We start from the raw sequence: 208,761 nt of genomic DNA on the forward strand, positions 1-208,761 counted from the left end.
AGAGAGAGCGCTTCTCAAGTTGCAACTGCTGGCCTGTTTGTACATTGTTGTTACATCAATGATGTCGTCACAACACAAGCAGATAATATATGTTGTGTGTGTATGGATTGTTCTCGCTAGCTTTAGCTTCATGGTTTAGTCACTGTTTCAAGTGGCCGTCTCGACATTAGTTCAGGATGTGTTTCGGGGATGAATGAGCGGTCCTGGACACAATTTTTTCCCAAACAAATGTTCCTTCTTTTCACAATGACAGCATTTCACTTACATGTATGTCAATTTCCCTGATTTTCTGCGTTTAACAGCGGATTGCGTTTCATTGGCCGATTATGTGACTCTGTTAAGTCAAGGTGGAAATCCTATGCCCAGGTCATACTAGCTAGCTCTGTGTCAAAAAAAAAGCAGCAACCATGGAGAGATCCCAAACTTCTCGTAGGCATGTTTTTTTTCCACTCATTCACTCCTCATCCATTCCACCGTCACAAGCTCTGGAATGTGCATACAATCGTTTTGTTGATTATTATATTTTCATAATCATGAGAAGCCAAAGATTAAATAATTGTCCAACCCTTGCAGGCGTATCTCTACATGTGTGAGTGACAAGAAGAAAAGCTCTGACTCACATGAAGACGTTTGCTGCCATCAACTGGTTTGCATGTATAAATCTGTATCACCTGAATAAAAGACGACTTTGAATCTTATATTCCGGTCAATACGGTAATCTATTATGATGATGATGTCATCATTCATCTGGGTCAATGTATTCTCAGACTTTGATCTAGTCTGACAATCTCTGACCAAAGTTGATCATCTAAGTGTATAAGTGAACTTATGAAGCCTGCTCCGTTCAAAGACGAAAAGTCTGCTAGGACCAACTGAACAGTCCAGTTGGGATCAATTGAATGTCCTTAGGGTAATCTATCATCTTTTGCAAATAGAACAACTTGGAAGTCAACCAACATCACAGAACAGGATGTGTTGGACTTTGGAGGTTCCATTATAGCCTGCTTAGGAGTATTGTTACTCTGAATCACACCCGGGCGTAACTTTCTCAGCCTTTTCAGGCAAAGTGAGCACAAAAGGAAAAAGAAGGCCTTTGGCTTCGAGAGGTGCCTTCAGCGGCTCCTCCACAAAGTAGGCGTTCTCTTCCTCCACCACAAACTGGAGAGTTTGACTTTTGTTTACACAGTAGATGCAATTGCCCACGACAGCACACCTAAATGGTAACGAGCTGCCGAGTCTCTGCGATGCGCAATCGTGCCACATTTTCACTATGGTGTTGTACTTGAACACGTTGATGCCCTGTTCGCGGGTGACGTCGAAGCGGTAGATGAAGCTCTTCAGCGCCACCATATCCGTCGACTTCTTCCTGCTGTTGTTGAACGGGCACTCCTGCCACTCGTCCCTCTTGGGGTCGTACTTGAGGAGGCGGTAGAAGAGCGAGCCCCCAGAGACGTAAAGCTCTCCGCTGCAGGTCGTGGCCTCGTGAGCCACCGCAAAAGCTCCTTTCGGCAAAGGGGCTACCGTTGTCCATCGGTCCATACGAGGGTCATATTTTTCCACGGTAAACAAACATTCCCCTCCGATAGCGTACAGGTAGCCATCCATGGACACCAGCTTTAGCTGGGCACGAGCTTGGGTCATAGGTCGGATCTCAGTCCAGCGGTTGGTTTTGGGATTATAACAGAAAACTTTGTCTGATACCTTCCCCTTTTCCCCATAGCCTTTTATCCCCCCTGCCACAAACAGGTAATTAAACAAAGTGCAGATTCCACATCCTTTAGTGTTGATGTCCTCAGGCATGGCTGTCAAAGCTCTCCAGTCACTGGCTGCCTCACTAAAGGAGTAGATCATGTGGCTCTCCTCCAAAGACCCCACTGACAGGGGGCTCTGAGGACGGCTGCCACAGCGGCTCGGCGGTCGGCTCCCAACGCGATCGAACACGTCGTTTACCTCGGCAACCATAAGAGTCTTCCTTCCGTCCATTCTTTTCTTCAAGACCAGATCCCGCTCAGACCCGGTCAGACGCCCGTACACACAGGGGTCCTTGAGTATCTGAAGGAAGTTGTCGCTAATGAAGCCGTAAGCGGTCTCTTTTAGCTCACTGAGCCGCTGTTTTTTTCCAATATTTAGAATCTCGTAGCAGTTCTCTGCAGTGATTTGTTCTGTCACTCGGTCCATGGCTGCCTGGACGGCGCAGGGGATTTGGAGGATTTTGGCCCCTGTGATGACATCAACAACGTTGTCCTTTGAAACTTTCATGCGGGAAGTGTAAACGTAGTCTATTAGCGTTGATAATGTCTTGTAGCTCATACCCTTTACTTTGAGGACGCTTCGTGACAGCCGAGCTTTAAAGTAGTCGCTTTTCTCTGCCAGGACCGACTTGTGAGCATTAATTGTCTGCCCGCCAACTTCAATGACTAAATCCGGCTCTTTTTTAGCAGGCAATAGATTGACGACATCCTGGCTGTCTCTAGGGTTGGATTGCAAGTGAGATTGATCCGTTTCTTGTTTCAGATTAAGACAGGACATTTTTGATCTTGCACCATTACGTATTTCACTACCTGCACAGTTTGTTGGCGTGCATGAGTCAACACAAGCAGGAAAGTCCGCCACATTCTTATTGTCATTGGAGAGATGAAGCTGATTAGCACTAGCCATGTATGAACCGTTACCTTTCTGACACACTGTATGGTTATTGTCCATTAACCTTCCATCCAGCAGGTATTCCTTCTCAAATAATGTAGGGGGGTTGAAGTTTGGGTCGTCCCCCAAGAACCCTTGCACGTAACCTGGACGTAAATCCCTGTCTTTGTCAAGGTTGACAGGGTGGAGGACAACATCGTCCTTGACTGTTGAGACTCCTCCACCTGGCTTGTAGCCCTCGTTCATCCTGATGCAGTCACTTAAGATGGAGGAGAGTCCCCCAACTGATCATGCTGAATGGTGGACAAACCAAATCTTGGCTTATGTCACCTACGTAGATAGAAACCAAAGAAAGAGTACAAATGAGTCATAAAACTGCAGACAATGCTAAAATCCCGAGGGGCATTGTTATACTTCTGTCTCATCATTTCATCTTATTCAATAAATCGACAATATTCTGCAGGATAAAATGAGTGGAGAAATCCAAATGATAAAGCAGCAAAGTATGAATCTATTAGGAATGTAACAATAAACGTCAATAATGATAACCGTGGTAAAACTCCCGACGGTTGTTATTACCGTTATAACTTTAAATTTTTGAAAAAATGTGATTGATAACCGCACTTTGATATACTCACGGACCGACTAGCCCCAGCTCGCTAACTAGCTTAAATGTTTACATGAATACGAGACACCTTAACGTCTTTCCCTATTAAAAAACGACATACCCCAATCTAAACTTACATAAACACATTGCTGTCTGAGAAACTAAAATATTCAATTGATCACATTGACCCGACAGGCTGTGCTTGCTTAGACAGAGTGATACAATTTTACACAGCGGAATATGACAGACGGCAGTGTTGTTGTTGTTTTTTTACAACTTTATTAACACAGACGAAGATGTCTACAAGAGGAAGTAAACTTACGTGACGTCACATAAACCGGAAGTAAAGCAAAGTGAACACTCAATTTGCCTTTATCAATAAAAAAAAACTTCTTAAACTTTCGAAAAAACAATTATTTAAACACTTAAATAAAATATGGCTCTTTATAATGTAGAACATTTTTTTATGTTTCTTCTGCCATGAAAGTATATTGTGTGTCTATATCTCAGTTATTAAAAAAAACTTGGTTAAAAGATTTCAGTCCATGTATAAGTATGTTTTGAGCACATTCAACAATATTGTTATAATAATGAAACTGATCATTTTCGTCAAAATAACCGTGATATGAAATATTGTTACATCACTAGAATCCATCTTACTTTCCTGCTCCATTACATTTTCACAATAATTGTCAAGATGAAAGCATTTAGTCATTTGGGGGCCTAAGGCAAACCTAATCATTGAGACCCACATAACAAAATAAAATGGTAATTTACCATATTGTTATAAACAGTTTGGGGAGCGGTGCAAATGTAATTGACAGGAACAATATTCAATATTAAATATATTTCAAGCTATTTTTCAGAGACCAGATGTGACATGTCACACTACTATTGTGAAAGCCGCAAGTGTGTGACTGGTGGGAAAAAGAGATGTTGACAATTGAAACAAGAAACGAGAATATTGACCAAAAATAAGTTTCTCTAGAGTTTCTGCCTGCCTGTCTACAGGGATGAGAATTGTACAACATCTCACAATTTGATTCCGATTCTTGGAGGTGACGATTCGATTCAGAATCGATTCAAACCGATTCACGGAATATATTATTTTGTATACAAGTTATAATAAAACCTTCTCAAAACAGGTTACAAAAACTCCTCTTGGCTGTTGATGTATGATGCAGCGAGTAAGCGTGGAAACTGCCTTAAAAACGCCTTTTTTTTAAATAATTAAAAATTAAATACCATCCATCCATCCATTTTCTACCGCTTGTCCCTTTCGGGGTCGCGGGGGCTGCTGGAGCCTATCTCAGCTGCATTCGGGCGTAAGGCGGGGTACACCCTGGACAAGTCACCACCTCATCGCAGGGCCAACACAGATAGACAGACAACATTCACACTCACACTCACACACTAGGGCCAATTTTTTAGTGTTGCCAATCAACCTATCCCCAGGTGCATGTCTTTGGAGGTGGGAGGAAGCCGGAGTACCCGGAAGGAACCCACGCAGTCACGGGGAGAATATGCAAAATACATTCCTCAAAATTGTGAATCAATTTACAATCGGGGCAAAAAAGGATCTGTAAATCAATCTACTTTTGTACTGAGCTTGTGCCACATTTTACAAACTCTTAGTTATAGTAGTTGACCACATTGAGTGGTTCAATATTGATATATTTGTGATGAAACGCGTCACTCTCCACTCCACCTCTGTAACCTACAGACAGTTACACTGCTGCTGCCAACCAGTGCTGTTGTAGCACACCTAATTCTGTATCAGCGAGAAAATGGTTGACAGATTGGGTAGTTTTAATAAAAACTGTTTGTTTTCTTCATGCCTTCCTTTCTTCTTTGCTCCACTTGGGTAACGCCACTTCATTTTCATACGAATCTCTCAAAACGGTGGCAACAAGTTTGTTTTGGAACGTCTTCCTGAATCAAGTTTGTATATGCGCAGCAACATGGAATAGTACGCTACGTTAGAAGGGACGGGGAAGCTGTCAAAACTATTATGATGTATTTTTAAGCGCACAACTTAAGACCAGAATTAATAAATTCTTGTTTTAAACAGAAGAAAACTGTATGAATTTTTCTGGGACCTCTTGGGGCCCCTTCCTAGACAACTGCCTGTGTTTGCCTAATGTGATAGAGCAGCAAGGTATGAAAGATTAGAATGGTCAAGATAATAAAGCATCAGTCAGTTGAGTGCAAGTAAACTACAAACTCATTTAAAAAATGTGCATGCTAGTGGTTAGCATGTTCAAAGGTTCAGATTTGTGTGTGGAGTTTGCATGTTCGGCAGCACGGTGGTACAGGGGTTAGTGCGTCTGCCTCACAACACGAAGGTCCTGGGTTTGATCCTGCGCTCGGGATCATTCTGTGTGGAGTTTGCATGTTCTCCCCGTGACTGCGTGGGTTCCCTCCGGGTACTCTGGCTTCCTCCCACCTCCAAAAACATGCACCTGGGGATAGGTTGATTGGCAACACTAAATGGTCCCTAGTGTGTTAATGTGAGTGTGAATTTTGTCTGTATATCTGTGTTGGCCCTGCAATGAGGTGGCGACTTGTCCAGGGTGTACACCACCTTCTGCCAGAATGCAGCTGAGATAGGCTCCAGCGACCCCCCTGCGACCCTGAAAGGTACAAGCGGTATAAAATGGATGGATGGATGGATGGATGGATGGATGGAGTTTGCATGTTCCCTGCTTGTGTGTACTCTCATGCTAATTGGACACTCTAAAATAAGGTGTCCAAAGTGTGGCCTGCAAAGTTGTTGAAATAAAACCAAACAAAAAACAAGTAAAAATGTTAGAAAAAAAGAGCAAAAATATGTAATGTAATGAGAAAAAATGTTGATACTAATAAGTAACAATAATACACTTTGTCCCCTTACAGGGGAGAACATGGAGCCTCCACACAGAGAGACGCCGAGTCCGGGATTCGTACCCAAGACCTTCTCACTGTGAGGCACGAGCCCTAACCACTTCTTCACTGTGCTGCCTCCTTTTTGCAGTGGAGTAGGAGAAAAAAACAGCCCAGGAGAAACTTAAACATATACTGTGAACCTAGATCGGTAGGTCGTGAGTTCAAACCCCGGCCGAGTCATACCAAAGACGAGCAAGACACTTCACCCTTGCTCCTGATGGGTGCTGGTTAACGCCTTGCATGGCAGCTCCCTCCATCAGTGTGTGAATGTGTGTGTGAATGGGTAAATGTGGAAGTAGTGTCAAAGCGCTTTGAGTACCTTGAAGGTAGAAAAGCGCTATACAAGTACAACCCATTTATCATTTATAAAAATGGGACCCATGTTCTCCCTGCTTGGCACTCAGCATCAAGGGTTGGAATTGGGGGTTAAATCACCAAAAATGATTCCCGGGCGCGGCCGCCGCTGCTGCCCACTGCTCTCCTCACCTCCCAGGGGGTGATCAAGGGGATGGGTCAAATGCAGAGAATAATTTCGCCACACCTAGTGTGTGTGTGACAATCATTGGTACTTTCACTTGTAATAAAAACAAGGTAAATGGATGAAAGATACATATTTGTACAATGCACTCGAGATTTTGTACAGATCTAATCAAAACAGGCATCTACCATTAGCTGCAAACTGCAATAATCAGGGATTCTTAAACACCCTTCTTGCCCATAATTTAACTGAATGCTTGTTGGTGCGCATGCGCATGGCTAAATTACTCTTTAAAATGAGAAGGAAAGGGAGTGTAGCGTAAAACAGTAAGAGCCTTCTCTTTCCCTCCTTTACGTTCATTAAATAGCGACTTCATTAAATAGTGAGTTGAATATAAAAAGGCTGTAAAAGAACGTACGTTTATTCCTCCTCTATAATGTCACCTACCTGCGTTTCCAGGCTGTGATTAAGCCAGAAGCTTCCCTGCAATCCCTCCACAAAGCTCCGTTACGTAAAAGCTTCACCGCCCAGGCAGCCAGGCTGGGTTACCCGGGAGGACTTTATTTCATCCCCGTGTGCCGCTCCGCTCGCTCCCCGCGTCCATGTGTCATCTTCCGATCATTCAGCGTCGACCTTCTCAGCAGCGAACAGGCGCGGCTGAAACGGCGGCGGTGATCAAACGCTCGTCCGTCGGGCTCGCGCGCCTCCTCCAGCAGCCTCACGTGACCGTGGGCTGTGAAAATGTGGTGGACGTCCTCACGAGCTGGACGTGTTTAACGCGAGCAGCGTGACTAATCAGGGGACATCTAGGTAGTTTTTTTACAGTTGACTACTGACTTAAGCCACGCCCCTTTGCTTGGTATTAACCCTCTACTGTACTTAAAAGCATCAGTTGGACACGATGGACCCTTCCTGGACACCTGTGTCCCCCAACCTTCACTTCACTACATGGCCACTTGTTTTGTTGTATCCATGGCAACAGGTGGACACTGGAGAGGTGGGCGCATCCATCCAAATATTCATGCCACATAGCAGGTGGGGCCACCCCAGGCTAAATTGGGGCCCTTAGTAAAATGTTATTTACATTACATTTTCCACAACTATTTATTTGTGTGAAACGATTTTTATACTTTTATTTTAACCAAATTTGAATTCAATGAGATGCATGTTGTGTACGAAAACTAATTCATTGAATTTTGTGCAAAAAACTATTTTAACATCATTAAACAATACATTTATGGATATTACTATCTTGACATGGACTTGAACTTGGTACCTACTGCTGAACATGACAAGTATTATTGCTGTGCACCGCAGACAGTATGAGGGCATCTGTGCTATTATATTCTTATCAGTGACGTAGCGGGAATCCATCCATCCATTTCCTTCCGCTTATCCGAGGTCGGGTCACGGGGGCAGCAGCCTAAGCAGGGAAGCCCAGACTTCCCTCTCCCCAGCCACTTCATCCAGCTTCTCCCAAGGCATTCCCAGGCCAGCCGGGAGACATAGTCTTCACAACGTGTCCTGGGCCTTCCCCGTGGCCTCCTACCGGTCGGACGTGCCCTAAACACCTCCCTAGGGAGGCGTTCAGGTGGCATCCTGACCAGATGCCCAAACCACCTCATCTGGCTCCTCTTGATGTGGAGGAACAGCGGCTTCACTTTGAGCTCCTCCCGGATGGCAGATCTTTTCACCCTATCTCTAAGGATAAGCCCCGCCACCCAGCGGAGGAAACTCATTTCGGCCGCTTGTACCTGTGATCTTGACCCAAAGCTCATGACCATAGGTGAGGATGGGAACATAGATCCACCGGTAAATTGAGAGCTTTGCCTTCTGGCTCAGCTCCTTCTTCACCACAACGGATCGATACAGCGTCCGCATTACTGAAGACGCCGCACCGATCCGCCTGTCGATCTCACGATCCACTCTTCTCTCACTCGTGAACAAGAGTCCGAGGTACTTGAACTCCTCCACTTGGGGCAAGATCTCTTCCCCAACTCGGAGATGGCACTCCACCCTTTTCCGGGCGAGAACCATGGACTCGGACTTGGAGGTGCTGATTCTCATCCCAGTCGCTTCACACTCGACTGCAAACCGATCCAGTGAGAGCTAAAGATCTTGGCCAGATGAAGCCATCAGGACCACATCATCTGCAAAAAGCAGAGACCTAATCCTGCAGCCACCAAACCGGATCCCCTCAACGCCCTGACTGCGCCTAGAAATTCTGTCCATAAATGTTATGAACAGAATCAATGACAAAGCAGAAAGCGGCCAGGAATATGTTTGCCTGGGAATACCAGGGTTTACCAATATTGGTATGAGTAAAATTCAAGCTCGTAAAGGCGATACTGATCCGATACTTTGTGCAAATATACCTAATGTGTCTGGTAAAATGGAAAAAGTAATGTATTTTAAGTGTAGCTGCACAGTGGTACAGGGGTTAGTGCATGTGCCTCACAATACAAAGGTCCTGGGTTCGATGCCCGGGCTCGAGGTCTTTCTGTGTGGAGTTTGCATGTTCTCCCTGTGACTGCGTGGGTTCCCTCCGGGTACTCCGGCTTCCTCCCACCTCCAAAGACATGCACCTGGGGATAGGTTGATTGGCAACACTAAATTGTCCCTAGTGTGTGAATGTGAGTGTGAATGTTGTCTGTCTATCTGTGTTGGCCCTGTGATGAGGTAGTGACTTGTCCAGGGTGTACCCCGCCTTCCGCCCGAATGCAGCTGAGATAGGCTCCAGCAGCCCCCGCGACCCCGAAAGGGATAAGCTGTAGAAAATGGATGGATGGATGCTCTTGGGCGATCGTCTTCAAACAATACCAAATCACAGGGCAAAACAAATGATGGTGTCATTTTGTACTGTTATTTATATTCAGCTATATGTAGTGTCTCCAAATAGTAAAATAATACTGAGTGACTGATTTTAATTGCAGTCATTTTCTTACATAAACAAACAACAGACTCAATGACAGTGTGTACTTGCACATTACACACTTACCTAGGCAGAATAAAAAGTAGTTCCCTCCAGTCAGAATTTATTTAGACAAGCTCTCAATGATTTAGTAACTCTTAATGATTTACATTATTTTAATAACTAAAGTATAGAATGTATCGATATTTTGATTTGAGAACCGATATTATAGCATAAATATTTGGAATCAGCGGTATCGATATTTCAGTATTGATCTGCACTTCACTAATTAGAGTGATACTAGCATGATGACATCAATATTTATCAGTTTTCTGTCAGTGGTGTCCAAAGTCCCACTTATAAAAAAACACATTGGTCTGAACTCATGTTTTTTGTTTTTTTAATTGTGGGGGGATAGGTTGATTGGCAACACTAAATTGGCCCTAGTGTGTGAATATGAGTGTGAATGTTGTCTGTCTATCTGTGTTGGCCCTGCGATGAGGTGGCGACTTGTCCAGTCAAATGCAGCTGAGATAGGCTCCAGCACCCCCCTCGACACCGAGAGGGACAAGCGGTAGAAAATGGATGGATAGATGGGTTTAGAAAAATGGTTTTAGTTCAGTATAAAGCAGTGTTTTTTAGCCATAGGGATGGGACGGGACGCTCATTGTCAGGCCTCTAGTAAGCCGTCAAAAAATATTGGTTTCTCAGCTGTAGTCTGTATGGGCCACATCAGTACTCAGTTGTAATACACTTGTGGCAATAGTGACAATATCAAACAGAAGAAGACTGGAGCTAAAGTCATAGAGATGTTTCTTAAAGGGGAACATTATCACAATTTCAGAAGGGTTAAAACCATTAAAAATCAGTTCCCAGTGGCTTATTTTATTTTTCGAAGTTTTTTTCAAAATTTTACCCATCACGCAATATCCCTAAAAAAAGCTTCAAAGTGCCTGATTTTAACCATTGTTATATACACCCGTCCATTTTCCTGTGACGTCACATAGTGATGCCAACACAAACAAACATGGCGCATAGAACAGCAAGCTATAGCGACATTAGCTCGGATTCAGACTCGGATTTCAGCGGCTTAAGCGATTCAACAGATTATGCATGTATTGAAACGGATGGTTGTAGTGTGGAGGCAGGTAGCGAAAACGAAATTGAAGAAGAAACTGAAGCTATTGAGCCATATCGGTTTGAACCGTATGCAAGCGAAACCAACGAAAACGACACGACAGCCAGCGACACGGGAGAAAGCAAGGACGAATTCAGCGATCGCCTTCTAACCAACGATTGGTATGTGTTAGTTTGGCATTAAAGGAAACTAACAACTATTAACTAGGTTTACAGCATATGAAATACATTTGGCAACAACATGCACTTTGAGAGTGCAGACAGCCCAATTTTCATCAATTAATATATTCTGTAGACATACCCTCATCCGCTATCTTTTCCTGAAAGCTGATCTGTCCAGTTTTGGAGTTGATGTCAGCAGGCCAGGGAAGCTAGGGTCGATATTCTTCTCTTGATCATCTTCGGTGGCATAAGGGACGGTGTGAGCCAAGACATCCAGGGGGTTTAGCTCGCTCGTCTGCGGGAACAAACTGCCGCCATTGCTTGCCGTGCTACCGAGGTACTTTGTCCCTGAATTGCTCACACACTCCGGCAGATTCAATGGGGGTCTGGCGGCAGATTTATTTGACTTTATCGTTGAAAATGCATCTGCTTTGAGTGTCGCAGGATATCCACACATTCTTGCCATCTCTGTCGTAGCATAGCTTTCGTCGGTAAAGTGTGCGGAACAAACGTCCAATTTCTTGCCACTTTCGCATCTTTGGGCCACTGGTGCAACTTGAATCCGTCCCTGTTCGTGTTGTTACACCCTCCGACAACACACCGACGAGGCATGATGTCTCGAAGGTACGGAAAACAGTCCAAAAAACGGAAAATAACAGAGCTGATTTGACTCGGTGTTTGAGAAAATGGCGGATTGCTTCCCGATGTGACGTCACATTGTGACGTCATCGCTCCGAGAGCGAATAATAGAAAGGCGTTTAATTCGCCAAAATTCACCCATTTAGAGTTCGGAAATCGGTTAAAAAAATATATGGTCTTTTTTCTGCAACATCAAGGTATATATTGACGCTTACATAGGTCTGGTGATAATGTTCCCCTTTAAGCGCAAAAAGTATGACTAAAGGGGTGAAATTGTATTTTCAGTTGCATTTTAATTTTATTGACAGTGTTACATGTTATTTTTAATTTTTACTATTAATTTAGTTCGAATGCATTTATTTTCTCAATGTGTAATTGTATGTAAAAAATAAAATGAAATACAAAGTTTTTGTGCATGACTCCCTTTTTTGGTAGTATATTTGACTATAATGTATTTTTTGTAATCAGCCTGATCAAAGCCTTAATAATAATCTTTTTGATTACCACATTCTTTCATATTATTTGACTAGATTTTTTTCCTGAAAAACTGTAAGTAAATTGGATATAATTATTGAAGATGATTTAAGAGCAAGATTACTAATTCAGTGTTAATATTTGAGTGGGTCCTGGGGCCCTCTGTAGTAGAAAAGTTGGGCCCCGAGGTGAAAAAGGTTCAGAACCCCGAATATAGAGCAGTGATTCTCAAACTGTGGTACCCGAGCTCCATCTAGTGGTACGCCAAAGAATCACTTGATTAAAGTACAGTGTTATATTTTCCTATATTTAAACTGTGTGTAATGTGGCAGTGGACAAAAATACTAAATACACTTAAAAAATCTCGCTCTTGTTTTTATTGAATACTTAGGCCTACTACGCTACTGTATTTTAATGTTAGTCAATATAGTGGTGATTGGGGAGCCAAGTTTTTTCTGAGGTGGTACTTGATGAAAAACGTTTGAGAACCACTGGTACAGAAAACAATAGCCTCCTTAGAACCACAATTTTAGCAGTGGATAGTTGTGTTTTGAATAAGAGGGCCATTTCTTGCTAAAAATTTGTAACCCTTAAAATATTTTCTACAAAAAAAACGTCCACTGCAAAGGACGCTGGTTCTTAGGGGAATGTATTTACCAGTGACGTGTGGTGAGGTTCATGGCTGGTGAGGCACTGACTTCATCACAGTCAGATTTATAAACATATGAACCCTAAAGAGTATCTTATTCACCATTTGATTGGCAGCAGTTAACGGGTTATGTTTAAAAGCTCATACCAGCATTCTTCCCTGCTTGGCACTCAGCATCAAGGGTTGGAATTGGGGGTTAAATCACCAAAAATTATTCCGGGTGCGGCGCCGCTGCTGCCCACTGCTCCCCACTGCTCCCCTCACTTCCCAGGGGGTGAACAAGGGGATGGGTCAAATGCAGAGGACACATTTCACCATACCTAGTGTGTGTGACAATCATTGGTACTTTAACTTAACTTTAACTTTACACATACAAACTGTAGCACACAAAAAAGCACATTTAATAAAAAAAAAAACTTTATTATGGTCTTACCTTTACTTATAAATGAAGTCCATGCGCAGCTCCTTTTGAACAAAAGCATCGATAACTTGTTTATAGAAGTCTTCCTTATCTTTTTTCAGTTTTAAAAGTCTCTCTGTCTCGATGGAGATCTTCCTTTAATTATTACCTCCTGCTTCGATTGAAAGTCCAGTTTAGAAAACTGTTTTATTTTAGATATGTAATCCTCCATGTTAAACGTCCAGGCGAGAGAGAAAAATAAACGATCGCTGCTAACTGTCGCTGCTTGTTGTCACTTCTTCTGCAGCCGAGTAGTCGCAAGAATGATCTCTGGGATCACTAGCGCCCTCTACCACCATGAGGCGGGATTACTGCGAGCCTCACACAGTGTGTCTTCGCAGCAGTTTTATGATTGCTCAGCACAAGAAATACGTTACACACATACAGTTGTTGACAAAATACAATGTGCATTATATACCTCAGCTAACTAAACTATGGAAATGTATAATATAATTAATATAGCAATACGGTCTCACTGCACAGCTGGCCAGCAGTAAGCCGAGTCATTGCGCAATCCATGGTGAGGCTCAATTCAGTGACGTGCCTCAACTGGCTGCTGACTCACCGCAAGTCTCTTCTCAGTATTTGAACGGCAAATGTGAAAATTCAGCGATTTTGAATAAAAATAATCTAAAACTGGTGAAGTTAAATAGAAAATAACTTTATAGTATAATCACTTGATACATATAACAATTTAATTTTTTTTTTTTTTCTTTTTACATTTTTTTTCTTTCCATGATGGCCTCCCCTGACTGCACGTCACTGGTATTTACAGTACACATTAAAAACAGTAGAACGGTCATCTTCAACAGATGGGGTCCGTCGAGGTACTGCAGGGTGGTTGTGAAATGTTTGGCGGATTAGATTTTTTTATATTCAAATTGTATGAATTTATATTTATAGTATACTTTATAGACTTCATTATGTCTCCCTGCATGCAGCAGTGTGACATGGAAGTGAAACTGAACATCATAAAAAGCTCAGAGGATAAAAAGGCCACCGATATTAACTGTGAATTTATATTGTGATTGACTGTCATTAAAAGTAAAAAAATATTGTAAAGAGAAAGACAAAGTTGGATGTAAATACAGAAAAGTATTTCACATTAGGAGTTATTCTGTTTTTATTATTCTTTCATTTAATTATTGTATTTAATCTTTTTGTGTATTTTAAATGTCCTTCATGTGTTCTGTGTTGTGAGTGATTTAGGATTTAATTTATTACCCTGGTCCTGTTTGCTGCATATGGTGTTTCTGGAATGAGAGGCTTAATCAATAAAGTTTTATCTAATCTAATCTACTGTTCAACTAAAACATGCAAATTAATTTGATTAATGTCCATGATAACAATTGTGAAAACTAATTCCTGGATCAAAACCTCCATCATGATCTGCATCAAAATCTAGTGAGTTTAACCTAGGGATATTCAACTAAATGGTTTTAGGGGCCCCATTTCCAGAAAGAAAATTTTGGGGACATTTGATTTTGTTTTGTTTTGTCAGCGTTACAGCTGCTGTTTTTAAGGTACTTCTGCAAATAGGATGGTCAAATATCATCTTTAGAATCAGAATCATAATCAGAATAGTTTTTATTGCCATTGTTTGAGAATGGGTTCACAAACTAGGAATTTTACTTGGTGCAATCGTGCAACATAAAACACATATAACACAGAATAGGTAATAACATGAGCTGTAACTGAGCTATCAGATCTTGTTATTGTTCACGTGCCTGATGGCAGAGGGGAAAAAAACTGTTCAGGTGGCGGGAGGTGTGGGTCTGGATGGATTGTAGTCTCCTGCCTGAGGGGAGAGGGGAGAATAGTTTGTGTCCAGGGTGAGAAGAGTCAGCTGTGATCCGACCCACACGCCTCCTGGTCCTGGAGGAGAACAGGTCCTGGAGGGATGGGAGCCTGCAGACAATAACCTTCTCAGCAGCACGTACGATGCGCTGCAGTCGATGCTTGTCGAACCACACGGTGATGGAGGAGGTGAGGATGGACTCGATGATGGCTGAGTAGAACTGCACCATCATCTCGGTTGGCACCTTAAGTTTCCTCAGCTGCCGCAGGAAGTACATCCTCTGCTGGGCCTTCTTGATGAGGGAGCTGATGGTCGGCTCCCACTTGAGTTCCTGGGTGATGGTTGTGCCCAAGAAACAGAAGGAGTCCACGATGGAGACGGGGGTGTTTTGAAAAATCTGCTGCAAAAATGTGAGTCTCTCACAACTTGCGGGCCACCAAAGTGGCCCGTAAAAATGAGGGGATCTAAAATAGAACCTTGGGGGACACCACTAGTATAACTAAAGACGTTGAACAAATGATTACTGACTGCATCTAAAGTAAACCCTACAGCAACTCCTTAGTTACATAAATCACATGACAAAAAAAATTGTAACTGACAAAAAGGAGAGAACTTAAAGGGGTGCCTTGAGGAACGCCTCAGTTATGTAAATGACAAGTTTAGGCCCCCGTGTTCTGTTTACTACCAAAGTTAAAACATCAATACAAGGATCTGCCAATATGTTTATAGTCGTTCAAGTTCCTCTATACAACAGGAGCACTGCAGTGTTTTTAGGAGTTTGCTGAAAACAAGTTTTGAACTGAACTCGGTGGCTGGAATGGTGTCACTGGGCCCCCAGTTGAAAATAACTGGTGTAACCCCTCAATCAAGTTTAGATGCAGTTCTGCAAATTAATGGTGATGTAGATCTAAAACAAGCACAATTCTATAAATTCCTGACTCTCTCCTCTGCTGATGTGTTATAAATATGAAGTGTTATAAATATGGGAGCTTCGGCGAGGACAATGCACAACCATCAGGCCTGTGAGATTAGAGTGAGGGATTCAAACGGGGAGGTATGAACGCGAGATATTCTGAGAACAAAGAGCGGTTGAGGACTGATACATGCACACAAAATGAGCATCTCCATGGCAACCTCAGGGTCAGTGGGGTAAGCAAAGAGCCTCGAGCTGCATCGCTGTCTTAAAGTGTGAGCGATGCCACCAACAAAATTAAAACACGAGTCAATAAAAGGAGTATAAATATATTATTGTATGAAACACAGACATAACCGAGGAGTAGTAAGATGTAGTATCAGCTGTGTGAATAGTGAAAAGGGTTACACAACAGTCGACGTAGGCGTTTCAAGTGAGAAAATGGCTTGGCCCTCTTTGCTCGGCAGTGGGAGACATGAGCGGCATGGGACTGAGCTCACCTACCTTTAGGCACTGCCGGTCCCAACAAGCACTGCAGTAAAACAATCACAGAGCATTGTTGTATTCCATACTCCTCAACTTGCTACTATTGCCTTTTTATCAATAATGTGGTCACTCGATACAGAGAGGTTTGCACAATGTTACATATACTTTCTAGGTTACAAAACAAATTAAATTATAACAAATAGTGTCTAAATATAACAATGTTTGTAGACTTGTTAAAGAACATAACAGCAAAATATACATACAAATGTGTGTCAACATTTGTTTTAAATATGCTTAAGTGAGAAAGAAAAAGAAGTTTAGGTTTGAACAAAAACTTTCCAACTGGTTTGTTTGTTAGAACCCCGGCCAGCCAGGGATCTAATCATCCCTTCTTACGTCATTCAGTCAACATGATTTCTCCTTTTTTAATCCCTCTTCTTTGCACTGGAGCAGCTCAGAGCAGTCAGTCCTTGAAATTATATATTTTTTTATATTACACAAAAAAATACTTTTGTCTAAAAATCTTCCACATAATCCTGAGTCAGCTCCATATTTACACCTCAGCAAGTCTTGACAGATTTTTTCAAACCTGATCCTAATCTTTCCAAAAATCTTTTACGTAACAACCTCCTCGCTACTTCACAGGCCTCAGGTAGAAAAATAAGCTTAGTAAAAAAAACGGCGGTCTTGTCCGCAACACTGGAGGATCATGTGATGTATCAGCTAGTTTGTTTTTGCTCACACAAATAAAGATATGTCTGTTCTGGCAAAAGAGTGATGATGTTCCTTTTCATCATCAGGAATACTGTAGTGGAGTGAAAATGTTTAAATAAGACATTTAGTTTGTTGAAATAAGTAGAACAAGTCAGTGAAAAAGCTTACTGCCATGTCACATGTTAAGCAGGGGGATTTGCCAGATGAGGATGGTAGAGGTGTTGTCCTCATGGCGGGACTGTTTGGTCTTTTTGTTCACCCTGCGGTGGCCCAAGCCTCCAGACACCACCAGCAGAGAGCTGACGTCCACTTTGCTGGCCCGCCGTCCCCTCCGGTGGTGGGTGGGATCATGGAGGACGTCATAAAGGGCCCCGTCCTCAGGCCCATGCTCCAAGGAGCTTTGGGATTGCGCCAAAGAGCCGCAAGACGAAGAGGACAGGGAGTCCTGGAGAGCCATGGTGGTGCAGCCTGCATCTCCCAGCCAGACGCCTTGGCCCTGAGGCAGGGTCGAAGCTGACTCTGCGGCCTCCCCGTCCTCTGGCGCAGTCACCTGGGCTGAGGCTGAGGAGGCGGGGGACTGGGAGCCCGTGGGACCGTTACAGACCGCTGCGGCCACAGTGAGGAACTTGACAGGTCCGTTGTGAGCGTGCAAGGACACCATGCCCCGACCTAAACACACAGATAAATGTTACAGATTGACACAACGGACACAATTTAGGGTGCATCTTCTCCATCACACAATGCACTGCAGCATACTGAGCCTAATATATTGCTTACTGCGGAGACAATAACAAACAATAAGTCATTGGCAGTCCTTTATACAGTAAAACATTGAGTCAAAATGTACATGACAGGTGGCTGGCATAAAAATGAGATCTGATCATACAGTACACATGTGTACATATGACAGTACAGTAGTACCTCAGTTTTTGATATCAATATGTTTGAAAGGGTCAGTTGAAAATGCAACGCGAATAAAAATATGAATAATTCTACAATTGAAAACAATATAATTTCAATTATTCCGTTGCAGACACACAAAAAATGTCCCAAAAAAACATATTCCAGATAAATAAAGACAATACCTTTACAATGTGTTGGATTCAGTGACACTCTGGAAACAGTGACTCTACGGCTTGAGACTGAGTCACCACCATGTGTTTAATCATACTAAAACCAAGACAGTGTATGGAAACCAAGACATTTTTTTTTTTACAGATTGTTACCGATTGAGTAAAAACAAATGTGTCATGAAATTCCTATAAAAAACAGAAAGGGGTCAAATTGAATAAGCTCTGCTTCTTCCAACTCCATTTCGAACATGTTGTAATGAGAAACTGGAAATATCTATTGTGCCATATTGTAATTGTAAATAAACCAACACCATCACAATATTTTTTGTAAATTTTTTGCATCCATGTTTTTACTTAAAGGGGAACCGTACGTTTTTTTGGAATTTTGCCCAAGGTTCACAATCATTATGAGAGACAAGAAGACAAAAGTTTTTGTTTTTTTTCCCGCTTTCAAACATATACAAATTGGCTCGTTCTTGGTGGCTCGCAGTGCAGCTAATGGGAACAATCAATTCTACCTCTACACTTTAAAAATGCATTCCAAAAACATCAACAACACTTTATTTACGTTCCAGACCTGCGCTGCTATGTAAACGGAAATAATCGGCTCAAGAATTAGTTCCGGCAATGATTAAAATGACCACAATACAGTAAATATTGTACATATGACATATTGTTTTGATTGTGTCTGTTATTATATATAGACTTGCAGTGTGTAAATAAAATGTTGATGGAGGGTTTTGAAGTTGTTTTAGAGGGCTTTGAAGGCTACAATGGTGACTCCCATCAGCAGCATCTTCCAAGTGTTTACTTATCATCTTTAAAATCCCACGCCCCCCCAAAAAAAGACGTGTGTTCTTGTCTCTCATAATGATTGTGAACGATAGGCAAAATTCCCCAAAAAGTGAAGTTCCCCTTTAAGTATAACGGAGAATAGGACCTACCATTGAAATACACATATTTTCTGGAGGTGTGTTACCTGTGACCTTGGGGATTCCCTGTAGTCTAGGGACCGAGAGTGCCACGGTCACACCCAGGTTGGTTCCAACTAGCAGCATACCATGGCAAACCAACAAACTGCTCACTGACACTCTCTGGCTACCTGTAAGAGGGACAACACAATAAAAGTATGACGCCCATCAAACACCATTGGAATGAACTGTAACAAAGATTTTGAGGCCAGGGCCAGTGTGCATTTTTACTTTAGTCAGGGAGTGTTCAAACGGCCTGCCAACATTTTTAATTTGGAGTGTCAAACATCACCCACATAATGAAATCATACAGTTTTACAGAAAACTGCTCATTAATGGAGGAGATACAATTTGAGTGGCTGGATAGCTCAATGGTTTCTGACCAAGGCGGCTATGGTTCAAATTCCAGTCAGGGCGTATGCTGTGCATTATTATTGTTTTTAATAAAATACTAGATTTGTATCATTATAATTATAGCATGTTTGTATATAATACACTCTGGCCCCTGGACAAACGTAAGGACACATGCTTTAATCTATGTGCTGTTTCATGATTGTCCATGGAAAAGCAAGCTACAGTAAAATGTTGCATTAGAGAGGTGCATCTTGTGGAATGTTTCTGCAGTGATGAGGTTCTCGTCTCCAAGGCAACGCTAACGAGAACCGGAATAAAACATACAGTAGCTCCTTTCAAGCCTTGAATTGCACCGTAATGGATTGCAAAGAGTTACACAAACAAACACAGCAGTGTTACATAACAGAATGACTGAAGCGTAACGCTGTAATTAAGCAATGAGCACCGTCTCTATTCATGAAAGCTTGCGGTTGCTGTAAGAGAACAATGTGACTTGTCAGCGTCCATCTTAGTCACAAATGTCTGTGACACAACTTTGCACACTAAAAGTCAAGACAGTTAAGTTAAGAGCACCGTTCATATAGCAAAGCAATAAAATCTGGCCTTTTGACTAGGGATGTCCGATAATGGCTTTTTGCCGATATCCCGATATTGTCCAACTCTTTAATTACCGATACCGATATCAACCGATACCGATATCAACCGCTATATACAGTCGTGGAATTAACACATTATTATGCCTAATTTGGACAACCAGGTATGGTGAAGATAAGGTACTTTTTTTTTTTTTAATTAATAAAATAAAATAAGATAAATAAATTAAAAACATTTTCTTGAATAAAAAAGAAAGTAAAACAATATAAAAACAGTTACATAGAAACTAGTAATTAATGAAAATGAGTAAAATTAACTGTTAAAGGTTAGTACTATTAGTGGACCAGCAGCACGCACAATCATGTGTGCTTACGGACTGTATCCCTTGCAGACTGTATTGATCTATATTGATACATAATGTAGGAACCGGAATATTAATAACAGAAAGAAACAACCCTTTTGTGTGAATGAGTGTGAATGAGTGCAAATGGGGGAGGTAGGTTTTTTTGGGTTGGTGCACTAATTGTAAGTGTATCTTGTGTTTTTTATGTTGATTTAATAAAAAAAAAAAAAAAAAAAAAACAACAACAAAAAAAACGATACCGATAATAAAAAAAACGATAGCGATAATTTCCGATATTACATTTTAACGCATTTATCGGCCGATAATATCTGCCGATATTATCGGACATCTCTACTTTTGACAGATTGTGTGAGTGGAATTTGACTCCAGATATGAGCTTTGTCAGGTCTACAAATATCCATACAGACATTTTTACCATCTGTCCTTATGATCCTAAGAAAAAAACTAGAGCAATGTGGGGGGCAAGGTTTTGTGAGCAACTACGGCTCTAACTGCTTGATTTGAAATCCTCTTGGGCTTTGGAAAATATGACTGCCAGTCCCTTTGCACACATTACATGAGGCACACCCAGCACTAGATAGGCAGCCAGGTAGACACTCATGTCTCTAAAGACCAGTTAAATAAGGACAGACAATCCTGGCCACATGTGCTTCTGATGAGGGCCCGCACGAGCAGAAAAACACACTGCCTTGCTCAATTTCCCCCTTTCATAATAGTTGGAGCTCCCCACCCAGAGGGTGAACTAAAATAAATCCAGAGTGAACATCCACACGGGCCTTGATCCTACAGCAGAGCACCACTTTGATCCGCACTTAGCCCCGACAAGCAACAGCAGGAGGGAGTAAATCTCACACATTACAATAACACACTATAGCAGCCATGCAGTCACAATATGAATAAACAGCACCCTGTGGTCAATCTTTCTGCATGTAAGTTAGCTCGACTTTAAGCTGAAGATGTGACCTGTGTCTACTTTTTTACGTTTTCACTTTTTAATCGGGGAGCTAGTAGCCTTGTTTCCACCAAGCAGTACAATTTGGTTTTAGTTAGGTATTGTCTCCACAGTAGGACCACCAAGGTTGAAAACGCTGGTCAATCTTTGAATATAATAATGGAAATTGAATCTCTTCTCAGGGTGAAAGTGTCACAATCACGTTTATTTACATTACATAAAATGTTTTAAGAAATATTTTTAATCTGTCAGAACAATAAAACATATTTTCAAAACATATACACAGGATAAAAAAACAATACAGCTTGGAAGGTTGTCCGGCAATCAGGACACACCTGTCCCTGGTTGCCAATTAGGATGATTTTTATGCCAACCATGTCCTCTGGACTGGGCTGGATCATTGTGCTTTGTAACTTGTCATGCAGCATGGCTTTCCCTATGCTTTCCGTGTCGAGTTCCTTTTGTGCACTTCCCTGCTGCACTATTTTGTTGTGCTTAACCTAATAAAAGGGTTTTTACCTTCACTTTGCCTGTTGTTTTTGCATCCTGCGGTCCAGACCAACAATGATCAACACAAACCGTAACATTTGATTACATTTCAAATAAAATTATTTGACTTTATAGGTTAAGTGATTTGAATAAATTGGAACACTTTTTGGAACTCTTTTCATTGTAGCACTGACAACAAACGATGAAACTGGACACACTTCAGTCTGTTCATCAGAAAATAATAATTTCAATGAAACAACAGGAATGGAATTATTAGAATATAAAATGTATTTTGCAATTACAAGTCACAACTAAACAATGGATACATTGCATTATTGTGCTCTCTTTACTGTCTTAAAGTACCTTAAACACGTTTTCCAAAGTGAGCTGAACTAAACTACAGCGTCTGATATACACAAAACCCTGAAAATCCCTGTATTACCGTACAAAGTCCTATGCAGACTTCCTGCAGATCGCTCAGAAACACCAGCATTGTAAATGATGTCAGTAATGACACAATGGTATTGTAAATGACAAGCTGTAGGTATTATTTATTGACTCCCCCGATGTTGATCTCTCATTAAACCACGCATGGCTGCCTATTTAGGTCAAAAAGCAGCAGACAAAGACGGCCTGCACAGCAGCCAGACTGCCACCATCAAAGTGCAAGCTTTCCTACAAACATTCAGACTTCAGTAAGGCAAATCGTCTTTTGCTATTCTATGCACTATACCTACTCTTATATGAACTGCACTGAATTATTAGAACGTATTGGCTATGAAAATTACTGCTATTATAGGATATTATGTCAAAGTGCTTCAACTGCAATGTTAAGAACCTCCAGACAAAAATGAAAGGGTTTAGTAGGCTAAAATTGTTCCAACATGTACGAACATGAGAAGGACAAATTCAAAGTGCCAAGCAATCACACAGAAGATGACGCCCCATTTTTCTGATATCCCTAATATGTTCTTTATACTAAAATAATTTCATAATAATTCCCTTGAGGTAAAATAATAATGTCAACATGATAGATACAATTTCAGGACAGACTGCATATTTAAAAGTCGACAGGCTTCACTTTTTTAATTTTTTTTTTATTTAGACTAAATTTCTTTATAGGAAATACTGATATATGAATACTAGATACTTTCAAACTTACAAAATCATTACCAACTGTGTAGAGGTAGAGTATGATTTTAACATAGCCGTAATATTCTCTTAATGTATTAACACCAGAGCTGTCAAACAATTAAACATTTGTAATCAGAATAATCAGGTTTGCAGAGCATTCATTTTGATTATCACAATAAATATTTTCTTTTAAATTAATTAATTGTGTTTTGTTTTGCATAAGCAGACACTCAAGAAAGAACTGAATATATATATATATATATATATATATATATATATATATATATATATATATATATATATATATATATACTAAACGTGTTTATTAAACACTTTTACCACCATGTTCATGTTAACAAAACCATGCATGCTTTTCTAAATAAACATTTCTCCACATTAATGTAGACCTTAATAATACTTTGTCAGTCGACTGTTTCGTTATGGTTTTTGTCCTGACATTTCCCATTGAAAGAGCCAACGTACTGTTTAGACTGTTTGTGTGCTTCTGCCGTCTGTCACTACTACATAATTTGCCCATTAGTGTATGCACTACAGTAACACTACTTGGACAACCTGCCCATAATGTGCTGCCAGATACGTTTCAGGGATTTTTGAGTCATTCTGCACTGCAGATGGATTAATTTAGTTAAATATAATCAGATCATTAATGATTATGGATTAATTTATTAAATCATTAAATTAAAAAAAAATGTTTAACATAGTTTTAAAGCGTATACAATTTCCAGAAGTAAAATCACATATCAAATGTTACTTCTTCTTCTTTTTTTTTTTTTACCTCCAAACTAGATGCACACAAAGAAGAAAATAACACAAAATATCAGTCAAATAAGTATGGGAAAATCTATTAACATAAAGCCACAGACAACTATACTCAGAGCCACATGATTGCCCCCCAAAAGATATGAGTAAAAAAGCTTATTAGTTTTCCACATGGCATTTTAATCCAGGTTTAATTGAAAATCAGTCTCTTTTTAAGGAAAATTCTTGAAATTGTGTAGAACAATGTTTGTCTAAGCTTCTCCAATTTGAGGGAATAAAGATTACAGGTGCTACTCCAAAAATGTAATATCCTGCAAACGTCCATTCATTTCAGCAATTCAACTTCAAATGTGAAACTAATGTGTGAAATAAAGTCATTACATGCAAAGAGAGATATGCCAAGCCTTTGTTTGCCATAATTGTCATGGTCATGGCTGACAGTTTTTGAGTTGTTCTGCGATTTTCAATTTGAAGTTTACATAAACTGTCAACCAATCAAAATTATATCAAAAAAAGGCTCTAAATATCTTGAGATGCATATTATGATCTTATTTTATATATTAGATTGACACTTGCAAATCTAATTGCTGGATTAAAGGAACCTTTACATATCATTCAAGGTTTTGGAGATTCACCTGTATCTCTAATCCAGCGGGTAAGGCAGGGAGGCGTTGTTGCTTTCCAATACAACACAATGAGTCTTTTAGCCAACAAAGTAGTGAATGCTACATGATTCTTTTTTGAATTTGTTGAAGGAAGATGACCGAGGGGCTACCCCAAGTTGTCCCCTTAGAGGATTTGGTTCTATCTTTTCACAAATTACCAAAAACAAAGTATTAAACATGTATGTTCAATAGCTGCACAAAACATACGTATCAAGTTAGCTGGAGACTGTTGACACTGGTCGAATAATTTAGATATTACGTCATACATCTTAGCTAGTCAGACATTGGTATAATAAGTACAATGTGTTAACGTGCACTAAATAAAGGCTATGTCTGGTACAAACAGAAATAATGTTACTTTTAACTGATAAGTCAGTTCTATGGTTGTCGTCACTTTTTTTGCCATCACCAGAACTCAAAAATCTTAAGAAAAATACTTTTTTTTTTTTAAATCTAGATTGCTAAACTGAGGTCCAAAAGACTAGACTTGATAGCGTTAGTTCAACTTGAAAGTGTTTTTGCAACCTTTTGTGTCATATTTTTCATTCTGGTTTGCACTTCGTACAACTTTTGGGGTGCTTCAATTTAAAGGCTCCACTGTAACTAAGTACTGTAAATAAGTTAACATGTCGAAAAAAATAGGGTTGCATATCAAGGACCCATTCCTCTTTTTCTTGCAGCAATCCCTTAAGTACTCTAATTATACCAGTTGATGCACAGGCAGCACATTTCTACGTCTCATTCTGGTCTGCTGGAGCGGCTTGTGGTGATAAATCCTCTGCAAAGCATTCTGGAAAAGTGGAGATAAGAATAAACCCAGAGGAGCAAAGCTCTGCATGTGTGGTATCGTCTGTCACAGAACCAGCTTCCGCTTAAGTTGGATGGATCTTATTAGCCAACACGGGCGCTGAGCTCCCATTGCAGACTGCTTGTATCATTCACATCTGTCTGAAGGAGAGGCCTACCACTTGTAACTCTAAACACTGGCTATCACTGGGAGGTCACCACTGTATCAGGTGAACACGGGAGCATTGCTTCAAGTAAACTGACTTTTTTTCTTCAGAAATATAAATCCCACTATAGTTAAGTGATCTGTTTTCTTTGCAGTCATAGGTATGAGGAGGTCGCTTTTTTAGCAGTTGGATCTGAACCTCCCACCGGAGCACTGCATACCAATCTTACAAAACTCTGCACTTTATGGCTTGTGATATTACATTCATGTCCTAATAAATGCTGCTTAAGGTAAATGGAATGCCAGATGTGCAAAGCGAGCCCCAGGAAACTGCCAACTTCTTTGAGGCAGATCGTGTTACCATCCAGCGAACTGGCCCCGTGACACAACTGGTGCTGATGCTGAGGGCGGGGAGGATAGTGGAGAATTAAGGGTAACCATTTAAGGTACGAATATGTTGTCATCATAAGTAGACATATAAAATGTGAGACAAAGCATTACTCGATGTTACTCAGTTGAATCCCACAAACATGTGTAATCTCCTCTCATTCTTTCAGGATGTGTGTTTTTGGGTGAAGGCTGATGTAACACAGCGGACTACAAGAGCCAAAGCAGCAGCAGGCTTTTTCGGATGACTTCAGAATAGGACGTTTGCCGTGCTGATGTTTAATTTGATTTGCCGTGATCGTGGTCAGCAATACAATAGCGGCAAACTGTCCTCTCCTCTTCCTGCACTGTGACAACACCAGTAAGACAGTAAGCGGAGATACAAATGACAAAAACACAGGCTGGGGGAAGTACCGACATCTATCATATTTGCTTCCCACATTCAAAAGTACAACCTTTCATAGTGACTGTGTGGGATGGCTTACATAAGCACAGAACAAAGGAGAGCCATTAAGGTATACAACATAAGGAAGGTGAATTGCTCCTTAAAGAAGGGACTCAAATGCTCACATTAATTGATGATATACTGGGATTTTATAGTACAATATCTACCGAGTAGTTTATATCCATGCATATGTTTTTTATACTTCTGACAAATTTTTAAGACAGGCTGCTATGTACCAAAGCACCAATACATTCAAGGGCCCTATTTTGCTCATTTCAGAAGGCTTTTAAAATTATATTAAAAAATGTAGTGAGGAACTGTAGTACGTTTTTTTTAGTGGTCTCCAACGATTAGTTTATTTTTATTTTTTTCCAGATTTATCACACTTTAGAATTTGGATTAATCAGGGTGTATTTTAAAGTGACATTTACCATTTGAAGTCTCCTTACTCATCTTTGCTCTGCTGTATGCATTTTTTTTTTCATTCATTTGATATTTTTTGTGATTAATCGCGTGAGCTAATGCATTACATTAGATAGCTCTGTTTTTTTAGAAAAATAATCCATAAATCTCAAATTCTATACAGGTTAAATTTGTGTTCGTCTCCTCTTGGCCAACATGCTCAATTCCGTAGTCTCCTCCTTGTCCAAACCGACAGTGTCGCAATTAGTCAGGGGTCAAAGGTGGGCTCCAGCTCGTAGCAGCAGGGAGACAAACACTCTTAATTTCTATGTGCTAATGTTTATCAGCAAGTAGAAGAGGAATTAGATAATGGATATGATGAAATAAGAGGAATATTGGATTATTTTGTGTGGAGCTGTGATTTGTTGACAAAACAGCTGTCTGTGAAATTGCAAGATCAGAGGAGCAGTGACAGTGAAGCAGGTTTTTAGACATTTCCAAGAAAAAGCGACAAATGGTACTGAGCAGCAGTCACAGGTTACCACTAGACAACCCTTAAAGATGCTGTTTGCAACTTCTTCACAGTAACATTTTTCAAAACAAAAAATATAACAAGAACAGCTTATGTTACCATTAGTGGTTTAACAGAACACATTTGTTTTACAATTGGTTATATTTTTCACAATTACCGTATTTTTCGGACTATAAGTCTCAGTTTTTTTCATAGTTTGGCCGAGGTTGCGACTTATACTCAGGAGCGACTTATGTGTGAAATTATTAACACATTACCGTAAAATATCAAATAGTATTATTTAGCTCATTCACGTAAGAGACTCGACGTATACGATTTCATGGGATTTAGCGATTAGGAGTGACAGATTGTTTGGTAAACGTATAGCATGTTCTATATGTTATAGTTATTTGAATGACTCTTACCATAATATGTTACGTTAACATACCAGGCACGTTCTCAGTTGGTTATTTATGCCTCATATAACGTACACTTATTCAGCCTGTTGTTCACTGTTCTTTATTTATTTTAAATTGCCTTTTCAAATGTCTATTCTTGGTGTTGGGTTTTATCAAATAAATGTCCACAAAAAATGCGACTTATACTCCAGTGCGACTTATATATGTTTCTTGCCTTCTTTATTATACATTTTCGGCCGGTGCGACTTATACTCCGGAGCGAATTATACTCCGAAAAATACGGTACACAGTTTATGAAATACACAATTTTACTGGCCCGAATAAAATTGACGATTACGGCGGTCACTTAGCCGGTCTCGTCAACACATACGCGCAGGGAGTGCATGGACACATACAAAAACAGTTCAAGAGAAGCAATGAACAATTTGCAGTCATGTTAATGTTATGATAGAATATACATTCAATGACAGCTAACGCTAGCTATTCAAATTGCTATTATTAGCTAACAACACCTAAAGCTAATGGGCGTGCATGTGTTACATACATGCGTAATTACATCATTATGCACGAGAAGCCATAAGAGGGCAGGGTATACTGTGTAAAATACATTGGAAAGTTGACGCCCTCTTGGCATATGTGTAAATGTTGCAAACATCCCCCGTAGGTTATCATACATGGACTTCTTTACTTTGTGACGTGACAAAATCAAAAGATCTCGATTAAATCTTCTGAAGTTTACGTACCCAACAGTTCACGAGATCTGGGAGTGGTATATACAAATTGAACCAGGGATAAACAAACCTCATGATATGGTACTTTATACACCATTTTAAACATTTACGTAAGTCTTTAAAGTTCCAGTAGAGTGGAAAAACAAGCTGCGTCTATATTGAAGCTATTATCATATGTATTTATGACACCAAAAAGACTTCCAAAGTTTGCTGATAAATAGATATGATCAAAATAGTATCAATCTCACTCAGATTCCCGTGCTGACAAGGAACAGATAAGGAAGCCAGTCACATTATCTGTGACGTAGTGTTAGGAACCAGATCCCTTTCCCATCAACAACAATTCTAATCAAGCAGACTTTGTGAGAGCCAACAATGATTACTTTGGGAAAAATTATGATTCAGAACCTTATATTTTTGATCCCGAACACAGAGGATGAGCAATAGGTATTAGAAGCCAAGTGAAGTGCTAAATGGATGCCGTGTTATTGAAACATTATAGCATCTGCAGCACTGCTGGGTGCTAAACATACAAACTAACCATAAGAAACCATAATAAAACAAACACTACGGTGATAGTTTCACTCTCGCTAAGATGCCAACCGACGGGATGCTCTCATAATGACGATGAAGATTCAATCATAATCCTCACGAAAGGTTAAAAAAAGTTGTGAAAGTCGACCAGCCTGTTGGTCCATGGCCACATTTGTCTACTAGCAGGTGAAAGATGCATGAGTTATAATCTAGAATTTACTTTTAGCAATTTTGACACGAAGCAGAAGTAGCCACCGGTTTAGTGTGGCAACAAAAGCAGTATCAACTAGCATTAGCTCACTGCTATCAATGCGCTGCTAAAATAGGCCGTCTGCGTTGGCGCTTATAATAACAATATCACTCATATTTGGTTCATTTTCAGGTCACGACATGTATTGTTGTCCGTTTATGGATGTTTCTTAGAGGGTATAATGGGAGCAATAGAGGACCCTCGATTTGTTGACTCAACTTAACTATTTATTTACAATTTCAAATCAATAAAAAAAGCCAAACGTACGTGTTCTTGTCTTGAATTGTGAATGATAAACACAACATCTCTTTCCAATTTTTGCGTATTTCCACTATGACTGATCTAATAACATGGTCAGAGTGCAGAAGCGTTACTACAATGATGTAGAATCTACGGAAATTGCTAAAGATATTCAGAACGGAAAGTCCACCAACTAGTTGGCGCTCTCCATTAGAACAGTGCCACATTTTACAGAAAAAATGAGTTGTTTTGGTCCTATTATATGGGTCAGACTTCCTTTTGAGGTAACTTTAAAAACAGGCCTTGTGAGGTCAAATGTTTTTGTTGCGTCACTATAAATAGAGACCGAATGAAAGGTTACTGGTTCAGTGTTTGGACTGAAAGGGGTGTACGACAAACCTGCGATGACAGGAGTCACCTTCACCGACGTGTAATTTCAGATTCACACTAAGCGAGACAAACATGAGGTCATTGTCCATGAATTCAGCTGCATTTGAATAACTGTACTCTGTGGCCCTGATCTATTATGATGCAAATATCAGGCAATAAACAGCATGTGCAAACTATATCATTTTGTGAAATATTAGTGGGTGTGTTACGGGTGATCATCTATGACTGTGTACAACTGATGACAAGTGCAAAAGCGGTACACACTGCGCTATTTGAAAGAGGATTTTGCATACACTACTGACTGTGCCCAAAGAAACACTCATTTCTCTCCACATTCATGACATCATAAGTCTAACCTGTGCTCGTTTGTTATGTTGTGGAATATGCAATACTCACCACCTTTTCTGGGTGATAGAAGTAGAAGTGCTATATCAACAACAGAACCGCTTTTTAGCACAGTGCAGGCGCGCTCTGGAAGGTAATGGTGCATCAGGAAAAATCCTGAAATGCTTGCAAGAATGCATTAAAATTAAAATGTTTTCATATACGAAATAAATTGATAACATATCTCCTATATGATAAAAAAAAAAAAGCCATCAGACACTAAAACGAATCAAATGAATTGGTTTGAATCAGGGGAACTGCACTTTTTTTTAAAATTGTATTTTACTTATCATTCACAATACCTATGTAAGACAAGAACTTAATGTTTTTATGCGTTCTAATTTGTTAAATATGGCAAGTACGAGGTGGCTCAAAATGCAGCGAATGGGAGTACTCTATTGCGTCCTAAAAGCCCTCTAAAAAAACGTCTAAAAAACGGCAACAATACTCCATTTAAATCTTGAGACCTGCATATTTAACCAAGTAATAGCGATATTGTTATTATAAGTGCTAATGCAGACAAACTGCTTTTAGCGACGCCATGACCACAGAGGTAACTTGCTTATGCAGCTATTGACATACTGAGCTGCTGCCGCATCACCTCTAAGTCTGTAAACGTTAGTTTGAGATTATAAATGTATAGTAGAAGGTTGTTGCCATAAACTGAGAAGTTGGTCAACTTTGACATTAAATTTAAATGGTGAGAAGGACATGAAAAGACGCTTGTTTGCGTCACCTTTTTTATTTTATTTTATTTTTTTATACCTGCGGAAGGATTATGATTAATTCTTCATCTAAACGGGAAGATATGAACATCCCATCAATTAACGTCTTAGTGAGAGCCGACATTGTACAGTAAGTGTTTGTTTTATTATGTTCGTAGTTTGTATTTCTTGTTTAGCCCTTAGCAATAAAGCTACACGATGCAAAGTGTTTTACTAAAGCTGGACCTGTTTAGGACAGATCTTCTAAAACTTGTAGCTCATCCTCCATTTATTCGGGCTCCAAAATATAGGGTTCTGAATCATTATTTTCCCAAAATACTCTCTGTTGTCTCTCATGAAGTCTGCCATGATTAGTAATAGTGTTGTTGTTGATGGAAATACGCCGCTATATGTTTGAAATGACCAAAATACGTAAATATTACATGTTATTATGAATGTGCCTGTCACTACATAACATATATACTTACAGCGTGTATTAGAGTTGTACATTATACTGGTCCTATTAAAGTATCGTGGTTCTAATCAATTGAAATTGGTACTGTATCACCTTTGAAAAGTACCGGTACTGTTCTTTCATCTGAATGCCGCTGTGCGGCGGTGACTACAGAGCCGAGGCGCATGTTGCTGAGTGTGTCAAAACGCACACACAAAGTGCATACAAGTAATAACATTGTGGTGGGGAAGAATTGCAAAAAATGGTAATTCTACTGGTTAATAAAGAGGGTGTGTGAAGTGCAATATGGAAGTATTTTGGGCTTCAAAACTAACAATAAAGGTGACGCATTAAACAGGGAGGCACCACGCTACAAATGCTGTTTTAAACCTTTCCTGCTTGTCGGTTCCCAGACCGTGGTTAAAGAGCGCAGGGGAGACGTTCCCTCCAGGGCCGATGTTTTGTCGTGGGTAACACCCTTCATTTTACCTTTACTCCACTCTTTGGTTAGAATGAAGAGGCTGTCAATTAGTTGCAACTTGGTCACTTTATTTATAATTTCCACAGGGCACAACCGGACATACATCCATTTTTTACCGCTTGTCCCTTTTGGGGTCGCTGGAGCCTATCTCAGCTGCATTCGGGCGGTAGGCGGGGTACACCATGGACAAGTCGCCACCTCGTCGCATGGCACAACCGGACTATTAACACTCCTGCACATACGACTGCTACCTCTCCCTACTTGTCCACTCACCCCACATACTGCCATTCTTAAAGGAGCACACACACACACACATAGGCTACTCTCACAACAGCTGCTTTAAAACACGCGAGTAGTATTACCACCTTTGCTTCAAACTTAGGTAAACATTTAAATAATGAACATTCAGATCTGCACAAAGAGTTATACAGAGTGACAGGTAATAATGTTGTTGTTTCACCTTTCCATCTGTTTGGCTCCCATGCAGACCGTAGTCGAGGAGCACAGGACAGACGTTTCTTCCAGGGCGAATGATTTCGTCAGGGGTAACACCCTTCACTTTACCCGCAATGCGTCTAAGCTCAGCTCCGCTTTCGGATCAGAATGACGAAGCCACGGATTCGTGACAATCTGGTTGCTTTATTATTAGTTTTACAGGACACAACTGGACCCCTTCATCCTTCTACTGCACAGTACACGCGCTACCTCTCTCTCTTTACTCGCCCACTCACTCACTGACGTCACTCAGCCAACACGTTGCCATTCTCACAAACACACTACTCTAATAAATTACCTAACTCCCCTGCTGTGCACATGTAGATACGCACACAGCTGCTTGGATTGATGCCAAATATTAGCAGAGTTAAAACTGCCCAATTAACGTCAACTAATGCAAGTGTAATTACTAAACTTTGTAACAAATTCCTACAATTTGTGTTTTGTGTTTAATAAATGTGTTTTACCTGCAACATGGCTTATCTGTGTGCATGTATCCATAGTTTTGTTTTTAGTACTTATTAATAATTCTAATTATTAAAAGGCACAAACCAGGAGTGGCAACCATAAATGATGAATAATGTTATATGACAGTAAAACTTTCTGTTCTATTGTAACCTAATCCTTGATTATGGCAGGTTATATGTAATATGGAAAATTGTAATTTGTTCTTTGAGTGCAACAACAAAAGCCCAATGTGTTTAATGCCTTTTAATTTATATTTTAAACTTGTAAGGTTGTTCTTTGACTGTGAGTGTTTAATGTAGTGTAAGATTTTATGTTAAAATGAAGCCAATATTGACATTTTTCGTAGTTCTCTTTTTTTGGAAAAGTAACAAAAGTATCGGAAAGTATCGATATACATTTTGGTACCGGTACGGGGACTAGATTATTGGTATCGGGACAAGCCTAGCGTGTATACAAAACGTTGATGGAGGTTTTTTAGAGCACTTTATCGGCTGAATAGAGCAAATCTCATTCATCCATCCACCCATTTCTACCGCTTGTCCCTTTTGGGGTCATTACCTCCATTTTAGGTGACTTTTGCTAACATTTATTTACAAGCTAAAATGCATAAAAAATGTGTGATTGTCTCACATAAGGACTGACCTATTTTGCAAAACCAATTTTTCTTGCATATTGATACCTGCTTTTGTGTATTTGGTATTTGCATAAGTACCGAAAATTTTAAATCATACCATGGCCAAATTGCAGACATATTTACAAAAAAAATCTTTGCTTCCTTCATATTTTCTTTAAACGAGCCGTTTGGAATTCACCCCATTTGAGATGTTTTTCCCAATTGTGACATCAGCAGATTCTCCATATATGATAGAGATATGCCAAAAGAGCTTTGCGCGAGTACGCCATTGTAGTGTGACTATGTATTCACTAAATTTCTTCTGTTCCTCTATTCTCTTGTTGTGGGACAGACTGGCTCGTACATGCACATGCATCCTTGGCTGTTGCCATTTCTATTACAAGGTAGCGCATAGTTCTAATTATATCTTTCACTGGGCTTGATATGGAAGCGCTAAAACTACAACATGGCTGGTGGGGAGAAGACGCAGTTAAAGTAGAGGCATGTAAAAACGACCACCCACAAAAAGGCACATCATGAAGAGAGGGTAGGAAAGCGGCTTGAAGACAATCTGCAAAACGTAAGTCACGCAAAATTTTGACGAAAGAACCACCATTACATGTTATGTAGACCACAATAAAGTGTTTTAAATGTAGAACAAAATCATAATATGAACCCTTCAACTCATCCAGTAGCTATACAATGATAACATTATATTGTTGAATAGATATGTCTATTTTTTTAAATTCTCACAGTCCAAATATGTTGACACACACACATGTAGGACGGTGGATTATCTGTCCATTCGCTGTCATCACCTCCTTTCTCACAGTCATTTGTGCTTAACTGTGCCAGTTTGCATGCACATTTCAAATGTACGAAATAAGGACGCACAACAGTGGCCCCAAACAATTTCAGTCTTGATAAAGCACATGGCGAGCGCTAAATAATTACATTTGCATCTGCGCCTCCCAGTATTGTAGGCATTCTCATATCAACTTATATTCTGCATATACATGAATACAGACATGCTAAATTTATTGCACTCTCTATTTTGCTTATTTATGAGACAGAATCCTCTGCGCACTGGCTTAGTAGATCAAGTTTGCACTTGTTTTAGTACACCCAAACCTTTAGTACATCAGACCCTCTGTGGTGAAATAATAAAACTTTAGAGAAGAAATAGGCTGCCTAATGCCGCTATTTTGTTCTCAGCTATTTCAGATGACGATTCTCAAACATATTAGAGACATTAATGGACAGGCCAAAACAATCGAGACGGGCATACCTTCTCCAAGCTGTTCAAACTGTGGGAGAATCATTATGACAATCATGAAAGTAACAGTCTAATGAACAGTTCTCAAGAGAGATGTTTTGAAACATTTAATTACCTTACTCAGTTATGAGAAGTAAAAATTTACTGCAGTTATAGATCACAATACACTACATGCACTATAATAAGCATATTGGTATTATTCATACCTCCATGAGAGTACCATGCTATTTAATTGAATATTATTAGATTGTGCAGGTGTACCTAACTGTGTGTCCTACTATTGCATGAACTAGAAAAACTGAGTTTGTCAAATTCACGCTGGAGAGAAATAAGCACATTGTGTCCTGATTGAGTCCTGATAATGCTGACTGGGCCCTGGAAATAATAATGTTATCTTACCGGGCAGCATGTTGTGAACAGGTGTTGCAATATTGATGTCTTGCAGGTGCTCCATGGTCTCAGTGTGGAAGAGACGCAAAGTGGAACTGGAGCTGAAGGCAATCCAGATGCCCACCCCTGCCACCACCATGTTGGACACCACCATACCTTCCTCATTATGGGCCTCCAGCTGCATCTGGGTGGGACAAATGTAAGTGGAAAGGGGTTCATACAGTAAATACAGATCCTTGACAAATGCAGACTATAATAAAGCGTTTACTGTAATTATTAGCAATGATTACACAATAAAATAAAATTCTAAAAAGAGATCAACATTTTTGTATTTATTTTACCTATCATTCACAAATCCTATGTTAGACAAGATCACATAGGTTTCTCTTTGTTGTTTATTCTTTTTTTTTTTTTTTGTGTCCTGTCCAGCTTCTCAGGCAAGTCATATAGTTGATGTAGATGCCCATGTCGGCTGTTCAGATTTACTTTACAAAAGAGAAGTGTAGGATACTTCTCTTGTTGCCTTATTTGTATTTGACTTTATTAAATGTATTTATATTATCATTTAGTGCAGCCGGGCCGGAGCAGGAGGGGATAGAAAGAGAAAAAAAGAAGACAGAGGGGGAAATTGTGGGGACAAGAGGGGGATTAGACAGAGAGACAAAAACAACAACAGCAAACAACAACAACAACAACAATAGAGCAACATCAGCAAATACGACATGTACAAATATGATGGTAAAAGTAATAGCAAATAAGCAGTTAGCGAAAAATAAAAAATAATACAGAAATGACAATGAGCATTATTACACTAAAAATGGATCAATACAAATACCAATAGAAATAGCGCTATTGATAATGAACAATACCAATAATTTACCTTTATTATCAACAATACAGTTGTTCAAATGCAACAATACATATACGTAATGATAACTTGAGATACGAAAGAATGCAGAAAAATGGAGGGGGAGAAAGAGAAGCAACCTACATTAACCTTGTAGATTGTTATAGTAACAATAGGTTAAGCTTTGTCAGTGTGCCATGTGTTACACCCAGTTTACCCTAGGGCAACAACGTTAATATATGTTTGATGTTTATTCTAAATCCCCAAAAAACGCTAGCTTGAGGTGGCTAACAATGGGATCTATTTAATCCGCCTATAAAGCCCTCTTGAAACCAAAAACCACCAAAAAAAAGCAGAAAAAAAAAGCCATCAGACACTAACACAAATCAATTGAATTGGTTTGAATCAGGGGAACTGCACTTTTTTTTAATAATATGCATGCTGTGACATGCATATTAGCCAAGTATTAGCGTCATTGTAGTTATAAGAGCGAATGCCGAGAAACTACTTTAGTAACACAGACATTTGTTTGCTCCCACTTTTTGTTTTCCCTGAGGAGTGAGGACTATGATTAATTCATCATCTAAATGTGAAAAGTCTTGTGCTAAAATATATAATCATCCTATCAGTCTGCATCCCAGTGAGAGCAGACATTGTACAGTAAGTGATTGTTTTATTATGTTCGTAATTTGTATTTCTTGTTTCGCACTTAGCAATAGTGCTACATGATGCTTCGTGTTTCACTGGGGCTGAATCTGCTTCTAAAAATCTCAGCTTCTAAAACCTGTAGCTCATCCTCCTTATGTTAAGGCTCAAAGATATAAGGTTCTGAATCATCATTTATCCCAAAGTAGTCATTGTTAAAGCTCTCAGTTTGCCATGATTAATAGTAGTTTTATTTTGTTGATGGAAAACAATGAACATTGCGTTGCGCTCGGTAAAATCTAAGTGCCGCCAAAATGTCCCGGCAATGCTTAAAATGACCAAAGTATGGTAAATATTACATGTTATTATGAATGTGCTTGCTACTAAATTACATATATACTTACAGGGTGTATATGAAATGTTGATGGAGGTTATTGGATGTTTTTAGAGGGCTTTGTAAGCGAAATAAATCGAATCCCCATTACCTGCCTTGTTAGACACCTGTTGCTAGCGTTTATTTACGATTTAGAATGCATAAAAAAGAGAAAGACATACAGTCATGGTCAAAAGTTTACATACACTTGTAAAGAACAAAATGTCATGGCTGTCTTGAGTTTCCAATAATTTCTACAAGTCTTATTTTTTTGTGATAGAGTGATTGGAACACATACTTGTTTGGCATAAAAAACATTTATGAAGTTTGGTTCTTTTATGAATTTACTACTGAAAATGTGACCAAATCTGCTGGGTCAAAGTATACATACATCAATGTTAATATTTGGTTACATGTCCCTTGGCAAGTTGCACTGCAATAAGACGCTTTGGTAGCCATCCAGAAGCTTCCGGCAAGCTTCTGGTTGAATTTTTGACCACTCCTCATGACAAAATTGGTGCAGTTCAGCTAAATTTGTTGGTTTTCTGACATTGACTTGTTTCTTCAGCATTGTCCACATGTTCTCAATGGGGTTTAAGTCAGGACATTGGGAAGGCCATTCTAAAACCTTAATTCTAGCCTGGTTTAGCCATTCCTTTATCACTTTTGACGTGTGTTTGGGGTCATTGTCCTGTTGGAACACCCAACTGCGCCCAAGACCCAACCTCCGGGCTGATGATTTTAGGTTGTCCTGAAGAATTTGGAGGTAATCCTCCTTTTTCATTGTCCCATTTACTCTCTGTAAAGCATCAGTTCCATTGGCAACAAAACAGTCTCAGAGCATAATACTACCACCACCATACTTGACGGTAGACATGGTGTTCCTGGGATTAAAGGCCTTACCTTTTCTCCACCAAACATATTGCTGAGTATTGTGGCCAAACGGCTTAATTCTTGTTTCATCTTATCACAGAACTTTCCTCGAGAAGGTCCTATCTTTGTCCATGTGATCAGCAGCAAACTTCAGACGAGCCTTAAGGTGTTGCTTCTGGAGCAAGGGCTTCCTTTTTGCATAGTAGCCTCTCAGTCCATGGCGATGCAAAACATGCGTGACTGTGGACACTGACACCTGTGTTCCAGCAGCTTCCAATTCATTGCAGACCTGCTTTTTGGTGGTTCTCAGTTGACTCTTGATCATCCTGACCAATTTTCTCTCAGCAGCAGGTGATAGCTTGTGTTTTCTTCCTGATCGTGGCAGTGACAAAACTGTGCCATGCACTTTATACTTATGAACAATTGTCTGCACAGTTGCTCTTGGGAACTTAAGCTGCTTTGAAATAGTTCCAAGTGACTTTCCTGACTTGTTCAAGTCAATGATTCGTTTTTTTCAGATCTGTGCTGAATTCCTTTGACTTTCCCATTGTCGCATTTGTAACCGAGTCTAATGACTGCATCACATGAGCCCTATTTAAATGGGTTCAGAGAAGTAAACAGGTGTCGTCAATCATAATCACTCAAATGAAGTTAAGAGGCCATGTCATGAAGCCAATTTGATTTGATTGTAACTTTTCTACATCACCAAAATCGATAATGTATGTTGCTGTATGTATACTTTTGATCCAGCAGATTTGGTCACATTTCAGTAGACCCATAATAAATTCATAAAAGAACCAAACTTCATGAATGATTTTTGTGACCAACAAGTATGTGCTCCAATTTATAAATAAAGTTGATTTGATTTGATTTGATTACTCCATCACAAAAAATAAGAGTTGTAGAAATTATTGGAAACTCAAGACAGCCATGACATTATGTTCTTTACAAGTGTATGCAAACTTTTGACCAATGTGTATGTGTTCTTGTCTCACATAGGGATTGCAAGTGATAGGCAATATTGCCCCAAAAAGTGCAGATCCACTTCAAGACTTGTAGAGTGAAATGTGTAAAACTGAATTCACTATAAAGAAAGCAATAACTGGTCTTTTCCTAGCCAATAGTTACATAATCTCGCCACACATGTAGGTAGAGTTAAATTTAGTTCAGTGGACTTCATTCATAGGCATCTCACAGCAAGGCACTTCTGAAAACCAGCTATAAAATCAAGCATAAAATGTAAATTTAACGTTTTCCCTCATTCTTTTTAATTCATACAGTAAACATGTATTGCAAATTGATTAAGCACCTCACTTGTGGATACCTCGCACTGCTCCAAACTCCCGGTGCGACTGCATTAAGTCTAATTCCACAGTGGCGAGCGGAAAAAGAGAAGATAGGCAGGTGGTCCAACATAATGAGCTTAATGGGGCTAAACAGATAAGTGAGTGCATGTCAGAGGGACAGGACTATTTTTGGCCCCACTAAAGGTGCTTCCAATTCTGAAACTGGAGTAGGACACATTAATGGAATGTCAAAGTCATATTTCAAAATATGGAAAAAAGAAGCCCTCAGGGCGGAAGTAAGATAACATAACCTGACATTATTATTCCGTTGTTTTAATCAGCTGTCTTGTCAATTCTACCAATTATATAAACTAACTAATTTTTCCCTTCCTTGCTGAGCTGACTCTCTAGAGGCACACATTTTCCCACAAACGTTAACAAACGAATGGAAGGATGATTAGGGCTGCCATCATATCTTCCACTAGAAGTTTCCTGTGTCATTTGCACAGGCAGACAGGGACAGATAAGTCGAAAATTCGTTTTTTCCCCTTAATCTTCGCTGAGATTAAAAAAAAAAGAACTGTCCCCTTTAAATTACTCCTAAAATACTTACCTCCACATTGTGTGTGTGGGTACTAATGATGAAGACCTGCCCACCCGATGAAGCCCAGAGGTGCTCTTCCACAGCCAGCATGGCCTTGATCGGCAGGACTCCGAGCTTCACGACTTTGGGCTTATCGCTGTTCCACAGTCCATCTGTTGTAGATAGAATGATGGATCAATAGGACACAAAATCACATGCATGATGTACATTCATTACAACCTTTGTGCTTGTAGTACTACATACTGAACACGGGCCATTACCATTTCAAGATAGTCAAACAAGTACCGTCTGAACTGTGGACATATTGACTCTATGTCTTCATAAACGTCACACCAAAAGGTCATTTGCATCTATAAATGCTGTTAATAGTGTTGTAGAGGCCATTGATGGATTTTCACAGCCTTTGCTGTGAATATAGATGCGCTGTGAGGCGTTAGTCATAGCCATCCTGCTTGCACCTCCTACGCGCTATGCTCTCCATGTGCCTTGCACCCACAGGAGCAGCTCGGCACACATGAAACACTGCACGCACACTTCATAAAGACCACAAATATGATTTTAAAACAACTATTTTCCACGGAAGAGTTTGGTGTGGAAGAATTTAACTGGCTCTGAAGTTAGACCAACAACCTCAGGTTAAACTACGGTAAAACTCAGACTGTGGTTAAGATTTTACGCATTGAAAATATCAGAAATCTAAATCAGCAAAACAACAAAAAAGGGTCTCACTTTCACCTTTTCTTAATACCGTATTTTTCAGGGTATAAGTCGCAGTTTTTTTCATAGTGCGACTTATACTCAGTAGCGACTTATGTGTGAAATTATTAACACATTACCGTAAAATATCAAATTATATTATTTAGCTCATTCACGTAAGAGACTAGACGTATAAGATTTCATCAGATTTAGCGATTAGGAGTGACAGATTGTTTGGTAAACTTATAGCATGTTCTATATGTTATAGTTATTTGAATGACTCTTACCATAATATGTTACGATAACATACCAGGCACGTTCTCAGTTGGTTATTTATGCGTCATATAACGTACACTTATTCAGCCTGTTGTTCACTATTCTTTATTTATTTTAAATTGCCTTTCAAATGTCTATTCTTGGTGTTGGGTTTTATCAAATAAATTTCCCCAAAAAATGTGACTTATACTCCAGTGCGACTTATATATGTTTTTTTCCTTCTTTATTATGCATTTTCGGCCGGTACGACTTATACTTCGGAGCGACTTGTACTCAGAAAAATACGGTACCTTGTCTGCTATGGTCTGTGTTTGTCTGGACCTCGAGATGCAGAGACGTCAGGCATAGTGCAGGTAAAAATGTATTGAATAACAAAACACAAATAAATAGTCCAGCAGGGAAATGCACATGAAGCACAAGTAAAGCCTTGCACATTTTAGTTACAATTTTTTTTTGTAAAGCAACATTGATGCAAATACGTCCAGAGGACAGGTCCTGATTGGCAACCAGGAACAGGTGTGTCCTGATTGCCAATCAGAAACCGATGTGAGAGCCCCTTCCCAGACTGGAGAGGTGGTGGCAAAAGGAGAAAAACATGAAATGGAAACAAAAATAAGAGTTCTAATGGTGTCAGCGAAAATCTGGCTAAAACCAGATAATTGTTTCCCGCTTAACGAGGCATCTCCTCCTAATTATATGAGTGAACATACCTGTTGCTCGTCTCCATAAAAGGGGTGAAGGGGTCGCACTAATATCCAATGAAAACTTTAACCATAACAATGTGACCTCGAAGTATGTTAAGGTAACGTGCACAGTTCCACAAGATTTCTGTTCTTGGCTCTGTACTCTTCAGCATCTTTATGCTGCCAATAGGTGACATCACAAGCAAATACGGTGTTAGCTTTCACTGTTATGCTGATGACACCCAACTCTACATGCCCCTAAAGCTGACCCACACGCCAGATTGTAGTCACCCGGAGGCAGGTCTAAATAAAATCAAACAATGGATGTCCAGCAACTTTTTGCATCTTAACGCTAAGAAAACGGAAATGCTGATTATCGGTCCTGCTAGACACCGGCACCTATTTAATAATACCACCTTAACATTTGACAACCAAACAATTACACATCGCGACTCGGCAAAGAATCTCTGGATTATCTTTGACCCAACTCTCTCATTTGAGTCACACATTTAGAGTGTTACTAAAACAACCTTTATTCATCTCCCTAATATCGCTACAATTTGTCCTATTTTGTCCACCACCGATGCCGAGATCATTATTCATGCGTTCGTTACGTCTCGTCTCGATTACTGTAACGTATTATTTTCGGGTCACCCTATGTCTAGCATTAAAAGATTACAGTTGGTACAAAATACGGCTGCTAGACTTTTGACAAGAACAACAAAGTTTGATCATATTACGCCTGTACTGGCTCACCTGCACTGGCTTCCTATGCACTTAAGATGCAACTTTAAGGTTTTACTACTTATGTATAAAATACTAAACGGTCTAGCTCCATCCTATCTTGCTGATTGTATTGTACCATATGTCCCGGCCAGAAATCTGCGTTCAAAGAACTCCGGCTTATTAGTGATTCCCAGAACCCCAAAAAAGTCTGCAGGCTTTAGAGCGTTTTCTATTCGGGCTCCAGTACTCTGGAATGCCCATCGGTAACAGTTAGTGATGCTACCTCAGTAGAAGCATTTAAGTCCTATCTTAAAACTCATTTATACACCCTAGCCATTAAACAGACCCCTTTTTAGACCAATTAATCTGATGTCTCTCTTTTCTGCTCTGCCCCCCTTTCCTGCGAGGAGAGGTTATCAGGTGACTACGTATCAGCATCCACGGCTAGCTGTTCAACCCAGGATGGACCACTCTTCTTTGCAACAGTTGGTGACGTCTCTGCGATGCTGACTTGTCTCCATTCAAGATGATCCCCTGCTGATCTCCCAATGGACTAGACTCGCACATGAAGTCGGGACCCTGGGTGACCACTCCTCTGCGCCCCGACGTGTGTACATGCAAGAGGATCCTCTGCTGATCCCTCTATGGACTGGACTCTCACATTATTAACTGTATCCACTCGGCATCAATTGCACCGGTCACCCAGGGGGGGATCCCCACATATGCGGTCCCTTCCAAAGTTTCTCATTGTTCCCATGGGCTTGAGTATTTTGTTGCCCTGATGTGGGATAATAGCTGAGGATGTCGTTGTGGCTTGTGGAGCCCTTTGAGACATTTGTGATTAAGGGGTGTACCCTGCCTTTCGCCCGAAAGCAGCTGAGATAGGCTCCAGCACCCACCGCGACCCCGTAAGGGACAAGCGGTAGAAAATGATGGATTGATGGATGATTTATATTCAGAAAATAAAACAAAATACCAGAAACTAATAATTGTCATCAGAGATTGTGGCAATGTCCTTGTTATTCATCATTTGTAATAAATGTAAAAAATGCTACAAAGAAGAACAATTATTTGATCCTCTAAATTGAAATGTCGCGTTATTTAATGTACAAAAGCAGATCATTGTTTTTGTGCAAGTTTTTAAGTAAACTTTCCTGAGCAGGGGCGTTACTAGCTTTTAAGGACAGGGGGGGCTTTGCCCCCAGGAGATGCACAGGATGTGAGCGAATGTTACGCACGAGCACAAAACTTCACAAACGGCTAACAAAGAGTTAGAAATTATTCATTGTTATTATTATTATTTAAAAAAAATGCACGGGACGAAATGAAATGCTCCCCGGGACGATGGCTTTTAACCATATATTTTCTTTTTCTTTTTATGTATTTATTCATTTTACATTTTATATTAAATGTCTTGGTTTTTCCTCCCTCTGAAAATCCTATTAAATGTTTAACAAGCCATCCTATAATAATAAAACAGCTATTAATGTAACAATACAATAAAACAAATATATTTAATGATGTTTTTTTCATTATTTTAACAATAGGCTAATGTATATTACTTTATATAGATTCTACAAGAAACACAAAACTTAAAAAATAAATGATTTACAATTGCACACACAAGGTTTTGTGCAGCTTCACTCATTGTAAAGGAAGATAATGTGCTTCGTACACCTGCAGGACCGCAAGCAAGGTCGCAGAGAAAATGCGGGCTGGAATTTGAGTGATGTGGGCATTTTCTATATGAACAAGTGGAATGGATTGGATACAGACGCACGAAAGGGGCTCTCTACCTTACGCTACGAAGTGAGGGGAAACTGAGTGAATAATAACAGGTTATATGATTATTTATTTAAACTCATATTTGGGCCACTTTATAATGAATATGTCGGCATTTATTTGTAAAAAAAACCAAAAAAACACCTAATTATTTAGGGAGGCTTAAGAATATTTTAGGGGGGCTTGAGCCCCCCTAAAATAGGCCTAACAACGCCAATGTTCCTGAGCATGCATGTCTGTTTTCTCTCCCAACATTTGGATCAAGATTGAGTGTCCAAATTGGGCATTACTCAGCTTGAAGGGCACAATGTCTAAACTAAAGTTAATTTCCTTCAGATGCCACACTGCCTTGCCTAATCTCAACCAGGAAGTGAATGAGGCCTCACCAACAATGTTTGTTTAAGAGCAGGCACAAAGGCAGCTATTGAGAAGCTGTGCCATGCTAGGAGAGATTTGCCTCAGTAAGAACAGTAATGACTGGAAAAACAGAAGTAATCTCATACTACAGAGGTGAGGTGAGATTAGCATTCCAGCAACGCCCTGCGTATATTATTATAATAGATGTGCATGCAGAAAGCGTAAACAAAAAAGGAGTGAGCAGAACAAATCAGAAGTGTTACCTTTCAGTCTTATGTAAATCTTCAATCTCACCCGAACCAACTTATCATGCTATCTGTGTATATGTAAATAAACAACACTCCTTTTCCTGTGACAATTGTGCATGAAGCACTAAAATACCCTCGACAGGATGATGTTGAACTGGATGGACCCCATGTTCCCAGTGTCAGATGACAAGTCACCGCTCCCCTCTTGTACCCTATCTCACACAGTCCGTCACAAAAAAAAAGCTAGCGTGGCAGAATGAGGATGACTGTACAGCTTCAAAAGAGTAAAGGAGAAGCATTTCCAAGCAGGAGAAATTAGGATGGAAAGCAGGATTACTGTCACAGCAGTGCTTTTTAATGTTTTATCCCATTTCATTCCTAGTCTGATCAGCAGAGCGATAGTTTACCATGTAGGAATGTAGGCTGCTTGTTTCTTTATTTTGAGCTGTAGCTGAGCTTCAAGAGATAACAAATATGGTCATGATCTATCATGATCAACAAAAATTGAAATTGGAGTATGGAATTAACATTCATGGGTAAAATTAGGAAATGGTCATAAGGCCATCCCTATAAAGAAGTACATCTTAAACCAGTTGCTATTAAAATAAAAGTTATTACTTATAGATGCAGTTTTCCCATCAAATGATAAACAACGAGTCATCATTTTTCGAATTAAAAAAAAATCATGATCACGTGAAAGAGTTGCTACTAGGATTATTTACGGCAGGCTGAAGAATTTAACCAACCAGCATGTGAATAATGGTCTAAAATATTCAGTTCCACCAAAGCCTAACAAAGACAGTTACTGTCCTGCAGTCTGTTAATTAGTGTGCAGCAGATAAAGCAGAAAAAAGTAATGGATTCCAAAACAACATATGATGAGAAGTCTACAAAAACACTCCTACACTGTTCAATATGAGCTCTGTTTTTCTTCCAGACAACCTACAGCTTGGCTCCAGAAGCAGCAGCTGTAGTTTTAACTTCTGTCTCTAGACACATATTCCTCTTGTGTCTTTTTTTTGTGCACAACACACACACACGCACGCACGCACACAGGCATGCACGCACGCACGCACACACACACTTACACACAGAGTCAGTAGATGAACTTTACAGAAGAGCAGAGCTGGAAACTAAAGCAGACATCTGATCTGAATCAAATAAAGACAGGCTGAGAAATATGTGTGATTGTAGTTAATAAAAACACATTTGGTATTTGCGGAATGCTGATCATGCAACTATTTGGATGGATAGGTTTTTGATCAAATATTTTCTATCATTACCATAATTATAAGTAAGGAAGAGAAAAATAAAAAGCCAGAGTGAATTCATGAGAGCCAAGTGACAGATGGAACCAAACTGAGGATGGCAAAGACTGTGGGAAGAGTGTTCCGCCTGGATCCTTTCCTCTCTCTGTGCATGTCTGAGAGTGAGGACATTAAATAGGTCACCTCTTTTCGAATGGCTTCTCCCAGACAACCAAGCAAATGGACACAGAACCACAATGCAAGAGAAAAGGGGACTCTTCATTTCTCCATACACAGTCAGCCTCTAATTTCCAAATCTAGTGACTCGGAGAAAGAAAACCTTTGACAGTGTTCCACCATGAATAGTCATTTCCATCGAATGCAAACATTGTCTTAAACAAACAGCAAATTGGACAAAGTTTTAAAGCATATGGTGGGTATCACCATATGTTTATTTACATGGCAGATCCTAAATGTTAAATCTAACAGCAGCTGTCAGTCACAGTGCTCTTATTAATTTTTCTTTTATTTTATTTGTTCTTAATTAATCAATCCAACAAAACAATACACAACAATACCATAATAATGCAATCCAATTCCAAAACCAAACCCGAGCCAGCAACATTCAGAATAGCGATCAACAGAGAGGACACACAAACATGACACAAAACAATCCAAAAGTAGTGAAACAAAAATGAATATTATCAACAACAGTATCAATATTAGTAACAATTTCAGTGATTAAAAATCCCTCATTGACATTATCATTACAGACATTTATAAAAAAATAATGAACAATAGTGTCACAGTGGCTTACACTTGCATCGCATCTCATAAGCTTGACAACACACTGTGTCCAATATTTTCCACAAAGATAAAATAAGTCATATTTTTGGTTCATATAATAGTTAAAACAAATTTAAATAATGAATCCCATATTCCAATATATGACTCATTATTATCTAAACTAAATGCAGTTTTTTCTACTGATATAATCTCCATAGCTTGTGTATACCTGTCAGTATGTGTTGGACTATCAATATCTATTCTTTTTTTTTTTAATTACCCTTTTTGTTATTATGCATATTGAAAGAAATGCATTTTTACTCTTTGATGACACGTTACTAAATTGATGGATATCCCCAAGAATACAAGTTTGCAGTGTCATTAGGATGTTTATATTAAGGAATGTGATTGCTTCTTTTGTTGTTTTCAACCACAACTCTTTTATTCTCTGACATTCCCACAATAAATGAACAAAAGTTGCCTTGGCTGCCCAAGACTTCATACATAACTTGCTATCTACTACACCAAGGGTCAGCAACCCGCGGCTCTTTAGCGCCGCCCTAGTGGCTCCCTGGACCTCTTTCAGAGATGTGTAAAAATGGAAAAAGATGAAGAAAAAAACATTTTTTTTGTTTTAATATATTTTCTGTAGGAGAACAAACATGACACAAACCTTCCTAATTGATAGATATCGCACTGTTTATGTTATACTTACGGTACATCACTGATGAGAGTATTTGGCAAGCACCGTTTTGTCCTAATTTCAGCGACCCTTGAACTCATCGTAGTTTGTTTACATGTACAACTTTCTCCGATGCTCCCACAGAAAGACGTGTTATATGCCACTCCTTCTTTGTCTCATTTTGTCCACCAAACTTTATATGCTGTGCGTGAATCCACAAAGGTGAGCTTTGTTCATTTTATTGATTTGCTGGAGTGCTTATCAGGCATATTTTGGTCAATCCATGACTGCAAGCTAATCGATGCTAACATGCTATTTAGGCTAGCTGTATGTACATATTGCATCATTATGCCTCGTTTGTAGGTATATTTGAGCTCAGTTAATTTCCTTTACTTTTGTCCTCAGTGTATTTAATTTATATTTGCATGTCTCGTGACACATTATCTGTATGTAATATTGGCTGCAGTTGTTTGTGTGCCATGTTGTTCCAGACCAAGGGAAACGTTACACAACTTGCAAGGATTGGAATAAATCCATTAGAAGAAGACAGCCTGTCGTTTCCTTAAACTTGGACACACACATCTATACCTTTGGCCATTCTGAGCCAGTAATTTCCAGAAGTTATCTCATCCTGTGAGAAGCCTCCATTTTACTAATGATTTCCAATGTTGCAAAAATGTGTGGAATAAAAATTAAAATACAACATTTCTGTCAACGAAGATTTGCATGAGCCTTTGATAGTAGGCTAATTTAGCTAATATAGACACATACATCATGTGTTGCCTTCATTATAACACTTATATAAGGCTTTTAAATTTTTTGCGGCTCCGGACAGATTTTTGTTTTGTATTTTTAGTTCAATATGGCTCTTTCAACATTTTGGGGTGCCGACCCCTGTACTACACCAATTTTAAACAGCTGAGAAGATGTAAAATACAATCTATTCAAGATCTTAAATTGAGTCAGCTTATCTTTAATGCTTCTAAAGAGCTTATTGGCATTTTTCCAAATATCATTCCATGATCAATCAATGTTTAGGTATCTAGCCCTAAATCACAAGTGCCTCAAAGGGCTGCACAAGCCACAACAACATCCTCGGTTCAGAGTGGGATGTCAATATGAATGACTATGAGAAACCTTGGAGAGGACCGCATATGTCGGTGACCCCTTTCATCTAGAATGTTTAAGTCGATCATTCATTTCCGAACACATGCATCATTTGCATTTCTAGTATGGTGTTAATTTATTATTCCATAAAATAGTTTAATTAATTTCTTAATTGTATCTTGATTAAAAAGTGCATCTTCCAGTTCATGGCTATTAAAAGACATACTTTCAGAGGATATGCATTTATTTACAGCGTGTTTCAAAGAGACACAATTTAAAAAATGATTTCTGGTTACATTATATTGATCAACTAAATCATTGAACAGTTAAAAATAGTTTTTATAAATAAAATGATGAGGTTTAGTAATACCTCTGTCTTTCCATGTTGTCCATTTAACCACATTTTTATTAATGATGATATTAGGATTGTACCAAAGCGGTTGATGTACAGAAGTCATTGGGTTGATTCCAAGTATTTTCTGACACAGTTTTAGAGTGTTAAAGGTGGCTTCTATTGGGCTGTGCCTAAATTCATTAGGTACTGTTTTAATATAATATAAACTCCCCACATCAATGTCCAAATCCATTAACATACTTTTTTCTATGTTGATCCAGTCCTTATCTGCAGAAGAATGGAATAAGTGGCTTGCTTGTTCACAACCGAAGGAGATATAATAATGTAAGAAGTTTGGTAATTGTAGTCCTCCTTTATTTATTTACGTCGCAGATCCTAAATGTTAAATCTAACAGCAGCTGTCAGTCACAGTGCTCTTATTCATGTGCTGTGGTCGAGACTGACGTGCATTCAAGTCAGGCGCACACTAAATATCTGCGCAAACCGTGCTAATTTGCACAATTTTAAAACACATTTGAACGATCTAAATGAATAAGTTGCTGTTATACACAATAACAGTGACTCAACCATAATTCCCCTCGTTACGGGGACAAACAGAGCATCAGGCCTCCCTTCTGAAAGACATACCTTGTGATCTGGAGTAGATGGCCACGAAGCCGCTGACCAGGCCGACATACAAGCAGTGTTTCATGTAAGCCAAGCTTGTGACGGTGGATTTGTCTGGGGTGAAGAACTGCTGCAGACGCACTTTCTTGGACCGCTGGCTGCTCTTATACACAATTATGCTGAGAATAGAAAAATATTAAATTAGTACCAACCAAATAAAGAGTCACTTCTCGAAAGAGTAATATTTGTGTTATGTCACCAAAAACAATTCATACACTTGCACCCCATAATCTAATGATATCCAAAACAAAAGCTGACTGTAAATCTGAAGCTTTTATAAAGATGACAAATCTCTGTGTTGATTGACGCTGTCAGATCGTTATTAAACTTGTCGTTTGCAATACCGTACATACATCCGGTGTGAGTTTATGTATTGCTATTAGGGATGTTCCGATCAACATTTTTGAGTTCTGATTCCTATCCGATTTTTTGGGCGACAGAGCCAATCCAATTTTCGAATCCCGGTCCGATTGTTTGACTATGGAACTGAAAGTGTTTTACAACAAGTAACTAACGTAAACACAATAACACATTTTTATCAAGCTTATCTTATTAAATTTACATTTTACAAGTATTGTTGTGAATCAGATAATGTATTGAATGTTTGGTATTAATACAATTTTTTAAAGAAAATAAAGTGGCTAGTGCACAGTAACTAAACAAAAGCCAAAACTACTATTGGCTCCAATTTAAATCATTTGGGTTTTGCCCTCAAAGCCTTCCTGTATCGAATCAAATCAAACTTTATTTGTATAGCACTTTTCATACATATAAAATGTAGCACAAAGTACTTTCCATTTAAAAACATTTGTAAAACAGTGCCTCCCGTGCTCATTAAATAACACCAGGCTCAAATGGTGTGAATTAACCGTGACTATGTTTTTGTTGATTTGATTACCTGCCCTCCTCCATGCCCAGGCAGACAGTGGCTGTAACACTGGCTCTCCCATCATCTGGGACATCATTCTCCTGTGGCTCTTCTGCTGGGATGTAGGCCATGCAGAGGATACGGGACTCCACATTAAAGCACTCTGTCACCTTCGGGCTGCAGCTCTGCATGGCAACGATGGCTATCTGCCCCATCTGGTTGGTGCAACTTGCAACCTGCAGTAAAATTTGTTAAGATTTTAGCACCTGGCGTATACTTTAATTATTCAAATTATACAGCGTAGCCACAACTAGTGAAAATAAACACCGCATCTAAAGAGTATACAGTGTTATATTTATTTGACACAAGTTAGCGTATATCAAAACAGACAAATGTTTAAATAATTAAGCTTAAATCAACAATACACCAATTATGTTAGAAATAACACACGTAACAATTTACATTCTCTTGCTACACTTTAACATCATAAATCAACACAATATAAATAGTTTCAAGTATTGCCTCACTAAGAAAATAATCAGCTCTATATCGGTTTTCCCTCTAATGGGCCAGCTGTTACTTTAGCAGAGTTTAGCAGGGTGCTGAGATTCATTGTTTATCATGAACAAATGTACTTTCAGAGCCCTGACACTCTTACTTAAGGTGATATTAGATGCTTTACTAAATAACAATTGACAAGGTGGAATATACCACTACAGCGAGAAATAACAATAACAGCTGAACTGTCGAAAACGGCTATGACTGATTTACTGAACATGTGCGGTTAATTCAAAATGCTAGCTGCTGTAAGCAAATGCGGAAAGCGAGGCTCCAGAAGCTGAGTGACATTCACTCGCAAAGTCTTGAATTACAAAGGTAATTTAGTGTAGCGCTGAAGTGCAGAACTGGACCACTATATGCTATCTAAAGGATGGAGGGAAGATGTCTCACCCAGACACAACCGTGGCCCACAGCAGGGGTGTCTGCTGTGCTCTCTGTGTTGATGTAGGGCTCCGGGTTGTGGACTGCACACTCCACCTGCCACAGCACAGGAGAAAAGTTGGATGATTATACTGTACAGAGTATTTCAATTAAAATAACTTACTTGAGTTTTATTAAAATATTTATAAAATGGAGAATAATACCAAACACAAACAGCATATGGTCTTGCTTGGAGATAGTATCACCAGACTTCTAACCACTAAGCTAACTGTCCCTACAGATTTTTTTGCCAGAAGTGGACGATCAATATTAATGAGCATACTTAGGGCCGGCCCCTGCCATAAACACTGTATGCGGTTATTTAGGGCCACAACCACTAGGGAGGGCCACGTGATTGTGGCGACTGGTCAATTCAATAGCTGATCATCAACATGGTCCTCGTGTTCTGCAGGTACTTGCTTGTTCTACTTTAATGTATTAAATTGCCTAATGGATAAAATTATACTTTGTTTCTTCTGAATTTCTATTGAGCAGTGCGTGAAAATGTTCTTTGTAATAGTTTTAGTTCATTTTAGCATCATTACGGCTGTGTCCATTCAAAAGCCCATAGAGATAATGGCCAGTTTAGCATAATTTCGAAAGACATCATTGTGACAGTTTTACGGCAACATTTCTAAAACGACCATACTAAACTTAAATTGTAGCCAAACCTTTTCCTTAAGGATAAAATGTTGAAAAAATATGTCTTTTTTCATTGTTGATGCCCATTTATTTAGTTTTGTTTACTTTTTTAATTAATGCCCAAGCGGCATAGCATTGAACTGGCTTCACTACGCAGGAGATACCGAACACTTAATTTCTCCGTGGACATATCAACTTAATTTTTTTGGCTTTCTATATAAACTTTGGACATTCTCAGCAATAATAACACATGATTATTGAACATATTGGATAGAACTGAATTGTATTTGTCAATGTGCTTGTTTATTTTTCATACCTGAATATTATTATTTAATCTTCACATAACTTGTAAAATACATACTTCAACTGTGTTATTGTTGGTTGGGTTTTTTTTATACACACTTAGGCTCTCATACCCAAATTTACCTCTGGTCCCCAAGGGTAATGCAGTAAACCCGCGTTTATCACTGTTAATTAGTTCCGGGCCTTGCCGTGGAAAAGCATTTCCTTGAATATTTCCATAGCTATTGGATAAAAACAGTATTTAATTTTTATTTATTTTTTTAACATTAAGCGAGCCATCTATACATGAAATAACGTAACACCCATATATACAGTAGTCACCTTTACAAGTCAAAATATTGGGCATACTGTACATCCGGGAGTAAGTGATTGCTACACACAGTTATGGATAAACTCCAACATATTTTCTTCACTTTTCTCGGGACGCCATCTTTACTAGGAATTGCAGTACTTTTGAAGCAAAACAAAAGGAAGTCTCACCTTGAACTCCTGCAATTTAGACATGACAACAGGCATCTGTTTGAGCAAGAGAGGATGTTTCTGCTTTTTGAGCTGATTTCCATCATCCTCTGCAAAGAACCAGCCCTGAAGGTTGTCCTCTTCTAATATAAAACATACACACATGAGGCTTCATTAACAATATATATAGAATATGTGTGGGCTTTAAGCCCTGTGTGCACATGTGACAATGGGGAAGTAAACACAAGACACAAGAGGAATGGACTGTACCTAGAGCCAGTTTGGCCATTTGCAAGTTACTGATCCATGACTGTTTGTTGGCTGGGTTGAGGGTATTGAACACCGCACTGAAGTATGTGGTTTTACCCGACCTGCTGACAAAGAGGATATAGAGAGAATTACAAATGAGGACAAACAGTTATAGCTTTCATGCATTTTTGAGCACTTTGTAGTGTAACTTTTTGTGAACTATCATACATACATACATACACGCACGCACATCTATATATATATATATATATATATATATATATATATATATATATATATATCCATCCATCCATTTTCTACCGCTTATTTCCTTTGGGGTCGCGGGGGGCGCTGGAGCCTATCTCAAATATATACATATATATATATATATATATATATATATATATATATATATATATATATATATATATATATATATATATATATATATATATATATAAACAATATTACCGCCAGCATTATTTTGAGATAATACTTATAAGGCAAGTATTCCTTTTAAAGGCAATACATTTTGATTTCCTATTAGTTTCTTTTTTTTTACCATTGTAACTGGAAGGTCAATAATTTGTAATTAAGTAAACAAACGATAAAAATAAAATGTTCTCTTAATCTCTGTTAGCAAAGCATGCACTTCAATAAATATTGAACATCTTGAAGTGCAGTTTTTTTACACAGTTGGAAAAACAGGTTTTTTTGTGTCACTTTTCAACAAATTAGGCAAACTTGCTTGTTCATCCGTGTTAACAGACTCATCTTGCTCCTCACTCATTTGAAGCAAAAATATTCCCACATCAGACATTTGGCTTTGCTATCATCTTTCTTACCAGTTAATTGTGTTATCTTGTGGTGCTTTACATTAGTCTCGACTGTCAGTGCATCCTGTGTGTGTAAGCTAACTGTCTCGCGTCCGCCACAGAGACAACGACTGTGGATGACGGACATGAGGATTAACTCTGTTCATTTAATTATTCAATTGAATAAACACGCTCTGGTGTTGAGAGTGCTGCACAGAGAGTGAACCATCTAACGCCCTGTTTGAAAGCGAGAGACAAAGAAAACAAACAAGGATATGGCAATTTATTGATAACGTCAAAGTTATCAAGTTCAATTTAATTTATCGTTCAATTAACTGGTTTATTGACACATCGGCCCAGGCATACCATTACACGTAAACTTGACATTCAGTGCTGCAGGATTTTGCATCATTGATCTTTGTAGCTTGTGTGCTGTTAGACTATGTGAGCTCTTTATATTTATCCTCATTATGACTACAATTTTGAAAGAACTTAACACAGAATGCAATCTGAAACAAGGTTTTTTAATAGAAATCAACAGTCAAATTAAGCCAACTGTCTCATACGGATTTAAAATATTGCTGATTTTTTTTTTTTTTAAATGAGTGTTATGACAGTTTGTGCTTTGGCAAAATTGGTCACACGGTTACCCAATCCATGCAGTCGTGTTCATGTTTGATTATTTATACTTGTACACCAGTCCACTAATTTGTATCCAGTCAAATAAAATGATCTCTGTCTGGGTTGATGCCACCCGAGGGCGAAACACAAGTCTATTTGGTGCTTAGTGAAAAATACAAACTGACATTAGCCAAAGAGGTCGATGGCGGTTATCAGTTAAGGCTGACACAGGCAGTTTATGTGTCTCTACAAAAGGTATGTCTCTGGATAAAGAAAATGCATGTTGTATTTGCTGGGCTTTGAGACTTGAGGGCTCATGTAAAAAAACATGCATAACATGCTTCAAAAACATGTCACCAGATAAGTGCAAGATGCTGAAAAAAATTAAGAAAAAGCCAGAAGCAAAAAAAGGAAAGAAAAGGGCACTCTTGGGGCACTATGTGCAGGCTTTATTAGCGTGTGTGCAAATAGGTGACATGAGCATTAATGTTGGGCAGCAGCTGCAGCGCAGCGTAGCCTCTAGTTGCAAACAAACATGCACATTTCCTCCCTTGTGATTCATTCCTCCTAATAGGACTGGTGGAGAAACATGTTCATCCAAATGTGTTTTAATGCGCTCTCTTAAAGCTATGAACACAACAGGTGTGAGATGAGATGAAGGAAAAAGGGTAAACAAGGCTTAAAGGGTAAAGAGGGAGGGATAAAATGACCCTGCAGACACTAAAAATGAAAGTGCAAACAAAGCTGGAGAGGAGTCTAGTGAAGAAGAAGAAGGAAGTGAGGAAGAAAAAAAAAATACAGACTTGTCTTGTTTGCCAGGCAGCTGAAGTTGGATCCGACAGCGGTCAGCTGCCCTAATCTCCTCTTCCTTCTTCAGAATCAGCCTCTGGAGACCTGATACCCAGTCCTGGGCCACTGTGTTATTCACATTCTGGATGGGAAGGAGGACAAAGTAGTAGAGAAGAGTGTTAAAATGAAGCTGAAGATGAATTAAAGTTCAATGTTCCGTACTAAAACAATGTGTACAATAATAAATATTTTCCATCCATCCATTTTCTACTGCTTGTCCCTTATGGGGTCGCGGGGGTGCTGGAGCCTATCCCAGCTGCACATGGGCGGAAGGCAGTGTACACCCTGGACAAGTCGCCACCTCGGGCGGTATAGCTCGGTTGGTACAGCGGCCGTGCCAGCAACTTGAGGGTTGCAGGTTCGATCCCCGCTTCCGCCATCCTAGTCACTGCCGTTGTGTCCTTGGGCAAGACACATTACCCACCTGCTCCCAGTGCCACCCACACTGGTTTAAAATAAAAATGTAACTTAGATATTGGGTTTCACAATGTAAAGCGCTTTGAGTCACTTGAGAAAAGCGCTATATAAATATAATTCACTTCACTTCACTTCATCGCAGGGCCAACACAGATAGACAGACAACATTTACACTCGCATTCACACACTAGGGCCAATTTAGTGTCGCCAATCAGCATGACTTTGTCGCTGAAAAAAATCCATCAACAATACTTAAGTGCAGTTTTGACATGTTTGGCAAATGTAACCCACCTGGTTCAGCCTCTGCTTTTCTGTATGGCATTAGAGACATGTGGGCTAGCCAAACTAAAAGCCAGACCAATCAGGCATCTAAATCAGTGCTTAAATTTTAACCTTTTTTAAGACCTACATCCCCAGTATTTTATCTCTGCATTCCCAGTATTTCCAAAACTTTTAAGTGTATGCTAAATATGATTGCCAATTCCACATTTTCACACACCTTAAAATGAAATCCAAACACTTGTTGGTGTGAACCTCTGATCTACTGTAAATCATTATCACATGGTTTCATTGCTACTGTTAAGTGTTCAATGACAGAGAATGTGGTACAAAAAAGCGTTTAATTTTAAAAAGTACAAAAATAATACAGATTATTTGGTGTCCATTACATAATGAATTATAAAAGCACTTGGAGAGTGCAGACTTCTGCCAGGCCTCCAGTCCTGTAAAAAATCCTGTATCCTGATGACAATCCCCAATCAGCCCCAAAATCTAACCACTTGTCCCTTATTCCATTTCTGACATTTCCTGCAAGTCTAATCAAAATCTTCCCTTAACTTTTTGAGCTATGTGGCTGACTGACAGACGGACAAACCTTGTGAATTCATAAACTCCTTTTGGAGGTAATTAAGTGCCATGTCCATACGTGTTTGTTTTCTTCATCGGTCGGCTCCAAACAGACTGCGAGAGGGTTCACTGTTTGCATTCGCCTCAGCAGCTGTGCACGTTTGTTCTATAGCGGACTGAAATAAACGGAGTGAACCCACTTATGAGTTTCCACTGTTTGACTCTGTGGGCGAGAGAAGGGCACCGCCAGCAGATACAAACAGAAAAGTTCAGGCTTGCAAAGTAAACATAATTTAACATAGTAGAAATGATCCAAATCACCCCCAAAATGTAATCTCTTGTTCCTTATCGCATTTCTGACATTTCCTGAGCGTTTAATCAAAATTCACGCTTAATTTTTTCAGTTATGTTAATAACTAACAAACAAACAAACCTGCAGGCAAATATATGGCGGAGGTTTCAATAGTTCTAGCATTGGAGTAAAATGTATTTTTTCATGACACCGACTTCTCAAACTCTCAATGCATAGGAGATTTTGCTTAACTTTTGAATGTCTATATTTAGAATCTGTGCCATTTAGAAAATGAAGTTCAATGTCAAGGGAGCAGTTTGCCTTTTTATTGGCTCTTTCAATCAGCCAGCTAGCCTACTTATCTGGGACACGTGTTCCTCTGGGCGCTTCTCTGTCACGCTACTTCAGACCAACCAACAGAGCACAAAAACAAAGTTATTGTGCTGTTCTCTATCCCAAAGACCAGATTTTTTGTTAAGGTGTCATATGACCCCGACAATATCAGAGAAAAACATGCTCATTTCCTGGCATAAACACACAACACACCATTTATGGTGGTCTACTGGTTAAGTTGTACCACCACAGTCAAAGGCTTTGTTGTGTGAAATTATTAGCAATATTCACAAAAAATTTCAGCGGCACAGTTACCTGATAGTTTCCTTTGAGGCTGCTGATCATTCCAGAGATCTGGTTGACAAGGCTGAGGTCATGGATTAGATTCTGTAGATCTTGGTACAGCTGACCTGGGCCCATGTAGAGTTTGTCTATACGCAGGAACACAAAAGCTTGTTTAACAGCAAATAAAGCGGTCAGGTAAAAAAAAAGTTAATTCCCAGGACAACAGCAGCAGCGTGAGTCGGGTGAGTCTCAAGAAGATCAATAAAAGGCAAAAGGTCAGGTTCTCACAGAGAAAGAAGGCCAGATCAATAGACAAATACTTTGTCACAGTAGACGTTGAAATGTTTGCACTTATTGTAAGACGTCAAAGCCATCAAAGTTTATGTACTATGTGTGTTTGGTGTCAACAGAAAACATTGCAATGCACCAAACCAAATGAGCAATGTTGAACAGACCAGAACCAAAGAGTTATTCAGATCAGAGTAAAAACAGAACACAACATGAGGGCAACTGCCAACTGACATGTTAGTGAGGGATTCATATACCTACTCATATTGGAACGACATTCCTTCCACTGTTCATAATCATGGGCGCTTGCAATGACCTATATGTATTTTTTTTTAAACATATGAATGGCTGCAGTTCCTGCACAAAAGCACATTCGGAACAATATATAACAAGAATATAACAATATATAACAACAGATTGTACTGGTTTGCATAAGTATTACACAAGTGTCAATAATCTCCAAGTGTACTTTGTCAATGTAAAAGAGACTTTACGGACTTTACGGACATGAATGCTTATGTAACGAAATTGCGTTCTTATCTGTGCTGTAAAGTTCAAATTTGAATGACAATAAAAAGGAAGTCTAAGTCTAAGTCAAATGAATAATAAGACAAGAAAACCATTGTCAAAAGGATACATTATGTGCTTCTGCAAACATGTTTGCATTCAACAGCTTTGTACAAAAAGAGCTTTACAGGATTTTTCACGGCTCGTCTGACCAAACAAATGAACACAAGAGGTTGAATTAGGGTCAGGATTTCAAACAGAAAAGCAGAATAAACCTTCCATAAATGATATGTGGCATGTCATGTAAGGAGCGTGCTCTATAATGGTCCGTTTGTATTCTGTGGCGGCAGGTGGCTACCAAGTCAGTGTGGCTCTAGTCTGTTACTTCCTTTTTGTTTGTCCTTTCCACTGTTGCTTACAAAAGGCAGATGTTATGGGGGTTTGTTTCTAAATATGGACGCAACACAATTTTGGACCTGGCAATTAGTCAATTAAAATTCAGTTGCATATTCAGTGTTTCCCATACCTTAATGTATTTGTTGCAGCCCACCACAAATAACTTTGGAGCGCCACAATTAAATTTAGCACTATCTGTTCGCCCTTGCTAATAAACACATTATAATGGGATTGCCTCTGAATGTAACTTGTCATTACAACTCTGTGCAGTAGGTAGTTATCTGTATTGTAACTCTGTCTTTTAACACAATTCCTACGCACCTGGTGAAAAAAAAGGCCCAATTCTCCCAACTGTTTTCCAGGCGTTGTATGTGTATTACGACTCACCCCCCATAAAATGAGACACAAGCATGCAAGTTATGAATAAACACGGGCTTATGTGAGTCATTTAACAAAGGAGGCAGACTTTGCAATGGGTTTGTGCAAAAATTATGGAACATGGGAGTTTTCTTAAAATGTGTCAATGTCATTGAAATCGGTGAAGAAAATAACACTTTCAATTTGAAAAGGCTGTATACATCCAGGCTCTGCTTGTCGTCATGATAACGTAGCGGGTGTATGCACGCTACAAAAGAGTCTTTTTCCTGGCTTAATATGAATAGTAACCTGTCAATGAAACGTTATTTCACTTGTTATACAAACCCCGTTTCCATATGAGTTGGGAAATTGTGTTAGATGTAAATGTAAACGGAATACATCCATCCATCCATCCATTTTCTACCGCTTATTCCCTTTGGGGTCGCGGGGGGCACTGAAGCCTATCTCAGCTACAATCGGGCAGAAGGCGGGGTACACCCTGGACAAGTCGCCACCTCATCGCAGGGCCAACACAGATAGACAGACAACAATAATTTGCAAATCATTTTCAACCCATATTCAGTTGAATGCACTACAAAGACAACATATTTGATGTTCAAACTGATAAACGTTTTTCTTTTTGCAAATAATCATTAACTTTAGAATTTGATGCCAGTAACACGTGACAAAGAAGTTGGGAAAGGTGGCAATAAATACTGATAAAGTTGAGGAATGCTCATTAAACACTTATTTGGAACATCCCACAGGTGAACAGGCAAATTGGGAACATGATTGGGTATAAAAGTAGATTCCATGAAATGCTCAGTCATTCACAAACAAGGATGGGGCGAGGGTCACCACTTTGTCAACAAATGCGTGAGCAAATTGTTGAATAGTTTAAGAAAAACCTTTCTCAACCAGCTATTGCAAGGAATTTAGGGATTTCACCATCTATGGTCCGTAATATCATCAAAGGGTTCAGAGAATCTGGAGAAATCACTGCACGTAAGCAGCTAAGCCTGTGACTTTCGATCCCTCAGGCTGTACTGCATCAACAAGCGACATCAGTGTGTAAAGGATATCATCACATGGGCTCAGGAACACTTCAGAAACCCACTGTCAGTAACTACAGTTGGTCGCTACATCTGTAAGTGCAAGTTAAAACTCTCCTATGCAAGGCGAAAACCGTTTATCAACAACACCCAGAAACGGCGTCGGCTTTGCTGGGCCTGAGCTCATCTAAGATGGACTGATACAAAGTGGAAAAGTGTTCTGTGGTCTGACGAGTCCATATTTCAAATTGTTTTTGGAAACTGTGGACGTCGTGTCCTGCGGACCAAAGAGGAAAAAAAACATCCGGATTGTTATAGGCGCAAAGTTGAAAAGGTAGCATCTGTGATGGTATGGGGGTGTGTTAGTGCCCAAGACATGGGTAACTTACACATCTGTGAAGGCACCATTAATGCTGAAAGGTACATACAGGTTTTGAAGCAACATATGTTGCCATCCAAGCAACGTTACCATGGACGCCCCTGCTTATGTCAGCAAGACAATGCCAAGCCACGTGTTACATCAACGTGGCTTCATAGTAAAAGAGTGCGGGTACTAGACTGGCCTGCCTGTAGTCCAGACCTGTCTCCCATTGAAAATGCGTGGCGCATTATGAAGCCTAAAATACCACAACGGAGACCCCCGGACTGTTGAACAACTTAAACTGTACATCAAGCAAGAATGGGAAAGAATTCCACCTGAGAAGCTTAAAAAATTGGTCTCCTCAGTTCCCAAACGTTTACTGAGTGTTGTTAAAAGGAAAGGCCATGTAACACGGTGGTGAACATGCCCTTTCCCAACTACTTTGGCATGTGTTGCAGCCATGAAATTCTAAGTTAATTATTATTTGCAAAAAAAAAAAAAAAGTTTATGAGTTTGAACATCAAATATCTTGTCTTTGTAGTGCATGCAACTGAATATGGGTTGAGAAGGATTTGAAAATCATTGTATTCCGCTTATATTTACATCTAACACAATTTCCCAACTCATATGGAAAGGGGGTTTGTATTATGTAGCCAGATGATATGGTGTCATGTTAAGAGTTCTACAAGTATTAAGTACAACTGTCCTTGAAGGTGTGTACCAGGAGGGGCTTGGACAGCTGTACGTGTGCGTGTGTGTGTGTGTGTGTGCGCGTGTATGAGACTGGTGACAGTCTGACATTAACTGTCCAAAAAAATCAATCAAATCAAGTCATTAAAATGTATCAAATTTTTTCTGTTATTGCTTGCTACATTCTTGCTGATTTTTGTGTTCAATACAGCTATTGCTAATGATCACCTCTTTGTCCTTTTTATAGCGTCTGACAGGCGCGACATTATATCTGTATTTTCTATCAAATAGTCGTATAGTTCAACGATGGCCTCACGATCCAGCCAAAAACGCAGGTATTGAACGTCCATTAGGCCCAGGATGTCCAAATGCAGCTGGTTTTTGGTTTCTTTTATCCTCATCTAAATAGATGTTTTGAGGTGTCTCCAATTGAAGCAATCAGAATAGATTTGATAGATTTATTTTCTCCTTTTTCTTTTTATTAAAGAAGCGACAAATCTTGCAACTTTTTCTAATACTATTATTATATCACATTATCATATATAATGTTATTGGGGATTTTTCGAGACGCTTGCATGAAAACATACATCACTTTTCTCAACAATAAGGGCGTGCTCCTGTTGTTTCTTTTTCTTACAATCACAGGCACATGCGTCATGGCCAATTTTGCAAATTAGATGATTACATCATCTACAGTAGCTGCGACCTCCTCGCCTCCAGCAACCCACCACCACAAGCAGATTGCAGTCCTGGGAGAAACACTGCAATTATGCTTAATTATACTAACTACATCAAAGATAAAATATCAACACAGAAATAAATAAATCTAAAACATGATGTAAAAGCATTTCAAATATTAAAACTCACACTGAACTGACCGTTCCCATTAACTAAACTGGTGCTGCATAATCAATGCCCATTTTATGATGCAATTTGTGAGAGAGCCAGCGTTTTAAAAAAACAAAAACAAAAACAAAAAACAAGACTAAGCCTACACCAACCATAATCAGAATCACAATTCATTTCAGCAATTAACTAACTGTAAAAAGCAGAAATGTTTCAATTAATTACATAAAGAGCATTGAAAAAGCAGATCTGTGTGGACTAAAAGCTGTGAGACATACGAAGAGGTGACTTTTATTACACGTTGCTTTAAAACAAAAGCTGGTACCTAAAAAAACGACATATGTACTTTTTTCACACAATTCCACACATACATTTACAATGTTTGTTAAGGAATGACTGAATATGACTATAATAATTAGTTTATCATCCCATCCATTAAATACTTGTAATCAAATAAGCTTTCTGCAGGCTTAAAACACACGCACACATATTAGGAGGACGCTGCCATTCTGACAGTTGCAGCACCACGAATGCTATTCAACCAGACCAGATGTTACTGAGGTCTGCCTCTACCATCTGTTACACAAAATCATCTCTTGGCTGGACAGTTGTTTAGGTCAGTGCGGTATCAGAAGCATAACACAAGATGTGTAAACTATCGGGCCCTCTTTCTTTAAAGTATAAACTATTGGGCCCTTTTTCTATAGTGAACAGAGTGATTTTGTGTGGTGGTTGAAGAAGACCTATGTATTATATACAGGGTATATTATAGACTACAACTGCTGCTATAATTGACTGGAAAAGGTCAGTGACTGATGCTACGTGTATATACGCCACATCATATTTTGACCACAGCTATAGTCAAATGCCCACTAAATCCTTGTGGAGTTTAAGGCTGCCTCTTGTTGGACCGATCTAGACCTAAAGTGGCTAAGCAGCCGTCTGTGACAGGAAAAAGCAAAGTGGAAATACTGAAATCAATGGACTGGGCAGCTTACAGTCCAGAAGATTGAAGAGGGAAAATATGCGGGGCCAAATCATGCAATTTATGAAACTTCTGTAAATTCCCAGAAAATGACAACAGTTCATTGTAGGAGGTAACTAAAATTATGTTTGTCTAAAACTTGATATGCTCAATTATATGACGCTGGAGGCAAAGAGGCTGTGGTAACTTTAGTAGGGGGCAATCCATCACAGGCAGTTGTTGGCTGTGGTCCCTCGGTGTGTCTAAATTTTCAGCGTACAAGCAGGTATCAACAGTCATAACTAGAGATGTCCGATAATATCAGACTGCCGTTATTATCGGCCGATAAATGGTTTAAAATGTATTATCGGAAATTATCGGTATCGGTTTCAAAAAGTACGATTTTTGACTTTTTAAACGCCGCTGTGTACACGGACGCAGGGATACAGAGCGTCAATAAACCTTAAAGGCACTGTCTTTGCGTGCCGGCCCAGTCACATGATATCTACGGCTGTTCACACACACAAGTGAATGCCAAGCATACTTGGTCAACAGCCATACAGGTCACGCTGAGGCCGTATAAACAACTTTAACACTGTTACAAATATGCGCCACACTGTGAAACCACACCAAACAAGAATGACAAACACATTTCGGGAGAACATCCGCACCGTAACACAACATAAACACAACAGAACAAATACCCAGAACCCCTTGCAGCACTAACTCTTCCGGGACGCTACAATATACACCCCCCTCCACCCTCCCCAACCCCGCCCACCTCAACCTCCTCATGCAACCTCCTCATGCTCTCTCAGGGAGAGCATGTCCCAAATTCCAAGCTGCTGTTTTGAGGCATGTTAAAAAAAAAAAATGCACTTTGTGACTTCAATAATAAATATGGCAGTGCCATGTTGGCATTTTTTTTCCATAACTTGAGTTGATTTATTTTGGAAAACCTTGTTACATTGTTTAATGCATCCAGCGGGGCATCACAACAAAATTAGGCATAAAAATGTGTTAATTCCACGACTGTATATATCGGTATCGGTTGAAATCGGAATCGGTAATTAAGAGTTGGACAATATCGGAATATCGGATATCGGCAAAAAAGCCATTATTGGACATCTCTAGTCACAACCTTGGCATTTTATAAGTAAATTAGAAGACGCTTACTTGGCTTTGCATTGATGACCACTTTCTCCCCAGAATGAGGGGCAGGGTAGCGGTTGTTGTCGGGCATGTCCTCACTGGATCCAAACTCCAGCACTTCAACGAAGTTCAAAGGAACACTCCACTTTAGAAGGAACCGCTGGTCTAATGGGGCACCTCCTCCGCCACTCCCATTGCCATCCTGGCACCTGAGAGAGGACAAGTAAATGTCAAGCTTAGTAAATAGTGCATGTGACTCACGTTGTATTTGTAAAAAGTAGGGCAGTTTAAGGATTTTTATAGTTGAATCTGATTTGTTAAGATTTTGCCCAGTGTCGACGATCAGTCGAATGTATGATTTTTTTTTTGAAGAGAAAAACACAGATGTTTATATTATGTAGTAGTGGATACTGACTGGTCGCCAAGTGTCAGTAACGTCACAAGGATGTGCTCTAGCCCTTACTGTACATACGTAAATATTTTCAAGTTAATTAAAGGTACTAGAAGTAAAGTAAAGTATACAGTCTTCCATCAAAGTGAACACAACAAAGACCTTTTTCCACTCCAAAAAAGGTTAAACCACTATTTGCAGAGGTCTGCTCTGGCGCGAAATAGAGGAAGTGAAAGTTGAACCCAAGTTGCGCCAGCGCCGTGTTTAATTTCCGGCAAGTTTCACTGGGGCAGCTGGCAGGATTCGGCCAGCCAGAGGCTCGTGATGGCACGGAGAGCTGAAACTAAGATTTATTTCAAACTCTCTAAAAACTGTTTGTCTGCACACCAGAATATTTTACTATTTATAGAAGACATGATGATGAATGCAATCAAGTTATCCTCCCAACAAACCTGCTGTATTTAGGGTCCTCAGCAAATATTAACTCGACTTCCTCTCACCGTGGTCTGTGTCTAACTGCACTATAGCATCCCGACGAGCCTCAATCACGTCCGTCATGTAGAAACATCCTCCCAAAACCATAACTAAAATATTATTGTTTGTAGACAAATATATTTTTACAATAAGAGATGTCAGAGGCCAAGGTTGAGGTTGACAGTTAAATCAGACTAGAACGAATCGAATCGTCAATTCTCCAGCTATTTGAAGACAGCCCTAGTAAAATCTGGCACATTCCTAGATATGTAAAATATTATATATATATATATATATATATATATATATATATATATATATATATATATATATATATATATATATATACATATATATATATATATATATATATATATATATATAGTTTAGAAAAGCAGCTTGCCATCACTCATCATCCACAGTGAGAGGACATCACCAACACACAGTGGAAAGCGTCTCTCTTTACACTTTTACTACCATTTATTTGGAATTTTACCATTAGATTTGAAGTTAACATTACAACTAAAAATAAGTAGAAAAAAACACATCTCTAAAGCGATGTAACAAATATATTATAGCCAAAAATGGAAGAAAATTATAATTTAAGGGTGAGAGTTAAAAAAGATCTTGTACAAGGTCACTGACCGAATGTTGGCCGTGGCACACATGAGAACATCGTTGAGGAGGAAAAGGCGGCGCTCCTTTGTTTTGATGACTTCACCACGCTCATTGTAGACGGTCTCCACCATGTCGTCTGAGCGAATCAGGTAACGGCTGCCATTACTCAGAAGCTGAGGGAATGAAAGTCAGTCAACTACAACGTGAGAATAGCAACAGATTATTTGGTTTTTAATCATTTATTGGTCTAACACAGGGGTGTCCACATTTTGAGGGCGGCACAGTGAAAAAAGTCAAAGGATGCAGGTGCAGGCCATTTTGATATTTTGTCTTGTTTGTCACATTTAAAAAAAACAACGAAAAGAAGGAACCGAAGAAAGTTGACTTGTATTCCTTAACATATTTGTTTTGCTTTTTCTATCGTTTACTCACTTTCCGTCTTTCCTAAGTTATTTCTCTCTCCTACTGCGCCCCTTAGGTTTACATGCACATAAAAGGCTTCCGGGCCGCAGTTTGGACAAGCTTGGTCGAATGAAACATCTTCCACTATCTATCAAAACGAGAAGCAAAATCCTTTAAGGTCATGAGAACAAGAAACAATAGTATAATGTGGAAGTTATATGGGAAAAATATGTTCAAAGACTAGCAGTGGTTAGCGCTTCTCACAGCGAGAAGGGCCTGGGTTCGATTCCTGGGCTCTGAGTCTTTCTGTGTGGAGTTTGCCTGTTCTCCCCGTGACTATGTGGGTTCTCTCTGTTTACTTCAGCTTTTTATTGGCAACACTACATTGGCCCTAGTGTGTGAATGTGAGTGGGAATGTTGTCTGTTTGTCTGTGTTGGCCTTGCGATGAGGTGGTGACTTGTCCAGGGTGTAGAAAAAGATCACAGGTGTCCAAAGTGCAGCGCCGGGGGCCATTCACAGCATATTTCTTCAGTGGCCCACCGCACATTTTAAAAATACTATATCATAAAATAAAAAAAAACATACAAAGTGTAATAAAAGAATAAATAGGTGTAGAGTAACATGATAAAGTTCTAATGTTGATGATAAAAACTAGGGAAGCACAATGTTTCAAGACAATACTAATACAGATAACTTCCTGCTTCCCAAGCATGACACAAATAACTGATTAACTTATTTATAGGTATAATTTTTTTAAATGTAAATTTAGTTTTTTTCCCACCATTTACTGCAACTGGCTTTGGGGCAGCTTCTTTAGCAGCAGGCATTTTCATAGGCTTTCAAAACACAGTCGTAGCAATACTGGCGTTTCAGGTGCCTGATAAGGTTTGACGTGTTGAAGCGCAATGTTTTCTACCTCCTCGCAGAGTGTTTGTGGAACATTTTGGTGCAATTAGCATATAGGATCATTTCTTCTTCTAAAACATTGAAGTAGTCTCAACGTGTTTGTTTACAATAGGCTCAGAAGACATTTACGACACGAAGAGGTGAAAAGGAGTGGTTGATTTGGTCACCCTGCCGAGAAAAGGAATCTTGCCTAATTGGAGCAAATTTTTTTTTCTATTATTTTTGATAATTATCTGTCCAATATTTATCATGCATCCCTACTAATAAAACAAAGCAGACATGCAGGATTTTTTTTCTTAAAAAATATATATAGTATTGGCTTTGAAAATGAAAAAAAAATTAAAATGGCCCTCGCATTCTTTGTTTTTTTTTAGTGTGCGACCCTTAGTTGAAAAAGTTTGGACACCCCTGCTGTAGATGGACACATACTAATACCTTTAAGGGAAGTTATTTTTTGCACTAAGCCATATGCTAGAAATAGAAAGAGAATTCTAAGCGGCGAGTAGTTCCCATTCGGAGATAATGAAATCAAACCTATTAAAATTAGCCAAAACACAAATCTTAAAATGCACTAAAGGGGTGGTAAATCTAATATGTAAGGATATGCATCTAAAAAAAAACAACAGTATATAACAGACCTTGTTGAGGTAGCGCTCATTCATGGCCTTTGCAATGTGACGGATCTCACAGCACTGGTCAGCTTCTCGCTTCTTTTCATTCAGCTTCTCGGCCAGGGTTTCGAGTTCTGTTAAGGCCATTTGCAGGGGAAGGCGGTCTGCATGTCCCACGGGTGTGTTTTTTAACATGTCCTGATGAAGAGCCACATAGACATTACACAATAATTGATATCAAACATAAATGTCTTTACTGAAGCTTGGTGACGTCATTGCAATTGTGCACCTACACCACATGTACTGTAAGGCAGTGGTCACCAACCACCGGGCCACGGCCCGGTACCGGTCCGTGGATTGATTGGTACCGGGCCGCACAAGAAATTAAAAATAATAAAATAAAATAAAAATAGATATATTTTTTTTATGAAATCAACATAAAAAACACAAGATACACTTACAATTAGTGCACCAACCCAAAAAAACTCCCTCCCCCATTTACACTCATTCGCACAAAAGGGTTGTTTCTTTCTGTTATCAATATTTCTGGTTCCTACATTATATATCAATATAGATCAATACAGTCTGTAGGGATAAAAAAAAAAAAAAAAAAAATTCAAGCATTGACAAAAAGGTTGGGGACCACTGCTGTAAGGTACATAGTGCAGTTTGGGGATTTAATAGTGGGTAGTGGAATGTACAATAAAAGAGTGCAGTGTATCTGCATTTTATTGAATGGTCACTAAAATATTTTTAAAATAATTTACATTTATAAATACTAACAGATAATGTCCCCTTCCTGCATTTATTAACTGTCCATCAAGTTAGTGGTTACAGAGTGCTTGTATTTGTGTATTATGGCGCCCCATAATACACCTGCTGTGATCCTGTTTTTATGTTTTTATTAATTCTATTTTAATTATTTATTTTTATCGTGTTCTGTTTGTGTTGTGTTGTGTTTGCTCGGTACTCGTTTTATCTTTTAACCTGCTCATTGTACAGCACTTTGGCTACCCCTGTGGTAAATTTTAAATGTGCTCTATAAATAAAGTTGATTTGATTTGATTTGATTTATTTGTGAGTAAAACACGTCCTCTGCTGGCGGATGTAGATACAACACTTTAAATGGAAAACTGTGAACAGGAATGAAGTTGACAATTAAAGCATGTACCTGGAGTAGAAGAATGAACTGTGGAAACCTCTGGATTGGTTTCATCATTAGACCATACAAGGTCATCCGATCAGAGCTTGTCTCTTGCCGATGCTGGAGAAGGTCAAACATTAAGAAATACATATTATCTATGTGGTAGAACAGTACACGTGAATCAAATTATTGTGTTTTTTGCGAGGCAATACTAGTTGTGTAGGTAGTGTTGTATCTAGTGTTAAATTGAATGGTGATGGAAATGCAGAGTATTATCGAACCTTTAGGAATTCCAGGAAACCAGGTTTTGTTGCACATGTCTTCCTGACCACTGACATTGCCGTGCTAAAGTTGTTCACATATTCACAATAGGCATCCAGCACCATTGACTTGGAGAACTGTTGACAAACACAAATGTTGACAAAGGTAGTAAAATAAATATTGATTTAAAGAAAAAAATAATTCTAAGACACAAAGCCCATATTAACTACTCACCTTTATTTACAAAACACTTATACATAGTACTGTACATCATCACCTTTGTATTACCCCCCAGTAAGCCACTTAGCAAAGCTCAACAGTGAAGATGTGTGACATCCTTTGTTTCTTAAGAGAGTAGAGGGATACATAACTTGGGGACAGAGCTGAAAAAAAAAGTTAAAGTACCAATGATTGTCACACACACACTAGTTGTGGTGAAATTATTCTCTGCATTTTACCCATCACCCTTGATCACCCCCTGGGAGGTGAGGGGAGCAGTGGGCAGCAGCGGTGGCCGCGCCCGGGAATCATTTTTGGTGATTTAACCCCCAATGTCAACCCTTGATGCTGACTGTCAAGCAGGGAGGTAATGGGTCCCATTTGTATAGTCTTTGGTATGACTCGGCCGAGGTTTGAACTCACGGCCTACCGATCTCAGGGCGGACACTAGTCTAACCACAAGGCCACTGAGAAATACAGTATGAATAAAACAAAAAGGGAGTAATAGACAATGCTGGCTTACCGAGGCTACAAAAACATCCCCAATCATCTCCAGGCTGTCCCACTCTGCCACTCGGCTCGCCAGAGCGATCTGGAACAGGAAGTGGCACTGCAGGATCTCTCGCACTCTGTAGAAAGTCATCTTGAGTTTCCTGTCACTCAGTAGCTTTGGCTCAATCTGGGACAGGGGCTTCTCGTATTGCTGATGAGGCAGACATCATAAAATGTAGCAGCAAATGCTATAATCTAACTCTGGTAATCACAGCAGCTGTACCTCTAAAATCCTCTTCAGTGCATCCAGATAGTTCTTCTCACTGTCTAGTATGGATCCCAGTATACATCTTCTCACCAGCTACAAATGACAACTGTTGTTATCCATAATTACAAATTACATTAAAACGGTAGCTAAGTGACATTGTGCTTACTTGTTGCTGTGAGAGGCTCTCTGGGGCTGGACCCAAAATTGGTTCAACATTGAAACAGTCCACTTCAATGAAGAATTCAGACCCCTCTTCTTCAAAACAGTGGGACTTTTTCTCTAATACAGTATGGAAAAGACATGTTAAATGTTAAAAACTAAGAGCTAACAGTCAATCCAACAAAACCATGAGAAAATAGTACCATACTGATAACTCATCATCAGCTTTGAAAAGTTAATTAGGTCAAGTTGTTGAATTTAAAAAAAGCGAAACTCTTGTATCCTCCATATTTACTAGACATGTACTTAAGTATTTTGATAACAATACAGTCCCTCTGGGATTTCACTGGCTTTGTTTTGAGATTGTAGCATTCTAAAATGCTTGAGTTTGTGACCGCTTTTTCAGAAAGTTGCACCAAACGGTACAACATTTTGAGGCCTATGTTTTCAATAACATTGAATCAACTTGTAATATCTTTACATACTATTATTACAGTACTTGTGATATTAAAGTGGAACACTTGCAAAGAACAAATACAGATACAGAGCCAACATTTCTACACCAAAGGCATTATTTGAAATAACGGAGGAGATAACCAATGCAATAGATGGTAAACAGTTTGCAGCTGCGGGGTTTATGGATTTAACAAAAGCATTAGACAAAATTAATCATAATATCGTTCACAGCGCTTCACTTTTTCCACATTTTGTTATGTTACAGCCTGATTCCAAAATGGAATACATTCATTGTTGTCCTCAACAAACAATACCCCATAATGACAATGTGAAAAGTTTTTTTTTTTTAATTTTGCAAATGTATTAAAGATAGAAATATCACATGTACATAAGTATTCACAGCCTTTGTTCAATACTTTGCTGATGCACATTTGGCAGCAATTACGGCCTCAAGTCTTTTTGAATACGATGCCACAAACTTGGCACACCTATCTTTGGGCAGTTTCACCCATTCCTCTTTGCAGCACCTCTCAAGCGCCATCAGGTTGGATGAGAAGCGTTATTTTTCATCCAGAATGTCTTTGTACATTTAGTCATCTTAGTCTAGTCAGGGAGGTCAAAAACCCGATGGTCACTCTGTCAGAGCTACAGAAGCTTCCAGAAGCACAACCATCTATCTCTGCAGCAATACATCAACCAGGCCTGCATGGTATAGTGGCCAGACAGAAATCATTCATTCGTAAAAGTTTGCCAAAATTCACTTGATAGACTCTTAGACTATGAGAAACAAATTCTCTGGTCTGATGGGAGAAAGATTGAACTCTTTGGCATGAATGCCATGCATCATGTTTGGAGGAAACCAAACAGCACTCATCACCAGGCCAACACCATCCCTACAGTGAAGCATGGTGGTAGCAGCATCATGCTGTGGGGATGGTTTTCAGTGGTAGTAGTAGGAGTCAGGATAGAGGAAAAGATGAATGCAGCAATGTACAGAGATGTCGTGGATGAAAACAAACGCTTCCCATCCAACCTGATGGAGCTTGAGAGGTGCTGTAAAGACGAATGGGTGAAACTGCCCAAAGATAGGTGTGCCAAGCTTGTGGCATGGTATTTAAAAATACTTGAGGTTGCTGCCAAAGGTGTCTCAACAAAATATTGAGCAAATGCTGTGAATACTTATTTAAATGTGATTTTTTAAATACATTAAAAAAAAATAAAAAAATAAAAACATTTTCACATTGTCATTGTGGGGTATTATCGGTAGAATTTTGAGGACAAAAATTAATTTATTCCATTTTGGAATAAGGCTGTAACATAACACTATGTGAAAAAAATGGCGTGGAAGCGCGGTAAATACTTTCTGAATGCACTGTAATTAACACATTAGAACAGTATGGCATCAGAGGGTTGGTCTTGAACTAGATAAGAAGCTACTTTATCAACAGGGAGCAATACGTAAACCACGAATACAGCGGAAAATATATCATGTGACGTACCACAAATCAATATTAGGACCAAAACTGTTCCATCTCTAAATAAACAACATTTGTAAAATTACAAAGGATTTAAAGTTAGTCATATTTGCTGACGACACGACAGTGTTTTGTTCAGGAGAGAACACACAGAAGCTAATACAAATAATAACAAAATAAATAAACAAATAAAAAAGATGATATGACAAAAACAGACTCTCGAATCTCAGTAGAACTAAAATAATGCTATTCGGTAACAGTAAAAGAGAAAGTCAAACACAAATACAAATAGGCAGAGTAGAAATTTAAAGAGTAAAAGAAACCACATTTTGGGTGTAATAATAGATAATAAAATGAACTGGAAATCTCATGTAAAAACATACAACATATAGTTGCAATAAATAAATCAAATAATTAATAATGCAAAATATGTTCTGGACAAAAAATCACAACATATTCTCTACTGCTCGCTAGTGTTACCATATCTGAGTTATTGTGCAGAAATATGGGAAAATAATTACAAAAGCACGCTTCATTCACTAACCATGTTCCAAAAAGAATAAGAATAATAAATCATGTCGGTTATAGAGAACATTCAAAGCCTTTATTTATTTATTGAATTAAAAATATTGAAATTCAGAAACCGCTAAAATTTGGTACAAAGCAAACTATAACCTTCTAGTCAATAATGTACAACATTTGTTTCTCAAAAAAAAAGTAACATAACCTTAGAGAAAACTCGTATTTAAAACAACTATATGCACGTACAACACTAAAAATCATTAGTATATCAGTATGTGGAACTAAAATATGGAATGGATTAAGCAAAGAAATCAAACAATGCACTAATATAATCCAGTTTAAGAAACTGGTCAAACTCAGAGTTTACAAAGTACAAAGAAGAAGAATCCTGATGAACTAAACTTTATTGTAAAATTAGATCATCTTATTTATGCATGTTTGAAATAAACTTAAACCATAACCATTATGAATGTGTTAACAATGTTCAATTTGTTGTAACCAAATGAGCACATAATTGCAACAAAAAATGGAAAATACTGTATGGATATTTTACTCATTTTATACCACACAGATTTAAAACTTGACACTAGATGGTTGCGCAAGCACAAGCTTATTGTCAAATTACTGTATTGTTTTAATGTATTGTATCGAATTTAAGTCCTAAAAAATTATAATCACAGAATGAACCCCCACCAAAGGAAGGTGGAGTTGTCTGATTATCATCATACTTCAACATCTCGGTCATGTAAATGCGGCCTCTTTGCTTGGTATTGCAAATGAAAATCTGCTCTTAATTGCTTTACCCTGGATAAATAAAATATAAACATGTATAAATTCATAAAACCTTGAAAGCCAGGACACCTGTGTGTTGCTAAATGTTTATATACTGCATTACCCAGAGGGCTAAGCACCACAGACAGGAACCGGAAGTAGGTCCAAGGTGTGCGGAAGGAAAACAATTGTGTTGTTTGAGTTAGAAAGAGTTAATATATTGTTACACGTTGCTATTCCTGCTTGTCTACACCAGTGATTCTCAAACGGTGGTATGATACGTGGGCTCTATCTAGTGGTATGCCAAAAAACACTTAATTAAATTACACACAGTTACTGTTCAAACTGTGTGTAATGTCAAAAATATTAATATATTTGTTAAATAAAACCTCTGCCTTGTTTTTAATGAATATTCAAGCCTACTGCACTACTGTATTTTGTGTTGGTCATTATAGTATTACTTGGAGAGCCAAGTTATGGTTATGGTGATAGCAGGACTGCTCTCACTACACGTTCATTGAGCATTCCAGGTGTTTTTTGAGGTTGTACTTGGTGAAAAAAGTTTCAGACTCACTGGTCTACACTGGTTAGAAAGTTACATGCGTGTTTGAGTGCCACTCAGAGACCAATTCGATTGGCGATGGTGACACTGATTGGCCAAAATCTGCGAGGAAGTTGTGGGAACAACAGACAAAATTGCGATTACGCGTATCATTCGTGCGGATTATAGCATACCGGTATGACTAATTAACACAAATTCAGTATATCATCAAAATTCACATATGGTCAAAAAGTTAAATATTGTCAACTACTTGTTCCTGCTCTAATTAGCAAATGAAGATCAAACACCTCCTGAGCCTTTAACGTGTCTTTAAGGATAGGATAGGAAAGGATAGGAGAGACTTTTATTCATCCCACAATGAGGAAACTATGTGGTTGCACTGCAGATTTTTACATACAGTAACAAAAGTAAAACGTAATTAAAAAAACAACTAGAAATTAGTAGTAAATAATAACACCATATTATAATTTATTTAAATTCACTTGTAAGCAGGTGTCCTAAATAGATTACTTTAAATGACATTTACTATACATACCGTGACAAAAAGACTTGGTTTTGATGAAAGAACGCCCCTTCTTAACTGCAGCTTTGGTTTTCTCAAGTCCATCTTTGGTCCCTTCTTTAGCTGCTTTCACCAACTTTTGCATCTTAGGGGGATAAACATATTGACAAGCATATTTTTTTAACTCCAACTTTCATTACAAACTGAGAAATATTATTGAAAGGCAAAGTTTAGTACACAAAGCCTCAGTGCTACGGAGCCTAACGTAGCAGATCGTAAACAATGTTAGAGTCTGGATGTTAATATAGGTTGACAGCAAGCAATGCTGAGCAGACAGGAACTGGGACATCAGCTCAGGTAAACAAATACATCCTATCTGCCTTATTTCTAGATTTGACTGCTGTTGTCAGGGATTATTGTTTTTTTTGTCAGAGCATGAACGAAGAAAGCTGGGGACAAAGGTCATTCTATTTTGTTTGCCAGTGTTCTTGTGAATTTTATCATTTATCTTCCTGCTAATCATTGATCATTTTATTTGTGGCAGTGTAAAGGGTACCTATGAAGATGTTAATCAATGTATGAATATATTGAATATGCTTGCTCCAAAGTCACTTATACAGTATAAACATTTTTTTAAGTCTGCCTGCAATATATTTGTTTTTGGAGGTGTTCCCAGATTGCAAATTAAATCTCAACCTACCCTCTCCGAAAGTATCATAATTTATCTTTTGAAAATGTACACTGTTTAAATATATATTTTGAAGTTGTTGCCTCTATTTTTTCTTCAGACATAGTCAAAAATAAACTTCATAAACATAATATAGATTCACCCGATCACAACATTAGGTACACCTGCACAATCTCCACTTGATTCAGACCAGCATAGAAAAAGCTGCTTTTATCAGCATTAATGTCACAGCATGTCCTACATCGGTGTTAATATGCCCTTGCTACGATTAGATGAAAATAATACTTTACCCTACCTTTTTTGTGTTTCGTCATAGCCTGAAACAAATGAAGAGCTCCTCTCCCTCTGACTGAAAGCTTAACTTAATGGGGTCCGGTTATGCAAAACCAATTTTGTTACCTGTCAAACCATGAAGGCATGGCGAAGAATATTTATAAAACAATTTTGCCTTCTACCAAACTTGCTCCAAACATGCTGATAAGAATTTGAGATTTTAGTGAAATATTTTGCTATAATAATATCAGCAGATATCGCCATGTATGGTAGAGGTTTAACTAAAGAGTTTTGCGTCAGTCCGTCATTTTTATTCAGTTGTCGTCCAAAGTTGTAGTCAATAAGTTCCTTCTTTTGCTCCATCCTCTTGTTGTAGGGCAGACTGGCTCGTACATGCACATGCATGCTAAAATCCCCCGCTGTTGACAGTTTGAATAAAATGTAGCGTATAGTTGAACTTGCAGCCGTCAATAGACTCCATATGGAAGCGCTAAAAACTACAACATAACTAATGGGGTGGAGATGCAGTCGAAAGGTGCTTGGCCTGGAAGAGGGCTTTGGTACATAAACGAGATCGCCCACAAAACGGCACTCTCTGAAGAGACACTCAGAAAGCAGCTTGAAGATGGTCTGTAAAAACATCTATGCAAATTGTTGACCGAAGTACCACCATTACATGTTATGTAGACCAAAATGAAGTGTTTTATATAAAAAAATTGTGCTATGACCCCTTAATGTCCAAATAAGTATGTCCACATCGCTGTGACGTCACCACCTAGGCAGACTGCAAAACTCCGCATACAGAAGCATCCAAAACTGTATGCAAGCTCGTACCAAAATGAATGAACCTTATATAGCGCGTTGGCATTGTTCAACATGAGTCTCCTACATTGTAACATTTATAGGTCAGAAAAAATAATAATAATGATTTAAGCATGTAAAGGTGTTTCTAACAAACTCAGTTAGGAACCATTGCACTCATTTATTAGGAAGCCTTAAATTAATATTAACTAACTGGCGTCCCAGTTTACCGTACAATCAACAAATGTTACATGGCAACGCATCTTTCTGTTTTTGTTGAACCTTCAATTGGTGTCATAATAATAAAACAGGCCAGTGCAGCAGACAACGAGGCATGCCCATCACCAGGTCCACCACCATGAAACATTCATATTAGTGCAGGATGACAGTACCACGGTGTCAGTAAAAGACGCTCACAGTAAAAGTTGGTTAAACCGGTACTCTAAAAGTCAAATGTTGAAACTACTTCAGTCGAACACAGGCAGGCAAGGCGAGCCACAGCAGGTTTTACCTTCTGCTCGTGTTTCTGTTTGAGCTGTTGCAGCTCTACCGTTCCCACTGTATTTGCCATTAGATCTTTCATCTTTTTCTCATAGTGTTCTTTCAAGCGGCTCAGATCTTGAGAGAGCTGAACAAAAGCAAAGCAAGCATTATTGGTTACGCTTGTCAAGTGTGTTTGGAGTGCTATTTAGAGCGTATCCACTTTCTGCTTTATGTCTGCTAGTCCTTTTCCTGAAATATTTATTTTTGATTATTTTAACTATGAAGTAATGCAATTAATTAGTTTTTCGATTCGACAGACGGTATAACATATTAGTGTACTCTATATTTACATTCAGCAAATATGAAGGGTCAGGTTTCATGCTAATACATTACTATTGGGTTTTAATTGTACTACCTTCAGATGTGTATTTATAGGATAGGATAGGATAGGATATACTTTATTAAACCCGCACAAGGGGATGGGTCAAATGCAGAGTAATTTCACCACACCTAGTGCGTGTGTGACTATCAGTGGTACTTTAACTTTAACAATGCGTAAATTCTGTGTTTGCGGTACAGATTGTACATACAGTAACAAAAGTAAAATGTAATGAAAAACATGGACAAACTAAAAGTAAGTAATAAAAAATACTAAATACACAGACTATGTATAAATAATAAAAAAACAACACTATCTTAACACCCATATTGTACACTGAGCGAAAGTTTTGCACACCAAGAGAAAAGAGCAGCTCACAGTAAGGAAGTATTGTTAAACTTAAAGGGGAACTGCACTTTTTGGGGGAATTTTGCCTAAGATTCACAATCCTTATGAGAAACAAGAACACAAATACAAGTCTGCTTACAATGGAGCTAATGGGAGCCATTATGTCATTGCAATAAAACCCCAAAAAGCGCCAACAATACTCCCATTTACATTTCATGACCTGAATGTTAAGTATTAGCGATATTGTTATTATTATTATTATTATTATAATGCTAATGTTAAGGACCTACATTTAGCGGCACATTGATCACAGAAAGTTAACTTCCTTATGCTGCTGTATTGACATCATCAACTGGTGAGCTGCTTTCTTGCCTCGTGGATGGTCAAAGTTAATTCTAGATTTATAAGTCATGCCTCTCCCCTGGAGAGTAAAATGATGTGGACATAAACCGAGAAGTCATTCTTCATCCGATTGGGAATATATCAGCATCCTAACAGTCGGCATCCCGGTTAGAGCAGACATTGTACAGTAAGTGAAGTTTTATTATGTTTGTTGTTTCTTGTGATGTCTGCAGTGAGTAGTAATCAGTGATGTTGTTGAAAGAAAAAGTGAATGTTGTGATGTGTTTGGGAAATGAGTGCGCCGCAGTATGTTTAAAATGAGCAAAATACGTTAATATTACATTATGAACGCGCCTGTTACTACATTACATTTATACTTACAGCGTATATAAAACTTTAATGAAGTGTTTTCAAAATTTTTTTAAGCGACAGAATAGAGCGACTCCCATTGGCTCTATTGTAAGCTGACGATTGCTTGCATTCTTTTACAAAGTTAGAATGCATAAAAATGTAAAATATGTGTGCTTGTCTTACATAAGGACAATGATAGACAAAATTCCCAAAAAAGTGCTGTTCCCCTTCAAGTTAAAATGGGTGCGACAAATTTTACAATAATGCAACAGAACTGTGTGTTATGCAATATCAGTGAAACATGTGTCTATATTAAATGTAATAATACTTTTTTTTTAACTGGCTAAATGTTTCGGTTCTTGTAATGTATAGTACTACAATGATTTCCAGGGATTACATTTGAATTAAGAGCTTAAGTATTTAAATGTTGAAAGTTTTTTATGAGCCATTTATGCATAAACTTAGAGTTCAGGCACATTGAAATTCTTGTGCAGAGTTGTCTTCGAGTCAACGTAATAGCAAAAAGCATTATATAATATAAAGTACAACAATATAAAATGTTCAATTATATATTATTTTCGATGAGTGCCTTATAAATGGTTGGAAAATAATTCAGGATTATGAGATTTTTGAACATGCATGTTTTAAATGTGAAGTTCAAATTCAAAAATACATTTTAAAATGCCTTTCTTTGTAGAAACACTGAGAAAACAGATGCTATACTCACATGTGTCTTCTTCTGGGAAGGCTTCCCCCTCATGAAAGCATGGGGCAAGCCATTCTCGGAGCGCCCCTCTTCATCGCTGGCCTCATCGTAGCTTTCGAACTCGCTTGAGCTCCAGCCATTGTCAAGATAGCCTCCTTCCTCGCCGAGCTCCACGTCGTCATAAATCATCTCATCTGGTTCTGTATGAGCAGTGAAGAAATCCGAGTCATCTCTTCATTTTAAAAATATAGGTTAAACATGAAGCCTGTGCTTCTTGAAAAACAACAATTTTACTAAAAAAAGTTTTGGCATACATTTTAAAAGGCATTACCTGTGTTGGAGTCAGAGTTCTCTTTGGGCACGTCATCGTAAATCACCTCGTCTGGATCTTTCAATAAAGGAGAAAAAAAAAACTGTGTTTGAAATCATTTAGTCACGCTGCCAAGTTACAAGTAAGAGAGATTGTACAATAGTTTGATTCCTCAAAAAAAATGGGGAAGAACGTCTGAAAGGTTAGACAAATGAGTGAAGTGAGCAAAAAAAAAAAAAAAAAAAAAATTAGTGGCCTGAAATGATGACAGTGTTCTTGGTCATCCTTACTTTCCATCCATGCAGTGTTGGCAGGGTCGGATGCCCACTTTGCCAGAGCATCCTCCTCGCTATGCGGAACATCTTCATTGAAAACACTTTAAGAATATACAAACAAATTAATCTATCAGTACATTTTACATATTGACAAGATACTAATTTTTCAGTAGCATTACAAGATGCATTACAAGTTGATGGGTTCTATTTGTCATGGTAAACCACATGGTTTGTCCAGGAATGTGTGTCACACACCTGTCAACAGAAGTGTTCTCAGTCTGGATCACTGTGACTGTGGAGAAGAGTGAAAAAAACATTGATAAATTATAATTGGTTACACAATGAAAATGCATGTACTGTAACACGATACAAGTCAGTGTATTGTGTATTGTATTGAATATATTTGATTGCCTTTAAGATAGCAACGTCCGTATCTGTACTGGAATAAAATACTGTACTGTTTTAAATTGGCCACCAGGAGTCACTAATAGTTTCTGTTTACCAAGGTCACTTATCCAAAGACTGGTTATAGCACAGGGATTTCCAAACTTAAACCACCATACTAAAAGGTGTTTTGGCGGCAGCCTTATTTATTTTTTTACAAACTGTATGCTCTTATTTTTGTATAAAGTCTAAAAAAAAATGGATCTATAACGATCTGTATTTATCTAAACACAAAGCTTTGTGTTGTTTTTCAATCATTAGTATGTATCAACATTTCTGCTTTTTCTCTGTATATGGTCACTTTTTGTTCTATTTGTCCAATTTTTTTAAATGTTCTTCTCCGGTTAATTTTATTTCTACATAGTGCCGTGGGCCATTTAAAAATGAGCCGGGGGCCATACTTTGGAAACCACTGCTATTGCAAAGCCATTTTTTACATTTAGGTGCTCTCTCATTTGAGTGTCCTTGCATGCAGTCTCTCGTGAGTTTGTTTCTACCGTACATACTGTGTTTTACAGGTCAGCTTAAAATTATTTTATAAGAACAACCCTATGCTCTCCAAGTAAATGAACAGGAAACGAATTTGCACCAAAAACAACTTTGACAGTATTACATAATCTTAGAAATAGTATTACATTAATCAGGTGTAATTTTGGTAAATCAACTATAATATAATTAGGCTTCAAACATGTCGGGGTAAAAGGAACATATTCACAGCCGACACATATCATCAAATCTTGCTAAAATTAGTTAATATTTCCATTAGGCAAAGCTTTGAGGAAAAAAAAGAGCGGGGGGAGTAGGCTGGACAGAAAGCTGAGCGAGCATTTTTGTGCCATGACCTCGGATATGTAAGTCTATGTGGAGGCAGGGGGAATTTAACAATACAGTAGCGAGATGACAAGAAATGAGGGAGAAAGCACCTGGTAAAATATACATGTTTGATCTGTGGCATAATACTTAACACTTTGTTTGATGCCAAGTGTTTGTGGGGGAGGTCATACAATAAATACTTATTAGCCATTAACTCAAATTAATTATAAAACACTTTTAAATAATAAATATAGTAAAGTAAATGCAACATTCTTTTAGCAGCTGCCCTCCACAATCCAAAAAGTGCATGGCAAATTAACTGCAGACTAAAGTGATGATTGTTTGTCTACATGTGTCTTATAGGCTTTGCGAGGCCCTAAACAATGTTTATGTGGGCCCCATTTCGGTACTTAATAGTACTTATTTATTATTATTATTATTATTATTATTAGATTCCTAAAGGGGCCCCAACCCTAAACTTCAAATCATCACTCAAAAGTCACACACTCGATATGTTTATATGCACTAAAACTGATTATTGGCTTAATTTACTTAAAACTATTTCACCAAATTAAGCCATCAGTAGGGTAAAACTGCCCTGTCTCACAACGGTCTAATCCCAGCTCCCGTTCCGTATTAGTGGGTGAACAATCCAACGCTTGGTGAATTCTGCTTCACAATAATAAGAAGAGCCAAGGGGCCCGAAGTCCACTCAAATTTTAACACTGAACAAGTAATCTTGCTATTTAATACTTAATGTATCTCAAACTTACTTACAGTTGCTAAATGATATGAAAGCATGCGTAATAACAAAGATTATTATCAAGTGTTAGGTCAGGTTGATGACAAAAATAAATATTAATAAATATACTATACAAAAGGGACTTATGAAAACTGATGAAAATACATTTACATATTATGACGCAGTGCTGAAATAAATATATTCTAACTACATTAATAATAAAATATGTTTCTTAAATAAACTGTAAAAATTTAAGTGAAAATGAAAATACAGCTTCACTACTTCAGACATATTTTTTGCACTTAAGATGCTTCTCTATGACTTTAGCTCCAGATTTCTTCTGTTTGTTTCATATTGTCATTACTGCTACAAGTGGTGGAAATGTGTATTACAACTGCACTGTAAATAAATAAATACATAAATGTTGATTCAACTTAACTCAGTCAGGTCATTGTGTGAATGCAATTAAGGGTGAATGTGATAAAACAAACATACTTAGGTATAGTGACGTGCTATATAAATATGGACCGTTTACCATGTTGAGCCAACTTTACATACAGTTGTAGGAAACTTTCAACATATTTTAAAGTCATCGTACATCAGACTGAATGTCAACTCATGTTTTGAAGTGTACTTACACTAAAAATTGACTCAACTTAACTCAGTCAAAGCAACACGATGACCTGACTGAGTTAAGTTTTGTCAATTTATAGTGTAAGTATAATACAGTCTGGTCTTGACCTGACTGAGTTAAGTTTTGTCAATTTATAGTGTAAGTATAATTACAGTCTGGTCTACGATAAACTTAAAAATATTAAATGAGATAACTTTAAAATATGTTGATTCAATACAATTGATCAAGTTTCCTACAACTGTAAATCAAGTTGGCTCAACATGGTAAATGGTCTGTATTTATATAGCATATCTAAGTATGTTTGTATTATAACATCCACCCATTCACACACTTCGCGTGACGTCACATTGCTGGCGCATGCGTGTTGGTTGAAAGGCCCGCCTTAACTTATTTTTTTAAGTTAATTGAACTTATTATTATGGGATTTTGACGATTTTCCACACTTTTGTTCCAGTTGAAGTTGTCATAAATCTTATTAATTAGTTGTGATGGGCAATTTGTTCAGTCAACTTGACAACAATAGTCCTTCTGACTTATAGCCAAAAACACTTAACAGTGTGAGTACAGACAATGGACTTTAAAACAAATTTCCTTGTCTTTTGCAAAAAGTAAATCTCTGACATGTAAGAACCATTGAACCATCTCGAGCCCTGAGAACCTCAGGGAGCGGTCTCTTGCTAGTGCCTAGAGTCAGTTCAGTTCAGTTCAGTTTTCCGTTTATTTTCATTATGCTTGGAATACAAAGAGTCAGGACCAAACATGCTAAGACTGTGTTTCAACTTTAAGCTCCTAAAATCTGGAATGGTCTTCCAAAAGATGTGAGACATGCCTCAACGTTGGCAATGTTCAAATCCTGGCTGAAAACACTTATTTAATTGCATATGACAACTGAAAATATTTTATCTACCCTCTTTGATTGATTTTAATTTGAATTATGACTGCTTTTATAAGGATTTTATTTTTGGATTTTAATTTGAATGATGGGGACTAAGCGGTAGAAAATGGATGGATGGAATTTGAATGATGATTATATATATATATAATTGTTCTAATATTTTTTATTTTTGCCTTCTTGTAATTTTCTGCAAAGTACTTTGAATTGCCTTGTGTACTAATTGTGCTCCATAAATACAATTGCCTTGCCTTGCCTCATCACGTGGCCCCCTTAGTTGTCGTGGCCCTATAACAACCGCATTGTGTTTGTGTGATTGGCTGACGATCAGTCTAGACTACCTCTAGTCCAAAGTCAGTTGGGATAAGCTCCAGCTCTGAACAGGATAAACAGTAGAACAAACATTTAATAAATGACAATATATTATTTTACCATCTTCATCCACAGAGAAGTGTCGAATGATGACAGGTGTTGTGTAAGCAGGTGTGATGAGTGGTACACCAGAGGGGGTTGCATAGCCACAGGGCACTGGTACTGAGTAGCCTGGGGTGATGCCACCAGGGCTGCCATGGGTATCCTGGGCTTCTTCTACTTGCTCCTTGGTCTCTCCTGGCTCAGGAGGAGAAGAAGAGGTTCCGTGCTGCTCGACCTGCTGCAGCTGGAGCGGAGTGATGTCAATCACAGAGTAAGGGTTGACTTTCGAGGAGCCCTTTGGAACAGGTGTGGCGTGTAGCTGGTCTTCACTTCCTGTTACAACAGAAAATATCAAGTTGATTGAAGGATACAAGGAGCTTTATTTATCATACCACTACACATTTTCACATATACGGTACAAAATTTGGACTCAGATACCAGCAACTGGCAAGTATTAAGAAAAACAGTAATAGAGTGATACAAGTCAAATACTATTATAGAAATGCAGAGTCAGACACTTTTATTGATCCAGGTGAATTTTAAAGAATGTATTGGCTTCTTTTATGGTTGCGTAAAAATGGGATTGCATAAGTTAAAAATAAGAAAAGTATGCACTTAATGGACAATTAAATGGTTATCTGCACACACAGATTAAGCAGTGTAACAAACGAGATACAATTACTTAGTAGGGTTGCGACATACAGTATACGATATAAATGACATACATTTTGCAAACGATAGCGCTTTTAATACTATCGTGTTGTCATATCATGAGAATGCATGCAGCTGAGATAGGCACATTCTATCTGTGTCCTGCAAATTTGACAACGTAGCGTCCTCGCTAGCGGCTACCAGGTACCAACAAGTAAGAAAAGTAGGTTTTGCATAGAGGTGTTTTGAGATAAGAAAAAAGAAAAAGCCTTAAAAATAATATGAGATAAGTAAAATATAATCTCCAGTCTTCTTTAAAAAACATTTCGTTTTCCTCAATCCTTCACCTAACAAAAACGCAAAAGAACAACATTTGAAATAAACTGCCCTGGTTTAAGAGAAAATGTTTAAACGTCAGGACAACATGAAAATAATTTATTTTTAACAATGGTGATTTTTATAGGTAACATTTATTATAGGACATACACGCAAAGATTCAACTGCTTGATGATGTTGTGTGACACGTTGTGTTACTTTCAAATATGTATTCATTATACTTATTGGTTACTTTACCAAAAAAATAATTGAATTTCTAACGGAATTACTCGTTAATAAATGTAATTCATTACTAGGGAAAGTAAATCACGTGTTACTTTAAAAAAAACTTCAAATATCTGGCATAATGCAGTTGAGATAAGTTTCATATGAGTGAAGTGAGCGCATCTTTGTGTGTACTTTTAAAAAGGCAGTGCCTGTCGCCTGGAAACGTGTGACTTCAGCGAGTTCACGCTCAGTCTGAGGCTCACAGGCATTTTAGCTTGAGCTGTTTTTAATAGCTTAGCGGACTAGCAGCGACAGTTTGTCAGCTGTGGCGGCAGCTCTTTTGAATCTTTCACTGGTATGTGTTAACTCTGCTTATTAAATAGATTGACTGTGTGTCCATAACTGTATGATCTTGTCAACAAATAGAGTATTGTTGGTTTGATTTGTTGTTCAATATTCCTTCCGACCCTTTGTACTGTAGTTACTAGCGCCCAGTGCAGTTTGTGTCAAGTTTTAAGGTGGTAAAAAAAAAAGTTGTCTTTTACTGACCAGTTCTTCCAACTAAGACCTTGTTTCTTCCATGTTGGAAGACTGAGTGTGTGAGCGAGGGATCCAGCCATGTTTCCCTCTGTGCATGGCGCAGGAGGGAGGGGCACACACAGCTTTGAGCGCACAGAGTGATCAGTGACACTTGCGTGTCAATCACTTGTCGATTTGGTTATGGTTTAGGTTTATTTCAAACATGCTATACAGATGGGCATAAATGTTACTCTAGTTTGATCAAATTTGAATGGATTTATTTTAGGAGAAAAATGCTAATTAAAAGGTTAAAATCTGTATTTGCACGTGTGCTACTTATTTTTTCCCAATACTCGCACATCAAATTTTTAGTCGCAAATGCGATTAAAATGCTCGCACTGTACAGCCCTGATGTATCAGTACCTCATATACCTGTCTTCCTTTGTGTGTTGTGAAGTTGTGCAATTAATAGCTGAATAGTGCACTGCATTAGATTTATAGTGCATTAGATTGGCGCGCAAGCTCACATATGGGTACAACAAAAGTAGTGGTTGAGTAAGCAGTCTTGCTCCTTCTCGACTGTCTTTAATAGTAACAGTAATTCAGTACAGTTATTTTGGAGGCAAGAAAGTAGCTTACCTCATGATGTCAATAGAGCAACAAAAGGAAGTTTCCTCTTTGTGATCAATGCGTCGTTAAATGTAGGTCCTTAATGCTAGCGTTAATAATAACAATATCACTAATACTTGGTGAATATTCAAGTCACGAAATGTAAATGGGAGTATTGTTGGCGTTTTTTGGATGGTTATTTATTGGATTTTATGGTCGGAATAGACACAATGACATCATAGCTCCCATTGGCTTCATTGTAAGCTGACTTGTATTTATGTTAGAATGCATTAAACAAAATACATATGTGTTCTTGTCTCTCATTAGAATTGTGAAATATAGGCCAAAAACAAAAAGTGCAGTTCTCCTTTAAGGGGTTAGTGAGATAATTTAATCAAAACAAGTAAAAATTGTTTAGACAACTTTGACCAAGTGCAAAAGTTATGAGTTATACAATGAAAATAATAATGACAAAATGTATGTGCACCAGAAAAAGTCAAACCTGTTCTTCCAGAGTCAGTTTCCAGAACATCATCAGGTGGAGGGGGCAGAGGTAAATCTATCTCCTTGTCATCAGTCCCTTCCGCAGCAGGTGTCCCATCTTCCCTCAATGCTGCTTCACCTACTGTGAATGCGACAACTTCTGCTGATGGTTCAGTGTCAGGTATGCTGGATGGTATCTGGGGGGCCAGGTTGGCTTGGTCACCCTCGGCTTTATGACACACAAGGTCACCTTGACACTGCTCCGTTATGTTGGGGGTAGGGAGTGACCGGTCCGCCTCGGGGGCATCGTCATCACTGTCCTCAAAGTCAAATGCTTCGCCTTCATCTTCGTCTTCGGCAAAAACTGCACAAAGAAATAAACATGATGCAACTTAATGAAAGTCCGGGTTAGGGGGAAGACAGTATGTACTGTGGTATGCCCCCCTGATTTGGTTTTAGACAATAGTTTTTAGACATTTGGTGGCGGTTTTTGTATACTGTCTCAGTTGTCATAAGGCCAAAATTTGCGTGTTCCAAAAATAGTTTGCCTGTGTAATATTTTTACAGAATCGAGGAGCCAAATCAAGAATCTCAAGCGTTGGCGACTCAGTCTCTGTGCTTTTTTTAATTACGTATGACTGCAAAATAACATAAGGTCAGTTTCTTTTACATCATTTCTGACATGTTAAATTGTAGGGCTGCAGCTATCAGTTTTTTTTTAGTACTTGAGTAATTTATCAACTCATTTATTTGATTAATTGAATAAAACACACTTTCTATATTCTCAACATGTCTTTTGAGGAAACATTGTTTAAATAAACCTTTCTTCTTGCAAATGCACAAATAATTGAAGTTGCACTTTTACCACACGAGCATCATTATATACAGTATTAATGAAGTGAAATTAATGATATTTTTTCTCTAGTGACTCAAAGCGCTTTACATTGAGAAAACCCATTATATACATTTAAAAGGTAGGTGAGGTGTCTTGTCCAAGGACTCGACGACAGTGACTAGGATGGCGGATTCTGGGTTTGAGCCGGTAATTCTCAGGTTTCTAGCTGGTGTAGCCTAAAACCAGGTAGTAAATAATAAAGAAAGAAAGAAAGAACCAAACTAAAAAAAACTACTACATGCAAAATAGTGGGTGTTCTAACAGTGTGTGTATTCATTTTAGTTATTTAAAAAAAATAACTATCAAAAAATGTATGTGAAATACTTTTTGAGCACATTCAACAATACCACAACCATGATAATTTTAGGTACAATAACCTTGATATTAAATGTTTATATTGTTACATCCCTGGTTACAATCTGTTGAATTACCTGGAAGAATGAGAACATCTAAAAGCAGTGGTTCTTAACCTGGGTTCGATCGAACCACAGGGGTTCGGTGAGTCGGCCTCAGGGGTTCGGCGGAGCTTCCGCTGCCGAGGTCAAGACACACCCAACTCATCGTGTAAATAAAAACTTCTCCCTATCGGTGTATTATGGATACCCCCAAACAATGTTCCCTCTAATTTTCCATCTGATTTGCTGGTGTGTAATTTGTTGTGGTTCATGCACAGTTCATTTTGTGCACCAGTAAAAAACATATAACCTTGTCTTGAATTTGAAAAAAAAAAACATTTAATTTTTTACTAAAGAAGGGTTCGGTGAATGCGCATATGAAACTGCCGGGGTTCCGTACCTCCAACAAGTTTAAGAACCACTGATCTAAAGACATAAAAAAGTTATGTTTTCACAACTAAAAGTCAAGCCCTCCAACAATGCAAGTACATACTATCTTACATTTTCTTTGAATGCATTTCTAAAACAAAACACATTGTCGCTAAATTGTCAGCCAAAGCAGGTTTCTAAAATACAAAAATAGTTAAATTAGATAAAAACAACTTCTGAGGCTGCTCTAGTGGGTGGCAGCTCTATTTCTGTACGTTTAAACGCTACACATATAATTAAGGGTGGGGTCGACTAGAGCAGTGTGTTCTCACAAAAAAAAGTTTGAGAGCAGCATATCAGGTCTTCACACTACGGCAAATTCATGACAAAGTTAATGTTTAAAAGCATTGTAGGGTGTGCTCACTCTGCCGCAGACAGGAAGCCAACAACAAATGTCTTTCCAGTTTCCACATTGCAATCAGGCCAGTCAGAAAGCTAACTGTTACTCCTTCAGGAAATAATTTATGCTTTATTCCCTGTTTAGCCAAAAGATATGAAGTACACATATGTTACATTATCTTTTAAAATAATGTACGTTACATTATCTTTTAAAATCTTTTCATATACATTTTTGGTCATAATTTTTCAGCCAATCATACCTACAATTCCTTGGAAGTTATTTCTCCATCCCTCACAGCTTGATTGTGTTAGCTTGCAATTTTAAGTTTAACACTCATATCCTGAATGTGTTCACAAAGATAACACAACATTCCAAGTTTCCACGAGGCATTCAATTTCCTTCACAACGTGGCTTGTGCCTGACTGACTGTGTCTCTTGAAACCTTCCTATCACCCTTTGACCGACACTGGCCTTGTGTGTTCAGACATTTATTAATGCAGCCCTTTAATTCTTAAAAACTCTGAGTTAAAATCACTGACTTCAAACAAATCCATTATATGATGCAGAGCGACTTAAAGTTTATTCATATTTTAGTATTTTTCATTAGACAGTCAATGTTTTAAATAGCATCCAACTTTCTTAATTGCCAATCAAGTGAAAAGGTGAGTTGCTTGTTAACAACATATAAACACCAATCTACTGGTAAAACATTGGCGTCCCACTGCTTTTCATGTGAAGTCAATTCCTGTGTACGTTGTTCCTGTCGTGCCCCCTTTTTTTTTTTTCTGTATAGCATATGGTATTAAAAGGGGTCATATTACGATTTTTTTCTTCATATAAAACACTTTCTTGTTGTCTACATTTCATTTCATTTCATTTCATTTATTCATTTATTTCAGGCAATGACACAGGAAATGTACATGGTAGACAACATATGATAATATTAATTGATATAATGCAAAAGGGAATGTACAACATGTAAACATGATGATCCAGTTTTGTCTGACACAGTTGTAAGAAAATAACTTATTTATCCCATCCAAAGTTCTCCATTCAGTGATTATTACATTGAGCTTCACTGTTACTTTGTTCAAGGATTATAATACAAATGTTATATCATAGTGGCGTTACCATAGGTAACAATAATTATTACAATGACTGTAACAATAATTTGAAGCAACAATGTAAGAAGAATGAACTATACCAAAAATGGTAATGGACAAAATACCAACAATGGTAATAGACAATATATCAACTGGTAAGGAAACATTGAGCACATGTTAACACTGTGAGGCAGAGTACAACAGCAAACCAAATTAAAGACCCTAATTTATATATTCTAACCAGACCCGATGTTTGTATAACAGTTTAAATCGATTAATAGTTTGGCATTGCTTGTGTTGTAAGTTCAGTTTGTTCCAGAGTTTTACTCCGCATACTGACACACAAAAACGTCTGCGAGTGGTTTAAGCTTTCGGCAATGAGAAATACCCAAAACCTCTCAAGTTATGAACCCGTATTGGTGTTATATAAAAACATTGTAGGTTAGGCGGCAATGATTTATTTAATGCTTTATATAAGATTATTGATACATTATATATAGACGGCATGGCGTGGTATGTAAAACGGCTGTGCCAGCCACTTGAGGGTTCCAGGTTCGATCCGCGTCTCTGACCATCCAAGTCACTGCCGTTGTGTCCTTGGGCAAGACACTTCACCATTGCTCCCAGTGCTGCTCACACTGGTGAATGAATGATAGGTGGTGGTTAGGAGGGGCCGTAGGCGCAAATTGGCATCAGTCAGTCTACCCCAGTGCAGCTGTGGCTACAAATGTAGCTTACCACCACCTTGTGTGAATGAGGAGTGAATGAATAATGGGTTCTCACTTGTATGTGAGTGCTCTGTGTATCTAGTCGATAGAAAAGCGCTACATATATCTAATTTGATTTCACATTTACGGGACTTATGGGGATCACAACAACTCGATGGACAGTTGTTCGTTTTAGAGGCCTTTGAAGGCAACATAGGGGACTCCAATTGTCCGCATCTTGCAAACATTTGTTTTAACTTTAGAATACTAAAAAAACAATGTTTAATTAAAAAAACTAACAAAAAACGTGTGTTCTCGTCTTTCATAATGATTGTGAATGATAGGCAACATTCTTAAAAATGTGCAGTTTCCTTTGAAGAAAAAACTCATCACTAATTTTTGGCAGCATTTCAATGCAACCTCCGAAGGCCTTCGGTTTTCCTCTCCTTTCTGGGCTATTTTGCCTTTAACCCCCTTCTGTTATTGACTATTGTTACCCATTTATCTTCCTTTCTCTAGGCAGCTCTTTGTGCAACTTTTCCACCATGTATTTCTTTAACAACCTGGCACATTTGGGTAATTATTTTATGTTCATCATCAGTTGGCTGACAAGGTGGGTTTTACACGCAATTGCTACAAAAGGGTTCAGCATTGAAGAGTGCCAAACCTCTTTTTAGGAGAATAAATCTGAATTTAGAGCTAGACCCTTCAGCAAAGCCAGGAGCTTTGAAGTCCCTAACAGCCATGCACACAGCTCTAAATCACCACAGTGCATCTGGTAGTGACAGGTAGTTATTCCACCCTGTAGTCAAACTGTGTTAAAACATGGGCTGCGACTACTGCCACAGGTCAAAACAGTGACTTGTGTCTATCGGCACCAGTGAGCCAAGGTGCTTGAAAAGGATCAAACCTGGAAGCAAAGATTCTATCTGTCATTTTCCATCTGTTTGTTTTTAATGGTACAGGTGGGGACACAGATAAGGCACACCAAGTGAGACGGGTGAATACGTAAGTGTCAACCTTTCTTGGTGGAGGTGAAGATACACTAAATGGTGCTGGACTAAAACAGAAGATCATTTTGAATTGAATTTTTCTGTGTCGAAGCTGGTAAGAGTTCTGAAAAATTAAATTATGCAACTTTATGGAACTTTACTGTCATTGCATATTAAAAGTACAGTACAACAAAATGAGTTTATAGTACAACCCGTCCAAGAACAGACATACGGTAGACAGAACAGAAAGACAGAAATGTCACCACTCAGTGCTCTGTAGAGAGATAGGAAGTTAAGGTAAACATGGGATGAAGGGAAAGGAGAAAAAAGCAACTCTCGAACTAAGCTGCAACTGGGGTCTCAGTTGGGGAAAAAAACCTCAAACAACATAAGCACATATTACGACATACAAAACTCCAGACTTGCAACGGGGTTAGGGCGGCCGGTATCCGGCTTGAAGCTGCAGCCATCAGGGTCGTTGCTCTATTGTCCATCATACTGCGGGGGGTAAAGCGGAGAAGGTGGGGGATGGGGGCAGGGTGAATTTGTGCCTATATCTATAGTAGTAGTACATCGGCTGTACGAATCGTTCAGATTGCGAAAAGGATAAATGTTTCTTCAGAGTTCCTCAAGAGGTAATCAAAAAGTAAAGTAGAGAGCAAGATTTTACGAAACAACGACAAGAAAAGCATGCAGCTCACACTCCAGTCCAAGGGAGCAGAATCGAAGATTGCATGAGCTTGTAGAGATCACTTTGTTAAGTGTGTGTTTAAAATACTTTTAACGGTTATTATTTTATCTTGATATTATTTGTATTTCTTAAACACATGATTGCTAGGAGTGTTTTGAAAAGCACCAACTCGACGTGCCTAAATAGAAGAACGCAAATGTGAGCAAGACCTAAAAGAGTTTAGCTTTTACCAAAGGCAACAATCATAAATTAAACTTTTAGCACATACACAATGTTGACATCTATAGTTATATTTTGATAAAGACTCGTAAACGGCGCGTACAACAGCAACAAACATGGCAGTAGACGCGAAGTTGAATCATGAAATGCGACCTTAACCAAGCAAAAGTATTTATCCGGGAGAGTCTTGATACCAATTTCCTTGACCCAGTCACACACAAAGTAGTTGTAGACCTCCATGCTTGTCCAAATTTCCATCTTTTTTGGCGTTTAGAATAGCGTCTGGAGCACAATCATTTGATATGTCTGGGAACACGTCGTTGATATGTCTGGCAACACGACAAACGTATAATCCTTGATATCACTCGACAAATCTTTTTTTTATAAAGTATAGGGATTTATTCCATTACATAGTTTCATACTTTGCTTGTATCTGCTTTTTGCAGGAAGATTTAAGCCTCTTTTGTACTCAGTTTGCGCGCTGCTTGCTGTACAACAGCCATCTTAGCTTGGTTGACCACCATTGGTGTCCACTTCCGGGAAGAAGTCACGTGTTGGAAAACAAGCAATACAGATTGGTGTCCTATCGCATTGTGTTGTGCATTACAAACTCAAAAGCGATTAAGCTGCTGACGCAAAAAGTAGTTTATCTCTTGCTGTGACTAGGTTACGGCTAATGCCTTAGCATGCTGTCCTAAGACGATGTCTTACTACGCTAGAAAAAGAGTTCCTTAGTGTTAGTTCTTACCATAACAATGTCGCTACAGCTTGGTTATTATAAAGGTTACAGACTGTAAATTAAGTATTGTTGGCGGTTTTTGGATGCATTTTTAAAGTAATTTAGCAGTAGAATGGATGGCTCCCATTAGCTGCATTGCCAGCCACTAAGAACAAGCCAATTTTTACAAATTGGAATGCAAAAAAAAAACCTTTTTTCTTCTTGTCTTGTATTACGATTGTGAACGATAGGCAAAATTCCCCCAAAAAGAGAAGTTCCCCTTTAAGACAAAACAAGATGAGATAAAGAAGCAAAACAAGGACAAATATGGGAGAGGTAAGAAAAGTATCCGCCTTCGTTGAAAGCCAGAGCCAGTCCTTCATAGTAAAAGCCCAAATGTAAATAATACAGTGCCGTGCCTGTGAACATTCTCATTCATCGAATTCATTTTATTACCAGGGCATTCACTTGTTGGCCACCGGACTGCTCAAACTGCATGGCTGGTTAGCTCGGTTGGTTAGAGAATGGTGCTAATAATGCCAAGTTCTCGGGTTCGATCACTGTACGGGCCATGGCTTTTACGACTTGATTAGTTCAAATACAATATAAGTATGTGAGTGAAGTAAACTCATTTGTTATTTATGGGCCCATGCTGCATTCCAGACTGCTGGGAAGTAAGACATATCCCACTTGGAGCTTCCTAAGTCCAACTTCAAAGCTTTCCAATTGAAACTTAAGAAAAAAATGCCCAATGCCTGACGTCCATTTTGCTCATCTCTGTGAACTGAGTGAGTTTGCAAGTAGAAACTTTTTCTTTGAGCAACATTCCAATGCACTTTCCCAGGTTCAATGAAAACCCCACTGCACTGAAAGCATCGCTCCTACAAAACAATCGGGAGGCCAGCTGGAGATTTCTCTGGCCTGTGTCTATTTCTGAATGTGTGCGTGCAACTGCACCAAAATTCAGTCCAACACTGGGATGCATTGTCTGGTGCACACGCAGCACATTTTACTCTCCAAACTCCTTCAAGTGTCTGCCCACAGCCTCCACAGTGGAGGAGTGGTGGAATCTTTGTTTACTCAAAAAGCTTCATGAGTCCTTAGAGAACAATCCCAACAACAGATGACAACATCTAGCAAAAGTCTTTAAGGAGATTAATTTAATTAGCTGAATTTGACAAGCATTTTGAAACTGCAATGCTCCTCTAAAGCAGGGGTCTTAAACTTGCAGCCCCTATTTTGTGGCCCTTTACTTCATTTCATAGTTTAGTGTAATTATGGCACGCGCACCCTGGGCGGATAATAGTTAAATATATTATGAAAAACTTGAAACCCACTAGAAAAATACTAACTATATATAACTATAATATTGGTGCAAACAAAGAAACGACAGCACAACAAACACACATTGGGCAACACAAAGAGCAACTGTCTGTTAGCAAGCTGAAGTGTCTTTGACCATCTCTGTGGGAACCTTAACAGTGTCAAAATATTAAACGTGAACATTTTTCAATTTTGAATTTAAAATGACTCAAGGCCTACCATTAGCAAATTCAGTCACATGGTTAAAACACAATTCTTAAGTGAATACTTTGTGCTGACCAGCCTCACCCCGACTCTACATCTAGTGGCCTCTGGTTAAATTATGTTTGAGACACCTGCTCTGAAAGAAAGATGACCATTTAAGACAAGCCCTTGGCGTTGACACTGATCTCAAATTCAACTTGTGTAAATAATTACATTGTACAGGATATTAATGCAGTAATGTTTCCTGGAAACCAGGGTTGCCAGATGGGAATGACTAATTATTGTACCAGAAGCCTAAAATTGTAATATTGAGAAACAAAATACCAGTGTACATGTATGCAGTACATACCCAATTTGACTTTACTCTGGATCACCAGGCTGCTACAGTAAAACAATAAAACACACAGACCATGGAAATAACTTGTAGCTTATGTTGCAGTTTATTTAATTAGACTATAAAGCACTGTTAGGAAAAAGCTGTTAGTGGCAGAATAGCACCCTTTATGGTTAGAACTAATGATGTTTAAAATTTTTAGAACAAGAGCAACTGTATCTAGAAAAAGGATGGCCCGTACAGGGATCGAACTACCGACCTTTGCGTTTTTAGCACCACACTCTATCCAACTGAGCTAATTGACCATATTACAATGTCTAAGCCTTGAAGAATTTTGGAAGAAGTACTGTTGACCTTACGTTCAGGAGGCGGTGGCGGAAAGTCTTCTATATCCATGTTTAAACCTCTTCTCCTGTACAAGCTCTTCAGACCGCATGCAGGGGATCAACTATGCACACACACATTCCTAAAGCAAAGGGAAAAAGAGAAATGTCATGAGGAGGCAAAACAGATTGCATGATTCCCACAATACTTCCAATTCCATCCATCCATCCATCCATTTTCTACCGCTTGTCCCTTTCAGGGTCACAGGGGGTGCAGGAGCCTATCTCAGCTGCATTCGTGCCGAAGGCGGTGTACACCCTGGACAAGTCGTCACCTCATTGCAGGGCCAACACAGATAGACAGACAACATTAACACTCACATTCACACACTAGGGCCAATTTAGTGTTGCCAATCAACTTATTCCCAGATGCATGTTTTTGGAGGTGGGAGGAAGCCGGAGTACCCGTAGGGAACTCACGCAGTCACGGGGAGAACATGCAAACTCCACACAGAAAGACCACGAGCTCGGGGATCGAACCCAGAACCTTCGTATTGTGAGGCACATGCACTAACCCCTGTCCCACAGTGCTGCCTACTTCCAATTCAACATAATAATTTTCCATGTAATAGAATCAAACCATTGCTACAATTGCTATTGAATACATTATAAAAGTTACCAATATATCATCTCACTCTTCCACTTATCCAACTATTATTTGCTGTAGGCCTGATTGAAAACTAAGGCAGCACTAATTCACACAAATTAGTGGACAAATATCAACAAAAGAAGCGTTTGTATTGTTTTTAGCACTGTTGACACAAGCTTGAGTTATGGCGTACACAACAGTGCCATGCAAATGGTAGAACAATGTATGTCTTGACAACCATTATAATGAATAGTATGTGTGCTCTTGTGTAGAAAGTGGTGTGAAAAACGGTGAATCATGTGCGTTTATACAGCTGGGCCAGAAACTAAGAAATTGTGCTTTGTCTAAAAATAAACTAATTGCAGATTAGACCACAGAATACTGAAGCAAATGGCCACATACAGGCATACTGTGAAATAAAATATATTAGTCAACTTTAGTAAATGATTCTAAAATAAATAAAACCTAGCTACCTACCTTTTCAACAACTTATTTTGTTTGATAAAAAGTATCATGAACATTTTGGGTTTGGGGGTCAATGTTATAAGTAGATGTCCCAGGGGAAGTGTGTGTTTGCATGTTCAGACAAGAGAGCTGCATGGGCATGAGAGACACTGTGCATTCCTCACCCTCACAATCTAAGTTCATTCACAACTAGGAGGTGACACTTTCAGTCAAGGGCTAAAAAAAAAAGTTTCCTGTTATCCCCAAGAAGAAATTACCCTGCACTGACATCATGCTGTAGCATAAAGCACTAATTGTTGAGGTATGTATGTACTCCACGTTTTATTCACAAAAAACTATAGAACAATACAAACAAAGTCTCCAACTGTCCACTCCTATGGAAAAGAAAGCCACATGGTGGGGACACAGCCACCAAGATACTGTAAGTTATTGTGAGTCTGAAAGCTTGTTTTGTCTGCAAATAATGTAAAATCCTCTGCATCTCTGTCCCCCGCCCTACAGTATTAGCAGGGCACAAGGCCAGAAGGGAGAATGTGAACATTAGTTTTTGCAGAGTGCAGTGCAGTGCACTGGCGGGTAGAGACTGGCGAGATGGTTGTAGTTTGCAATTGCAGTGTTTCCCATACATACATTAATTTAAATTTCAAATTTAGGGTCACCAAAAGTAAAATAAAATGAAGATATTGCGATATAGGAAGGGAACACTCTATGTCAGACCTTAACAACCCGCAAATCGCGAGCCTCATGCGGCTCTTTGGCTGGTTTCATGCGGCTCTTAACTCTGTTATGAGAGTAGCGTATGTGTGTTTGTGGCCCTTTAAGATATAACAGCATGTGAGGTGAGTGATGTCAGTGAGTGGGTGGGCGAGAGAGGTAAGGGAGCGGTAACAGTGTGTGCGTGCAGGTGCTAGTAGCTTGGTGAATGGCTGCGTGCAAGACACCAATAAAGTCACAAAGTTGCAACAAACCGCCGGCCTCGTCATTCACCCTCGAGTCCGGAGCTGTAAAGACCCACTGCCGGGTAAAGTGAAGGGTGTTACCCCCGAAGTACATCGGCCCTGGAGAAACGTCTCCCCTCCACTCCTCGACTACGGTCGGGGAGCCAGAAGCAGGAAAGGTGTAACAACTCTATTAGTGCCTTAGTGCTTACCATGAAGTCTTTATTTTGACAGCCCCTCGCGGTAAACTTGCCTGAGTGCAAACTGAGGCAGTATTTGTCATTCAAAAAACTTTCGGCAAATCAAAATTTATGACCAATAAAAACGCAATAAACGGCGACGGAAATTTTACCCAGCAAATATAAACAAAAGAAAACACTGACGGCAAGCGATAATCGAGACAATCAAGTCATTAGCGGTAAGGCGAACACTGCTTGACAGTATAACAAAATAAGTCACATTCTGTAACATTCACAGTTTTAGAAAAAGTGCAGAGGTAGAAATATTCAAAACAACCTCTTGTATACAATGTAAACATAAACAATGCCTCAAAACAAGTTAATTATAGTTCAACAAAACACAGCAGACGAGCTCTCGCCCTGCACAGCTGTTTTGTGCTTTGTAGTGCTCTGCCCCTCCCTCAAGTGCGCTCACCTCCACAATTTGTTTTGTTTTTAACCCGTTCTTAACCCTGGACGTACATTGAAAATACACGCAACCCTAACATCAGTCTAACATACGAAGAAGAAGCCGAAGCCGAAGCCGGTTTGGGTGACGTCAAACGTGGACGTGCGAGAGACCACAGTAGTAAACAATTTGTGACAAGTTCGCTCTCAAAATGGCAGGGAAACAAAGCACAGCAAAACGAAAACATGAAGAAGAACACAGGACATTTTTAACAGAGTGGGAGAGTTTATATTTTTTTGTCGAATGTAATGGCAAGCCATTCGGCCTTATAGGTCAGGCGTCATTAGCGCATTTCAAAGCTTCAAATCTTCAGCGTCACAAGGAATGCCAGAAGTCCCACTAAGCAACATGCATAGTAACAGAAAAAAATATCATATTTTTGTTTGTGGACTTGGTTGAACTGAGAGTTTGTGTGTGTGAGACAGTGCACACAATGTTAATTGTTGAAAATAACTGGCCTGTGGTCTTAGTACTGTAGGAGTCATGTTGGTGTGTGACATTTACAATAAATCTGGCTGAGCAGAGGTCTGTGTGTTTGTGTGAGTGCGTGTGTGTGTGTGTGTGTGTGTGTGTGTGTGTGTGTGTGTGTGTGTGTGTGTGTGTGTGTGTGTGTGTGTGTGTGTGTGTGAGGAAGAGATTGGGTGATGTTCATGTGGGCCCATGTGTAGGATGTGGCTCTTTGCAGTAACACAGAAAAAAAAAAGTGGCTCTTAGTCTCTGACCTGTTGGCCACTCCTGCTCTACGTTATAGATGATATATGTGCTGCCATCTTCTGGAAATCATGTTACATAAAACATTGAATACGTTATTTGTTTTGAAGGCTTCCGAAGTTTATCAGCACGAAGTGCAGAGTGCAGAAGAGCAGACTAGCCAAAGTTAGCGGTCAATATTAATTTCCAAAGCGTTTTGGGACTATATGCCTCTAAGTAGAAATGCATGTTATGTTTTAGTTAAATTTTGTTCCGTTAAAATACCATTTGTTAAACGTGTATAGAAGTTTAAAACAAGTGTGATGGCAATTCAGTTAGTCTGTCAATGGGGTTGTCTATTTTATGTATATAATAGCAATTTGGATAGCGAGAGTTAGTTATCATTGAAAGTATGTTCTATCATAACAACAACATGACTGCAAATTGTTTGTTGCCTCTCTTGGACTGCTTTTCTATGTGTGATAGAAAAGCGTACATGTTGACGAGACCGGGTTGCAAACAGTACCTTTAAGCAAGCAGCATAAGAGCCAACCTTAATTCTGTATGGTTGCATTGCTTTTTTTTTTTGTTTATATGAAGCTGTCGTGACAGATTAACATGATTTCTACATAATATATGTAAATAAACCAGGGGTGTAGCGATTGCAGCCTGTGTTACAATGTACTGTAATAAGAAAATAAGCAGCAGCAATTAAAAAATAAGGAAAAAGAAAATAATGTAACAAGAAAAATATATGTTGATACAAATAACCAGGAACACAGATTAGTCATTAAATGTGTGACATTTATTTAACTTTTTTTTTTTCCTTCTTTTTTTTTTTAAATGTATGAGCAATAGCTAATTATGCAAATGATATACTATCGCCATATTAACACTGCCCTGGTCACGCCCCCAATGCTACAAATAGATTGCAGTTCTGTGGGAAAAACAGAATTGCGGACTGTTTTAGCGATGCATGGTTGAAGACAACTACAACATATTGTCATCCTCCGTATACGTACATTTCTATATACACTGTATTAGGGATGGACATAATAATCAATGATTGACCATTAAGAACTTATCTTTGTGTACTACTTGGCGTAAACCATCTGAGGCGCTGTTATTAGGGTATGACTGTGACACTTGCAGTCCGGTACTCTGATCTGGATAACATTATTTTTTTTTTTTAAAGATACTCTACTTAGTATGCAGATAAGCTCAATTCGATTATCGTTCAGACATGTAGTTTTGTCAGTAGACCAAAAAATGCTCAGTTAAGCAGATGCATGTAGTTGCACCTCGATTGAACAGCACCTGTGAAGTTTACATTGTCCAAAGAAACTCACACATGCAAAACAACACAACGTCTTTAAGATTACATACAGTTGTAGAACTTGGGTGGGTTTTTAACCAGCTGACCTATAATCAGCTGAGATAAAGAGAAAGTTATATAATGTCTACAGCTGTCCAATTTAACACAATTTATTTTGACTGCACATAAGTCAACTGAAAGGTGACATGGGTTGTTAGAGAGTCAGTGATCAGGTAAGGAGACCATGTTTTTTAATGACTTCATCAAATGGTAATGAGCAGCAGGGCACCTTTGTTGAAAAGAAACATGTAGATAGATAGATAGATAGATAGATAGATGGATAGATAGATAGATAGATAGATAGATAGATAGTACTTCATTGATTCCTTCAGGAGAGTTCCCTCAGGAAAATTTAAATGTATGTTTAACTGTTGTATTTACGCTTCTGGGTTTACAATAAAGTCATATTTCTTGATGACTTTCACTGAAATTTCAGGTTTGCTTTGCTTCGTCGTATCGGTTGTTTTGCTGTGTTCATGCGATCGATGTCCACACTTGCCTCACTTAGGAGTCAGGACTAGAGTCCGCTTGCAGGCGAGTCGAGAACTATGTCACAGTCTATTTTTGGGGTGAAAAGGTGGCACATAGCACAGAGCACACACTCTCTTCCTGAATGGCAGGCTCACTTTAGTGTAAAGATAGTCAAGCCCTAACAAAAACTCTACATGGTGACTCATCTGTCTATTCAATGTCTGGAACCAAGGGAAGGATGGGTGGGTATAAAGGAAGCTATGAAATGTTTAGTTGTGATGAATGAAGCACAGACAGGAGATGTTACATAGTCAAGAAGAGCAAACTCAGCTTTTGAACCCCATATTCATATTGTTTTATTTAATTCTTCAGGGGAAAGAAATACAGCTTTCCAAAATCAAATGATCCTATGTATGTCAAACAATATCATCAGCCACTTTAAAAAAAGTGAATGTTAGTGAGTGAGAGACAAGTGATGATAGACTTAGCATAGACTTAACATGTCATTACATGTTAGGATACCTGAACTGCTTTTGGCAGGAAATATTTGGCTTTTTGGATTAATGCAGACAAATTGTTCATCTATATATTTCTGATTACTGCTGTTTAAAACCGATAGGGACAAGGAGAACACCAACTGACAACAGAATTCATGAAAATAACTTTGATAATTGCACATTTGGCTGTCAACATTCTACGACGACAGGCTGGTGTAAATGTGAATAGCATGTCTGCATCACAACCAAGCATGTACAAAATTACAACTTGAACATATAATGTTTCCCAAATTAAAATGTACCTCCATGAATTTGAATTAAGGATGCAAAAAGGAAGTAGTAAAAGGAAGTAAATCGCAATTAAAATTTAAATTTAAATTGATGGGTAGATTAATTCAAATTCCATGAAATTACAACTGATAATTCTGGTGAATCCTAGAATCATGCTTTACAGTATATTGACTGATTTGCTTATTTCATAGAAATATTACTACTATGGTCATGTACACATTGTAATTACAGCAAATCATTTTAATTGACAATTAAGAATAAATTAAGCTCCTATAAAACAGTTTATTTTTTTATATTAAAACATTCAAATTAGGCAAAATGGTGGAAAAAAAAACATCTTATAACAACAACAAATAAACTTCGTCAAAAATGTTCAGTGTGTGTGAGCACATTCAACAATACTGTGATAATAATGCTTAATGATAACGTTTTTAGTTTTGGTCACAATAACCTTAATATGAAATTTTCATATCGTTAGTTAGTTTCAACCTAAACTTTGTGTATGATAATTAGATGTGACAATAATACCTTAGAGATTAACAACTGTTATACTTTATTCTTGCATTTAGCACAGTTTTGTGTAATTTGTTAATATTCAAATGAAAGGAATGATACAAATTATTCAAAATTAGATGATTTAGTATTGAGACTAAAACCTTTGTTAAAGGGGAACAGCACTTTTTTGGAATGGTGCCTATAATACATAATCCTTATGAGAGACAAAAACACATGTCTTTTTTTATGGAATTCTAATTCGTAAATAAACATACATAAAAGTCTGCTTATAATGGAGCCAATGAGAGCCATGACGTCATTGTCTATTGCGTCTATTACAACCATAAAACCCAATAAATAACCATCCAAAAAGCGCCAGCAACACTCCCATTACATTTTGTGACCTGAATTTTAACCAAGTATTAGCAATATTGTTATTATAAGCGCTAACGTTAAGGACCTACATTTGCCGATGCATTGATCAAAGAGAGGTAATTTCCCTATGCTGCTGTATTGACATCATGAGCTGGTGAGCTGCTTCTTGCATCGGAGATAGTGAAAGTTTATTCTCGATCATAAATTATATAGTTCACAATAAAAGTGAATGAAGTGGACATAAACTGAGAGGTTGGTACACTTGACAGCCAACTTAGATCCGGAATTGTCAAAAAAAGACCCAAAAAGACGCTTTGTTTCACCTTCCTTTTTTCTTCGTGAAGATTTTGAGTCACTCTTCATCTGAATGGGAAAATACCGCATGAACATTCCAACAGTCAGCATCCCAGTGACAGCAGACATTGTATTGTGATGTTTAATTATGTTTGTTAACGCACATATCTGCAGTGAGTATTTTTTTTAAATTAATGCACCTTAAAAGGAGTAAAATACATAAATATTACATATTATGAATGAGTCTGTTTGTACATTATATATATACTTAGAGCATGTATATAAAACGTTGACGGAAGTGTTTGCATGTTTTTAAGAGCTTTAAAGGCGAACAGAGAGACACCCATAGGCTCCATTGTAAGTGGACTTTTGCTCGCATTTATTTACTAGTTATAGTGCATAAAGAAATTTAAACATTCTGCTTGTCTTACATAACGATTGTGAACGATAGGCAAAATTCAGAAAAAAGTGCCTGTCACCTGGCTTTAAGGACTTTCTCTGAATAGCAATGAATTTAATTTAACTTCCTGTAATTCAAATTCCAATTCAATATGTGGGGTGGAGCAAGTTCAACTCAAATCCAAATTCTGAATTATGTTTAATATTGCTCACAACTAGGTGATTATGCCTTCAAATTACAGTTCAGACATCTGTGTAGAGTTTGCATGTTCTGCCCATTCTTGCGGTGCTCCAGTTTTCTCCCATGGTCCAAAACAGCTGTTAGTCTATAAGTGCCCTATACAGTAACTGACTGGTGACCAGACCAAGTTAAAATGTGTCTTTCTTAAAGTCAACTGGGATGGACACTAGCTCAACAATGGCTCTGAACGGGTTCAACGGCAGAAAATGAGGTGCATTATACAACAAATGGAACTCCTGTTAGATTACGAGTCTTAAATATTCCAATCATTTAGGTTTAGGGTTTGCACTTTTTAGAGTCAATAAAAACATGGATGAATACGTTTGTTGGTGGTGGTAAACCTCATCGCCATCAGACACTTTGGAGATGAACTAGAACAGAACATCAGTGAATTCTGACCTCACAAATGGTTGACTTAATGAATGGAAACCGCGCAGCACATTTCACAAAGCCTATTCCAATCTAACAATGCAAGAAGGGCTGGGCGATATATAGATATACTCGATATATCGCGGGTTTGTCTCTGTGCGATATAGAAAATGACTATATCGTGATATTCCAGTATATGTTCTCACACAGTTTCTTTTAGCTGCGGGGCATTAAACTGCATCCGTTTCTCACTCTTTCCTGTCTCTCCTTCTCACAGAGACATAAAAAACAAGCGCACCTTCTTACATATGTCACATACTGTCACGTGAGCACCGTCACACGCTCCCCCGGAGTAGACAGATAGCGACATGGTAACGTTAGCTGTGATGCTAACAGCTAGCGGTGCGGTGCGAGTGGTAATACGAGAGAAAGAAGGTGCGAATCTGGTAACAAATGGAGGAATAATTAATTACCAAGAAAAACAGCATCGTCTGACGGTAGTTTGGCTTCAAGCGGGAATATGTCTTTATATGTCAACATCTCCGTTCGGTGCCACACCAACTAAATGCCGAAGCAACTATTTCCACATCAGCACCGTAGGACAAATACTATTTGATATGCAGCTCATTTTTATGTGACACTTATTGAAATATCTTGTGTGTCATCATGCTTGTTTTAAAATGTCTCTGACAATCTTGCACTTTCTGTTTTGGAAATGACATGAATGTTTTTGCCACTGCTTAATAACTGTTTAATAAATACAGTTTTGCTGAATTGACTTAGTCGTGATTTCCCTCTCTGCATAAAAGTTTAAAATGAGCATATATTAATGCAGTATGAACAAGAATGTTTTAATGTAGACACATAGAATCATCATACTGCTGTGATTATATGTATCAAGTGTTCATTCAAGGCTAAGGCAAAATATCGAGATATATATCGTGTATCGCGATATGGCCTAAAAATATTGAGATATTAAAAAAAGGCCATATCGCCCAGCCCTATGCAAGACATCAATGTTTTTACACCAATGCTCATTTTCAGTGGTCCGTCATAGTGATTATTTGACTTTATGACAGATATTGAGAAACAATGACAATCAGCACATATCTCTTGACACCACCTGGAGATTACTCACAATAAAAGGCCCAGTTTGGTTTTCTAGAGGAGTGCAATTAATGACAAGTGGCATTCCACACATGGGCTTTCAGCCCTAAGACTCAAGCCTGGAGGAAAAGGGGTATATCGAAAGCTGGCTGTGAGTGTCTTTTCAGAAACGCAGTTGCTCGTTGAATTGAGAGATATGTCCCAATCTTTGTTTTTCTCAAGCATTTGGCGGGCAAACAGGTGTATTTGTAGCGGAATACCTCGAGTGAATGTTGTAATTTTCCATGCCAACAAAGCAAGCATGTCTAACAGAACACTCTCAAAAGTAAGGCTAGCTAGCTAGATGCTAATTTACATTAGTTATGCCAAATGCTACTGATTAGAATTGACCATTTTACATGGCGAATTCAATACCTCCAAATGTGGCAATAAAAAATACAATGAAGACGCACTTTGAAATCAAACAGTAAAACAGTAAAATACTTACAGGAAAACATTTGGTATATGGCTCAACAAAAAACAACTTCCTGGCTGCGGCAACACACCTAGAACAAACTGATATAAATTCATATTTTACTTGCAAATGAGACTCAGATGATATAAAAATCGGACAGGCCATTTATCATAATCGACTTTGTGTTATTTTTTTTTATTTTTTGTTTTCAACCTAAGTGAAACTTCTGAGGAACTTTGTGTATGATAATTAAATGTGACAATAATACCTTAGAGATTAACAACTGTTATACATTAGTCTTGCATTTAGCACAGCTGTGTGTAATTTGTTAATATTCAAATGAAAGGAATGATACAAATTATTCAAAATTAGAGGATTTAGTATTTAGGCTAAAAACTTTGTTTTTAAATACCGTAGTCAGGCTAGCAGTATCTATTGCCACATGAAAAGTACCACATTGGTACTGTTGATTACCGATTTTGATTCCCAGGTACCTGGAATTGGTACCGTTTTGGTTTGAATGTGAAAGGTACCCACAAGTACCCTAAGTAACCAGGCTGTGTTAAAAACATAAACCTACAAATATTTAAATAATCTGCCTAACAAAGTCTATTGTGAAAAATCTTTAAAGGTGGACAGAAAGGTTTCCTGCAGAATCCTACTGTAATTCATCCACTTCAAAGCTAAAATCTCCTTCTTTTACCATTACATCATTACTTGGAGATTTGTGGTCTGAATTCTGTTGGTATTTCTGATTAAAGGTAACAAAAGGAGCCAAACCTCTTAAACCGCATATTTTAGCTGACAGCCAGGGCTGGAATGATTCCTGATAAACAAAAAGTAAAAAGGCAATTCTAGTTCAAACTGAGAGGAGGAAACAGTCCAACTAACTGGGCAGCAATAATAAGCCATTTATGTTCGCTTGTTTCCTTGTCCTGTAGTGGGAAAGGTGGTTTAGACAGAAGTACCACAGCACAATTATTTGGAGATGATCTAAAGCAAAAGGATCCTAATGCAAAGCAACGAACAACAGTCACAATGTACTACCCAAAATACAAACCGCGTTTCCATATGAGTTGGGAAATTATGATAGATGTAAATATAAACGGAATACAATGATTTGCACATCCTTTTCAACCCATATTCAATTGAATGCACTACAAAGACAAGATATTTGATGTTCAAACTCATAAACTTTATTTTTTTTTTGCAAATAATAATTAACTTAGAATTTCATTGCTGCAACACGTGCCAAAGTAGTTGGGAAAGGGCATGTTCACCACTGTGTTACATGGCCTTTCCTTTTAACAACATTCAGTAAACGTTTGGGAACTGAGGAGACACATTTTTTAAGATGTTCAGGTGGAATTCTTTACCATTCTTGCTTGATGTACAGCTTAAGTTGTTCAACAGTCCGGGGGTCTCCGTTGTGGTATTTTAGGCTTCATAATGCGCCACACATTTTCAATGGGAGACAGGTCTGGACTACAGGCAGGCCAGTCTAGTACCCGCACTCTTTTACTATGAAGCCACGTTGATGTAACACATGGCTTGTCATTGTCTTGCTGAAATAAGCAGGGGCGTCCATGGCATGGCAACATATGTTGCTCCAAAACCTGTATGTACCTTTCAACATTAATGGCGCCTTCACAGATGTGTAAGTTACCCATGTCTTGGGCACTAATACACCTTCATACCATCACAGATGCTGGCTTTTCAACTTTGCGCCTATAACAATCCGGATGATTCTTTTCCTCTTTGGTCCGGAGGACACAACGTCCACAGTTTCCAAAAACAATTTGAAAAGTGGACTCGTCAGACCACAGAACACTTTTCCACTTTGTATCAGTCCATCTTAGATGAGCTCAGGCCCAGCGAAGCTGACAGCGTTTCTGGGTGTTGTTGATAAACGGTTTTCGCCTTGCATAGGAGAGTTTTAACTTGCACTTACAGATGTAGCGACCAACTGTAGTTACTGACAGTGGGTTTCTGAAGTGTTCCTGAGCCCATGTGGTGATATCCTTTACACACTGATGTCAATTGTTGATGCAGTACAGCCTGAGGGATTGAAGGTCACGGGCTTAGCTGCTTACGTGCAGTGATTTCTCCAGATTCTCTGAACCCTTTGATGATATTACGGACCGTAGATGGTGAAATCCCTATATTCCTTGCAATAGCTGGTTGAGAAAGGTTTTTCTTAAACTGTTCAACAATTTGCTAACGCATTTGTTGACAAAGTGGTGACCCTCACCCCATCCTCGTTTGTGAATGACTGAGCATTTCATGGAATCTACTTTTATACCCAATCATGGCACCCACCTCTTCCCAATGTGCCTGTTCACCTGTGGGCTGTTCCAAATTAGTGTTTGATGAGCATTCCTCAACTTTATCAGTATGTATTGCCACCTTTCCCAACTTCTTTGTCACATGTTGCTGGCATCAATTTCTAAAGTTAATGATTATTTGCAAAAAAAAAAAAAAAAGTTTATCAGTTTGAACATCAAATATGTTGTCTTTGTAGCATATTCAACTGAATATGGGTTGAAAATGATTTACAAATCATTGTATTCCGTTTATATTTACATCTAACACAATTTCCCAACTCATATGGAAACAGGGTTTGTAATAAAACAGACAGGTGATCATCTTAAGCCACAACACCACCCTTGAATTTCAATCTACTTTTTTAATCTCATATTAGAAGATTTGCCATTTTTACAGAGATTAACCATCAAGAACATCTTAACCACAATCTTCACCACCCATTCTGACCTCAAGAAGGGTAGGGAAGCCTCAGGAGTTCTGTAGGGCTTTCTAAATATATCCATGGACCAAAATCAAGTCAAACATCATGAAAAAGGGTAACATCTGTGCAGCCCTTTCACTTTTCTAATACAAGTCCACAAAAGTAAAAGGTATTGTCTGCCCAGCTCTTAAGGCATTGGTAAGTGAGGTTTGTACTACGTACTGTCACATAGCCACACTAGCCGGCATCCGTCACACAATCAACAGGCAAGAGGAGGACTGGCAAAGTACCATGCGTCATCTGCTCGTTATAATTGTGGAGGACACTGCTGTATAATAAGACATCCACTTAAATAGTCAGAATAGCAGTATCGTCTTTCAGTGGAAAATATGTGAAATTTCAGTCAGATGTAAGAAGGGATCACACACACTTTGTAATATTTTATGACTGACTTCGAAAAGACAATCCATCCATCCATTTTCCTCCGCTTATCCGAGGTTGGGTCGCGGGGGCAGCAGCCTAAGTAGAGAAGCCCAGCCTTCCCTCTCCCCAGCCACTTCGTCCAGCTCCTCCTGGGAGATCCAGAGGCGTTCCCAGGCCAGCCAGGAGACATAGTCTTCCCAACGCGTCCTGGGTCTTCCCCTTGGCCTCCTGTCGGTTGGACGTGCCCCAAACACCTCCCTAGGGAGGCGTTCGGGTGGCATCCTGAGCAGATGCCCGAACCACCTCATCTGGCAATGGCATACTTTAATTGTGCAATGTACACTGGAGTCAACACTGACAAGGCCGAGAATAATTTTGTATTCTCATGAAAGACTAGGCAATTGTGTAAGAATGTCAGTCTCTAGGAACTGGTCTTTGCCCAGCCAGTAAGCCACACCAAACACTTTAAGAGCTTACTGTAGCATTATGTCAGAATCACAATCAATATTGAGAAGTGCACAGTGAATTAGTGTTTATTTTGTGAAATGGTTCTAAAAAATACTCCCAAAAAACTAATTTTAAAATGAATAAGACTGAACAGACAGGCTGTCTTCAGGAAACTTTGATGCAACTGATTTCTAACATCATGACCATTGCAGTAGTTTCGAAGGATGGGAAGAATGCATTTATATTATCAAGATTGACCCTTGGCCTTACTCATTTTGTGGTGGCTAAGAATGTGCTCTGAATAGCTGAATGCATAGAGAAGTGTATTTGTGCTGAATCTGAATGTAGGGTTCAGTTCTAGCAGGGGCATGCTGTCACCATCATCTCTCCTCCTTTCCCATGGCGCTTTTGTTTGAGCTTTTTGTGTTATATAAAACAAACTACAATAATATGGAACCATAAAACATTGCATTGTTTTCATTGTAATACTAAATACAGTATTTGGAGGTACCACAACGCTATCCTATGGGGATTTGCTAAACAAATTGACAGTGGAGAGACTCCTACAGCTGTCAGCATGTGGTGTAAACATGCATTGCAAAACTAAATGATGGCCGACAGGGGAACATGTGCATTAACATCTACAGTACACTCTCCAAAAACAGAAATGATTCAAAACCTAAAACCGACAAACACCACATGAAAAGGGAACATTTTGGAATTGTTTGTTCCGTTAACTTGGAACACTTATCTCATGCAGGTTGTTTTTTTCTAGAGATGGGATTTATAGCTCTCTAAAGAGAACCAAATCTTGAAGAGCCATTCCTTCCAAAGGTTTTTTCTAAAGACTGACGCGTTGTTGTATTTCTTTTTCAGAAATTATTAGTTTTTATCAAGGAAAAAAAATCTCTGCTATAGCAGTTACAGTGTTACACAATAACATTTGGATCTAAATAGTTACATTTTCACCAATGTATACTGAATATTCAAAAATATTAATTACGAAGGTCCTGGGTTCGTTCCCCAGGCTCAGGTTCTTTCTGTGTGGAGTTTGCATGTTCTCCCCGTGACTGTGTGGGTTCTCTCCGGGAACTCCGGCTTCCTCCCACCTCCAAAGACATGCACCTGGGAATAGGTTGATTGGCAACACTAAATTGGTCCGAGTGTGTGAACGTGAGTGTGAATGTTGTCTGCCTATCTGTGTTGGCCCTGCGATGAGGTGGCGACTTGTCCAGGGTGTACCACGCCTTCCGCTCGAGTGCAGCTGGGATAGGTTCCAGCTCCTCCCACAACCCGAGAGAGGGACAAACGATAGAAAATGGATGGATGGATGGATAATTTCTTCTAGGTTTTGTTTTAATTTGTAAACATTCCATAAGGTGGTAGCTTATGTATCCTTGTGCTTTAAAAGTGAGATCACTATTTAGTATTTTATCTCACCCAAGAAAATTTGTGGCAAAATAAAAACTACTTTACTGTACCATTTTTCAGTATTTTAACAATACAGGAATAAATATAGCCTACAAATAATAAATGTAGAATAATTTGCTTATAAAAATAGAAAACAAGTGAATAAAAATCAACACAATATATAAATGTCAATGCAAAATTGTACAACCCCACCTGGTAAGTGCAGCTGAATTAGGCTACCTAACATAACAATAAAGCAAAAAAAATGCATCCAATTTATGCTAAGTTTTCTTTGACTGTGACCTATTTTGTGTTTTTCTTTTAGTCGGTTTGATTCCAGTCCAGTCAGGTGGCACGCTTATAAAAGGCAGCCCCGGCAGTTTGCATTTAAGGCGGCTCACAAACCATTGGCTTGCAGCTGAGAATCGGTTCTCGTCGTTCACTTTAAAAGGGCCGCTCAAAAGACTGAACTTGTTTGCGAACGCCACATTTCAAAATTTTGGGGAATGATGCGGACACGTTTGTTAGTGGATAATTTCTAATACACTTTCGCCTTGGTTACTTTGTGACTGTATGTAATGTGCAACTATAATTATTTGATGCTTGTTTATGTTGACAAATGTGGTTTTATTGACTGCAATAATACCAGTATTCAATTTTGGACACTTCTAACGTATGTCTCTAACATGTTTGCGATCGTGTGCTCGGATGTTGTGTAACTGCTAGCTCCTAGCCTACCGTGTTTACCTTTTGTTAATGACTTCACTAAAATACAAGGAAACCCCCAAACAATGCCACGTGTGCTTATTGGAGGACATTTAGATGTTAACACAAGTAAACACTCTGCAGGACTGACTGTAATCGGCGCTTATATTGGAGATTTGAGATGCAAGCCAATAACATCCAATACTTATTTTTTGCTGATATTGGACTGATATCCGATATCGATATTTTGCATCATTTTTATTTTGCATTTCTTATTGATCTTTCATCGTCTGTGTGATTGCATGTTCTATTTTATGTGTTTGGAGCATTAGGATGTTGGTCCCTGTCGGCTACTGTACAAAACACACCATTGTAAATCCGAATGTCCATCTATGTGCCTTGTCCTGAAAAAATGAATACATTTGTACCAACCTTGACAGCTGGTACACCTTTCCTAGTTTTATAAACACTAATCCACGTGTGTTTTTCATAAAATGTTTAGAATTTAGGATTTGACTACCTGTGAAGACACACCTTCCAGTTGACTGGAGCTGAGCACCAAGGAATGCTATGCATGACTACATGAATGAACACGAAAACTCCCTCACACCATAAAAAGTTTAATTATTTCGCTTTCATGGACCATTTGTTAAATGAATGGTTGCAATAATGTATTGTTTTTATTATTATTCATAAGAGCAAGGTCCATGTTGAATTTGCAGGTGTATACACAGTACAGGTGCCTACAGAGGCAAATGTTGTCAGCCAAACCCAGAAAAAACATTAATTGTGATGTCTAGTAGAGAGTATGTACTATATGCTCATATTTTCTATAAATGAGACATATCTAATGCATGAATGACTTGAAGCTAACGTGTTTTCGGACACGTTGACACTGAGTAGGGTTAATGGACTGTGTTGGCAACTTGGCAACCGAAAGCGCCACGTTATTCCATGTCCCGACGTTCACATTAAAATAATAATAATAACGTTGCGTAGTAAACAAAGTGGAAATATTCAACATGTCTCCATTCAAACTGACCAAACACACCTGAAAATCTGGTCAACATAACAACTAACAAGTAAAATCCCCAAGTTTTAGATGTGTACAACTTTATCAAAAGCAATAAAACAACTCACCATTTCGCCGTTATCCGTGTATTACACTTATTCCTTAATGGTAATCCTGTAAGTGTGAAATGGAATGTGAGACGTTAGCGGCTAGACATCAGCACACTTTCGCCTTAAATTCGTTTTATTTTAACTTCTTCCTTCGATGCAAACTGGCTTCATCCATGGAACCGCCCACTCTTGTCCGTTGCGAGCATCTGATTGGCTGCTGGGTGACTTTAGGGAGTGTTCATTGGCTGAGCACATACGTCATTTAATTTGCCAACGTCTTCCTCTGCTGGAGGACTGGAATGTGACCACGTGACTTGTGAGGTGGCTCTCCAAAGCACAGCTGTCCAGAGATGTTGGCCTGATGGATGATTATTACAACCTTTACTTTCTTACTATTATGGTTACAACTTCTCAGTTCGTTCTGAAAAACGCATTGGCAATTTGATGAGCTACACTTGGACAATTCAATAACACATCTGTTTTCAAAACAAATACAAATGTTAATGTTTTGATCGGCACTGAAGTAAATAGTGTGTATTATTGTTATTGTTTGCAGCTGTGTACAACTGCACCCATTCATACTGAAAAGTGTTTCTATAATCTTTTGCCCTTGTTATATTGGTAACCAAAATATTAGGTTCAGATTTAGTGCGATGTATTATCTACTCCACTTCTGCTTATACTCTGTACACTTACAACTATTTCACAACACAACTTTTTTAAGTGTGTCAACACGAATCATAGAACATACTTGTTTTATTTTGTAGAGTGGAATCTTAGATTAGATGTTGATCAAGTGAAATTATAGTCAAAGAGAAAACAGTGGTAAATATGTAAAATACTAACCTATGTATTATTAACAGTCTCAAATTGACTTATACTGTCCTTAAGTTGAAGTGGTATGTTTTTATGTATTTTTGGTGACACCTAATGGCCACAATAATTCATGAAGTTAGGCTCATGACGCAGGAAGTTGAATAATGCGGACACGTTTGTTACTGGACACTTTTTAATACCCTTCTGCCTTATATGTGTCATAAGCAATATGCCACTATAATCAGTTATTTATTTATGTTGACAAGTGTGGTGTTTTACACTGTACCATTGTTCAATTAAGGACATTGTGTATGTTTAACTTCTGCACTATTGTGTGCTTAGTTGTTGTGTAGCTGCTAACTCCTAGTAGCCTATATCCTACCATGTTAATAATAGTGTACTTTGTTGTAGGAATAGCTTAATATTAAATATTAATCTAAGAACTTTGTAGAGATGACACCTGGCAAATAAGAAAACATACACTATTTATTGTGTTGACAACGTTGGAATTGTATAAATCTACATTGTTCTTAGAATAAATAAAAATGTTGATTATTACATGTATTGTTTATTTATTATGTTTTATAAAAAAATGTCCACACTATTTTTCTAAAAGGCAAACATTTGCACAAAAATAACGCTGGACCGTGTCCCTATTATGCCCTCTACTGGCAGATGCCCATTAGCACAAAGGCAAAACATGAACAAAGCAATTTGCTATTGCAACAGGTATTTTATTTGGTAACGCCAACTCAAAATAGTACACTTCATAATACAAAAAGATACAAGGTGGTGAGTTTGACAAATGACATAAATGCAACAGAACAACCGCACACCTTTTTTATACTATACTTCTGAGTGCTTTTAGGTAAAACATTTGTAAAATAATGGAAATAATTTAAAACAAACAAGAAGTTAAAACACAGAATGTAATTCACAGACAGTGAGTCCAAAAGTATTGAATATATTTTCAAATTGAGGCTTACAGTTGGTATGGTCAACTGTTTCATATATTTTCTGTTAACTCATCCATAATATTTAAATTGTACTGTAGACAACCTCGCCAGTAAAAGGAGTTAACCTTATTGGAAATTACAATAATATTTTGGACAAAAAACATTTCCACTGCATTCAAAAGCCTTGTATTTGTGTCATTTAAAACAAAGGTTTTAAATGAGTTGGAGATGGTCTTTTTTTTTTTTTTTTACTTTTGTTCAGTTAATGTGTACTATTGACTTTGTTTTGCTGAAACAAAGGTATGTTGTAAAAGAGAATATGGAACTAGTTAAAATATATGTATGATATCGTTAAACTGTCAATAGCACTCACAATCAATATAATCAAAATGTATAGTTAATACATGTGATCGGCATTGGTAACAGGCTGCTGATCTCACTCACGGATGATCAGTATCGTAATCGCCAGCATAAAACTTTGATCGGAATATCCCTACTTAAAATACCTCATATAAGTCCAACACAGAACTAAATTACTGAATCATAATCATCAATCAATTAGCGCCCCAATCTGTATGTAACTCCATCATTCAGTTGGAAGCAGAGGCGGTCCTAGCTATGGGCCACAAGGGCTTTTAACCAGACCGGGGCAGCATGTTTTATAGTTTATACTAATACTGTAAAAAATATGATTGTCATTTAGGGGTTTAAATGTCTACACTCCTCACAGAAAGTCCGCTTCCGGGAGATACATTCCAGGATGAACAAAATGCACTGTAGCCTGCACAAGTTTAAGTGCATTTTTAAGTTTACCCGTAAAAGGTGCATTTCAGCTCCATTTTGACATTTCACCCAAAAATAAGGGATATTCATTTTTTGTGTGAAAACAAAACTGTCAATTTATGCAACTTTAAAAGATAATTCATGTAACTGAATGTACTGTATAGTAAAATAAACAGTAAGCAGATAGATTCAGGTAGTTTCACCAAAAAAAGCCAACCTTCATAAAAGAAATTAAGATGGAAATTATATTTTTTTAAATTAGGCAGACTTTCCTAATACTCCTTAGCTAGCATGGGGTTTGACAAGAACATCAACCTGGTTCACTGTAGAGTTGTTACCAGGTACCGGTTTATTGGGAAAGTTCCAGTCGACAGGATTGAGCAGCTGCATGGTTTTCTTGTGCGTCCAAAACGGATTAAGGATAAAGGTGAGCAGAGCCAGTCCGATGAAGAAGAGGAGGCGTACAGACAGGGCCATGTGGTTTTTGATTCCTTCCCAGTGGCTCAGGCTTACCCACCAAAGGTAGTATGTGATAACCATACGACAGTGGAACATGTGGATCATCATCCACTGGTTGAATTTCCAAAACAGACTGCGGGCATAGCCGGCCTAACAAAAACAAATTGAGGGAGAGAAGGTTGAAAAAAATTACAACTATTTTTAAAACTACTTACTTGCTTCTGCAATTATTACAATTACTCTTTAGCTTTGTAAGTGTAGCAGATTTTTGACATTGCAATACATACTTTTAGATACTTTCCAACCTTTATTGTGAACCAAAAGGTTAAAAAAATATAAATATATAACTACTTTATAAAAAAAGAAAAAAATATGCTCATATATTCCATCCATCCATTTTATATATATTATGTAAGAAATGTTTTCATTCCTCATACGATATTAGAGCCTCAAGTACTACAAATGATTATAGTATTATTTTGTAGTGTGTAATGTTTGAGAACAATGGTAGGTATGAAAAACTCGCCTTAACACAGACTTACAGTTATTTGTATCAGTTATTTGAATCCAAAATAATTAAGTTAAAGGGGTCATATCATGGTGTCTTTCCTACATTAAAACATTTTCTTGTAGTCTACATTACATATAGAGGTGGTTCTTTGATCAAAATATTGCATTGGTTACGTGAAGTGAATTATTTGTATATAGCACTTTTCTGTAGAGACTCAAAGCTCTTTACATAATGAAACTCATTAACTACTTATTTAAGCTACATTTAAACCAGTGTTGGTGGCACTGGAAGCAGGTGGGTAAAGTGTCTTGCTCAAGGACACAACAGCTGTGATTAGGATAACGGAAGCGAGGATCAAACCTGGAACCCTCAAGTTGCTGGCACGGTCGCTCTAGCAACTGAGCCATGCCGCCCTTAAAGTTATAGAAAGTTATGTTTTGCATACTGTCTTCAAGATGCTTTCTGACTAAATTTTGTAGGCGGTCATATTTAGGTGCCTCAACCTCGACTGCGTCTTCTCCCCGCCAGCCATGTTGTAGTTTTTAACACTTCCATATTGCGTCTACTGACAAAGATAGGCTAGAACTATACACTACTTTGTATTAGAAATGGCAACAGCGGAGGATGCATGTGCATGTACGAGCCAGTCTTCCCCACAACAAGAGGATAGAGAAAAAGAAGGAACTTATTGACTACAGCGTGGAAACAATTGCGAACTTGCCCAAAGATCTTTGTATACATTTCTACAATATTAGGATATACCTACCCACAGACGCCACAGGTCACACAACGTCACAAGAGAGCTATTTCCAAGGAAGGACGAAAGGCAAGGTTATTGTATAATATATCCCTGCAATGTCTCCACGGTTTGATTTAAAATGTTCAAATACACAAAGGCAGGAACTATCAGGTAAGAAGAGTTGGTTTTGCATAATCGGTCCCCTTTAAGTTAAGCTCATGACCATGTAAATTGAATGATGCGGAGACGTTTGTTACTGAATATGAATATACTTCAGCCGTAGATACTTTGTATGTGTAAGTAATATGCTTCTATAATTAATTATTTGATACTTGTTTATATTGACAAAAGTAGTGTGTTATACATATTCAATTAACAACACTTTTTGCGTATATCTAGCTTGTGTTCTATCGTGTGCTTAGCTGTTGTGTAGCTGCTAGATTCTAGTGGCCTTTAGCCTACAATGTTTACCTTTTGTAAATTATTTCACTAACATAACACCAACCTTGTGTGCTTATTGGAGGGTATTTACCTTAAAAGTAGCTGTCTATCTTTCCAGAAGTAAACACGTTGCAGAATTGTTTGTATCAGAGCTGACATTGGAGATTTGGTTTGCATTTGGTTTGTTTTTTTGCAGATATTGAACCAATATCAGTAACAAGTTGGTACACTTCTATCCAGTTTTTCAGTTCAATTCAGTTCAGTTAATTTCATTTATTTATTTAATTCATAAATATCAAAGGAATACTATTAAATAAATCAATTAACATAACACTAAAGTAAAATATGAATGAAAATGAGCAGAAAGAAGTAAGAAACGTATAATAACCGCCCCCTATTTTCACAAATACAACAATGGACTTTCAATGTTGGTGACTAAAAAGCCATTGTGGAGAGGCGGGGCCGGCAGTCCAACGGCAAGGCAGGGCACACCGTAGCCTGCCCCAAGATGGCGGCGAGGAGGCGTGCAGCGAGGCGGGGTGCGCCTGGAGAGACGTCGCAATCATTATAAGGTGCGTGGATCGCGCAGCTGGGGACAATGTAATTATCCTCTCGCACCGTATAAAAGGGCGGCAGACGTAAACGTCGGGGAGAGAGGCGGAGGGAAGAGAAGGAGCCAGAGGGAAGCTGACGCTGAACGAGAGCGACAAAGAGCGCACGAACGATGGCGACGCCCGCGGCTGGGAAGCTGGAGCGGAGGAGCGAGCAAAAAGAGACAGAGCGTAAGGGAGACAACGACACCGTGACGCTGAAAAGCGAACAGCAGAGCGAACAGGTGGAGGCGGAGCTGAAAAGCGACCCGACCACCGACGACGAAGGTTTATTGAAAAATAAAGAAGTCTAAACCTGCCGCAACATGTCTTTCCTTGCTGGTTCGTGGATCCACACAACGGCTTGAGACCATATTTTCATTTTACAATTAAAATCAATGTTGAAGAAATAATTCTACTCAGTCATATATTTTCATCATTATGATTTTTTAATTTTTTTGAAAACAGAAAGAGTTTTGTTTTATTCCACTGTCAAGTTTGTTCCATAAACTAACGTCTCTGACTGAAATACTTCTTTACATTATCACGGTTCTAAATTTTAATTTATTAAAGATCTCAGTTTCTTTCAGGTTTTAATTATTTTATCTTTTTACAAATCTGTTTTGAATGTCTGGTAGAATTGTTTCAAGTGCTTTGTACATGATTTTTAGGATATTATACTCTGCCAGTTCATGAAATATTAATTACCGGTAGATTAACTGTTTGAATATTGGGTTTGTGGATTCCTTGTATGCATTTCCAGTAATGATTATTACTGCTCTTTTCTGTAGAAGGAAGATTGGATTCAAAAATGTTTTACAGGCACTACACCACACTTCAATACAATATGTCAGATATGGAACAATGAGTGAGTTATACAAAATATACAATGCTTTTTGATTTATCAACTCATTGTGATTTCCAAGACAAATGTTCATCAATCACCCAAAAACTTGACCCCGTGTTGTTTGAATCTGAACTCCTTCGACATATGAGCATCCACACCTTTCCTATTACTGCAAAAAATCATAAATTTAGTTTTACTAGTATCCAAAGATATCCTATTAACATCAAACCATCTTTTAATTTTGATGAATTAGATTTCAACAACCACTAAGACATCTGTAATATTTTGTCCTGAATAAAATAATGTGTATAAAATACACTTTAACAGTTTGGAAACCATGGTCATATCATTGACGTACATGAGAAACAGTATTGGTCCAAGGACTGATCCTTGTGGTACTCCACAACTAATATTATGTAAGGCAGACTTCCAATTTTTAACTTCCACAAACTGTTTTCTGTCCTTTCGGTAACTTTTGACCCACTCATGAGCCACTCCTCTTATTCCATATTTGTTTGTCCAATAATAACTTATGATCGAGCGTATCAAACGCTTTTTGAAGATCTACGAAAATACTTACTATTGTAAGTTGTTTTCTATCTATTGCAGTTTAAATTTCTTCTACCAAATCAACTATTACTGTTGTTGAGTGATTGGGACGAAACCCATATTGACTATTACTTAAAATGGTATATATCTATTACTACATTTATTTAACCTAAAAGCAAACAATTTATCTACGATCTTTAAGAACTGTGGCATCAGTGATATTGGTCTGTAATTTGAGTACCGTATTTTTCGGACTATAAGTCGCAGTTTTTTTTCATAGTTTGGACGGGCTCCAGTGCGATTTATATATGTTTTTTTTCCTTCTTTATTATGCATTTTCGGCAGGTGCGACTTATACTCCGAAAAATATGGTACTTGTGTTTGTTTTCACCTTTGTAAAGTGGTATTACCTAACTATTTTGGGGACGGCGTGGCGCAGTTGGGAGAGTGGCCGTGCCAGCAACCTGAGGGTTCCTGGTTCAATCCCCACTTTATACCAACCTCGTCACGTCCGTTGTGTCCTTGAGCAAGACACTTCACCCTTGCTCCTGATGGGTCGTGGTTAGGGCGTTGCATGGCAGCTCCCGCCATCAGTGTGTGAATGTGTGTGTGAATGGGTGAATGTGGAAATAGTTTCAAACCGCTTTGAGTACATTGAAGGTAGAAAAGCGCTATGCAATTATAACCTGTTTAACCCGTTTAACAATTAAACTATTTTCCACACAGTTGGGTAGAGATTGACAATGATCTACCACCTGATTACCTTACTGTAATAAAAAAGGGAACAGGGTAACAAATACAAACACAACTTCCCGATTCTTAAAAATAGAAAGATTATTTTTAGTTATTTGTTGCCAGACAAGACTTGAACAAAACACACCGATCAACTTTAAACAAAGAATAAGTTATGTAATGTCTTCCTACCTTCAGAAGCATCCAGGAAATGCAGGTGAATGGCGTGCTCATCTCCAGCAGCAGTGTCGCCATTGGTAGGAAGTGCCCCATGTCATCACACACTACTGCCCCTACGTATCCTGCCAAGGCAAAGAAATGGTGCGTTGCCAGTGGGAGGTCAAGTGACCAAAACACCAAACCAGAGATGTGAATTGCTACATTCTCAAACACAAAGAACCCTGTGGCTGTGAGGACGGTGAACCACGACCAGTCCTCCTGTCCCCTGACTTTGTCTCTGCTCAACTCTGAGTCCTGAGTGAGAGTTTTGAGACCAGCAAATGAACTCTGGATACCGAACACTGCCCGGGTAGCCGCCAGGTTCCAGAAAACCTTCTGTTTAGCATTAAGGGAGCTGTAGGTGCGGGACAGTGCTGCAGAAAGAAGGTGGGATACAAGGAAGATTGCTGTATAGAAGGCAAAACCCATGCCAATAAGTTGGTAGCGTCGATCCCATGGGTATTGTGCAGCAGCTTGGGAGGGAAGGTGGCTGGGATGCTGCCCAGGATCCATGTTGGTGGATATTAGTTATTAGTATGTCAGTTTAGTAGTACCAGGATGTACTGACACCTGCAAAACAAAATAAAACAGCTAAGCAAGCGACCACCATTTTACCACATTAAATACAGTTGTATGGTCAAGTAACACTCCTCAGCGTATTATTAAATCATAACTTACTACCACTAGGACTGTGAGAATAGTTTTACAGGCACAGAGGAAAGTGGATTTTGTTCGAAAAGCATTCCAGTTAGCAAACTCAAATCCACCAAAAAGTCGACGAGTCATGCAAGATTACACGCCCTAAACTCGCCTTGTGTGTGTAAAACATGAGCAAATACATAGTTGGAATGGAATTAAAGTTTTGAAATGAAAAGGCATTTCATTTTTACTTACATGGCCTTCCTACGATCGTGTAAGAAAAAAGCTACATCTTCATTGATATCACGCCAGTTTTAATTTGGTCATGTGACCGACAAACAGGAAGTCACGCCTACTCAGATGTCCAGACCTCTTATTGGACCAAATATGCCAGCGCAGCATGCTATTGGTTACTACTTTCATGTCGTCATTCTCGAGGAAATGAACACATTAAATCAAAAAAGACAAAACACATTAAATCAACACATAAAAACCAAAGAGTCTTAAGAATGATATTGTTTTATTGAATACATATTTTATTTGTGTCTTTCAAAATTAGTTTTTGCGGTGAATGCCTTTTCATGAAAGAGATTGAACTGTGAAAATCAAGTAAATTAATTTCTAAATGTGTATTTGGTATAGATTACATGCCAGATGTAATAGTAATGGCTGACTTTACTCGCTCAGCTGAGTCGGCTGCCACACTAAATATTGACGACAACTTCATCTTGTGGTGAGTTTGTGTCACTACAATACCAATATTGTCACTGGGCAAATTGGACATTTCACCAAACATATCTTATTTAACGTAAGGATTAACATTTAATATTACTGCTTCTTTAACTTTAATAATACGCCATTCTACATTCAATTCGGAAGATTAAATGATAAACAAAAAACAACTTTGGGGATGTTGAAATGTTAGCCGATAACATTTCTGGTTGTTTTATTTCACAGAATTAGTTTAATTGAATTTGGTGTCAAAGGGAAATGTCGATTACATCGTCAGCCTTACTGTATTCGAACTTGTAAAATGATTGTTTCTCAAAGAAGAGCCACACATTTTGAACCGAATGACCTTTTTTCGGTTCAACGTAATATGTGTTCCTTGTTTTTAAGATTTACTTAACAAATTGATAAAGTTCTTATCGCATTTATAAATCAAAATGCACAATATTACCTTGAATGATCGTTTTTAAGCATCCTCAACAGGAACCAGAATGTCCCTCACTAGAAAGTACACTTTTTACATACATTTTACAATGTAAACCTTTGCTTAGTTAGTATAACGATACACTATTACTGTATTTTAGTAATCTACTGTTACACTCAATATCTATTCACACTAGATTGATCCACTTTTAATTAAAAATGGGGAAACTTGAAGTAGAAAGACCCACAAAGTCATGATGAGGGTGTTATAAAACCCTGACCTCAACCCCATCGAACCCTCAAAACAACATTTAATGACAACATTTAATTGTCATTAAATGACAACATTTAATTACAAAAAAAAAGAAGTATTTCTAGAAATGTAAAAAAGCTGGTTTAACTGCCAAAAGGGGTACTCCATATTTTCTATATGTTGCTTCTTGTAGGTGTAATCAATGACTAGGTGTCCCAATAGTTGGCCATATAATGAATTGTAATTTATTGCAGTGCAACCCGCTTATATTGGCGGCCCTTGAATTGGCTCACTGATGGTGGTATAAGCGAATTTACGCACACTGTAATTGATCTGAAACTACACATTCCATTCACAATTATTTATGACAGAAGGCAGGATTTTTGAACGTACTCCACTTTGTTGACACAGTTTTCTCCACATTTGTGGATATTCTTCTGTGTTCATATGATATTGTTGCGGTAGAAGAATTGTGTATGTGTTTGAGCTGTGTTTCTATCCTATTTTGAAGCTTACTTTAGACAAGGGATGGGCGATATGGCCTAAAATCTATATCAGGGAATATATTGCAGACTCCTGCTGTAACGATGTTTATCACAATATAATATTTGGTAAGTAAATAATAATATAACCATTTTAAAACATGTTACAATGACTCCTAATTTGGCTGATGTCAGATGCAGTAATATATTGCATCAATTCCAGTTGTATTGTTTTCTCAATACCATTATTCATCTACTAATTGATTTACTGTTAATATTTGGTTACTTTCTGATGTAACTTGGTTCTGTCTGCATTCAAAATGTAATCAGCACATATTTTTTCGTTGCATTACATTAGTTTTGGGCGATACTACACATTTGGGTATACTGATACTTAAAATGTTCAATTACAATCAGACATAAACACAGGATGGCGATGTAAAACTACCAATAAGAACAGTCGTTATTTGTATTAAGTTAAAGTACCAATGATTGTCTCACACACACACTAGGTGTGGTGAAATTATTCTCTGCCCATCACCCTTGATCACCCCCTGGGAGGTGAGGGGAGCAGTGGGCAGTAGCAGTGGCCGCGCCCGGGAATCATTTTGGTGATTTAACGCCCAATTACAACCCTTGATGCTGAGTGCCAAGCAGGGAGGTAATGGGTCCCATTTTTATAGTCTTTGGTATGACTCGGCCGGGGTTTGAACTCACAACCTACTGATCTCAGGGCGGACACTCTAACCACTAGTATTGATTCACCCACCTCTGTTTATATTCAAGAGCTTTAGCTTAGCGGTTAGTGGTTAGCATACTGTATCCTCCTACGGTGTGGACTGTCAGGAGGCGAGGATTGGTGATTTAGAAATAGCTTCACTGTACAGAAGTATTACATATACTGTAATAGTGTACATAGTAATTGGGATTTGTTATATATTGTATATATTATATACTGTATATATAATTGGTAAATATTACATATATGTTATATTTAAAATTGCTACTATGGTACATTTTTAGTCTACTTTGTTTGTTTTCACCCTCTTTTTGTTCCCTTGTGTGCATTAGCCTTTCCATCCTTATCCTTTCCATCCTTTGTAACTGAGCTACTGTGTGGAACAATTTTCCTTGTAGATCATTAAAGTTTGTCTAAGTGTAAATCCTTCTCAAATAGTGCTGCGGGCCCTCTTGGGAACATCAGTATCATGCAGTAGTATTATGCTTGAAACACCTCTTCGAAAAGCTGTGCACTGCAAAACGTGCTCAGTGTAGCCATTGACCTTGACCTCATTATTTGTATTCATTAAAAAGAACAGCACAAATTGTTTTATTAATTTTTGCTTTGGATGTTAAAGGGTTTTATATATTGTGCTCCTGAGTTAATGTCGCTGATCAATTTGAATTTACTATTATTTAATTTCATTTTTTAGTATCAAATGGTACCCCAAGAGGGACAAGCGGTAGAACATTTTTGGATCGATGGATGGAGTGTCAAATGGTTCAAGTCGGTCAAAAGATGTTTATAGTTCAAATTATGAATTTTTTTTCAGGCAAATTGATGCACTTTAAATATTTTATATTACAGACTAAAAAACTATGTGAAAAAGTCAGGGTTCTAAATTGCCACTGTATATGTTGTAGTGGGGGCGCGGCCAATATGACATCATATATGACTTGATAAATTTGATTTGCAATGATGCATATATTTTCTTTAAAAAAGACTAAACAAATGTTTTATGTATATTTAAAATCAAATGTTAGTGTTATTATTATTATTATTATTATTTTTCTTATATCATCAGAATCACAATCAGCTTGAACAAAGGGAATTTGACTTGGTAGACTGCACTCTCTTAGTTCAATGCAGTTTCAATTGTTGTTTATTGCAAAAGGTTACACCGGCTACACTATATTCTGCTCTCGCTGAATGTTGCAATTCAGTTTGCCAAATATGTTAGCAGTCCTTTTAATTAGATATGAAAAAAATAACTTTAGGTGTAGGCAGCACTGTGAAACAGGGGTTAGTGCGTGTGCCTCACAATACGAAGGTCCTGGGTTCGATCCTCCGGCTCGGGGTCTTTCTGTGTGGAGTTTGCATGTTCTTCCCGTGACTGCGTGGGTTCCCTCCGGGCACTCTGGGGATAGGTTGATTGGCAACACTAAATTGGCCGTAGTGTGTGAATGTGAGTGTGAATTTTGTCTGTCTGTGTTGGCCCTGCGATGAGGTGGCGACTTGTCCAGGGTGTACCCCGCCTTCTGCCCAAATGCAGCTGGGAAAGGCTCCAGAGCCCCACGCGACCCCGAGAGGGAGAAGCGGTAGGAAATGGATGGATGGATGGAACTTTAGGTGTTTTGTTGATATTCTTCACAATTAAGTTACTGTAAAACTAACCACATGGAAATAAAGTACATTACATACTGTATACACATGAAGTGCACATAGATATAGGATCACGTTAGATTAATAATATCATTTGGAATAAACTGAAAAAAGCAATACAATTATGCAGAATGAACGTTGACCTCTAATGCCACTAGCCTAATGCTAACGTACAATGGACGAGCTCATAGACCAGCTAACTCAAATTAGCATTGCCAATCGCAGGTACATAAACTACAGTATATATAAAGAATCATTCACACTAACATTCATATCTGGACATTTTGCAGTCTCCAATGAACATAGCATGATATTTTTGGAAAGTGGGAGGGCTGGTTTACACTGGCTTGAACAAGAAATGCATTAATTAACTTGAAGTACATTTCTCTTCAACTTTCTCTCCTTACTTTTGCCGGTGTCATCTCTTTTTTCAAAATGAAGAAATGACGAACATTTTTATGATATTTCAGCTGTTTTTCAAAATAGACTATATCCATTCATACAATATATCACTTAAATTTGGTATCATGTTAAAAAAAGTGTTTAAAAAAACCCAAAAAAACGCCACAATCGTTTAAATGTAGGGGAAACCCTGGGAGTTATTCTTTGTTGTAAGTTGATTTATATTAAAGGGAAACTGTACTTTTTTGAATTGTGTCTTTACTATCCTTATGACAGACAAAAAAGATAAAAGTTTTTTTTTTTGCATTCTAATTTGTAATGATCGGCTCGTTGTAGGTGGCTAGCAATGCGGTTAATGGGATCAATCCATTCTGCCTCTAAATCACTTTGAAAATGCATCCAATAATACTTTATTTACGTTCCGCAACCTGTATAATAACCAAGCTGTTGCGACATTGTTATTGTGTGAGCGAACTTTGAAAAAATATTTTTCTAGCGTAGTAACACATCAACTGGCGATGGCATGCTACGGTATGAGCAATAAACTAGCTTCTGCGTCAACAGCTGAATGGCTTTTGAGTATGTAATGCACAACCGAATGCCATAGGACACCAATCTATAATGACTAAAAAGCATTAACAATCATATTACAGTATCTGTGAAGTATTAGCCAACATTTCGTGTTTTGTTGGTACACAGCTAGCTCTACAGCGTATGTACTGTAGTTGTAAAAACAAGCATGACGTGCTGCATGTATTGTGATCAATATTATAGTGACACACTCGATGGACAGTTGTGCGTTTGGTCCAGCTGGCCTGGGATATTTTTTTCTAGTTGATTTTGGGTAAGCTAGCCATTTACGTCGACATAACTTGGCTCCAAGTTCCACATTAGCAGTGTCAAGTAATGCCGACCTCACTCCCTCGTCTTCCGTTTGCTTCAACATTTTACCCTCTCTTCGTGCTCACTTCTATCAGCAGCAGATCATCCTCCATATAGTCAGCTTTAACAAGACAAGGATAAGATAGGATAGGATAGACATTTATTTATCCCACAATGGAGAAATAACGTTGTTGCAGTGCAGATTTTTGCATAAAGTAATAAAAGTAAAATTTGTCCAAAAATAGCCATCTTTGTTGTCTGATACCATGATACCATGATTAGAAAACACACATTTGTTGCCGAATGACGGAAGTGCGATTTTATGGCAATGCTTAAAATGACCAAAATACGGTAAATATTGAACATATTACATATTGTTCTAAACATATCTGTTGTTACATTATATATATAAATATATACTTGCAGTGTGTATATAAAACGTTGATGGAGGGTTTTGAAGTTGTTTTAGAACTTAGAACTTGAAGGCTACAATAGTGACTCCCATTAACCACATTTTGCAAGCGTTTTGTTATCATCATAGAATCCTCTTTAACAATGATTGGGAACGCTAAGCAAAATTCCAAAAAAGTGCAGTTCTCCTTTAATGAAGACACAATATCGTGCAGTGGTGTACTTTAAAACAATTTTATAGACAAATTATAATATTTATAGTTGTAGTGGAGAGTGGGAGGGGGCACAAAATGTTTATTTCTTACTAAGGGGGGCGTAACAGAAAATAATTGAGAAGCACTGCTGTCGAGGGACGTTAAATAGCTGGCGAGAATGTTACAGTGGTTGAGAACGTGTTCGTTCGGTTGTCGCTGTCAAATTTGCAAGAAACAGCTAGAATGTGTCATCAACATGCATCATCACAATATTATGATAGCATTAAAAGCTCTATTGTCCACTAAATTTGTATAATTTATATCGTATATCGTGCAATCCTACTTTACACTGAATAGGAAGTCACTTTGTACCAGTTCTAATGCTCTATAACCTGTAGTAGATATGTTGCTGCTCAGAGATCATTCGGAAGTTAACAATACCAGTCAAAGTTTGGACACACCTCATTTATAGCAGTGATTAAAATTGTTCTAACATTTACCTGGTATTCTAAATTTAACCACAATTGTTCATATTGAACATCCTTTGCGGTCAGTGGTTTTGTTTGTAAACGTAGCTACAGTTAAGTAATTAAATTTTGAACAGTGAAAGTTGATGATTCTTGACTTATTTCCTCAAGTTGTTTTATTTCAATCTCAAAATAATTCAAAATCTTATTTGTGTACAATGATTTTGCTGAGTAGCAATAATATTCCATGCAGTATGTATGCCATCGGACTTTGGATATGCTGAACATGTTGACGTTCATTTAGAGCTGTGACTTGCAAGCTTCTGTTTCTGTCCATAATGTTGTGGAATGTGCTGTCATACTCTCCTTGAGATGCCTGTTGCATCCATCTGTCTGCTTCTTTGCAACATCACACTTTCAGTCATTTCACTGACAGCAACGCCAAATATCCAACTGTTTTCTATAAAGCCTTATATTGAGGTAAATCCGATCTCTGTTCCGACTAACTGCACCGAGAGGTATGGTACATTCTGGATTGTTTACCTGTCAATCATACATGCAACAAATTACTCACAGAAAGGCATGTGTTGGGATTCAAACTCATGCTGTGGTTGTCAAGCATCTGGCATAACCACTTAACCACTCTGCCCGTTAGGAACTTCCTTTCAACAGCACACTTGTGGTTTTGTAAGTTCAATATGAGATTGTTTTCATAAAGCCCCTACAAACACACTTGTCCTTAATTACCCTTCATAGGATTAAATACAGTCCACAGGGATCTGAGATACCACTGATTTTCTTTCCGATCCAATACAGAGTACAATTCAGGCTGGTATCGGAGATCCTGATTCGATACCGATACTTTGTGCAAACATACTTAATATGTCTGCTGAAATTTTAAAAGTTATGTATTTTAAATAATAACATGGCTCATAACATAAATAATACAAGACAGAGTTAATTATTTCCAACTTGGAAGTATATTGAGGTAGTGGCGTGAATAACAATATAGTCAAGCCTATAAAACAGACAAAAATCATACAAAGTACATGGAAATTGTGTTTCAAACCATAAAAAAATTAAATAAATAAAATAACAAAATCATTAAAATAGATGTATTATTAAGAACTAACATTAGCAAAAAAACTAATTCACAATTCAGTCACATGAATATGTTCATGTGAAAATACCGTACATGTAAAAAACACTCAACAAAAGCATCCAACATTGACATGTTGCCTCGTTCACAAGTTCAGTTACTTTTATACACTGTGTTCCTGTTAATGATATACATTATGTCAAATAACTGAAGTATCAAAAGTATCCCTATTTTGATTTGAGAATCAATATTACAGCGTAAATATATAAATATGTCAGTATTGTTCCGTACATCACTCACAGTCCATATGCACAGTATATCCAATGTATACCTAAATCTACTTTGATTTAATCAATTTCTTAAGTTTTTCTTTCAAAAGTTATTAGGCCACTATTAGAAATGTTTTTCGTACAGTTGTACCTCGGTTTTTGTACATCTCAATGTTCATAGGATTTGGTTTTGAACGAAAAGTTTGCTCAGGTTTCTGTATACCATCTCGGTTACTGTGTGGCCAAACGTGTGTAATAAACTAGTCTGTTCGCCTTTGTATCAATGCCCAAACAAAGAATCCTACACATCGAGGACTCAGTATTTGTTCTTTTGTTTTTGAGTAGGACTGAAAAATAAGCCACCATGGGCCAAATAAAGTTTTGAACGACAACACTTTGATAAAGAAGATGAGAATTACTATTTAATTTAAGAAATAACTTCACAGCAAGTCTTCAATAAAAGATGAAAATGAAGGTAAATGTTAATTTACTAAATTATTGTATTTCACATTGTTTTCTATTTGTAAAACTGTAAATACTCTCAATACATTTTGTTTTGTCTTAATAGTTTGGAGGTGTCTGGAACAGATTAAATGAACTGACTATTTTTTACGATTTGGTCTTCTTCTGACCTTTTGGAATGGATTACTAACGAAAACCGATAAAGACCTGTTTTATTACTTTCACATTTTTTTTAAATCATTGAAAAAATATTTAAGTGAAGTGAATTATATTTATATAGTGCTTTTCTCTAGTGACTCAAAGCGCTTTACATAGTGAAACCCAATATCTAAGTTACATTTAAACCAGTATGGGTGACACTAGGAACAGGTGGGTGAAGTGTATTTCCCAAAGACACAACAGCAGTGACTAGGTTGGCAGAAGCAGGGATCGAACCTGGAACCCACAAGTTGCTGGCACGGCCACCCTACCAACCGAGCTATACCGCCGGTACAACAGATTGGAAAAACATAACGGATACAGAGCTAACATACCAACAACAACCACATTAATCGAAATAGTGGAGAAAATTACCAATGCAATATATGGTAAACAGTGTGCAGCTGCAGTGTTTGTGGATTTAACACAATTGATCATAATACCTTGATAAACAAATTAGTATGGCATCAGAGGGCTGGTCTTGAACAGGGTAAGAAACTACTTGACCAACAGGAAGCAGCAATACGTGAAGCTTGGCGAACATACGTCTCTAAAACTAAATATATCTTGAGGCGTACCCCAGAGGTCAATACTGAGACTAAAATTGTTCAATCTCTATACAAACGGCATTTGTAAAGTTACTAAGTACTTAAAGTTAGTATTATTCGCAGACGACACAACCACATTTTTTCCAGGAACGAACACATAAAAGCTAATAGAAATAGTAACAGCACAAATTAAAGAGATTGTTTGACAAAAACAGACTATCCTTGAATTTCAGTGAAACTAAAATAATGGTATTTGGTAACAGTAGGAGAGAAATTCAAACACAAATACAAATAGACAAAATAGATTAAAATACATTGAAATCTTACTTAAAAATTTTTACAACAAAGGGTGGCAAGAAACACTTCAATAATGAATAAAATAAAACGTGTTCTGGACCAAATATCAGCCCATATTTTCTATTGCTCACTATTGTTACCATATCTCAGCTATATTGTATTTACACAGGTTGACTGTATACACATCTTGTTGTAATTTTTAAGTGCATTGACAAATAAATATGTGGGCTTTGTACCGAGGATGTCGTTGTGGCTTGTGCAGCCCTTTGAGACACTTGTGATTTAGGGCTATATAAATAAAGATTGATTGATTGATTGATTGATAAAGCATCTTGCATCTTATTGTGCAGCAATTTGGGGAAATAATTACAAAAGTACGCTTCATTTACTAACTGTGTTACAAAATAAGTCAGTTAGAATAATACATATTTGGGCCTGATCTAATAAGAACTATAAAATTGTGTGCACTATTAGTGGCTGTGTTACATGTCATCTACTAAGAGTGTGTGTATAAATGATAACAAGTGTAAAAGTGGCGCAGACCGCCCTATTTAAATGAGGATTTGGCGTGTACTACTGGCGTTCTGTTCTCATAGAAACATTCTTTTCCCTCCATATTCATGTTATTGTGCTCTCCAACCTGTGTGCAATGTTGAAAAAGCAGTACACATCTATCATCTGTAACTCAATGTCTGCAATATAAAGTCGCCATAGAACTGAAACTGTTTTAAGCATCCTATGACAGCGTGTTCTGCATTGAGGCGGTGGACCATCACAACACAGAAGCGCATGCATGCGTCTGGAATGATCCAAACGCAATATAATGCATATTGTAAGATGTTTTTTCAAATAGGAGATACATTATAATAATATATTTCCTATATGAAAAAACTAGTTTAATAAACTATTAAGTATTTCGAAAGTATAACAAAGAACTATCCTGATAAACATCTTGAACCTTATCGACAAATGAGATCATCTTATTCAGCTCATTATGTAAATCACAACTTATTAACAAATATTTATTTGTGAGTACTTTATTGATTATTTATTTATTTAATTTGTGTGTGTTACAAATTGAGTGCAGTAAATAAATTGCTATAAATGGAAAGAGGAATGATTAAATCAGCTGTGCTTCTTCCTACTCCTTTGGGGCATGTTGTAATGAGAATCAGAAATATGTGATGTAATATTTTACAACTGTATCCATGTTCAAAATAAATTAAAACCATAACCATTAATCTGAGGTAGCACAGACATTTGGTTTTGTACTACCTCTCTAAAATGCTTCCTGGAAATTGGTATCCTCAATAAAATTAGTTATTTTTTATTCATTGTATTTTTTTAAATAAAAACTTTATATTATCATAAAACACCCTGTAGGTTTGGTATGGGTCAACAAATCAAATAATTGAACTATCAATGAAAATAATTGATACATGCTGTCATCCATAAATTGCTCCGTCAGTGTGTGTTTTCTTTGTCTCTCGCGGTCAATCAGGGTTCAAGAGAGTTAGACTTAAACTTAGACTTGGACAAACGATCCACAAGGGAAATTGTTCCACACAGTAGCTCAGTTACAAAGGATGGAAATTGTAAGGATGGAAAGGATAATGCAGGTCAAAAGCAGAGTAAACATGTACCGTAGTAACAATGTCAAATATAACATATATGTAATATTTACATATTATAAGGGACAAGCGGTAGAAAATGGATGGATGGGTGGATGTACAGTATATGATATATACTGATATATTATATAATATTATATAATATGTTTATGTAATATATACAATATATAACAATTACCATGTACAAAAATACAGTATGTGTAACAGCTGCAGCATAAAATAGAGAGTAGATCCAGCAGAAAATATACATTATAAACAAAAAGAGGTAGCTAACCTAGAAGCGGTCAGGTAATAGACAGTCATCATCTATTGCTGTATGGCAAGTCATTATACAGTTGGATGGAGTGCGGAATGAAGGAGTTCTTGAATCGAACACTGTGGGAATGAAGCTGAAGGAGCCTGTTGGAGTATGAGCTCCGCTGTCCCTCAATGGTGGAGTGGGTGGGCAGGATTGTCCATGATGGCGAGCAGTTTGTCCAGTGTCCTCATGTCCCTCACTGACACAAACGCCTCCAACTGCCTGCCAATAGTTTGGCTGGCTTTCCGGATCCGTTTGTCAATCCGGTTTAAGTATCTTTTGCTGGTGCTGCTCCCCCAACAAACCGCTGCAAAGTACAGGGCACTGGCCACAACAGACTGATAAAAGTTCTCCAACAGCTTGCTGCACACATTAAAGAACCCAAGCTTCCTCTGTGTGTCGAACTTAGCACCTGAGCACGTTTATTCAATAGCATAATTAAATGAACAGAGGGAATCCTCTTGTCAGTCATCCACAATCTTTGTCTCAGTGGGACAGATAAGACTGCTTGCTTACACACACAGGATGCACAGACCTAGCCTTGTCCAGCCTCGTAGCTATCGTGAGAAACATCCCAAAGTAACAAAAATTAAAAGGAAAAAAAGATGATTGCAAAGCCAAATGTCTCAAACAAATGAGCAAGGTAAGTCCGTCAACACTGACGAATGACCAAGTATGCCCAATTTGTTGGAACGTGATGGCAACAAAACTTGATGTTTAATATTATTGAAATGCATTTTTTTTCCAACAGAGATTGAGAATCAATGTTTTTATTTTTTGTTAACTTATTTAGGATAAATAAAAGTCCTTTCCCTTCCAATTATAATCCTAAAGAATATTGAAAAATTAAAGTTTATTGCGTTTGAAATTAACACTTGAATTATTCTTACTATTATTATTATTATCATATGTTATGATCAAGATAATGCCGATAATAATATTGTTTAGCGTCCAGAAAAAGTTATTCTTGGCCCAGGTTGGTAACAACTTTAAAATACCTGTAGAGCTGCAGAAAAAGAAATACATGTATTAAGTCCAATTCTGGCATGAACAATATAGGACCATATTGATATAAGTTTTATAGTATGAATTAAATGTAATTCATTTTAGTTTTATGCGAAAAAAGAATATGCTTGTCATGGTCAGCCTATTGCAGATAACACTAGTGTGGATGGGAAATAATTGGTGGTGTAAAGATGGGCTGAGAGCATATGTGTCGGTGGGTGGGAGGGTTGGAGAAAGAGAAGGGGGTGGCGGGAGGACAAGCGGGTGGGTGCTGTGAAATCCGTTAACAGGGAAGCTCTGTGCGTTTGCTCGCTGCCTTGGCTGCTTGCCCAACTTGGCTCATTGTGATCAAGCCATGATCGTGGACCCCAGGCAGCCCTCGCCGCCGCCTCGGCTGCCTTGCGTCTGGACCCAGCCTCGCTACGGAAAGACCTGTGAGTGCCTTCTCTTCTTCCACCCCCCTCCCTACACTCTGCCTCTGCCCAGTGTGGGGTTCTGCTCTGTCGCAGATTCGGCTGTGGCTGCCTGCAAAGCCTCTCACTCGTGTTTGGCTCTTTCTCTCTCCTCATGGAGCTCCTGTAGGTTGGCAGGAACGTTGGGTATGAAGGACGCCTTGGCAGCTTTCTCGTTTCAGGCCCACCCTTGTCCCCGTGGCCTGCCTGTCCAATGGTAGTCCCCACAATACCTCTGTGGGTGTTTGGGCTTCTGTGTTTATACGTTTACGTCACTCCTGCAAAAACTACTCAGAGAAACCCAGAAGGGTAGCGTCTCTGCAGAGAGTGGGGCGACTGGTTGCAGCCGCTGACATTGGCTTTGCTGGGACTCCAAGCCGACAGCGTGTCTCTGCCTGGCGACTATTCTTGGTGGTATGTCCTCATGATCTGTTGTGTTTGGATTCCCTGACAACTACAAGCTGTGAGGTAAAATCTTGTCTGCCTGCAGTCACTCTAAGTGAGTCCCAACTTTTCCCAAGTTGACAATATATTTGTAAGTTTACAGCAATTTTATAGGACCTATTGTGATTTGACATTTGAATAGATTTAAGTCTGATGGTCTGTGCCAGCCTTTCCTTTTGCTCAGTATAGTGGCCGCAAGGGTAACGCATTGTAAGAATCTTTGCAACAGGTTGTTTTTTGTGTGCGCACTTGCTTGAAATATTACAAAAAGCCAGTCACGACACTGTTGTCATCACTGCTGCACCCCGAGAGGACTACCGACGAATACGATAATGTTTCACATTTTGCAGTGTTTGACCTCTGAGAGGTATAACAAACAAAATATTATTTTACAGCATGTCAATTATTTAGCTGTCATAATAATAAGAAGCGGTATAATAAGTTTAGGATGTTTTAGTGTGTCTATCCATCCATCCATCCATTTTCTACCGCTTATTCCCTTCAGGGTCGCGGGGGGCGCTGGACCCTATCTCAGCTACAATCGGGCTATATGTTGATAATTTTTTGGAAAAATTCCGAAGCTTGTGTTGTGGAGATATTGTGACTGACAGATGTTTTAGTCCCAGACAAGAATGAGATAAAGGTATTACTTTGACTTGTACTGATGTTTTTGCAATGCCATAAAATGCACCAACTGGTTCGTCTTTTAGATCTAAGAAAATATATACCGGTAATAAACACTGTTTGGAAAAGTGCAAGGTTTGAGGATGTCCCAATCAACATTTATAGACTCTGATCTGATTTTCTGGCCTCAGATCCAATGATCGGGACATCTCTAGTTACAGTGCATCCGGAGAGTATTCACAGCGCTTCACTTTTTCCACATTTTTGTTATGTTACAGTCTTATTCCAAAATGCAATACATACATTTTCGTCCTCAAAATTGTACAGACATTACCCCATAATGACAATATGATTTTTTTTTTTAATGCAAATTTATTACAAAAAAAATAAAATCACATGGAAATAAGTATTTACAGCCTTTGCTCAATACTTTGTTGAGACACCTTTGGCGGCAAATACAGCCTCAAGTTTTTTTTTATATGATGCCACCTACTTCATGCCTTTGGGCAGTTACACCCAATCCTCTTTGCCCATTTTTCTTTGCAGCACCTCTTAAGCTCCATCAGATTGGATGGTTTTCATTCAGGATGTCTCAGTACATTGCTGCATTCATCTTAGTCTAGTCAGGGTGGTGACAAATAACCTGATGGTCACTCTGTCAGAGCTACAGCATTCCTTTGTGGAGAGAGGAGAACCTTCCAGAAGGACAACCATCGGTGCAGCAATCCACCAATCAGGCCTGTAGAGTATAGTGGTCAGACGGAAGCCATTTCTTTGTAAAAAAAAGTTTGCCAAAATGACCCTGAAAGACTCTCAGACCATGAGAAACAAAATTCTCTGGTCTAATGAGACAAAGATTGAACTCTTTGATGTGAATTCCAGGCATCCCGTTTGGAGGAAACCAAACACCGCTCATCACCAGGCCAATGTTATTCTTACAGTGAATCATGGTGGTGGCAGCATCATGCTAAGTGAGACGGTCATGATAGAGGGAAAGATGAATGCAACAATGTACATAGACATTCTGGATAAAAACCAACACTTCCCATCCTACTTGTTTGAGAGGTGCTGCAAAGAGGAATGAGCAAAACTGCCCAAAGATAAGTATGTCAAACTTGTGGCATTGTAATCAAAAATACTTGAGGCTGTAATTGCTGCCAAAGGTGCATTAACAAAGTATTGAGCAAAAGCTGTGAATACTTATGTACATGAGTTTTTATTTTTTATAAATTTGCAAAACATTTTTTTAAAATATTTTCACATTGTCAATATAGGGTGTTGTCTTTAGAATTTCGAGGACAACACGCATTTATTCCATTTTGGAATAAGGCTCTAACATATCAAAATAAGGAAACGTGAAGCTCTGTGAATATTTTCCAGGCCCACTGTCGGTGGCACAGTTGTCTTACACACACATGGTGCAACAACAGATCCTCGCTCATCAGTCGCTAATGGGAAGAACCTCAAAGAAACAAAAACTAAGAGAAAATAACAGGATTGCAAAGCCGATTGTTTCAGTGTGGGAATATTTTGGCTTTAAATCGAATGATTACCATGAGCTCATTATCACAGACGAACGAGCATGTATGGCAAATGTGTTAGAAAGTGATGGCAACAATAAAAGACAACAAAACAAACAACATCACCCAGTTTTTCTAACTGGGGCAAAACTGCACTTTTTAAAGATACCCATTTTGGTTAATTAAAATGTATTGACATCCATCCATCCATCCATTTTCTACCGCTTATTCCCTTTTGGGGTCGCGGGGGGCGCTGGAGCCTATCTCAGCTACAATCGGGCGGAAGGCGGGGTACACCCTGGACAAGTCGCCACCTCATCGCAGGGCCAACACAGATAGACAGACAACATTCACACTCACATCCACACACTAGGGCCAATTTAGTGTTTCCAATCAACATTTCAAATACAATGTTTAAAAAAAATAAAAAAAAAACTTTTTTTTTTTTTGCGTTTCAAAGGAATACTTGGATATTTTTTTTACTCATATTTTGTACAATATATTGTCCAGAAAAATCGATCATCGGCCCAGGCGTACGAGAGATATAACCTGCTCCCTTCCCTTTTCAACCATGTCAGTGATATGCCTCACCTCACGAATACACAAGCACATTAAAGTTACGTTTTAAAAGCAGTGTTTAGAAATCTAAAGTAAGTAAGAAGTGCCTGGTTAACTTTTGTTTTTGTGTGACAATGAATGCTGATGGGCCCAGGGAGACATGCAGCAGAGCATGAAGCACAGAGCCTGGCTAAGAGCTTCCCTTCTAGGAAATATACAGAAGGATTTACTCATAACTACATTTAATCCTGGAGAAAGTTCTTACAACTTATGGCAGTAGTGGATACAATGAAACAGTAAGTCCACACTGCAAATTATTTGCCATTTGCCAAGATTTAAAAATTGTACTTCTAGAAATTTCCCTAGTTTTAAGAGCTATTTACTTACTTTTAGTCCCTGATTGATCTTAATTTTAGCAGGAATCATATTGTTTCCCCCATTCTAGTATTATACATGTTAAAATCGAGAAAATAACTATTCAAATGAGATTACTTGGGGTTTACCCACATTAAAGATTTTGTTTAAGGATTCTGCAACATCTTAAGGATGCTTAATTAGAGAATTGCAAGTTGAATAATGCTTGTTTTCAGAATAAAATACGTATTTCTATCTTAAAATTCCTGCTAATATCTATGTATACACATCTTAATTTAGGATGTTTTATCAAGTAAAATGCAGCTAGTTAATTTCACAATTTTTTAAATAATTTTTTTCCTAAATTATAATCTTTTTATTTTAGCTCTATTTTGCGGTGCAATAACAGTAGTTTGACAAATGCAATTAAATGTTAGCTTAACCAGACTACATAAACATAAACAGGCTACGTATAATGCAATATTCTTACATGGATGTACAAAGGCCTTTTAAAATAGGGAGACAGACATTATAACACGGATCCTGTATACGGTAATTGTAGCTTTGTGGACTTAAAAGTGTTGAAGTAGAAAGCTAATAAGCTAATCTTTGAGAGGCTTTTGTCTCCTTGGTTCTGAAGATTTTTCCTTGCTTTTCTGTTGCTGCGGTTCAGACTCCGGCTCATACATGTATGGGTGATGCTAAAATACTCCTCTGTTGCCATTTCTAATAAAAAGTATTGTATAGTTCAATAGATATTTGTCGATAAAACTACAAACATGTCTGACTGGTAAAGAAGCAGTTGCAATCAGCTGGAGGGGTAAGGCGTAGACAAGATCATTTGCATATAAATAACCTTCAAATCAGCTCGTTTTCATGTGATAGTCAGAAAGTGGCTTCTAGATCAGTGGTTCTCAACCTTTTTTCAGTGATGTACCCCCTGTGAACATTTTTTTAATTCAAGTACCTCCTAATCAGAGCAAAGCATTTTTGGTTGAAAAAAAGAGATAAAGAAGTAAAATAAAGCACTATGTCATCAGTTTCTGATTTATTAAATTGTATAACAGTGCAAAATATTGCTCATTTGTAGTGGTCTTTCTTGAACTATTTGGGAAAAAATATATAAAATAACTAAAAACTTGTTGAAAAATAAACAAGTGATTCACTTATAAATAAAGATTTCTACACAGAAGTAATCATCAACTTAAAGTGCCCTCTTTGGGGATTGTAATAGAGATCCATCTGGATTCATGAACTTAATTCTAAACATTTCTTCACAAAAAAAGAAATCTTTAACATCAATATTTATGGAACATGTCCACAAATAATCTAGCTGTCAACACTGAATATTGCATTGTTGCATTTCTTTTCACAGTTCTTTTTGACAGACATTTTAGTGAGGGTCAAACCATCATGGCATGGGGGAAACTCTGGGTTTATGGCAATGAATGGAATAGCCTACTTGATTTGATGTTCAGTTAATGAACTTACATTCATATTTTGTTGAAGTATTATTCAATAAATATATTTATAAAGGATTTTTGAATTGTTGCTATCTTTAGAATATTAAAAAAAAATCTCACGTACTCCTTGGCATACCTTCAAGTACCCCCAGGGGTACGCGTACCCCCATTTGAGAACCACTGTTCTAGATTGTCTGTAAGGCAAAATGTAGACCACAAGGCAGTGTTTTATATGTATATTAAAAATCATAATATGACCCCTTTGAACCACTTTTGCTAAAACTTTCAAGCCATTGGCGGTGGTGTTATATTTTCATGTTTTAAAAATATAGAAGTTGGAGCCGGTGGCGTACAGTACAGCAGCTCTAACGTTTTTACAACTGAAGTGCTACACAGAAATCATCGATTTATCAAAACAGTGTTGACTGTGCTATTATTTTTCCGTCAGATACAGTATACAGTTACATGGTGGTGCTGTTATTAAATTCTACTGTTTGACCATAAAATTTGTCACACTGCTCAATGCGATCTACAAAATTACCCATTGTAACTTAAGAGCAGAGGTGCCAAAAGTCCATTTAACTTTTTGTAAGCCCTTTAATTGATTAATAATGAGATATATTATTAGATAATACACTAATTTGCTAAGATGTGGATTTATTTTTGTTTAGACACCATATATTGACCATACATTGTATTGATTTTAGCATATTTAATGCACAAAATATCTCAAAGTGGCCCTCGGACATTCTTACATTTTTTTGCTTTAGGGTGTTAGGGTATGTTGGTGCACACCTTTAGTGGACTCACAAGCAACCTTTTGAGTAAGATTAATTGAAAAACATGGTGGCCACCAACCAAAACATGTTTGCAGGGGTTAGCAACTTTGTTCACACTGCAGGGTATGAGGACTAATTCAGATGTATTGTTGAATCCAATTTTTTATATAGTCATTCACATTACAAAAAATGTATTTCTTTTTTTTTTTTTTTTTTTTTTTTTTTTTTGTGTCCTGTCCAGCTTCTCAGGCAAATCATATAGTTGATGTAGATGCCCATGTCGGCTGTTCAGATTTACTTTACAAAAGAGAAGTGTAGGATACTTCTCTTGTTGCCTTATTTGTATTTGACTTCATTAAATGTATTTATATTATCATTTAGTGCAGCCGGGCCGGAGCAGGAGGGGATAGAAAGAGAAAAAAAAAGAAGACAGAGGGGGAAATTGTGGGGACAAGAGGGGGATTAGACAGAGAGACAAAAACAACAACAGCAAACAACAACAACAACAACAACAACAATAGAACAACATCAGCAAATATGACATGTACAAATATGATGGTAAAAGTAATAGCAAATAAGCAGTTAGCGAAAAATAAAAAATAATACAGAAATGACAATGAGCATTATTACACTACAAATGGATCAATACAAATACAAATAGAAATAGCGCTATTGATAATGAACAATACCAATAATTTACCTTTATTATCAACAATACAGTTGTTTAAATGCAACAATACATATACGTAATGATAACTTGAGATACGAAAGAATGCAGAAAAATGGAGGGGGAGAAAGAGAAGCAACCTACATTAACCTTGTAGATTGTTATAGTCACAATAGGTTAAGCTTTGTCAGTGTGCCATGTGTTACACCCAGTTTACCCTAGGGCAACAACGTTAATATATGTTTGATGAAACGTGATTATGTGCATGAGTGTAAGTATGCATATGTACTTGTATATGTACAGAATGTGTATATGTGTTTGTACAATGAATGTATATGTACAGAATGTGTATATGTGTTTGTACAGTGAATGTATATGTACAGTATGTGTATGTGTATGTTTGTATATTGAATGTGCGTGTGGATGTACGAACATTAGGTAGGTAAATATGTACTGTATTTGTGTATGTATGTGGGAGCGTAGGTACCTATGTACGTATGTGAGCATATGTGAATTTGCATGTACAATACATTCGACTCCCAGAGTGCGTGGGAGCCAGAGCACGGCCCCATCACCCCCGAGAGCCCAACCCACAAACAGGAGGCGTAGTGCCCAGGGACCACCGCCCCCACGCAGCCAAGCCGGCCAGCGACAGGAACCCCAGAGCCCGACCCACCGTACCGCCCACAAGGGCCAGCAGCAGGCCGCAGACAGACGCACCTGGCAGAGGACAGGGCACGAGAAAAGCAGGGGACAGCCAGACCCCAAGCCAGCGAGAGACCACACCCCACACGGGCAGAAAGGCGAGACGCCCCGCCCGAGGGACCCAGAGACTCCCCGCAACCGGACGGGAAGACCGCCCCCGCCCCACCGGCAACCGGGCCCCCACGAGCCCACCCCCCACCCCCGGAGAGCGCGGCGAGGCCAGCCCCCGGCCACCCCACCCAAATCGGCCGCCGCAGGACCACCCAGGCACAGGGCCACGGGAACCACCCACCCCACCCGCAGGGACCCCAACGATGGAGATGGAACAACCAGCAACCGCCCCGCCGAGCCCCCCCCCCTGAGGGAGGGGAAAAATTAAAAAAATAATATTAATAAAATATTTAAAAAAATAAATAAATAAATAAATAAATTAATTAATTAATTTAAAAAAATAAAATAATAATAATTAAAAGAAGATCACAGACATGCTGACAAACAAGGTCACTACCCCAGCAACTGGCCGACTCGCAGCACCTCGTGTACAAAAAATGTATTTCTAATGCAGTGATTCTCAAATTGTGGTACGGTTACCACTAGTGGTGCGCGGGCTCTATCTAGTAGTACGCCAAAAAAAAAAAAATCACTTAATTAAATATTGTAATGTAAGTTTAATGTTCCTATAATCAAACACAGTGTTACTATTCAAACTTAGACTTAGACAAAATTTATTGATCCACAAGGGAAATTGTTCCACACAGTAGCTCAGTTTCAATGGATGGAAAGGGTAAGGATGAAACTGTGTGTAATATTTCAATATACTTGTTAAATAAAACCTCTGGCTTTTTTTAATGAATACAGTATTGTATTTTAATGTTAGTCATGAGCCAAGTTTTTCTGAGGGGGTATTTGGTGAAAATGGTTTCAGAACCACTGTTCTAATGTGGACAGAATGGGTATCTGAAGATACCCGCATGCGCACAAAACATGATACTGTATCACACAAGCTGCAGTGTGTATATGAAAGTAAACATGGCTCCAATTTTAGTATGTCTCAGTCCTGACGCATTTGTGGAAATTTGAAGGATTTTGTGTAGCCGTAGTGAAGATTTTCTTCACCAAATTATTGTACGTAGGAGATTAAGAAAGAAAAGGGCAACAGTTTTTGGTCTCGTAGTGTAATTTTGCAAAGAATTTCACGCTTTTTAGTGACATATGGATACGGAATAACCCAACCGGATTGTTAAGACTGCAGTTGCATTGGATACATATCTGATTTACATCCATATATACGAAACAGGCCAGTTTTCGGATTTCAATAAAACGGAATTGTGCTGTTCACATTGGCGTGAATGAGTCAGATACAGGTCACGTGTGCAAAAAAAAAATTGTTGACCTGCAGTGTGAACATAGCATAATTACTCTGTTTCAAAATTTAAAGGGTATCTGTATTACGTGTGATAGCATGTCTTCCAAAACATTTTCAGCACAACTCATAGGGAGCGCCACAAATGTCATTAACAGTCAAAAGAACTTTCCACGTGACTATATGTCATCGTTACATTTGACAGAAGACCAAAAACATACAACATGGGGGCCTCTTATCAAGCAAGGATACATGCCCAGCTGATCACATCAACTGCATATTTGGAATGCCCTGCATATGCATTCTCTGCATGTAACTGAGCTGCGTAATGACAGCTCCATCTGTGGCTTTTTTTTTTTGAGTCATTTGCAATCACAACTAGCAAAGCATCACATTTTTTTAAATCCACTTGGGCATTTAACGATTATCCCTTAAGTTAATTATCATACTCTATTTACAATTCATACACAGTGTGTACATGCATTCATTTGGAATATCTCTACGGAAACTCAAGAATTTCAGTCAAGAATCCCCTAAATAAAAGGCTTCAATGCATGCATGTCTGTAAAGCAGGGGCCTGAAACTCAATTAACCTGGTGGTGGTAGAGTCTGGGCGAAAGTTGGTCGCAAAAAGGGCCTGATCTACTCATATCAACATTGGCTAAACAGCGTGTGCAAACTATATAATTGGGATCCTGAATTACTAAAATCCTAATACCACGCACTAAACAGTTTGTACAATCTATAAAATAATGCGTACGATTGGCCGTGTGATCTACAAACACTGCATGATTCAAAAGTGGTGCAAACCGCCTTATTTAAATTAGGATTTTGCGTGTACTATACGGGGCATCACCATGGAGACACTCAACCATTAACTCCACATTTATTCTATCATGCTCTTGGCGTTTGCTACGTTATTAAATATGCAGGAGACATCTACCACTTCATGGGCATTTTAGACACAGTCCAAAGTGCATCTACATTGAAACCCAATTTGTTCCCCTTATTTCAGTGCCGAAGGTGCGACTATGGGAGAAAGGCTGAACTTCCTGTGCTCAAGACGCAAAAAATGCAAACTTCAAGCTTTAAGAAGTTTTTTTACTCAATTATGGGAGCTTGTTAATAAATATTATAAATGAAAAAACTAACAGCATTAAAAAAACAGCAGGCACAAAAAGGCATCAATTGTATTTGTTTTAATCAGCCTCTTAAGTCACCCATGAGGCAACTATGAAATTATAAAAGGATGTTGCTGAATAGATAATGTATAGTATTTAGAATTTCTGACCGTCCAAAATGTTGACACACACGCGGATGATGGCGGATTCTCTATCAGTCGTCTGTCTTTGCAGCGCAAGCACAGAGTGTGTGTCAGTTTACCCGTAATTTTCAGACATGCTAAATAAAACGCTAAATATTTCTGGCAAAATGATGATGAGTGTTGATAAATCACATTGCGCATGCTGTATCTTTGCATTTTTTATCCTCCTAGTTTGTGGGCGTTTTGATAATCAATATATATTCTCGATATTAATGAAGACAGACGCAAAATGGATTACACACCTTATTCTGCTCACTTTACAGATCCACTTCGCACATGTTTAGTAGATCAGCTTTGTGTGTGCTATCAGGTTTGCACGTGTTTTAGAACATGCAATCCTTTAGTAGATCAGGCCTCGCAAGAACCATTAGTGGACGTGTGATCTACTAAGTCTGCATATACAATTCATAAATGTTGCAGGCCGCCTTTGTCAAGTGTATCTGTTCTGCACAGGCCCCACACTTGAAAATGGTTCCTCACATAGGTGTTTAGCAGGATTCCACTCGCAATAATGAATGCAGTTGTCTTTTCCCCATTTTATTCAAACCACAGTTTTTATTTTTCAGCTTGCAATTTGCAGTTTAACAGTTGAAGTGTGCTTTTTGCATCTTGCAGTTTTGCAGGTGAAAATCCTTGAAAACAAATAAAATTCACTGATTAAATATTACAAAGTCAAAACACTTGAATGAAATAGCAGGGATAACATCAACTAAGACCCAGCCATGGTTTAGCATAACCCTATTTAGCACAATTAACCTCGTATTTGATTGTTTTTCCCCATTTTGTGGACAAAACTAAACGCCGTACATACACCAAAGGTAATTAACAAAAAAACAAACAAAATAGTCCAAAGTAACTATTTTCCATTATAACCAAAACAAGTTTAACAGTACCATAATAATCAATTTTACATTTATATATACATAAACTCGCAACACCACTAAGCAGCATGGGGCATTTCCCCAGTGATGGGCAAGCTACTTGGAAAATGTAGTAAGCTAAGCTACAAGTTACTCTCAATTAAAAGTAGCTAATATACAGGGGAAGCTATCCTGGAGAATTGTAGCAAGCTACACTAAAAGTTATACGGCAAAAGTAGCTTATTACATCAAAGCTACATTTAACGGCATGTATATCTATGGGCCCTCATGTCTAATATCAATGTTAATGTAACTGAGAGTGTACAAATGTGCCCAATAAGGGTCCATTACTATTAACTATCTGTCATTTAGCTGGGGACACCCTATAACTACTTCTAGGTGTCCCTGTACCCTACTCCACTGCATGTATTTATTTTAGTTTGCCTTTTCTTTGGTCCACTTCTATAATGTTATCATTTTGCTCTGCCAACAGTAAAAAAAAAACGGAATCTATCTATATCTTGACAAAAAAAATTACCAATGACTTGTGTGTTGTTTGGGAACAGTTGGTAATGGTTATGTGAAGTAAAACTTTTCATGAACTCCACTACAGTTTAGTTTTACGTTATGGTTTGGTTTAAAGAATTAAAAAACATTAATTAATTTCTCTAAATACAGATATTTGTCTAAATATGGCTAAGGACACACATTATTGTGGTTTTCTTGGATGTCACCTTGTTCACTAAAGGAAAAATCTAATCTGCGTGAGAGAATTCCTCTGCCATTTTCAAGTATATTTCTTTTTATTTGTGAGTCGTTCCTCTGCCTCGTCATCATGTGCCATGAGTGCGTGTCTGCGATGATTTCTATTAGTTTAGATGACCCGCCATTTCTTGCCTCTGATTGGCGAATCCGTAATGTTTCGCCCTAACCTTAGCCAATTGCGACTGATACGAACACCAACTAATCATCATGGATTTTTGCCGTATGTATGGATTTTCTCACTCATCCAAGTCATTGTATTTTCCTCGCATTTTTTTGGTCTGGATTTGCAGTCCATTTTCTCTTGTTGTAACTTGTAGCTTTGAAGTAAGCTACAAGCTACATTGGTCTAAAAATATCTAAGCTACCGGAAAAGCTACTCGTTCAAACAGTAGCCAAGCTACTGCCAAGCTACTGGGAAATGTTGTTAAACTACATAGCTTAGCCACATGTACTGCCTATCATTGCATTTCTAATTACTTGAGCAGAACATATGCTCTATCCGGCAGTCTCTTTTTGGTCCTCTAGTAATTACTTCTTTCATTTCCAATCCTTTGTTTGTCCAAAGCATCAAAACTCACCGTCTTTGTCTTCCCTTTCTCCCAGTGCACATAACAGCTTCAATATAAAGCCACCAAGTGTGCTGATTGGGATCCACTCCACCTGGTGCAGAGGCCTGCATGCTAATTGGGATTTAGTTCACCTGGTACCAAGTACTGCACCCCGAGAGGCGTGGCACCAGGCAGTTTGCTGCAACAGCCTTATTTAAATAAGGTTTTTGTGTGTTCTACACAGCTTATAAATGAAAAAACGACAGCAGGCACCAAAACGCATCAGTTTATTTTAATCAGATAATGATATTGATAAATATTTGACAGTCCGTAAATGTTGACAAGCATATGCAGGACAGAGCTCCAGAACAAGTGCCTCCTTTTTTACAGCTATATCTGCGCAACCGTGAGTTTGCACTTCCTTTTTGGACATACTGAATAAAAACGCACAACATCGGCCGCAGAACACTTTTCGTCTTGATAAATCACATGGCCCTTGCTGAATGAATAGATTTGCGTCTTCTCCTCACAGTATTGTGGGTGTTTTGATAACCAGTATATATTCAGCATATTCTTGATGACAGACACGCTAAATGGATTGCGCTCCTTGTTTTGCCTAACTAAATATTCATGATTGATCACAGGTTTTTTCTCACGTGCATAATTAAAATTGACTTTAAAAAAGACCCCAATATTTTGAAACAAATGCAATTTTATTGTCAGAATGTTTTACTTAAATGCATTTCATGTATTTGCTTAAAACTTGCAAACAGTTTTATCTAAATTTCAAAGTGTATTTTAAAGTGAAATTTACCAGCGAGCACATCAGTCAGACTCTCTTCAATCATCTTCGCACGAACATATGCATTGACCTGATCACTATCATCCACAATTAGGGTAAAGGAGCAGGTGTGGTCAAAATAAATTGCCTGATTAATGAACGTCTTTTGTGATTAATCACAAAAGTTAACTCGTTATTGTTAACAGCCGTAGTTTTAATAAACACAAACTTTTAGTAGATCAAGTTCAAATTGTTAACTTCAGAATCCCGTTTTAACCATGTGACTTAATTTGTTACCTACCGGTACTTACTAGCAGTTATAGGGACCTCTTGCCATGGTAAACCATTAAAGGGAACCTATTATGCAAAACCAACTTTTCTTACCTATTGGTACCTGTTTTGTGTATTTGGGATCTGCATAAGTCACAAAATTTTGAAATCAAACCATGGCGGAAATCTTTATAAAATAATCTTGTCTTCCTTTATACCTCCTTGAACGAGCCGTTTGGAATTTGCCCAATTAGTGTCGTTTTTTTCCGTTGGTGAAGTAATCAGATATCTCCATATATGGTAAAGTTTTACTTGAAGATCTTTGCGCGAGTCCACCATTGTAGGCTACCGTTGTCGTCAATGAGTTCCTTCTTTTTCTCTATCCTCTTGTTTAATGTTGTGTCGTTCGCGAACGATTCGTTCGAACGAACGAATCTTTTGAGTGAACGTACTGAACCGAATCACTGCATGAACAGATTCGTTCCTTTCTCAGTTCAGTTGAGCTCCGCCGCGACCATGCCGGTATGAGTGGAACTGGCGCATTCTGTGACTCACTGAACCCTCGACGTCGGCGAACGACGCAGCCAGCTACTCATCATGGGGGCGGGGGGAGGGACTGAGCGAACGATTCGTTCACCGCGGATTAACGACATGAATCACTCAGTGAACGACAACGCTCTCGCTCTCTGCTCTGCTTGCCCCAATGCCGCGAGTGATTCTCCTCCCGTCGCGGGGATATGTTTCATGCCATTGGCATCCGTTCTCCATTCATTCTCCAAGCTAACGGCTAATGTTGACTCAAGCCACATGAAAACAAACACACACACGCGCCCCGTCCCCATTATCTCAACACATAAAGTTATGAGAGTAGAGGAGACAGAAAGAAAGTCAGTGCAGGGCAAGGCTGAGCAGCAGCGACGCGAGGGGGAGGGGCGGGGGGTAAAGTGTAGGGCAGGCTGTTTTGAGAAGATTTATAATAAAAATAATAACTAATGTATGTACATATACATAGGCTATTATTTATCTTGATTTTTATATTATTTAAGCTATTTATTTTCTTTTTTATTGCATATTTAAGTTGATATTTCCATTTTTATATTTTTAAATGTAAGCTACAGAAATTTTAGTTTTAATGTTGGCTTTTCTGGCACTTGGTTTAATATTTGTTTTGTTTTATTTAAGGTAGCGTATTTATTTTCTTTTTGTTTGCACATTTAAGTTAATATTTTCTTTGTTATATTTTTAAACGTAGGCTACAGAACATTTAGTTTTTATGTTGGCATTTCTGGCTCTTAATTTATTTGTTTTATTTTGAAGGTATTTATTTTCTTTTTGTTTGCATATTTAAGTTTACATTTTCTTTGCTACAGAACATTTAGTTTTTATGTTGGCATTTGTTAAGGGTTTCTTAATTTAATATTTGTTTTTGCACTAAACAAACGAGGCCTATTTATTTAACTGTTGATTGCAAGCATTTTAGTAGGCTATAACTATTTTGTTTATTTCCCACTTTTATTTATCTCTTATTTTCATTTCAGTGCAATAAAACATATTTAACATCAGGACTCGCGAACCTACTGACACAGAGAACTGACTGTGTCGCGGAGGAGGACGTCACATTGAGGCTCTCGTTCAGTCACTGTGCGTGTCGTTCATTGGGTGCTGAGGGCTTGTGTCGTTCGCGAACTGACACACACCGAGATCTGCCGCTGGGGAAGCTGTTTCTGACTGACTCATGATTCGCCGACCTGCCCACAGAACTGCTGCTGCAGAAGTGATTCGGTGATTCGGTAAACAAATTTTTTTAAAGGAATCAATTTAAGGAACTGATTCTAGTGATTCAGTACAGTCAAAAGAACTGCCGATCCCATCACTACTCTTGTTGGGAGGCAGAATAGCTCGTACATGCACATGCATTATCCACTGTTGCCATTTCTAGAACAAAGTAGCGTATAGTTCTAATTAATATCTGTCAGTAGATATGGAAGCGGTAAAAACTACCACATGGCTGGCGGGGACAAGACGTAGTCGAAGTGGAAGCTTGTAAATAAGACTGCTCACAAAACGGTGCATCCTGAAGAGACGGTCAGAAAGCGGCTTTAAAACTGTTTGTAAAACATAATCAAAGCAAAATTTTGACCAAAAAAATGCCATTACATGTTTTGTAGACCCCAAGGAAGTGTTCAAAATGTGAAAAGAAAATCATATCACGCATTTAAGTCATTACATTTTTTTAAATTGAATGTAAAACATTTATATTTTGACACTTGAGTTGCCCATAACTATTTGAAGACATTTCCGCTTGCTTACAGAAAGTTGTTCTTTGTGTTGCCCAATGTGTTTTGTTTTTTGTGTTTGCACCATTATTGTAGTTATAGCGTATAGTGCAGTGGTTCTTAACCTTGTTGGAGGTACCGAACCCCATCAGTTTCACCGAACACCGAACCCTTCTTTAGTGAAAAATAAAATGTTTTTTTTTTTCAAATTCAAGACAAAGTTATATGTTTTTGGTAACACTTTAGTATGGGGAACATATTGTAAGTAACAAAGACTTAATTTAGAGTTATTTGGTCAGGGCCAGGGTTAGAGGGTTAGGGTTATAATAAGGCCATGCCGAATAAGGCATTAATAAGTACTTAATAATGACTAGTTAAGAGCCAATATGTTACTAATCTGCATGTTAATAAGCAACTGATTAATGGTGAATATGTTCCCCATACTAAAGTGTTACCATGTTTTTGTAGTGGTGCACAAAATGAACCGTGCATGAACATCACCTTGTTCAAAGAACAAAACCAACACAGTGCATAAACTAACAACAAATTACACACCTGCAAATCAGTCTGACTTCTGCTGTTGCCGTATCCGTAATACGCCGAAAGGGAGAAGTTTTTATTTACACGATGAGTCGGGTGTGTCTTGACCTCCGCCGAACCCCTGAGCCCGACTCACCGAACCCCTAGGGTTCGATCGAACCCAGGTTAAGAACCACTGGTCTAGTGGGATTAAATATTGTCACAGTATATTTTACTATTAGCTGCCCAGGGTGCACGGGTTGCAATTACACTATTCTATGAAGTTTAGTAGCAAGTTTAGAACCCCTGATTAAAGTATGAATAAAACTTTGAAACTGGATTATTTTTGTATTTGTTTTACACTTAAGTATTATGTGCCCTTGCAGATGCCATGTGAAATGGCAAAAAGGGATCAAGAGAGGGACTTGGAGTTAGACAAAAAGATTGAGGCTCTCCGCAGGAAGAATGAAGCGCTCATGAAGAGATACAAGGTGAGACCAAGTGCCCACAGGCAGCCAGAGGGGAAACAAGCTTTGAAGAATTACAAAAAACAAATGCAAGCACTGTTGAAAACGCTCACATCTACTACGTCTGTAGTTAATGTATCTGTTCGATTGCATTTAGGAGGTGGAAGAAGACAAGAAACGGGCAGAAGAGGAAGGGATGGCCGTGCAGAGCCGAAGGGTCAAAGCTGACGACCTCACAATCACAATCAACAAGTCCGCCTGTGTGAGTGTTCACTTTATGAAAAACTCTCTACATAATGAGTGTTTCACTGATTTGTATTGTCCGGGATGTGGAGCAGGAAAGTCGCATGGTGGTGACCAAGTCCTTCAACAGCGGCTCCACAAATGGTAATGGACACCAGCATGCAGGAGCAGGCCGAGGAGAAGAAATTGCTTTGCAGGGTGCAGACAGAGGAGTCCAGAAGCAGCTAATTGTCACGATGGCTGGCAAAAAGGCAAGACACTATCTTAAATCTGAATAATTTACTAAATCCTGGGATATTACTGGTATTAACATAACATGTTATTATTGCAGACGTGCATTGAAATGTGTTTTCATTTGTTTGGCTGCCTTATTTGGACACAAGAGTGGATAGAATGTATGCAATACTTTTTCAGCATTGCCTGAACAATGCAAATATACACCAATCAGAATCAGAAGTACTTTATTAATCCCAGAGGGGAAATGAAGACGGTGTCAATTATACTATACACATTCATAGATATTCAACTAGCTTGCTGTCAAACAAATCATTGGTTAAACAGAACCCCTTAGGTGAAAGTAATTTAAAGCTTGTTTGGTCTTGGTGGAGATCTGCATTCTATCGAGAACCATTATTATGATCATAGTCACTCAGAGAGAATTTTGGTATACTATTATGGTGCTGGTCGTCCTTACAAAGTTCCTTGATGTGCATCTTGGTACAATTATGACACAATGTTATCAATAACAACCATTTCCAGGGTAAGAGGGTGGTGAGTGAGAAAAGGCCAGACCACCCCTCAGATGTCAAGAGCCCGACCGATGAGGTACCAGCTGGAAGTGTGGAGGCGGCGGGGAGGGGAAAACAACCACGTCACATGACCAAGAAGGACATGCCAGCACAGGTTGGAAGTACACATTGAAGTATGCAGAGATAACACATTTAAAATACATCTTCTACTCCAATGCCCTGTCTGTGTTCCCTCTCATGCATCACTGAACTGTTTTACATATATGTCAGACAGGCCACGCCCCTCTGGCGCTGGTGCATAAAGGCGGGCAGACACAGGCAGTGCATCAAGGGGCATGGGATTGGGGAGAGGAAGGGGCTATTACAACTACAATAGCTGCCGTTGTCTGATATGTTGTTCTGTTGAGTCAAAATTGAAACACATACATGCAATTGTAGTCACGCCCCAAAGCAACAGGTGTTGTTTTGATGTGTATTTGTTAGTGTCTTAGCACAATTTTGCAAAAACTACATAATTATCATGACATTTGGTGGAGGGTGGCATAGTCGTAAAAAAAAAGTGTTTCTCAATTTAACATTTTTTATTTCTGACTCTTTTAGATGTGCTTGAGGTTGTTAATTCCTATCATCAATCATGAACCTAATCTAAATTTTAACAACTGTACGAACAAACTAACTCATATAAAGTGGAACCTCTTAAGTTAAACACAATCCGTTCTGGGATGCTGGTTCGATTTGTTTTAAATTCGATAACAATTTTCCTGATTTGAAATACTGGAAATTAAATTAATCTAAACCAGTATCTATGTGTTGACATAACAAAACCTTTGCTTACTAGTGTACATGTAAGGTGTACAAAATATGTTAACCACACCGTATATTGTAGGATGTGATAATGATTAAACACACAAGACCTGATCTACAAAAGGTTTGCATGTTCCAAATCACACACAAACGTGGTAGCACAGACAAAGCTGATTCACTTAAATGAGTAAAATGTTACGGTTCAGCATGGTGAGGTGTCGTGGTCCCAATATGCAGGGTCAGAAGCAGCGTGCAGGTAAAAAAAAAGTATTTTAAACCTTAAACAGGCAAGATACAAAGCAGATGCACGCACATGAAGCTCAAGGCAAAAACATAACATTCCTAGCATCGCACGAAAACATAGGTCGTAGCATAGAGCTAACATGAAACATAAAGGCAAACAGTAATCCCGTGCCGACTGGATGGTGAGACGTGTATATAAAGGGTTTTGATTAGCTTTGGCAGCAGGTGGGAACACTAATTATTAAACAGAGGTAGGTGTTGAGAAAAAGCACTCAGTCAGTGTTTAAGTCACTACGGGACGACACACAAAGGATGTGGACACCAAAATAGGAGCGCGAGACAGGAACCAAACACTAAACATGGAACCCCACAACAAACCCAAAATGCCAATGACCAATATGACAGGTCATGACATAAAATATGCATCTAGCCTGTCTGTCTTTATGTATAGGCAGAATATATACTGATTATAAGAACACCCAGGAGGAGGAGATGCAAATATAATCATTTAGCAAAAACAACGTGATTCATCATGTCGGAAATTGTTCTTCAGCCGATGTTTTGCATCTTTATTTAGTCTGCAATGTACGTTCACACTAGCACAGTTATGCACAAATGGCTGTTAGAAAGGAAGCAATCTCGCTGCAAAGAGACGATTAAGAGAGAGAGAATATTAAATCTGTGTGCGTGTCAACATATATGGACTGTCAGAAATAAAAATATTCAACATATTGTTGATTCAGAAATGATAGCTGCTGGATGACTTAAAAAGGAACTGCACTTTTTTGGAATGTTGTCTATTGTTCCCATACTTATGAGAAACAAGAAGGCAAAAGGTTTTTGTATTTTTTTTGCATTCTAATTTGTAAAAATCGGCTCATTATAGGTGGCGAGCAATGCAGATATTGGGATTAATCCATTCTGCCTCTAAATCACTTTGAAAATTCATCCAAAAACCGCTAACGATACATCATTTACTTTCCGTAACCTGTATAATAACTAAGCTGTAGCAACTTTGTTATTGTAAGAGCGAACACCGAGGAACTCTTTTTCTAGCGTAGTGATGCCTTGCCATGGCATGCTACGGCATGAGCCGTAAGCTAGCTATTGCATTAGAAGCTGAATGGCTTTTGAGTTTGTAATGCACAACACAATGCATTAAGACACCAATCTGTAGTGACTGAAAAACATGAACAATGATATTACAGTATCTGTCATGTTTTGTTTGTACACAGATAGCTCGACAGTGTATGTACTTGTACTAACAAGCACGGCGTGCTGCATGTGTCAAGATCAATATTATAGTGAGTCACTCGATGGACAGTTGTACGTTTCGTCCAGCTGGCCGGGGAAGTTTTTTTCCAGTTGATTTTGAGTAAGGCATTTATGTCAGCATAGTTTGGCTCCAAGTTCCACATTTGCAGGGTCAAGTCATGCCGGTGACTCTCTCGGCTTCCGTCTGTTCCAACGTTTTACTCAGTCTTTGCGCTCGCTTCTATAAGCAGCAGTTCATCCTCCGGATATTCCGCTTCAAAAAGATAAGGTTGTAAATCTCAATTCTAATCTTTGTTGTATGTTACCAAGACTGCCGTGATTAGAAAACACACTTGTTTGTTTCCGGAAGTACGAGCACACATTTGTTGCTGGAAGTCGGAAGTGTGTTGCCATGGGAACGGAAATATATGCGCCAAGAAAAAAGTTCCAGAAATGCTTAAAATGACCAAATACGGTAAATATTGTACATATATGTATTGTTATGAACATGTCTGTTACTACATTATATATATATATTTTTTAGTATGTATATAAAACATTGGATGGTTTTGAATTTGTTTTAGATGGCTTTGAAGGCTCCAATTGTGACTATCATTAGCTGCATTTTGCGATCGTTTTTTAATCATCTTTAGAATCCTAAAAAAAAAAAGACGTGTCTCTCATAATGATTGTGAATGATAGGCACATTTCCCCCAAAAGTGCAGTTCCTCTTTAAGGGGCTGATTAAAACGAATTGAATTGATGCGTTTTTGTGTCTGTCTATTATCATATATCGTCTAAATGAATAATCTTCTTGCAGTATGAACCTTTACACCATTACAACCCTGCAGCGCCTCCCAGAGCGCACCTTCAGCGTGCTAAAAGTAGGTTCTGTTGTCGAGATCACCCTTCAAATTAGCCCAGAAAATGTGGTTCATATTATATTTGTGTGCTGCAAGTCAACAACAAGGCAAAACGCCCCAGTTTGGACCATATGATGCCATAAACGTGGAGGGAAATGAGTGTCTCCATGGTGATTGCCAGTATACATGCAAAAATCTAATTAAAGTAGGGTGGTTTGCACCACTTTTGTACTTGTTATTAATTGCACAAGGAGTTTTAGTAGATCACCCTAATAGTACATGCAATTGTATAGTTTGCACATGCAATTTAGCACTTGTTATTTGGATCTTAGTAGATCAGGCCCTTTGTGTATTCACAATGGAAAAGTTCCCTGCACCCTAGAATAAAAAAATGATACGGCCTTGGCCATAATCCATATGATATATAAGAAATGGCTTACCAATACACACTTCTTTTGGGAACCTTGTCGGAGCGCTGTCCTATTGTCGTAGTATTCAATTGTTTTTAATAAACAAAGCTTGAGCCGGTGGTATGGTGACCGTGTGGTCATTTTACGGATTAAAATCGTGGAGCTCCCAGTGGAGTTTGCATGTTCTACCTGTACTTGCCAGGGTTTTCATGCATGCCAGGTTAATTGGAGCTTCCATAGGTGTAAATGTGATTAAGAGTTTTTGTCTGTATGGTTCCTGTGTTTGACTGGTAACCAATCTAGGGTGGATCCCAACTCTCAGGATAGGCTCCAGCTCACTCGTGACCGTGAACAATGAAATGAATAATTGATGCGTTAGCAGTCCTTCATGTGAAACAGAATGTAATATCCTTCCAAGGCCTCTTGCAAGGCCTTTTTATTGATGTGTTGGCATGTGAGATGTCGCCTCCGATAAGAATTGATTTTACCGTAGACCCCGTTTAGCACCGATATGCTGAGACACATGCACATGACGTACCCTCCCGGCTGTGGTGTGAAATGCCACACTACCACTGACCTTAGGGCCTCAAAGTATGAGGAAACCTTGAGACAGCTGCTCCGTCTGACACTCGGTCACATGCCCACACATGCTTGCTCGCCGGTCCATCAATAAGCTGAAGCACATGCAGCTGATCCTCATCGCCGTAAGCACAGACACAGACAGTTCTGTCTCAGGAAGCGACACTAAAATAGTGGACGAGCAAGCTCTAAATCTTTGTGCTGAACAAGCTGTTCTTTTCTGTCCCTTTTATTTATCTGGTGCACTGAATCACCACTTGAATTATAGCTTGCGCTCCAGTGCACCAGTCATCTTTGACTCCCGGTGATCTGTCTAGTGCTTGCTGCTGTTTACATAACCAGTACTACTATACCGGACATGTCATGTACTCTAAATGTCACCCACCTATCTGGTCTGAATAGCTTGCATAACACTGGTGGTAACAATACTGTGCATTGCTTGGAAATAAACAACTGAGAGAGAGGTGTGTATATTAGGCAGATTGCAATGTCTTGAAGCAGGCAGCTGCTGTCTGATCACATACTTGGGGAAAGAGCGAGAGAAAGGGTGGTGAGAGAGGACGACAAAAGTGGAGACCGCTGTCTGCTTTCCAGTCTCTTATTTCACCTTCCGTGAACCTCAAGTGGTCTGCTCTGCATGATTTGTGTTGCCATTGCCTTCGCTCTGAAAAGGACGATTTGATCTAATTAACATTCAACTGCCTTCTTGCCCTGAAAAGGCTCATTATGCAGCCCAAAGAGAGAGGCCTGGTGAGATGCCAGGAAAGGGTTAGAGAGGAAGAAAGAGTGTGAGACATAGGACAGATGACAATAACGAAAAGAAAGGTAGATTTTTGAGTTTGTGTGTAAGTGGATGTGGATGCAGGTATCCGAGTGTGACATGCATGGATCAATCTTTGTGGGTACTTTAGACTACCACCAACAGAGTTACCGTAATTATCTTCTTTATAGCAGTTGTGTTGCTGTTAATGACCAAACGAATCATCATAGTAGAGCAGAACATGCTGTCAGAAAAACACAAGTATCCTCTTGTCATATACTGAGTAAGCCACTTTGCAAACTGCTCCGATGACATCATTGCAGTGGAAATTGCCCCCAGGATGCTGTTACTAAGTCATGCTTTGACACAATCGGTCCACTAGAAAGCAGTGTTGGCCTCTAAATCTTCTATTTTTGTTGCTTCGCCTGCAGTTTATCATAGCAGGGATGTGATACTTTTTTAGTTACATTCAGCTTGTAGTTACCGAGGTATGCCTCTTTTATTTTTGTTAAATTCATTCTTCCTCTATCTGTTTTGCAGGGTGACTTCAAACAAGAGCAGAAACACACTGAGGATGATTGCCAGGTAACTTTTAAAATACTCATAAAAATGTGCACAGCCAGAAAACATACAGTAGAACCTCCAAAGTCAAATTTCAGTGTGCGCTTCACTTCACTAGTGTGTTTGTTTATGACACCACTATACAAAAACACCAAAGAGGACAAGTGTGAATATAGCCATAGAGACAGTAATAGAACCTATTGCGTCCAGTTATGTTATACATTTTTAAATCAAACTTGAATTAATTTTATGCATGTTTTGTACTAAAAATAATTAAATAAATGTTTCAATAATTTATGTTTTTAGTTCAAAATAACAAATTGAACATAAAGAAAACATCAATTTCCACATGTTCCTGGCACAACCTCAACTAGACAATCCTTGCATGTCAAATCACCAGCACAGCACTAACACGGTGCATCACGGGAAACAATAGTAATGTTTAGAAGACATTTCAATTATATTCTCATCAAAGACAGCATGGTAAGGGGCTAGGAATAAGTTTGCGGTACAATTTTACAAGAAGCGCCCTATCATCTATTAACTTACAATTTACTTGCGTTCGCGAGGCTCTATGTACAGAGCGTCTTTTGCCGATTGGGAGGGCGCTGCTCTGTTACACACACACAAAGCTTGTTAATTGGTATCGGTTGTAAGCAGTAGTCATCCCTCTGTGTTTGCATGTCATCAAACAGTGACGTGCAGTGAGGTTAATGGTTGTTGAGGCACTAACATTTATTTATCTTTAACTTCTTGTGCTCTAATCAATGTTCAACTTATTTTCTACCTCTTGTGTAACGGTGTTAAAAATATCACATTAAATGTACCAGAGCAGTTAATAATGGTGACGGTTTCAGTGCAAATTATACAAATTGTTTGGTTTCTAGTAATTGAAGTCTGAGAATAAAAACTTAATAAGAAATAGTCGACAGGTTGACATGCACAGTCACTTTTGTAGTGCACATCTGTGCTATGCATGGCTTACGTGCAACATGTCACTGGACTTGCTCAGAGCTGTTTTACCCATTAGGCTTGGAATAAACAAGCTGAGTGGAGAGGACAGGCTTCAAAGGGAACAAAAGTGATGTTGCTTGCTCGCTGCGGTTACGATCGGCTTAGCCGGAAGGACCACAACGAAGATCAAAAAATAAATACCAATAATAACAAAAAAAGCACTCAAAAAAAGTAAGGAAAAAATAACTGAGGATGCACACTTAAGGTTTGAGGAACATAAATCGCACACAGAAGGCAACGCTGGTACTGAGCCATAAGGGACAAAGAGCGTGAGTGGAGCCAAAGCAGAGGAGATGTTCACTACTGGAAGGGTGAATAATCAGGAAATCTACTGGCGCTGAGTGAAGGCACTGGATAGCTTAAGTAGTCAGGGGAAAATGAGAATCAGGTGTGCGTGCAGGGGGCCATGCCCCGTGATCCAGAAACCAGCACAGCTGCCAGATCATGACAGTTGCCTCCCTGCACGTTGCCTGCTCGTTTGGCCAAGTGAGTGTTTAAGGACGCACTTGATGTACAAAACCCAAAACCAGTGAAGTTGGCATGTTGTGTAAATCGTAAATAAAAACAGAATACAGTGATTTGCAAATCTTTTAACTTATATTCAATTGAATAGACTGCAAAGACAAGATATTTCATGTTTGAACTGAGAAACTTATTTTTTTTTTTGCAAATAATCATCAACTTACAATTTAATGGCAGCAACACATTGCAGAAAAGTCGGCACGGGGGCATTTTTACCACAAAGCTACATGGCCTTTCCTTTTAACATCACTCTGTAAACGTTTAGGAACTGAGGACACCAATTTCTGAAGCTTTTCAGGTGGAATTATTTTCCATTTTTGCTTGATGTACAGCTTAAGTTGTTCAACAGTACAGGGTCTCCGTTATCGTATTTTATGCTTCATAATGTGCCACACATTTTCAACGGGAGACAGGTCTGGACTACAGGCAGGCCAGTCTAGTACCAGCACTCTTTTACTATGAAGCCACGCTGTTGTAACACGTGCAGAATGTGGCTTGGCATTGTCTTGCTGAAATAAGCAGGGGCGGCCATGAAAAAGACATTGCTTGGAAGAAGTTTGTTCTCCGCCTTTGTGTGCGCCTTTTGTTTTCATAGCCAAGTTTTTTTTTTACCTCCGCTGTGAGCGCCTTTGGTTTATACCTTTTTGAGCTTTTTGAGTTAAAATATTAAACATGTCCTTACCTTCACGTCGTGTCCGGTCAAGTCGCTTTGCACCACGGGAAAACAAACCACACCATAGTCCACGTCCTGACATTAACAAACTTGACTACTGAAACAAAACTTGCAAACTATGGCATGAATAAAGAAAACTTACTTGGAACGAGAAAAGAGCATGAAAAAGAGCAGCATGGATCATCAGCATGAATAACAAGGGTGTGTAGAGGGTGTCTGGATGGTTAGGATATGTCACCAGGACGATCAAAAGACACAGACAGGCTTAAATAGCAGTGACATGATTAGTGACAGGTGTGCGAGTGCAAATGAATCAGGTGTGTGACATGAAACAGGTGCGTGACATGACAGGTGAAAACTAATGGGTTGCTATGGTGACAAAACAAACAAAAGTGCACAAAGAGTCCAAAAACAAAACCGAACATGACTAAAACAAAACATGATCACACAGACATGACAATAGTCATAATATTTTGAGGAAAAAAACAACATGTTTAGTTATAATAGTACAATCATACTGCACAAGATAAAGAATATACTAGGTCAATTTGATTTCAGTCTTTACAGTTAAGTTATTTTAGTAAAATTCCACTTGTATTAAATAAGTATGACTTTATTGTCGTAACACATTAAAAAACATTCTTATGATCAAAATATTTGATCAAAAATGTACACATCTTTTTTCTTATTTTAAGTGGCCTAATACTTGGTAATGATACTACATCACTGCAAAGAAGAGCCAATTTTTCTTATTTTAGCTTACTGCCCTACAAGTGTTAAAGTAAAGCGCCGTAAAGATGCCACCAAAACACCACTGTACTGTGTAATTTCAAAACAAAAACACCATAAAAGCATTACATTGTACACTTACTTTTATTGAATTTGTTTTAAATATTATTTAACATTGACATATGCTGAGATAGGCTCCAGCACCCCCTGTGACCCCAAAAGGGACAAACAGTAGAAAATGGATGGATGGATATTTCTGACTCTTAAAATGAAAAGTGAACACTTTTGTTTCTGTTAAGGCTTAATTTTTGGTAAAATTTTGTGTGGGCTGTTCAGGTGTACCTAATAAAGTGTCCAGCATGCAGGTTTCTGCCCCTCTCATTGTCTCTCGTTCACCGGTAAACATTGAAAAGTAACATTTAGCATGGCGGCAAGGGTGAGTGTCAGTAGGCTTGCTGGAACATGTGAGAAGCACTTTCCCTTGTGATGCCCAGTGCCCTTTGGGGGCCTGAGGAGAAGGTGGGGGGAGATGGAAAATAGCAGGATGATCACAGATGCTGGATTCCTGTTCCAGCAAGGCAACATGTTTACTTGGCTGTGATTGGTACACACCTGAAGGTGAAAACATCAGCCTTTACGGCCATCTCACTCAGCTGTGTCTCTATTTTCACATTGTTTTTATAGTTGCTATAAGCAATAATGTACTGAGAGGTACATTGTTCCCTGCCAGAATCACATCATTCTAAAGCAGCAATAGTCTCCTCATTCTGTATTTTCTTAAAAAAATACTTTTTTCCCCCTCCAAAATAGCTTTTAACGGATTATTCCTCTCAGTAGACCTGGTTCACTACGGTGTTTTTGTAACAAGAGCGCACAGCCTGTGTCCTCTTTGATGTGTTAAAAAGCCTGCATCACATCTTCCTTCAGCATCACACACAGTCCTTTCTGCGGCCCCTCAGTAATCAATAAACAGGTTAAAAGGAGAATGGAGGGAGGGGACATAATTGCATTTACTGTACGCTGTGCTTTTCCGGCGCTATTATCTAAGTCCGATCCATTGTGTGGCTTTACAATAATAATGGCAGACAAACACAAAGCTTTTTTTGTAATCAGTGCATCCCAAAGGCAATAAAACTGGCATCCATTGAGGAAGCCATCTTGCATTAGGGCGGTACTTCTCAAATAGTGGGGTGGGCCCCCCTGGGAGTGGGCAATACAATGTGGGGGCAGGGAGGAGGTGTTGGGGTGTTTGACCCTGGGAAGATGCGTTATGATCAGAATTAATCTCATTACTTTTTTTAACCCATCTGCGATGAGGTGGCGACTTGTCCAGGGTGTAACCCGCCTTCTGCCGGAATGCAGCTGACATAGGCTCCATGCACCCCCGCGACCCTGAACAGGACAAGCGGTAGAAAATGGATGGATGGATTAACCCATCATGTAATATGGCGTTGCTGTTTAATGATTAGCTTATATCTTCCTCTTTATGGTCGCTCATGTTTGATGAGACATGTTTTTTTCAGCTGATTAGCTCTCAAATGTATTAAAATCGAACTAAGTGGTACAGGTGTGCTCTATTAGTACTAAGTCAACACTTTTGTTACTTCAGTCTACACTAAAGCACTGTACAGTGTAACACCTGGCAATTTGAAAATGTATGACCTCCATAGAAGTAATGATGATAAAATAAATAATATTTAGAATATCCCAATCAATGTCTTTTAAGTAAAGATTCAGTTTACAAATGAAGATATGTTTTTTATCAAAAAAGATAACTATTAGGGTATGGTCAAGGAGTTGGCCCCAGGATGCAAAGACAGGAGGCAAGGTTGAATTACAAAAAGGAAAACATTTAATTAGTCAAAAAGGGGTAACAAAAGGCGATGGGGCAGAAGCGCACACCATGTATCACAGACCAAAACAGGTTCCTCAGAGGTCGGCAGAGGGATAGGCCAGGGCGCACTGAGCGCAGCAAAAAGTCCAAAAAAAGACATCCTCTTTTCCTCAGGGAGGCTAGGAAGCAAACACAAAGAGGTTAGGGATTTCAGGACTAAGGAGCGACCAACGTACCAGGACTGGCGAGGTGAAGCAGGCGCATGAAACGTGAAGAGTTCAGGAGACAATAACCGGCAAGGCCAAGCTGTCAGTGATGAGCTTAAATACTGGCGGGCTAATTAGTAGCAGGTGTGCCTCAAGGTCCGCCTCTCGCTGAGGACGAATGAACTGAAGACAAAATGCAGACGTCACAATAAAGGAGAAGGCAGGAGAATGATAAAGCACAACAACAAAAAAACACCAACAACTTGCATATGGTAGCAATGGTGGTTTAAGTAAACAGATTTAACAAATAAATGTCTATATTTGTCAAAATTGGAAGGTCATTTTTGAGGCGTCGCTGCCATGTTCGGACCAGAAAGGGGGCAGGTTATAATACAATACAAATACTGTAGCAGGTTTAACTGTCATGAAGAGAGAAAAAAAAAGTGAACCCCTGTCATAGCAACTATAAATTGCCTTATTACTAATTTGAATAATCTATGACTGAGAGGAGAGTTTTTTCACATGAAGATTAAATGAAGCTCATTTAGCTGGGGTATACATTCCATTCTTCACTTCTATGGTTATCATCACATGTGTCCTCTTTACCATCCCTCATACCCTTTTGAAAACATTCACAGTTTTTGTCTGTTCCAAGAAGCTGGAAAGCCAAGGGGACATCACATACTTCAGCACCCCCACTTCGAAGGAGGAGCAGGATGAGTACTTGCGATGGAAAAATGAGCGCGAGCAGATTGACAAGGAGAGAGTGGCACGTCATAAGAACGCTAAAGGCCAGTGGAGGCGGGCTTGGGACATGGACAAAACAGATAACATGTAAGTCTTTAAAACTGGTTCGATCCCCACCTTCTACCAACCTAGTCATGTCCGTTGTGTCTTTGAGCAAGACACGTCACCCTTGCTCCTGATGGGTCATGGTTAGGGCCTTGCATGGCAGCTCCTGCCATCAGTGTGTGAATGTGTGTGTGAATGGGTGAATGTGGATATAGTGTCAAAGCTAGTAGGGTCTATCGGATGATATTGACTTGCATGTAAAATATCCGATATGAGTTCCGATACTAGCAGTTTACTTATGCAAAGGTGGACAGCCAGTTAACATCTAAATGTCCTCTAAAAAGTACACAAAGTTGGTATTTTGTGTACAAACCCCGTTTCCATATGAGTTGGGAAATTGAGTTAGATGTAAATATAAATGGAATACAATGATTTGCAAATCATTTTCAACCCATATTCAGTTGAATATGCTACAAAGACAACATATTTGATGTTCAAACTGATAAACATTTTTTTTTTGCAAATAATCATTAACTTTAGAATTTGATGCCAGCAACACGTGACAAAGAAGTTGGGAAGGTGGCAATAAATACTGATAAAGTTGATGAATGCTCATCAAACACTTATTTGGAACGAAAACCGTTTATCAACAACACCCAGAAATGCAGTCGGCTTCGCTGGGCCTGAGCTCATCTAAGATAGACTGATACAAAGTGGAAAAGTGTTCTGTGGTCTGACGAGTCCACATTTCAAATTGTTTTTGGAAACTGTGGACGTCGTGTCCTCCGGACCAAAGAGGAAAAGAACCATCCGGATTGTTATAGGCGCAAAATGTAAAAGCCAGCATGTGTGATGGTATGGGGGTGTATTAGTGCCCAAGACATAGGTAACTTACACATCTGTGAAGGCGCCATTAATGCTGAAAGGTACATACAGGTTTTGGAGCAACATATGTTGCCATCCAAGCAACGTTACCATGGACGCCCCTGCTTATTTCAGCAAGACAATGCCAAGCCACGTGTTACATCAACGTGGCTTCATAGTAAAAGAGTGCGGGTACTAGACTGGCCTGCTTGTAGTTCAGACCTGTCTCCCATTGAAAATGTGTGGCACATTATGAAGCCTAAAATACCACAACGGAGAACCCCGGACTGTTGAACAACTTAAGCTGTACATCAAGCAAGAATAGGAAAGAATTCCACCTGAGAAGCTTAAAAACTGTGTCTCCTCAGTTCCCAAATGTTTACTGAGTGTTGTTAAAAGGAAAGGCCATGTAACACAGTGGTGAACATGCCCCTTCCCAACTATTTTGGCACGTGTTGCAGCCATGAAATTGTAAGTTAATTATTATTTGCAAAAAAAAGATTATGAGTTTGAACATCAAATATCTTGTCTTTGTAGTGCATTCAATTGTGGATTGAAAAGGATTTGCAAATCATTGTATTCCGTTTATATTTACATCCAACACAATTCCCCAACTCATATGGAAACGGGGTTTGTATTTTTGTGAAGTTATTTACAAAAGGTAAACATAGTAGGCTAACAAAAGCTAGCACCTACACAACTGCTAAGCACACAATAGCACGCAAGTTGAACATAGGTTATCGGTGTCTTTAGTTGAACAATACTGCCATCTAAAACAAATGTGTTTGTATAGGCAGGTATGAAATATTTATAGTTGCATATTCCTTACACATACACTTCTGCCTTGGACACTTGGTATTAGAAATAAATAGAAATAAGATCGAATATAACGTATCCAATACCAAATATGTCCGCATTACTCAACTTACCTAGTTATGAGTTTATCTCGAATAATTATTGTGACCACTACGTGTAGCCAAATATAATTACCTCTCTACTTTAACTTAAAGACAGCATAAATCCAATCCAAACAGTTATTAATAAATAGATTAGTGTTTTCATACTTAACATTTTTCGCAGAGTAATTTCATTTGATTAAACCTTTTCGAACATTCCACATTACAAATTTTTTTTTATGTATGTCATGCTAATATTAGGTATATATTTTCAATTTAAAAAATGTTTGGGAAATCCTGTCATATTAACAGATCATTATAAAGTTAAAAGGATATGCAATGCATACTACATATTTGTCCCTGTCAAGATTGAAGGAACAAATACATTAAGCAATTAAGATGAAACACTTTATTGATTCAATTATTTCCAGGCTTTCAGTGGCCACATAAAATTATGTGGCGGGACATATGTGCCAAAAATTATTTTCTCTCAACAACAAGTTGTTTTTTAGCAACATCCTACTGTAATAATATATACAGTACAAGTACCCTTATAGCCCCGGAATAGGTACAAAGTTACTTAGGAGACCGATTATTTTCCATGTGGGTCGATGTGGTAATCTCGTGTTGTACAATCAGTAGAACAAAGAGTGCAGAAGACTGTAGACACTCGGCACTCCTAGCAGGGTAAATTAATGTGCTGTTCAGGGAAGCATCAAAACATAAAGAGACAAGGGAGGAGTGGCTATTTTAAGCAGGGGATGAGGGATTGAATGCCTTGCCTTATTTGGTGAAGCTTATACAAGGACCACCAGGGAGAACTTGGGGTGTTTGTGTCGGATTTCAGAGTTTTTGTGAGCTGTGGGGACGTGAATCACAGAGCATAGCTCACCAAATTGTTATGTCATGTTTTACATTTGTGTTCTATGACAACACAATAACAACATAGATATTGTGTCTGCACTCACCAAAATAGTTCTCTCTCAGCACTTTTAAATTAGAGAAGACACCTTTTTTTTTTTGTTTTATGTCAAATAAGTTAACAGACCTTCTTAACTTCAGGTTTTCAGACAAGTCCCACCCAGACAGAGATTGGGGTCCTCCAAACAGAGGTGAGAGATGTCAACAACCTAAATACATTCTCAATATTGTGTTGTTTTATTAGTTTTATGTTCATAACTTTCAGGAGGACGGAATGCCAGAAGAGGACAGCACAGGTCTGGTGCTGACACAAGAGGTGATTGTCAAAGATGATGATGATTTTTAACAATTTATTTTTGTCGGTAACAACATACTACATACATAGGATATTTATGGACTAACCCACGAGTCACTAAAGTGCAATCCATTTGTGGCCCCTAGCGAGTTTTTTTTATTGGCCCGTGACACATTCCATAGAAAAAATAAACATGTCCCGGATTAGAACATCACACAAAAAGCTAAGAAAAAATTAAACCAGCTCAACCTCCCCCAAAATCGGACAGGAAAACCAAACTGACCGACATCCTGTGTATGATCTTTGATAATGTCCATGCATTTCTTGCAAAATATGGTAAGTTGTTGAGTGTGCTAAGGCCCTCAAAAAGTTTTGGTTGGCAGAATAATTAGAACAATAATAAGAAGAAATTAAATATTTCAATGATTAATTCTCTTTCTTATTAAACGCACACGATGCATCAAAGTGGACCCCACATCATTCCATTTTTCTGTATATAGCCCTTGTTGGAAAAAGTTTGGACATCCCTTGACTAACCTATTTGACTACACTTTCTCACTCCTATTTCTCGGTTGTACCATAATAATACTTGTAGACATTTAGAGCTAATTAAACTGACTAAACTGTAGGGATAGCTACTTAAAAGAAAAAAGATGCGCTGGAGGAAAATGATGCAGCTAATTTGAAGCTGTTCATTGATATGACCGCCATAAAATATTGAATCACACTCAGGAGGTTTCAGAGTTGTAGAAAACGTAGCGCTAAACAGAATAAACAATGCTCAGTTTGATCTTATGATGTATGGGCATTGAACAATAAAGTGTCTGCAAGGCCATGAATGTGCACAGGCTGAGCCCTGACAGGTGATTGGATGAGTGTGAGGAAGAGTTTGTGTGTGTGTTTGTGGGTGTGTAGGTGTGCGTGTACATGTGCGTGTGCGTGTGCGTGAGCGTGTGCGAGCAAGTATGCACAAGAGAGATATCGGCTTTTTGAATGAAGCTTATCATGAATACATCCTAAGAAATAAAATTCTCTTAAAGAAAGTCGAAAATTAAAATCAGAATCAGAAATACTTTATTTATCCCCGAGGGTAAATTTAAATTTGCATCGAAAAATTCCTTTGCCCATGTTTTTTTTGTTTTTTTTAAATCAATGAATATCATCCACTTATTTGTCTCAGCATTGTCCTTCACACTTACTTTCGTCCTTCCCACGGTTGGAAAAACAAAGTTATGTTGATTGTTGCTATGATGCTCGCGAGTAAAACCAAATTTGTTTTTGGTCAGATCTTCACTGTGACATTTGCTACGCCACCCAATGGTGGAGATGCTTGTAAGTCATTGTAAGTTGTTGCTTGTAACTTAAAGCATAGCAATTATCTCAAAACACTCTTAAGTGGAGGTAGCACTGTATTGTATTGGTTTGAGCATCTATCATGGACAAAATGTATTGTAATCAAATATTTTTTTTCTGTATGTGGCCCTTGCTGCAGGAAACGGTTCAAACACTCCTGCACTAAGATAAAAAGCAATTTTGCAATACATTTTGGAATTGGTTTGAGGTACATTTTAACTATTTTAACTGTCCTATATGTGCTAAAGTGAATCGCTGTAAAAATGCCGCCAAAACACAACACCACTGTAAAAAAAAAAATATATACATTGTGCACTTAATTTTGGTGACAAATGTGTGTATTATAAATGCAAGTGGAAAGGGAGGACTTAAGGTACTGCAACTCACATCAGACTTTTTAACAATCTTAATTGGCTTACACAAATATATTAATATACATAAACAATGCAATTTGTATTTACCCTAACTTTAGTGCCATTAATGAACTAGTGATAATTGTAGAGTGACTGCTAGGTGACTTTCTTCACATTAAGATTGAATACAGCGTATCTTAACATTGTGTTACTTTTTCACATGTTGTACTGACAAGCCAGGACAAAAACAGATGTATTACTGTCCCATATTTTTAATTTTCCTGAGGGAACTCGCCTGAAGGAATCAAAAAAGTACTATTCTATCTATCTATTGCGATAAGTTCTCATCTTTGGTCGAGTTAGTGTACAGTATACGGTGTATATCAGTACAGTATACCTTGAAAGACAGTAATACAGTGATTTCTGCTGTATCCCTTTTCTCAAATTCTGCATCTTTTTGTCCTAGGTCAGGAGAAGCGAGGCAAAGACAAGACATCTGAAAACGTACAAGTGATGAGCAGTAACGCAAAAGGCAAAGATCGTCTGACAGGGAGGGCCAGAAGGTCAGTGAAATATGTTGTTTTGTACGGTGCAAGGAAGCAAGCTGATTCAACCATTGAGATACGCAGTGTCTCCCACCACATGGGAGGACTTGTTGTTTTTCCGCCTTGAGCGCTAAAACACAAATTCCCATGGCTGTCATGATACTTGAATTAGACAATTTTGGCAGCTGACTAAATAACCCAGAAAGCTTCATTCACATCTCGCTACATCCTTTTTTTTCCCTGTAGCTTTACTCTGTGGTGAAACATTCTTGTGTGCTGGTTGGTGTGAAGGCGATCAGGTCATGTTGTTACACAAGCATCCCTCACATAATCTTGCAAAACCTCAAGTGCAATATAATTCTTTTAATGAGATTCTCTAGTGTTATTTAAAGGCACCCTATTATGCAAAACCAACAGGTGTTTATGATATTTTTCTGTGTATATATAGTTACTATTATTATTATCATTATTATGCCTCCATGGGTTGATTTTAGGTTTTAAGATCTTAAGTTTTTAATAATTTCTACAAGTCTTATTTTTTTGTGATAGAGTGATTGGAGCATGGACTTGTTAGTCACAAAAAACATTCATGAAGTTTGGTTCTTTTATGAATGTATTATGGGTCTACTGAAAATGTGAGCAAATCTGCTGGGTCAAAAGTATACATACAGCAATGTTAATATTTGGTTACATGTCCCTTGGCAAGTTTCACTGCAATAAGGCGCTTTTGGTAGCCATCCACAAGCTTCTGGCAAGCTTCTGGTTGAATTTTTGACCACTCCTCTTGACAAAATTGGTGCAGTTCAGCTAAATGTGTTGGTTTTCTGACATGGACTTGTTTCTTCAGCATTGTCCACATTTTTCTCAATTGGGTTTAAGTCAGGACTTTGGGAAGGCCATTCTAAAACCTTAATTCTAGCCTGATTTAGCCATTCATTTACCACTTTTCCTTTACCCCTTTTGACATGTACAGAACTTTCCTCCAGAAGGTCTTATCTTTGTCCATGTGATGTCAGATGAAACAAAAATTTAGCTGTTTGGCCACAATACCCAGCACTATGTTTGGAGGAGAAAAGGTGAGGCCTTTAATCCCAGGAGCACCATTCAATTTGATTGATTGATTGAGACTTTTATTAGTAGGTTGCACAGTGAAGTACATATTGGTTGTTATCATCAGTCATCAACAATTGAGAACAGAGAAATGGATATTGTAATCTATATATATGTATATATATATATACCGGTATATATATATATATATATATATATAGACACATATAGATATACATGTACATATATATATATATATATATATATATATATATATATATATATATATATATATATATATATATATATATCTTTATATATATATATATATATATATATATATATATATATATATATATATATATGCATATATCTCTCTCTCTCTCTCTCTCTCTCTCTCTCTCTCTCTCTCGCTCTCTCTCTCTCTCTCTCTCTCTCTCTCTCTATATATATATATATATATATATATATATATATATATATAGACAAGACTAGACTAGACTTCCTTTTTATTGTCATTCAAATGTGAACTTTACAGCACAGATAAGAACGAAATTTCGTTACATAAGCTCATGGTAGTGCAGGATAAAAAAGCAATAAGGTGAATATATAAATAAATAAATAAATATAAATAATATATATCATATATATATAAAATAAATAAATACATATATATATATATATATATATATAAATAAATAGATTACTGTACAGATAAATATATTGCACTTTTTCACATGCGTCCACGTTTATGGATGTATGTTATATTGTCTTTTTTATTCCAGCGAGTTAATTCTTTTTGGGGGGAGTTGAGGGGATAATTCAATTTAATTATGATGCGTTCAAGAGTCTTACGGCCTGAGGGAAGAAGCTGTTACAGAACCTAGAGGTTCTGCTTCGGAGGCTGCGGAACCTCTTTCTAGAGTCCAGCAGTAAAAACAGTCCTTGGTGGGGGTGGGAGGAGTCCTTGAAGATTTTCTGAGCCCTGGTCAGGCAGCGGCTTTTTGCGATCTCCTGGAGAGGAGGAAGAGGAGTCCTGATGATCTTTTCCGCCGTCCTCACCACTCTCTGGAGAGACTTCCAGTCTGAGGCACTGCAGGCTCCAGTCCAGACAGAGATGCTGTTGGTCAGTAGGCTCTCTATAGTGCCTCTGTAGAATGTGGTAAAAATGGGGGGAGGGAGCTGTGCTTTTTTCATCCGACGCAAAAAGTGCATGCGCTGCTGAGCTCTTTTTACAAGCTGTGTGTAGGGACCAGGTTATATAGTCAGTTATCTGCACCCCCAGGAACTTGGTGCTGCTTACTATCTCCACCGCTGTGCCGTTGATGTGGAGCGTGGCTGGACTGGTGCTTCCTGAAGTCAACGATGATCTCCTTGGTCTTGTTGACATTCAGGACCAGGTTGTTGGTTCTGCACCAGTCAACCAGATGTTTCACCTCCTCCCTGTAGTCCATGTCATTGTTGTCACGGATAAGGCCCGCTACTGTTGTGTCGTCCGCATACTTCACAATGTGGTTAGTAGTGGACCTAGCGCAGCAGTCATGAGTCATCAACGTGAACAGCAGTGGACTCAGGACGCAGCCCTGGGGGGAGCCGGTGCTCAGGGAGATGGCACTAGAGGTGTTGTTGCCCACTCTCACAGATTGGGGTCTGTCTGTGAGGAAGTCAAGGAGCCAGTTGCAAAGAGGGGTACTGAATCCAAGGGGGACCAGTTTGCTCACCAAGTGCTGCGGGATGATGGTGTTGAATGCTGAGCTGAAGTCCAGGAACAACATCCGCACGTGCGTGTCCTTTCCTTCCAGATGTTCTAAGCTCAGGTGGAGTGCAGAGGAGATGGCGTGCTCTGTGGAGCGGTTAGGGCGATAAGCAAACTGGTATGGGTCAAATGTGGAAGTCTGGAGACAATATATTCCTTTACCAGCCTCTCGAAGCACTTCATTATGATGGGGGTGAGTGCAACGGGGCGGTAATCATTGAGGGAGGAGATTGTGGTTTTTTTTGGCACTGGAATAATTGTGGCCGTCTTAAAACATGATGGTACCACAGCCTGGGTCAGCGAGATGTTGAAGATGTCTGTGAGAACCCCAGCCAGCTGGTCTGCACATCCCTTAAGCACCTTGCCCGGAATGTCATCAGGTCCCCGTGCTTTCCGGGGGTTCACTCTCCTCAGGGTTTTCCGGACATCCGCTATATCCAGGTTGAGCGGCTGCTCATCAGGGTGAGGGATGGATTTTCTCGCCGGAGTGGTGTTAAGTGCCTCAAACCTCGCAAAGTAGTTGTTAAGGTCATCTAGGAAGCTGATACTGTTGTCACAGGGACAGGGGGTAGCTTTATAGTCCGTGATGACCTGTATGCCCTGCCACATTTGTCTAGTGTTTGTAGGGTTCTCAAAGAAGTCCTGCACTTTCTGACTGTGAGCACGCTTTGCAACCTTAATGGCACGGTTCAGGTTAGCTCTGGCAGATTTTAATGCCACCATGTCGCCAGACTTGAAAGCCTTGTTCCGAGCCTTCAGCATTCACGTACCTCACCGTTCATCCAGGGTTTCTCGTTGGCCCGTGTGGGGATGTTCTTGATCACACTAACATCCTCCATGCACTTCTGAATGTATGCGGACACAGACTCTGCATACTCCTCCACACATGTGTGGTGATTTTCGGTGGCGGCTGCCTTGAACATGTCCCAGTCTGTGGTTTCAAAGCAGTCTTGTAATGCTGACATTGCTCCCTCTGGCCAGGTCCTCACCTGCTTCACTTTAGCTTGCTTCCTGATCAGCAGGGGCTTGTATGCAGGAATTAGCATCACAGATAGATGGTCTGAGGAGCCGAGGTGGGGGCGTGGTGCAGCTTTATACGCCTGTTTAATATTACTAAAAACCAAGTCCAATCTGCTTCCACCCCTGGTTGCAAAATCCACATATTGATGGAAATGAGGGAAAACTGTTTTCATGTTAGCTTGATTAAAATCCCCTGCCACGATGAAAACTCCCTCTGAACGTGTAGTTTGCTGTTCATTGATGGAGCAGTACAAAGCATTCAAAGCTTCTTTGGTGTTTGCACTGGGGGGAATGTACACTGCTGTGAAGATAATAGCACTGAATTCCCTGGGTAAATAAAATGGCCTGCATTTTATAGTTAATAGTTCAACATTAGGAGAGCAGTGACGTGATACTATCTTCCCATTATTGCACCAGTTATTATTGACGTATATGCAAACACCACCGCCACGGGATTTACCAGTGAGAGATCTGCTTCTGTCCGACCGAAATAGTTAGCCCCTCGATGCTAACTGCCTCGTCCGGAACGGTTGGTTTCAACCACGTTTCTGTCAGAAATATGGCGCAGCAGTCTCTCATCTCACGTCTTGCATTTAAATCCAGCTTCAGGTAGTCCAGTTTGTTTTCCAGGGAGCGGACGTATGAAAGCAGGATGGACGGAAGCGGCGTTCTGTGGGGATTAGCCTTTAGCTTTGTTGTTAGCCCCGCTCGGCATCCCCGCTTCTGCTTCCGATCACACCGCTTATGTGTCTTCCGTTGACGGTCCCCGCTGGTACTTGACTCCGTTGCTTCACAGGCCGCTGGATGTAGCCGGCAAAGTATTCCCATGCTAGCGAGGAGCTCCAACGTACACGCATCTTTCAGTCCAAAACGGCTGATCTATCCACATCCAGAATTGTCTGGTGGTCGTATGTGACCACGGAGTGTCCACGCTGTAAGCCAGCCATGAAATTTAACTTATTATATATACATATATATATATATATATATATATATATATATATATATATATCCCTATGGAACTCTGCTAGCTGAGTTCCCTATGGAACTCAGCAGAGTTCCATATATATATATATATATATATATATATATATATATATATATATATATATATATATATATATATATATATATATATATATATATATATATATATATATATATGTATATATAATAAGTAGCTTTAGTAAATAAATATTTTAATAAAAACATATAGTTACAATAATGCTCATTAAGATGCAGAACTGGGCATTGCTATTTTTGTACAGTAGTGTCTCACTTAACAATCTTAACTGGTTCTGTGAAGAAGATCTTAACTCAAAACATTTGTATATCAAATCAACACAACCCTTCATTCCCCTGGTTGGAAATAACAAGTTTTAAGCTATAAGTTACTGATGTTTTGGGAGAATCTTACAGTGGTTTGCTGTGACAGTTCTATGCCAACTAATGGGGGGATGCTTGTCATTTACATTTTTGCTTGCAATTTATAGTACAACAATTAGTTGAGAGACAGCTCTTATCTCAAAACACTCTTAGTTGGGGAACTCCTTAATTGAGGTGCCATTGTTAGGCAGAATTTTCTTTTCAAATTATTTGAGGATTATATTAGATCATGCAGTGTGTACCTAATGAAATGTCCTGGGATGATTTAGTTTCCAAATGTCTCATTCCCAGATGGCAAGTTCAAGAAGAAGGAGACAATTTAGAGGTAAGAGGTTGAACATTCTTGGGTTAATGTGCTCTGAAGTACTAAGTTCCAATAAATGTGACTTTTTTGCAGACTTCAGAGACACTACTGGAGGAATTCTTGGAGGAACTAGATGCCCTTACAGACACTGAGGCAAAAGAGCAGAAAGAGCAGAATTCCCATGGATCCACAGGTTCTATGGCTTCCTTGAGAGCAGACACCCCATTGCAGCAAAAAGCAGAAGCATCAGCCCCTCTGGCTTCGGAGAAGAGAGTCCGCTTCTCCGAGGAGCTCATCCAGGGGGCTCGAACAAAGCAAAACATAGGCTCTCAGGATCTTGCCAACTGCGAATCAAGTCCAAGCTCCTTAAAAGCTTCTCGGCAGAAAAAAATCAAACATGAAACGCCACGGCAGCGTCTGGAAAGTGCCAAGAAGGATGAAGGTAGTCCTGGTCAGCAGAAGACCTCTGAAAGTGAATGTACTAAAAAAGACATCAATACCCCCGCGGGCGCATGCTGCCCCCCTGCCGAGAAGGCCTGTGCTTCTCTACTGGAGACTTCTGTCCAGCCTGTGGAGCTCGCCAAGTGCAACACAATCACAGGTACTGGACACAACATTAGGTACACCTGCACACGTCTAAGATATCCCACATCATCGAAGATTTCAATTTAAGTTAAGCTTTCATTTTACAAATAGATTTGCCTACTTTTGCATTTTTTATTTTTTATAACTGATAATAGTTTCATACAAAAATATATATAGTTTTATATTTTATGGGTATTTTGTTTCCTTACTGTACCGAACACGAACTGATGATTATGGCCTACCGTTATATCCCTGATATTTACATTAAACAGAAAGAGAAACAGAACAGAAAGGTGTACGTAAACAAAATACATAGGGGCAGATGATGTCATTGTTTGATTTACATATTTAACCAGAGCAGTCTCTTGGCATAAACACTCGATGTGGTTGTTTAGGGCCACAAGATTATGGCAACCGGTCACTTCAGTAGCTGATCATCACCCTGGTTGTACTCTGCAGATGTTTGTTTGGTCTACTCTGAGGGACTGAATTGCCTCATGGATAAAATTATACTTTGTTTTTGCTAAATTTCTATTTAGCAGTGAGTCAACATGACCTTTGTAACAGTTGTAGTTTTCGGTTTGGTGGCATTTGTTCATCTTAAACATTCATTAATGTTCCAACACATTTACCCTCGCATGTTACGGGCATTTGTGAACTGTTGAGAGTGATTTACAGCAGTAATTTTTGTTGGTAAATGAGAAACAATGAGAATTACATACTAAACAATACAATTATCATCGCACTTCAACATCTCTGTCATCATGTCATGTAAATGCTGCCTCTTTGCTAGGTCAGAATTGCAAAGGGAAATCTGTTCTAAAATGGGTTATCCTGGACAACGCAGCATCATTTGTGGGAAATGGTTGAATTTGCGTGATTTGGCGCGATTGCGACATCCTAGAGCAGTGGTTGTCAAACTTTTTTCACCAAGTACCACCTCAGAAAACACTTGTCTCTCGAAGTACCACCATAGTGACCAACATTAAAATACAGTAGCACAGTTGGCCTAATTATTCATTAAACACGAGGCACAGGTTTTATTTAACAAGTATTTTTAATATTTTTGGCCACTGTAACATTACACACAGTTTGAACAGTAACGCTGTGTTTGGCTATAGGAAAATAAATATTATTTGGTGTACCACTGCCACAGTGTAGTGTTGTAACGATACCAATATTTTGGTACCAGTACTAAAATTATTTCGATACTTTTCGGTACTTTTCTAAATAAAAGGGACCACAAAAAAAAATTGCATTATTGGCTTTATTTCAACAAAAAATCTTAGGGTACATTAAACATATGTTTCTTATAGCAGTTAAGTCCTTAAATAAAATAGTGAACATACTAGACAACTTGTCTTTTAGTAGTAAGTAAACAAACAAAGGCTCCTAGTTAGTCTGCTGACGTATGCGGTAACATATTGTGTCATTTATCATACTATTATTTTGACAATTAGTAAAGGACAAGTGGTAGAAAAATAATTATTAATCTACTTGTTCATTTACTGTTAATATCTGCTTACTTTCTCTTTTAACATGTTCTATCTACACTTCTGTTAAAATGTAATAATCACTTATTCTTCTGTTTTTTGATACTTTACATTAGTTTTGGATGATACCACCAATTTGGGTATCAATCCCATACCAAGTAGTTACAGGATCATACATTGGTCATATTCAAAGTCCTCATGTGTCCAGGGACATATTTCCTGAGTTTATAAACATAATATACATTTTAAAAAAACGAAAGAAGATGTTGTGATGCCAAAAATATTGACGTAATCATAGTAGTATCGGCTAGATACGGGCCTGTACTTGATATCATAACAGTGGATGTTAGGTGTAGATCCACCAATGGCGTTTGTTTACATTTTGACGCCGGTGAGCTACGGTATGTAGTGAAGCATGTTTAGCTATTCCTCGTCCTGCAGGGATGATACTTGTAAGAAACTCACTTTATTTGTCGCCATGGAGACCAGGATTAGTGATTTAGAAGTCGCTAAAACACTGCCGACGGCAGATGGACGTTGTCTTAAAGCATCTCTTCCTGAGTGTGTTATAACTTCACCTTTATCGTTAGTTTTTAAGCCAAAATGCGTCCGTTCTCCCTTTTCTGTCTACACACTGTGTCTGCTTGTGAGTACTCTGTGATTGTGTGCTGCCGAACATGCTCGTCTGCTCGCAAAACCAGCAATGACACGACGTGACTTCGACGCGGGTGCGGGGGAAAGTGGAACCGGTACGTTTCAGAGACGGTATAGTACCGAAAATGATTCATTAGTATCACGGTACTATACTAATACCGGTATACCGTACAACCCTACCACAGTGTGTGAATCTCTGTCCTATAGAGGCTGAATATTGATACTTGAGTAATCACAGAGGAGTAGAACACCTAATATGTTGTGTGTATTCTCATTGTTTGATTATTTATTGTGCATTAAGCATCTACAATCCATCCAGCCAAAATGTTGAATAGGTCACCTTACTTACAAATGAAGTGGCCACTGAATGCATGTTGGGCCAATTGAGTCATGTCACGGTGCGAGTTTTAACCCACGCCAACATTTCCCTCTGACAGAGGAACTTATCGACTCGCGCGTGTGTGTCTTGAGCATGGAATCAGGAGAAGCCCACGCGGCACACTCGAGCAGCAGCAGCGACAAGGTCAGTGTGAGGTTTGAGGCAGAGGGCCGGAAGGGATCGATAGATGTGTAAATGGACTGATGGGAAGTGCAAATGGATAATGATGTTAAATAGATGATGAAGACAGTGTGTGTGTGTGTGTGTGTGTGTGTGTGTGTCTATGAACGGCAGCTGTGTGATATCCAATTTCAGTTGAAGTATATTCACCACCCTTGGGGGCCTGTTGTAGTGCAGTAGAAATAGTCTCATGAGAAAATCCCTTCATCTCATCCACCACTGCTTGAAATGTGCACGAAGCAAAGTGAGCTGCTTAGATTACATATATGTGATGAAGGGGAAAGTAATTATTTTTTTTTTTGTTCTGCTTGTTCTTTTTGCAGGCAAGAGAGAACGGGAAGATTGTTTGACACCGTCAGGAAGCAAATACTGAAAGACTCAGCAATTGTGTTGGAGACAGCATGCCACACTCGTTTCAGCCGGCATTTGGACGGCGTTTCGGCGAGCTGCTCCATCCGAGTATAAAAGCGAATGTGCTGACACATCATTTCCTGTGCGTTGGTGTGCATCTTGAATGTAATATCACAGGATAGTTACATGTGTAGTGTGAAGGCTGCACGTGTAACATACAAGGGGATGTGGGGGCTTCAAATGAAGCGTCTGACATGGTATATTTGTTCAGTGCCTGATTTTGCCTTAGGGGTGTTTTTTAGAAATGGCAAAAAACTCAGTTTAGGTGAATGAACAAAAACGAAAACTCGAGTAGAGTGTGCAGATTTGCACTTAGTGTAGGTAAGCTATTAGCAGCTGCTTGCAGCATCAGTCGATGGCCTTATGTAACTCATACGCTCATACACATTCATCATTAATGGCATATGACATCATTTTTTAACAATGCACTCAAATGTAAAACTAAACTACTGACATTTTTGTGGCATTTTTGCAAGCAGCTCTTTGATGCACGCCACATTTGCTGCAGGGCATACTTAAGCCATTATGTATATTTAGTTGACCTAATCATGTGAGCCAACAAAAGAATATGTTAGTAATAGACGCACTTTCTGGCCTCTAGTTGGTATTCTTACGCACTTCAAAAATACTACTTTGCACATTTGTACGGTAAGATTCAAATCATACCTTCAAAACAAAAATGTTTGCACTCGTGGTTTGTTTCTATGTCACTTACATGGCCAGTCCATGGGTAGGACACTTGCCCAGTTGTTGACTTCTCCGCTGAGGAGTTGAGGGACTCATTTGATATGATGGAAATAAATGAACCATGTCCATGAGGGTTTTGTATGTTGATAGGGATTACAAGAAATATTTAAAAAAAAAAGCATCCTCATTGAGAATGTTGTGCCTTGTATTTTGGGTTTGTCAAATAAACATCAAACATTAGCAAATGTGCGCTTTTGCCTAACAATGCTTTTTGACAGTAAGTTTAAGTGATGCTACATTTTTAATAAACATATTTGCGAACAGTAAAATGACCCCCATATTTATATGGGGTTGAAGGTGCCAAGTACTATAGTCCCTGCCTATGCCAAATGGTTTGGGTAAGAGTTATTATCAGTAACAGGGAATAAACAGTATACATTGTCAATGTTACAATGTATTATTTTGATCAACATCCAGGAGCCTCTGTACTGCATGTGCACAGTCAGAATAGCTTGAACCCTTATGCTTGTCACACACTGCTGTGGGATGGCATTCATTCCTAAACCTGGTGCTGTCAAAAGAATACATTTTCGTTCTCGCAATGTGTTCTTAAAATAGTCAGGCGCTTTAGTATTGTGTGAACATCTGCCACGATTGTCCGGAAACTTCTTAATGTTGTTCTCACACTGCTGTGGAATGGCATCCACTCCTCATCCAGGCTGTATTAAGTCATCAACATTTCACCAACTACCTTTGATATACACTTTTTTGAAATGTCTCTCTCCTTCAGTGTTATTTTGAATGATACGCCAGAGCCTGCATGACAAAATTCTACTTGTCTTGGTTGAATGTCGTACTATAGTTAAGAGTTGTGTAACCACAAGTAAAATGTTGGCATGCAGTCTTTTTGCAGCTTCAACTATGGTTACATTTTAAAAAAAACTAAAATGTTTCAAGTAGACTGGGGAAGAACACTTTTAAGCCTGAAAAGCCACACAAAATCTTAAATATAGTTTTATACAATGATACTACTGTAAGTGCAGAGGGAGGTTAGATGTTTATAATATTTTGTTTTAGAAGGGTTTTATACATCACTTTCTATTTGAAACATGACATTTTGAATGTTGCATTCAAAAGAAGGCTGCCATTCGCCTGCTGAGGCCTTCATGTTTGCTCTTGTAGTTCAAAGGGACGGCGTGGCGCAGTGGAAGAGTGGCCGTGCGCGACCCGAGGGTCCCTGGTTCAATCCCCACCTAGTACCAACCTCGTCATGTCCGTTGTGTCCTGAGCAAGACACTTCACCCTTGCTCCTGATGGGTGCTGGTTAGCGCCTTGCATGGCAGCTCCCTCCATCAGTGTGTGAATGTGTGTGTGAATGGGTAAATGTGGAAGTAGTGTCAAAGCGCTTTGAGTACCTTGAAGGTAGAAAAGCGCTATACAAGTACAACCCATTTATCATTTATTATCATTTAAATAAGTGTGTCATTAGTATTGAAGAGATACCAATAAAATACAATGGTACCTCGGTTTTCTTTTGTAATCCGTCCCAAAGGTCAGATGAAGTCCCAATTGTACTAAAGCCAAGCATTTTTTCTCATAAAAAATAATATACACCCAATTAATATGTACCAGATACCCAAAATTATAGTTTTGCAGGCAGAAAACAATGCAAAGTACACATAAAATATTACTAAAACACATGAACATTAAAAATCACGTTGACTTTTTTTTAAGTGTTTTTTTGGGGAAGAGGGAAAAGCCACAAAGCCACACAGGATTATTTGGGTTTTTTTTTTACATGCAATGTTTGATCATACGACAACCAAGACGGTAGACGAAAAAAAGGTCAGAGTGTTGGCAACATTTTTTGTCGAAAACCGAATCCAAAGAAAAGTGAAGCTTATTAAATGAAGGTACCACTGCAGCAGTACTTTCTAAACACCATCATTTTGTTGTACAGTGGTACCTCAACTTAGGAGTACCTTAACTCACGAATAATTTAGGATAAGACCTGTCTCTCAGCTTTTGTTATGTTTTACGTTGTGAGCATACTTTGAAGTTACAAGCATTTTCACCGCCAGTTGAAATAATATTTGCCACTGGGTTGTGCCATTTGAACAATTAAGAGTTAATATATTTTTACATGTTGCTGTTCCTGCTTCCTATTATTACACAAGAAACAAACATACGTTCCTATAAACAGTTGACGTGTATGTTTGAGTGCCACTCTGAGATGGACACAATCCCGCCTTCCAACCATCAACCGCTACCTTTTCCTTATAAAACGATGCAGCTAATTTATGGATTTTCCTTCGCTAACAACCATAATGTTTTGTATTCAACAAATAGTTTTCATGTTACACCAACAGAGACACTGAAAAGATGCTATGGCGCCATCCTTTGGATGTGTTTGCTCACTGCAGGTGCTGTGGGTTAATAATGTACTTCTTTTTTTTGGCATTGAACCAGAAGTAAAACCATCCATAGCGTTCCTGTTCAAAAGTATTCTTCATTAATTAATCAGTCCAAGCAGCGTTTGTTAGTTTTACAATATAACTAAAACAATTCATAATTACTAAAGAGTCTCGTGTGTGATGTCTGTAGGAGTGTTTTCCTGAATATTTGTACATTCTATTGTAATGTAATCAAGTCAGCGTCATCACCATCAGTGAATAAGTTAAGACGTTTACAAGTGTCTGTGTTTGTATGAATAACTTACAATGGCATTCTTTTGGTATTGTTTTTAGTTTTGTAAATTCACCAAAACATCACCATGGAGTTATTTAGCTGATTGGAAAGCGAGCTTCTGCAGCTAGTGGGTCCATGACGATGGCTTCTGTTTTTGTTTGATCAGCCGTTTTACTGCCGTGTAAAGGCAACTGGTGGAAACAATTAAGGTATGTAAATAAACATTGCGGCTTATATTCTGGCTATTATATGTAAACATTTTTTTTTCTTCTATAATTTGGTGGGTGCTGCTTAAATTCCGGTGCGCTCTATAGCCCGGAAAGTACATTAATAAAGTGCTAATGAGCAAATCAGAGTAACAAACTATTAAAAATATATCCTACCTGTTAGTAGCCTACCCGGCTTAGCGTCAGTCCGCATTAAACAAGCTGCTGCCACAAACGTCCAAACGACAATTATATATGAATTATAATATTGAGAAGCTGCAGTTTGTGTGTTTGATTTGGTTTGTTCTGTCTAGTCCTGACTCAACAAACTGGACGATCGAACATTACCTTTGGTACACACACATACATATCGCTTGTTGCCAACTCTTACTTCATCGGTCCGTCACGCAAATACATCTGTGTGGAACATAAACAGCAATTTCCTAGGTGCTATTATTACACGACAGAGACAGCGTTTCCAGATGTGACGAATGCAATGTCCTGGTAAGTTAAAGTACCACTGTATTAGGTGAAGTGGTCAGTCGAGCGCAGACCTCCATCAAGGCTCAACAATTCTTACAGTGTTTTCCATTTCCTTACACACAATTTTACTAACTGTGTGTCTTTTTTTAAAAGATATACACCCTTTTCCAAACACCACATTCAATTTTCTTAATTCCTAGGTTATTTGCAAAATGATGCACTTCGGTCAAAACATACTGTATGCCCATTCATTAAAATAAAGCAAGCATTTGTAAAAATGCAGTTTTATTGTCATCTCACTCACATTTAATATCGTATAAACGCATGCTTACCTTAGCTAAAGCTAAATATTATTCAAATCTCATCCGCCTCAAGAAAAAACGACCCTAAATTTTTGTTTAGTACAGTAGCATCGCTAACCCAACAAGGGACTCCTCCCAATAGCTCCACCCACTCGGCAGATGACTTTATGAATTTCTTTAATAAGAAAATTGAACTCATTAGAAAGGAGATTAAAGACAATGCATCCCAGCTACAACTGGGTTCTATTAACACAGATACAACTGTATCTACGACGGATACTGCAATACAAAATAGTCTCTCTCTTTTTGATGAAATAACATTAGAGGAACTATTACGGCGTGTAAGTGGGATAAAACAAACAACATGTTTACTTGACCCACTTACTGGGAAACTTATCAAGGAGCTTTTTGTATTATTAGGTCCATCAGTGCTAAATATTATAAACTTGTCACTTTCCTCTGGCACTGTTCCCCTAGCATTCAAGAAAGCGGTTATTCAACCTCTGCTCAAAAGACCTAACCTCGATCTTGACCTCATGGTAAACTACCGACCGGTTTCCCACCTTCCCTTTATTTCGAAAATCCTCGAAAAAATTGTCGCACAGCAGCTAAATGAACACTTAGTGTCTAACAATCTCTGTGACCTTTTCAATCCGGTTTCAGGGCAAATCACTCTACGGAGACAGCCCTCGCAAAAATGACTAATGATCTACTGCTAACGATGGATTCTGATGCGTCATCTATGTTGCTGCTTCTTGATCTTAGCGCTGCTTTCGATACCGTCGATCATAATATTTTATTAGAGCGTATCAAAACACGTATTGGTATGTCAGACTTAGCCTTGTCGTGGTTTAACTCTTATCTTACTGACAGGATGCAGTGCGTCTCCCATAATAATGTGACCTCGGACTATGTTAAGGTAACGTGCGGAGTTCTTCAGGGTTCGGTTCTTGGCCCTGCACTCTTTAGTATTTACATGCTGCCGCTAGTCGACATCATACGCAAATACGGTGTTAGCTTTCATTGTTATGCTGATGACACCCATCTCTACATGCTCCTAAAGCTGACCAACATGCCGGATTGTAGTCAGCTGGAGGCGTGTCTTAATGAAATTAAACAATGGATGTCCGCTAACTTCTTGCAACTCAACTCTAAGAAAACGGAAATGCTGATTATCGGTCCTGCTAAACACCAACATTTATTTAATAATACCACCTTGACATTTGACAACCAAACAATTACACAAGGCAACTCAGTAAAGAATCTGGGTATTATCTTCGACCAAACTCTCTCGTTTGAATCACACATTAAGAGTGTTACTAAAACGGCCTTCTTTCATCTCCGTAATATCGCTAAAATTTGTTCTATTTTATCTACTCGCGACGCTGAGATCATTATTCATGCGTCTCGACTACTGTAACATATTATTTCCGGGTCTCCCTATGTCTAGCATTAAAAGATTACAATTGGTGCAAAATGCGGATGCTACCCACATATGCGGTCCTCTCCAAGGTTTCTCATAGTCATTCACATCGACGTCCCACTGGGGTGAGTTTTTCCTTGCCCTTATGTGGGCTCTGTACCGAGGATGTCATTGTGGCTTGTGCAGCCCTTTGAGACACTTGTGATTTAGGGCTATATAAATAAATATTGATTGATTGATTGATTGACACAGACTTCTAATGATAAGACACTATTTGAGTGAGTTACCCAGAACAGTGCTAAACACAAAACACATTTGTAAAAACCCTATTTTACTATACGTAAGAAATCACATGTTTGGGGCATTTTGACCGATCTTTTTAGCATAGGTGATGAATGATTATTGTAATTTGACAAAATATATTGGCAAATATATAGCAATCGCCATTGTTTACTTTGAAGTGGGCCTATACGTAAGGACCTAAAGAGAAAGTCCAAATATCCTGTAATCTTTTCAAGAACTGCTCAACAATGATGCTGCAAACTGAAAATATTTATTTTTACCACAGTCAGGTAAAGTAACATATCACAGTTGTCAACAATGACATGCGGTACAAATTAAAATCTGAGACAAATAAAAAGGTTTTTAAATAAATCTGGAGATAAATAAAAATGACAGCATAGAGTATAAGCTACATGTGCAGACTAAGGTAACAGCAACTCTATAAAATAACGTACTCAAAAGCCTCAGTTACTGATTCTGAACATCACCTGCCCGTCTAGCTGGATCAGGCCATAGTATCTCATCCACATCACATGTGCAAGATGGGAAGGTGGGTGTAAAGCGTTGTGTGTAATATTTAGAAAAAACTGTGAAGCAGAGTCTATGCCTAATATTAGACTAATCTGCACAGTGGTTTTGCTTACTGTGTGTGGACCAGTGACATGCAGTCAGGGCCTCACCTGCCATCATGGAAAGAAAAAAAATGTAAAAAGAAAAAAAATTCATTAAATTGTTATATGTATCCAGTGATTATACTATAAAGTTATTTTCCATTTAACTTCACCAGTTTTAAATTATTTTTTATTCAAAATCGCTGAATTTTCACATTTGCCGTTCAAATACTGAGAAGAGACGGTGTGGTGATCAGCAGCCAGTTGAGGCACGTCACTCAGTTGTGCCTCAACATGGATTGCGGACTCGGCTAACTGCTGGCCTGCTGTGCAGTGAGACCGTATTGCTATATGAATTATATTATACATTTCCATAGTTTAGTTAGCTGAGGTATATAATGTACAGTGTATTTTGTCAACAACTGTATGTGTGTAATGTATTTCTTGTGCTGAGCAATCATAAAACTCCCGCGAAGACGCACCGTGTGAGGCACGCAGTAATTCCGCCTCCTAGTGGTAGAGTTGTGCCGGATAATGCACCCCCGGCGTAGAATGCACCCCCTGACGGGAGTGTTGTATCAACTAATGCCCACACTTAAAGTTTCCACGTGCAAGATTGAATCTATTTAAAAAAGTTATTTAATAAGAATCCAAAAAGTGCAAGAAGAATAATGTTCGTGTTGGAGGAGTTGTGAATGACTGCTGGGCCACAACATTAGGTACACCTGCAGACTGCAGCACGGATGGGCATCAGCCGATCCGCCTCCACAGTCATTGCTTATGCAATGAAAGAGTTCGGCTGGTCGCTAGAGGAGGCATACAACTTTGTCAAGGAAAAGAGGAGCATCACACGACCGAACGCAAGTTTCATGCGACAGCTGGCAGAGTACAAGGGCATCCTCGAGGTACACTGCATTTCTTGACGTGTGCGTGTAGTTGTCCAAACTCATTCCTATTTGTCAGATTTGTATTTGATCTATACATTCAGCAAACAGAGGTGTTGGAGGAGTTGTGAATGAATGAAATATGAAATCCGTGCTGCAGTCGCTGCTGGGCCACAACATTAGGTACACCTGCAGACTGCAGCACGGATTTCATATTTCATTCATTCCCAACTCCTCCAACACGAACATTATTCTTTTTGCACTTTTTGGCTTCTTATTAAATAACTTTTTTAAATAGATTCAATCTTGCACGTGGAAACTTTAAGTGTGGGCTTTAGTTGATATAACACTCCCGTCAGGGGGTGCATTCTACGCCGGGGGTGCATTATCCGGCACAACAGCGGCGCATGGACTTCATTTTTAAGTAAAGGTAAATTATTAAATCTGCTTTTTTGTGTGCTACAGTTTGTATGTGTAAAGTTAAAGTTAAGTTAAAGTAGCAATGATTGTCACACACACTAGGTGTGGTGAAATGTGTCCTCTGCATTTGACCCATCCCCTTGCTCACCCCCTGGGAGGTGAGGGGAGCAGTGGGCAGCAGCGGCGCTGTGCCCGGGAATCATTTCTGGTGATTTAACCCCCAATTCCAACCCTTGATGCTGAGTGCCAAGCAGGGAAGAATGCTGGTATGAGCTTTTAAACATAACCCGTTAACTGCTGCCAATCAAATGGTGAATAAGATACTCTTTAGGGTTCATATGTTTGTAAATCTGACTGTGATGAAGTCAGTGCCTCACCAGCCATCAACCTCACCGCACGTCACTGGTGTAGACATCTGTTAACTGTGTGAAAATTTTAAATTTAGTGTGTAAGCAATTGGAAAAAACTGTAACATGATTTGCTTGGATAGAAAATGCAAGCCTGTACTGTTCCAGCTTTGTCTGGTGGGTCACTCATTGCACGACTTGCCCTAATACAAGTGGACTATAAAAGCAAAAAAGGATTGTCAATAACACCCAAAAACAAAACCTTTTAAGCTTTCTTGCTTGGTTGAAGCGTGGCAGGTGTAGCAGAAATGTGGAGCACATTGCAGCATGGTCACTTCACGCCTTTCCACCTCGGCCCACTGCGTCCACTTTTCATGTTGGCTTTGATTAATTTCGGATGAGCTCTCTGCAGAGCTGCTGGATTGGAAAGCGCTGCCTCTTATCCCTGTAGGTGGGACCTCTCATAGGTGCGACTATTTTGATTATCTCCTCCCAAGGCGGTCACCATGGCATCCTTCTGTCTCAGGGGGTTGTCACTGGCCTGTCACTCGCTTCAAAGCATGCAGACTTTTGTTTCAAGAGGAGCTCTTCTCTTAAAACACACATTTACTTAGCGCACTACTCCGGGTGCACTTTGGTGCAAAGTAAGCCAATCGCTTCCAGGCTATGACGCAATCCACTGCAGTGGGGGTGTTAATATCATGGAAATAAGTCCTGTAGGCTGTTTGAGGACTGAAGTGCAGTGTAGGATTGTGTTAGCTGCACTCAGCACAGAGAAGCCTGCTGAGAAAACAGTTCAAAGTTTGCTCAACGCTAATCAGTGTTGATGCTAAAAATATAAATATGTATATGTATATCACACGTCTATGTTTTGAACTAACGCTCCACATGTTGTCACAAATCCCAAAGCTGTTTTACATACAGCGAGGTAACGGTTGGACGCTCTCGAGGTGTTTCATTATAGCCCATGGATGTATTTTGAGTGGATCCAAATGCTGTGTTGACCCTGACAGACCCTCACACAGGCACACTGACGGTCCCCACAGAGCGTGTGCGTCATCCCCGGACGCCGCCAGAATGTAACGACTAGACATTGGTGTTATCTCATGAGAGCGTAAACAAATGTCTAGTGTGGTGGACCTTTTTACAATGCATTATATATTTTGTGTATTCTCTTCTATTTAAAATTTAAGGTCCCCTATGATGACACATTGATTTTAACGATGTCCTAACTGGCTGATATGTCCCTAGAGCATGTTTATGGCCACCAGACGGTTGAGTTTTCATTATGTCATGAACAAAAAAACCTCCTCACTTCTGACCCGTCCATAGCTAAATGAGCCCATCTATTTTTGTAAAAAAAAAACAACAACAACAAAACCCAGGCTTCGCTACACATCCTAAAATAAAGCCTGAATATATCTCTGCCAACTATCCGTCAGTTTTCTTCAGTAAATAAACTAACTTAGCATTATGTTGCTGTTAAAAAGTGACTGTTGTCAGAACGTGGACTTTGGAGTGGTTGTTTTCATGGCGTGAAGGTAGTGACATCTTTTATTTTAAACACTAACAGACTACAAAAAAGGAAGCAAACAAAAGGCGCGCACAATGGTGGAGAACAAACTTGACTAATGAAACAAAACTTGCACAAAGGCAGAAACTATAAACAATAAACAAAAACTTACTTGGCATGGAACTATCAAACAAGCAGCGTGAACTGAGCATGAATCCGTAAACATGGCATGAAGCAGAGTGATGTCGCCAGAAAGACAGCCTGGCAACTGGAAGCTTAAATAATAGTGACATGATTAGTGACAGCAGGTGCGTGACTCAAAATGTGAAAACGTGAGACAGGTGCGTGACATGAGGATGTGAACCAGGTGAAACTAATGGTTGCTATGGTGACAAAGCAAGGGAGTGAAAACAGGAACTAAAAAGTGTCCAAAAACCAAGCAAAACATAACTAAACAAAACATGATCACAGACATGACAACTGTAATGCTAGAACTGTACCTAACATAGCTAAGCTAGTGTTGCGAACGTCCTCCTGTCCCACTCCCTAATAATTGATGACAAGTGTGCCATGATGTAAAAAATGGATGCTTAAAAAGGCAGGCTTCTCTACACATCTTAAATGTCGTGGAGCCTGGATCTCTGCCAACTCGTCAGCAGGAGATTGTTTTATTCATCTTATCAAACATGACGTTATGTTGCTATGTGACTGTAATGTTAACATAGTAGCTAACATAGCTTTGCTCGTGCTGCTAATATTTAAATGGGTTATACTTGTATAGCGCTTTTCTACCTTCAAGGTACTCAAAGCGCTTTTGACACTATTTCTACATTCACCCATTCACACACTGATGGCGGGAGCTGCCATACAAGGCCCTAACCACGACCCATCAGGAGCAAGGGTGAAGTGTCTTGCTCAAGGACACAACGGACGTGACAAGGTTGGTAAATGGTGGGGATCGAACCAGGAACCCTCAGGTTCCTGGCACGGCCACTCTCCCAAACGTGCCACGCTGTCCCACCAATTTTTTGTGTCCTCCTGTCCCACTTCTCCTGTTACGTTGTTGTGTGTAAAACATGACAGATATATTATGTTTGACAAGTACATCGTGACAGCATAAACCAGGGCTGGGCAATTAATTTTTACCGGGGGCCGCATGAGCAACCCGAGCACTGCTGGAGGGCCACATCGACAATATTTCAATTAAATTTTGCTCAATATTATTTTTGATATACCGTAAGATAAATAATAATAATAATAATAATTAATAATAATAATAATACTTTCATTTAACCTAACTTAACTTTATACAAAAGCAGATTGCTTTTGATGGTTTTATTTTTAACACTGTCTTACACTACACTTCCTGATGTACAATACAATGCAAAAATGTCAATTTCTGCACAGGGTTAATTTAAAGTTTATCCTGTATCCTCTTTAAAAGTCCAACATTTTTCCCCGTCAGATTTGGACAACCATTTGTTGTCAGACCTGCCAGCTTGTCCCATTTCAGCCCTAACATGTCCAAACACGCATTTACCTATGTGAACAAGTCATTACCTGTGATTGTCTCTTTTAATTGACTGCATGGCTGCCAGCTCCTCCGTGATTTGAAAGTCAGCAGTTATCCCACGTAAGAAGATGAGCAGCTGGGCGGTGTTATGTGCATCACAGCTCTCATCCAAAGCCAGCGAAAAACAGTCAAAGTCGGCCGTTCTGTTTTTCAGCTGAAGCTCCAAGTTTCAGGTGTTGTGCTGGATAATGCACCCCCGGCGTAGAATGCACCCCCTGACGGAAGTGTTATATCAACTAAAGCCCACACTTAAAGTTTCCACGTGCAAGATTGAATCTATTTAAAAAAGTTATTTAATAAGAAGCCAAAAGTGCAAAAACAATAATGTTCGTGGTGGAGGAGTTGTGAATGAATGAAATATGAAATCCATTCTGCAGTCTGCAGGTGTACCTAATGTTGTGGCCCAGCAGCAACTGCAGCACGGATTTCATATTTCATTCATTCACAACTCCTCCAACACGAATATTATTGTTTTTGCACTTTTGGCCGTCTTATTAAATAAATTTTTCAAATAGATTCAATCTTGCACGTGGAAACTTTAAGTGTGGACTTTAGTTGATATAACACTCCCGTCAGGGGGTGCATTCTTCGGCGGGGGTGCATTATCCGGCACGGGCATTATCAGCGCAACAGAGTCCAATAAGCACTCCTTAATAAACTCTCCGCCAGAAAACGCCTTGCTTTTTCTGGCGATTTTGTGAGAAATGACGAATCTTGTCCTGACGGCTGCATTCTGGGGATGTGAAATATGGCAAAAAGTCCTTGTTGGGTTTGCAGTTTTACCATCAACGCATCAGCCTCCCTTGCGCGCGCTTCATCGGACAGATTCCGGTATTTTTCCTCGTGCTTCGTCGTGTAGTGGCGATTCAAATTATATTCTTTAAACACAACAACATGTGTACCACAAATTAAGCACACGGCTTTACCTTTAATTTCTGTAAAAAAATACTTGGCAGTCCATGTCTTGTTGAAAACACGCCATTCGTCATCAACTTTTCTCTTTTTAGCGTCTCATCACTTGTCGCTGTGCACCTTCACTCATAGGTTACACACGGACATACGTCCATAAATAACACTTTTCAAAATAAAAGCAGCACAGTTGTATTACGCGCACGACATAGATGTTTTTTAAACTTTATTTTGTAATTTGTGATTGACGCTGTTCACATTCACTCACGTGCATACGTCCACACGGAAGTAATACAAATAACGCTTTTCAAAACAAAAGCAGCACCGTTGTATTGCACACTCTACATAGATACATTTTAAAATGTATTTTGTAATTTATGATTGGCCTCACGCGAGCCGGACAGGGACGCACAAAGGGCCAGATGTGGCCCGCGGGCTGCAGAATGCCCAGGTCTGGCATAAACTATATGTAAAAAGAGGATTATTTGTAAAACTAAAAATAATACAGGTTTTGCTACACATGTTAAATAGGGAATGGAACATTTGTGTCCTCCTGTCCCACTCCTTAATTTACATTTTTGTATCTAAAAATTAGAGATTTGTTCCATTTGACAAGTGACGGAAGTGGATGCTTTGTAAAAGAAAAAAAAAATCAAACTTCTCTAGACATCTTAAAATTAAGCCTGGAGCCTGGATCTCTGCCAATTGGTCAGCTGCAGATTGTTTAGGTTTTTTTTTCAGCAAATAGGCAAACCTAACAGGATGTTGCTACTAAAATGTCATGACAGTAATGTTAGCACGCAAGCTTACAAAGCTGTGTACGTTTGTGTCCTCCTGTTCTATTCCCTAATATTACGTTGTTGCATCTACAAAATGAGAGCTCTATTATATTAAATGCATCTTGACAGTGTATACTGTATGCAAAAAGAGGATGCTTGGCAAAAAACAGGCTTCTCTACACATCTTATTGAGAAACATAACATTTGACAAGTGCATGGTGACAGTGTAAACTGTATGTAAAAAGAGGGGCGTTGTTTTAAAAAAGGCTTCTCTACACATCTTAAAATGAAGGGCGGTGCCTGAATCTCTGCCAACCCGTCAGCTACAGATTGTTATTTCTTCAGCAGATAAGCAAACCTAGAAGTAATTGCTAATAAACATATTATGGTAATTGTAGCATGCTAGCTCATGTAGCTATGCTAGAGTTGTGTGGTGTTTGTGTCCTCCTGTTATGTCTACCTTGTTGTATGTGATATATGGCATCTATAACGTTGGAAAAGTGCAAAGTTACCCTGTATTTGTAAAACGTAGTTAAAGTGCATACACTGTGACAGGTGTGGACAAAAACAGTTCATTAGCATTAAATCTAAGGACACAATACTTTTAAAACACTAATGTGGGACATATCTAACATTGTGTAACATACTACATCATATGGGGCTTGTGTTGTGTTGTTTGCACAAATTGGCCCACTGTTGTAAATGTGATGGTCATTTTGTAACAGAGTTGTATGTTGTTAGACAGTTGTTAAAATGATGTAGATTATATTTTATTGCTTGGGATGTGCCATAAAATAACATCACTTGACTTACAATAACGTTTCACATTCATGTGCTCAATTATGAAACGACTTGGTCGCATAGTGATGCGGGTGTGGTTCTCCCAAGGATGCAGACGGCTTCGGACACAGCTTGCAGGTAGGAAAATGATTTATTTTAAATATAAATCATATGATGGATAAACAAAAAACATGCATGTAGCACAAAAGGCAAAACAAAAGGACTAGCGTGGGAGCTAGCAGGAAAAAATAGCATAGCGTGAAAAGCTAGCAGAATCAAAGTAGTCGTTAACAGTTGTATGGGAACAAACTACGAAGCCAGACAGAGTGAGGCCAGAGCAAAGACTAAATAGCCCTCTGATTAGTGCCCGGGCAACAGGTGCGCGTCCCGAACACTAACCAGAGGCAGGTGAAAGTAATCAGCTGACATGGCAACTGAACACAAACAAAATCAAATGTGCTGAAAACATATGTGACGAGAAACATAAACAAACTATGATCCGTGCAGCGGATCGTAACAGTACCCCCCCCTTAAAGGACAGATTCCAGATGTCCCTTGACACTAAATAAAACTAGAACCCAAAAAACAAGAAATAGTTCGAGAGTCAAGGGAGGGTGGAGGGAGGATTTGGTGGTGGGTCGCCAGGCCACGTGTCCCCGAATCCACCGGGGAAGAGTCAGGTGGCGGCGGCGAGTGGAACGCCGCTGCCGCAGGCGAGGCGGGCGACCACGGAAAGGCCACATTCGTGGCTGCCGAGAAGGTGGGCGTGAGTGGCGCCAGAAGTTCAGCAGCCGGAGAGTTCTACGACTACGTCTCGGGTGTCGCTGCTGTTTGCGCCACTGGCGTCCATAAACAAACCTCCGAGAGCGCCGCTTGCGCAGCCAGACCACTCGAGGTCGCTGAGACGAAGACGAGGAGAGAGCAGACGTCGCCGTGGAAACAGGAGGAGCCGACGTCGCCGTGGAGGCAGGAGGAGCCGACGTCGCCGTGGAAGCAGGTGCAGGTTCTGGTACCAGCCGTGGAGCAGGTGCAGGTTCTGGTACCAGCCGTGGAGCCGGCGCTGGTGTGGGTACCAGCCGTGGAGCCGGCGCTGGTGTGGGTACCAGCCGTGGAGCCGGCGCTGGTGTGGGTACCAGCCGTGGAGCCGGCGCTGGTGTGGGTACCAGCCGTGGAGCCGACGCTGGTGTGGGTACCAGCCGTGGAGCCGGCGCTGGTGTGGGTACCAGCCGTGGAGCCGGCGCTGGTGTGGGAACCAGCCGTGGAGCCGGTGCTGGTGTGGGAACCAGCCTTGGAGCCGGCGCTGGTGTGGGAACCAGCCTTGGAGCCGGCGCTGGTGTGGGAACCAGCCTTGGAGCCGGGACAGGGGTTGGTCTTGGAGTCGGTGCTGGTGTGAGAACCAGCCTTGGAGCCGGCGCTGGTGTGAGAACCAGCCTTGGAGCCGGTGCTGGTGTGAGAACCAGCCTTGGAGCCGGCGCTGGTGTGGGAACCAGCCTTGGAGCCGGCGCTGGTGTGGGAACCAGCCTTGGAGCCGGCGCTGGTGTGGGAACCAGCCTTGGAGCCGGCGCTGGTGTGGGAACCAGCCGAGGAACTTGGCATTGTGGAGCTTGGCGTGGAGGAGGTACAGGAGACGAAGCTTGGTGTGTCAGCCGAGGTGCAGGAACAGGTGCTAGCCGAGGTGCAGCTTGAGGTGGCCTAGCTGGCGGTTGTGGCTTAGCAGGACGAAGGACTGGTGGCGGTGGCCGTGCAGGAGGTTGCGGTTTAGCACGCCGGAAGACTGGTGGCGGTGGCCTTGCAGGAAGTTGCGGTTTAGCACGCCGAAAGACTGGTGGCGGTGGCCTTGCAGGAGGTTGCGGTTTAGCACGCCGAAAGACTGGTGGCGGTGGCCGTGCAGGGGGTTGCGGCTTAGCACGCCGACAAACTGGTGGCGGTGGCCGTGCAGGAGGTTGCGGCTTAGCACGCCGAAAAACTGGTGGCGGTGGCCGTGCAGGTGGTTGCGGCTTAGTACGCCGAAGTTGTGCCACCGCACTAGCACAGTTCCCAGTACTAGCCCCCCCCCCTCAAGACGCGGATACCAGACGCGCTCTTTGCGGTTTGGAACCGTCTTCAAGGGTGGGTGGGGGGAGGTATGGAGGGGGGTATACTCTTCTTTAAATTGTCCAAATTGACTATTATTACTCCTCACTTGAGATTGGGTGGGAGCACAGGGGGAAAAAATATGTGCAGTGGGCGGAGCAATAGTCACTGGGGGCGGAAACAAAGTCACTGGAGGTGGAGTTTGAAAATCAGAATGTGACTGACTAGATTTACACTTAGCAAAAATGTCCTGATAATGTTTTTATCTTAGAATGAAAATCATTTGGTATTGGCTGACAGAAAGAATTAGAAGAGGGGAAAAAAAAAATCTTGTTCAATGATGTCATCAGAAGTGGGCGGAGTTACCTCTTCGGGAGGCGCCAATGAAATGACATCACTGTTGCAACTGTCCATGTGACTTACAGCCCAATCGGAGAATTTTTTGGCGAAGTGGTCGATGGGGTTGCCAAACATCTGAGGAGGGGGAGTTTGAGCTGCATGTAGCTTGCTTCGGTCCGGGGGAGGAGTTTGCAGGAGCGGCGCGTCTTGGCGGCGAGGGAAAGACCTCCTGGCCGGCTTCCGTCTTTGACGGCGCGCACGGTACTGCGGTGTAGCGGCGATGTCTTCCGACCAGAGGGAATCGATGGGGATAAGAGAGCCTCCAGGTCCCCACATGAGAGTCGACCTCTCCTCCGTCGAATAGCGAAGCGTCTCGGCTTCCATCGCTCGCAACACCATGAGCGTACCTTCGTCCAACTCCTCGTTAGCCAGTGCGGGAGAATTGTTTTTTGCTGGCTTCGTACTGAAACGACTTGGTCGCATAGTGATGCGGGTGTGGTTCTCCCAAGGATGCAGACGGCTTCGGACACAGCTTGCAGGTAGGAAAATGATTTATTTTAAATATAAATCATATGATGGATAAACAAAAAACATGCATGTAGCACAAAAGGCAAAACAAAAGGACTAGCGTGGGAGCTAGCAGGAAAAAATAGCATAGCGTGAAAAGCTAGCAGAATCAAAGTAGTCGTTAACAGTTGTATGGGAACAAACTACAAAGCCAGACAGAGTGAGGCCAGAGCAAAGACTAAATAGCCCTCTGATTAGTGCCCGGGCAACAGGTGCGCGTCCCGAACACTAACCAGAGGCAGGTGAAAGTAATCAGCTGACATGGCAACTGAACACAAACAAAATCAAATGTGCTGAAAACATATGTGACGAGAAACATAAACAAACTATGATCCGTGCAGCGGATCGTAACAAATTAGTTAAAAGCCTTTTTCTTGGCCAGCTGGCATTGAATGAACTATTATTAGCCTACTCCATTGTTTTATTTTTTTCCAACCCCTCACTGTGACTGAAGTCTTCCTCTCATGATACCACATTATCATTTGTTGCCAAATTCTTGGACAGAAAATAGTTTAATTTGTCAGAAAATACCTCTTTGTTGCATCATTTTATCTTGGACTTATTTCAGCTTTTTATGCCTTACTGCTTTATTATTCCTGAAAAGCATTTTAGCTCATCTTTTTCATTGCAAAATGTGTGTTACATATTTCAGACACTGCATTAACATTACAAACCTCTGGTATATTTTGGCCAGCCCAAACAAGTCGATTCCCCCACAATGGATTTGAAATAGCTGCGAGGTTTGTTCCCCCGGGATGCAAACGGATCACTACGGACAGGACTTGCAGGTAGGAACATATTTTAATCTTGGCACTCAAAAGGGTACAAAAACGGAAAACAAGGCGAAGGCAAGACGCGCTGATCGCACTTGAAACAAAAGCTAACACTTAGCGTAGACTAAGGACCAGTGACGTGCGGTGAGGTTGATGGCTGTTGAGGCACTGACTTCATCACAGTCAGATTTACAAACATATGAACACTAAAGAGTATCTTATTTACCATTTGATTGGCAGCAGTTAACGGGTTATGTTTAAAAGCTCATACCAGCATTCTTCCCTGCTTGGCACTCAGCATCAAGGGTTGGAATTGGGGGTTAAATCACCAAAAATGATTCCCGGGCACAGCGCTGCTGCTGCCCACTGCTCCCCTCACCTCCCAGGGGGTGATCAAGGGGATGGGTCAAATGCAGAGGACAAATTTCACCACACCTAGTGTGTGTGTGACAATCATTGGTACTTTAACTAAACTTTAACTTTACACATACAAACTGTAGCACACAAAAAAGCACATGTAATTACAAAAACGTTATTATGGTCTTACCTTTACTTATAAGTGCGGGAACAGTGGTGTTCGTGTTGGAGGAGTTGTGAATGAATGAAATATGAAATCCGTGCTGCAGTCTGCAGGTGTACCTAATGTTGTGTCCCTGCAGTCGTTCACGGCTCCTCCGGCGCGAGCATTGTTGTTTTTGCACTTTTTGGCTTCTTGTTAAGTGACTTTTTTTGGGTGGATTCGGTCTTGCACGTGGAGGGTTTGTTTGTGGGCTTTGGTTGGTGTGGCGCTCCCGTCGGGGGGTGCACTCTGCGCGAGGGTGCATTAACCGGCACCAGGAGGCGGGATTACTGCGTGCCTCACACAGTGCGTCTTCGCAGCAGTTTTATGATTGCTCAGCACAAGAAATACGTTACACACATACAGTTGTTGACAAAATACACTGTACATTATATACCTCAGCTAACTAAACTATGGAAATGTATAATATAATTCATATAGCAATACGGTCTCACTGCAGGCCAGCAGTTAGCCGAGTCCGCAATCCATGGTGAGGCACAACTGAGTGACGTGCCTCAACTGGCTGCTGATCACCGCACCGTCTCTTCTCAGTATTTGAACGGCAAATGTGAAAATTCAGCGATTTTGAATAAAAATAATCGAAAACTGGTGAAGTTACATTAAATTTTTTTTCTTTCCATGATGGATGACTGCACGTCACTGCTAAGGACATAGAGAACTTACGTGACAGGTGCATGTAGCAAATACTTAGCATGAAACCAGACATGAAGCGAACAATGAAGCCAGGACGACTGACTGGCAAAGGCGGGCTTAAATAATGTCTCTTGATTGGAAACAGGTGTGCGTCCCGATTACCAGAGGCATGTGAAAATCATAAGTCACCATGGTAACTAAAACAAACCCAGGTGTCAAACAGGAACTAAAAGAGTCCAAAACTAACAGAACATAACAAAAACATGATCCGGACCACGGATCATGACAATCCATCTGTCCGAGTTGTCCAGGGTGTACCTCCAGCATCCCCGCGACCCCAGCTTTAATTTAATATTAATTAATACACTTACCATGTAAGAATTAGTACTGTCTTTTTGGGCATGAGCAGGGCTTTGACTGCTTGAAGGTGAATTAATCTTCATACATTAAAGCTCCAAGTCTACATTTAAATTGCATGTTCATTATTTTATTTGAAATTTTTGTCCATTGTTAGTATATTGTGGACTTTTTCGTTCTTTCAGTTGAATGTTTGCTCTATTTCTGGCCATAACTTTGGCTGTGTTACAGTAAAAAGGTAATTCATTTGTCGAGGTTTACCTCACACATGAAACATGACGAATTAGGGGTTAGTGGGGTACACTATTTACTTCAGCCGCCAGATGGCAGTAGGGTGTTGTATATTTTTAAAAATGTCTTTTGTGGCGGTTCCAACGTTAACCACAATGTCAGTTGCTGTGTCGAATGGCTCTTTCCATCATTTTCAGCAGACTGCATTGCGAAATGATTAGACCTCTCTTACTCTCACACAAGATCCACCCAGTATTAGGGCCATACGAATCCCTTCCCTACTGTACTCTGAATGGAATTTGTCACGGCCCGGGCGCACCCCAGTGTGCATTCATCTGTGCGCTGCGCTGGGCGCACCTCCAAGAGCACTCCTGTGCTCGCCACTCCGGCTGCAGCAGGCAGCTGCTTTCCATCTGCAATAAGCCCACTTGTCACTGATGAGCTTCCTGGGCATCTTAAGCCAGTGCAAACCTGCGTTCCAGGCCAGAACGTAGCTCCGTTCCCACGTTACGAGCTGTGTGTCTCGTCTACCCGTATTCCCTCTGGTTCCTTGGCTGCCTCTTGGATCTCGACCTCCCGTCTGGACACAAACTTTGAAGCGCTCTTGCACTTGACCTCACGCCTGCCCACAGACCTCCGAGCCTGCTTTGCCCTTCTTGGACTTCCGCACCTCGTTTAACGCTTCCGGTAACACTCTACAGATATTCGCTACACATAGTCACACACATACACATTTCAGATTAGTCAGACTCCATTCTAATGTTAGTATATTAATATAGAGTTAAACAACGTTCCTGCTGTCTGTGCCGTCTTCTTCTTCCAGTACCGTAACAGAATTACTTTTTCCTAAGTGGGTTTTTTCATGTTCAGTTTTATCATTTTTATTTCAAATTCCTTCATACATCAATGATACATTGACTAGGAAATACTTAAGTTAAGTATCGCCAGCGTGCAAGTCCCCAGGGAGTTAGAAATGTATGAAAAATGTTGAAATTGGTATTTTTTCTGATTTTTCTCCCAAATTAAACCCTGTAATTAGAAAATGCATAATCATGTAAAGTGACTGTGCAGATGTATGTTAAAATGGTAATCAATGGAGACGTTTTCCCCAATAATAGTAAACTGCTATTAAGTTTGGAATCTGACACAGCGAAAAATAAAACAAGGCATCAAAAACAGTTTTACTATATTCCGGCCTGATCTTCACCCTTGTACTCCAGCCCTTCAACATGTACTAAATGGATGGTAACTCATGTTATGCATGTAAATAAGAAACAATTACATAATTACTTCAAATGGGAATTCAAAGGATTAAAATAAAATAAAGAATACATGAAAAGTTAGCGATTTCGTATTTTTTAGGACGGAAGTTTATTAAGAGGTTTAAGCAAAAAAGTTTCACTCTTAACTAGGGATGACACTCGAAAACGGTTTTCCCGGTTGTTCGATAAGAAAAGAACCGAGTCCTCGGACTTGAATCCCTTTTTGAGAACCGGTACCCGTTATCGAGACTACCATAGTAAAGAAAAAGAGTTGGTTCTTTATTCGAATCCCTCGGAACGAATCCCGTCCCGACCATAAATGCCCCGTGAGACATCACAAGAAATGACGTCACGTAGCTCAGTCATTAGGCGCAGATAGGGAAAGCAGGAAAAACAATGGACCGGAAAAAGCGCTCCAAGGTGTAATAAAGTTCAAAACAAAAGGTATAATCCAATGAATAACTTTACTGAGAGATTTGAGCAGGGTACAAACACATGACGAACACTTTTACGACCAACCGGAAACATAGCAACCAGGCTAGCAACCCACCTCCTTTACGGCAGCTGTCGCAACGTTCTTAAAGCAACCGCAGCACATAGATATATATACACAACATATATCTCCCTTTTTTAACGTTTGTTTTTCTTTCCTTGTAAACAAAACAAAATCACACTGTATATGTGTTGTCTGTCTAATTATAAATAATGCAGACGAGGCGTGTTGGCTGAGTTCTTGACGTTTACTTTCACAGCGTGCTCATAACCTCATTCTTAGCTGCCGGGTAGCAACATGCAACAACACTTTTCGGGGCTACCGCGCATGCTCGTCACTCCCGTTGCATGCTGGGTAGTGTAGTTGTTATTTTCCCTAGCCTCACTCATAACATCACATCTTTCCCCCTATAAAGAAATAATGTTAACTCAATAAAGTGTATTTCTTTTTTTTAGCTATAACTTTTCATTTTTTAGCATTGTAACCACATTTGCAAACAACTTTTCTCTTCATAGAATTTTCTTTCAATAAAGAAATAAAGTGCAAAAATGGCAACGCATCATTACAAACAGTTATGTCAAATAGCAGTGGAAGTGCACTTTTTGGAGAGCTGTATTATTTTCAGTTTTGTGCCCAAGGGACTGATTTTATTTAACACTGTATTATTATTTATACACCTATAGTGATCACAGAGACAGGTTGTTTTTGTGTTACTGTATATATTTGTTTTTCTGAAAAATCCCACTTAATATACTTTGGGTAACAACAGTCAATATTTATTTATTTTATTTTATTTTTTTAGGGCGGTAATAGTCAATATTTATTTATTTATTAGATTTTATTTTTTCTTATATAATAAAAGTGAGCTTTTGTTAAACCATTGTGTGTTTTTTTCCATATACAACAACCTATCTGGTCTCGATAAGAGAATCGATAAGGAATCGTTTCGATAAGAGGATTCCATAATAGGCTCGAACTCGATAATTTCTTATCAAACATCATCCCTACTCTTAACTCCCTGGGGACATAATTGTCCTAACGGCACTTAATTGCTATTAAATTACGTATGAGCGTTCTTCTGGACACCATTTTCTTTTTCTTCCCATTGTTTTTATGGTACAACGACTGGGGTGAGTTTTTCCTTGCCCTTATGTGGGCTTTGTACCGAGGATGTCGTTGTGGCTTGTGCAGCCCTTTGAGACACTTGTGATTTAGGGCTATATAAATAAACATTGATTGATTGATTGATTGAACGATGTAAATGTTGTACTCTGCTCCTTTTAAAAATGGTTCCACTGAATTAAATGTATTGCTTGTGTCTGTTGTGGTGGTGCCAGACATAGAGCAAGCGAATGATTGCTTGACACAGAACTGCTAATTACATGCAACAATGGGAACAATACAAAGCGCCACACTTGCCTAACAAAGCTTTAAAAGGCCATACGCCAAAAAGAAAGAACACAACATCCTGGAAGTCTGCCATTGTTGTCCTATTCTGCTGTCTGCTTTTCTTTGTTCATTGGTAAATGTCAATGATGTCACACTGTCCCTAGTTTCTCTTGCTATTTTTCTATATCCTAAACCCTAATTTGTGTGGTAGGATTTGATAGAAGACAGGTTGTCTAAGTCTACGTCTAAGTAAAAGGAGTCAAAAGGTCACAAGCCGTGTCCTTCCAGTAATCACTGCCAGCACTGATGAAGTCTTTCATCAATAAGTCAGCCATTGTTGCTCTCATATATCACAGGAAGCTGAGATCAGCACTGCAAACACATCTGTCAAAGTTGTATGTTATTACAGAGGCTGCCTCAATATTGACATGTTGTTGCAATCTTGTGCTGAATTAACTTCCTGTTTGCCAAAGCAGACAAGCCTCACAATTAAAGGGGACCTATTATGCAAACCTGTTGGTACGTGTTTTTATGTATTTGGGATCTGCATAAGTCCTGAAAATTTCAGATGGAACGACAGAGGCATGGCAGAGATCTTTATAAAACAATCTTCCTTGCCTTCAAATTTCCTCCAAACGAGCCATTTGGAATTTACCCAGTTAGTGACGTTTTGCCAATTGGTGATGTCAGCAGATTGTCCATATATGGTAACATTTTACTCGAAGAGCTTTGTACGAGTCCGCCTTTGTTGTTCGACACTGTAGTCAATAAGCTCCTTCTTTTTCTCTACCCTGTTGTTGTGGGGTAGACTGGCTCGTACATGCACATGCATCCTCCACTCTAGCCATTTCTGATACAAAGTAGCGTATAGTTCTGACTTATATCTGTTAGTAGACTCAATGTGGAAGCGCTAAAAACTACAACATGGAAGACGGGGAGAAGACAGCACATCCTGAAGAGACAGTCAGGAAGCGACTTGAAAACAATCTCTAAAACAAATTCTGTGCAAAATCAGAGTCACTATTACATGTTATCTGAATCAGGAATACTTTATTAATCCCCTTGGGGATAGATAAAGTATGTGGACCACAAGGAAGTGTTTTAAATATGGAAAACAAAAATATGATAAGACCCCTTTTGCCCATCATCCATAGTCCTTATGTGAGATTTGAACACGTCTTTCTCTTTTGTGTTCATTCTAAGTAGTCAAAAACTGATAGTACGAGACAGCTAACAGTGCAGGATTCATCAATTTGCCTATATAGTGCCCTAAAAACATGGAAAAACTGAATTTACATGGCATTGCCTTAATGTTAACTAAGCTATAGTAACATTGTTATTGTAAGCGGGACTGCGTGGCTTGGTTGGGAGAGTGGCCGTGCCAGCAACCTGAGGGTTCCCGGTTCGATCCCCGACTTCTTGCATGGCAGCTCCCGCCATCAGTGTGTGAATGTGAGTGTGAATGGGTGAATGTGGAAATAGTGTCAAAGCGCTTTGAGTACCATGAAGGTAAAAAAAGCGCTATACAAGTATAATCCATAAGCACTAACACGGAGGAACTACTTTTCTGCCGTTGTGACATCTCCTTGCTCACACTGCTCGCCAGTAGCCAGCTACTCACCAGCTCAAGTTGCTCACATATGTTGGTTGTGACCCGCCATAAAAGAAAGAAGAGTATCGTAAAGCAGTGGTGGTCCCCAACCTTTTTGTAACTGCGGACCGGTCGACCGGGGGGGTGGGGGGGGAGGGAGGTTTTTTGGGTTGGTGCACTAATTGTAAGTGTATCTTGTGTTTTTTATGTTGATTTAATAAAAAATAAAAATAAAAGGCAATGTTTATTTTATTTTTAATTTCCCTGTACCAATCTATCCACGAACCGGTACCGGTGGTTGGGGACCACTGTCAAATAGGATGAGGCACTAAGCTACCAAATTGATACTCCAAGGCTTTCAACAAATACGACACAAAATTAGACCATCGCAATATGAGCAGTCAGGATCATTCCCAATTTAGCAGTTCAAGGAGTGCACAAGTGGTGAAAGATACAACCATTCCAACAGTCGGCATCCCAGTGACATTGTAAGTCACTGCTTTATGTTCTTATTTGAAACATTTAACAACAGCGCTACACAATAACGCTGCAAGGCTCTCACAAAGTATGCCATCAGTGGTCGCAATCACAGAAAGTGCCAGTGTCTTTGTTGTTGTTGTTGATGGAGGTAGCGTTTGTCGCTATGGGCTCTGTCAAACCAATGCACCCAAAAGAAGTTACGATAATGCTTAAAATGAGCCAAATACTGTAAGCATAACATTTTATCACGAATGTGCCTGTAACTACACAGCCTGTAGATAAAATGGTGTTGTAGATTTTCAGAGTGCTTTACAAGCAGAATAGATTGTATTACCTGCATTGAGTCGCCTCTTATTTCACTATTTAGAATGCAGAGAAAAGGGAAAGACGGGTGTTCTTGTCTCACATAAGGATTGTGGATGATGGCAAAATACCCCCCCTCCCAAAAGTGCAGTTTTTCTTATACACCAAGGCGCCGGCCGCTCTGCTGAATTCCATTTTTTAGCGCAGTAGTGCTTATGATGCTAGTCAGCACCAGTGCGGAAAGCAAACGTCTCATCTTAATGCTTCTTTTCAGAGGGATGGATCAAAAATAGCAGAAAGCGCACATTGTGTAATGTGTTGCTCTGTGCTTTGTGCAGCGGGCGCTCTGATCGATACACCTCCCTCACTTTCTACTGGCAAATAGCACAGGGTGGCTGCTCTTATTTCCACTTCATAGTCGCACGCATGTGACTGTGTGAAGTGGTTCAGCTGCAGCAACACATCTGTGAAAGAGTGAGAGGCCTCCTGACAGTTGAGAATCCTCTTATCATCCGTTGGATTTGAAGCCTTCTCTATCCTCAATACACCGTGCACCTTTAAATGTGCTGTTTAGCAATGTTATAATATGCAAATGTAATTAGTACTTTCTTTTTTGTCACTGCAGCAAATTTGTGGACTTAGCTTGCCTTGGGTTTTAGCAGCTATTCCGTACATGGCCGGCCTGTTTTCCGCCCATTGTTTTTGCCAGCAACTTCTTCCTTTTAACTTTGAATTATGTTAATGCTAATACAAGTTGCTCATTAAGAGTATCACAAGAAAAAGAAGAAAATCATGCACCTTTGGTAAAAAAAATAAAAATGTTTTCAAATACTGTGCAAAAATCTGATCGCCTTTTGTTTGATCTGAAAGTCCAGTTTGGAGAAATATGGATCCTGTCCTGATCTACTAAAGTTTTCCGTGCATTTGAACACGTGCAAACTTGATATCACATGCAAAGCTGAGTCACTAAACGTGTGTGCAGTGGATTGCGTCTGTTAAGTGAGCAAAATAAGGAGTGCAATCCATTTAGCCAGTCTAATTCATGAATATGCAGAATACATGCTAATTATCAGAATACTGGGAGAAGAAAATTCAATTCAATTATACAGCACACACAGTGTGATTTATCAAGACTAAAACTGTTCTGCGGCCTCTGTTTTGCATCCATATTTAGTACGTGTAGAGAGGACGTGCAGAAAGAGCACCGAGAAAGGAGGTTATCGCGCTGCAGCTCCATCCTGCGTATGCTTGACAACATGTATGGACTGTTTAAAAAAATACATCAGACATTTTGTAATTTTAGCAATATCATTTTATACTTTTATAGCTGCTGGATGTCATAGGGTGCTGATTAAAACAGCACCTTAAAGGCCTACTGAAACCCACTACTACCGACCACGCAGTCTGATAGTTTATATATCAATGATGAAATCTTAACATTGCAACACATGCCAATACGGCCGGGTTAGCTTACTAAAGTGCAATTTTAAATTTCGTGCCGAAATATCCTGCTGAAAACGTTTCGGTATGATGACGCCTGCGCGTGACGTCACGGATTGTAGAGGACATTTTGGGACAGCATGGTGGCCAGCTATTAAGTCGTCTGTTTTCATTGCAAAATTCCACAGTATTCTGGACATCTGTGTTGGTGAATCTTTTGCAATTTATTCAATGAGCAATGGAGACAGCAAAGAAGAAAGCTGTAGGTGGGAAGCGGTGTATTACGGCCGACTGCAGCAACACAAACACAGCCGGTGTTTCATTGTTTACATTCCCGGAAGATGACAGTCAAGCTTTACCATTGGCCTGTGGAGAACTGGGACAACAGAGACTCTTACCAGGAGGACTTTAAGTTGGATACGCACACGCGGTACCGTGAGTACGCAGCTGCGGCTTCCAAACATTTGATCGCTTGCCCGTACGTGCGTGCCGCTATGTGCATGTCACGTACGTAATTTTGGGGACTTTGAGGAAATATATGTGCTGTATGAACTTTGGGGAGGTGAACGGTACTTTGGGCTGTGGGATTGAGTGTGTTGTGCAGGTGTTTGAGTTGTATTGGCGGGTTATATGGACGGGAGGGGGGAGGTGTTTGCTATGCGGGATTAATTTGTGGCATATTAAATATAAGCCTGGTTGTATTGTGGCTAATAGAGTATATATATATGTCTTGTGTTTATTTACTGTTTTAGTCATTCCCAGCTGAATATCAGGTCCCACCCGCCTCTCACAGCATCTTCCCTATCTGAATCGCTTCCACTCCCCTATGGTCCTTCACTATCACTTTCCTCATCCACAAATCTTTAATTCTCGCTCAAATTAATGGGGAAATCGTCGCTTTCTTGGTCCGAATCGCTCTCGCTGCTGGTGGCCATGATTGTAAACAATGTGCAGATGTGAGGAGCTCCACAACCTGTGACATCACGCTACTCGTCTGCTACTTCCGGTACAGGCAAGGCTTTTTTTATCAGCGACCAAAAGTTGCGAACTTTATCGTCGATGTTCTCTACTAAATCCTTTCAGCAAAAATATGGCAATATCGCGAACTGATCAAGTATGACACATAGAATGCACCTGCTATCCCCGTTTAAATAAGAAAATCGCATTTCAGTAGGCCTTTAAGTTCAATTCAATTCAATTCACCTCAAGTTCAATCCAATTGATACGTTTGGGTGTCTGCTAGTGTTATTTTAATGACGTTATTTTTTCATATATATGAAAAAACTTTCATGCGTCTGGAACATTCCAGTGCAAGCTCACAGTTAGGGCCAGCGACTCCCAGGGCACACCTTTAGCACGCTAATAAATGGGTTTCCATTGTAGATGCACTGCAGGACTGCTTCTAAAATGCCCTGAAAAAGTGGCACATGTCTGCTGCACGTTTCAAAACATGGTAAAAAGTCACAGGAAAGAGCATGATGACGTGATTGTGCAATAAATGAGTGTCTCTATGGTGAAAGCCGTGTTGTACACAGAACAACCTCATTTAAATAAGACGGTCTGCATCAATGATCTATTGTACATGCAGGGTTAGTCAATCACACGCAACATGCCCACTAGCACACACAATTTTATAGTTAGCTCACGTTTCACCGCGAGCAGGAGTATTGTGCACCTCGCAGTTTATTGTCTGATTTGCAAGAAGAATAATATCACTGTCATGATCTCACATGATCTAAAAAAAATGGGCTTCTTTCCTGCACTTGCCTACTGTATCTGCATCCTGGTGTCCAACATATAGTCACACTCGAATAAAAACCATTACACAGGTTCTAGAAACTGGTGTATAAAAAATGTTTCTGCAAACATTATATCAGCAAAGTGCTGACAAACAAAAACATGCACGCACATCCAACACACTTTATTGCTCAGTCGGAGGGTAAGCTCAGCCTCATCTTAGGTTTCTGCCCAGAATTTGATCAGTAATGAGCGGTTTCGCAATTTTTACTTGAGAACATTGCAATCATACAGAAAATGCATTCATTACACAGTTAATTTAATGCTATCATTATTAAATTTTGATTGAGGCTCTGCCTTGCCTGCTCACATATCAAATATAAGCTACCTTGCTGCAGTACTAGAACTCCTCAGTCTCCACTTTGCTGCAAAGGCCCATTTTCTGTCTCTTGTCGAAGTAAATACAGGAGAATCTTTCTCTCTGCTTATGTTAGTTAGCTCGCCCTGACTGATGCATTCAATGTAGCTTAGTTTTCTCAGGTTCCCATCAAAAGGAAAGACGAATGTCGCAAACTGAGAGAAGCAGTGCAGTGTAAAAGTGGTATATCAGGGGTGTCAAACTCCTTTTTCATTGAGTGTCACATCAGTGAACATTTATGAATATAAACGTATAATAACCTTGTTACGCAATAGTGTATGATTATTATATTTTTTACTAACAGATGAGTAACTTGCTTAGAAATATTGTAAGTCAAGGTTATAAGCAGATGTTTAGGTATTCATTTTTGATCACCAATAAAAATGCTTGGAATATCTTGTTGCATGATCAGATACATTTTAAAGACATGCAATTGCCCGCAGTACATTTTGTCCATCAAAAAAGCTCTTTATTGCTGCATTTTATTTCGCTTCATGTGGAGATGGGCCTTGAATTTGACACCTGTGAAGTGAATTATATTTATATAGCACTTTTCTCAAGTGACTCAAAGCGCTTTTACATAGTAAAACCCAATCTCTAAGTTACATTTAAACCAGCGTGGGTGACACTGGGAGCAGGTGGGTAAAGTGTCTTGCCCAAGGACACAACGGCAGTGACTAGGATGGGGATCGAACCTGGAACCCTCAAGTTGCTGGCACGGCCACTCTACCAACCGAGCTATAGACGGTTCCATTGAGTAAGTCAAAGGGTAAAATTACACAGGCACTTGTATCCAGATCCTCACCAAAATGTATATGTCCTGTTGTTTTATGTCAAAAGCCCGGTTGGTAGAGCGGCTGTGCCAGCAACTTGATGGTTCCAGGTTCGATCCCCGTTTCCGCCATCCTAGTCACTGCCGTTGTGTCCTTGGGCAAGACACTTTACCCGCCTGCTCCCAGTGCCACCCACACTGGTTTAAATGTAACTTAGATATTGGGTTTCACTATGTAAAGCGCTTTGAGTCACTAGAGAGGGACCCATCTCACCCTGGACATAAACTTTTTGAACTGCTGCCCTCGGGCAGGAGATACAGGACAATAAAATGACTTAAGAACACTTTTTACCCGAGAGCAATAGTGTCGCTGAACACAAGACGACAATAATGCCTGTGCATGTGAGCTGTGTGCTGGCTATTTTTATGTATTTTTATCTATTTATCGATGTTCTTATTGTTTTATGTGTTATGAATTTGCACTAAATTAGTTTTGCTTACAATTTCGTTGTACAATGTACAATGACAATAAAGATATATTCTATTCTATTCTAGAGAAAAGCGCTATATAAATATAATTCATTTCACTATTTGAATCCATCCACTTTTCTTAAATCAAATTAAACGACTACTATCAAATTAAACCATACTGTATACACCAAATCATTTTAGGCTGTTTATTTGGGATATAGATATACATATTATACAGTAGGTATCATTATTTAAAAAATCCTTAAAGTTCATCAAGGCCAACAAAAGATGTATGCCCGCTTCTATATACATTTCCAAATAGCACACTACATTTACATATTTATTATATGCACATACCTGAGCATAACTCATTTATAGCAAGATTCTTCTACTTGAAATCCAGGCTTGATCCGTGAGAAGTAAATACAGCCTACATGTCAAAATGCAACAAGTCAGTGCAGTAAAGGAAAGCATCCACAGAGAAGGTCCTTAAAACAGTCCAACATGGGCTTAAGGCATACAAATGGGCCAAAAGAAAACATATTCATCAGTCATATAGTTGCAGGTCCAAAGTAAATCCACAAAGTGACGAATGAGTGTCGTGTCCGACCAGCGGCTGTCTGCGAAACCCAAGGCCCACTTGTTGGCTGACTTTCCCGGGGAAGGATGCAAAGAGAGGCCCGGTTACGCAGCTCTCGTCCCGGCGGGTGTCGGTGGCGCCTCAGTCCCCACCTGCTCCTCCTCTCCTCCCTCCGCGTGATCCTCCCTTCCCACGGTGCGCGATCTCTGCGCGTAAAGTCCATCGTCGCTCTCCGCGTGCATGCGATCCCACTGAAAAGCTGGCGTGTGGGGCGGCGCGGCGGATCCTTGCTGATGTTGCCGCGCCGTGCGGTTGGCGAACATCTGCGTGGAGTTCCACTCGGACGCGTTCGTGCTGTTCGCGCCCGAGGAGGACGCGTTGGCGCTGACGTTCGCCGGTGGAGCCGTCACCCCCTGCGGCGGGGTCGGCTTGGACAGAGAGGACGCGCTGGTGGGCTTCCAGATGAGGCTGTAGTAAATAGCCAGGATGATGGCCGCTAAGGACACGGACAACACGTACGCGAAGACCGTGGCGATTCTCACCCACTTTTTGTTCGTCTTCGCGGCCATCTTAGCCTTTTTGTCCCCGGTGTAAGTGGCAGGTTTGCCCCTCTCCATATTGGGCATGAAGTCCCGCTCTCTCATGTTGCCCCGGTTTTTTCCACGATGCCCCACCGCCCCCTCCGTCTTGAAGGCTTGTTCTGATCCACACTGCGAAAGAAGACAGGAAAGCAACACCAGTTTTTTTTTTTTTTTTTTATGTATCAGGACTGACTTGGTGTCAGAATGAAATAATGCGTGCAGCAGCGCAGCCTCTCATCATCATCATCATCGTCATCATCGTCAACACCGGCGAGCATCCGCAGGCTGGACGCGGCGCATGTCCCCTAACCTGTCCACGGCATGTCCACGCAGGCCCCGTGCGACCACTCCGCGAGATGAGATGTGATTTATGAAAAAGGACACGGAGACGTACGTGGCGGCACACTGCACACTATCCTCGCCTGCAGATGAAGTGGATGGCTCAGCTAAAAATACAGAGTAGGGGGCGGGCGGGGACTCTTAAAGGAGCAGATGCGCATGCGCAGCTGCCAGGGAGTAAACCGTTTTTTTTTTTTTACTAGGGATGATTAATCAACTGTTTTCGGGGTCACATTTCCAGAAAGCTAACAACCGGAGGGAGACTTCTATGGGATGCTGAATGTAAAAAAAATAAAAATAAATAAAAAATCAGTAACACTTTAGCTCACTTTTCTGACACGTAGCTCACTTTTAGACAATTTAGACAATTTTGCCTATTGTTCACAATACACATGTATTTTTTTAATTAGGATTTTAAAGATGATTAAAGAAAACGCTTGGAAGATGAGGCTAATGGGAGTCTTTATTGTAGCCTTCAAAGCCCTCTAAAACAGTGGTCCCCAACCACCGGGCCGCAGCCCGGTACCGGTCTGTGGATGGATTGGTACCAGGCCACACAAGAAATAAAAAAAAATTAAAAATTAAAAATTAAATTATTATATCAACATAAAAAACAAAAGATACACTTACAATTAGTGCACCAACCCAAAAAACCTCCCTCCCCCACACACAAAAGGGTTGTTTCTTTCTGTTATTAATATTTCTGGTTCCTACATTATATATCAATATAGATCAATACAGTCTGCAGGGATACAGTCTGTAAGCACACATGATTGTATTTTTTTATGACAACATTTTTTTTTCCGGTCCGTGGGACAAATTTTCAAGCGTCCGCAGTTACAAAAAGGTTGGGGACCACTGCTCTAAAACATCCCCAAAACCCTCCATCAATGTTTTGTATACACTCTGCAAGTCTGTATATAATGTAGTAACAGACACGTTCATAACAATATGTTCAATATTTATTGAATTTATTTTATTTTTGTCATTTTAATCAGATTTTTTCTGTGCATTGATTTCCGTTTCCATAGCAGTGCACTTCCAATTTCTGGCAATACATGTGTGTTAGGGATGCTGATAAATGCGTTAAAATGTAATATCGGAAATTATCGGTATCGTTTTTTTTAATATCGGTATCGTTTTTTTTGTTGTTGTTTTTTTTAAATGTTTTTATTTTTATTAAATCAACATAAAAAACACAAGATACACTTACAATTAGTGCACCAACCCAAAAAACTTCCCTCCCCCATTTACACTCATTCACACAAAAGGGTTGTTTCTTTCTGTTATTAATATTCTGGTTCCTACATTATATATCAATATATATCAATACAGTCTGCAAGGGATACAATCCGTAAGCACACAATTTTAATTAGTTAATTTTACTAATTTTCATTAATTACTAGTTTCTATGTAACTGTTTTTAAATTGTTTTACTTACTTTTTTAGAAGACCTCTATGAAGAAAACGATTAAGGAACCCAGATTTCCCTTGCCCGGACGCGGGTCACCGGGGCCCCCCTCTGGAGCCAGGCCCGGAGGTGGGGCACGATGGCGAGCGTCTGGTGGCCGGGCCTGTCCCCATGGGGCCCGGCCGGGCACAGCCCGAAGAGGCAACGTGGGTCCCCCCTCCAATGGGCTCACCACCCATAGCAGGGGTCATAGAGGTCGGGTGCGATGTGAGCTGGGCGGCAGCCGAGGGCAGGGCACTTGGCGGTCCGATCCTCGGCTACAGAAGCTAGCTCTTGGGACGTGGAACGTCACCTCGCTGGGGGGAAGGAGCCTGGGCTAGTGCGCGAGGTGGAGAAGTTCCGACTAGATATAGTCGGACTCACTTCGACGCACAGCAAGGGCTCTGGAACCAGTTCTCTCGAGAGGGGCTGGACTCTCTTCCACTCTGGCGTTGCCGGCAGTGAGAGGCGACGGGCTGGGGTGGCAATTCTTGTTTCCCCCCGGCTCAGAGCCTGTACGTTGGAGTTCAACCCGGTGGACGAGAGGGTAGCTTCCCTCCGCCTTCGGGTGGGGGAACGGGTCCTGACTGTGGTTTGCGCTAACGCGCCAAACCGCAGCTCAGAGTACCCACCCTTTTTGGATTCACTCGAGGGAGTACTTGAGAGTGCTCCCCCGGGTGAGTCCCTCGTTCTACTGGGGGACTTCAATGCTCATGTTGGCAGCGACAGTGAAACCTGGAGAGGCGTGATTGAGAAGAATGGCTGCCCGGATCTGAACCCGAGCGGTGTTTTGTTATTGGACTTTTGTGCCCGTCACAGATTGTCCATAACGAACACCATGTTCAAACATAAGGGTGTCCATATGTGCACTTGGCACCAGGACACCCTAGGCCGCAGTTCCATGATCGACTTTG

At 39.2% G+C, this 208,761-nt stretch overlaps 5 protein-coding genes across 15 annotated transcripts; 1 reads left to right on the plus strand and 4 right to left on the minus strand.

Moving 5' to 3' along the window:
• Positions 1-501: 501 nt before the first annotated feature.
• On the minus strand, positions 502-7,452 carry kbtbd11 (kelch repeat and BTB (POZ) domain containing 11). The gene is made up of 2 exons (XM_061968685.2): positions 7,101-7,452; positions 502-2,973 (listed from the first exon to the last, which is right to left on the minus strand). Exon 2 carries the CDS (start codon positions 2,887-2,889, stop codon positions 1,018-1,020), a length of 1,872 nt encoding a protein of 623 aa, XP_061824669.1. The 5' UTR covers positions 2,890-2,973; positions 7,101-7,452; the 3' UTR covers positions 502-1,017.
• Positions 7,453-14,567: 7,115 nt separating this feature from the next.
• Positions 14,568-111,140, minus strand: arhgef10 (Rho guanine nucleotide exchange factor (GEF) 10). 4 transcript variants are annotated; one of them, XM_061968671.2, is made up of 29 exons: positions 110,986-111,140; positions 94,354-94,460; positions 85,664-86,008; positions 82,858-83,172; positions 79,156-79,192; positions 78,916-79,001; positions 78,647-78,703; positions 78,337-78,515; positions 76,218-76,334; positions 73,978-74,089; positions 69,664-69,776; positions 69,513-69,590; positions 69,261-69,440; positions 68,539-68,655; positions 68,285-68,377; positions 67,141-67,311; positions 65,221-65,366; positions 63,735-63,919; positions 57,128-57,243; positions 54,879-55,006; positions 52,661-52,764; positions 52,412-52,533; positions 50,957-51,043; positions 50,036-50,241; positions 49,099-49,256; positions 39,536-39,678; positions 34,908-35,082; positions 19,049-19,171; positions 14,568-17,665 (listed from the first exon to the last, which is right to left on the minus strand). In XM_061968671.2, the coding sequence occupies exons 2-29, from the start codon at positions 94,388-94,390 to the stop codon at positions 17,172-17,174; spliced, it is 4,224 nt and encodes a 1,407-aa protein (XP_061824655.1). In that variant the 5' UTR covers positions 94,391-94,460; positions 110,986-111,140; the 3' UTR covers positions 14,568-17,171. The 4 variants fall into 4 exon arrangements, with proteins under 4 accessions (XP_061824655.1, XP_061824657.1, XP_061824656.1 ...); XM_061968672.2 differs by having other exon boundaries at positions 14,569-17,665; positions 52,661-52,761; XM_061968673.2 differs by lacking the exon at positions 76,218-76,334.
• A 1,828-nt stretch (positions 111,141-112,968) lies between these two features.
• On the minus strand, positions 112,969-119,122 carry cln8 (CLN8 transmembrane ER and ERGIC protein). The gene is made up of 2 exons (XM_061968682.2): positions 118,583-119,122; positions 112,969-114,131 (listed from the first exon to the last, which is right to left on the minus strand). The coding sequence occupies exons 1-2, from the start codon at positions 119,120-119,122 to the stop codon at positions 113,805-113,807; spliced, it is 867 nt and encodes a 288-aa protein (XP_061824666.2). The 3' UTR covers positions 112,969-113,804.
• Positions 119,123-119,175: 53 nt separating this feature from the next.
• On the plus strand, positions 119,176-176,033 carry ccdc9b (coiled-coil domain containing 9B). Of its 8 annotated transcripts, none has more exons than XM_061968675.2 (14): positions 119,176-119,981; positions 148,340-148,444; positions 148,578-148,682; positions 148,759-148,914; positions 149,423-149,566; positions 154,866-154,910; positions 160,520-160,698; positions 163,479-163,528; positions 163,603-163,653; positions 165,805-165,901; positions 171,387-171,420; positions 171,493-172,000; positions 174,569-174,654; positions 175,014-176,033. In XM_061968675.2, the coding sequence occupies exons 2-14, from the start codon at positions 148,340-148,342 to the stop codon at positions 175,038-175,040; spliced, it is 1,587 nt and encodes a 528-aa protein (XP_061824659.2). In that variant the 5' UTR covers positions 119,176-119,981; the 3' UTR covers positions 175,041-176,033. The 8 variants fall into 8 exon arrangements, with proteins under 8 accessions (XP_061824659.2, XP_061824660.2, XP_061824661.2 ...); XM_061968676.2 differs by lacking the exon at positions 119,176-119,981 and adding an exon at positions 131,972-132,115; XM_061968677.2 differs by lacking the exon at positions 119,176-119,981 and adding an exon at positions 132,362-132,601.
• A 29,191-nt stretch (positions 176,034-205,224) lies between these two features.
• On the minus strand, positions 205,225-206,494 carry LOC133611291 (uncharacterized). The gene has a single exon (XM_061967986.2). The coding sequence runs from the start codon at positions 206,119-206,121 to the stop codon at positions 205,582-205,584; it is 540 nt and encodes a 179-aa protein (XP_061823970.2). The 5' UTR covers positions 206,122-206,494; the 3' UTR covers positions 205,225-205,581.
• Between the last annotated feature and the right edge of the window lie 2,267 nt (positions 206,495-208,761).

The sequence above is a fragment of the Nerophis lumbriciformis genome, linkage group LG08, assembly GCF_033978685.3.
Source record: "Nerophis lumbriciformis linkage group LG08, RoL_Nlum_v2.1, whole genome shotgun sequence".
NCBI lineage: Eukaryota > Metazoa > Chordata > Actinopteri > Syngnathiformes > Syngnathidae > Nerophis > Nerophis lumbriciformis.

Coding starts and splice junctions, on each gene's coding strand:
- LOC133611291 (XM_061967986.2), bottom strand. CDS start 206,121: ATGAGAGAGCGGGACTTCATGCCCAATATGGAGAGGGGCAAACCTGCC.
- kbtbd11 (XM_061968685.2), bottom strand. CDS start 2,889: ATGAACGAGGGCTACAAGCCAGGTGGAGGAGTCTCAACAGTCAAGGAC.
- arhgef10 (XM_061968671.2), bottom strand. CDS start 94,390: ATGGATATAGAAGACTTTCCGCCACCGCCTCCTGAAC. Junction 79,002..79,155: donor GAGAACACTTCTGTTGACAG/GTGTGTGACACA, acceptor ATATTCTTAAAG/TGTTTTCAATGAAGATGTTC. Junction 52,534..52,660: donor AATGGCCAAACTGGCTCTAG/GTACAGTCCATT, acceptor GTTTTATATTAG/AAGAGGACAACCTTCAGGGC.
- cln8 (XM_061968682.2), bottom strand. CDS start 119,122: ATGGATCCTGGGCAGCATCCCAGCCACCTTCCCTCCCAAGCTGCTGCA. Junction 114,132..118,582: donor TTTCCTGGATGCTTCTGAAG/GTAGGAAGACAT, acceptor TGTTTTTGTTAG/GCCGGCTATGCCCGCAGTCT.
- ccdc9b (XM_072913670.1), top strand. CDS start 144,442: ATGTTGACAAGCATATGCAGGACAGAGCTCCAGAACAAGTGCCTCCTT. Junction 144,514..148,339: donor ACAGCTATATCTGCGCAACC/GTGAGTTTGCAC, acceptor GTGCCCTTGCAG/ATGCCATGTGAAATGGCAAA. Junction 163,654..165,804: donor GTCTGGTGCTGACACAAGAG/GTGATTGTCAAA, acceptor TTTTTGTCCTAG/GTCAGGAGAAGCGAGGCAAA.